Source organism: Mobula hypostoma, chromosome 6 (genome assembly GCF_963921235.1).
Source record: "Mobula hypostoma chromosome 6, sMobHyp1.1, whole genome shotgun sequence".
Taxonomy (NCBI): Eukaryota; Metazoa; Chordata; class Chondrichthyes; order Myliobatiformes; family Myliobatidae; genus Mobula; species Mobula hypostoma.
The window spans coordinates 103,687,651-103,917,650 of record NC_086102.1 but is presented as its reverse complement, the minus strand read 5'-3'; the positions used below and the strand labels follow the sequence as shown (position 1 = coordinate 103,917,650).

The 230,000-nt window shown below is 44.0% G+C and overlaps 1 protein-coding gene across 1 annotated transcript; it reads left to right on the top strand.

Annotated features, from left to right (window-relative positions):
- Positions 1 to 11,658: 11,658 nt before the first annotated feature.
- wnt10a (wingless-type MMTV integration site family, member 10a) lies at positions 11,659 to 143,866 on the top strand. The gene is made up of 3 exons (XM_063049960.1): positions 11,659 to 11,950; positions 93,386 to 93,759; positions 143,399 to 143,866. The coding sequence occupies exons 1-3, from the start codon at positions 11,659 to 11,661 to the stop codon at positions 143,864 to 143,866; spliced, it is 1,134 nt and encodes a 377-aa protein (XP_062906030.1).
- Positions 143,867 to 230,000: the final 86,134 nt, after the last annotated feature.

The following is a 230,000-nucleotide window of genomic DNA, read 5'->3' as shown; positions in this document are numbered from 1 at the left end:
CGCCAGCTCGGGGCGTCGGAAGTCGGCGTTCAGTTCCGACGCCGTCTGTAAGGAGTTTGTACGGCCTCCCTGTGAACGCGTGGATTTCCTCCGGGTGCTCCGGTTTCCTCCCACAGTCGAAAGACAGACTAGTTAGTAGGTTAATTAGTCATTATAAATTGTGCTGCGATTAGGCTGACGTTAAATAGGAGGGTTGCTGGCCGGTGCGGCTCGTTGGTCCGGAAGGGCCTGTACCGCGCTGTAATTCTAAATAAATAAAATAAAAAGATACAGCCGCTCTTTTTTGTTTCTTTCTCATACAGAGTCACAGACAGGCACACACACAGACGTAGACATACGTGCGTAAGTGTGTCTGTGACCGCGTGTGGCCATAACTGAGTCAGTGAGAGAGAAAGTGTGGCCATATCCTTCTACCGATGTGTGACTGTGTGTGACGATGTGGCTCCCGTGCGTCTGAGAGAAAGTGTGTCTCTGTCTTTCTACCGATGTCAAACTGACTTTGCGCGTGTGTGTGAGAGGGAAAGACTGGGTATCTGCGAATCGGAGTGTGTGTGTGTGTGTACCTATTCGATGTTTTAATGGGGCGGTTTCTGCTTGCAATTTAGCCCAGTGACGTCTGAAAGTGGGCCGGTGTTTAAGTGCCTCACTTTATTACAGTGTTTCAGTTAAAGGAGAGCCCGATCACTTTGCTCCTCACAACAGACACCGAGACTTCGTGAAGAGACAAGCAGCGAGCGCTGGTGGGAACCTGCCGTTGCTTATCAGTCAAGAGAGGGTCGGAACCGGGCAAGAAGCTTAACCCCATTGAAACTCTCTGATGAGAGACCGCCCCCGGGAGGTTCAATTATAATCTCAATTGGAACAGGAAAAAACAAACTTTGTGAACATTTTCTGCATTAAGGACATTGCATTGTGTATCCATTTCGTTGGGACTTTGTAACATCAGATAAATGTCTAGCAGAGATTAAACGAAGCCGGCTAGGAAATGGCCGTTTATATGCGCTCTATCTGGACATAAACTGAAAGGATACTGGGTTTGATCCGACTGCTAGAGTGAGGAGTGTTGACATTTCGGTGCTGAAGATGGGACTCCTTACCGCTCGGTGCACACTCGCACTTCTCTCGTTAACGCTCTGCGTGTCCAGGTAAGCAGCATTTGCACTCCACGGGAGGCAAGTGGAACCTCTTCGGCAGGAGTTAACATAGAAAGTCATGGCATCCGCCTTTCGTTGATTCAATGGTAGAAGTGTTTATTTTAGTATCTACCATACGGCAGAATATTCTAAATATAATCAAATTTCAAATTGATATCTTGTTTTTTAATGCACGAGTTACATTAATGTTTTCCGAACTTGAAGCACAGGGGAGGGATTCTGAAGATGCTGGAAATTCAGAGTAACACACGCAAAATGCTGGAGGAACTCAGCAGGTCAGGCAACATCTATGGAAAAGGATAAACAGTCGATGTTTCGTGCGGAGACCTCCAGAATTTTGCGTATTTTGCTCCCAAAACTTAAAACAATCTTTTTATAGCTATTGCTTGATTTTTTTTGCTTACATGAATTCACGCAATGATACAATTCTGGTGCACTTGATAACAAAGAATCCTTTTTAAACACCGTCTCATTTTTCCCTTTGATATACTGCATTATAATTACCAAAGGTAAAGTTGAGGTTCAGCTTCGTGTTGCCATTATTGCGTTTAACGGGGCTGTCCATTCACATTGGATGAGACATCCGGGTCTCAGGTCTCGTTCTCCCCATTTGGGTAGTGACGAGGGTTTATTTTCAATTAATAGAATTCTTGACTGGGCAGGACCTCCTCCATCCTACCCAGCACACTTCCACCCGTCTTCTCTCTGAACCTCTCGTCCTCTCCGTCCACCCCAGAATCTCGACCCTCCCCGAACCTTGCTCCATTCTTCCCAGAATCTCACTCCCCCGTTCTTCCCAGAGCCACTCCTGTGCTCCCCAAGAACCACCCCCGTCCTTCCCAGAGCCCCCGTCACTCAAAACCTCCACCTTTCCTTCAGATCATCTTCACTATCTTCATTTCTTCCCATCACCCTTCCTATTCCCCGTCACACTCCATGTTCTCCATCACTAATCACCTTGTTTTCCAACTCCCTCCTCATTCTACATCACTCATTACTCTTCCTGTTCCCCATCAACCTCCACAATCCCCCAAAATTAGCACCCCTCCTAATCCCCATCACCCTCTCCGTACTTCATCACCCATAACACTCCCCAATCCACATCACCTATCATCCTCCCCAGTCCCCATCACACACCTCCCTGTTCCTCAACACCCCTTATCTTTCCAATTTCCCATCACCTCCCCGTTCCCATCACCCATCACCCATCACCTCCCCATCACCATTCACCCATCACCTCCCCATCGCTCATCACCCATCACCTCCCCATCACCATTCACCCATCACTCATCACCTCCCCATCACCCATCACCCATCATCTCCCCATCACCCATCACCCATCACCTCCCCATCACCCATCATCCATCACCTTTCCCATCACCCATCACTTCCCCATCACCATTCACCCATCACCTCCCCATCACCCGTCACCCATCACCTCCCCATCACCCATCACTGCCCCGTTCCCCATCACCCATCACCTCCCCATCAGCTCTCCATCACCCATCACCTCTCCATCACCCATCACCTTTCCCATTCCCCATCACCCTTCAACCTATCCATCACCCATCACATCCTCATCACCCATCACCCATCTCCATTCACCCATCACCTCCCCATCACCATTCACCATCACCCATCACCTTCCCATCACCCATCATCGCCCCGTTCCCCATCACCAATCACCTCCCCATTCCCCATCAGCCATCAACCTACCCATTACCCATCAGCCTCCCTGTTCACCAACATCCATCACCGTCCCTGTTCACCATCACCCATCACTCCCGTTCACCATCACCCATCACCCTCCCTGTTCACCAAAACCCATCACCCTCCTTGCTCACCAACACCCTCCCTGTTCCCCATCACCCATCACCTACCCATTGCCTAACACCCATCAACCACCCCATTCCCCATCACGCATCACCTCCCCATCGCTCATCACCCATCACCTCCCCATCACCCTCCCAGTTCACTATCACCCATCACCCTCCCTGTTCACCATCACCCATCACCCTCCCTGTTCCCCACCACCGACAGCATCCACGTTTCCCATCATGGCACCTCCTCCCTGTTCCCACACCCCTACTCGTCAACCCCCCTTTCTCCTTCAATCCCCCTTGCCCTTTGCAACCCGCCCTCTACTAACCCTTCAAGACCGCAATCCCGCCCCCCATCCCCCTCTTCCCCCCGCCTAGTCATTCCGTGAGCCTAAACCAGATGACCTTGTTGGTTAATGCGAACGTAAGAGAGTGATGAGTGCGCCGAATTAAAGCGTCGGTACCATTCGACCCGTCGCTCCTATGATGGCATATTGACAGAACAACCAAACGGGTTACGCCATCTCCAGTCCACCCCGCCACCTCTAGAAATGTTTCCTTTTACAAGTATTGTTATTAATTACAATTCCCCTTTGAAGGCGAGAATTTGCAAACAGATCACTTTAGAAAAAAGCAACAGAATCCTCCATCTCTCCCCATTTATTGATAACGTGGCTCTCTAAATCCCCCCCCTCCAAATGCCCCGCGGTTGAAAATCTGAGGCCCCCCCCCACCTCTTCAATGGAAACTCGATACAACCAAATCTCGGAGCTGCAGACCCCGATTCGTTGGCTTCCAGCTAATACCAGCTTTTATTGTAAGCGCTCTGTTGATACCGGTTGAATTAAGCTCCGCGGGACGCCTTTGAAGTTTCCTACACGCCCATCACGTCATTATTTCCCTAGGAATATTTCAATTTCTTAATTATGCCCGCCCGCTTCCCTTGATAAGGACACCGTGACTTTGTTTTGAGGCATCTCCATGAACATTTTCCGATCTTTCCTCTCCTGTCATTTCCTTATTTTTTTCAAACATCGAGTTTTGTCAACACGCCTTCTACTAAATACAATATTAATTCAGCGTTGCGTGCAGGAGACCTGCTTCTCGTCCTGGCGAGGTGATGATTTAACGCCCTATTACAAGACCATCCCCGTGTAACTTTCACCAATGTGATATGTAATTACGATTTGACACCAGTAATCTCCACACAGCCTCCTCCCTCTCTGGAATAGATAATGAGCTGTCTATTTGTGGTTTTAACTCGTCAAGTCTCCGTTTTAACCCCTCGGTGACTACCTCCCACCATTCATCACCGAAACAACCTAATTCTCAGCGGCATTGGATAAAGCTGGCAGCGATGGTGGGAGTTTATAAGGTTTAGATATACACCAAGTGACCACTTTACTAGGTCCCTCTTGTACCTAATAAATTCAGTGGACACAAAGTGTACTTTCGTGGCCTTCTGTTGCTCTAGTCCATCTACTTCAAGGTCTGAAGTATTGAGCGTTCAGAGATGATCTTCTGCTGTTGTATCGCGTGTTTATATGAGTTACTGTCGCCTTCCTGTCAGCTTAAACCAGCCTGACCATTCTCCTCGGATGTCTCACGTTAACAACGCATTTTCACCCACAGAACTGCCACTTCCTCTCAGTAACTTAGGTCACATTTCTTCCCCATTCTGATGTTTGTTCTGAACAATAACTGAACCTCTTGACCATGTCTGCATGCTTTAATACATCGAGTTGCTGCCACATGCTTGGCTGATTGGACATTTGTATTAACAAGCAGGTGTACAGGTGTACCTAATAATGTGGCCACTGAGTGAAGGTACATAGATCATGCAAGGGTTTCACCTGAGGTGATGGAGACAGACGCTCTCACCACTGTTAAGTATCTAGATATCTTTGGTGAGCCAAGTCAGCACTGCGGTTGGCATGATGCTATTACAGTTCGGGGCATCTGAGTTTGGGGTTCAGTTCCTCTGCTACCTGTAAGGAGTTTGTACATTCTCCCCTTGAACCACATGGGTTTCATCTGGGTGCTCCAATATCCTTTCCCAATCCAAAGACATATTTGTTAGTAGGTTAACTGGTCATTGCAAATTGTCCTGTGATTAAGCTAGGATTAAATAGGTGGGTTATTGGCCAGGGCAGCTCATTTGCCTGGAAGGGTCTTTTCTGAACTGTATATCTAAATAAATAAGTAAGAATTCGATTGACAAGAGATATGGGACATGTTAATTGGATCAATAATAAGTAGGACACAATGGACATGGTGGGCCGAATGTCCTGCTTCTGTGTGGGCAGGCTCTGTCCAGTATAGCCCAATTGAATGGGGCTGCAAGGAATAGCTGAGAGCTGTGGACACAGCCCAATCCATTTCAGAAACCAACCTCCCCTCCAGTCTACACGTTCCATTGCCTCCTTAAAACCATCACCATCAACATAATCAAAGACCCCACATTCCTGGCCAATCTCTCTTCTCCCTCCTCACAGTGGGCAGAAGATACAAACATTTATAAACATATGCCGCAAGCCAAGGACAGCTTCTCTTTCACTGTTACAAAACTCTTGAACGGAGCTCTTGTAGAATAATGATGAACTTCATGAATAACGATGAAGTCATGAACTTGCAGTTTATTGTCTGCCTGCACTGCATTTTCTCTGTAATTAAAACACTATATTCTGTGTTCTGTGGCGGGAGGCGGGGGGGAATAAACAGCTGAAGTTTCAGACTGAGACCCTTCATCAGGATACCAAAGGAATGAGGAAGAAGCCACAGTAAGAATGTGGGGGAGAAACTTACCGGAAGTCAGAGAAATGGATGTTCATGCCATCAGGTTGGAGCCAGACAGAATATGTGGTGTTGTTCCCCCATCTTAACATGGCAGTCAAGGAGGCCATGGACAGACATATCGGAATGAGAATGGGAAGTTGAATTGAATTGGTTAGCAAATGATTAGCACTTTCAAGGCTGATGGAGTGAAGGTGCTCAACAAAGCCTCTCCCAATCTATGTCTGGTTTCATTAATGTAGAGGAGGCAGCACCAGGAGCAATGTGTGCAGTAGATAACCCCAACTGATTCGCAGGTGAAGTGTTGCCTCACCTGGAAGGCTTGTTTTGGTGCTGAGGGAGGAGGTGAAAGGGCACTTGTCTCACTTGCAGGGACAAGTGCCAGGAGGGAGATCAGTGGGGAAGCATGGGTGGAAAGCAGAGAGTTGAAGGGATGTGTTGGTGGGAGGGTAAGATGTGTTTAGTGGTGGGATCCTGTTGTGAATGGTGGAAGTTACCTAGAATAATGTGCTGGATGTGAAGACCCATTGAGTAGGTTAAGGACAAGGGGAGACCATCCCCTGTTCTGACTGTGGAAGGATGGTTGTGGCAAGTGGAGGAGATACAAATGAGGGCAGCATCAGTAGTGGTGATGATAATACTATATTTGGAATTCCTCCTGTACTTTGTGGGTGTTGAATAATGTTTCCATCATCTGCACAATCTCTTGTGGTTATGATTTTGCATTGTACTTTTTACCCCTAACCAGATGGAAGGAGAAATACACACAAAATGCTGTAGGAACTCAGAAGTTTGGGCAGCATCTATTAACAGTTGATGTTTTGGGTGAAACCCCTCACCAGTACTGGAAAAGAAGGGGGACGAAGCCAGAATAAGAAGGTGGGGGGAGGAGAAGGAGTACAAGCTAGAAGGTGATAGGTGAAGCAGATTGGTGGGGCATTGGGGATGAAGTAAGAAGCTGTGAGGTGATAGGTGGAAAAGGAAAATGGTGGGAAAAGAAGGAATCTGATAGGAGAGGAGAGTGGGCAATGTGAGGAAAGGGAGGAAAAGAGGCACCAGGCGTGAGAAGAGAAGAGGTAAGGGAGGGAGCAGAGCGGGGAACTGAAGGGGAGGGAGGGAAAACAATTACCAGAAGTTGGTGAAATTGATGTCTTTGATATCAAGTGGAGGCTACTCAGACAGAATATGAGGTGTTGCTCCTCCATCCTGAGAGGGGTCTCACCAAGGCAGAAGAGGAGGCCATGGACTGACATGTCAGAATGGGAAATGGGATCCAAACAGTGTGTGGAAGGATTGGGATGCAACCAAAAGCTTTTCACTCGACGGTGTAGAGTATACAGTATTTAACAATAATAATTCAACCACCTCAAGTAACTGTCAGGTCCCCTTTAAATCTTTCACCTCTCACTCTAAGCCTGTCAGCCTAGTTCTGAACTCCCCTATCCTCGGGTAAGAGTGTTACTATCCACCTTATATCTGCCTCTCATAATTGTAACCATTTCTATAGTCGCCTCTCATTCTCCTGCATGCCAAGGAAGAGTTCAGATGATGGCCTGTGCTGTATTGTTCTGTATACACAGTGGGCACTTTAATATATACACCTGTACACCTGCTCTTTAATGGAAATATCTAATCAGTCAATCATATGGCAGCAACTCCTTGCATAAAAGCAAGCAAACATGGTCACGAGGTTTAGTTATTGTTCAGACTAAACATCACAACGGGGAAACAATCACACACCAGACAATCGGCCGACGCTGGAAATCCAAAGCAACACACACAAAATGCTAGAGGAACTCAGCAACAGTCAACATTTCCGGCCGAGATGAAGGGTCTTGGGCTGAAATTTCGGTGGTTTACCCTTTTCCATAGATGCTGCCTGGCTTGCTGAGCTCCCCTAGCATTTCGTGTGTGTTGCTTGGAATGGGGAAGAAATGTGACCCAAATGACTTTGACTATAGAATAACTGTTGGTGCCAGGCAGGCGATTTCAGTATCTCAGAAACTGCTGATCTCCCATGAACTGCAGTACTGTGAGCGAACACGCCTTATTATGAGAGAGGGCAGAGGAGAATGGCCAGATTGTTTCAAGCTGACAGGAAGGTGACAGTAACTCAAATAACTACGCATTAGAACAGTAGTGTGCAAAAGAGCGTCTCTGAACGCTCACATTGAATCTTGAAGTGGATGGACTACAGCAGATGAAGATCACTAACCAATTTATTAGTTACTTCCTGTACTGAGAGTGTTCACTGGCCTGTGTGTAACGGAAAAGAGGCAAGTTGTGTGGATGTAAGGATGATATGGAATAGTAGAACGACAGGAAAGTAGGAAGAGATGGGACTTCCCTGGATAAGAAGCGACCACCAAGTAGAAGGGTTTGGAGGATTGCTGTGTTAGGGTTGCAGGGAGGAAGAGTGAGAATGGCTAAAACCAGAATTTGAGGCTCTAAACAATGTCGCAGACACATTCTCTCGCCACCAGCTGCGATAAGCACTTCTAACATGGCAATAAATGCTCCCAGTTGCGAAGGCGCAGCACCTGAGATTAATGCCAATGGAGCGAGATCTCATGTTATTTTTATTACTGGTGTCATGTTTAATCTGCTTTATTATAACCATGGACAAGACAACAAGGAATGCCACGTCATGCAGAAAATGCATTATATCACAGGAGAGTTACACAGGGTTTCATCAATTGATTTCTATCTCATGCGATTAGAATTCCAGGATTAAAGATCCTAGCAGTTTGCATCCAAATAATTAGCAGCTTCTTTTCCAAGGTCACTGGGATAATTTAAACTCCAGAGATTGCTGGCTTGTCTATCTCCCTGCCCTCCCAATCATTTACTTTCCCCTCTTGCTTTTACATTCCCCATGGACCCAGAGTCAAATTATTACACTGGAATTATTTCCAGAGCATGGGGATAGAATTCGACAATTGAGTTCCCCCCTTTCCAATGAAAGAGAGGTTAAGAAGGCGTATGGTATGTTGGCCATCATTAGTCGGTGAATTGAGTTTAAGAGCCTCAAGGTAATGTTGCAGCTCTGGTTAAATCCCACTCGGGTGTTCAGTTCTGGTCGCTTTATCGGAGGAAAGAAATGGAAGTGTTAGAAAGAGTGCAGAGAAGATCTGTCAGGATGCTGTTTGGATTAGAGAGCATGTCTTATGAGGAAACGTTGAGAGGGTTTTCTCTTTGGAATAATGGAGGATGAGTGGTAACTTGATAGAGGTGTACAAGATGATAAAAGGCATAGATTGAGTGGAGGACAGCCAGAAACCTTTTTGCCAGAGCTCCAATGGCCAATACCAGAGAACATCTGGTTTTAACATTAATGGAAGAATGTTTCAGAGCAGGTATCAGAGGTAGTTTTTTTTCACATGGAGAGTGGTGGTGGTCGAGGCAAATACATTAGGGACATTTAAGAGACTCTCAGTCACATGGATGAAAGAAAAAATGCAGGGCCATATGAGAGGGAAGGGTTAGATTGGTCTTGGAGTAGGTTAAAAAGTAGGCACAACATCGTGGGGCAAAGGTTCTGTACTGTGTGTACTGTTCTGGTTCTACGTTTGGTTCTACGTTCTATGGAAACTGCAAACCAGTGGGCCAGCTGATGAGTTGGAGCAGTCTAGTTAGTGAGTCATGTGCTATGTACTGTTACAAGATGCATCCTGTAACTGTCCTGTTGTAACCTACACTATCCTGGATTAGTGAGCATGTGTCATGGGGATAGATTGAGTGACCTAGGGCTTTTCTCTTTGGAGCGAAGGTGGGTGAGGGCTGACTTGATAGAGATGATAAGAGGGCAATAATAGAGAGGAAAGACAAAGACTAAACCAAGACAGGTTAGATGCAAAGGGGCACACACATTATATTGGAGGAGCTCAGCAGGTCAGACAGCTTCTATCTTTCTGCTGTCTGCAGAAATTTCCTGATGACTCAGCAATAGCTGGGTGTATAAAGGGATGACAGGAGGATAAATACAAATGGTGCAAGCTGAATCATCTGCAGCTCAACATCAGTAAGACAAAGGAAGTGGTGATGGACTTTAGGAAGACTAAGCCTGCATTGCTCCCTGTTACTATTGATGATGAGGGCGTGGATGTGGCAAGGACCTACAAGTACCTGGGGGTGCACCTGGATGACAGACTTGAGTGGAGCACCAACACAGAAGGGCCAGAGGCATCTCTTCTTCCCGAGGAGACTGAGTCCTTTGGAGTATGCAGGTCTTTCCTTCACATGTTCTACCAGTCTGTTGTCACCAGTATAATCTTCTATGTGGTGGTGTGCTGGGGCGATAGCATCAACACGGATTATGCCAACAGGCTCAATAAACTGATTAGAAAGGCTGGCTCTGTTATAGGAGTCAAACTGGAACCACTGGAGGCTGTGGTGGAACAAAGGACCCTACAGAAAATCCTGGCAATTCTGGACAATACTTCTCTCCGCATGCCACCTTGGCTGAACAGAGAAGAACTTTTAGTATAGACAACTGCGCTGCTCCACAGAACACTATATGAGGTCATTCTTACCTTCGGCCATAAGGTCTAAAATGAGTCAACCTATAGCTGGGGAAATGATGACCCACTCCTGTTAGATCGTTTAAGGTAATTTATTTTTTATTTATTCTTTTTTCTTCTCTTCTAATATTGTATATCTGTGCACCTTGCAATGTTACTGGGACACTGCAATTTACTTTGAGATTAATAAAGTATCTATCTAAGGAGAGCAATAAACAGTTGACTTGATGAAGACTCTTGGCCTGAAACTTTAACTCTTTATTGCTCTCAATCGATGCTGCTTCTGACCTGCTGAGTTCCTTCGTGTGTGTCACTCTGGATATCCAGCATCTGCAAAATCTCTTGTCTTTAGGTGCAGGGGAATAAGGGACTAATGCCAGTAAAAAGGGTTTATCATTGATGGGCATTGGGGTTGGCAAGAACAAGATGGGCTGAAGGTGGGCAGATTCTGGTCTGCATTGTATGAAACCAGCAGAAATGCCCATCTTTGGACCTTGTGATGCACAACTGCACCGAGGATTGAATGATCAGCTGTCGCTTTTAATTCACCATGTAGTGTTAAAGTCTGCAGCATGCAGTGAGGGTGTAGCGTTTCACAACTTTACTTCTATTACTGTGAAGGACAAGGTGATTGCATTCCTAGAACTGAACTATACAGCACAGTACAGGCCCTTCAGTCAGCAATATTGTGCTGACCCTTTAACCTACTCCAACATCAACCCACCTAGCCCTCTATTTTCCTATGATCCAAGTGCTATCTAAGAGTTTCTTCAATGTCTCCAATGTATCTGCCTCTATCACCACCCCGACAGTGCATTCCAAGCACCCATCACCCTGTGTGAAAAACACAACCTCCGCAATCTCCCATATATTTTCCTCCAAACACCATCAAGTTATGCCCCCTCATATTAGTTATCTCTGGGCTGGGAAAAAGGTCTCTTACTTTCCACTCTATCGATGCTTCCTATCATCTTGCAGACCTCGATCAAGTCACCTCTCACTCTCCTTTGCCTCAAAAAGAAGAGCTCTAGTTCGCACAACCTGTCCTCATAAGACACGCTCTCTAATCCAGCCAGCATCCTGATAAATCTCCTCTGCACCCCCTCTAAAGCTTCCTCATCCTTCCTGTAATGAGGTGACCAGAAATGAGCAAAATATTCCAAGTGTGATCTAACCAGAGTTTAAAAGAGCAGCAAAATGACCTTTTGAACTCAGCCTAATGAAGGCCAACAAATCATATGCCTTCTTAACCACCCTATCAACTTGCATGGCAACTTTGAGGGATCTATGGATGTGGACCACAAGATCCCTCTGTTCATTGACAATCTTGCCATTAACCCTGTATTCTGCCTTCAAATTTGAATTCCTCACATGATTTCCCTCTGTGCCTTTGATTGCAGGGTTTGGAGTAATGAAATACTTGGGTTAAAGATCCCAGTGGACCCTGTACTAACGGCCAACACAGTGTGCCTGACGCTCTCGAGCCTGACACGCCGGCAGCTTGAAGTTTGCATGAGATACCCAGACGTGACAGCCTCTGCCATCCAGGGCATTCAGATCGCCATCCACGAGTGCCAGCACCAGTTCCGGGACCACAGGTGGAACTGTTCGAGCCTGGAGACTAAGAACAAGATTCCGTATGACAGTGTGATCTTTAGCCGAGGTACGGAATTATATTGGGATATCCACTCAGGGGCCACTTTATAAGGAACCTCCTATACCTAATAAAGTGGCCACTGAGGTATGTTTATTCTCTTCTGATGCTGTAGCCCATCCACCTCAAGGGTTGATTTGCTGTGCATTCAGAGATACTCTTCTGCACAACACTGTTGTAACACGTAATTATTCAAGTTACTGTCACCTTCCTGTCAGCTTGAACCAGTCTGGCCATTCTCCTCTGACCTCTCTCATTTATGAAGCATTTTCACCCACAGAACTACTGCTCACTGGTTGTTTTTCTTGTTTTTCCGACCATTCTCTGTAAACTCTAGAGACGGTTGTGCATGAAAATCCCAGGAGATCAGCAGTTTCTGAGATACTCAACCAACAAATTCTGGCACTCATCCCACGGAGATGCTTGAACAATCATTCCACGTTTAAAGTCACTTCGGTCATATTTCTTCCCCATTCTGACATTTCAGCAGCTGAGCCTCTTGACCATGTCTGCATGCTTTTATGCATTGAGCTGCTGCCGCATGATTGGCTGATTAGATATTTGCATTAGCGAGCAGGTGTACAAATGTACCTAATAAAGTGGCCACTGAGTGTACGTGTGTGTTTGTCTGCGTGTGTGTCTGCGCATATTTGCATGGACAAACTTGCAAAGGTCCCACTCATCCGGGATGTTTTCCCTTCTCCCTTCTCCCTCCTCCCATCGGGCAGAAGATACAAAAGCCTGAAAGTACATACTGCCAGGCTCAAGGATGGCCTCTACCGCTCTGTTACCTATTACCTAGTACGATAAGCTGGATTCTTGACTTTACAATCTACCTCATTGTGAACTTGCTTCTTGTTGGCTGCCTGCAATGCACTTTCTCTGGGCCGATATGTGATGAAGATTGGCTTTATTTGTCACATGTATATTGAAACATACAGTGAAGTGCGTCATTTGTATCAGCATCCAACACGGTCTGAGGATTGTGCTGGGAGCAGCCTGCATGTTGTCACCACACTTCGGGCACCAATATTGCATCCTCACAAGTCACTATCCTAACCCGTACATCTTTGGAATGAGGGAGGAAACCCACGCAGTCACAGAACAACGTACCGTATAAACTCCTTACAGACAGTGGCGGGAATCAAACCCCGATTGGTGATTGCTGATGCCATAAAGCGATTATGCTATCCGCTGTGCTACTGTGCAGCTCCATAACTGCTACAATTTTTTCTTCATTCTGTTATTGTTTGGCCTTGTACTACTCAGCCTCTCCCTAGACCCCGAGATCAACAGACGGATCGGGCGAGCAGCCTCAACATTCGCCAGGCTGACAAAGAGAGTCTGGGAGAACTGAAAGCTGACGACACACACCAAAGTTGCAGTCTACAGGACCTGCGTCCTCAGCACACTGCTTTACGGCAGCGAGACCTGGAGCCCCTACTACAGACAAGAGTGGCGTCTCAACTCCTTCCACCTTCGCAGCCTGAGACGCATCCTGGACATCACGTGGACTGACCGAGTCACCAACAATGAGGTCCTGGCCCGCGCCCAGATACCCAGCCTCTTCACCCTGCTCCAACAGCACCGTCTCTGCTGGCTGGGCCACGTACACCGCATGTCAGATGGGAGGATCCCGAAAGACCTGCTGTACGGGGAACTGGCCTCCGGCAAGAGAGCACAAGGGCGGCCCCATCTTCATTTCAAAGATGTTTGCAAGAGAGACATGAAGTCACTGAAAATGAACTTCGACAGGTGGGAGGACATCGCAAGCGATTGCTCTCACTGGAGGCTGGAACTACGCAGAGGTCTGAAAAGAGGAGAAGAGAAGCTGAGGCTTGCTGCTGAAGAAAAGCGCACTCGTCTGAAAAACAGCACCAAGACAACATTGGAGGACAGTGCCTTCAAGTACAGTCGATGCAGCCGAGACTGTCACTCCCATGTCGGCCTTTACAGCCACAACAGACGCTGCTCTAACACAGACTGAAGCAAGACTTCCCAGGCGCAGATCCATGGTCTTGCAAGACCAACGGATGCCACCAAACTTAAGACACTATGTAATGAGTTAATCTGAATAGACAGTATGCAAGACAAGTTTTTCACTCTACCTAGGTACAGGTGACAGTAATAAACCAATTTGTAACTTATTTACTCCCTGCTTAGTCATAATAACTGTCTGACAGTGGCCTCTCCTTAAAGGATCACAGTCTTCTGTTGGAATTGCAGCACTCTCTTTGGGATCAACACCTTCAGAGTCTTTGAGCACTACACACCAGAACAGACCTTTCAGCTAATCTACACCATACCAAACTGGTATTCTGCCTCGTGCCAGTGACCAGCACCTGGCCCATATCCCTCCATACCGCTCCCATCTATGGGAAAGGTAATGGACTGGAGAGGAAGGAATCTGAAGGGAGAGGAGAGTGGACCATCGAAGAAAGGGATGGAGAAGGGACGCTATGCGGATGTGATAGGCAGGTGATAATATGTAATGGGCCAGAATGGGGAATAGAAGAAGAGGGGAGACACAGGGCATATTTTTTTCACCAGAAGAAGAAATCAATATTCATAGATAAGGTGTTGCTCCTTCACCTGAGAGTGGCCTCATTGTGGCACGGGGAGGCCATGGCCCGACATGTTGGAATAAGAATAGGAATCTGAATTAAAATGTTTGTCCACCAGAAAGTTCTGTTTTTGGTAGATGGAGTGGAGGTGCTTGAAGAAGCGATCCTCCAGTTTACGATAGGTCCCACCAACATAGAAGAGGCCGCATTGGGAGCCTCAGCGGATTCACAGGCGATGTGTTGCCTCACTTGGAAGGACTGTTTGAGGCCCTGAAGGGAGGTGAGGGATGATATGAACGGGCAGGTGTGGCACTTTGACTACTTGCAGGGATTAAGTGCCAGGAGAGAGATTAGTTGGGGGGGAATGAATGGACAAGGGAATCACAGAGGGAGGGAATCTTTTGGAAAGCAGAGATTGTGGAGGTGGGGAGAAAGGAAAGGTGTGTTTGGTGATCAGATCCTTTTGTAGATGGCAACAGAATTTAGAAGTTACGGAGAATGTTTCATTGGATGCAAAGGCTCATTGGGTGTGGGTAAGGACAAGAGGAAGTCTCATCACAGGAAGATGGGGTGAGCATGGATGTGCTGAAAATGGAGAAGATGCAGATGAGGGCAGCATCAATGGTAAGGAAGGGAAACCCGGTTCTTTGAAGAAGGAGGACATCTCTGATGTCCTTGAAAGGAAAGCCTCATCTTGGGAACAGATACTTCAGAGATGAAGGAACTGAGAAAAGGGAATAACATTTTTACAGGAGACAGTGTGGGAAGATGTCTAGTCAAGATAGCCATGGAAATAAGCAGATTTATAAAAGATGTTGGTTGACACTCTGTCTCCTGAGATAGAGATAGAGAGATTGAGAAAGGGGAAGAGGGTGCCAGAGATGGACCAAAAGAATTTAAGGGCAGAGTGGAAGTTGGAGGCAAATTTGATGAAATTGATGAGAGCTTTAACCCAACTTATTAACAGTTCCATATTTCTACTGACCACCCTCTAATAATTTGGAATTTTGCCACATGTTTGGGTTTTGCTTGATAGAGTCATGGAGCTCTTTGGCCCATCTACTCCATGCTGTTATTCTGTCTAGTCTCATCAATGGACACCTGGACCATACCCCTCCAATACCCCTCTATACCTCTCCAATCCATGTATTTATGTTGCTACCCACATCCACCAATTCCACTGGCATTAGCGCCATCCTCTGAGTGAAGTTTCCCCTCAGTTTCACCTTAAGTATTCCACCTTTCACCCTTAACCTATGATCTCTAATTCTAGTCTCACCCAACCTCAATGGAAAAAGCCTGCCTGTATTTACTCTATCTATACCCTCATAATTATCTATACCTCTATCAAATCTTTCTCAATCTCCTGTGCTCCAGGGAATAAAGTCCAAACCTATTTAACCTTTTCCTATAACTCAGGTCCTCAAGTCCCAGCAACATCCTTGTAAGTTTCTCTGTACTCTTTCAATCACATTGATATCCTCCCTGTTCATGTCCATACTTTGGCCAATCTGTCTTCTTTATCATGCAACACGAAAGGCACTGGAAGAAATCAGCAGATCACGCAGGATCAATGGAGGGAAATGGACAGTCATTTGTTGGGTCAAGGCCCTTCATCTGGAATGAGATGGATAGTCAGTATGAATTTGTGAGGGTAAGCGTGGGACTAAGGCTGGCAAGCCATAAATGGATCTGGAACACCCTAAGACTTAAGAGGAAAATTAGTTCATTGAGTCTGTTCCACCATCGTATCATGACTTAATATCCCTCTCAACCCCATTCTCTTGCTGTCTCTCCATAACTTTTGACATCCTTACTAATCAAGAACCTATCAATTTCCACTTTAAATATTCCCATTGATGGCCTCCACCGCCACCTGTGGCAATGAATTCCACAGATTTATCACCCTCTGGCTAAAGAAGTTCCTCCTCATCTCTGTTTTAAAGGGATTTTCTTCTAACTGAGGCTGTGCTCTCTGGTCCTGGATGACCCGCCACTATAGGAAACATCTCTCCACACCCACTATTATCTAGGCTTTTCAATATGCAAAAGATTTCAGTGAGATCCGGGGGTGAGGGATAAATAGCAGACAGAGAAGGGGAGAGTGGGAATAGCCGGAAAGACTGGTAGGTGACAAGTGGAGGCAACAAGGGGCTGCAGGTGATGGATCTGATAGGAGAGGAAGAAGGAGCATGGGGTCATTGAGGGCTCCTAATGGAAGGAGTGTATGGGTGATTGGCAGTTGGAATGTGTGGAAGAGGGTTAAGCAACTAAGTGATGTGCATCGGGGAGGACGTGATGGTTGTAGGTAGAAGCTGATAAGTCAAGGAGGGAAAAGGACAGAAAGTGAGTATTTTACCTGATTTTGGAGAAATGTTCCATGTCTTATATTCCACCCACTTCACCATGTGTCGATACTTTTCCTCCATGCATTGAATTAAAGAGCAGTATTGGGAATAAACTTTGGTGTGCAGATTGGTACAGATGTTGGGCACCTGAAACTAACAATCTTTTTATTTCCTAGAAACAAAAACTCTCAGCCTAGAGCAATAAATATGTTTTTAAATAGGTAATGTAAGGTTGTGCGGATAAAGGCAGCTGGCAGCTGTCCAAACTGAACTGATTACTTTGTGTTCTCTCTCTAGAGGGCATCATAGATAAATATTGGTGACGTAACAAGATCACTGCATTGGAAAGTGGTAACGTTCTTTATTGTTACTATCGCACTATGGGATCTGTGTTTCTTTATCAGCTGAGGAAGCTTTCCGTATTATGTTGTCCTTTGAAGATTCTGCATTGTTATTAAGGAGAGTCAGTGAAGATTGTTTACTTGGATTTTCAGAAGGCCTTTGACAAGGTGCCACAATGAGGCTGCTTAATAAAATTAGAGCCCATGGTATTACGGTAAAGGTACTAGCATGTGCAGAAGATTAGCTGACTGGCAGGAGGCAAAGAGTAGGATAAAAGGAGCCTTTTCTGGTTGGCTGCCAGTAAGTAGTGGCATTACACTGGGGCTGATGTTGGGACCACTTCTTTTCACATGTCGGTGTTTTGAATGACCAGAATTGTGACCAAGATTGTAGAGGTGCAGGTAGTGTTGAGGAAGCAGGGATTCTGCAGATGGACTAGACAGATTGGGAGAATGGATAAAGAAGTGGTAGATGGTATATAGTGTAGTGAGGTGCATGGTCATACAATTTCGTAGAAGGAATAAAGGAATAAACTACTTTCTAAAGGGGAGGAAATTCAGAAATCAGAGGTGCAAAGGGACTTGGGAGTCCTCATGCAAGATTCCCTAAAGATTAACTTGCAGGTTGAGTCAGTGGTAAGGAAGGCAAATGCAGTGTTAGCATTGATTTTGAGAGGACTAGAATATTAAAGCAAGAATGTAATGCTGAGGCTTCATAAGACATTGGTCCGATTGCACTTGTAGCATTCTGAGCAGTTTGGGAACCCTAATCTAAGAAAGGATGTGCTGGCTCTGGAGAGGGTCCAGAGGAGGTTTTTGAGAATGTTCCCAGGAATGACAGGGTTAAAATATGTGGAGCATTTGGTGGTGCTGAGCCTGTACTCACTGGAACTCAGAAGAATGGCAGGGGAGGGGGGAATCTTACTGAAATATCTCAATTTTTGAAAGGCCTAGTCAGATTAGATGTGAAGAGGATGTTTCCTATAGTAGGGGATTCTAGGACTGGAGGGTGCAGATTCAGCATAGACTGATTTCTCTTTAGAACAGAGTTGAAGAGTAATTTCTTTAGCCAGTGGGTAGTGAATCTGTGGAATTCATTGCCACATATGGACATATGGCTGTGGAGGCCAAGTCAGTGGGTATATTTAAAGCGGAGAATGACTGGTTCCTGATTTGTAAGAATGTCAAAGGTTATGGGGAGAAGGCAGGAGAATGGGATTGAAAGGGATAATAAATCAACCATGGTGGAATGGCGGAGCAAACTTGATGGACCAAATGGCCTAATTCTGCTCCTTTGTCTTATTGTATGTCCTTGTTCTACCGTAACGCACCGTGTCATGCTTTGATTTGGATGAACAGTGCGCAGGGCAAGCTTTTCACTGTATCTCTGTGCATGGACCCATAATAAACCAATTTCACTTCCAGTTCAAATCCTAGTTCCCTATTACCAATTCCCATTCCCAATTCCCCATTCCCCATTCCCAATTCCAATTCCAACAGCAGGATTTTCACTGTATCTTGGTACATGTGACCATAATAAACCAATACCAATATGAGTATGAAGATGACAATTAATGAGAGCAAAGCTAAATTCATTGCTCTTGTACACTTCTCTTGTGTCCTCACTTTCACACAGCTGGGTAAAATCATTGACAACGTGGGGAGAATTTGTCTCCCATTTATATCGCAGACTGGCTAAGCTGCAGTTCAGATTCTGATTCAGATTCAGTTATTTATCACCTGTACATGGAAACATACAGTGACGTGTGCTATTTGCATTAACTTAGGGATGTGCTGGCTGCAGCTGGCAAGTGTCACCACACATTTTGGCACCAACAGAGCATGCCCACAAAGTTCAGGAAAAGAATGTAAGTAACAACAGAACAGCAAAATGAGCTTTGTTCCTCTTTCCCAGCTAACCACCCACCAACGCACACTGTCATCCAACCACAGTGCAGGCTGTCCTCGGCCTCCAGCACTCACAGACTCAGACACCGGGCTTTCTGTGGCATCTGCGGAATGGAAACCCTTCTTGTGGTCGATCTTGTTTATGACTGATTCATGTTCATAAATCTTTACTGACTCCACAGGAAATTTTGACATTCCTGGTATCTGCTATTCTACTCTGTCAGGTGATAGGTGAAGATGTAAGTTGCAAAAAAATTAGAAAACAGGGGAAACATTAATGTCAGATGGACTATAATTCAGGATAAGTGGGAATACTTGCTTTAATAGGGGATATCACACAGAAGTAGAGAAATTCTCAACCTAGTCTCCTCAACATTTCCTCATAATTCAGTCCCATAAACCTAGAGATCAATCAGGTGCACTGCCTTAAAGTAGGCAGACCAAATCTGTATTTTGACTGTAGGGTCAATATCGACTAAAACGTTGCCATTTAGATGAACCCCTTCATATCCTCAAAGAACTCCAATAGGTCAGTCTAATGCCACTTTTCTTTTATTAATCCACATGAACTCTGTTCACTTCTATTCTTCCGTTGAAGGAGTTTTGCTGAGAGATTATAAGGAGAGTTCAAGGAAGGATTTAGAACACGGGAGTTTTCTCTCAGGATAATGAGTTATCCATTTTGGAAAAGAAAAAGAGAATGAGTTCCCTCAGAAAGAGGCAAATTCCGGACAGTTTTTATGAAGAATATTCAAGATTATTTTTTGGAGCATTGGGAATGAAGGGCCCTCAGGATTGGGCAGGGAAGTGAATTTGTGAACACAAGGGATTCTTCAGATTTGGGAAATCTTGAGCAACACAAACGAAGAGCTGGAGGATCTTAGCAGGTCAGCAGTACCCATGAAGGGAAATAAACAGATGATATTTCGGGCCAAGTCTCTTCGTCAGGAATGGAAAAGAAGTGAGAAGAAGCCAGAATAAGAAGGTGGCAGGAGGGGAAGAAGCACAAGAAAGTGATATGTGAAGCCCAGTAAGAAAATAGGTGGGTAGGTGGGGGAGGGGGAAGAGTTTATGAAGTAAGAAGCGAGGAAATGAAAGGTGGACGAGGTAAAGGGTTGAAGAAGAAGAAGGAATCTGATCGGATTCTGATCTGATGGGAGAAAGGGAAGGATGAGGAGCATCAGAGGAAAGTAATAGGCAGGGGAGCCAGAATATGGAATGGAAAAAGAGAGAAATGGGAGGTTAGAGAAATGCCATCTGGTTGGAGGCCCCCTAGACAGACTATGAGATGTTGCTCTTCCAACTTTAGAATGGTTACTTTGTGGCAGTGGAGGAGGCCATGATATGTGGGAGAGAAAGGAAGGAGGAGGGGCACCAGAGGGAAGTGATGAACAGGTGAGGAGAAGATAAGGTGTGAGAGGGAGAAAATGAATTTGTGGCCATCCTGATCATACTCAATGGTACAGCAGAATCAAGGTACCTCCTGTACCTAATAAAGTGCCCACTGAGTGTACGTTCACTGTCATCTGCTGCCACAGTCCATCTACTTCAAAGTTTGATGTGTTGTGCATTCAGAGATGTGTCCTGTAGACCTCTGTAATGGTTATTTGAGTTACTGTCATCTTCCCGTCAGCTTGAACCAGTCTGGTCATTCTCCTCTGACCTTTTTCATTAACTGGATGTTTTTCTTTGTTTTTTGGCATCATTCTCTATAAACTCTTGAGGCTGTTATGCAAGAAAATCCCAGGAGATTAGTAGTTTCTGAGACACTCAAACCACCCTGTCTGGCATGAACAGTCATTCCATGATGAAAGTCCCATACTGATGTTTGGGCTCAGCAACAAATGAACCTCCTGACAATGAATTCAGTTGTGACCATATGACTGGAGGATGAGGTATTTGCATTAGCAAGCAGGTGTACAGATGTACCTAAGAAAATGGCCACTGAGTGTTACTGCATCAGCTATTCTCCACTCCTCACTGCCCATAAACAGCTTCTCCGTGGAGAGAGATAGGAGCACCAAGTTTCAGGGAGGGATCATGATGGCTGATCTCACCTGGTCACTCAACAGCACCTCTTTGGTCAAGAAACCACAGCATTGTCTCCACTTCCTGAGCAGACTGAGGTGAGCGAGACTCCTCCCACCTCCCCCACTCCCTCCCACCCCCGCCATCCTAACTAGTTTTTAAGGGACCACCATCGAGAGTGTCCTGACTAACTGCATCACCGTCTGGTACAGGAATTGCAAGGCACTGACCGCGAGTTCCTACAAAGGGTTGCGAGCACTGCAGAGAGGATCGTCAGGGTCTCGTCCACCCTTTGAAATATTTATTCAGAGTACTACATATGCAGAACTTCAGTATTCTCAATGATCCTTCCCATCTGTCCAACAATCTCTTTGACCCCTACCAGCAGGCAGACGTACTGTAGCATTGGGACAAGAACTGTTAGGATGGGAAACAGCCTCTTCCTCAGGCTGTAAGACTCCTGAACACCCTGGCACCACCAGGTTTCATTATGTATGAAGCACCAGTAGCATTATGCTGGTAACTTCACAACTTGAGTCAAAAATGCATTTTATTATTTGTTAGTTTATTATTTGTTAATTCATTACATTGTTTGTTGTGTGAGTTATATGTGCAGTATTGTGCATCCTGGTCTGGAGGAACGTTGTTTTGCTTTGGTGATATACATGTATAAGGTTGAATGACAATAAACTGGACTCGAATTTGAACTTTTGGAGGTACTTTTGATGTGGTGGTCGTGAATGGCAAACAGAGGGCCGATTTCACAATCCTCCCTGCCTTAATGAAAGTCAGAAGGGGAATGATGATTCATTATCTCCCAGCTTATACTCTCTCAATAAACCAGAATTACTGTAATTGGGTTTTATTTACATTGGCTGCTTAAAGAATCTGTGTGTGCACACAGGTGGAAAGTTATAATATCTGGATCACACCACCTGAGGAGGTGCTACAGTTACAACACTTGAAAGGCATTTTGTACAGGAGATTAACCTGGCAAGGCACAGAATGATACAGTCCCAATGTGGAAAAACGGGGCTTGTGCAGATGGACAAAGGTTTGCATGGACTTGATCGGCTGATTGGTCTGTTTCTGTACTCTTGGATTCTAGGACTAAAGATTAGCTTATAAAGTAGTTCCTTAGCCGCTAGCTAGCTAGTTTAGATAAAGTTAGCTATACTAATGAACGAATGACACCTGTTAAACTCACCTCAACATGTCTTTTACATTTTAACCCACCATAGGCAATGGAAAAGTCACTGTTGCAAACGGCGCAGCGAGCAACACTGTCATTATTTTTGACTCCTATTAGGCAGGGGTACACTTTAGAGTAGTCTGGGGTGGCGTACTTTTTATATTTTCTTTTTTTGGAACACTCTGCCATGGCGCAGTCTCTCTCTCACTCTCTCTCTCTCTCTCTCTCTCTCTCTCTCTCTTGCTCTCTCTCTCATGGTCACTCTCACACTCTCTCTTGCTTTCTCTCTCTCGCTCTCAAAAATTGATTTCTGTGATATTGTATATAACTTGTGGGCATCAGGGAGCCACTATTCATATGCAGGAGACTCCCTGGACTTCCAGGAGAGGTGGGATGTCTGTATTTGTCACATAGACATCAAACGTATAGTGAAATCTGACATTTACATCAATGGCCAACATAGTCTTCTTCCACCGGTCTCTTAATTTAAACAATCTCCCTCAAAAGATAATCGGCAGCTCAGCTTTTTCCAACTGTGCTGCTAAACTGCGGAATTTTCATATTTGTATTTTTTATCCCATTGAAAAACACTTTGAACTATATCACCTGTATGAAACTTTGTAATGAAGTTGTTATTATTGGTAATATTATTGTAATTTTTTATGTATTGCATTGAATGCTGCCACAAAGCAACACATTTCATACCATCTGTCAGTGATTATCAATCTGATTCTGATTCTGCCTTATGCCATATCAGTCCAAACTCCATAGTCCATGTATCTATCCAAGTGCTTCTTAAATGATACTTTTGTACTTACCTCCACCACTTCCTCTAGCAGATCAATCCATATAGTCACAACCCTCGTGTGAAAAAGTAGTCCCTCAGGTCCCTTTCTCATGCTAAATCTTTCCGCTGTCATCCTAAATCTGGTCCCGGGTACTGGACTCCACTGTCCTAGAACATAAGAACATAAGAATGTAAGAAATAGGAACAGGAGTAGGCCATCCGGCCCATCAAGCCTGCCCGGCCATTCAATAAGATCATGGCTGATCTGTCCGTAAACTCAACTCCATCTACCTGCCTTTTCCCATAACTCTTTATTCCCCTACTATGTAAAAATCTATCTGTTTCTTAAAAACATTTAGTGAAGAAGCCTCAACTGCTTCCCTGGGCAGAAAATTCCACAGATTCACCACTCTCTGGGAAAAACAGTTTCTCCTCATCTCCGTCCTAAATCTTCTCCCCTGAATCTTGAGGCAATGTCCCCTAGTTCTAGTCTCACCTACCAGTGGAAACAACTTTCCTACTTCTATCTTATCTATCCCTTTCAAAATTTTGTATGTTTCTATAAGATCCCCTCTTATTCTTCTGAATTCCAGAGAGTATCATCCCAGGAGACTCAATCTCTCCTCATAGGTTAACCCCTTCATCCCTGGAATCAACCTGGTGAATCTCCTCTGCACTGCCTCCAAAGCCAGTATATCCTTCCTCAAGTACGGAGACCAGAACTGCACACAGTACTCCAGGTGCGGCCTCACCAGTACCCTGTATAGTTGCAGTATGACCTCCCTGCTCTTGAATTCAATCCATCTAGCAATGAAGGTCAACATTCCATTTGCCTTCTTAATAATCTATTGTACCTGCAAGCTAACTTTTTGCGATTCATGAACAAGTACTCCCAAGTCCCTCTGCACAACAGCATGCTGCAATCTTTCATCATTTAGATAATAATCTGCTCTTCTATTATTCCTTCCAAAGTGGATGATCTCGCATTTACCAACGTTGTATTCCATCTGCCAGATCTTGGCCACTCACTTAACCTATCTATATCCCTCTGCAGACTCTCCACATCCTCAGTACAATTTGCTTTTCCAGTCAGTTTAGTGTCATTAGCAAATTTTGCTACGCTATACTCAGTCCCCTCTTCCAAATCATCAATGCAAATGGTAAACAGCTGTGGGCCCAGCACCGACGCCTGTGGCACCCCACTCACCACTGACTGCCAACTGGAGAAATACCCATTTATACCAACTCTCTACCTTCTATTGGTTAACCAATCCACTATCCATGCCAATACACTTCTTCCGACTCCATGCATCCGTATCTTATTTATAAGTCTTTTGTGTGGCACCTTATCGAACACCTTCTGGAAATCCAAGTAAACGACATCCACTTGTTCCCCTCTATCCACTGCACTCATTATACCCTCAAAGAGCTCCAGTAAGTTTGTCAAACAGGACCTGCCCTTTCTGAATCCATATTGCATCTGTCTAATGGAACCACTCCTTCCTAAACGTTTTGCTATTTCTTCCTTAAGGACAGCTTCAAGCATTTTCCCGACTACAGGTGATAAGCTAACTGGCTTATAGTTGCCTGTCTTTTGCCTACATCCTTTTTTAAAAAGTGGTGTGACATTTGCTGTCTTCCAATCTGCCGGGACCTGCCCAGAGTCTAGGGAGTTTTGATAAATGATTACCAACGCGTCTACTATAACCTCCGTCAATTCCTTCAGCACCCTGGGATGCATCCCATCAGGACCAGGGGACTTATCTATCTTCAGGCCCTCTAGTTTGCTCATCACTCTCTCTTTAGTGTCAGTGATTTTATCAAGGTCCTCACCTCCCATTTCGTCCATAACATCCTTCTTTGGCATATTAGACGTGTCCTCCACCATGAAGACCGACACAAAATAGTCATTCAATGCCTCAGCCATTTCCTTATCACCCAATATCAATTTCCCCTTATTGTCTTCCAAGGGACCTACGTTGACTTTAGCCACCCTCTTCCACTTTATATATTTATAAAAACTTTTGCTATCTGATTTTATATTTTGTGCTAATTTACTTTCAGACTCTATCTTCCCTTTCTTTATTTCTTGTTTAGTTGTTCTTTGTTGCTTTTTAAAGTTTTGCGAATCCTCCAGTCTCCCACTACTCTTTGCGTCCCACAAAAAAGGCTGGTCCATTTACCTTATCTATGTCTGCATTAATCTTTAACATTACGATGTGTACTACTTTCATACTTCATCCCTTATTTTACTCGGAAGTGGTGCATGCAGGCTTGACTACAATATTTAGGAGAAGTTTGGTTAACTACATGGATGGGAGGTATACGGAGCGCTAGGTGCAAGTGTGGGTCGATGGGACAAAGCAGAATAACAGTTTGGCATGGATTAGATGGGCAGAAGAGCTTGTTTCTGTGCGGTAGCGCTCCATGACTTTCTGACTCTTCTCTTTAAATGGAAGTGATTCTCCATTTCAGGGGAAAGTCACCTGGCAAAGTCATTGATGGTCTGGAGTCTGAAGTCGCATACACTTTATATCAGATTGGTGGAACGCATCTGCCTTCTGTGGCTATAATTACACTATAAGATGACAAGATACAGGGGCAGAGTCAGGCTATTCGGCCCATCAAGTCTTCTCTGCAATGTGTTATATAATTATAATTAAATTATACTCAATTTTTATTATAAATCTTTGGTAATTATCCAAATTCAACATTCCAGACACTAAAATGGATTTCAAAACTTGTTCAATACATGTTGGGACGAGGCCTTTTTCTAAAATAAAAAAATACATATGACCATAAGACACAGGAGCAGCATTGGCTTGTTGCGGACGCCCCATGATTCGATCATGGCTGATGTATTTTTACTCTCAATCCCATTCTCCTGCCTTCTTCCCATAACTTTTAAGGCCTTGCTAATCAAGAACCTATCAACCTACATTTTAAATATAATCAATGACTTGGATTCCACAGCCATCTGTGCCAATGAATTTCACAGATTCACCACCCTCTGGCCAAAGAAATTCCTCCTCATCTCCGTTGCAAAGGCACATCTCGTATTCTGAGGCTGTGCCCTTTAGTTCTAGACTCTCCAACTATACGAAATAGCCTCTCCATGTCCACTCTGTGTAGGTTGATCAAAATTCTGTAGGTTTCAATGAGTTCTCCCCAATTCTTCTAAACACCAGCGAACACCTCAAACATTCCTCATATGTTAACCCTTTCATTCCCAGGATAATTCTTGTGAGCCTCGCCAACGAACTTATTTTTCTTAGATAATTGGCCCAAAATTGTTCAAAGTACCACATATTTGGTCTGACCAATGCCTTATGAAGTCTCAGCATTGCATCCTTGCTTTTATATTTTAGTTGTCCCAAAATTAATGCTAATATTGCATTTGTTTTCCTTACCATCGACTCAACCTGCAAGGTAACCTTTGGAGTATCCTGCACGAGGACTCCCAAGTCTCTTTGCACCTCTGATTTATGAATTTGCTGCCCATTTAGAAAATATTTTCCGCTATTATTCTTCCTAACAAAGTGTATGACCATACACTTCCTTATACACTATTCCAACTACCACTTCTTTGCCCATTCTCCTAATCTGTCCAAGTCCTTCTGGTGATTTCCTGCCTCCTCAACACTGTCTACCCCTCCACCTCTGTTTGTATTGTCTGCTAACGTGGTCACAAAGCCATCAATTCCATCATCCAGATGTAGAAAGGAGCAGATTCAACACCAACCCCGACAATTTACCTCATTATGATCTTGGACTTCATTGTTTACCTGCACTGCACTCTTCTGGTAGATTTGCATATTATTCTACATTCTTGTTGTTTTACCTTATTAAAGGTACACACCGTGTAATGATCAGATCTGAAAAAAGCACTATGCAAAGCAAGCTTTGTACTGTATGCTGGTACAGAGAGGTGCACCCTTGGTTGCGATCAACCTTGGATGTTGTGTCCTTGCTGGCAAGTCCATATGCAGGCCAGGGCAGTACAATATGCAGAGCCTGCTGTGTCCACGAAGCATGGTCCCCTCCTCTACGCACCTGGTAAATCCAAAGGAACAGCAGAAACCAATACAGTTTGGTACCAGCAGGTTGCAGGAGTTTCCTGTCAGCATTCAACTCAATGCAGAACTGCCTTAGGGTCTCTACGTCTGGGTTTTCCCTCACTCTTTGTTTCTGAAGCCTTCCCCATGAGTGCGTACAGCCACAAGGAAGCGGAAGATTGAGATCAGAGTACTCCTTCTCCTAGATGAGCTGCCAATCACAGCTGATGAGCCCCATCAGCCTGAGGCTTTTAAGGCACCAGTAACCTGCCTTTGCCCCTTCTCCTGTCAGAAGAAACAGTTCCGCCGGGCTTAGTAGCTAAACCACATGCGAAGGCCTGGAGCTGGCCTTGGTTGTCAGAAGCTATTTGAGACACACACCATTGGGAGCATTTAATAGGTAGTGGGAGCTTGTCAACACTACACCCTCCCCCACCTTAAGAATTGTTCTTGGTATATGTGACAATATAAACCAATATCAATACTTAGAAACACACACACACACACACACACACACACACACACACACACACACACACACACACACACACACACACACACACACCTTCACACACACTGACACATATACCACACACACACACACACAAACACCTTCATACACACTGACACATATACCACACACACACACATACCACGCACACCTTCACACACACTGACACATATACCACACACACACACACACACATATACAGACACATACACCCCCCCACACACACACACACACACACACACACATACACACATACACCCCCACACCCTCCACACACACACACTGACACACAGACACACACATATACCACACACACACACACACACACACACACACACACACACACATACAGACACATACACCCCCCCACACACACACACACACACACACACATACACACATACACCCCCACACCCTCCACACACACACACTGACACACAGACACACACATATACCACACACACACACACACATACACACACACACACGCACACGCACACACACATTCACCCCCACACCCTCCACAGACACACACGCACACACACTCATTCACACACCACACTTATACACACGCATACACACACACACCACACACACAAACACACACACACACACACACACACACACACACACAGATGCCACACACACACCCTCACACACACTGACACACACATATACTACACACGCACAGATACACACAAATTCAATCCCCCACACACACATACGCACGTGCACACACACGCACAGAAACACCCCACACACACACAAACACTCATACGCAGACACACATATACATCACACACACACAAACACCACACAAATACACACACACACACACACACACACACGCACACACACCACACATATAGCCCCCTACACATACACAAACACTGCCCCCCCCACACATCACAAACACACAAAAACACCTCACACACCACACACACACCCTCACACACCACGCACATACACCCCACACACACTCACGCACACACACTGACACACAGACACACACACACACACACACGCACACACACACTCATCATGGGTCATGAACCTGCTTTGATTGTGCTATCTTTTGTAAACCATTGTAGTTTTAACTTTTAATGCATTTTTGCTTTACTTTGTCAGTATAAATAATTTAGCTTCCCCATTTTCCAGATGAAGGGGAATAGGTTTGACACATCGGTTCTACTGACTAGTCTATGCTATTAGAGAGTTCCTCTACAGGGAATTGCAACTTGCATTTGTGCCGTTCATTTCATGCAGTGTTTTACCCTGTGGCAGCAGTATTAGCCAAGATTTGATTGATCCATATAGAAAATAGAACAGTACAGATGTTGTGTTGAACTTTTAACCTATTTCAAGATCAATATGACACCTTCCTCCCACATAGCCCTACATTTTTCTATCATTCATGCATCTATCTAAGAGTTTCGTAAATATCCTTAACGTATCTGCCTCTACCACAACCCCTGGCAGTGTGTTCCAAGCACCCAACCACCCTACGTAAAACGTCTTCTTCTGACGTCTCTCCTCTATTTTCCTCCAAATAACTTAAAATTATACCCTCTCATATTAGGCAGATCCATCCTAGGAAGAAGTTGCTGCATAATCACTGATTTATGTCTCTTATTATCTTGTACACCTCTGTCAAATCACCTGTCATCCTCCTTCACTGCTAAGAGAAAAGCCCCAGCTCGCTCAACCTATCCTCATAAGACATGCTCTCTAATACAGGCAGCATCCTGGCAAATCTCCTCTGCACCCTCGCTAAAGCTTTCACAACATTCCTATAATAAGGTGACCAGGTGACTTTGGTAATATTGAGATATCAAAGACTTGGTTAAGAAGGTAGATTTTTCAGGAGAATAGAAGCATAGGAATTGAAGTGTTGAGGTCAGTAATTCCAGATTGAGGACTCTATCTGTTGATGGAAGTGTAAGTCAAGTCTAGTTTGTTGTCATCTGCATAAATTCGGTGAGGTACTGGTATAATGAAAACTCGCTTGCACCAACAGTACATGCATGTTGGTTTAGACAACACACAAAGAACATAAATCCATGGCAGTGCAAGAGGCAGTCTGTAATGTTCCATTGCAGAGGTGGTGCAGGTCAGTTCAAGAACCTGATGGTTGTGGGGAAGTAACTGCTCCCGAGCTTGGTTGGTGGGACTTCAGGCTTCTGTACTTCCTGCCTGATGGTAGAAGTGAGAAGATGACATGGCCTGGATAGTGGGGACACTTGACGATAGTTGATAGTGTACAAAGCATGGACTCAGCATTTGGTTTGGGGTTGGGGGGCTGTGGAGCTCAATGTTGCCCACTTGGCATAAAGTAGCTGCATTGGATTTTCCCGAGATATGCTCAGGGTGGCATGGTAGTGTAGCGGCTAGTGCCAGTGATCACCAATTGGGATTCAACTCCTACCGCAGTCTGTAAGGAGTTTGCCTATTCTCCCCATAATCATATGGTTTCCTCCAGGCACTCTGCTTTCTTCCCTTGCAAACTACTCAGCACAATTCTCACTGATTTGATTTGGCACAATGCAACACATTTCACTGCACGTTTCAATAAACGCCTGATAAATAAAGCTAATCTTTCTTTCTTTAAGCAAAGGAAGTGTAACGTGAGCATGTCCTTTCATCTCAGCCCAGGCTAAGTACATTTAGTAGCAGAATCCACACACAGAACAGTGAATGATAATGTCCAACAATAGAGTGCCTAATTACCGAGCAGTGATGTTCAGCCCCAGCCACCGAATTCCAGTACCATCACCGAATTCCAGTACCATCACCGAATTCCAGTACCACCACAGAATTCCAGTACCATCACCGAATTCCAGTACCACCACCGAATTCCAGTACCACCAGAGAATTCCAGTACCATCACCGAATTCCAGTACCGTCACTGAATTCCAGTACCACCACCGAATATCAGTACCACCACCTAATTTCAGTACCATCACCGAATTCCAGTACCATCACCGAATTCCAGTACCACCAGAGAATTCCAGTACCATCACCGAATTCCAGTACCGTCACTGAATTCCAGTACCACCAGCGAATTCTAGTATCATCACCGAATTCCAGTACCAGCAGCAAATTCCAGTACAATCACCGAATTCCAGTACCACCAGAGAATTCCAGTACCATCACCGAATTCCAGTACCGTCACTGAATTCCAGTACCACCAGCGAATTCTAGTATCATCACCGAATTCCAGTACCACCAGCAAATTCCAGTACCATCACCGAATTCCAGTACCACCAGAGAATTCCAGTACCATCACCAAATTCCAGTACCGTCACTGAATTCCAGTCCCACCAGCGAATTGTAGTATCATCACCGAATTCCAGTACCATTGCGGAATTCCAGTACTACCACCGAATTCCAGTATCACCACCGATTTCCAGTACCATCACCCAATTGCAGTACCACCTCCGAATTCCAGTACCATCACCCAATTCCAGTACCACCACCCAATTCCAGTACCATCACCGAATTCCAGTCCCATCACCCAATTCCAGTACCACCATCGAATTCAAGTACCATCACCCAATTCCAGTATCATCACCGAATTCCAGTACCACCATCGAATTCCAGTACCATCACCGAATTCCAGTACCGTCACTGAATTCCAGTATCACCAGCGAATTCTAGTATCATCACCGAATTCCAGTACCACCAGCAAATTCCAGTACCATCACCGAATTCCAGTACCATTGCGGAATTCCAGTACTACCACCGAATTCAGTAACACCATCGAATTCCAGTACCATCACCCAATTGCAGTACCACCACCGAATTCCAGTACCATCACCCAATTCCAGTACCACCATCGAATTCCAGTACCATCACACAAATTCCAGTATCATCACCGAATTCCAGTACCACCAGCGAATTCCAGTACCATCACTCAATTCCAGTACAATCACTGAATTCCAGAACCACCAGCGAATTCCAGTACCATCACCCAATTCCAGTATCACCACTGAATTCCAGTACCATCACCGAATTCCAATACCACCACCGAATTCCAGGACCACCAACAAATTCCAGTATCACCACTGAATTCCAGTACCATCACCGAATTCCAGTACCACCACCGAATTTCAGTACCATTACCGAATTCCAGTACCACGAGAGAATTCCAGTACCATCACCGAATTCCAGTACCACGAGAGAATTCCAGTACCATCACCGAATTCCAGTACCATCACCCAATTGCAGTACCACCACCGAATTCCAGTACCATCACCCAATTCCAGTACCACCACCAAATTCCAGTATCACCACTGAATTCCAGTACCATCACCGAATTCCAGTACCACCACCTAATTCCAGTACCACCACCGAATTCCTGTGCCATCACCGAATTCCAGTGCCATCACTGAATTCCAGTACCATTGCGGAATGCCAGTACCACCACCGAATTCCAGTACCACCACCGAATTCCAGTACCATCACCCAATTCCAATACCACCAGCGAATTCCAGTACCATCACCCAATTCCAGTACCACCAGCGAATTCCAGTACCATCACTCAATTCCAGTACCATCACCGAATTGCAGAACCACCAGCGAATTCCAGTACCACCAGCGAATTCCAGTACCATCACTGAATTCCAGTACCATTGCAGAATGCCAGTACCACCAGCGAATTCCAGTACCACCAGCGAATTCCCGTACCATCACCGAATTCCAGTACTATTGCGGAATGCCAGTACCACAACTGAATTCCAGTACAACCTGCGAATTCCAGTATCACCACTGAATTCCAGTACCATCACCAAATTCCAGTACCACCACCTAATTCCAGTACCACCACCGAATTCCAGTACCATCACCGAATTCCAGTACCATCACCCAATTCCAGTAGCATCATCAAATTCCAGTACCACCACCTAATTCCAGTACCCTCACGGAATTCCAGTACCACCCGCAAATTCCAGTATCACAACTGAATTCCCGTACCACCAGCGAATTCCAGTACCATCACTCAATTCCAGTACCATCACCCAATTCCAGAACCACCAGCGAATTCCAGTACCACCACCGAATTCCAGTACCACCACCTAATTCCAGTACCACCACCGAATTCCTGTACCATCACCGAATTCCAGTGCCATCACCGAATTCCAGTGCCATCACTGAATTCCAGTAACATTGCGGAATGCCAGTACCACCACCGAATTCCAGTATCACCACTGAATTCCAGTACCATCACCGAATTCCAGTACCACCACTGAATTTCAGTACCATTACCGAATTCCAGTACCACGAGAGAATTCCAGTACCATCACCGAATTCCAGTACCGTCACTGAATTCCAGTACCACCAGCGAATTCTAGTATCATCACCGAATTCCAGTACCACCAGCAAATTCCAGTACCATCACGGAATTCCAGTACCATTGCGGAATCCCATTACTACCACCGAATTCCAGTATCACCATCGAATTCCAGTACCATCACCCAATTGCAGTACCACCACCGAATTCCAGTACCATCACCCAATTCCAGTACCATCACCGAATTCCAGTACCACCACCTAATTCCAGTACCCTCACGGAATTCCAGTACCACCACCAAATTCTAGTATCACCACTGAATTCCAGTACCACCAGCGAATTCCAGTACCATCACTCAATTCCAGTAGCATCACCGAATTCCAGAACCATTGCGGAATCCCAGTACTACCACCGAATTCCAGTATCACCATCGAATTCCAGTACCATCACCCAATTGCAGTACCACCACCGAATTCCAGTACCATCACCCAATTCCAGTACCACCATCCAATTCCAGTACCACCATCGAATTCCAGTACCATCACCCAATTCCAGTACCATCACCGAATTCCAGTACCACCACCTAATTCCAGTACCCTCACGGAATTCCAGTACCACCACCAAATTCTAGTATCACCACTGAATTCCAGTACCACCAGCGAATTAAGTACCATCACTCAATTCCAGTAGCATCACCGAATTCCAGAACCACCAGCGAATTCCAGTACCACCACCCAATTCCAGTATCACCACTGAATTCCAGTACCATCACCGAATTCCAGTACCACCACCTAATTCCAGTACCACCACCGAATTCCTGGACCATCACCGAATTCCAGTGCCATCACTGAATTCCAGTACCGTCACCCAATTCCAGTACCACCAGAGAATTCCAGTACCATCACTGAAATCCAGTGCCATCACTGAATTCCAGTACCATTGCGGAATGCCAGTACCACCACCGAATTCCAGTACCACCACCGAATTCCAGTACCACCATCGAATGCCAGTACCATCACCCAATTGCAGTACCACCTCCGAATTCCAGTACCATCACCCAATTCCAGTACCACCACCCAATTCCAGTACCATCACCGAATTCCAGGCCCATCACCCAATTCCAGTACCACCATCGAATTCCAGTACCATCACCCAATTCCAGTATCATCACCGAATTCAGGTACCACCATCGAATTCCAGTACCATCACCGAATTCCAGTACCGTCACTGAATTCCAGTATCACCAGCGAATTCTAGTATCATCACCGAATTCCAGTACCACCAGCAAATTCCAGTACCATCACCGAATTCCAGTACCATTGCGGAATTCCAGTACTACCACCGAATTCAGTAACACCATCGAATTCCAGTACCATCACCCAATTGCAGTACCACCACCGAATTCCAGTACCATCACCCAATTCCAGTACCACCATCGAATTCCAGTACCATCACACAAATTCCAGTATCATCACCGAATTCCAGTACCACCAGCGAATTCCAGTACCATCACTCAATTCCAGTACAATCACCGAATTCCAGAACCACCAGCGAATTCCAGTACCATCACCCAATTCCAGTATCACCACTGAATTCCAGTACCATCACCGAATTCCAGTACCACCACCGAATTCCAGGACCACCAACAAATTCCAGTATCACCACTGAATTCCAGTACCATCACCGAATTCCAGTACCACCACCGAATTTCAGTACCATTACCGAATTCCAGTACCACGAGAGAATTCCAGTACCATCACCGAATTCCAGTACCACGAGAGAATTCCAGTACAATCACCGAATTCCAGTACCATCACCCAATTGCAGTACCACCACCGAATTCCAGTACCATCACCCAATTCCAGTACCACCACCAAATTCCAGTATCACCACTGAATTCCAGTACCATCACCGAATTCCAGTACCACCACCTAATTCCAGTACCACCACCGAATGCCTGTGCCATCACCGAATTCCAGTGCCATCACTGAATTCCAGTACCATTGCGGAATGCCAGTACCACCACCGAATTCCAGTACCACCACCGAATTCCAGTACCATCACACAATTCCAATACCACCAGCGAATTCCAGTACCATCACCCAATTCCAGTACCATCGCCCAATTCCAGTACCACCAGTGAATTCCAGTACCATCACTCAATTCCAGTACCATCACCGAATTGCAGAACCACCAGCGAATTCCAGTACCACCAGCGAATTCCAGTACCATCACTGAATTCCAGTACCATTGCGGAATGCCAGTACCACCAGCGAATTCCAGTACCACCAGCGAATTCCCGTACCATCACCGAATTCCAGTACTATTGCGGAATGCCAGTACCACCACTGAATTCCAGTACCACCTGCGAATTCCAGTACCATCACTGAATTCTAGTACCACCACCAAATTCCAGTATCACCACTGAATTCCAGTACCATCACCAAATTCCAGTACCACCACCTAATTCCAGTACCACCACCGAATTCCAGTACCATCACCGAATTCCAGTACCATCACCCAATTCCAGTAGCATCATCAAATTCCAGTACCACCACCTAATTCCAGTACCCTCACGGAATTCCAGTACCACCCGCAAATTCCAGTATCACAACTGAATTCCCGTACCACCAGCGAATTCCAGTACCATCACTCAATTCCAGTACCATCACCCAATTCCAGAACCACCAGCGAATTCCAGTACCACCACCGAATTCCAGTACGACCACCTAATTCCAGTACCACCACCGAATTCCTGTACCATCACCGAATTCCAGTGCCATCACTGAATTCCAGTACCATTGCGGAATGCCAATACAACCACCGAATTCCAGTATCACCACTGAATTCCAGTACCATCACCGAATTCCAGTACCACCACTGAATTTCAGTACCATTACCGAATTCCAGTACCACGAGAGAATTCCAGTACCATCACCGAATTCCAGTACCGTCACTGAATTCCAGTACCACCAGCGAATTCTAGTATCATCACCGAATTCCAGTACCACCAGCAAATTCCAGTACCATCACCGAATTCCAGTACCATTGCGGAATTCCAGTACTACCACCGAATTCCAGTATCACCATCGAATTCCAGTACCATCACCCAATTGCAGTACCACCACCGAATTCCAGTACCATCACCCAATTCCAGTACCACCACCCAATTCCAGTACCACCATCGAATTCCAGTACCATCACCCAATTCCAGTACCACCAGCGAATTCCAGTACCATCACCGAATTCCAGTACCATCAGCTAATTCCAGTACCCTCACGGAATTCCAGTACCACCACCAAATTCCAGTATCACCACTGAATTCCAGTACCACCAGCGAATTCCAGTACCATCACTCAATTCCAGTAGCATCACCGAATTCCAGAACCACCAGCGAATTCCAGTACCACCACCGAATTCCAGTACCACCACCAAATTCCAGTATCACCACTGAATTCCAGTACCATCACCGAATTCCAGTACCACCACCTAATTCCAGTACCACAACCGAATTCCAGTATCACCACTGAATTCCAGTACCACCACCGAATTCCAGTACAATCACCCAATTCCAGTACCTCCCGCGAATTCCAGTACTATCACCCAATTCCAGTACCTCCAGCGAATTCCAGTACTATCACCCAATTCCAGTACCATCACTCAATTCCAGTGCCATCACCAAATTCCAGAACCACCACCGAATTCCAGTACCATCACCCAATTCCAGTACCATCACCCAATTCCAGTACCACCAGCGAATTCCCGTACCATCACCGAATTCCAGTACCATTGCGGAATGCCAGTACCACCACTGAATTCCAGTACCACCTGCGAATTCCAGTACCACCACCGAATTCTAGTACCACCACCAAATTCCAGTATCACCACTGAATTCCAGTACCATCAGCGAATTCCAGTACCACCACCTAATTCCAGTACCACCACCGAATTCCAGTATCACCACCGAATTCCAGTACCATCACCCAATTCCAGTACTATTGCGGAATGCCAGTACCACCACTGAATTCCAGTACCACCTGCGAATTCTAGTACCATCACCGAATTCTAGTACCACCACCAAATTCCAGTATCACCACTGAATTCCAGTACCATCACCGAATTCCAGTGCCACCACCGAATTCCAGTACCATCACCCAATTCCAGTACCATCACCGAATTCCAGTACCACCACCTAATTCCAGTGCCATCATCGAATTCCAGTACCATCACAGAATTACAGTACCATCACCGAATTCCAGTACCACTAGCGAATTCCAGTACCATCACTGAATTCCAGTACCATCACCGAATTACAGTACCACCACCGAATTCCAGTACCATCACCCAATTCCAGTACCACCAGCGAATTCCAGTACCATCACCCAATTCCAGTACCATCACCCAATTCCAGTACCACCAGCGAATTCCAGTACCATCACTCAATTCCAGTACCATCACCGAATTCCAGAACCACCAGCGAATTCCAGTACCACCACCCAATTCCAGTACCATTCTCCAATTCCAGTACCACCAGAGAATTCCAGTACCACCAGCGAATTCCAGTGCCATCACTGAATTCCAGTACCATTGCGGAATGCCAGTACCACCACCAAATTCCAGTACCACCAGCGAATTCCCGTACCATCACCGAATTCCAGTACTATTGCGGAATGCCAGTACCACCTCTGAATTCCAGTACCACCTGCGAATTCCAGTACCATCACGAATTCTAGTACCACCACCAAATTCCAGTATCACCACTGAATTCCAGTACCATCAGCGAATTCCAGTACCACCACCTAATTCCAGTACCACCACCGAATTCCAGTACCACCACCGAATTCCAGTACCATCACTCAATTCCAGTACCATCACCCAATTCCAGAACCACCAGCGAATTCCAGTACCACCACCGAATTCCAGTACGACCACCTAATTCCAGTACCACCACCGAATTCCTGTACCATCACCGAATTCCAGTGCCATCACTGAATTCCAGTACCATTGCGGAATGCCAATACAACCACCGAATTCCAGTATCACCACTGAATTCCAGTACCATCACCGAATTCCAGTACCACCACTGAATTTCAGTACCATTACCGAATTCCAGTACCACGAGAGAATTCCAGTACCATCACCGAATTCCAGTACCGTCACTGAATTCCAGTACCACCAGCGAATTCTAGTATCATCACCGAATTCCAGTACCACCAGCAAATTCCAGTACCATCACCGAATTCCAGTACCATTGCGGAATTCCAGTACTACCACCGAATTCCAGTATCACCATCGAATTCCAGTACCATCACCCAATTGCAGTACCACCACCGAATTCCAGTACCATCACCCAATTCCAGTACCACCACCCAATTCCAGTACCACCATCGAATTCCAGTACCATCACCCAATTCCAGTACCACCAGCGAATTCCAGTACCATCACCGAATTCCAGTACCATCAGCTAATTCCAGTACCCTCACGGAATTCCAGTACCACCACCAAATTCCAGTATCACCACTGAATTCCAGTACCACCAGCGAATTCCAGTACCATCACTCAATTCCAGTAGCATCACCGAATTCCAGAACCACCAGCGAATTCCAGTACCACCACCGAATTCCAGTACCACCACCAAATTCCAGTATCACCACTGAATTCCAGTACCATCACCGAATTCCAGTACCACCACCTAATTCCAGTACCACAACCGAATTCCTGTACCATCACCGAATTCCAGTGCCATCACTGAATTCCAGTACCATTGCGGAATGCCAGTACCACCACCGAATTCCAGTACCACCACCGAATTCCAGTACAATCACCCAATTCCAGTACCTCCCGCGAATTCCAGTACTATCACCCAATTCCAGTACCTCCAGCGAATTCCAGTACTATCACCCAATTCCAGTACCATCACTCAATTCCAGTGCCATCACCAAATTCCAGAACCACCACCGAATTCCAGTACCATCACCCAATTCCAGTACCATCACCCAATTCCAGTACCACCAGCGAATTCCCGTACCATCACCGAATTCCAGTACCATTGCGGAATGCCAGTACCACCACTGAATTCCAGTACCACCTGCGAATTCCAGTACCACCACCGAATTCTAGTACCACCACCAAATTCCAGTATCACCACTGAATTCCAGTACCATCAGCGAATTCCAGTACCACCACCTAATTCCAGTACCACCACCGAATTCCAGTATCACCACCGAATTCCAGTACCATCACCCAATTCCAGTACTATTGCGGAATGCCAGTACCACCACTGAATTCCAGTACCACCTGCGAATTCTAGTACCATCACCGAATTCTAGTACCACCACCAAATTCCAGTATCACCACTGAATTCCAGTACCATCACCGAATTCCAGTGCCACCACCGAATTCCAGTACCATCACCCAATTCCAGTACCATCACCGAATTCCAGTACCACCACCTAATTCCAGTGCCATCATCGAATTCCAGTACCATCACAGAATTACAGTACCATCACCGAATTCCAGTACCACTAGCGAATTCCAGTACCATCACTGAATTCCAGTACCATCACCGAATTACAGTACCACCACCGAATTCCAGTACCATCACCCAATTCCAGTACCACCAGCGAATTCCAGTACCATCACCCAATTCCAGTACCATCACCCAATTCCAGTACCACCAGCGAATTCCAGTACCATCACTCAATTCCAGTACCATCACCGAATTCCAGAACCACCAGCGAATTCCAGTACCACCACCCAATTCCAGTACCATTCTCCAATTCCAGTACCACCAGAGAATTCCAGTACCACCAGCGAATTCCAGTGCCATCACTGAATTCCAGTACCATTGCGGAATGCCAGTACCACCACCAAATTCCAGTACCACCAGCGAATTCCCGTACCATCACCGAATTCCAGTACTATTGCGGAATGCCAGTACCACCTCTGAATTCCAGTACCACCTGCGAATTCCAGTACCATCACGAATTCCAGTACCACCACCAAATTCCAGTATCACCACTGAATTCCAGTACCATCAGCGAATTCCAGTACCACCACCTAATTCCAGTACCACCACCGAATTCCAGTACCACCACCGAATTCCAGTACCATCACCCAATTCCAGTAGCATCATCAAACTCCAGCACCATCACCAAATTCCAGTACCATCATCGAATTCCAGTACCATCGCCGAATTACAGTACCATCACCGAATTCCAGTACCACTAGCGAATTCCAGTACCATCACTGAATTCCAGTACCATTGCAGAATGCCAGTACAACCACCGAATTCCAGTACCACCACCAAATTCCAGTATCACCACTGAATTCCAGTACCATCACCGAATTACAGTACCGCCACTGAATTCCAGTACCACCACCAAATTCTAGTATCACCACTGAATTCCAGTACCATCACTCAATTCCAGTATCACCACTGAATTCCAGTAACATCACCGAATTCGAGTACCATCACCCAATTCCAGTACCATCATCGAACTCCAGTACCATCACCGAATTCCAGTACCACCACCCAATTCCAGTACCATCACCCAATTCCAGTACCACCAGAGAATTCCAGTACCACCAGCGAATTCCAGTACCATCACTGAAATCTAGTGCCATCACTGAATTCCAGTACCATTGCGGAATGCCTGTACCACCACCAAATTCCAGTACCAGCAGCGAATTCCCGTACCATCACCGAATTCCAGTACTATTGCGGAATGCCAGTACCACCACTGAATTCCAGTACCACCTGCGAATTCCAGTACCATCACCGAATTCTAGTACCACCACCAAATTCCAGTATCACCACTGAATTCCAGTACTATCACTGAATTTCAGTACCATTGCAGAATGCCAGTACAACCACCGAATTCCAGTACCTCCACCAAATTCCAGTATCACCACTGAATTCCAGTACCATCACCGAATTACAGTACCACCACCGAATTCCAGTACCACCACCAAATTCCAGTATCACCACTGAATTCCAGTACCATCACTCAATTCCAGTACCACCACCTAATTCCAGTACCACCACCAAATTCCAGTATCACCACTGAATTCCAGTAACATCACCGAATTCCAGTACCATCACCGAATTCCAGTACCATCATCGAATTACAGTACCACCACCGAATTCTAGTACCACCACCAAATTCCAGTATCACCACTGAATTCCAGTACCATCACCGAATTCCAGTGCCACCACCGAATTCCAGTACCATCACCCAATTCCAGTACCATCATCGAATTCCAGTACCATCACAGAATTACAGTACCATCACCGAATTCCAGTACCACTAGCGAATTCCAGTACCATCACCGAATTCCAGAACCACCAGCGAATTCCAGTACCACCACCCAATTCCAGTACCATCACCCAATTCCAGTACCACCAGAGAATTCCAGTACCACCAGCGAATTCCAGTGCCATCACTGAATTCCAGTACCATTGCGGAATGCCAGTACCACCACCAAATTCCAGTACCACCAGCGAATTCCCGTACCATCACCGAATTCCAGTACTATTGCGGAATGCCAGTACCACCACTGAATTCCAGTACCACCCGCGAATTCCAGTACCATCACGAATTCTAGTACCACCAACAAATTCCAGTATCACCACTGAATTCCAGTACCATCAGCGAATTCCAGTACCACCACCTAATTCCAGTACCACCACCGAATTCCAGTACCACCACCGAATTCCAGTACCATCACCCAATTCCAGTAGCATCATCAAACTCCAGCACCATCACCAAATTCCAGTACCATCATCGAATTCCAGTACCACTAGCGAATTCCAGTACCATCACTGAATTCCAGTACCATTGCAGAATGCCAGTACAACCACCGAATTCCAGTACCACCACCAAATTCCAGTATCACCACTGAATTCCAGTACCATCACCGAATTACAGTACCGCCACTGAATTCCAGTACCACCACCAAATTCTAGTATCACCACTGAATTCCAGTACCATCACTCAATTCCAGTACCACCACCTAATTCCAGTACCACCACCAAATTCCAGTACCACCACTGAATTCCAGTACCACCTGCGAATTCTAGTACCATCACCGAATTCTAGTACCACCACCAAATTCCAGTATCACCACTGAATTCCAGTACCATCACTGAATTCCAGTGCCACCACCGAATTCCAGTACCATCACCCAATTCCAGTACCATCATCGAATTCCAGTACCATCACAGAATTACAGTACCATCACCGAATTCCAGTACCACTAGCGAATTCCAGTACCATCACCGAATTCCAGAACCACCAGCGAATTCCAGTACCACCACCCAATTCCAGTACCATCACCCAATTCCAGTACCACCAGAGAATTCCAGTACCACCAGCGAATTCCAGTGCCATCACTGAATTCCAGTACCATTGCGGAATGCCAGTACCACCACCAAATTCCAGTACCACCAGCGAATTCCCGTACCATCACCGAATTCCAGTACTATTGCGGAATGCCAGTACCACCACTGAATTCCAGTACCACCTGCGAATTCCAGTACCATCACGAATTCTAGTACCACCACCAAATTCCAGTATCACCACTGAATTCCAGTACCATCAGCGAATTCCAGTACCACCACCTAATTCCAGTACCACCACCGAATTCCAGTACCACCACCGAATTCCAGTACCATCACCCAATTCCAGTAGCATCATCAAACTCCAGCACCATCACCAAATTCCAGTACCATCATCGAATTCCAGTACCACTAGCGAATTCCAGTACCATCACTGAATTCCAGTACCATTGCAGAATGCCAGTACAACCACCGAATTCCAGTACCACCACCAAATTCCAGTATCACCACTGAATTCCAGTACCATCACCGAATTACAGTACCGCCACTGAATTCCAGTACCACCACCAAATTCTAGTATCACCACTGAATTCCAGTACCATCACTCAATTCCAGTACCACCACCTAATTCCAGTACCACCACCAAATTCCAGTACCACCACTGAATTCCAGTACCACCTGCGAATTCTAGTACCATCACCGAATTCTAGTACCACCACCAAATTCCAGTATCACCACTGAATTCCAGTACCATCACCGAATTCCAGTGCCACCACCGAATTCCAGTACCATCACCCAATTCCAGTACCATCATCGAATTCCAGTACCATCACAGAATTACAGTACCATCACCGAATTCCAGTACCACTAGCGAATTCCAGTACCATCACCGAATTCCAGAACCACCAGCGAATTCCAGTACCACCACCCAATTCCAGTACCATCACCCAATTCCAGTACCACCAGAGAATTCCAGTACCACCAGCGAATTCCAGTGCCATCACTGAATTCCAGTACCATTGCGGAATGCCAGTACCACCACCAAATTCCAGTACCACCAGCGAATTCCCGTACCATCACCGAATTCCAGTACTATTGCGGAATGCCAGTACCACCACTGAATTCCAGTACCACCTGCGAATTCCAGTACCATCACGAATTCTAGTACCACCACCAAATTCCAGTATCACCACTGAATTCCAGTACCATCAGCGAATTCCAGTACCACCACCTAATTCCAGTACCACCACCGAATTCCAGTACCACCACCGAATTCCAGTACCATCACCCAATTCCAGTAGCATCATCAAACTCCAGCACCATCACCAAATTCCAGTACCATCATCGAATTCCAGTACCACTAGTGAATTCCAGTACCATCACTGAATTCCAGTACCATTGCAGAATGCCAGTACAACCACCGAATTCCAGTACCACCACCAAATTCCAGTATCACCACTGAATTCCAGTACCATCACCGAATTACAGTACCGCCACTGAATTCCAGTACCACCACCAAATTCTAGTATCACCACTGAATTCCAGTACCATCACTCAATTCCAGTACCACCACCTAATTCCAGTACCACCACCAAATTCCAGTATCACCACTGAATTCCAGTAACATCACCGAATTCGAGTACCATCACCCAATTCCAGTACCATCATCGAACTCCAGTACCACCAGAGAATTCCAGTACCACCAGCGAATTCCAGTACCATCACTGAAATCTAGTGCCATCACTGAATTCCAGTACCATTGCGGAATGCCTGTACCACCACCGAATTCCAGTGCCAGCAGCGAATTCCCGTACCATCACCGAATTCCAGTACTATTGCGGAATGCCAGTACCACCACTGAATTCCAGTACCACCTGCGAATTCCAGTACCATCACCGAATTCTAGTACCACCACCAAATTCCAGTATCACCACTGAATTCCAGTACCATCAGCGAATTCCAGTACCACCACCGAATTCCAGTACCACCACCGAATTCCAGTACCATCACCCAATTCCATACCATCATCAAACTCCAGTACCATCACCAAATTCCAGTACCATCATCGAATTCCAGCACCATCACCGAATTACAGTACCATCACCGAATTCCAGTACCATCACTGAATTCCAGTACCATTGCAGAATGCCAGTACAACCACCGAATTCCAGTACCTCCACCAAATTCCAGTATCACCACTGAATTCCAGTACCATCACCGAATTACAGTACCACCACCGAATTCCAGTACCACCACCAAATTCCAGTATCACCACTGAATTCCAGTACCATCACTCAATTCCAGTACCACCACCTAATTCCAGTACCACCACCAAATTCCAGTATCACCACTGAATTCCAGTAACATCACCGAATTCCAGTACCATCACCGAATTCCAGTACCATCATCGAACTCCAGTACCATCACCGAATTCCAGTACCACCACCCAATTCTGGTACCACTACCAAATTCCAGTACCACCACCGAATTGCAGTACCACCACCAAATTCCAGTATCACCACTGAATTCTAGTACCATCACCGAATTCCAGTACCATCACCGATTTCCAGTGCCAGCACCGAATTCCAGTATCCTCACCGAATTCCAGTAACATCACCGAATTCCAGTACCATCACCAAATTCCAGTACCACCAGCGAATCCCAGTACCAGCATTGGATTCCAGTAACACCACCGAATTGCAGTAGTAGCTCCTGGTTAACATTTGCGACATGTTTAACAAGCTTGGTCATATAAATGCTGACTAGATGAGCAAGCCAATGCCTGGGCCTCCTGCAGTGAGTAGGACACTGAGATTCTGCACATGCTGGAAATCCAGAGAACCACAGGCAAATGCTGAAAGAACTCAGCAGGTGCGGCAGCATCCAGGGACAGGAATAAGCAGTCGGCATTTCAAGCTAAGACCCTCCATCAGGACTGGAAAGGAAGGGGGAAGATGCTAAAATAAGAGGGCAGGGGAGGGGAAGGAATACAAACTGACAGGAATAACAACAGTGTTCATGGGTTCATGGGCGTTGCTGAAATCTAATAGCCTACCTAGTCAAGTTTATTTATTACCCCAGGTCCTCATCAACATAGTTGAATATTAAATGGTCCAGCAAACCACACAGCTGTTCCAACCCCCTATGTTAAAGCTGTTGAAACACTACTTAACTCTATCTGAGTATTACTTTAAAAGTAATTGATCATGTGGATAGTCAGAGACTTTTTCCCAGGGCTGAAATGGTTGCCACAAGAGGACACAGGTTTAAGGTGCTGGGGAGTAGGTACAGAGGAGATGTCAGGGGTAAGTTTTTTACGCAGAGAGTGGTGAGTGCATGGAATGGGCTGCTGGCAATGGTGGTGGAGACGGATACGATAGGGTCGTTTAAGAGACTTTTGGATAGGTACATGGAGCTTAGAAAAATAGAGAGCTATGGGTAACCCTAGTAAGGTAGGGACATGTTCAGCCCAACTTTGTGAGCCAAAGGGCCTGTATTGTGCTGTAGGTTTTCTATGTTTCTGTGTTTCTAAAAGGAATGGCAGTCGACTGTCTATTGCTCTCCAGAGATGCTCCTGGACCTGCTGAGTTCCTCCAGCATCCTGTGGGTGTTATCCGACAGTGAGTAGCTCCTGTACTGAGACAAAGCCTTTCCAACAGGCACAGGGAGGAAGGTGAGGGAACATCCTTGCATTAGTCTGGCTCCGACAAGAGTCATGGCACCATTCAGGATAAAGTGCCTGACACGACTGGCATGCTGTCCACCACACTGAGTAACATTCCCTCCGTAGTGGCTGCATGTGCCTGTGATCACCGATTGGGGTTCAATTCCCACTACCGTCTGTAAAAGGTTTGTACATTCTGCCCATGATATGTAGGTTTCGTCCAGGTGCTCCAGTTTTTTCCCACATTTCAAAGGTGTTTGGGTTAGGGCTGGTGACTTGTGGGAATGCTATGTTGGTGTAGGAAGCACGGAGGCACTTGGGGACTGGTCCCACAAACTCCTTGGACTGTGTTGGTCGTTGACACAAGCAATGTATTTCACTGTATGCTTCAAAGTACATCAAAACATCGAAAGGAAATCTTTATCTTAGAATGCACTATATACTCAATACACTATCTCCAAGTATACCTCCCAAACAGACTAACAAGTCTTGATGCAGTGTCTCAAGCAAACTGTCGACAATTCTGTTACACCCACAGATGCCACTCAACCCGTTGAGTACCCCCAGAGGATGTTTAGAGTGACAGAGCCATACAGAACAGAGACAGGCCCATTGGCTCAGCTGTAACATACTAATCCAGTCCCATTTGCCTGTGTTTGGCTCATATGCGTCCCAACCTTTTCTATCCATGTACCTGTCCAAGTGCCTTTTACATGCTGTTAATCTACCTGCCTCAACACTTCCTCCAGCAGCTTATTCTCTATACAGTTCTGACCAGTTTCTGAGTAAGATAGTTGGCCCTCGCATTCCTATTAAATCTCTCCTGTCTCACCTTAAACTTAAGCCCTCTAATTTTTGATTCCACAACCATGAGGGAAAACTAAATATGTGCATCCACCCTTTCTCTGCCCCTCAAATTGTATGCCCCTCGATAAGACCATCCCACTTTGTATACCCCTCGATAAGACGACCCCACATTCTCCTATGCTCCAATGAAAACAAGGGTCTAACCTACTCAACCTCTCTCCGTAACTCAGTATTCTGATTCTCGCCAACATCTTCGTAAATCTCTGCACTCCTTCCAGCTTAATAGCATCTTTCCTATAGCAGGGCATCCAAAACTGAACAAGATATTCCAAATGCAATCTCACTGTCATGTTCTGCAACTGCAACGTAACCTCCCAGCTTCTATATGCAATGCCCTAACTGGTGAAAGCCAGCGTGGCCAAAGCCATCTTCTTCAAAGCATTGTGCAGTGATTTGATCTGGAAGAGCAGTATGCAAGACAAGCTTTTCACTGTATCTGACAATAATGAACCAATTCTAATTCCATCCAAAGACTACTGCCACCTTATGAAACATGAACGTGTAACTTGCACATTATGTTCTGTACTGCACTTTCTCAGTAGTTTTTGCATTTTATTCTGCATTGTTATTGTTTTACCTTGTTCTAGCTCAATGTGTAATGATTTGATCTGTGCATATTGTATGCAAGATAAATATTTCACTGTACCTTGATACTTGTGATAATCATAAACCAATACCAATACACATTAAGATAAAGATTAGATACAGTTTAGCTTCATTTGTCACATGTCATTGGACCATGGAAGTACACTGCGACATGTGTCATTTGTGTGATGGTCCAACACATTCTGAAGGTGTACCGTGGACAGCCCACAAGTTTCACCATGCTTCTTGTAACACCATTGTGTGCACACAGCTTACTAACGCTAACCCGTATGTCTGTGAAATGTGGGAGGAAAGTGGAGCCCCTAAGGGAAAGTGTACAAACTCCTTACAGACAACAGTGGGATTTGAACCCTGATGGTTGGTGCTGTGAACTGTGACAGTGTTATGCTAACCACAATGCTACAGTGCATTCCAAGGTCCCTCTAAAACACTCCCATACACTATGGCTGAATGCACAGTTTATATATAGTATATTTTATCTGAAAGTCCAAAGAGATACCCCTGTAAGTTAATTGGATGCACATGATAAAACAGGCTGCAGTCAGCACGGTTTTTTTCATAAGGAAAAATCTAGCCTGACGAACCTGTTGGAATTCTTTGAAGAAATAACAAGCAGGATAGACAAAGGAGAGTTGGTGGATGTTGAGTACTTGGATTTTCTGAAGACCTTTAACAAGGTGTCGCACATGAGTCTGTTTAATAAGTTAAGACCCTATGGTATTACTGGAAAGATTCTAGCATGGATAGAGCATTGACTGCTTGGCAGGAGGCAAAGACTGGGAATAAAGGGAGCTTTTTCTGCTTGGCTGCTGGTGACTAGTGTGGGCTGCTTCTTCTTATGTTGTATGTTAATGATTTGGATGATGGGATTGATGGCTTTGTGGCCAAGTTTGCAGACGATATGAAGATAGGTGGAGGGTCAGGTAGAGTTGAGGAAGCAGAGAGGCTGCAGAAGGACCTAGATCAGAAGGATGGGAAATGAAGTGGCAGATGGAATACAGTGTCAGGAAATGTATGGTCAAGCACTTTGGTAGAAGAAATAAAAATGCAGACTATTTTCTACATGGAGAGAAAATTCAAAAATCCAAGATGCAAAGGGTCTTCTCTAAAGGTTAATTTGCAGTTTGAGTCAGTGATGAGGAAGACAAATGCAATGTTAACATTAATTTTGAGAGGACTAGAATATAGAAATGAGGATGTAATGTTGAGGCTTTATAAGGCCTCACTTGGTGTACTGTGAACAGCTTTGGGCACCTTATCTAAGAAATGATGTGCTGACATTTGAGGGGGTTTAAAGGAAGTTCACGAGAATGATTCCAGGAAGGAAAGGGCATGTACTCACTGGAATTCAGAAAAATAAGGAGTGATCTCTTTGATGCCTATCAAAAGTTGAAAGGTCCAGATAGAGTGGATGTGGAAAGGATGTTTCCCATAGTGGGAGAGTCTAGAACCAGAGTGCACAGCCTTAAAGCAGAGGGACATCCATTTAGAACGGAGATGAGGACGAATTTCTTTAGCCAGAGAGTTGCTACAGGCAGCTGTGGAGGCCAAGTCATTGGGTATATTTAAGCCAGTGGGTAACAGATTCTTGATTGGTCAGGGCATGAAGGGATGTGGGGAGAAGGCAGGAGAGTGGAACTGAGGGAAATGGATTAGCTATGATGAAATGGCGGAGCAGACTTGATGGGCCAAATGACCTAATCATGCTCAAATATCTTATGGTCTAATTGTAGATATTCCTGTGAGTAGATTAGGGTTAAATCGGGTTGCTGGGCGGTGTGGCTCGAAGGGCCGGAAGGGCCTATTCCGCATTGTATCTCTAAATAAATAATGATCCTCCTTTCCAACTTCTTGTCACGTTCAGCACATCCCACTCGGCGCTAAGTGATTCCACTCTCTTTAATGTACATACTTGTATTCCACTCTTTGTAACTAGAAGTGACAGATTCCTTGAATGTTTAATTCATTTTCCCACTTTCCGCTGTTGTTAGTGCATTTGCGCCTTTGTGCCATTTTGAATTATTTGTTAGTCTGAATTTTAACTTTTTAACTCTTTTCAGCAGAGTCCCCTTCTGCCTGCCCCTTTCATATGAACCAGAAAACCAGGCTGATATGGTGGCATAGCGATTTCTGCAAATGCTTTACACTGCCAATGATCACAAATTCCTGCTGCTGTCTGCAAGGAGTTAGTTTGTTCTCCCTGTGAACGTGTGCATTTCCAGCTTCATCCCACAGTCCAAAGATGAGGTTAGGGTTCAGGAGTTGTGGGCATGCAATATTGTTGCTGCAACTGTTGTGACACTTGCCGGTTACCCCCAGCACAATCCTTGACCTGTGTTTGCTGTTGCTACAAAACTTCGCATTTGACCGTATGTTTTACATTTCAATGTACATGTGATAAATAAAACTTTAGAACATGTGAAACAATATAAGAAAGAAGAATAAAGCAAAGCTCCTACAGAGAAAGTGCAGTGCAGGTAGACAATAAGAGCAAGATCATTATGAGGTGCATTTTGAGGTCAAGAGTCTATTTTGTTAGACTTAGGAAACGTTTAATAGTCCTATACCAATAATAATAAATAAAGGCATCCGTTAGTCTAATGGGACATCTTTGTATTCTGTGGTTGTATCCTCTGTTCCTAGACTCTCGTACTATAGGAAACATCCTCTCCACATCCACTTTGTCTAAGTCTTTCAATATTTAGTAGGTTTCAATGTGATCCCCCTCATTCTTCTAAACTCTAGCAAGTACAGGCCCAGAGCCATCAAACACTCCTCATTAATGTTAACCCTTTCATTCCCAGAACCACTCTTATGACCCTCTCCAACGTCAGCACATCTTTTCTTACATAAGGAACCCAAAACTGCTCACAATAGTCCAAGCGCTGTCTGACCAATACCTTATAAAGCCTCAGCATGGCTCTGATTGCAGTGTTAGTTTTTCTCCTCATTGACGGGCCCTGGATTTACTTTTCAAATTCCCCTTTCTTTTGAAGTCAACAGGGCAAGTTCTAATCTGTAGTTGTGTGATTCCTTCCACTGCCTCTGGCTGTTGGCGGACTCCGGGTTTATAGCTGAATTATTATTCCATCTCTGTGCCAGGATGTGCCTGGACAGGTAAGATGAGGACCCAGTAGGTGTGGCCCACTCCAGGATCCTGGGAGTTGCCGTCTCTCAACCACACGCTGTGAACTGGCTATCCAGGGAACTGTTGGACATATAACATAAACCTGGCAGTGCGATCATTGAAGTCGAGTATGATCTCCCGAGGGGGAGATCCCTTAATGGAGAACACCTGTGTGTGACTTTCTTTAACATGAAAGGCTGACGTACGGGCAGCTACCACATGGTTTTTGACAGATCGGGGTCAGGGTCCAGTGGTATGCAATGCAAGATGACTGGGGTCCCTTCACTGTTGCAGCCTTTCTCTACCTCCAGTGCCATTGTGATGTGTCCTCATCTTCCATCAGCTCCACTGTTGAGGTCTTGATTGGATCGCTCTTTGTCTGGAACCTCTCTCTTGACCTTACTGCTATCGCTGACCCTACTGGGACCTAAGCTCCAGATGACTTTGCTCTTGAGATCTCAGGAGCTCACAAGTCTCTCCACCATGACAGAGTGACGATCCTCAGAGAAGGATCTACATCCTACATTTGCATGACATGGACAGTCACCCCAGGACTCTTCACATGTCAATTTCAGGCAAAGGTTCAGACAGCTGTCTGTGGGGTACTTTGTCTCTAAAGAACATTAGTCTCTGTCTGAAGGAGTTATGAATGGGAGAGATAGAGGGCTTAGAGATGGAGTTCCAAGCTCAGGAACCATCATCACTATTAGTGGAAGTTCAGATTTTTGAAAGGTCCATGAACCCCTGAATGGGCATCTCAGCGCAATCCTTGTTGATTTGATTTGACGCAAATGACACACTTTGTTTTTTTTTTGATTTTCACATGACACATAAAGCAAATCTCTAGAATCTTGTTTTTTTTTCAAATCTTTATCTTTAATAACACTACCTCACTCTAAACACAAGTCATTCTGCAAATACTAGAAATTCAGAGCTGGAGGAAATCAGCTGGTCAGACAGCATTTATGCAGAAGAATAAATGGTCAACATTTCAAGCCAAGACCCTTCCCTTCCATCTTTTTCAATTTCAATTTCCCCATTCTGGCTCCCCTCTTACCTTTTCCCTTCTCCTCTCCTGCCCATCACCTCCTTCCCTTTCTCCAATAGTCCACTTTCCTCTCCTATCAGATCCCTTCTTCTTCAGCATCTTACCTCTTCCACCTCACAGCTTCACACAGACAAAATGCTGGAGGAACTCAGCAGGTCAGGCAGCATCTATGGCAAGGAATTTGGGCCGTTTTGGGCCGAGTCCCTTCATCAGGACAGGAAAGGAAGTGGGTCCACTGCCATCTCTTATCTGGTTTCTTCTTCAGCCATTCACCTCTTGCCTTATCGCCTCCCAGGTTTTCACCTCATCCTCCCTCCACCTTCCTCCACACCTGGTTTCACCTATCACCTACCAAGGTACCGCTTCCCTCCTCCCACCTTCTTTTTCTGGTTCTTCCCCCTTCCTTTCCTGCTAGTCTAGATTTCCAGCATCTGCAATCTGTTGTGTTTATGTCCACCGCGCTATTCCACTTTAGTAGTATTTATTCATTTGTGTAATAGTGGGGGGCAGTGTACAGCTGCCACAAAACAAATTTCATGACATCCAGTGTCAGTGAAAATAAAGCTGATTCTGAATCTGACACAGTTCCGGTCTCCTTACCTTCAAAATCATCTACTTCTTATGCAAGGAGAGTAGCAAGATTCACCAGCCTATTTTCTGGGAAAGCAGTTCCATTGTATGAAGAGATTGAGTAGGTTCGTCTTTTGTTTACAGTTTCAGGGAGTGAGAGGTGATCTCATTTAACATGTACTATATATTTATTTTTCTATCTGTTCTCATTGTAACTTACAGTAATATCTACATACATCTTGCACGGTCCTGCTGACTCAAAACAACAAATTTCATGACAGTCTACTACCAGAGGGCATGCATTTAAGATGAGACGGGATAATTTCAAGGAGATGTGAGGGGCAAGTTTTTTACACAGAGAGTGGGGGAGGCCTGGAATGCACTGCCTGGGGTGCTGGCAGTGGCAGAGTTGTTTAGATAGACACTTGAAAGGTATAGACTACATTGTCTGGGCAGAAGACATTAATTTAGTTGGCCATTTGATTACTAATTTAACTTGTTCGGCACAACAATGTAGGCAGAAGGGCTTGTTCCTGTGCCGAATTGTTCTATGTCCTAAGTTTTAAGTCAGTGATATTAAATCTGATTCTCTGATTTTAATTTATCATAATTTTATGTCTTGCACTGTACTGCTGCTGCAAATCAGCAGATTTCATGACATATGTTAGTGATAATAAATCTGACTTTAATTCACATTTTATCATAATTTTATATCTTGCACTGGATTGCTGCAGCAAAACAACAAATTTCATGAAATATCTAGTACTGTGCACAAGTCTTAGGCACATACATATAGCTAGGGTGCCGAAGACTTTTGTGCAGTACTATATTTGTCAACGTAGAGCGGAAAGCAAGTTTGTAAATCCGGCTGGAGCAAAGGATGTTGTAAGTGGTGAGGGGGGAGCGCTGTGGGAGGGGTGTGGGACAGTTGGCAAAGGGCGGGGGTGGCACAGGTGCAGACACACCCAGCCCTGAGACACTAGGCAAGGTCATTTGATTCCAAACATTTGGTTTATTGATCATTACAGAATGTCTTTCATATGCATCAGCCCCTCTCTTTCCGTTCCCCTCTCCCTTCCCCTCCCTCTCCCTTCCCCTTTTCCCAAACATGATTCCTCTCTCCCTGCCCCCTTCCCACTCCTCAGTCCACAATACAGACCCCTATCAAAGACAGATCGATTATTATTCACACATGTCATGAATTTTTTTTGTCATCAGGACTGTGCAAGGCATAAAATTACTACAATACTATTCAAAACTCTCGGCACCCTAGCTACTGTATTTCAGGTGATAAAAATGCCAAGGTTGATAGGACCAGACTGCATATTTAGGCTTTTGATTGGTAAGGGCATCACAGTATATGGGGAGAAGACAGGAGAGTTGGATTAGAGTCATAGAGTCGTAGAGTACTACAGCAAAGAAACAGACCCTTCAGCCCCTCTAGTCCGTGCTGAATGTGTGTACTTGAATAATAAGTTTACTTAGAACTTTGATCCACGTGGTCTGTATCCCTCCATTCCCAACCCATTCATGGGTCTATCTAAATGTCTCTTAAATGATGTTATCATATCTCGCCTGCTGCCAATTACAGACACCAACTACTCTCTGTGTAAAATAAAATCCCCATTTAAACTTCTCCCCCTCACCTGAAATTCACTTATTTAAGCAGATCAGAATGATTTGCTTGGCATTCTTGCTCGCTTCTCTGTCCATGACTTTTGGATTTACCAGGCTGCTCTCAGTTTTCTACAAACACATCTGGGTCAGGCTTAGTTTTGGATTGGATTAGCTGAGGTGAGGTTCTCTAGACAGAGACAGGGTGGATTTGAATGCTCCACAACTGGTGAATGTACCTTCAGATGCCAAAGATGTAAGTTCTGGAGTTTTCTCAATGAATCTCTCTGGAATTGAAATTGCAATCAGTTTATTATCATCACTTGTGCTGAGATACCATGAAAAACTTGCCTTGCCTGCTGTTCATACTAATCAAAAGTGAAACAGTGTAGGTTTTTGCAAATAAAATGACATGAGATGTTTTATCTTTAAGAAAAAAACTGTACAACTCATTCATTGAACTCTAAAAAACTGAAAAGAAAGCCTGGTAAACGCCCTTTATATAATTACATCATCACATCAGACCAGCCTCTTAAAGTGAAGCTTCCTCAATATCAGTACATTTCCACCAATTATGTTACCCTACACAGGACCTTCCCCCTCCCTCACCCCCACCCCCACAGAATTCACCAAAACCAGCATTGTGGGCCTGTCTGGAGCTCGGACGAGCTGTCTGGCTCGGGGCCGTTGTTCCATGGATGGAGGAACAACAGGTGCCACTGGCTCATCCAAAGGTGTGTAAACACACTCATGGTCACATCGTGACACCAAGGGAACGGTACTGGAATCCTCCCAATCCTGGTGGCCAGTTTAAGGCGATCTACTGAAATACATTCAGGTTTAACCCTCTTAACAATGATAAATAGTCATAGTCATACTTTATTGATCCCGGGGAAAACTGGTTTTTGTTACAGTTGCACCATAAATAATAAATAGTAATAGAACCATAAATAGTTAAATAGTAATATGTAAATTATGCCAGTAAATTATGAAGTAAGTCCAGGACCAGCCTATTGTCTCAGGGTGTCTGACCCTCCAAGGGAGGAGTTGTAAGGTTTGATGGCCACAGGCAGGAATGACTTCCTATGACACTCTGTGTTGCATCTCGGTGGAATGAGTCTCTGGCTGAATGTACTCCTGTGCCCAACCAGTACATTATGTAGTGGATGGGAGACACTGACCAAGATGGCATGCAACTTGGACAGCATCCTCTTTTCAGACACCACCGTCAGAGAGTCCAGTTCCATCCCCACAACATCACTGGCCTTACGAATGAGTTTGTTGATTCTGTTGGTATCTGCTACCCTCAGTCTGCTGCCCCAGCACACAACAGCAAACATGATAGCACTGGCCACCACAGACTCGTAGAACATCCTCAGCATCGTCCGGCAGATGTTAAAGGACCACAGTCTCCTCAGGAAATAGAGACGGCTCTGACCCTTCTTGTAGACAGCCTCAGTGTTCTTTGACCAGTCCAGTTTATTGTCAATTCGTATCCCCAGGTATTTGTAACCCTCCACTATGTCCACACTGACCCCCGGATGGAAACAGGGGTCACCGGTACCTTAGCTCTCCTCAGGTCTACCACCGGCTCCTTAGTCTTTTTCACATTAAGCTGCAAATAATTCTGCTCACACCATGTGACAAAGTTTCCTACCGTAGCCCTGTACTCAGCCTCATCTCCCTTGCTGATGCATCCAACTATGGCAGAGTCATCTGAAAACTTCTGAAGATGACAAGACTCTGTGCAGTAGTTGAAGTCCGATATGTAAATGGTGAAGAGAAAGGGAGACAAGACAGTCCCTTGTGGAGCCCCAGTGCTGCTGATCACTCTGTCGGACACACAGTGTTGCAAGCACATGTACTGTGGTCTGCCAGTCAGGTAATCAAGAATCCATGATACCAGGAAAGCATCCACCTGCATCGCTGTCAGCTTCTCCCCCAGCAGAGCAGGTCAGATGGTGCTGAGCACACTGGAGAAGTCAAAAAACATGACCCTCACAGTGCTCGCTGGCTTGTCCAGGTGGGTGTAGAGACACGGTTCAGCAGGTAGACGATGGTATCCTTAACTCCTAGTCGGGGCTGGTAGGCGAACTGGAGGGGATCTAAGTGTGGCCTGACCATAGGCCGGAGCAGCTCCAGAACAAGTCTCCCCAGGGTCTTCATGATGTGGGAGGTCAATGCCACCGGACTGTAGTCATTGAGGCCGCTGGGGCGCGGTGTCTTCGCGGTACAGGAACCCTCCGGAGCCTCAGGCTCAGGTTGAAGACATGGCGAAGTACTCCACATAGCTGAGGGGCACAGGCTTTGAGCACCCTGGTACTGACACCATCCGGTCCTGCAGCCCTGCTTGGGTTGAGACGTTTCAGCTGTCTTCTCACCTGTTCAGCTGTGAAGCCCACCGAGGTGGTTTCATGTGGGGAAGGGGTATAGTCATGAGAGCAGGGTGGGGGACTGTGAGGAGGGGTAGGAGGGGAGAGTGGAATATGTGTTGGTTGGGGGCCGACAACAGATGACTCATGTGGGGGATGGGCAGGGGCCACAATGTCAAATCTGTTAAAGAACAGGTTAAGTTCGTTGGCCCTGTCCACACTGCATTCAGCTCCTCTGTTGCTAGTTTGCCGGAACCCAGTGATGGTCCTCATCCCCCTCCAGACTTCTCTCATGTTGTTCTGCTGGAGTTTCCACTCAAGCTTCCTCCTGTACCTGTCTTTAGCCTCCCTAATCCTGGCTTTCAGGTCCCTCTGTATTGCCCTCAGCTCCTCCCTATTTCCATCTCTAAACGCCCTCTTTTTAGCGTTCAGGATGTCCTTAATATCCTTTGTCAGCCATTTGAATAACAAAGGACAGTTCTTGTTGGAACATTGCAGTCCACACAGAAGTTGATGTAATCAGTGATGCACTCTGTGAGCCCATCAATATCCTCTCCATGTGGCTCACAGAGTGCCTGCCAGTCTGTCACCTCAAAACAACCCTGGAGTGCCTCATAAAATGAGGAATGGGCCATCGTAAGGGGGCCTAAGGGGATGTTGTTGTGCGTCATGGCGGATGAAAACAAACGAGGTGGAAAGTGGGTCAACAGGAACCCAAGAGAACTGTACACCATGATGGGAGTTTGGAATAGGTGAAAAGGAATTGAATTTACTGAGGAGGGTGGAACGCCATTGGGAGGCCGGCCAGGCAGTTGTAACATCAGGAATGTAATCACCTGGCACTTGTAATTGCTGCTCGTATACCAGCTCTGCGTTGGACAACTGCAGATCCTCCTTTGGAGCAGTTCCGAGCCCCAGCAGGACCCTCGAGATCCGATCATGCCAATACTCATGGGTCAGGGAACCCCTCAGAGCAGCCTTTAAGGAGTAGTGAAATTGCTCACACAGGCTATTGGACTGTGGGTGATTAGCTGTGGTGTGATGTATCCTAACACTGAGGGTTTGGGCCATTGCAGCCCAGGGGTCTGATATGAACTGGGGACTGTGGTCAGAGGAAATATCAGATGGGGTGCCAAACAGAGCAACCCAGGTGTTGACGAATTTCCGAGCCACGTCTGTGGCCATCGTTGATGCTAGAGGGACAATATCTGGCCATCTGGTGGTACAGTCTACCATAGTAAAGAGGTGTGTGAAGCTGTTGGGGGGGGTGGTGCTGGGGAAGAGGATCAACAAGGTCCACGATGACATAGCCAAACTATCGTTCAGGTGCCAATTGCACCCAGATACGATGGTTAATTTTTGCCCTCTAGCACTCAACACAGGCTGCAGTCCAATCACGCACGTCCTTTCTAAGGCCATGCCACACAAATTTAGTGTAACCACTTTCTAAGAAACCTTCTGGCCCAGATGTGAGAAATCACGTATGGGGTTAAAAAATAGTCCGCCTCTAGTTTGGGAGGCACAATGAGGTGAGAGCGATCGGTTGAGTCATTGCACAGGAGAGGAAGCCCAGCTTTCCCCAGCTTGATGTCAGCCAACCACAGGCCCGTGACTGCTGTTCAGTCAGCCTGGACCTCTGGGTCAGTAGCTTGGTTGGCTGCCATACTGGTATAGTCAACCCCTGTGTGTATGGCCTCAGTGGCTGGCTGTGAGAGGCAATCAGCTATGGCATTATTATCCCCTTGATATGTTGTCTATCAGCTGTGAACTCTGATATGTAGGCTTGTTAGCATTGCTGCCTAGCAGACTAAGGGTCTGTTATTAGGTCGTTGCATGCACAAGGGATTTGTGGTCCACGAATGCTGTGAAATTTAGAATTTAGAATTTATTTAAGTCTTACATCCACCTAACAACGTGAGGGAGTAAATATCTTTGTGTTATGACTCCATCACAATGGACATGTGAATTTAAAAGTCTAATGGCTTGTAGAAAGGAGCTGTCCTGTAGCCTGTTGGTCCTGGCTTTGACACTGCAGTACCGTTTGCCAGACGGAAGCAGCTGAAACAGTTTATGGTCGGGGTGACTTGTGTCCCTGATGATTTTCCAGACTTTCTTTCTGCACCTGCTGTTATAAATGTCCTCAATGGAGGGAAGTTCACATTCCACAGATGTGCTGGGCTGTCCGTGCCACTCTCTGCAGTGCCCAGCGATCAAGGCTGGTGCAGTTCCCATGCCAGGCCAGTCAGGATGCTCTCAATGGTGCCCCGTATCGAAGGTCTTCAGGATTTGGGGGCCCATGCTGAATTTCTTCAGTTGCCAGAGGTGGAAGAGACGCTGTGTACAGTCCAGGTGGGATCACTGGCGATGTGCATACCGAGGAAGTTCTAGAGGCGACCTTGCGGAAGAAAACAAAAACGGCTGACAGCCAGATAGAGACCGAGAAGCTCAAGGTCCAACATGCTGTACTTCCTTTCAAAGAGGACAAAGCTGCCAGTTGAAGAAGGTGAGTGGATGCCACACACCTCCGACCAACTCTTTGTGCACAGCACCCACAGCACAGTCTGAAGCTTCAGTAGTAATGGCTATGTTCAGTTGGGGAGCTGGCGTGCCTGTAGGGTCACATTTGAAAGAGTTTGTTTGGTATCATCAAATAGCTGGCCATGTCTGCTGACCAGTCAGGCACTTGATTAAGGGTATTGCCTTCAAGCAAACAATACAGGGGGAGCATAAGTTCAGCAGCTCCCAGAAAGAAGCGGTGATAGAAATTCACCATAGCTAAAAACTCCTGTAATTTTCTGTAGTGCAGAGCAGTGGAAATCCATAGTACTTTCACTGACGGGGGTTTTGCACCTTCTGGTCGAGAAAGTCAATGGTTAACATCCCAAACAGGCATTTGGTAGGATTAGTAATCAACTCATGTTGGCTTAAGTGCTCAAAAAGTGTGTGGAGATGATACATATTTGTGTTTGGATGCACTGGTGACAAGTATGTCATCCAGGTAAACAAAGAGTAAATGGAAGTCTTTTAATACAGAGTCCATCAGCTGTTGGAAAGTCTGTGCTATGTTTTTCAGCCCCAATGGCATGCTCAGAAACTCAAAGAGGCCAAATGGGGTTATCACAGCTGTTCTGAGAATGTCCTCTGAGCACACAAGCTCCTAACTAGATTGACTTTGGAAAAAAATTAACTTTCCAGCTAATTGCCCTGAAAAGCTTTGGATGTGTGGGTCCGGGTAACGATCAGGGCTGGTGGTCTCGTTATGGCGTCGGTAATCGCCAAATGGGTGACAACCACCCTTGGACTTAGGGACCATATGGAGGGGTGAAGCCCAGGGGCTATTTGACTGGCATACAATGCCAAGGCTTTCCATGTTGGTTAACTCAGCCTTCGCACTGTTTGTGTCACTGTTGAGCAACTCTGTTGAGTCCTTAGTTGTACTCTCCTCATCCCTATCTGTGCTATGTGACCATGTGCCAGGTAAATGTTTTTCATTTTTTGTATCATTCTCCACGGAGCTCTGATAGTCTTCGGCTAGTGCTTTACATAGTCTGGAATGATGCACTCTCACATACATACCTCCATGTTACAACTCCATCCTGACCAATGACAACTCTGGGACCTTTCCAGTCTGTACAGTCTGCTCTTTTGTAATACACTTTGTCCCCTGTGTCATACTCATCATTTGTAGTTTGGACCTGTACCCTCGGTGCTCTTCGAATTCTCTGAACACTCTGCTGCACTGAAAGCCTTCCTTGATACATGCAATCTGAAATATGTTTCCCAACCCATTCACTCCTTGTAGTGCCCTCTAGAGCAGGTGTGACTGTCAACCTGCACAGGGAGGGTTTGGATTCTGGCCAAACACCAGTTGATACAGGCTATAGCCAAGTACATTGTGAATGGTATTCTTCACCATAAAGGCTAGTCCAGGGCTGTGTTCCAGTCACAGCCATTGATTTTCTTTACCTTCAGCATTACTTCAGTAACTGTTTGGCTGTGTTGTTCCAGAAGTCCTTTACTCCAAGGACTATATGCCGCTGTTGTCATGTAGTTCTAAGGCTACTGTTTCATTGTATTCAGATGCTCGTGGCAGGCCAATTGCAGGTTTGGGTTTGGGCTTTCCAAACATTTGGCGAGTCTCACAGATGTCAATTATCTGCTTTAGAATGGAAAAAATAATCTGCATCTTAGTTTCCTGAACTCCTGAGTAGTTTCTGAAATATATCAATTGAGGTATGTCCAAACTGCTTGTGAAGTTTGAGCATCACTTTGCATTTCTCATCTATGGTCCTGTTTTATGTGACAGTTGGTTCTTCTTTCTCACATTGATTCTCAGTAATGTCTTTATCAAGAATGTTCACACAGTAATGTCTAGAGCTGGTGAGCTCAAGAGACACTGGCTGTTGACACATCGTTGCTTGGTCATTCTCCATATCCAGTATGCTCCTGCTTTCTTTAGGGAAGATTTACTCAAGAGTAATGGAATACTCACTGGTACCACCTGTGTGTCTGTGTTCACCAGTTTCTGCACTTCATTCTGGTTTAGTTCACTTACACAGCTTTCAAGCCATTTTTCTCCACATACTGTCCAATAACAGTAGATCCTAGAGATCCTATCATCAAAATCTCTGCCTCAGATATCTCTGCATTAGTAAGTGATTCCTTCACAAACAATGTGATATGGCACTTTTCTACATCTTCAGATTTTGTATTTTCTTCAGTTAGTCTAATTTGTTTGGTTCTGTGCGGACAGTTTCTTGCCCAGTGCTAAATACTTTGATATACAGTACATTTTGATCGCCTAACATACTTATTTATTGGATTTGTGCCAGGTAATGGTACCCTTGTCTGGTCCCTCTGGGATCTACGCTTGCTATACTCTTGCTTCTGCTCAGTGAGTTATGCTGTTTCCTGCTCAAACTAATTCTGACTGTTGTCTTAGTGGCCTTTTCTCCAAAAATCCTCTCCGGTGCTGATTTCATAGATGCAAATGTAAGGTCTGTACATGCAGCTGTCTGTCCTTTATGTCTAGACATGCAGTATCCAACAATTTAATTCAGCATCAAGAAGTTCCATTCTGTATTTATGCATGCGACTACTTTTGTTCAAAATCAATAATATAATCAGCCATATTTTTAGAATTGTCTCTGTAAATTTTGTCAAAGTCTGAATATGCCTCATAAATTGAATCATTTTCTTCCTTCAAAAAAAAGTCAAATGTATTTATTAGCGTATTCATACCATCATCTTTGTTCAAGAATTCCATCGAATTTCCCATTGCGTACTCTCTCGCTCTTCCCAAAAGATGCAATGTAAGTGCCAAGGCTTGTTTCTTCTTCTCCAGATCCGTAACTCGAGTCCATATTCCAATTTCATTTTTCCACCTTTAATAAGGCTTGCTCTTTCATATGCTGGTGGGATCCTATAATTGGAAGCCATCGTCTGCTACCACTGCTAACGCCCAAACAACAAAGACACATTTTTCTTTTGTTTAAGCAATTTTACTTCCAACATCTCAGGTCAATACCTCAGTGTCGCTACATTTACGTCCCACAATCCCCCACGTGTTTAATAGGGAGAGTCTGCATACATACTAAACACTTACATAGTCCAAATGAACAGTTCTCCACAACGGTTGCCAGCTTTTCTGGGTTCAGTCTATGTGCCCAGGCATGGACCGGTGGGCCAGTTGTGGGAATATGGTGCTCGAACCCATGTTTTGTGACTATAGTGAAGAACGTGGGCTTGGTGAGATTTGGGAATTTACCCAGCAGTCAAGTAAACTCACAAGTGGTGTTACATACATTTGACAGAGTTGTCATGGGCAACTTACTGGAGAGCAGGGTAATGACCCAAAGTCTTTGACATCTACAAGCCAGCAGTTTTTAAGATCGACTGTGGCACACAGGAAATGTGCACTGAGCAGAGGTCTAGCCACCTTAGCCAGGATGAAATCCCATGTGTAACGTTGCCCACTGAAGCACAGCATTACCTGTCATGCCCTGTAAGTCTGGATCCTGCTGCCATTGGTGGGTCCAGCGAGCTTTCGTCGCTCGTTGCCTCCTTATCCATAGGCAATGCTGGCAGCACACTCACTGGAGCACCTGTGTCACAGAAGAAGCGTCACCCTGAAAGGGTGTTTGTAATGCACAGCAGACGACCCTGGCAGCTGGAACCTACGAAGTTCACAGACCTCTGATGTCCTGATGCACTGGCAGTGTCGAAGCTGCCATGCGGTCAGCACTTCCTAGCATTTGTACCAAAGAAAGCATAGTAAAACACAGGCCTGGTGTTGTCTGTTTCACAGCCAAAGGCATTCTTATGTAAGGGGCCTTCCTGACCAGAGCTTGTTGAGGTGGGAAAAGGAGAAGGGATTATGCACTGTTGCCTGGCTGAGTGTAGACTCTCAGCCATTTTAGCGATCTCCCTATAGCCCTTTGCAGGGGCCTTAGCAAGGCCTATGTGAACTTGATCAGGTGTTTGCTGCACGAATAGTTCTTTAAAAATAAAACAAGGATGGTGATTTCCCAGGAGAGACAGCATGTGATCCATTAGCTCCAATGGCTTAGCAGCGCCAAGGCTGGGCGCAGAGAGCAACTATTCATCGTGCTCAGACTCCTATAGTCCAAAAGTTTGTAAAAGGTGATTTTTCAGTGATCGGTATTTATTGTGTTCAGGCGGGTGTTCAAGCAGACTCACCACTCTCACAGCTGTGGAGCTGCTGACGAACGTTACCACATACCACAGTGGCAGTGATTTTTCACAGCATGAATTGGGCCTCAGCATGCACAAACCAAGCAACTCTGGCAGTTTCCAAGCGACTGCATTGGCTGATATGTTTAATAGCTCTGGAATTGTCCTAGAGCCTGGGGTGTCACCAATGTAGGTTTTCACAAATAAAGCGACATGAGACATTTTATGTTTAGGAAATAAAAACGTTCAACTCCAAAAAAACTGAACACAAAGTGTGGTAAAAGTTCTTTATATAATTACATCATCACGTCAGACCAGCCTCTTAAAGTGAAACCTCAACTCAATGTCAGTTGTTGTGAATTATATATGTTTCCACCAATGACATTACCCTACACAGAATGCAGAATAAAATGTAACAGCTACTGAGAGAATGTGTTGCAGCTTGACAAAAAGGTACAAGATCAGAAAGAGTTAGATTGTGAGGTAAAGAGATCCTCACCTGGGGAAGAAGAATACTTCACACCTATTCACAAAGGGGATGGTACTTCATACTTAAACAATGACTCCTAGCATTAGATTCTCTCAGAAGACCCTTCAGGATCTCTTTGTTCAAACAGGTTCGCTGATACCCTTTTAAACTCCAGCAGGTACGGGCGGTCCAACCTTTCCCTATTAGCCAAGTCACCCGTTCCAGATTTTAGTCTGGTAAACCTTTCTGAGTTACTCCCAACACAATAACATTCCTCAGTAAACAAGGTGTTCAACATCCAGATGCGGTTTCACTAATGCTCTGCGCAACACGAGCATGGCCACTCCACCATTGTAGTCAGTTGTCACAGCAATACATGATTTGGTTTATCATTGTCACATATATCGAGATACAGGGGAAACCTTGTCCTGCATACTGTTCAGACTGATCAGATCATTCAGCTAGAAAAAGGTAAAACAAAAACGGAGTGCGGAATACGGTGTTACAGAGAACATACACTGCAGGTAGACAAGGCGAGATTGAGGGAGATTGTAAGATCAGGATCCCATCTTATTTTACTGGATAAAAGTGGGATAGAAGCTGTTCTGGAGTCTAGTGGTATGTGCTTTCAGGCTTTTGTATCTTCTGCCCAATGGGAGAGGGGAGAAGAGCGAATGTCCAAGGTGGGTGTAGACAGGAGCTACAGGGAGGTAGTCATCCCTAGGCTACAGGGGTCAGAAAACTGGGTGACTGTCAGGAGAGGGAAGGGAAATGCCCGGATAGTGGAGAGCACACCTGTGGCTGTCCCCCTCAGCAACAAATATCTTGTTCTAGATGCTGTTGAGGGGGACGCCCATGGTGACCAGGTCTCTGGCAGTGAGCCTGGCGCTGTTGTGCAGGAGGGAAGGAGGGAGAAGAGGAATGCGGTAGTCATAGGGGATACCATAGTCAGAGGAACGGACAGGAGATTCTGTGAACCTGATAAGAGATACCCGCATGGTGTGTTTCCTCCCAGGTGCCAGGGTACGGGATGTCTCGGATCGGGTCCTGAATATTCTGAAGAGGGAGGGCGAGCAGCCAGTTGTCTTGGTACATGTTGGTACCAATGACATAGATAGGACATGGGAGGAGGTCCTGAAGAGAGATTTCTGGGAGTTAGGAAGGAAGCTGAGAAGCAGGACCTCCAGGGTTGTAATCTCAGGATTGCTACCTGTGCCACGTGCTAGCGAGGTTAAAAATAGTAGGATCAAGCAGATGAATGCATGGCTGAGAGACTGGTGCAGGGGGCAGGCCTTCAGATTCTAGGATAATTGGGATCTCTTCTGGGGGAAGTATGACCTGTTCAAAATGGACAGGTTACACCTGAACCCAGAGGGGACCAATATCCTGGTGGAGAGGTTTAATAGAGTTGTTAGGGAGGGTTTAAACTAATTTGGCAGGGGGATGGGAACCGGAATGATAGAGCAGAGGAAGGGGAAAATAGACATAAATCTAAGATAGTGAGCAGTAAAGATGTCAGGAAAGACAGGCAGATGACGGGGCAAATTTGTAGCCATTAGGATGAGTTGCAGTGCAATAAAGTTGCAGTGAAATCAAAGTAAAAAATACCAAATACTGGTCTTAAGGTGTTATACTTAAATGCATGCAGCATAAGGAATAAGGTGGATGATCTTGTCGTACAGCTACAGGTTGGCAGGTATGATATTGTGGCCATCACTGAGACCTGGCTAAAGGATGCATGTCTCTGGGAACTGAACGTCCAAGGATACACGGTGTATTGGAAGGATAGGAAGGTAGGCAGAGGGGGAGGCGTGGCTTTATTGGTAAGAAATGATATTAAATCATTAAAAAGAGGTGATATAGGATCAGAAGGTGCAGAATCTTTATGGGTTGAGCTAAGAAATCGCAGGGGTAAAAGGACCCTGATGGCAGTTATATACAGGCCTCCAAACAGCTGCAGTGATGTGGACTACAAATTACATCAGAAAATAGAAAAGGCTTGTCAGAAGGGCAGTGTTATGATAATTGTGGGGGATTTTAACATGTGAGTGGGTTGGGAAAATCAGGTCAGCACTGGATCTCAAGAGAGAGAATTTGTAGAATGTCTGCGAGATGGCTTTTTAGAACAGCTTGTTGTTGAGTCCACTAGGGGATCGGCTGTATTGGATTGGGTATTGTGTAATGAACCGGAAGTGATTAGAGAGATTGAGGTGAAGGAACCCTCAGGAGGCAGTGATCATAACATGACTGAGTTCACCGTGAAATTTGAAAAAGAGAAGCCGAAATCTGATGTGTCGGTATTTCAGTGGAGTAATGGAAATTATAGTGGCACGAGAGAGGAACTGGCCAAAGTTGGCTGGAAAGGGACACTGGCAGGTAGGACGGCAGAGCAGCAGTGGCTGGAGTTTATGCGAAAAGTGAGGAAGGTGCAAGACAGGTATATTCCAAAAAAGAAGAAATTTTCGAATGGAAAAAAGGATGCAACCGTTGCTGACAAGAGAAGGCAAAGCCAAAGTTAAAGCAAAGGAGAGGGCATACAAAGGAGCAAAAATTAGTGGGAAGATAGAGGATTGGGAAGTTTTTAAAAGCTTACAAAAGGAAACTAAGAGGGTCATTGAGAGGGAAAAGATTAACTATGAATAGCTAGCAAATAATATCAAAGAGGATACTAAAAGCTTTTTCAAGTATATAAAGAGTAAAAGACAGTTGAGAGTAGATATAGGACCGATAGAAAATGATACTGGAGAAATTGTAATGGGAGATAAGGAGATGGCAGAGGAACTGAACGAGTATTTTGCATCAGTCTTCACTGAGGAAGACATCAGCAGTATACCGGACACTCAACGGTGGCAGGGAAGAGAAGTGTGCGCAGTCACAATTACGACAGAGAAAGTACTCAGGAAGCTGAATAGTCTAACGGTAGATAAATCTCCCAGACCAGATGGAATGCGCCCTCGTGTTCTGAAGGAAGTAGCTGTGGAGATTGTGGAGGCATTAGTGATGACCTTTCAAAAGTCGATAGATTCTGGCATGCTTCCGGAGGACTGGAAGATAGCAAATGTCACTCCGCTATTTAAGAAGGGGGCAAGGAAGCAAAAAGGAAATTATAGACCTGTTAGCTTGACATCGTTGGTTGGGAAGTTGTTGGAGTCGATTGTCAAGGATGAGGTTACAGAGTACCTGGAGGCATATGACAAGATAGCCAGAACTCAGCATGGATTCCTTAAAGGAAAATTCTGCCTGACAAACCTATTACAATTTTTTGAGGAAATTACAAGTAGGCTAGACAAGCGAGATGCAGTGGATGTTTTATATTTGGATTTTCAGAAGGCCTTTGACAAGGTGCCATACGAGGCTACTTAACAAAATAAGAATGCATGGAATTACGGGAAAATTACATACGTGGATAGAGCGTTAGCTGATTGGCAGGAAACAGAGAGTGAGAATAAAAGGATCCTATTCTGGTTGGCTGCCAGTTACCAGTGGTGTTCCACAGGGGTCCGTGTTGGGGCCACTTCTTTTTACATTGTACATCAACGATTTGGATTATGGAATAGATGGCCTTGTGGCTAAGTATGCTGATGATACGAAGATAGGTGGAGGGGCCGGTAGTGCTGAGGAAACGAAGAGTCTGCAGAGAGACTTGGATAGATTGGAAGAATGGGCAAAGAAGTGGCAAATGAAGTACAATGTTGGAAAGTGTATGGTTATGCACTTTGGCAGAAGAAATAAACGGGCAGACTATTATTTGAATGGGGAAAGAATTCAAAGTTCTGAGATGAAACAGGACTTGGGAGTCTTCGTACAGGATTCCCTTAAAGTTAACCTCCAGGTTGAGTCAGTAGTGAAGAAGGCGAATGCAATGTTGGCATTCATTTCTAGAGGAATAGAGTATAGGAGCAGGGATGTGATGTTGGGGCTCTATAAGGCACTGGTGAGACCTCACTTGGAGTACTGTGGCAGTTTTGGTCTCCTTATTTAAGAAAGGATGTGCTGATGTTGGAGAGGGTACAGAGAAGATTCACTAGAATGATTCCGGGAATGAGAAGGTTAACATATGAGGAACGTTTGTCCGCTCTTGGACTGTATTACTTGGAGTTTAGAAGAATGAGGGGAGACCTCATAGAAACATTTCGAATGTTAAAAGGCATGGACAGAGTGGATGTGGCAAAGTTGTTTCCCATGATGGGGGAGTCTAGTACGAGAGGGCATGACTTAAGGATTGAAGGGCGCCCATTCGGAACAGAAATGCAAAGAAATTTTTTTAGCCAGAGGGTGGTGAATCTATGGAATTTGTTACCACGGGCAGCAGTGGAGGCCAAGTCATTGGGTGTATTTAAGGCAGAGATTGATAGGTATCTGAGTAGCCAGGGCATTAAAGGTTATGGTGAGAAGGCGGGGGAGCGGGACTAAATGGGAGAATGGATCAGCTCATGATAAAATAGCAGAGCAGACTCGATGGGCCGAATGGTTTTGATTATGCTGGCTGATTTAGATCATTGCACAGTATGTTGAGGTAGAACAAGATAAAACATTAACAATAACGAACGAAGTGTAACAGCTACAGAGAAAGTGCGGTGCAGTTAAACGACAAACTGAAAGATCATAATGAGGCAGGCTATGAGGTCAAGAGTCACATTTATCATACTAGGGAACCATACAATAGTCTTATAACAGTCCTTGAACCTAGCGGTATGTGATTTTGGGCTTTTATTTTGTCTTCTTCCTGAAGGGAAAGGGGAGTGAGTTGGGTCTTTGATTATGCTGACTGCTTTACTGAGGCAGTGAGGTATATATTACGTTCATAGGGGGGAGACTGGTTTCTGTGATTCACGGTATTTTCTTGCAGTAACGGACAGAGTGGTTGCTATACCAAGCCGTCCTGGCCCGAAGCCATAGATGCTGCCCAGCATGCTGAGTTCCTCCAGCATCTTTTGTGTGTTATTCTGGACTAAAGCACCTTCAGAATCTCTTGTGTTTGTAATACTTGATTGTTTTCTGATACTTATTTAATAAAAGACAGCAGATGCTGGAACCAGAAGACTTTCATCAGACCAAATAAGGTACCTTTCACCAGGAACAGTCACTTTGTTTTCTTTGCACAACTGCTGTTTTTTTGTTTCCAGCATTTAATGTTTTTTAAAATTATTATTTGAACTTTTCTAATTAGTTGTTTACCTACATGTCAGCCTTTCATGAAACGGGAGCTGATGTGGCTGAGCGAGCACAGGAGTGGCAAGAAGATACAAGTGCTTACAGGCTGAGAAGTGAGCAGTAGGATTTCATAAGGCAAATTATCTGACCAGTTGATCTAGTGATTTGCCTGTGAACGGTGATGGCATAAAAGAAACTAAACTTCCCTTTCTTCCTTATTCACCCTTTTGACAAATTGTTGGCATGGCAATTGCAAATTTACAATCCAGGACCAATTTGTGGTAATTTTGATTTCTGGCCAGAGATTTCCAGAATTCTTGAGCTGAGTTTAATAATGAACAGCTGCTAGGACTTGGCCAACTTTAATAGAACAGGAATTCAGAAAACAGGCATGATGATTGGCAGATATGTTTAAAATGATGGCATATTAGCCGGCAAGTGTAAATTCAGTCATTTAAATAAGCTGAGACAAAAAGAATATGTCAGTAAAAGTAACTATGTGCTTATAAATATGATATAATAATAAAATGTGGATATTTAAAGGCCAGGAGCATTAATGGTGATTATGAAACACATAAAAATCTATTCATCTCACTAATGCCTTACAGATTAGATTAACTATTTGTCACAGGTACATTGAAACATCAAAACATACAGTGAAATGTGTTGTTGTTAGTGTCAAATCAAATCAGCGAGGATTGTACTGGGCATCCCGCACGTGTCAGCACACTTCCGGTGTCAACATAACATGCACACAACTTACAAACCCTCACCATACGTCTTTGGAATTTGGGAGGAAGCTGGGTGGTCATGGGGAGAAGGTACAATCTTCTTACAGGCAGCGGCGGGAATTGAACCTTGTTTGGTGGGCGTTGGCACCTTAATAGTGTTATGCTAGCCGCTACACTACTGTGCCGCTCTAAGAGGAGGATATCTTTGGTAGTGCCGTTGGTTTGTTGCTGTCATAGGACTGAGATACAGTACAAAGACCTTGTTTTCGTGCCATCCAGACAAATCATACGTAAATACCCCATGGTATTGGTCTTGCTGTCCTAAAGCCTAGTGGGATGTGCTCTCAGGCTTTTATCCCTTCTGACTAATGGGAGAGGAGAGAAGACAGAATCTTATACTGTACACAAGAGATCCTGCAGTTGCTGGAAATTCCAAGCAACACACAAAACGCTGGAGGAACACACATCAAAGTTGCTGGTGAACGCAGCAGGCCAGGCAGCGTCTCTAGAAAGAGGTACAGTCGATGTTTCGGGCCGAGACCCTTCCTCAGGACCAACTGAAAGAAGAGCTAGTAAGAGATTTGAAAGCGGAAAGTAAAAGTGGGAGCCCCCCTCCCACTTTCAAATCTCTTACCAGCTCTTCTTTCAGTTGGTCCTGACGAAGGGTCTTGGCCCGAAATGTTGACTGTACCTCTTCCCATAAATGCTGCCTGGGCTGCTGCGTTCACCAGCAACTTTTATGTGTGTTGCTTGAAATTCCAGCATCTGCAGATTTTGTTTTGTTTGAGTTTTTAAATGCTGGAGGAACTTAGCAGGTCAGGCAGCATCTATGAAGGGAATAAAAACAATCACCGTTTTGGGCAAAGGCCCTTCATCAGGTCTAGAAAGGAAGGGGGCAGAAGTCAGAATAAGAAGATAATGGTAGAGGAAGGAGTATCAGCCAGCAGATAATAGGAGAGACCAGGTGAGGAGGAAAGTTAGTGGGTGGAGAAATGGCAATGAAGAAGGTGGGAGAAAAGGTGAAGAAGGAATCTGATAGGACAGGACAATGGACCATGAGAGGAAGGAAAGGAGGGGAGGCACAAGAGGGAGATGATAGGCAGATGAGGAAAAGAGAAGGGGGTAAGAGAGAAGCCGAATGGGGAATGGAAAAAGAGAGAAGGGGAAGAGGAGAGAAATTGACGTTCATGCATCAGTTTGAAAGCTACTTGAACAAAATATGAGATGTTGCTTCTCCACCTGAGTTTGGCCTCATCATGGCAGTCGAGGAGGCCATGGGCAGGCATGTCAGAATGGGACTGGGAAGTTGCAGTGAAATGGGTAGCCACTGGGAGACCCTGCTTTTGCAAGCAATAGAGTGAAGATGCTCGATGAAGCAGTCCCCTAATCTATGTCATGTCTCACCGATGTACTGGTGAAGTAAAAAGCCTGGATGGCGTGGGTGGAAGTGATAAAGGGCTGAAGAAGAGAGGATCTGATAGGAGAAAGGCTGTTTGGGATGCTGGATCAACAGCAAGCTGATACTCCGAAGAGCTGGCAAGCAAGATGAAAGCCTCTTGCCCTGAGATAAGCTACACCCGATGAACAGCATGAGCACAGCTTCACCTTGTTGAGGGTTAGCACAGTACAGTAATAAGCGAAATCACATTGCTAGCAAAGCCCTTTCTTATCACGAGTAAGCATATTATAAACAGAAGAGATCTGGAAATCCAGAGTAACACATACAAAACACTGGAGGAACGTAGCATGTCAGGCAGCTTAACAGCCTCACAGCATGAAGGCAGTAAGGAATATCACTCAGCCCTAATCTGCCAAAGTCAAACTAAATTTATTATCAAAGTACATATACAACCCTGGCATTCATTTTCTTGTAGGCATTTACGAGACAATAAATGCAATAGAATTTATGGGAAAATGTACGTAAACAAAGACTGAAACAACCAACATTTGCAAAAGAAGTCAGATTTCACAAAATAAAAAAAAAATTGTACTGAAAAAATGAGTTGTCGAGTCCTGGAGAATAAGTGTGTGGACTGTGGAATCAGTTCAGAGCTGAACTGAGAAAAGTTGTCCATGGTGCTTCAGAAGCCTAAGGGTTGAAAGGTAAGAGCTGTTCCTGAACCTGGTGGTGTGGGACCTAAGGCTTCTGTACCTCCTGTCTGATGGAAGTCGTGAGAAGACCGGAATGGTGATGGTTTTGATGACAGATGCTGCTTTTTTGTGACAGTGCTCCTTGTAAATGTGCTCATGGTGGGGAAAGCTTTGCCTGTACCAGACTAGACTGTACCCACCACACTTTCTATAAATTTTAACATTCCTGGGCATGGGTGCAACCAGACAGGATACTCCCCACTGCACAACTACAGAAGTTTCAGATGATATGCTGAATCAAGGCAGACTTTTAACAAAGTGGAACAGTTGTACTTTTTTTTGTTGTGACCCTTACATACTGGTGCTAGAACAGACCCTCTGAAGTGATAACACCAAGGAATTTAAAGATATTGGTCCTCTCCACCTCCAATTCCCTCATGAACCTCCAGTTTCTTCATCTTGTGGTGAACATATCCATATCGTCCTCTATACTCCACAGAGTCTTAAAGCATAGTAGCGATATGGTTGGCATAGTCCTATTACAGCACCAGTCACCTGGGTTCAACTCCTACTGCTGTCGTTAGGGAGTTTGCCTGTCCTCTCTGTGCCAACATGGATTTCCTCCGGGTGTTCAGGTTTCCTCCCACATTCCAAAGAGGTACAGTTAGTAGTTTAAAAGTTACATGGCTGTACTTGGGTGGTGAGGGCTCATTGAGCAGGGAGAGCTTGTTTCTATGCTGTGTCTCCAAATAACATAAAATATAATTGAAGCAGAATCAGAATGTCCATGCCAACCATCAATTACACTTATGCTATTTACCCATTCACTTTCACCATCTGTGTAATCATCAATTTCTACTTATTTGCAGTGTTGGAGTCAGAGAGCATGGAAACAGGCCTTTCGACCCAACTCATTCCTGACTGAACTAGTCCCATTTGCTTATATTTGGCACATAACCCACTAAACTATCCCTAACTATGTTAATTGTCTTTTAAATGTCAGAGATTAGGTTAGATTAGATTAGATTATGAGGACACGCAGTCCTCTTTTATTGTCATTTAGTTATGCATGCATTAAGAAATGATACAATGTTTCTCCAGAATGATATCACAGAAACACAGGACAAACCGACTGAAAAACTAACAAACACCACATAATTATAACATATAGTTACAGCAGTGCAAAGCAATACCGTAATTTGATAAAGAACAGACCATGGGCATGGTAAAAAGTCTCAAAGTCTCTCGAAAGTCCCATCATCTCACGCAGACGGTGAACCTCCAGTGCCGCAAACTTGCCGATGCAGCATCCCGGAAGCATCCGACCAGAATCCGACTCTGAATCTGTCCAAAAACTCCGAGCCTCCAACCAGCTCTCTGACACCAAGCACTGAGCACCATCTCTGCCGAGCGCTTCGACCTCGGCCCCGGCAACAGGCAACAGGCAAAGCCGAGGACTCGGGGCCTTCCCCTCCGGAGATTCTTGATCACACTGTAGCAGCGGCAGCGAAGCGGGCATTTCAGAAGTTTCTCCAGGTGTTCCTCCGTGCTTCTCACGGCTGTCTCCATCAAATCAGGATTGTGCACGGCCCCAGGATTTATCATCAAAGAACAGATATGTTGCCACATACTACCTTGAGATTCATTTTCTTGTAGGCATGTACAGGTAAAAGGAAATGCAATTGTTTTGTTTTGTAACTCCAAAACATTCAACTCATTCAAAGAAAAATGACACAGCTGAGAGATGCAAGTCTTAGTTTGTACTTATTTTACGTGAGGCACACACATATGTATAACTTGTTGTGAATTATTTAAGCAAACAAGAATAAGTACTCAAGCAATATATTCTGAAATATTAAATACTCAACACTCCTCCCTACTTAGCCATAAATCAACTCAATATAGAATGCATCTCAACTTACACACAGTATATTATATATTATATATACAACTACTATATGGTATACTGGTGTAATGTGAGTCCCTGCCCCCAACGATAATGTGAGTTGATCGGCCAGGCAGTTCTTGTCTTGATGCTGCAATTTGGTTCATGTTCACTTTCATTACTGTCTGCAACTTAATTGCATCTCTGTCTCCTGTTTGCATTGATACAGCTATTTCAATTGCTTTTTCAAGTGCAAGTTGTTCTTCAGTTAGAAGCCATTTTTGAATGCATTCTTGTACGATTCTACAAACTAAATGATCAACATATCATTAAGCCCATTTCTGAACTGATAATGTTCAGATAATCACTTTAAATCAGCCACATATGATGAAATGGACTCCCCTACCTTTTGATTCCACTTATGAAACCTGAAGCATTCTGCTATCAATAATGGTAACAGTTCTAAATGTTCCTGCATTACTTTTGCAATATCAGCATTGTTTATTTCAGCTAGTTTAGTTGGAACAGTTAAACTTCAAGATAAACTGTATACCTTCAAATGCAATGCATTCAGCAAAATTAGCACTTGTTTCTCATTGCCTAACCCATCTGCTTTAATACTGCTCAATCTGTTCAATATACAAAGTCCAGTTACCTGTTGTGTAAAGGAATGTGTCTATTTTTCTGAAGTAGCCAGCTATTTCTGCTCTTATTATCACCCAATACTCACTATTTATGAACCCGTGAATCCTTCCGCTTTCTGACTTTCTGAAAAAAACTTGATTGTGTCTTTCCTTTCCAAAGAACATGTACTGCACCACTTTTTTCTGAACTCAAATGTCTCACTGCACTTCAACAGGTAGATATTTGTCTTGGGTTCATTTTAAGAATACCTCATCACCACTGTTATGATATGTAACTCCAAAACATTAAACTAATTCAATGGAAACAAGAGAGCTGAGAGATGTGAGCCTTATTTCGTGTTTACTTTAAGGGAGGTGCATACTTATCACATGGTAGCATCATGATGTATGCAACTCACTTATTTTTCTCAAATGGTATTGCTTAAACACGAAATGTTAGCATTTTACAGAAAAAAAACTATACATAAACAGTCAAGGACTGATAAAAAACAATGTTCAAAAGAAGGCAAATTGTACAAATGAAGATCACACTGAGAACAGGAATTGTTATTTTCATAACTGTATGCACCTCAAAGATTTCCTCAGCAGCTCATTCCATCCACCTACCACCCTCGGAAATGTTGGCCCTCGGGGTCCCTTTTAATTTTTTTCCCTCTCACCCTGAACCTACGCCCTAGATTTGGACTCCCCTCCCTGGGGAAAGAGAATAAAGAAAAGATAAACATTGGCTTTATCTGTCACATGTATATCGAAACATATAGTGAAAAACATTGTTTTGCATCAATGACCAACACAGTCTGAGGATTGTGTTGGGGGCGGCCTGCAAATATCACTATGCTTCCAGTGCCAACACAGCATGCACACAACTTAGTAACCTTTGGAAAGTGAGAGAAAACTGTTTAGAAATAGAATGGAAGGATGTCCCTTTAGAACAGAGGTGAGGAGGAATTTCTTTAGCCAGAGTGTGGTAAATCTGTGGAATTCTTTACCACAGATGGCCAAGTCATTGGACATGTTTTATGCAGAAATTGATAGGCTCGGGGTCATGAATTTACCATTTCTAGAAAGAAGGTTCTTGGGAAACAGAAAGATCTGAAGGTAGGTAAATTAACTGGACCAGATGGTATACACCCCAGGGTTCTGAAAGAAGTGACTGAAGAGATCGTGGGGGCATTAATAATGATCTTTCAAGAATCAATATATTCTCGAATGGTTCCAGAAGACTGGAAAATTGTGAATGTCACTCCACTCTTCAAGACGGGAGAGAGGCATTTGGAGTCGATTATTCAGGGTACTTGGAGACACATGATAAAATAGGCCGTAGTCAGCATGATTTCCTCAAGGGACTATATTGTCTGACAAATCTGTTGGAATTATTTGAAGAAATAATGAGCAAAGGAGAATCGGTTGATGTTGTGTACTTGGGTTTTCAGAAGGACTTTGACAGGGTGTCACACTGAAGGTTGCTTAACAAGCTATGAGCCCATGGTAGTACAGGAAAGATTCTAGCATGGATAAAGCAGTGACTGATTGGCAGGAGGTAAAGAGTGGTAATAAAAGGAGCCTTTTCTGGTGGTGGCCAGTGACTAGTGATGTTCCACAGGGATCTGGGTTGGGACTGATTCTTTTTATGTTATATGTCAATAATTTGGATGATGGAATTGCTGGCTTTGAGGCCAAGTTTGCAAATGATATGAAGATAGCAGGAGGGGCATGTAGTTTTGAGGAAGTAGAGAGGCTACAGAAGGACTTAGATGGTTTAGGAGAATAGGCAAAGAAATGGCAGATGGAATACAGTGTTAGGAAGTGTACGGTCATGCACTTTGGTGGAAGAAATGAAAGGGTTGACTATTTTCTAAATGGAGACAAAATATAAAAATCTGGGGTGCAAAGGGACTTGGGAGTCCTTGTGCAGGATTCCATAAGGGTTAATTTGTAGGTTGAGCCTATGGTGAGGAAGGCAAATGTAATGTTGGCATTCATTTCAAGAGGACTAGAATATAAAAGCAGGAATGTAATGTTGAGGCTTTATAAAGTACTGGTGAGGCCTCATTTAGAGTATTGTGAGCAGTTTTGGGCCCCTGATCTTGGAAAAGATGTGCTGAAACTGGAGAAGGTTCAAATGAGGTTCACAAAAATGATTCCAGGATTAAGTCCTTGTCATACGAAGATTGTTTGTTGGCTCTGGACCAATATTCACTAGAATTCAGAAGAATGAGACACCTCATTAAAACCTGTCATAAGGTGAAAGGCCTTGATAGAGTGGATGTTGAGAGGATGTTTCCTATGGTGGGAGGGTCTGAGACCAAAGGGCACAGCCTCAGAATAGAGGGTCATCCTTTTAGAATGGAGTTGAGAGGGAATTTCTTTGGCCAGAGTGTGGTGAATCTGTGGAATTCTTTGCCACAGACAGTTGTGGAGGCCAGGTCTTTATGTGTATTTAAGGCAGTGGTTGATAGATCCCTGATTGGTCAGGGCATGAAGAGATATAGAGGGAAGGCAGGAGATTGGGGCCAAGAGGGAAATTATATCAGCCATGATGAAATGGTGGATAAGTCTCAATGGGCCAAATTCCCTAATTCTGCTCCTATATCTTACGGTGTTATGGTGTTATGTGCCTATTTCAGAGTATCTTAAATGACACCGATGTATCTGCCACCATCCCTGGCAACACATTCCATGTATACACCACACTGTGTGTTAAAATCTTAACTCTGATAGCTCCACTATACTTTAATCACCTAACATATATACACTTCCATATTAATAATTCCTGGCCTGGGAAAAAGTCTCTGGCTATCCACTTGATCTATGCCTCTTATCAACTTATACACCTCTTTCAAGTCACCTTTCATCCTCTTTCACTCCAAATAGAAAAGCCCTACCTCACTCAATCTATCCTCATAATACACACTCTAAATTAGACAACATCCTGGTAAATGTCCTCTGCATCTTTTCTAAAGCTTCTGCATCCTTCCCATAATGAAGCAACTGGAACTAAACACAATTTTCCAAGTGTGATCTAACCAGGGTTTTATAGAACTGCAGCACTGCCTTGCAGCTCTTGAACTCAATCTCCTGACTAATGATGGTTAACAGACCATAAGCCTTCTTAACAACTGCAGCTTTGCGGAATCTGTGGATGTGGATCCCAAGATCCCTCCAATCTTCCACACTTTTTAGAAGGTTGTGTGTGTTTCAGTGGTTTGACCTCTCATTCTTCACAGATTTCAGATTGTTTTAAACTGTTTATTTTTCCATCTAGGCCAACCCTTTTATTTCCAGAAATCAACCTCATGAACCTTTGCCACACTGGCCTCAAGGCAACTGCATCCTTTCCATAAGTCAAACAGTGTGCAATATAGCAAGGTCCATTCGTACTCCGTCAATAAGGACCAATATATGATCAGTCATCTTGCTTCTTGTAGCTGCATGCTGACTCCCTATGCTCCTTGTACAAGTAACAGAAGGCACTGTTCGCATAGCATTATTATAGTGCTAGTGATCACTGACCACAGTTCGAAAGGGGCTTTTTTTGCTGTCAAACTGAAGGACTAAGTTCAAAGTTAATGTATTATCTAAGTACGTATAAGTCACCATATACAATGCTGAGATTTGTTTTCCTGAGGGCAAGAAACCCAATAGAATTAATGTGAGACTGCACCCAACAGACAACCAATGTGCAAAAGATAACAAGCTGTACAAGTAGAAAAGAAATGATAAATAAGTAATTAATAAATATTGAGAACATGAGATGGAGAGTCCTTGAAAGTGAGTCCATAGGTTGTTGGAAGAGTTCAGTGCTGTTGAACGAAGTTATCCCCGTTGAATCAAGACCCTGATGGTTGAGGGATAGTAACTATTCCTGATCCTGGCACTGTTTGTCCTGAGGCTCCTGTACCTTTTTCTGAAGAGAGCAGGGACTTGGTGGTGAGGGTCCTTGATGATGGATGCTGCTTTCCTGTGACAGTGCTCAGTGGTGGGAAGGGCTTTACCCGTGATGGACTGGGTGCATACACAGTATTCTATTGGATTTTCCATTCAAGGACATTGTTGGTTCTATACCAGGCCATGATGCAAACAGTCAATATACTCTCCACTGCACATCTGTAGGAGTTTGTCAAAGTTTCAGGTGACATGCCGAATCTTTGCAAATATCTGAGGGAATAGTGGTGCTGCCATGCTTTCTCCGTAACTGCACATACGAGCAGAGCCCAGGACAGATTCTCTGAAAGGATAACCGTAAAGCAGAGTAGCAGAATCAGGCTATTTGGGCTTTTGAGTCTGCTCCGCCACCTGATCATAGCTGATCCATTTCCCTCATAACCTCAATCTTTTGCCTTCTCTGAGTAACCTTTCACGGCCTGACTCAGCAAAAACCTATCAACCTCCGCCTTAAATACATCCGGTGACCTGGCCTCCACAGCTGCCAGTGGAAATGAATTCCACAGATTCAACATCCCCGGCTAAAGAAGTTCATCTTCATCACCCGTTCTAAGTGGATGTCCCTCTTTTCTGAAGTTGTGCCCTCCCCTGCTATAGGAAACATCCCCTCCACATCCACTCTAAGTCTTTCAACATTTGATAAGCTGCAATGAGATAACTCCTCATTTCTAGTGAATAGAGGCCCAGAGCCATGAAATAGTCCTCATACGATAAGCCTTACATTCCTGGAATCACTTTTGTAAACCTCCTTTGAACCCTCCCCAATGTCTGCACATCCTTTCTCAGAAAGGGGGCCTAAAACTGCTCACAATATTCCCATTGAGGCCTCACCTGTGCTTAATAAAGTTCCAGCATCCTTGCTTTTATATTCTAGTCCTCTCAAAATGAATGATATCATTGCATTTGCCTTCCTCACCACTGACTCAATCTGAAAGTTACCCTTTAGGGAATCTTGCACGAGGACTCAAATGTCCCTTTGCATCTCAAATTTTTAAATTTTCTCCCCATTTAGAAAATAGTCTACCCTTTTATTTCTTCTACCGAAGTGCATAACCATTCACTACTCGACACTGTATTCATCTGTCACTTCTTTGCCCATTCTACAAACTGTCTAAGACCTTCTGCAGACTCCCTGCTTGCTCAACACTACCTGCCCCTCCAGCTGTCTTCATATTGTCCACAAACTTGGCCACAAAGCCCTCAATTCTGTCATCCAAGACATTGACATATAACATAAAAAGAAGCAGTCCCAACAGAAGCCCCTGTAGAACACCACTAGTCACCAGCAGCCAATCACAAAAAGTTCCCTTTATTCCCACATTTTGCCTCCTGCCAACCAACCACTGCTTTATCCATGCTAATGTTTTTCCTTCTCTTGCTAAGCAGCCTCTGTATTGAAAGGTTAGTCAGATAGACAGAGGGGGTGGGGCAGCTCTATTCATAAAAATGATATCAAATCCTTAGTAAGAAGTGACATAGAATTGGATGATGTAGAATCGTTATGGATAGATTTAAAGAACTGTAATGGTAAAAAGACTTTGATTGGAGTTACTTACAGGCCTCCGAACGGTAGACAGGATGTGGGCTACAAATTACAGTGGGAGGTAGAATACGATAGTCATTGGGGATTTCAAGATGCAGGTTAATTGTGAAATTCTGGTTGGTGCTGATTTTGGATCACAAGAGAGAGAATTTGTGTAGAGCCCAAAGGATGCCTTTTCAGAGCAGCTTGTGGTTGAGCACGCTAGGAGATCAGCTATTCTAGATTGGGTGTTGTGTAAAGAACTGGATTTGATTAGGGAGCTTAAAATAAAGGAACCCTTAGGAGACAGTGATCTTAATATGATAGAATTCACCCTGCAATTTTAGCAGGAGAAGCTGAAGTCAGATGTATCAGTATTACAGTGGATTAAAGAGAATAACAGAAGCATAAGAAAGAAGCTTGCCGAAGTTGATTGGAAGGGGACACAAGCAGGGATGATGGTGGAGCAACAATGCTTGGAGTTTCAGGAAGCAATTCAGGAGCCACAGGATAGATACATCTCAAAGAAAATTCTAAAGTCTAAAGTATGCGAAAGTCAGGATGACACAACAATGGCTGACAAGGGAAGTCAAAGCCAACATGAAAGCAAAAGATAGGGCATATAATAGAACAAAAATAGTGGAAATTTAGAGGATTGGGAAGCTTTCAAAGATCAGAAGAAGGCAACTAAAGAGCCATAAGGATGGAAAAGATGAAACATGAAGGTAAGCTGGCTAATAATATCAAAGAAAATACTAATTTTTTTCAGATATATAAAGAGTGAAAGACAGGTGAGAGTAGATATTGGATCGCTGGAGATATGTTGATATTAAGGGAGAGGAGGTGTTGGAGTTGTTACAATACATTAGGATGGATAAGTCCCTGGGGCCTGATGGAATATTCCCCAGGATGCTCCATGAGGCAAGGGAAGAGATTGCTGAGCCTCTGGCTAGGATCTTCATGTCCTCGTTGTCCATGGGAATGGTACCGGAGGATTGGAGGGAGGCGAATGTTGTCTCCTTTTTCAAAAAAGATAGTAGGGATGGTCTGGGTAATTATGGACCAGTGAGCCTTATGTCTGTGGTGGGAAAGCTGTTGGAAAAGATTCTTAGAGATAGGATCTATGGGCATTTAGAGAATCATGGTCTGATCAGGGACAGTCAGCATGGCTTTGTGAAGGGCAGATCATAAGACCATAGACCATAAGACCATAAGACAAAGGAGCAGAAGTAGGCCATTCGGCCCATGGAGTCTGCTCCGCCATTTTATCATGAGCTGATCCATTTTATCCTATTTAGTCCCACTGCCCCACCTTCTCACCATAACATTTGATTCCCTGGCTACTCAGATACCTATCGATCTCTGCCTTAAATACACCCAATGACTTGGCCTCCACTGCTGCCCGTGGCAACAAATTCCATAGATTCACCACCCTCTGACTAAAAATTTTTTTTCGCATTTTTGTTCTCAAAGGGCGCCCTTCAATCCTGAAGTCATGCCCTCTCGTACTAGACTTCCCCATCATGGGAAACAACTTTGCCCCATCCACTCTGTCCATGCCTTTTAACATTTGAAATGTTTCTATGAGGTCTCCCCTCATTCTTCTAAACTCCAAGGAATACAGTCCAAGAGTGGACAAACGTTTCTCATATGTTAACCCTCTCATTCCCCGAATCATTCTAGTGAATCTTCTCTGTACCCTCTCCAACGTCAGCACATCCTTTCTCAAATAAGGAGACCAAAACTGCCCACAGTACTCCAAGTGAGGTCTCACCAGTGCCTTATAGAGCCTCAACATCACATCCCTGCTCCTATACTCTATTCCTCTAGAAATGAATGCCAACATTGCATTCGCCTTCTTCACTACTGACTCAACCTGGAGGTTAACTTTAAGGGAATCCTGTACGAGGACTCCCAAGTCCCGTTGCATCTCAGAACTTTGAATTCTTTCCCCATTTAAATAATAGTCTGCCCGTTTATTTCTTCTGCCAAAGTGCATAACCATACACTTTCCAACATTGTACTTCATTTGCCACTTCTTTGCCCATTCTTCCAATCTATCCAAGTCTCTCTGCAGACTCTTCGTTTCCTCAGCACTACCGGCCCCTCCACCTATCTTCGTATCATCAGCATACTTAGCCACAAGGCCATCTATTCCATAATCCAAATCGTTGATGTACAATGTAAAAAGAAGTGGCCCCAACATGGACCCCTGTGGAACACCACTGGTAACTGGCAGCCAACCAGAATAGGATCCTTTTATTCTCACTCTCTGTTTCCTGCAAATCAGCCAACGCTCTATCCACGTATGTAACTTTCCTGTAATTCCATGGGCTCTTATCTTGTTAAGCAGCCTCATGTGTGGCACCTTGTCAAAGGCCTTCTGAAAATCCAAATATACAACATCCACTGCATCTCCCTTGTCTAGCCTACTGGTAATTTCCTCAAAAAATTGTAATAGGTTTGTCAGGCAGGATTTTCCTTTAAGGAATCCATGCTGAGTTCTGCCTATCTTGTCATATGCCTCCAGGTACTCTGTAACCTCATCCTTGACAATCGACTCCAACAGCTTCCCAACCACTGACGTCAAGCTAACAGCTCTATAATTTCCTTTTTGCTTCCTTGCCCCCTTCTTAAATAGCGGAGTGACATTTGCAATCTTCCAGTCTTCCGGAACCATGCCAGAATCTATCGACTTTTGAAAGATCATCGCTAATGCCTTCGCAATCTCCACAGCTACTTCCTTCAGAACACGAGGGTGCATTCCATCTGGTCCAGGAGATTTATCGACCTTTAGCCTAATCAGCTTCCTGAGTACTTTCTCTGTTGTAATTGTGACTGCGCACACTTCTCTTCCCTGCCACCCTTGAGTGTCCGGTATCCTGCTGTCTTCCTCAGTGAAGACTGATGCAAAATATTTGTTCAGTTCCTCTGCCATCTCCTCATCTCTCATTACAATTTCTCCAGTATCATTTTCTATTGGTCCTATATCTACTCTCACCTGTCTTTTACTCCTTATATACTTGAAAAAGCTTTTAGTATCCTCTTTGATATTATTTGCTAGTTTCCTTTCATAGTTAATCTTTTCTCTCTTAATGACCTTCTTGGTTTCCTTTTGTAAGATTTTAAAGACTTCCCAATCCTCTGTCTTCCCACTAATTTTTGCTTCCTTGTATGCCCTCTCCTTAGCTTTAACTTTGGCTTTGACTTCTCTTGTCAACCACGGTTGCATCCTTTTTCCACTCGAAAATTTCTTCTTTTTTGGAATATACCTGTCTTGCACATTCCTCATTTCTTGCATAAACTCCAGCCACTGTTACTCTGCCGTCTTTCCCACCAGTGTCTCTTTCCAGTCAACTTTGGCCAGTTCCTCTCTCATGCCACTGTAGTTTCCTTTACTCCACTGAAACACCGACACATCAGATTTCGGCTTCTCTTTTTCTAATTTCACGGTGAACTCAATCATGTTATGATCACTGCCTCCTAAGAGTTCCTTCACCTCAATCTCTCCAATCACCTCTGGTTCATTACACAATACCCAATCCAGTACAGCAGATCCCCTAGTGGGTTCAACAACAAACTGTTCTAAAAAGCCATCTCGCAGACATTCTACAAATTCTCTCTCTTGAGATCCAGTGCCGACCTGATTTTTCCAATCTACTCGCATGTTAAAATCCCCTACAATTATTATAACACTGCCCTTCTGACAAGCTTTTTCTATTTCCAGTTGTAATTTGTAGTCCACATCCCTGCAGCTGTTTGGAAGCCTATAAATAACTGCCATCTGGGTCCTTTTACCCCTGCTATTCCTTAGCTCAACCCATAATGATTCTGCACCTTCCGATCCTATATCACCTCTTTCTAATGATTTAATATCATTTCTTACCAATAAAGCCACGCCTCCCCCTCTGCCTACCTTCCTATCCTTCCGATACACCGTGTATCCTTGGACGTTCAGCTCCCAGAGACATGCATCCTTTAGCCACATCTCAGTGATGGCCACAATATCATACCTGCCAATCTGTAGCTGTACAACAAGATCATCCACCTTATTTCTTATGCTGCGTGCATTTAAGTACAACACCTTAAGACCAGTATTTGATACTTTTTGCTTTGATTTCACTGCAACCTTATTGTACTGCAACTCATCCCAATGGCTACACATTTGCCCCATCACCTGCCTGTCTTTCCTGACATCTTTACTGCTCACTATCTTAGATTTATTTCTGTTTTCCCCTTCCTCTGCTCTATCATTCTGGTTCCCATCCCCCTGCCAAATTAGTTTAAACCCTCCCTAACAGCTCTATTAAATTTTCCCGCCAGGATATTGGTCCCCTTCGGGTTCAGGTGTAACCTGCCCTTTTTGAACAGGTCATACTTCCCCCAGAAGAGATCCCAATTATCCAAGAATCTGAAGCCCTGCCCCCTACACCAGTCTCTCAGCCAGGCATTCATCTGCCTGATCCGACTACTCTTGCCCTCGCTAGCACGTGGCACAGGTAACAATCCCGAGATTACTACCCTGGAGGTCCTGCTTCTCAGCTTCCTTCCTAACTCCTGGAAAGCTCTCTTCAGGACCTCCTCCTTTGTCCTATCTATGTCATTTGTACCAACATGTACCAAGACAATTGGCTGCTCACCCTCCCCCTTTAGAATATTCAGGACCTGATCCGAGACATCCTGTACCCTGGCACCTGGGAGGCAACACACCATGCGGGTATCTCTGTCAGGCTCACAGAATCTTCTGTCTGTTCCCCTGACTATGGAATCCCCCATGACTACCGCATTTCTCTTGTTAGATCGTGTCTAACAAGCCTGATAGAGTTCTTTGAGGAGGTGACCAAGCATATAGGTGAGTGTAGTGCGGTGGATGTGATCTACATGGATTTTAGTAAGGCGTTTGACAAGGTTCCACTCGGTAGGCTTATTCAGAAAGTCTGAAGGCATGGGATCCAGGGATGTTTGGCCAGGTGGATTCAGAATTGGCTCACCTGCAGAAAGCAGAGGGTCGTGGTGGAGGGAGTACATTCAGATTGGAGGATTATGACTAGTGGTATCCCACAAGGATTGGTTCTAGGACCTCTACTTTTCGTGATTTTTATTAATGACCTGGATGTGGGGGTAGAAGGGTGGGTTGGCAAGTTTGCAGACGACACAAAGGTTGGTGGTGTTGTGGATAGTGCAGAGGTGTTTCCCCCTCCATGGACACCCCATACATCCCGGTGTGGACAGTGTAAAGAGCTGCCAAAGGACATACACTCAATGGCCATTTTATTAGGTACCGTTATACACCTAATAGTTCAAAGTTCAAAGTAAATTTATTATCAATGTGCATATATGTCACCGTATACAACCTTGAGATTAATTTTCTTGTGAGTATACTCAATAAATCTATAGAATAATAACCATAACAGAATAAATGAAAGACCGCCCAGCCAGGGCATTCAACCACAGTGCAGAACACAACAAATGGTACAAATACAAAAAGAAGGATAATAATAACAATGAATAAACAAATAAATAAATTAAATAAATACTACAAATATCTAATCAGCCAATCATGCTGCAGCAAGCCAATGCATAAAAGCATGCCGACAGGTCAAGAGGTTCAGTTGTTTTTCAGCCCAAAGATCAGAATGAAGAAGAAATATGATCTAAGTAACTTTGATGACTGGGGAATGATTATTGGTGCAAGATGCGGTGGTTTGAGTTTCTCAGAAACTGCTGATTTCCTGGCATTTTCACACAGAAGTCTCTAGAGTTTACGGAGAACAGTGCAAAAAACAAGCAAAGAAAAATCTAGTGAGTGGCAGTTCTGTGGGTGAAATGTGCTTGTTAATGAGAGAGGTCAGAGGAGAATGGCCAGACTGATTCAGGCTGGCAGCAAGGTGACAGTAACTCAAATAACCATGTGTTGCGACGGTGGTGTGCAGCAAAGCATCTCTGAAAGCACAACATGTTGAAGCTGGAAGTGAATGACGTACAGTAGCAGAAGACCATAAACATACACTCAGTGGCTATTTTATTAGACACAAAAGGTACTCGGTAAAGTGACCACTGAGTGTACGTCAGCTGCAGAGATGGGTGGACAAGTGGCAGATGGTGTTTGATTCAAGCAGGCCTGAGGTTTTGCCTTTTTGGAGGTAAAATGGAATAGAAAAGTATACAGTTAATGGCAGGACCCTTAACAGCATTCATACATGGTAGGATTTTGAAGTCCAAGTGAGTTTGTAAATCTGGTGGGAGCAAAGGATATTGGGAATGGCGAGGGTGGAATGCCATGGGACGGGTGTGGGGCAGGTGGCGGAGAAGGTGTGGCGTGCTGAGCTGTGTCCACAGTTTCTTGTGGTCATGTGTAAAGAAGGTGCTATACCAAGCTGTTATGCAGCCAAGCAGAATGCTTTCAATCATTCTTCGATAATAATTGTCATTGGTGATATGATGGGTTTCTTTAACCTCTAAGGAAGTTGAGATATTGGTGAGCTTTCTCGGCCATGGCATCAGTGTGGTTGGGCCAGGACTGACTGTTGGCGATCTTCACTACGAGGACCTTGAAGCTCTCTACCTGCTCAGCCTCAACACCATTGATGTAGACAGGAGCATGTGCATTGTCTTTTATTGACATTGAGGAAAGGTTGCTGTCATGACACCAAGTCATTAAGCTCTCTATCTCATTTCCATACTCTGTCTCATGGAAAATTTAAGACATTAACATTTATTCGGCATTTTGTTTAACACTGTAATCATGGGGAGAATGGTGTGTTCTATGCTGGTATTGTTCTATGTTATATGCATGTTCTTTCTTTGGAGAAGTATTATTTCACATAATGATAATTGAAGGAGCAGTACAGCACAGAAATAGGCCCTTTGTCCTATCTAGTCCATGCTGAAGGATTATTCTGCATCATCCCACTGACGTACACCTAGACCATAACCCTCCATCACCCTTTCAGCCAAGTAATTGTCCTAGCACCCCAAAAATGCATCCTTAACAATTGATTCCAACATCTTCCTAGCCACTGAGGTCTCTCTAAATAGCCTGTAATTTCCTTTCTTCTGCCTCCCTCCCTTCTTAAAGAGTGGAATGTTATTTACAATTTTCTATTCCTCTTGAACCATTCCAGAATCTAATGATTATTGAAAGATCATTACTTATGCCTCCACTATCTCTTCAGCTACCTCTTTCAGAACTCTGAGATGTAGTCCGTCTGGTCTAGATGACCTATCTGCCTCCTAACCTTTCAGTTTCCCAAACACCTTCTCCCTAATTATAGCAGTTTCATTCACTCCTGACCCCAGACACTCTTGAAATTCTGGCATACTGCTAATGTGGTTCACTGTGAAGATAGATATAAAATACTTATTTATGTAGTTCATCCCCTATTACTACTCTCTAGAATCAGTATCCCGACCCCCCAGTCCGATATCTATTTTTGCCTCTCTTTTACTCTTCATATATCTAAAAAATCTTTTAGTATCCTCTTTGATATTATTACCATGCATAACTTCATATTATATCTTTTCCTTCCTTATGACTTTTTTGGTTGCCTTCTGCTGCTTTTTTAAAAGCATCCCAATACTCTAACTTCTCACTAGTTTTCTCTCTATTACACTGACAACAAATTTTTACGCAGGTGTTGCTTCCTCAGAATTTTTTTAAATTGCTCTGGGCCTGTATTCACTAGAATTCAGGAGAATAAGGGGTGAACTAATTGAAACGCATTGAATAGTGAAATGCCTTGATAGAGTGGATGTGGAGAGGATGTTTCTTATGATGGGAGAGTCTTCGACCAGAGGACACACACTGCCTCAGAACAGAGGGGTGTCCTTTTAAAATGGAGATGAGGAGGAATTTCTTTCGCCAGAGAGAGGTGAATCTGTGGAATTCATTGCCACAGACAGCTGTGGAGGCTAAGTCTTTACGAATATTTAAGGCAGATGTTGATTGGTCAAGGCATGAAGGGATACAGGGGGAAGGCAGAAGTTTGGGGCTGAGAGGAGTAATCGATAATCCATTATAAAATGGTGGAGCAGACTCGATGAGTCAAATGGCCTAATTCTGCTCCTATATCTTATGGTCTTATGGTATTATGATAGACCACTTGAAGCTGAGTACAAATATAATTTCAGACCACCTGTATCATATAGGATTTTGGAGAAACAAGAAATGAATTTCTATTGAACGTGTTTAATTGCATAATGGTGCTGACACTTCGCAATCGTTCAACTAAGCTAAAAGTGCTTTGTTTTTGATTTTCATTTGCACTCAGTGTCTGAGACTTCTTGCTTAAGTGTCCACCAATAATTATCCAGCACTGATGGATTCCAGTTGCCCTGGTACCATTTTCCCCATGACTGCAATATTTCGGTGAAACCTTTCGCCATACCTATCACTGACAGTGGCAAGATTTGCAGGGAAGAATTCTTTAGTAACATGTTGCACTTCATAGTTTTGTATGCTTAGAGCCTGCTGTTAAACAGCTGCATGTAGTTTGGTACTCTGCTGTTGCCAAGAAAATTTTCAAAAACATCCTTGAATGCCTTCCATATGATTTTCTCCGGTCCCACTAGAAGTTCTTCAAGTTTGTCTGTCATTAATGACCTGTTTGATCTGTGGACCAACGAAAATGCCTTCCTTAATTAACATTTCAGAGATCTAAAATCCATTTCAATAGGTACGGGTCAAATTTGACCCGGAATAGCCTCAATGTACAAAAATTTGTAGCACCTGTACAAAGGTATGACATTTTAAAATATTTTCATTTTTGCGCATTTTGGGTCACTTTAGGAAATGTCATCAAATTTCAGCTAAAGAAATGGCATTTAGGGTGTTTTTACTGCGGTCAAATGTCAAAACAGGTCAAATTTGACCCAAACAGTATGTAAGGGTTAATCTTGGTGTCAGTTATTCTGAAAACATCTGTGTTATATATTGAAATCCTCCACAGATATTTTTGTGCCAGGCAGCAGCAGATTCCATTCTTGCAATCTTGAACCCAGTAATTCTGCTTTTGCCTTTGACAAACCCAAGTCTCTGACCAGGTCATTTTACTCGGACTGAGTTATCAGATGAGGTTCACTCGAAATAAAAGGTTCAAAATCTGCATCAGTATCAGTGTCGTTTTCCATTCCTGGCTTGTGCATTACGGCATCTTCATCTGCCTCCTCTAGTCTCCATGTTTCTGGTGGCTTTGGTACTGGAAGACCATCGTCATGCGGCCCAGGTCTCATGGCTGAAGAGAGATTTTGGTATTCAATAGATTTCTTGTTTTTATGAGAGAAAGCAAACACACTGGTCAGAGATAAGTAGCAATCTGTCACTTGATCCTTCTGCTCCCACCATCTCATCACGACAGTGAATGGCATTGACTTCCGAGTACCCCTGAACCAAGCTCCACGATCGACAGTGTATGCTACACGACAAACGTGAGGAGCCCAGATGTTTTCTTGGTCGCCAATTTTACACCAAAGTGGAGCGCACAGACTTTCTCAGTAAGAGGTGTCATGCTCTGTCTTTGAGATTTAAGCATATACTCACCACAAATAAAACAGAAAGTATTGTGCTATTGTAACTTTGGTGAGATATTTTGCTATCACAATTACTCCTGAAAATACAATTACTTTATAATGAGTACGCAAAATATGCTATGTGTGTTGACCATGTGTATCAACATGGTTGCAACCTGATATACTGTACATGTAAACACAATGCATGTGATGCTTTTATAGCCATGCAGCATCCCCCCACCTAAGCATGCCCAGGCATGCCTGGACAAGATAGAAAACTTCTCAGCTAACACTGTAGGCAACATTTTAATTGACTTCAATTACGAATTGAAATTACGAATATAGGTGATTTCAGTGAAATGGTGTGCAATAACTAAGTTTTGTGGTGATTTTCATAACCAGCAACCCAAAATTCATAAGATACACCCAAAAATATTCAGGAAGCAAATCTTTGTTGTCCAGCGTTATGAACCATCTCATATGCTTTTGTGTTGTTTTTGACATCTCTTGTCAGCAATGGTTGCATCGTCCTGCCCTTCGAATACTTCATCGTTGGGAATCATTGCTGTTCTGCTATCATCCCTGCTAATGTCCCCTTCCAATGAACTTTGACCAGGTCTTCTCTCATGCTTCTGTAAGTCCCTTTACTCCACTGATACTGATACATCTGACTTTAGCTTCTCCCTCTCAAACTGCAGGGTGAACTCTGTCATAGTATGATCACTGTCTCCTAAGGGTTGCTTTAACTTAAACTCCCTAAACAAATCTGATTTAGTACACAGCTCACAATCCAGAATAGCTGATCCTCTAGTGGGCTCAACCACAAGCTGCTCTAAAAAGCCATCTTGTAAGAATTCTACAAATTCCCCCTCTTGGGATCCAGCACCAACATAAGGTTTCCTATCTACCTGCATATTGAAATCCCCAAGACTACTACAGCATTGCCCTTTTGACATGCGTTTTCAATCTTCCGTTATAAATTGTAGCCCACATCTTGGCTACTGTTCAGAGGCCGTATATAACTCCCGTCAGGACCTTTTACCCTTGCAGTTTCTTAACTCTATCCACAATGATTCTACATTATTCTATGTCACACCTTTCTAAGGATTTGATTTTATTTTTACCAACAGGGTCACCCCATCCTCTCTCCCTACCTGATTGCCCTTTAGATACAATGTGTATCCTTGGATGTCAATCTCCCAACTGTGATCTACTTTTAGCTACAATTCAATGATGCCCACAACGTCATACCTACCAACCTCTAATTATACTACAAGATCATCTACTTTATTCCATAAACTGCGTGCATTCAAATATAACTCCTTCAGTCCTGTATCCATCACCCTTTTTGATTTTGTCCCCAGTTACACTACATGCCACTGACTGCAATTTTGCTCTATCATCTACCTGTCCTTCCTGATAGTCTCACTACACACTGCCTGTGCTTGTATATCGACTGCCCGATCCTCAGGCCTTCCCTATCCCACTGCCAAGTTAGTTTAATGCCCTCCCCCAACAGCTCTAGCAAACCTGCCCACCAGGATATTGATCCCCCTCGAGTTCAGATGTATCCCATCCCTTTTGTACAGATCATACCTTCCCAATGATCCAAAAATATGAAGCCCTACCCCATGCACCAATTCCTCAGCTGTACATTCATCTGTCAAATCATCCTGTTCTTATCCTCATTGCCACATGGCACAGGCAGCAATCCAGAAATTGCTACCCTGGAGGTCCTGTTTCTCAGCTTTCCAACTAACTCCCCAAACCCTCTCTTAAGAATCTCCTCCCTTTTCCTACCTATGTCATTGGTGCCAACATGTACTAAGGCTTCTGGCAGTTCACCCTCCCTTGGAATGCCATGGACCTGATCTGAGACTTCCCTGATCCTGGCACCTGCGAGGCAACATATCATATCAATGGTTGTCTCTTTCAAGTGCACAGAATTTCGTGTCTTCTCCTCTAACTATGGAATCCTGTATCACTACTGCAGTCTTCTTCTTTCTCCTTCCCTCTGAGCCTCAGTGCAAGACCTGGTTGCTGACCCCCCCCCACCACCACCCCCCCACCCGTAGGTCATCTCCTCAACTGATTTATTGAGGGGAGCGGCTACAGAGCTACTCTGCACTGGTTGCCATTTCCTTTCCCTCTCCTGACAGTCACCCTGCAACTTATGGAGGACTACCTTCCTGTAGCTCCTATCTATCACCTCCTCAGTTTCCTATAGGAGCCTAAAGTCATCGAGATCCAGTTCCAGTTCCTTACACTTCCTCTGAGGAGCTGAAACTCAGTGCACCTGGTGCAGATGGGGCTAATCGGGAGTTTGGAGGTCTCCCAGTATTCCTACCTCTCACACAATGACCACAACATAGGCCCTGGAGGAATTCTCACTGCACTATGTACTAACAGATGAAGAATAAAGAAGAAACTTAACAGAAACTTAGTTCACCCAAGCCTGTTCTTGCCAAAACCTATTGAGCCAAAGCCTCCCCACTCTAACACTGGTCCACTCCAACAATGGGCACTCCACTTAAACCTACCTTATTTTTATTTGCCCTTGCTAATGAATCACGATTTAATTGGGCTGCCTGAAAAAACTGAAAGCCCACAAAGCACTTTTTAAAGTACTGTTAAATATTAAGAGCAAAAGGATACCAAAGGACAAAATTAATCCTCTGAAAGATTGGAGTGTTAAACTATGCCTGGAGCTGAATGAGACAGGAAATGGATTTTTGCATCTGTATTTACTCAGGTGACAGACACAGAGTCTACAGATGTGAAGCAATGCAACAGCGAGGTCACGGAGGAGGAGGGTGGACGAATTCCCAGGGCCTGGCAATGTGAACCTTTGGACCCTGTGGAAGCCTAGTGCCTAAGTTGCAGGGAGTCTAGCGGAGATATTTAAAGCATCCTTAGCCACAGGTGTTGGAGGATTGTGGATGGTTAATGTTGTTTAAGAAAGGCTCTAAGAACAAGGCAGGAAATTATAGGCTGGTGAGCCTGACATCAGTAATGGGAAAGCTATTGGAAGGTATTCTAAGGGATCGGATATACAAGTATTTGGATAGACCAGGACCAATTTGGGATAGTCAGCATGGTATTGTAGGTGGTAAGTCCTGACTAATCAATCTTACAGAGTTTTTCAAAGAAGTTACCAGGAAAGTTGATGAAGGCAAGGCAGTGAATGTTGTCAACATGAACTTTAGCAATGCCTTTGACAAGGTCTCACATGGAAGGTCATTCAAGATGAGGTAGTAAATTTGAATAGACATCGGCTTTGCTGAAGAAGCTAAAGAGTCATTAATAGTTGTCTCTCTGACTAGGGGGCCTGTGACCAGTGGAGTGCCACAGGGATCGGTGCTGGGTCTGTTGTCGTTTGTCATCTGTATCGACCATCTGGATGATAATGTGGTAACCTGGATCATCAGATTTGTGGATGATACTAAGCCTGTGGGTGTAGTGGACCACTTACTGTGTAATCTGGACCAGTGGGTGAAATGGGTTAAAACATGCCAGGTGGAATTTAATACAGACAAGCGTGAGGTTTTGCGTTTGGGAGAACCAGTCAGGGTAGTCAGGGTGAGGAGTGCAATAGAACAGAGAGATCTGGGAATACTGATTCATAATTCCTTGAAAGTGGCATCACTGGTAGGTAGAGCCGTAAAGACAGCTTATGGCACACTGGCATTCATAGATCAAAGTACTATTATGTTGAAATTTTATAAGGTATTGGCCAGGCCTAATTTGGAGTTCTGTACGCAGTTTTGGTTACTTACCTACTGGAAAGATGTAAATAAGATTGAAAGAGTGCAGAGAAAATTTACAAGGATGTTGCTGGGACTTGAGGACCTGTTATGGAGGAAAGGTTGAATAGGTTCAGACATTATTCCCTGCATTGTAGAAGACCAAGGGGAGATTTGATAGAAGAATACAGAATTATGAGGGGTATAGATTGGGTGAGTGCAAGCTGGCTTTTTCCACTAAGGTTGGATGAGACTAGAGGTCATGGGTTAATGGTGAAAAGGGTAAAAGAGGAACATGAAGGGGACCTTTTTCACTCAGAGGGTGGTAAGAGTATGGAATGAGCTACCATCGCAAGTGGTGAATGTAGGGTCGATTTGAACATTTAAGTGAAATTTGGATAGGTACATGGATGAGAGGGTTTGAAAGGCTATGGTTCAGGGTCAGGTCAATGGGAATAGGCAGATTAATGCTTCAGCACAGACTACATGAATTGGAGGTCTTGTTTAGGTGCTGTAGTATTCAATGGTCCTATGATTCTAATCTTACCCTAGAACTCAGGTCCACAAATCCCGGCAACATCCTTGTAAAATTTCTTTATACTCTTACAATCTTATTTTCTTGTATCAGAACTGCGCATAATACTACAAGGTAGGTCTCTCCAACATCCTATACAACTTGAACGTAACATCCCACCTCTAATAATACTTTGATTTATGAAGGCCAATGTGCTAACCGCTCTCTTTACCACCCTAACTCTCTGTTATTTTGTTCCTATCCCCTTTACGTACACACCTCTAATTGCGTGCAAACCTCTGTTTGTCTTTGTACAGGTTTCAAGGAGAGTGCTTACGCATACGCCATTGCAGCGGCAGGAGTGGTTCACGCCGTCTCGAACGCCTGCAGCCTGGGCAAGCTGAAGGCCTGTAGCTGCGATGACCAGCGCCGGGGGGACGAGGAGGCGTTCAGGCTCAAGCTCAACCGCCTGCAGCTGGAGGCCCTGAACCGGGGCAAGGGCATGGTGCACGGGGTGCTGGAGCCGTTGCCAGGGGAACTGCCGGGGCCTCAAGATTCCTGGGAGTGGGGAGGCTGCAGCCCTGATGTGGAGTATGGGGAAAAATTCTCAAGGGACTTTTTGGATTCCCGTGAAACATATAAGGACATCCATTCCAGGATGCGGCTGCACAACAACAGGGTGGGAAGGCAGGTAAGGAACTGCATTTGTATACAGTCTCTCTCTCTCTCGCTCCCCTCCCTCCCTCTCTCTCTCTCTTCCCTCTCTATCTCTCTCGCTCTCTCTCTCTCTTCTCTCTCACTCACCAGAGAGAATGAAGAGGGCAAACTATCAACTGGAACCTGAGGACGGTACATTACTGTTGTCACATGTACTGGGATACAGTGAAAAGCTTTATTTTGTCTCTCTTCCAGACAGATCATTGTACACACATGTCATCCATACAGATGGGGAAGTGTATGGTCATGCATTTTGGCAGAAGGTATAAAGGTGGGAACAATGGGCAACAAATTCGGAAACTGGCATTGCAAAGGAGCTTGGAAATCCTTGTGCTGGATTCCCTAAAGATTAACTTGCAGGTTGAGTCAATAGCAAAGAAGTCAAATGCAATGTCAGCATTCATTTTGAGCAGACTAGAATATGAAAGCAAGGATGTAATGCTGAGGCTTTAGAAGGCAGTGGTCAGACCACATTTGGAGTATGGGTTAATGGACCATTCAGAAATCTTTCGGCAGTTTCTCAGCAGCCCAATCGAATTGGGAGAGAGATAGAGGAGCCAACTCATAGGTCTGTGAGTGAGATTTAAATAACGAGCGCTCATGGGCTTTTGGTGTTTTCTGGCAGCCCAATGAAATAACAATTCATTACCAAGGGCAAATCAAAATAAGGCAGGGACAAGTGGAGTGGTCATGGTGAGAGTGGAGAGGCTTTGGCTCATCAGGCTTCGGTGAGAAGAGACTTGGGCAAGGTACGTATTAGGTAAGTTTCTTTTTCATCATTCTTTGACTGTTAGTGCATAGAGAAGTGAGGATGGCTCCAGGGTCTGTGCTGTGTTCTATGTGTGAGGTGGGAACTCTGGGAAACCTCCAGCCTCCCAGATAACCACATCTGCACCAGGTGCACCATGATGTAGCTCCTCAAAGAACATATTCAGGAACTGGAGCTGCAGCTCAGTGACCTTTGGCTCGAGCGGAAAACTGAGATGATAGACAGGAGCTACAGGGAAGTAGTCACCCCTACGGTGAAGGAGCCAAGAAAGTGGCTAACCATCAGGAGAGGAAGGGAAATGGACAGCCAGTGCAGAGTACTCCTTTGGCTGTTCCACTCAATAATATATAATTTTGGATACTGTAGGGGGACCTGTCAGGGGGAAGGCACAGTCACAGAGTCTTTGACACTGATTCTGGACCTAAGGCTCAGAAGGGAAGTGGGGAAGGAGGACTGTATTAATGATAGGGGATTCCATAATTAGGGGTAGTAGACATTAAATTTTGTGGACAAGATAGAGACACCCAGATGGCATTTTGCCTCCCAGAAGCTACTGTCAGGGATGCCTTGGCTCAGATCCACAGCATTCTAAAGGGGAAGGGTGAACAGCCAGAAGTCTTGGTATATATTGCAACCAATGACATAGGTAGGAAAAGGGAGGCGGTCCTGAAGAGAGAGTTTAGGGAGCTAGAAAGAAAGCTGAAAAGCACGACCTCCAGGGTAGTAATCTCTGGACTGCGTCCTGTGCTACATGCCAGTGAAGGTAATAGTAGGAAGATCTGGCAGATGAATATGTGGCTGAGGCACTGGAACAGAGGGCAGGGGTTCAGATTTCTGGATCATTGGGATCTCTTCTGGGGAAGGAATGACTTGTACAAAAGGAATGGGTTACACCTGAACCCGAGGGGACCGATATCCTTGTGGCTGGTTTGCTCTAACTATTGGGAGAGTTTCAACTAATTTAGCAGGGGGATTAAAAACAAAGTGATAGGCCTAAGCAGGGGGCAGTCAGTATACAGGCAAAAGCAGTGAAAAATAAAACCAAATCCTTAAAAAGAAGTGGTATAGGATCAGAAGATGTAGAATCATTGTAGGTAGAGTTAAGAAATTGCGAGAGTATAAAGACTCTGATGTGTGTTATATACAGGCTTCCAAACAGTATCCAGTATGAGGGCTACAAGTTACAACGGGAGATAGAAAATGCATATCAAAAGAGCAATGTTACAATAGTCTGAAGGATTTCAGTATGCAGGTAGATTGGGAAAATCAGGTTGGTGCTGAATCTGGATCCCAAGAGGAATGCCTACAAGATGGCTTTTTAGAGCAGTTTGTGGTTAAGCCCACTAGGGGATCAGCTATTCTGGGTTGTGTGTTGTGTGGTGAACTGGATTTGATCAGGGAGCGAAAGGAAAAGGAGCCCTTTGGAGGCAGTGATCATAATGTGATAGAGTTCACCCTGCAATTTGAGAGGGAGGAGGTAAAGTCCAATGTATCAGTATTACAGTGGAGTAAGGGGGATTACAGAGGCGTGAGAGAGGAGCTGGCCAGAGTTAACTGGAAGTGGACACTAGCAGGGATGACAGTAGAGCAGCAATGGCTGGAGTTTTGGGAGTATTTCAGAAGACCCAGTATAGATATATCCCAAAGAAGAAGAATTATTCTAAAGGCTGACAAGGGAAATTAAAGCCAACATAAAAACAAAAGAGAGGGCATATAATAGAGCAAAAATTAGTGAGAACTTAGAGGATTGGGAAGCTTTAAAAAAAACAACAGAAGATAACTTTAAAAAGCCATAAGAAAAAGATGGAATATTAAGGTAAGCTAGCCAGTAATATCAAAGAGAATACCAAAAGTTTTTTCACATATGTAAAGAGTAAAAGAGAGGCAAGAGTAAATATCAGAAAGCCAGAAATGACACTGGATAGGTAGTAATGGGGGACAAGGAAACGGCGGCTGAACTGAATAAGTATTTTTCCTCAAGTCTTCACTGTGGATACTCACAGTAGGCAGTATCTTCTAGAGTGTCAGGGGGCGGAAGTGAGTGCAGTTGTTATGACTATGGAGAAGGTGGTTGGGAAGGTGAAAGGTCTGAAGGTAAATAAGTCACCAGGACCAGATGGACTACACCACAGGGCTCCGAAAGAGGTGGCTGAAGAGATTGTCCAGGCCTTAGTAATGATCTTTTAAGAATCTTTGGATTCTGGAATGGTTCTGGAGGACTGGAAAATTGCAAATATCACTCCAGTCTTAAAGAAGGAAAGGAGGCAGAGGAAAGGAAATTAATTATAGACCAGTTAGTCCGACCTCAGTAGTTGGGAAGATGTTGGAATAGATTGTTGAAAAGGGTTTTTGGGGTACCTGGGGACACATAGTAAAATAGGCTGTAGGAAGCATGGTTTTCTCAAGGGAAGATCTTGCCTGAAAAGATCTGTTGGAATTCTTTGCAGAAATAACAAGCAGGATAGACAAAGGAGAAAGGGTGGGTGTTGTGTACTTGGATTTTCAGAAGGCCTTTGACAAGGAGCTGCACATGAGGATGCTTAACAAGTGAAGAACCCATGGTTCTACAGGAAAGATAGTAGCAAAGAAAGAGCATTGGCTGATTGGCAGGAGGCAAAAGGTGAGCATAACTGGAATGATTTCTGATTGGGTTCTTGTGACCAGTGCTGTTCCACAGGGGTCTACGTTGGGACTGCTTCTTTTTACGTAATCTGTTAAGGATTTGCATATGGAATTGATGGCTTTATAGCCAAATTTGAGGATGATATGAAGATAGGTGAAGGGGAAGGTAGTTTCGAGGAAGTAGAGAGGCTGCAGAAGGACTTAGACAGATTAAGAGAATTTGGCAGATAGAATACAGTGTTAGGAGAAGGAACAAAAGCATAGACTATTTTCTAAATGGCCAGAAAATTTAAAAATCCAAGGTACAAAGGGACTTGAGAGTTACCCTGCAGGATTCTCTGAAGGATAACTTGCAGGTTAACGGGCGGGTGGTGATGGAGGCAAGTGCAATGTTAGCATTATTTTCGAGAGCGTTAGAATATAAACAAAAGGATGTAATGTTGAGGCTTTATAAAGCACTCGCGGGGCCTCAACAGTGGAGTATGTGATTAGTTTTGGGCCCCTTTTCAGACATTGGAGAGCGTTCAAAGGAGGTTCACAAAAACTATTCTGGGAATGAAAGGAATATCAGATGAGGAGCTTTTGAAGTGTGTGCGCCTGTACTCGCTGGAATTCAGAAGAATGAGGGGGATCTCATTGAAACCTATAGAATGTTGAAAGGGCTAGTTTCGCTGGATGTGAAGTGGATGCTTCCTATACTGGGGAATCTAGGTCCAGAGGGCACAATCTCAGAAGCCAGGGATGCCCATTTAGAACAAAGATGAGAAGAAATTTCTTTAGCCAGAGCGAAGTGAATCTGTGGATTTCAATACCACGGGCAGCTGTAGAGGCCAGGTCACTGGGTGTATTTAAGGCAGAGCTTGATAGATTCTTGGTAAGTCAGGGCATGAAAGGTTACATGGAGAAGGCAGGAGAATGGGGTTTAGAGGGAAAGTGGATCAGCCATGGAGAAGACTCAATGAGCTGAATGGCCTAATTCTGCACCTATGTCTTATAGTCTAAGAAGCTGCTCCTAAAACTTTTGAGTGTGTGTCTTTTCCTCCCCGATGGTGGCAATGAGAAGAAGGCATGTCCTGGATGTTGGATGCCACCTTCTTTAAGACACCACCTATTGAAGCTGTCCTTGATGGTGGGAGTTGGAGCCCATGAAGGAGTTGGCTGAGTTTTACACCCCCACCCCCGCAGGATTTTCCAATTCTGTTCATCGTCGCCTCCATCCAGACAATGATGCAACCAGCGAGAATGCTCTCCATCTGTAGAAATTTGCCCCAGTCTTTAGTGACATCTCAGATTTCCACAAACTTCCAATGAAATGTAGCCACTGGAATGCATCAGTGTTACACCACTTTACAGTAAGACTCTCATTCTGTACCAAGCTGCATTACTGACTGGACAAGTTGACGATTTCTCAGGCTTTCTTCTGATTCTGTCAGGTTCTAGTTTAGGCCAGGACCTTACTGGCTGACTGTGTGTCTGTCTCTCCACTGCCTGATCCACCAGAAGCAAGAAGGAACCTTAACACCTTCACTACCAGGCTTTTTGACTGCATGGCACAGTAGCTTAGTGGTTAGTGTAACACTCTTCTGTGGTTCAATTCCCTCAGCTGTCTGTAAGGCGTCTGTAAGCTCTCCCTATAACTGCTTTGGTTTCCTCCAGGTGTTCTGGTTTCATCCCATATTCGAACGACATACACATTAGAGTTAGTAAGTTGTTGGCACTGGAAGCATGGCACTGGAAACTTGTGGGCTGCCCACAGCGCTCTGTGTCCGTTGTTGACTCAGATGATTCACTTCACTGTATGTTCTGATGTACATATGACAAATAAAGAAAATTGCAGTCTTTATCTTTAAATGGATCTTTTCCCTGCTAGAGTTACTCAAAACGGCAGTGTCATCATGACAACCCTTGAATGCCAGTGTGACATATGGTGAAATACTTGTTGTCCCAATTAGTGCAGAAAACAGGAAAACTGCACAATTTCCCGTATCTGTAAAAATATTTTTTAATTTAACGCACATTTACATGTAACTCCTTCACAAATTCCTTTCCGATGGAAAAAATAAAAGAAACATACTGCAACAAACCGCAAACCATCAGTCCAAAGGCTAAGAAACTACTTGAACAGAACCACAACACAAATGCTTGACGTAAACACAAGAGATTCTGCAGATGCTGGAAATGTAGAGCAACACACACCGAATTCTGGAGTAACTCAGCAGGATAGGGCTGATGTTTCGGGCCAAGAGTCCTGATGAAGGGTCTCAGCCTTAAATATCTACTGTTTATTGCTTTCCATAGATGCTGCCTAAACGGTTGAGTTCCTCCAGCATTTGGTGTGTTCTGCTAGAAATGATTGAGCTGTGTGTTTGTGGTTTTCTGCCCTGCTCTAAGAACAGAGACATCACAGGAACTGTTCATATGGGCTGTTTAGGCCCTCGAGCTGCTCTCTCCTTCAATTACACTCCATCTGATTTCAATCTTAACTCCACTTATCTTCCTTTGCTTCGTATCCCTTGATACCTTCATCAAACAAAAAAAACAATCGATCTCAGTGTGAAAGCCCCAATTATACTCTAATGCTTGGACATTTTGAGGAAGTTCTCCTCTAAACTTTGAGTAGAAAAGAATTTCTTCCTGATTTTACTTCAGAGTAGCCTGTCTCTAATTTTAAGATGTTAACACAATGTTTTTTGATGCCCAAGTGGAGGGAACACCTTCTCTATATCTACCACATTAAGCAATTTCAACATGTTGCACCCCTTATACACCAGGCAATGTTCAGAGTGGAACTCAAGCTTAAACAGGGCTCACAGTTAAGGTTCTTAAGTGCCAGTGACTGCTCCATCCCATCCAATGAAATATTTTGTACACCAGATCTAGTCTCCAGAATTGAACACATCAGATCCAGTCTGAGCAAGACTCAACATCATTCAAAACATCAGTTTGCATTCAAGGTAACTTGACACCAATATGCAAACTTTATAAAAGCAAAGGTTGCATATCGCATATTGCATGAAGCTCACCCATATCAAGATGGCACGGTACCGTTACACTTTACAGTGGCAGTGCTAAAATCAGGGTACAATTCCTGCCACTATCCGTAAGGAGTTTGTACCGTCTCCCGCATCCAGGTGCTCTGGTTTCCTCCCACATTCCAAAGACTTATGGGTTAGGGTCAGTGAGTTGTGGGTGTGCTACGTTGGCAGCAGAAGCTTGACATCACTTGCAGACTGTCCCAGAACATTCTTGATGCAAGTGACGCATTTTGCCATATGTTTCCATGTACATGTGACAATCTTCATCATAACTAATAAAAAGCAATTGCAATTGTTTCTGAAGAGACGAGGGACTGTGGATGCTGGCACCTGGAGCAACAAACAATCTGCTGGAAGAACTCGGTGGGTTGAACAACATCTGTGGGGAGTGGGGGGGGGGAGAGGAAAACTGAAACATTGACACTTCCCTTCCTCCACTGAAGCAACTTGACCCACCGAGGTCCTCCAGCTTGTGACTGTTTTTGTTGAACTTAGTGTGAGGACATTTTTATAATAATGACAAAAAAAGTGCAGCGTTTGCCCTATAACACTGGATTCGAATTTGTCACCCATGGATTTGATCAGCATTTGGAATGAGTGAGTGTGGAATCTCCATCCAGATCAGCTTGTCCCAACCTCAGTCAGTGAGTGTCTCAGCTGAGATAAGTCTGTGTCTGCTCAGGCCTGTCAGCTGCTTCCTCCCCTACGGAATTTCTCCTCTATTTTATTTTTTTGTAAGTTTTCTGCCATCGACCTCGATCCCACCCTTTGGTTCTCACGCTGCCCGGCCCTGTTAAAAGCACTAATTAGTTGGTGTCTGCTGCTCGGTAACAGATGTTGAGTGTGCAAACTATTAGGAACTTCAAACAGACGGGAAGCAGAAAAATGCTCTGCCCTTCCTTCCCATCCCTAACTCATGGGCTGCTTCTCAGGGCTGTAAAACAACACACAGACACAGACACAGACACACACACACACACACACACACACACAGACATACAGGCAAACTTGCACGCATGTGCACACACTCATGCACACACATACACATCACAAATACGCGCACACACACAAACAGGTACACGCACACACATATAGACACAGTTAGAGCACACACACATGCAAATGCACGCATAAATGCATGCATAAAGACACAGATACATCTACACACATGCACATTCCAACACAAACTAAAATAAGTGTACTCACACATACACAGGTGGAAGAACAAATGCACACAGATGTTCTCTGTACTCGAGCTTGCTGTCACTTCTACAGGTTCATTGCCTGCCAACCTCACTGCTGCCGAGAGTGTTCTTCTGCTGCGCTCAACCTGTCCCCAGTGCCGTGCCTGAGGGCCTATTGTGTTTCTGGAATCAAGAGAATGTCTTGTAAGGAAAGGAAGGAACACAGACACAGGTCCAGGAAAATTTCTCAACACTAAAGCTGCACAACACTGAAGTAAACAGGTTCACCAGGCAGGGTCACAATTTGTCTCATAGAACATTGAAAATTACAACACTGGATAGCTTCTTTGGCCCATATATTGTACTGACCCTTTAATCTACTCTAAGATCAATCTAACCTTCCCTCCTACACAGACCCCGCTTTTTCTATCATCCATATGCCTATCTAAGAGTCTTTTAAATGTCTCTAATGTATCTGCCTCTACCACCACCCAGGCAGTGTCTTCCACCCACCCACCACTCTGGGTACAAAGCTACCTTTGATATCTCATAGAAAACATTGGAAACAAAGAAAACCTTCTGCACAATACAGGCCCTTCGCCCATAAAGTTGGGCCAAACATGTCCATACCTTAGAAATTACTAGACTTACTCATAGCCCTCAATTTTTCTAAGCTCCATGTACCTATCCAAAAGCCTCTTAAAAGACCCTATCGTATCTGCCTCCACCACCGTCGCCGACAGCCCATTCCACGCACTCACCACTCTCTGAGTACATACCTTACCCCTGACATCTCCTCGGTACCTACTCCCCAGCACCTTAAACCTGTGTCCTCTTGTGGCAACCATTTCAGCCCTGGGAAAAAACCTCTGACTATCCACATGATCAATGCCTCTCATCATCTTATACACCTCTATCAGGTCACCTCTCATCCTCTGTCGCTCCAAGGAGAAAAGGCTGAGTTCACTCAACCTGTTTTCATAAGGCATGCTCACCAATCCAGGCAACATCCTTGTAAGTCTCCTCTGCACCCTTGCTATGGCTTCCACATCCTTCCTGTAGTGAGGCAACCAGAACTGAGCACAGTACTCCGAGTGGGGTCTGACCAGGGTCCTATATAGCTGCAACATTACCTCTCGGCTCCTAAATTCAATTCCAAAATTGATGAAGGCCAATACACCGTATGCCTTCTTAACCACAGAGTCAATCTGCACTGCTTTGAGTGTCCTATGGACCCGGACCCCAAGATCCCTCTGATCCTCCACACTGCCAAGACTCTTACCATTAATACTATATTCTGCCATCATATTTGACCTACCAAAATGAACCACTTCACACTTACCTGGGTTGAACTCCATCTGACACTTCTCAACCCAGTTTTGCATCCTATCAATGTCCCGCTGTAACCTCTGACAGCCCTCCACACTATCCACAACACCTCCAACCTTTGTGTCATCAGCAAATTTACTAACCCATCCCTCCACTTCCTCATCCAGGTCATTTATAAAGATAAGGAAGAGTAAGGGTCCCAGAACAGATCCCTGATGCACAGCACTGGTCACAGGCCTCCACGCAGAAAATGGCCCATCTACAACCACTCTTTGCCTTCTGTGGACAAGCCAGTTCCGGATCCACAAAGCAATGTCCCCTTGGATTCCATGCCTCCTTACTTTCTCAATAAGCCTTGCATGGGGTACCTTATCAAATGCCTTACTGAAATCCATATAAATTACATCTACTGCTCTTCCTTCATCAATGTGTTTAGTCACATCCTCAAAAAATTCAATCAGGCTTGTAAGGCATGACCTGCCCTTGACAAAGCCATGCTGACTACTCCTAATCATATTATACCTCTCCAAATGTTCATAAATCGTGCCTCTCAGGATCTTCTCCATCAACTTATCAACCACTGAAGTAAGACTCACTGGTCTATAATTTCCTGGGCTATCTCTACTCCCTTTCTTGAATAAAGGAACAATATCCACAACCCTCCAATCCTCCAGAATCTCTCCCGTCCCCATTGATGATGCAAAGATCATCGCCAGAGGCTCAGCGATTTCCTCCCTCGCCTCCCACAGTAGCCTGGGGTACATCTCATCTGTTCCCGGCAACTTATCCAACTTGATGGTTTCCAAAAACTCCAGCACATCCTCTTTCTTAATATCTACATGCTCAAGCTTTTCAGTCTGCTGCAAATCATCACTACAATCACCAAGATCCTTTTCCATAGTAAATACTGAATTAAAGTGTTCGTTAAGTACCTCTGCTACTTCCTCCAATTCCATACACGCTTTCCCACTGTCACACTTGATAGGTCCTATTCTTTCACGTCTTATCCTCTTGCTCTTCACATACTTGTACAATACCTTGGGGTTTTCCTTAATTCTGCCCACCAAGGCCTTCTCATGGCCCCTTCTGGCTCTCCTAATTTCCTTCTTAAGCTCCTTCCTGTTAGCCTTATAATCGTCTAGATCTCTAACTTTACCTAGCTCTCTGAACCTTTTGTAAGCTTTTATTTTCTTCTTGACTAGATTTATTACAGCCTTTGTACACCACGGTTCCTGTACCCTATCATAATTTCCCTGTCTCCTTGGTACGTACCTATGCAGAACTCCACACAAATATCCCCTGAACATTTGCCACATTTCTTCCGTACTTTTCCCTGAGAACATCTGTTCACAATTTAAGTTTCCAATTTCCTGCCTGATAGCCTCATAATTCCCGTTACTCCAATTAAACGTTTTTCTAACTTGTCTGTTCCTTATACTTTCCTCCAATTACCTTAAAATTATGCACCCTCATTTCTGCCCTGTAAAAATTCTCTGGCTATTCATTCTAACTATGTCTTTTATTATTTTGTACACCTGTATCAAGTCACCTTTCATCATCCTTCTCTCCAAAGAGAAAAGCCCTGCTCACTCAACCTTTCTTCATAAAACACGCTCTCTAATCCTGGCAGTGTCCTGATGAAACTCCTCCACATGCTCACTAAAGCTTTCACATCCTTCCCATAATGAAAAGACCAGAACTGAACAAAATAATCCAAGTGTGGTCTAACTAGAATTTTATAGAGGTGCAGCATTACCTCAATCCACCGACTAGGAAACGCCAACACACTATATGCCTTCTTAAACATCCAATCAACTTAGAGGGATCTATGGATGAGAACCTCAAGATCCCTCTGTTCCTCCACACTGCAAAGAATCCTGCCACTGACTCTGTATTCTGCTTTCAAGTTTTGAACTTCAGACCACAAGACATAGGAGCAGAATTGAACTTCGGAGGTGAAATACTTCACACTTTTCCAGAGTAGTGCAAGTGAACTCAGTCACTTGGCCTACACATGGAATGGGTGGATATCCTCCCAATTGATTGCATTGAAGTTCTGAAGAGGGGATGGACAGATGAACAGAGCAATCTGTAAGAGTAGGAAGGTGATATTGTTGCTGGCTGTGGGGTTAGGGAGGAATGAGGTGTGGCTGAGTTTACTGCCAGAGGGCAAGATATCTAACATGGATACACAGGAGACAAAGAGATTGCAGATGCTGGAATCTAAAACAATAGATCAAATGTGATTGAATATTTTCACCCAGAACCTTCAGAAATTGTTCAGTTACAAGCTTGGCAAGAACATTGGTAAAGTCTGCCTCCTAACCCCACAGGAAATATTTGGTGAACGTGTGGTCAGTTTAAAGATGCTGATTTAAAGGGTTAGCTTCCAGATCTTTTAGATTCAGTGTTGGGAGGTCATTTCATATGTGTTGTGAGGAATGAGAATTCACAAAAACTCTTTTTTTTTTGGCATGTGCCTGCGTGTGTGCGAGTCTGTGCTTGTGCGTCTGCGTGTGCCTACGTGTGCATCTGTGCGTCTGCGTTTGCGTGCCACAAAAACTCTTGAAGATGTTGGAACTGATATTTAAAGGGGTGGCACGGGAGTGTAGTGGCGAGGGTAATGCTTTAGTGCTGGCAACTTGGACTCAACTCCCACCACTGTCTGTAAGTAGTTTGTGTGTGTTCCCTGTGGATTTCCTCTGTGTGCTCTGATTTCCTCCCACATTCCAAATGACATAGGGGTTAGTAAGTTGTGTGCATGCTATGTTCGCACTAGCAGTGTGGCCCCAAAAACATCCTTGGACTGTCCTGGTTGTTGACGGAAGCAATGCATTTTACTGTGTTTTGATGTTTCAATATATATGTAATTAACGAAAGTAATCTTTGTCTCTATAAAGGTGTGTGCAAAAGTACTAATAGTATGGGATTGAAAATGCCAAACATTTTTGCTCTGCACGCACTATCAGACTGGATTCACCAGCCTCATCTTCAACAGAGAGCTCATGGTACATGAGAGCATAAGAAAAGAAGAAAAGGAGTAGGCAGTTCAGCCATCTAGCCTGTTCTGGCAATTTTTAAGATCATAAACATTCATTTTCATCACCACCATTTTTTTGCATTAAGCCAATATCCATTGATTTTCTTTGTATTTAAACAGTTTAGCACAGAAAATATTCTGACTATGGTTTAGTATAGAAATAGGCATTGTGCAGATAGGAATTAATCTTTTTCCATCCATTTATAATTGTTGAAATGAGTTACTTATAGGAAAGAGAATTACAATGTTCTCTTTCCCCAACCTTTGCTGTGACCTTGAAGTAATGAGATACATGTCGATCTACATTTCTAGGCCAGATCCATGTTCCAAAGCCTTTTCCTACTTCTGGGGAATTTTGCAGATGATAATGTACACAACGATAAGAAGAACTGCCTATTACCAATGATTTATACCCGCACTGAATTTATTTCTGGAATGCTTTCAAGGTGACAATGGCGAGAATTGCTTCAGGTGACTCATGTTCATGTATTTTAGAAAGTTTTATAATAGGCTGCAAACCAGATTTTGTGACATGACCCACACTTAACATAAACAACCTCCAATGGTTATGACAGACTGAGTATCAGTGGACCTTTGATATGATTCAGAGCTTACACAGAATCTATAAAACATACAACACCACAACACAGTACCGGCCCTTTGACTTGTGATGCTGGGCCACACATTCCAGCAGCAACATAGCGTACTGACGACGCTCGGCAGAATAACACTAAACGTAAGAAGCAGCTAAACAATCAGCTTCCACTCTTGCTTCTACCCAGACTGCCAGCACAGACTGACTGTGGTCACTCTGTCAAGAAGTCCAAGATCCAATTAAAGAGAGGGGAGTTGAGACCGAACGAGGGCAGTTTACCCACCGGCTTCTGAGCAGTGGGGGATTAAATCCCGAGCTGATGACAATAAACAGCATCCTGGTGTGTGAGGCACCATTTTCCAGGTGGGACAGGAGGGGCTTCTGGATCTCCGATTGACCTTCAGTGTAGACCTCCGCACTGTTTAATGATGGGACCCTGTGGCTTGAACTCTGAGCGCGCTGGCTGTCCTCCCTCATGTTCTGAGCGTGCTGGCTGACCTCCCTCATGCTCTGAGTGTGCCAGCTGACCTCCCTCGTGCTCTGAGTGTGCCGGCTGACCTCCCTCGTGTTCTGAACGTGCCGGCTGACCTCCCTCGTGCTCTGAACGTGCCGGCTGACCTCCCTCATGCTCTGAGTGTGCCAGCTGACCTCTCTCGTGCTCTGAGTGTGCTGGCTGACCTCCCTCGTGTTCTGAACGTGCCGGCTGACCTCCCTCGTGCTCTGAACGTGCCGGCTGACCTCCCTCGTGCTCTGAACGTGCCGGCTGACCTCCCTCATGCTCTGAGTGTGCCAGCTGACCTCCCTCGTGCTCTGAGTGTGCAGGCTGACCTCCCTCGTGCTCTGAGCGTGCTGGCTGACCTCTCTCGTGCTCTGAGTGTGCCGGCTGACCTCCCTCATGTTCTGAACGTGCTGGCTGACCTCCCTTGTGTTCTGAGCGTGCTGGCTGACCTCCCTTGTGCTCTGAGTGCGCCAGCTGTCCTCCCTGATGGTCTGAGTGTGCCAGTTGACCTCCCTCGTGCTCTGAGTGTGCCAGTTGACCTCCTTCGCGCTCTGAGTGTGCCAGCTGACCTCCCTCGTGCTCTGAGTGTGCCAGTTGACCTCCCTCGTGCTCTGAGCGTGCCGGTTGACCTCCCTCGTGCTCTGAGCATGCCGGCTGACCTCCCTCGTGCTCTGAGTGTGCTGGCTGACCTCCCTCGTGTTCTGAGCGTGCTGGCTGACCTCCCTTGTGCTCTGAGTGCTCCGGCTGTCCTCCCTGATGCTCTGAGTGTGCCAGTTGACCTCCCTCGTGCTCTGAGCGTGCCGGCTGACCTCTCTCATTCTCTGAGTGTGCCGGCTGACCTCCCTCGTGTTCTGAGTGTGCCGGCTGACTTCCCTCGTGCTCTGAGTGTCCTCCCTCATGCTCTGAGTGTGCCAGCTGACCTCCCTCGTGCTCTGAGTGTGCCGGCTGTCCTCCCTCGTGTTCTGAGTGTGCCGGCTGACCTCCCTCGTGTTCTGAGTGTGCCGGCTGACCTCCCTCGTGTTCTGAGTGTGCCGGCTGACCTCCCTCGTGCTCTGAGCGTGTCGGCTGACCTCCCTCGTGCTCTGAGCGTGCCGGCTGACCTCCCTCGTGCTCTGAGCGTGCTGGCTGACCTCCCTCGTGCTCTGAGCGTGCAGGCTGACCTCCCTCGTGCTCTGAGCGTGCTGGCTGACCTCCCTCGTGCTCTGAGCGTGCTGGCTGACCTCTCTCGTATTCTCTGAGCGTGCCGGCTGACCTCCCTCATGCTCTGAGTGTGCCAGTTGACCTCCTTCGTGCTCTGAGCGTGCCGGCTGACCTCCCTCGTGCTCTGAGCGTGTCGGCTGACCTCCCTCGTGCTCTGAGCGTGCCGGCTGACCTCCCTCGTGTTCTGAGTGTGCCGGCTGACCTCCCTCGTGCTCTGAGTGTGCCTGCTGTCCTCCCTCGTGCTCTGAGTGTGCCAGTTGACCTCCCTTGTGCTCTGAGCGTGCTGGCTGACCTCCCTCGTGCTCTGAGTGTGCCTGCTGTCCTCCCTTGTGCTCTGAGCGTGCCGGCTGACCTCCCTCGTGCTCTGAGTGTGCCGGCTGACCTCCCTCGTGTTCTGAGTGTGCCGGCTGACCTCCCTCGTGTTCTGAGTGTGCCGGCTGACCTCCCTCGTGCTCTGAGCGTGTCGGCTGACCTCCCTCGTGCTCTGAGCGTGCCGGCTGACCTCCCTCGTGCTCTGAGCGTGCTGGCTGACCTCCCTCGTGCTCTGAGCGTGCAGGCTGACCTCCCTCGTGCTCTGAGCGTGCTGGCTGACCTCCCTCGTGCTCTGAGCGTGCTGGCTGACCTCTCTCGTATTCTGAGCGTGCCGGCTGACCTCCCTCGTGCTCTGAGTGTGCCAGTTGACCTCCTTCGTGCTCTGAGCGTGCCGGCTGACCTCCCTCGTGCTCTGAGCGTGTCGGCTGACCTCCCTCGTGCTCTGAGCGTGCCGGCTGACCTCCCTCATGTTCTGAGTGTGCTGGCTGACCTCCCTCGTGCTCTGAGTGTGCCTGCTGTCCTCCCTCGTGCTCTGAGTGTGCCAGTTGACCTCCCTTGTGCTCTGAGCGTGCTGGCTGACCTCCCTCGTGCTCTGAGTGTGCCTGCTGTCCTCCCTCGTGCTCTGAGTGTGCCAGTTGACCTCCCTTGTGCTCTGAGCGTGCCGGCTGTCCTCCTTCGTGCTCTGAGCGTGCCGGCTGACCTCCCTCATGCTCTGAGCGTGCAGGCTGACCTCCCTCGTGCTCTGAGCGTGCTGGCTGACCTCTCTCGTGCTCTGAGTGTGCCGGCTGACCTCTCTCGTGTTCTGAGTGTGCCGGCTGACCTCCCTCGTGCTCTGAGCGTGCCGGCTGACCTCCCTCGTGCTCTGAGTGTGCCAGTTGACCTCCTTCGTGCTCTGAGCGTGCTGGCTGACCTCTCTCGTGCTCTGAGCGTGCCGGCTGACCTCCCTCATGCTCTGAGCGTGCCGGCTGACCTCCCTCGTGCTCTGAGCGTGTCGGCTGACCTCCCTCGTGCTCTGAGCGTGCCGGCTGACCTCCCTCGTGTTCTGAGTGTGCCGGCTGACCTCCCTCGTGCTCTGAGTGTGCCTGCTGTCCTCCCTCGTGCTCTGAGTGTGCCAGTTGACCTCCCTCGTGCTCTGAGCGTGCCGGCTGTCCTCCTTCGTGCTCTGAGCGTGCCGGCTGACCTCCCTCGTGCTCTGAGCGTGCAGGCTGACCTCCCTCGTGCTCTGAGCGTGCTGGCTGACCTCTCTCGTGCTCTGAGTGTGCCGGCTGACCTCCCTCATGTTCTGAGTGTGCCGGCTGACCTCCCTTGTGCCTCCTGCTTGCACAGTTATGCACCAACCCGAGATGGCCTCACCACCATGGCTGTCCTATGTCTTCATATCCACTTCACTGGCCTTTGAGTGTGTGGTGGCAATCTGGACTCTGGATGTCATTCATACCTTTAAGTTCATCTAAGCAATTGGTATGGGACTGACTTGAAAATCTCACCTTGAAGTCCATAAGACACAGGAGCAGAATTAGGCCAATCAGCCCATCGAGTCTGCTTTGTTTTTTCATCACAGCTGTTTTATTATCCCTCTCAACCCCATCCTCCTGCCTTTTCCCCATAACCTTTGACATCCTTACTAATCAACAACCTATCAACCTCCAATTTAAATATAACCAATTACTTGTTTTCCACAGCCGTCTGTGGCAAAGGATTTCACAGATTCATGCCCTCTGGCTAAATAAGTTTCTCCTCATCTCTGTTCTAAAGGAACATCCTTCTATTCTGAGGCTGTGCCCTCTGGTCCTAGACTCCCCCACTATCAAAAACAACTTCTCCTTGCCCACTCTGTCTAGGCCTTTCGATATTCAATAGCTTTCAACGAGATCGGCCCCATTCTTCTAAATTCCAGTGAGTACAGGCCTAGAGCCATTAAATATTCCTCATGCACTAACCCTATAACATGTTTTGCTGATGGTGTTGCATTCCCTTTGCCAACCTGGATAAAAAGATTTGCCTTGATAGCCCACCACTGTCCTCCTTACTCCTTCTCTTTCCCCTTCCCTACCCCCTGATCTGTCCATCACCCACATATTCCTCCCTCTGTACCCCTCCTCATCTCCTTCCCATTATTCCAGTCAATTGTCCTCTCTGATTAAGCTACATCTTCGTCAGCCCTTTGTCACATCCACCTATCGCCTCCAAGCTTCTGACATCATTCCCATTCTCTCAGCTCACAACTGGATCCACCTATCACCCACCAGCTCTTGCTATACCCCTTCCCCATACCTTCTTAGACCAACTATCTGCCGTTTCCGTTCCAGTCCTGATGAAGCGTCTTGACCCTTAATGTTGGCTGTCCATTTTGCTCCACAGATGCTCCCTGACTCACTGGTTTGCTCCAGCATTTTCTTTCTAAATCGGTAAATTGTTTTAATATTGCCTCATTGTAGAGTATAAAACGTTGTCTTGCATGACCTCCATACTGCTGATTTCATTCCATAGTGCATTGAGAGAGTACAGAGGAAAACAGTGACAGAATGCAGGGTAAAGTGTTACAGTTGCACAGAAAGTACAGTACAGGCAGCCAGTGAGGTGCAAGGCTATGCTGAGGTACATTTTGTGGTTAAGAGCACCATATTTTGATGAAGGGCATTGTTCTCTAAAGCTGCTGACTGACCTACTGAGCTCCTCCAGCGTTTTATGTGTTACTCCTGAACTTCAGTCGAGCAGAGGAGGGCTTTTCTCTTTGGAGTGAAGTAAGATGTGAGGTGTACAAGATGATGAGAGGCTTAGATACAATGGACAGCAAGCCATTTTCAGGTGGCAGTGCCTAATACGAGAGGATATGTTTTTAAGGTGATTGGAGGAAAGTGTAAGGGAGATCTCAGAGGTGGGTTTTTGCACATGGAATGTAATGCCAGGGCTGATACATTAGGGATCGTAAAGAGACTCTTCGACAGGCGCAATGATGGTAGAGAAATAACGGGCTCTGTAGGAGGGAAGGGTTAGATTGATCTCAGAATAGGTTAAAGGTCTGCCACAACACTGTGGACCAAAGGGCCTGTACTGTGTTGTAATGGTCTGTGTTCCATGTTCACATTTTGTGGGAGAAGCGATACAAATCCAGGCCTCTCTTTCTACGTCTCAGTCGATTCCTCACACTCACATTTCTGAACCATTGACAAACCACAGACTTGTTATAAGTGCTTGCCTGCAGTAGCCGTGCCTTTCTGAATGCCTTATCAGGTTGCATTCCATTTAACGTTCCTGCTGCACCTGCTGGCTCTGACACTGCAGTCAAACCGTGAGTAGTTTCTGAAGTACTATGTCAGTCCGCCGTCGAGAAGTTAATTTCTTGCTGAATGTAACTTTTATTTTTTTTTGTTTTTTCGAGATGCAGCACAGTAACAGGCCCTTCTGGACCAACTCTGTCCAGTTACACCCATGTGAGCAATTAGCCACTAAACCAAAAGCCTTTGGACTGTGGGAGGAAACCAGAGCACTGGGAGGAAACCTATGTAGTCACAGAGAGGAGGTGCGAACTCCTTATAGTCAAAGGTGGAACTGAACTGATTGTTAGCTCTGTGATAGTGTTACACTAACCTTGCCTCTCCAATTGCTCTATTCCCTCCCTCCCTCCCCTCCCTATCAGCCACAGAGCCGGTGAACTGTTGTACGCTGTTCTCACTTTGAAGTGCCCTGGGCTGTAATTATACCTTCAGCTTGTAACACATCATGGTGCAAGGCTGTGACTTCCTGCTTATCGCTCACCATTAGTCCATGTGACATGGCCTGAGAGGGTCAAACAAATAATCTTTGATTTGAAACAAACACTCTTTGGAGAAAGGAGGGAGTACAAAGCTGTTAGAACTTGCTGAAGTAACACACACAAAATGCTGGAGGAACTCAGCAGGTCAGGCAGCATTTATGGAAAGGAAAGGACAGTCGACATTTCAGTCGTAACCCTTCATTGAGACACTTTGGTCTAATGAAGAATCTCAGCCCAAAATGTTGATTGTTCATTCCTCTCCATACATGTGTCTATTTAGAACATCCTGTCATATCTGCCACTGTCTCCACCCCAGACACTGCATTCCAGACAGCCATCACTCTCTGCTTTGCACATCTCCTTTGAATTTTCCCCCTCTCACTATAAACACATGACTTCTGGTATTAACATTTTAACATAGAACATAGAACAATACAGTACTATAGAGGCCATTTGGCCCACAATATTATGCTGACCAAGCTACTCCAAGATCAATCTAACCCTTCCCCCCCAGATAGCCCTCCATATTTCTTTCATCCACGTGGCTATCTAACAGTCTTCTTAATGTCCCTGAAGCGTCTGCCTCTACCATCACCACTGGTGGGGCAGCCCACTGTCTGTGTAAAGATCCCATCCTTGACACCCCCCCCGCCTTATACTTTCCTCCAATCACCTTCAATCTACTGTATGCCCTCTTGTGTTAGTCATTGCCAGCCCAGGGAAAATTCTCTGGATGTCCACTCTATCTATGGCGCTTAGCATCTTATCATGCACTGATCTAGGAGTCTCTTGAACATTTCTGCCATATCTGCCTCCAGCTCCTCTCCAGGCAGCACATTCTAGACAGCTGCCACCCTCTGCAAAGAAAACTTGATTTGCACATCTCCTTTGAACTTCCTCCCTCTTGCATTGAACCCATGCCCTCTGGTATTAGGAAGTTCAAAACTGGGATAAAGATACTGGTTGTCTATGCCTCTCATAATCATAAAAACTTTTATTATGTCTCCACTCTGACTCCACTACTCCACAGAAAACAATGCTAGTTTGCCACCCTTTCCTTACAGCACATGCCCTCTCATCCAGGCAGCACCCTGGTGTCCTCTTCTGTAGCTTCTCCGAAGCCTGTAATGAGGCGACCAGAACTGAATGCAGGACCCCAGATGCAGCCTTAGTCTCAGAGATGCCAGACTCCCCTTGTTCACAATATACAAAGCCAGATGAATCTTATTACTCACATACTTGAGGTTTTGCGTTTAGTTCCAGTTGGCTCATTAATGGAAAAGTATGGAAGCTTTAGAGAGGCTGCAGAGGAGATTTGCCAGGATGCTGCCTGGATTAGAGAGCGTGTCTTTTGAGGATAGGTTGAGTGGGCTAAGATTTTTCTCATTGGAGTGATGGAGGATGAGAGGTGGCTTGATAGAAGTGTACAGGATGATAAGAGGCATAGGTCGAGTGGACTGCCCGAGATATTTCCCCAGGGTGGCAAATGCTAATACTATTGCTAACGTTATTAAGCTGGAAAGGATCAGTACAACATTGTGGGCTGAAGGGCCTGTAGTGCTCTGTAATGCTCTGTTCTATATTCTCTGTTGTAAGTTCTATGTTCTATTTCATATGCAAATTTGCAGCACTCCCTAACTACAAGGCTTCTCACTGTAAACTGAACCTGTGACCTTCTGACTTGTTAATGCAATACCACTACCCACTGAGTCATTGCTGACACCTAACTCCAAGTCCTAGCTCTGTGATCCTACAATCCCAGTGAGAATTTGGGAACGTTTCAGTCAGAGGGAGCATGGATCAAAGAGCGGACAATCTCCTCGCCCTGAGCCTCTGATCTGTGTTCTGCTGTGTAGCTCCCTGCTGGCAGCCTGCATCTGAAGAACTAGTTCTGTGGTATCATCACCGACTAAGAGGCACAAGATCATGAAGGCAAATCAATTAATTTGTGATTGCTCCTAGCCTACTTTGCAATCTTCAATTGCAGGTATAAAAAATACATCATATAGCATCACTGCAATAGGTCTGTCAGCCCCTGACATTGTGAGAACTAATTCAATTATTTAAATGCCTAACTAAGCTATTCCCTTCTGCCTACCACCATAGAACAGTGCCTGGCACCACACTGTTACAGCTCGAGGTGTTCTGGAGTTCAGAGTTCAATTCTGCTGCTGCTAGGGTTGCCAGCTGTCCCGTATTTGCCGGGACATCCTGTATATTGGGCTAAATTGGTTTGTCCCATAAGGAACCGCCCTTGTCCCGTATTTCCCCCGCTAAGGTAGAGCGTTCCTATGAAACCTTTCGCGCCAAAATGGCGTAAAGTGCAGAAGCAATTACCATTAATTTATATGGGAAAAATTTTTAAGTGTTCTCAGACCCAAAAAATAACCTACAAAATCATGCCAAATAACACATAAAACCTAAAATAACACTAACATTTAGTAAAAGCAGGAATGATATGATAAATACACAGCCTATATAAAGTAGAAATAATGTATATACAGTGTATCAGAATCAGGAAGATTAGGCCAAAACCGATTTGTAGAAAAAAATCAGCACGTACACGTCACGCATGCGCACACAGGTGCCCGCGCAAGGCTTCATGGTCATGGTAGTCTTTCTCGGGGTAAACACAAGTGTTCCATATTTGACTGCTACTTTTGTCCCTTATTTGGGAGTGAGAAAGTTGGCAACCATAAGCGCTGGCTGTAAGGAGTTTCTACGTACTCCCCGTGAACTAAGTGTGTTTCCTCCGGGTGCTCCGGTTTCCTCCCACAGTACAAAGACGTACTGGTTAGTTGGTTAATTGGTCATTGTAAACTGTCTTGTGATTAGGGAAGTGCCAAATAGGTGGGTCGCGCTGGGCCTGTTCCGCACTGCAGCTCCAAATAAAACTACACAGTGTCCATTTCCATGCATCCTCTCTAAATTCATGTACCAATCTAATGCCACTATCCTCTTTACCTCCACTAATAACCCGGGTAGTTCAGTTCAGGTATCCGCTACTCTTTGTGTATAAGCGACTTGCCCCGCATGTCTTCCTTGAACTTACCCCCTCTCAGGTTAAATGCATTAACTTCAGAACTTGGACCCCGGAGAAAAGCTATCTGAGTATCATGGCCCTCATAATCTTGCTAACATTTCTCAGGTTTCCCCTCTGCCTCAGTTAAAGTATAAGAAGATCACAGCTGCAGCCAGACACTGAGTCCATCTGGGTCGAGCTCAGGAGTAGGAAGGGTGCAATCATGCTGATGGGATTGTATGACAGACCCCCAGTAGCCTCCGGGACATTGAGGAACTGGTATGAATCAGATTAAGGGAACGTGTGAAAACAAAAAGGTTGTTGTCATGGGGGATTTCAACTTTGCTGATATAAACCGGGACCTTCATAGTGCAAGGAGTTTAGATGAAGCAGAATTTGTTAAGTGTATCCTAGAAAGTTTCTTAAACTCATATGTAGACAGTACAACAAGAGGTGTTGGGTAATGAGCTTGGCCAGGTAATTGACCTTACAGTGGGTGAGCAGTTAGGGAACAGTGACCACAACTCCTTAACTTTCAGAATAGCTATAGATAAGGAGAGGTATGGCCTTTGCAGAAGGATTTTAAATTGGAGTAGGGCCAATTATGACGGCATTAGGTAGAAACCAAGAAGAGTTAACTGTGAGCAACACACATAAAAGTTGCTGGTGAACGCAGCAGGCCAGGCAGCATCTCTAGGAAGAGGTACAGTCGATGTTTCAGGCCGAGACCCTTCGTCAGGACTGATGAATTTAGTCAAGAAGAAAAAAGAGAAATATATAAAGGTTCAGAAGTCAGGATGAAACAAAGCAAATGAGGAGTATAAAGAAGTCAGAAAAGATCTAAAGAAGGGAATTAGGAGGGGCCATGAAAAGTCCTTGGGATGTAGCATTAAGGTGGATCCCAAGTCATTCTATATACATACATAAAGAGCAAGAGGATAACGAGAGGGAGGGTAGGACCACTCAAGAATAAAGGAGGTCACATTTACTTGGATGTGGAGAATGTGAGTGAGGTGCTTAATGAGTACTTCGCTTCAGTATTTACCAAGGAGGGCCAGGAGATCAGAGTTGAGTGTATAAGTATATTAGGACATTTAGAGGTCAAGGAGGAGGAAGTGCTGGGCCTCCTAATGAGTATTGTTGGGATTTACCCCAGGTTATGGAAGGAGGCAAGAGATGAGATTGCTGGGGCCTTGACCAGTGCCTTTGTGTCCTCCCTAGGCACAGGTGAGGTCCCAGAGGACTGGCAAGTTCTAATGTTGTACCTATATTTAATATGGAACAAGGGAAAAACCAGGAAACTATAGTCCGGTGAGCCACATGTCAGATATAAGGAAATTGCTGGAGAAAATTCTTAGGGATAGGATATATGAGCATTTGGAAACCCATGGCCTAATTCGGGAGAGTCAGCTTGGCTTTGTGTGTGGCAGGCCGTGTCTTACCACCTTGACTGAGTTTTTTGACACAGTGATGAGAGAGATTGATGAAGGTAGAACAGTGGACAATATCTACATGGATTTTAGTAAGGCATTACCAAGGTCCACCATGGGAGGCTAATCCAGAAGATTAAGATGCATGGGATCTGTGGTGAATTGACTGTGTGGATTCAGAACTGACTTGCACATGGAAGACAGAGGTAGTGGTCAAAGGGGCTTATTCAAGTTGGAGGTCTGTAATCAGTGGAGTTCCGCAGGGACCTCTGCTGTTTGTGAAGTACATAAATGACCTGGATGAAAATACAGATGGGTCAGTTTGTAAATTTGTAAGATTGTAAGATTGTAAGATTGGTGGAGTTGTGGATGGTGTAGAAGACTGACAAAGAATACACTGCAATATAGATCAGTTGTAGATATGGGCAGAGGACTGGCAGATGGAGTTTAGCTGGTTCAGTAGGCCATTGGACCTGTTCCTGTGCTGTACTGTTCTATGTAAAACAAGTTTGTTCAACATCTCCTAATAACACATGCACCCTAGCCAAGGCAGCAACATACACAAAAGTGCTGGAGGAACTCAGCTGGTCAGGCAACATCTATGGAAGTGAACAGTCAACCTTTTGGGCCAAAACCCTTCTTTAGTGCTGAATTTTGTGTGTATTGCTTTGGATTTCCAGCATAGCAGAATTTCTTGTGTATATGATTTAGTAAACTTTCTTCTGCACCCTCTCCAAACCCTCCACATCCAATAATAGTCAAAGTAAATTTATTACAAACGTAACTGCCTGTCACCATATGTTACCTTGAGATTAATTTTCTTGCAGCCATTTACAGGAAGATAAAGAAATACTATGCAATAGAATCTATGATAAACTCTATTAACAAAGACTCACAAACAACCAATGTGCAAATTGTACAAATAGTGAAAATAAAAAATAAATAATACTGAGAACATGAGTTGTCAAGTCCTTGAACCTAGAGTCCATAAGTCTGGAATCAGTTGGAAACTGAGGCGAGTGAAGTTACCTACGCTGGTTCAGGAGCCTGATGGCTGAAGGATAGTGACTGTTCCTGAACCTGGTAGGGTGGGACATAAGGCTTCTGTACATCCTGCCCGATGGTAGTAGTGAGAAGAGAGCATGGTGTTATGTTTTGTAGCTCCAAAACATAAAATTAATCAAAAGAAAAACACAAAGCCAGGAATAATGAGTCTTCTTGATTTTGTATTTTTAGTGAAGCATGTACATATGATGAAGTGGCGTGATATACATATGCAATTCACGTACTTTATCTATAACCCAAAATGTGTTATGTAAACAACAAAGAATGTTTAATAAAACAATACATTTCTGATATTGCTGTAATATTAAATACACAACACATGTCCTGGATGGTGGGGGCCCTTGATGATTGATGCTGCTTTCCTGTGTCAATGCTCCATGTAAATGTACTCAGTGGTGGGGAGGGCTTTACCTGTGATGGACTGGGCTGTATTGTATCCACCACTTTCTGTAGACTTTTCTGTTCCTAGGTATTGGTGTTTTCACCAATTAGGACACTCTCCACTGTGCATCTGTAGAAGGGTCACTAGAACTGAATGCAGTTCACCAGATGTAGCCTAACCAAAGATATTTTCACATAGATATTGACTGATTTCCCAGCACTTACCAACCACACTTTTTGCCTATTAATCCCAGATGTAAAAATCCAATTTCACTCTTGGTCTAACAATACCTCAGTTTCAAACTTCTCATCCTCAGTTTCACTTCTCACGTGCCTGGGTTAGAAAGCGTAGCTTATGAGGGAAAGTTGTGTGAGCTAGTGTTTTCCTCTTTGGAGTGAAGAAGGGTGAGAGGTGACTTGATAGAGGTGTGTAAGATGATATGAAGCATGAAAAAGAGGCATCAACCCAACCTGGATCCACAACACCTCCTCACTAGTCAAAGATGCACAGCAGCACCTCCACTTTCTGAGGAGAATGAGCTGGGCAGGGCTCCCTGCCCCGATTCTAACAACTTTCTCAGGAGCACCATCGAGCGTGTCCTATCTGGCTGTATCACTGTGTGGTACGGAAGCTGCAAGGCATCGGACCGCAAGATCCTACGAGGATAGTAAAAGCAGCTGAGTCACAGGGGTCTCCCTCCCTCCTGTTTGTGACATTTACCAGCAGCATAGTCGATGAAGGTCCCAGTGTATGTGAATGTACATTACCTCTCGGCTCTAAATTCAATTCCACCATTGATGAAGGCCAATACACCGTACACCTTCTTAACCACAGAGTCAACCTGCGCAGCTGCTTTGAGTGTCCTATGGACTCGGACCCCAAGATATAACCATATAACAAGGATATCTACCACCCATCCTACAATCTCTTTGACCCACTACCATCAGGAAGGAAGCACAGGAGCATCAGGACTAGGACTGTAACAGCTTCTCCCCTCAGTCTGTGAGACTAATGAACACCTTGTCACAACTGACAGGAGGCTGGTAGCTGTTTACTGTTCATTGGTTCTGTGTGATACATGCATTTTCAATTCAAGATTCAAGATTATTTAATGTTATTTCCTGTACACAAATGCAAAGGAGAACAAAGTAATTGTTATTGTAGTCCAATACAGCACAAAAAAAGAAAAGAAGATAAAGAATACAATTAACGGTCCAGATATATTACAGAATAAACAAGCAAAAAACACTTATTTAATAGACATAGCCATCCCAAACACACATAACTTACAGAAATCAATAAGTGATAAACACCAGAAATATGCTGAATTGAAAGAGGAAATTGAAAGACTTTGGAATATGAACAAGGCTTTGGAATATTGTCATGGTATACAACTGGTATCATCCCAAAGGCACTACAATTAGGCCTACACATCAATATTTATGTAAATCTTCAGAAAGCACAAAACTAAACATAGAAACATAGAAAACCTACAGCACAATACAGGCCCTTCGGCCCACAGAGTTGTGCCGAACATGTCCCTACTTTAGAAATTACTAAGCTTACCTAAAGCGCTCTATTTTACTAATCTCCATGTACCTATCTAAAAGTCTCTTAAAAGACCCTATCGTATCCACCTCCACCACCATTGCAGGCAGCCCATCCCATGCACTCATTACTCTCTGAGTAAAAAACTTACACCTGACGTCTCCTCTGTACCTACTCCCCAGCACCTTGAGCCTGTCTCCTTTTATGGCAACCATTTCAGCCCTGGGAAAAAGTTTCTGACCATCCACACGATCAATGCCTTTCATCATCTTGTACACCTCTATTAGGTCACCTCTCATCCTCCGTCGCTCCAGGGAGAAAAGGCCGAGTTCACTCAACCTGTCTTCATAAGGCATGCTCCCCAATCCAGGCAACATCCTTGTAAGTCTCCTCTGCACCCTTTCTATGGCTTCCACATCCTTCCTGTAGTGAGGCGACCAGAACTGAGCACAGTACTCCAAGTGGGGACTGACCAGGGTCCTACATAGCTGCAACATTACCTCTCGGCTCCTAAATTCAATTCCAAAATTGATGAAGGCCAGTACACCGTATGCCTTCTTAACCACAGAGTCAACCTGTGCAGCTGCTTTGAATGTCCTATGGACTCGGACCCCAAGATATAGCCATATAGCCATATAGTAATTACAGCATGGAAACAGGCCATCTCGGCCCTTCTAGTCCGTGCCGAAAAACTACTCTCACCTAGTCCCACCGACCTGCACTCAGTCCATAACCCTCCATTCCTTTCCTGTCCATATAGCTATCCAATTTTACTTTAAGTGACAATATCGAACCTGCCTCTACCACTTCTGCTGGAAGCTCATTCCACACAGCTACCGCTCTCTGAGTAAAGAAGTTCCCCCTCATGTTACTCCTAAACTTTTGCCCCCTAACTCTCAACACATGTCCTCTTGTTTGAATCTCCCCTACTCTCAATGGAAAAAGCCTATCCACGTCAACTCTATCTATCCCCCTCATAATTTTGAATACCACTATTAAGTCCCCCCTCACCCTTCTACACTCCAAAGGATAAAGACCCAACTTGTTCAACCATTCTCTGTAGCTTAGGTGCTGAAACCCAGGTAACATTTCAGTAAACCTCCTCTGTACTCTCTCTATTTTGTTGATATCTTTCCTATAATTCGGTGACCAGAACTGTACACAATACTCCAAATTTGGCCTTACCAATGACTTGTACAATTTTAACATTACATCCCAACTCCTATACTCAATGCTCTGATTTATAAAGGCCGGCCAGCATACCAAAAGCTTTCTTCACCACCCTATCCACATGAGATTCCACCTTCAGGAAACTATGCACCATTATTCCTAGATCCCTCTGTTCTACTGCATTCTTCAATGCCCTACCATTTACCATGTATGTCCTATTTTAATTAGTCCTACCAAAATGTAGCACTTCACATTTATCAGCATTAAACTCCATCTGCCATCTTTCAGCCCACTCTTCTAACTGGCCTAAATCTCTCTGCAAGCTTTGTAAACCTACTTCATTATCCACAACCTCCCCTATCTTAGTATCATCTGCATACTCACGAATCCAATTTACCACCCCATCATCCAGATCATTAAGTATATAATGAACAACACTGGACCCAGTACAGGTCCCTGAGGCACACCACTAGTCACCGGCCTACAATCTGTCAGACAGTTATCCATCACTACTCTCTGGCGTCTCCCATCCAGCCACTGCTGAATCTATTTTACCACTTCAGTATTAATGCCTAATGATTCAACCTTCCTAACTAACCTTCCGTGTGGAACCTTGTCAAAGGCCTTACTGAAGTCCATATAGACAACATCCACCGCTTTACCCTCGTCAACTTTCCTAGCAACCTCTTCAAAAAATTCAGTAAGATTTGTCAAACATGACCTTCCATGTACAAATCCATGTTGACTGTTCCTAATCAGACCGTGTCTATCCAGATAATTATATATACTATCTCTAAGAGTACTTTCCATCAATTTACCCACCACTGACGTCAAACTCACAGGCCGATAATTGTTAGGTCTTAGAATCCTTTTTAAACAATAAGTAATACGCCATGTTTTTTAACTACATGAGCAATACGCCAATCCTTCAGCACCATCTCCCTTTCTAATGACATTTGAAATACTTCTGTCAGAGCCCCTGCTATTTCTACACTAACTTCCCTCTAGGTCCTAGGGAATATCCTGTCAGGACCCGGAGACTTATCCACTTTTATATTCCTTAAAAGCACCAGCACTTCCTCTTCTTTAATCATCATAGTTTCCATAACTTCCCTACCTGTTTTCCTTACCTTACACAATTCAATATCCTTCTCCTTAGTGAATATCGAAGAAAATAAATTCTTCAAAATCTTGCCCATCTCTTTTGGTTCCACACATAGCCGTCCACTCTGATTCTCTAAGGGACCAATTTTATCCCTCACTATCCTTTTGCTATTAATATAACTGTAGAAACCCTTTGGATTTATTTTCACCTTACTTGCCAAAGCAACCTCGTATTTTCTTTTAGCTTTTCTAATTTCTTTCTTAAAATTCTTTTTACATTCTTTATATTCCTCGAGCACCTCATTTACTCCAGGCTGCCTATATTTATTGTAGATATCTCTCTTTTTCTGAACCAAGTTTCCAATATCCCTTGAAAACTATGGTTCTCTCAAACTTTTAACCTTTACTTTCAACCTAACAGGAACATAAAGATTCTGTACCCTCAAAATTTCACCTTTAAGTGACCTCCATTTCTCTATTACAGTCTTCCCATAAAACAATTTGTCCCAATCCACTCCTTCTAAATCCTTTCGCATCTCCTCAAAGTTAGCCTTTCTCCAATCAAAAATCTCAATCCTGGGTACAGACCTATCCTTCTCCATAATTATATTGAAACTAATGGCATTGTGATCACTGCACCCGAAGTGCTCTCCAACACATACCTCTGTCACCTGACCTATCTCATTCACTAACAGGAGATCCAACATTGCCTCTTCTCTAGTTGGTACCTCTATGTATTGCTGCAAAAAACTATCCTGCACATATTTTACAAACTCCAAACCATCCAGCCCTTTTACAGTATGGGCTTCCCAGTCTATGTGTGGAAAATTAAAATCTCCCACAATCACAACCTTGTGCTTACTACAAATATCTGCTATCTCCTTACAAATTTGCTCCTCCACTTCTCACTCCCCATTAAGTAGTCTATAATACACCTCTATGAGTGTTACTACACCTTTCCCATTCCTTAATTCCACCCAAATAGCCTCCCTAGATGAGCCCTCTAATCTATCCTGCCAGAGCACCACTGCCAATATTTTCTCTGACAAGCAATGCAACACCTTCCCCTCTTGTCCCTCTGATTCTATCACACCTGAAGCAACAAAATCCAGGAATATTTACTTGCCAATCACACCCGTCCTGCAACCATGTTTCACTAATAGCTACAACATCATACTTCCAGGTATCAGTCCATGCTGTAAGCTCATCCACCTTTCTTACAATGCTCCTAGCATTAAAATAAATGTATCTAAGAAATTTTCCACCTCTTACTCTCTGTTCATCACTAATTGTGCAAACAACTTTATTTTCTTTTTCTTCCTTCTCCCCTACATCTGTTCCTACACTCTGGTTCCCCTCCCCCCTTGTATCCAGTTTAAATCCACTGGAGCCTCTCTAGCAAACCCACCTGCAAGGATATTTGTCCCCCTACAGTTCAGATGTGAACCATCCTGCCGGAACAGGTCCCACCTTCCCTGGAAAACTGCCCAATTATCTATAAACCTGAAGCCCTCGCTCCTGCACCATGTCTTCAGCCACGTGTTGATCTGCACTGTCTTACTATTTCTAAACCCGCCTGCATGTGGCACTGGTAGCAATCCTGAGATTGCTATCCTGGTGGTCCTGTGCTTTAACTTGACGTCTAACTCCCTAAGCTCACCTTTCAGGACCTCCGCACTCTTCCTACCCACGTCATGGGTCCCTACATGGACCATGACATCCGGCTGCTCACCTTCCCTCTTGAGAATACTGAGAACTCGATCTGAGATATCGCGGACCTTGGCACCAGGGAGGCAACAGAACATCTGGGATTCTCGATCTCTTCCACAGAACCTCTTATCTGTCCCCCTAACTATCGAATCCCCTATCACTACTGCTCTCCTCTTTTCCCTCCTTCCCTTCTGAGTTGAGGGTCCTGTCTCGGTGCCAGAGACACAACCACTGCAACTTGTCCCTGGTAGGTCGTCCCCACCAACAGTATCCAAAACGATGTACTTATTATTGATGGGAACGACCACAGGGGTGCTCTGCTCATTCAGTCTATTCCCCTTCCCTCTCCTGACAGACACACAGCTACCTGCCTTCTGACTCCTAGGGGTGACTATCTCCCTGTAACTCCGGTCTATTTCTGCCTCTGCCTCCCGAATGAACCGAAGTTCATCCAGCTCCAGCTCCAGTTCTCCAACTTGGTTTGTCAGGAGCTGCAGCTGGATGCACCTTGTACAGGTGTATTCATCAGGGACAATTGTGCTCACCCTGACTTCCCAGGTACTGCAAACAGAGCACTCAACTGCCCTAACTGCTGCCTCCATTACCTACTCCTAAGGTAGTTAGATTAATTTAAGAAACTTACCCAGCCTTAACTCACTTGGAGTGAAGCTCGTCCTTCAGCCTTTGCTGGCACTCGAGCCAAAGCTTTACTACTCTGTCTCCCACTACTCCATCATCCGCTACAACGCCACCCGCTCCATTAATCTTCTTGCTTTTAAACACTCCCTCTGATCCTCCACACTGCCAAGAATCTTACCATTAATACTATATTCCGCCATCATATTTGACCTACCAAAATGAATCACTTCACACTTATCTGGGTTGAACTCCATCTGCCACTTCTCAGCCTGGTTTTGCATCCTATCAATGTCCCGCTGTAACCTCTGACAGCCCTCCACACTATCCACAACACCTCCAAACTTTGTGTCATCAGCAAACTTACTGACCCATCTAAAACTTTCTCTATTTGTGAACCAACCTCCTCTTCCCCAGTCTCTTCAGTTCGGTTCCCACCCCCCAACAATTCTAGTTTAAACTCTCCCCAGCAGCCTTAGCAAACCTCACCGCCAGGATATTGGTCCCCCTGGGATTCAAGTGCAACCCGTCCTTTTTGTACAGGTCACACCTGCCCCAAAAGAGGTCGCAATGATCCAGAAATCTGAATCCCTGCGCCCTGTTCCAATCCCTCAGCCACGCATTTATCCTCCATCTCATCGCATTCCTACTCTCACTGTCGCGTGGCACAGGCAGTAATCCCGAGGTTACTACCTTTCCGGTCCTGCTTCTCAACTTCCTTCCTAACCCCCTGTAGTCTTTTTCCAGGACCTCTTCCCTTTTCCTACCTATGTCATTGGCACCAATATGTACAACGACCTCTGGCTGTTCTCCCTCCCACTGCAGGATATCTTGGACACAATCTGAAACATCCTGGACCCTGGCACCTGGGAGGCAAACAACCATCCGTGTTTCTTTCCTGTGTCCACAGAGTCGCCTGTCTGACCCCCTAACTATAGAGTCCCCTATCACTGCTGCCTTCCTCTTCCTTTCCCTACCCTTCTGAGCCACAGGGCCGGACTCTGTGCCAGAGGCATGGCCACTGTTACTTCTCCCAGGTAGGCTGCCCCCCCAACAGTATTCAAACAGGAATACTTATTGTCAAGGGGTACAGCCACAGGGGTACTCTCTAGTACCTGACTCTTCCCCTTCCCTCTCCTAACTGTGACCCACTTGTCTGTCTCCCGTGGCCCCAGTGTGACCACCTGTCGGTAACTCCTTTCTGTCACCTCCTCACTCTCCCTGACCAGATGAAGGTCATCCAGCTGCATCTCCAGTTCCCTAACTCGATCCCTTAGGAGCTGCAGCTCGACACACCTGGTGCAGATATGGCCGACTGGGAGGCTGGGAGCCTCCAGGATCTCCCACGCCTGACACCGAGAACAGAAAACTGGCCTCACACACTAGAATAGTCTAAAAGTTCCCAGCAATTGAGAAATGAGTGTTCTTGGCTATGCCCGTACCTCAGGTTTACCAGCTGGAGCTGAGAAAAAAAAATTATGTTTTTATAATAATAAAAACACAATAAATGTAAATACATAAGAATACATTGATTGTATGCCCATCAAGTAATGCTAGCCACAGGGGTGTCTGTATATAAGGTGACTGACAGGAAAAGATAAAGTAGTGGTGTTAGGGGTTGTGGAGGGGTGGGTTAGTGGTTGGAGGTTTTGATCAGTCTTACTGCTTGGGGAAAGTAATGGTTTGCTGTGTCTGATGGTTCTGGCATGGCTGTTACATAGCTTCCTCCCTGATGAGAGTGGAACAAACAGCCCATGAGAAGGGTGGGTGGGATCCTTCATGAAGTTTCTGGCCCTTTTCCAGAACCTTTCGGTAGATATAGAATATAGAATATAGAAACATAGAAACATAGAAACATAGAAAATAGGTGCAGGAGTAGGCCATTCGGCCCTTCGAGCCTGCACCGCCATTTATTATGATCATGGCTGATCATCCAACTCAGAACCCAGCCTTCCCTCCATACCCCCTGACCCCTGTAGCCACAAGGGCCATATCTAACTTCCTTTTAAACATAGCTAATGAACTGGCCTCAACAGTTTGCTGTGGCAGAGAATTCCACAGATTCACCACTCTCTGTGTGAAGAAGTTTTTCCTAACCTCGGTCCTAAAAGGCTTCCCCTCTATCCTCAAACTGTGACCCCTCGTTCTAGACCTCCCCAACATCGGGAACAATCTTCCTGCATCTAGCCTGTCCAATCCCTTTAGGATCTTATACGTTTCAATCAGATCCCCCCTCAATCTTCTAAATTCCAACGAGTACAAGCCCAGTTCATCCAGTCTTTCTTCATATGAAAGACCTGCCATCCCAGGAATCAATCTGGTGAACCTTCTTTGTACTCCCTCTATGGCAAAGATGTCTTTCCTCAGATTAGGGGACCAAAACTGCACACAATACTCCAGGTGTGGTCTCACCAAGGCCTTGTACAACTGCAGTAGTACCTCCCTGCTCCTGTACTCGAATCCTCTCGCTATAAATGCCAGCATACCGTTCGCCTTTTTCACCGCCTGCTGTACCTGCATGCCCACTTTCAATGACTGGTGTATAATGACACCCAGGTCTCGTTGCACCTCCCCTTTTCCTAATCGGCCACCATTCAGATAATAATCTGTTTTCCTATTTTTGCCACCAAAGTGGATAACTTCACATTTATCCACATTAAATTGCATCTGCCATGAGTTTGCCCACTCACCCAACCTATCCAAGTCACCCTGCATCCTCTTAGCATCCTCCTCACTGCTAACACTGCCACCCAGCTTCGTGTCATCCGCAAACTTGGAGATGCTGCATTTAATTCCCTCATCCAAGTCATTAATATATATTGTAAACAACTGGGGTCCCAGCACTGAGCCTTGCGGTACCCCACTAGTCACCGCCTGCCATTCTGAAAAGGTCCCGTTTATTCCCACTCTTTGCTTCCTGTCTGCTAACCAATTCTCCACCCACACCAATACCTTACCCCCAATACCGTGTGCTTTAAGTTTGCACACTAATCTCCTATGTGGGACCTTGTCAAAAGCCTTTTGAAAATCCAAATATACCACATCCACTGGTTCTCCCCTATCCACTCTACTAGTTACATCCTCAAAAATTCTATGAGATTCGTCAGACATGATTTTCCTTTCACAAATCCATGCTGACTTCGTCCGATCATTTCACCGCTTTCCAAATGTGCTGTTATCACATCCTTGATAACTGACTCCAGCAGTTTCCCCACCACCGACGTTAGGCTAACCGGCCTATAATTCCCCGGTTTCTCTCTCCCTCCTTTTTTAAAAAGTGGGGTTACATTAGCCACCCTCCAATCCTCAGGAACTAGTCCAGAATCTAACGAGTTTTGAAAAATTATCACTAATGCATCCACTATTTCTTGGGCCACTTCCTTAAGCACTCTGGGATGCAGACCATCTGGCCCTGGGGATTTATCTGCCTTCAATCCCTTCAATTTACCTAACACCACTTCCCTACTAACATGTATTTCGCTCAGTTCCTCCATCTCACTGGACCCTCTGTCCCTTACTATTTCTGGAAGATTATTTATGTCCTCCTTAGTGAAGACAGAACCAAAGTAATTATTCAATTGGTCTGCCATGTCCTTGCTCCCCATAATCAATTCACCTGTTTCTGTTTGCAGGGGACCTACATTTGTCTTAATATAGAATCTTATTTGTGGTAATGTTTGTTGTATGTGCTGTGAATGATGTGTTTATGTGGTGCACTCTGGCCCGGAGGAATGTTGTTTTATTTTGTTGTATGTATATGCAGTTAGATAACAATAAACCTGAAGTTGAACTTGAGATAGAGTGGAAAGCCAGTGCCCTTTTCAGAGGGCAGAAATGGCTAATACGAGGGTTCATAATTTTAAGCTGATTAGAGGAATGTCAGGGTTAGGGGATTTACACAGAGATTGGTGGATGCTTGAACACTGCTGCCAGGGTAGAAGCAGATACATTAGGGAGGATTAAGGGACTCTTAGATGGGCACATGGAGGGAAAAATGGAGGGCCATGTGGGTGGGAAGGGTTAGATTGATCTTGGAGTAGGTTATAAAAGGTCAGTACAACATTGTGGGCTGTAAGACCTTCACTGTGTTGTACTATTATATATTCTATCACTAAAGTAAGTATATTCAGTTTTCAAATTCAAATGACCCCTTGGCTTCAAAGTCAAACTCAAAGTGGTAATAAATTAATTATCAAAGTACATATATGTCACCACATACTACCTGCAGATTCATTTTCTTTCGGACATTCAAAGGAAAATAATGAAATACAATAGAAAAACTACACATCAACAAAGACTGACAACCAATGTGCAAAAGAAGACAATTTGTGTAAATAAATAGATAGGTAGCTACACAGATTAATAGATAGAATGGTAAATAGATATATAGATAATTAATGCTGAGAATGAGTTGTAGAGTCCTTGAAAGTAAGTCTGTAGGTTGTTGAATTAGCTCAGAGTTGTGATGAGTGAAGTTAACCTCACTGGTTCAGGATGGATGAACCTCATGTGGACTTAAGGCTCCTGTACCTCCTGCCTGATGGTAGTAGTATCATCCCTATTGCTTCTTGCACTTCCTGTCCTTTATGAGTGAACATATCTTCATCAGTACGACTCCTTTGCAGTATTTATCGCTGGAACCTCCCTCGCTCCAACTCCCTCCTCATTTTGCTTTAACGTGCTTATTAATGTCTTAACAAGTCTATCCTTGCCTTGAAATCTAATTTTGGAGATTATGTTCCAGTGAAAAGCCTCAGCCTCAGATCATAATCCTATTCTACAGGTGCTATCTAAATGCATATTATTTCTTTTCATCTCTTTACACTGATTACAGATTCTCTGAAGTCTGTTGTTGTTTGCTCTTAGCTGTCAGCTCTCCTGTGCAGTGTTTGTTCCTGTAGATTAATTGGCCACAGAGTGTTTGTTCTGCTGCTGACAGACGCTTGCTGTCCAAGGGGCGGGGAGGGCTACAGAGCGATGGGAGATAGGGAAGAGGGGAGAAGACGTGGTAGGGTTGTCAACGCTGCCATTTGTAGACTCAGCACTTCTAAATGGAGTGTGACCCTCACCCTCATCCTCACCCTCTTATAGAGCAGCTGCAGTGACACATTCTACGTGGAGATTAACAGGGAAAGAAGTAAATTCAAGTTTATTGTTATTCAACCATACACATGTATACCACCAAACGGAACAACATTCCTCCACAACACAGTACGTATACCTTGCACACAACACATTAAGTAATGCTACCACAAATAAATAAACAACAAATAAAGTGCATTTACGACACAAGTTAAAAAGTAAGCAGTATAACACTACTGCCACTTCATACATGTTGAGACCTGGGAGTGGCAGGGAGTTCAGTAGTCTCTCGGCATAGGGAAATGAATCTGTTTCCCCGCCTAACAGTCATGTCCTAATACTACAATACCTCCTGCCTGATGGAAGAAGGTCAAAGAGATTTTGGGTGGATAGCTGTTTATTCCCCTCCACAGGTGCTGCCTGACCTGCTGAGTTCCTCCGGTATTTTATGTGTGTGCTCGAAACTTCCAGCATCTGCTGAATTTCTTGTGTTTAGAGGGAATAGATTTAAGGCCAGAGGTGAAAGATTTAAAAGGCACCTGAGGGGCAACTTCTTTACAGGGAGTCTGGAACAAGCTGCCGGATGAAGTGGTTGCAGCAGATGCAGTAACAACACCTAAAGTTATTTGCATAAATACGTGGATGGGAGAGGTTTGGATGGCCATGGGCCAAATGCAGACACGTGTTTCCAGCTTGGCGGGCTCCATGGTCAGCATGGACGTGTTGGACCGAAGGGCCTGTATCTCTGCTCAATTACTCGATGACTGATAGTGGTAGGACTCTAAGTACCTGCCTTTGTTGTCAAGACTGTCATGACAGTGTAGCAGCTCACTTAATGCTTTACAGCGCCAGTGATTGGGGCTCAATTCTTGCAATAGTCTAAAAGGAGTTATAAGCTCTCCATGTGATGTGTGTGTTTCTTCTGGATCCTCCCCCATTCCAAATACACATGGGTTAGGATAGTAAGTTGTGTGTGCATGCTACGTTGGTGCCAGAAGCCTGGCGACCATTGCGAGCTTCCCCTGACACATCCTTGGATTGTATTAGTCAATCATGCAAACATTGCATTTCAATGTATGTTTCAAAGTTTCGACGTATAGCTGACAAAGCTAATCTTTTTTATCTTTTCAATACTCCAAAACTGGCTTCACCAATTTCAAATTAACATCCCAACTCTGTACTCAATGCTTTCATCTACGAAGGCCAATGTGCCCAAAGGTGCTCTTTATGATCCTAGTACTCTTTAACTCTTTACGATGGTTTTAGCACAACTTCCCTGCCTTTATATTCTTGTGATTGCATAGGTTTCATCCCTCATTCAAAAGACATATGGGCTGAGTCTACAAGCAGGCAGTGTTGACAACAATCCCACCAAGCCTCCGCCTCTCTTGCTCTGTGGTCACAGTGAATAGTGGCAGTCTTCGGTGCTCCACAGTTGCCTCTTGCTCAATGTAGATTTACTTTGTTCAGCATTTTCCCCAACCAGGGGAATACCCCCTTGAAGTCTGTGAGACCCTCTTAGGTTCAATAGGTACATTTAATGCCAGAGAAACGTATACAATATACAACCTGAAATTCTTTTTCTTCGCAGACATCCACAAAAACAGAGGAGTGCCCCAAAGAATGAGTGACAGTTAAAAATTCTAGAATCCCAAAGCTCCCCCTTCTTAGCATTCATCTTTATCCTGATTGCCCAGCCAGGGGAATAACCCCTCTAACTCTGTCAACCCCTGTTAGGTTTCCATCTCAATGAGATCACTTCTCATCCTCTAAATCCCATTGTCAAGCATAATCTGCCTGTTGGGTTCTTAAATATGTATGGTATGGTATGGAGTGAAAGATAAATGAAAAATCGAAATGAAGCATAATGTGCAAGATGCAGTGACGTCCTGATGAAAGGTCTTGGCCTGAAATATTGACTATTTATTCATTTGCATAGATGCTGCCTGACCTGCTGAGTTTCCCTGGCATTTTGTGTGTTGCTCTGGATTTCCAGCATCTGCAGTTTCTCATGTTATAGATATTTATTTTTATTTTTATTTTCATTGTCTGACCTCTAAGTGTCAATAACAAGGTCGGCATTTATCTCCCATCCGTCATTGCCCCTGACACGATGGTTGTGATTTACTTTCTTGAGCCACTGGAGACCGGTAAATGGTTCCAAGATTTAGACCCGGAAGGACGGTAATGTATCAGTCAGACTTATTATCAGTGACATACGTCCTAAAGCATAGAACAGCACAGCCCAATCCAGGCCCTTCGGCCCACAGTGATGTGCCAGCCTAATCACCTACACAGAGTAGGCCATTCACTTAGGTAGAAAGAATAAAGGTGTAAATTATTTTCTAATTGGAGAGAAGATTTTTAACTCAGAGGAGCAAAGTGTTTTGGGAGTCCTAGTGCCGAATTCCCTAAAGATTAACTTACAGGTTGAGTCAGTGGTAAGGAATGCCAATGCAATGTTTGCATTCATTTTAAAAATTAAAAAATCTGAGGTGCAAAGGGACTTAGGAGTCCTCATGCAGGATTCATGAAAGGTTAATTTGCAGCTTGAATCTGTGGTGAGGAAGGCAAATGCGAGGTTAGCATTCATTTTGAGTGGACTAGAATGTAAAAGCAAAAGGATGTAATGCTGAGGCTTTACAAGTGAATTGGTCAGACCATGGTTGGAGTATTGTGACCAGTCTTTTGATCCCTTATCTAAGAAAACATGTGCTGGCATAGGAGGGGTTCCAGAAGAGATAGCACAGACATGGTAGCATAATGGTTAACCTGCCACTTTACAGTGCCAACAATCACCAATTGAGGTTCAATTCTCGGATCTGAATTTACAAGATTATCTCAGGAATGAAAGAGGTAATGTATCGGGGGAATTTGATGGCTTGGAGCTTGTATTCACTGGAGTTTAGAAGAATGAGAACAATCTTATTGAAAGTTATTGAACAGTGAAAGGCCTAGGCAGAGTGGACATGGAGAGGATGCTTAGGACCAGAGGGCACAGCTTCAGACTACAAGAATGTCCCTTTAGAACAGAGATTAGGAAGAATTTCTTTTCCCAGAGAGTGGTGAATTTATGGAATTCATGGCCACAGAAGGCTGTGGAGGCCAAGTCATTGGGTATATTTAAAGTGGAAGATGATAGATTCTTGATTAGTAATGGTGTCAAAGATTACTGGGAGAAGGCAGAAGAATGGGGTTGAGAGAGATAATAAATCAACCATAATGGAATGACGTAGCAGACTCAGTGGGCTGATTGGCCTAATTCTGCTCCTATGTCTTTTGGTTTTGTGGTGTAATTCCGGCAGTGACATCCTTGGAGTGTTTGATGTCCACTGACTTCAGTTTTACAAGGTGACTTTATATCATACTCTGTTGAAATGTTATCATGTCACCATGATCGGACAAAGTCAGCATGGATTTGTGAAAGGAAAATCATGTCTGACGAATCTCATAGAATTTTTTGAGGGTGTAACTAGTAGAGTGGATAGGGGAGAACCAGTGGATGTGGTATATTTGGATTTTCAAAAGGCTTTTGACAAGGTCCCACACAGTAGATTAGTGTGCAAACTTAAAGCACACGGTATTGGGGGTAAGGTATTGGTGTGGGTGGAGAATTGGTTAGCAGACAGGAAGCAAAGAGTGGGAATAAACGGGACCTTTTCAGAATGGCAGGCGGTGACTAGTGGGGTACCGCAAGGCTCAGTGCTGGGACCCCAGTTGTTTACAATATATATTAATGACTTGGATGAGGGAATTAAATGCAGCATCTCCAAGTTTGCGGATGACACAAAGCTGGGTGGCAGTGTTAGCAGTGAGGAGGATGCTAAGAGGATGCAGGGTGACTTGGATAGGTTGGGTGAGTGGGCAAACTCATGGCAGATGCAATTTAATGTGGATAAATGTGAAGTTATCCACTTTGGTGGCAAAAATAGGAAAACAGATTATTATCTGAATGGTGGCCGATTAGGAAAAGGGGAGGTGCAACGAGACCTGGGTGTCATTATACACCAGTCATTGAAAGTGGGCATGCAGGTACAGCAGGCGGTGAAAAAGGCGAACGGTATGCTGGCATTTATAGCGAGAGGATTCGAGTACAGGAGCAGGGAGGTACTACTGCAGTTGTACAAGGCCTTGGTGAGACCACACCTGGAGTATTGTGTGCAGTTTTGGTCCCCTAATCTGAGGAAAGACATCTTTGCCATAGAGGGAGTACAAAGAAGGTTCACCAGATTGATTCCTGGGATGGCAGGTCTTTCATATGAAGAAAGACTGGATGAACTGGGCTTGTACTCGTTGGAATTTAGAAGATTGAGGGGGGATCTGATTGAAACGTATAAGATCCTAAAGGGATTGGACAGGCTAGATGCGGGAAGATTGTTCCCGATGTTGGGGAGGTCTAGAATGAGGGGTCACAGTTTGAGGATAGAGGGGAAGCCTTTTAGGACCGAGGTTAGGAAAAACTTCTTCACACAGAGAGTGGTGAATCTGTGGAATTCTCTGCCACAGCAAACTGTTGAGGCCAGTTCATTAGCTATGTTTAAAAGGAAGTTAGATATGGCCCTTGTGGCTACAGGGGTCAGGGGGTATGGAGGGAAGGCTGGGTTCTGAGTTGGATGATCAGCCATGATCATAATAAATGGCGGTGCAGGCTCGAAGGGCCGAATGGCCTACTCCTGCACCTATTTTCTATGTTTCTATGTTTCTATCTCTGATTGATCTGGTTTCTAATGTAAGTCAAGATATGTACATAATGTGAGTGTAGTACAAAAGACATAAAACAAAGACTACTCATTTGGGATTGGTGTGTGTCAAAGAATACGAGGAGTGATTGATAAGTTTGCGGCCTAGGGTAGAAGGAGATGAGTTATTAACTTCAAACTTTCTGCGTAATCACTCAAAGAGTTGAACTTCAGGTGCATGTAATGAGAGCTGTATAACTCATCTCCTTCTACCTTAGGTCACGAACTTATCAATCACCCTGCAGTGGACCACTTTCTGGAGGTCCAAGACGCCGACTTCTACAAAGAAAGGATCCATATGCTCCACGACTGCTGGACTAAGTGTGTAAATGTAGGAGGGGACGATGTTGCAAAATAAATGTGCAAGGTTTTCTAAAATTGACTGCTTCTACCTTAGGCCATGAACTTATCAATCGCCCCTGGTACATTGGTGATAACAGCAGACAAGATGCTGCAGGAACTCAGTGAGTCAGGCAGCATCAGTGGGGAGAATAAACAGCTGATGTTATGGGATGAGGCGCTTCACCAGGACCGGAAAGGAATGGAGAAGAAACCAGAATGAGACATAAAAGAAGGAAGGGGGGTGGGGGAATAGGTGGAAGTGCTAGAAGGCTGAAGCGTCGACTCTTATTTTGCCTTCCACAGAGGCCGCATGACCTGCTGAGTTCCTCTAACATTATGTTTGTCACTCAAGATTTCCTGCTTCTGCAAAATCTTTTATATCAATGGAAGGAAATAGACAGTTGATGTTTCAAATGAAGATCTTCCATCTGGACTCTGGGTCTCAACGTGAAATAGCAACCTGAAACACTCCGCCCCCCGCCCCCCCGGATTTTAATGGTCTTGACCCAAAATGAGAAACTGCTTAACAGCACCACCTGTAAGATCTGGGTTCAACTCCCACCACTATTGGTAAGGAGTTTGTATGTTCTCCCTGTGTTTCCTTCAGCTGCTTCAGTTTTCTCCCACGTATGGATAAGGTTAATGAGTTGTGGGCATGCTAAAGCCTGGTGGCACTTGAGGATGGTCCTTCACAATCCTGGCTGATCTGGTGTGAAAACACCTGGCACTGTACATTTCAATGTACATGTGAGAAATAAAAATAACCATTATCTCTTTTCACTATTGGGCAATCAGAATCTGGACAAGAGGAGGCTAGCGGTAGGAGAGACACTAACCACCATCTCTGAAGCTGAACTCCAGAAATGGTCTGTGATCTCAGGAGGCCCAAGTCAAAGGAACAAACTAGAGAGGGAAATGACTCACAGCAATCATGAGGATAGAACATTTCTTGTGCCTAGGAAAAAACTAGAGCAACAGATGAGCTCACAATGGGAGGAGGTAAACAAAGTTGATGATGAACTCAAATTATTTTGGGATTTTTGTTTTGGCTACATTTAGCCTGGGTGGGTAAACTGACTTGGCAAAGGCAAGACTCCTGTTGTCAAAGTTGAGTTTACTGGAGTGTAATACAAGTACATGTAGCAGAAATGCAATCAAACATCACAGGCACTTGACATCTATAAGCAGCTATCTGAGGAAAAACATAATTAAATATAAATTATACACAATATTTACAAGAAAGAACATTATTTTAGCAAAAAAATGCTGAACAATCAAAATAGTCTCTGTCGTGATTAGGGTTGCTCTGGGTAATTCAAAATCCAAATAGTTGAAGAGAAGTAGCTGCTCTTGAATTTAGCTGTGTGGGATCACAGGCTTCTGTACCACCTGCTTGATTGTATTTGGGAAAAGGTGAGATGTCCCAGATGATGGGGATCTTTGATGAGAGATGTTACATTCTTAACGGGGAAGGATGTGTATGTTCAAATTGAAAGGAGAGTGTAAGACAGTCATGAGATTGTGAGAAAGATAGATCTAAACATGCCTTGGCGATAAGACTATAAGATATAGGAGCAGAATTAGGCCATTCATCCTGTCAATTCTGTTTCACCATTCTATCATGGTTGATTTGTTATCCCTCTCACCCATTCCCCCATTCTCCTGTCTTCTCCCTGTAAACTTTGACCCATTGCTGATCAAGAACCTATCAACATCCACTAAACAGTACTATGCAAAAGTTTCAAGCATATATATATACAGCTAGGGTGCCTAAGTCTTTTGCACAGTATTGGAGTAATATAATGTATTGCACTGTATTGCTGCCATAAAAAGTAAACAAATTTCATGACTTATGCGAGTGATGATAAACCTGATTCTGATATGGGTCCCTAAGAACTGGGAAGAAGGCAGGGGGAGAAGAATCATGGTTGGGAAAAGAGGAAGGGAGAAGGGAGGGAGAGGGAAGCATCAGAGAGACATTTTGTAATGATCAATAAACCAATTGCTTGGAATAAATTGACCTTGCCTGGTGTCTCAGGGCTGAGTATGTCTGCACCCGCACCAACTCTGCCCTGGCATTCCTTCTCTTCCACTCACCCCATGCCCTTTTGGCAGTGCTCCACACATTTCCAACATCCTTTGCTCCCACCAGATTTACAGTACTGTAACTATACCCACTGACATGGCCTCCACAGCCCTCTGCAGCAATATATTCCACAGATTCACCACCATCTGGCGAAAGAAATTCATCCTCATATTCCTTCTAAAGGGATATTCTGAGGCTGTGTCCTCTGGTTCTAGGCTCCCCCATTATAAGAAACATCTTCTCCATGTCCACTCAATCTAGGCCTCTCAATATTCGAGAGGTTATTTGACCTATATTCAATATAATATTCAATATGAAAGGTCTCAGGAGCTGAATCAATCTCCTAATCTGCAACCTGCTCTTGTTGTCATGGTATTTATTGAGTGGTCCTTTTTAATAATGGGTGACCCCAAGGATATTGACACTGGAGGATCTGGGTGCTACGGTGGCTTGCAGATCCACCTTCCCAAGTTCAAAGTTCAAAGTTCAAAGTAAATTTATTATAAAAATATATATACTATATGTTACCATATACCTCTTGAGATTCATTTTATTGCAGGGAGTTACGGGAAAATAAAGAAATATAATAAAATTTGTGAAAAACTAAACTGTACATGGACAAAGACCAACAACCAATGTGAATGAAAAGACAGACTGTGGAAAGAGTAAAATAAAGTAAATAAATATTACCGTGAACATGAATTGTAGATCCTTGAAAGTGAGTCTGTAAGTTCAAAGGTTTCAAAGGTACACTTAATGTCAGAGAAATGTACACAATATACATGCTGAAATGCTTTTTCTTTGCAAACATCCACGAAAACGGAGGAGTGCCCCAAAGGATGAACAACAGTTAAATGTTAGAACCTCAAAGTCCCCCCCCCCCAGCTCCCCTGCCTCTGGCAGCAAGCAGTGATCACACACCCCCCCCCACCGCCGACCACCAGCAAAAACAAAGCATTGGCACCCGCCACCGAGCTCTTAAGCGTGAGCAAAGCAACAGCAAGGACACAGACTTGCAGTACTCCACAGACAATATTGGTCACCCGACATTCAACATACCACGGGCTCTCTCTCTCTCTCCCTAATAAGGGAGAAAGAGATGTCTCCATTTCACAGCGAGAGGGGAGACATAACAAACAACTCACTGGTTTATGATGTTAGAGGTCCATGAAGTCAGTTCAGCATTGAAGTGAGCGAAGTTATCCACACTGGTTCAGAAGCCTGATGGTTGAAGGGTAATAACCGTTCCTGAACCTGATAGTATGAGACCTAATGCTCCAGTACCTCCTGTCTTAACAGTAGCAGTGAGAAGAGAGCATGGCCTAGATGATGGGGTCCTTGATGATGGGTGCTGCTTTCTTGTGGCAGCACTCCTTGTAGATGTGCCTGTGATGGACTGGGCTGTGTCCACTACTTTTTGTAGGTTTTTCTGTTTATGGTCTTTGGTGTTTCCATCTCACACCTAGTCAGATCAGTTCAATCATGATCCCCACTGCACAGCTCCATGTTCTCTCTGTGACCACGTGGGCTTTCTCTGGAAGCTCTGGTTTCCTCGCACATCCCAAAGACGTGTTGTTTGGTGGACTACTCGGCTACTGTAAATTTTACCAACTGAATAGGTGAGCAGTAGAATCCATGCGGTACTGATGGAAATAAAGAGAATTTAAAACAGGATTATTTGTCACTGACTTACATAATGTGCAGCCTAAATGCAAGAGATTCTGCAGATGCTGGAAGTGCTGAGCAACACACACAAAGTACTGGAGAACCTCAGCAAATCAGGCAGTATCTGTGGAGGAGAGTAAACAGTCGACATTTTGACCCTTCATCAGGACAGAAGAGGGGGTGAGGGGGAAGTAACAACTTTATTAAGCCTTCTCTAAGGCACTTTTGCTCCGTGGACAAAAATTTTAAAGCAAAATCTGCAAGACACAATTTATCTGATTACTATTTTGTTGTAAGATCTTGCTCCATTACAATAATAACCATTGTTCAAAAGTAAAGCGAAGAATTGAGCACAAGGTGACTTTGACCTCTTTCTGCAATGCCGTGCTCTCAAGTTACCCTTTGACAACTTTAGACATTTAAAGTCACAGAGCACTTCAAAACAGAAGCAGGTCTTTCGGCACATCTGTTCTGTTCCTGCCTACTCCCATCTACTCACACCTAGGCCGTAGCCCTCCATAGCCCTCCAATCCATGTGTCTATCCAAACTTCTCTTACGTGCACCACCTGCGTTGGGGATGTGCTGGGGGCAGCCGCAAGTGTTGCCACAATTTTCTGGCACTAATATAGCATGCCCACAACTCACTAATCCTAACCCGTACATCTTTCAAATGTGTGAGGAAATGGTAACATAGAACGTAGAACAATACAGCACCATACAGGCCCTTCAGCCCATAATGTTGTGACAAAATTTTAATCTTCTGTACTCAAAGATCAAACTAACCTTTCCTCCTTCATAGTCCTCCTGTTTTCTATCATCCAAGTCTCTTAAATGTCCATGTTTTATCTGCATCTATCACCACCCCTGGCAACCCCTAGAGATCCATGTCCTGACCAGTCTCTATGTGAAACGAATTCCTCTGATATCACCCCTATGTTTTCCTCCAGTACCTGCAGGAAACCCACATGGCCATGGGGAGAACATGCAAACTCTTCACAGGCAGTCGCAGGAATCGAACCCCAGTTGGTGATGACTAGTGCTGTAGGGCGATTGCTCTAACCACTGCGCTACTGTGCCATTTTTCCTACCTGCTAACTTCTCCAAATCATCGTTAACTTTGTTAAACCGGTCATGATGCACTGGATCTGTCCCCTCCCCTTGCCGCCTACTTTCTCATAAGGGCTATCCCAAACCTCCAGCAGCTTCCTTTGACCCCAGTCAGTCCCAACCCCCAGTTGGCCACATACTATTTTTGACTGTCGCTGAGGAATTCTGAGTAACTATATTTCACCCAATGGACCAACTTCAATCCAAATTCCACCCATCGGGGTAAACGGAAAAACAGCTGGAAAAATATTTATATATACTTAAGAAAAAGAGAGACAGATAGCTTCACAAGATGCCTTTGATGCTCCCACAGTCACACCGCAAGTTATAATTGACCACAGGAGGTTGAAATCCATCTTTGAGTAAATCTGCCCTCAATTAATACCTCTTGGATTCCCTACTATTCACTGAGACCTCTGTAATTTACTAAACACATGCAACCCAAACTCAAGCAGGGTATAATTAGTAAAGTAACAACATTAGCATTTTTATTTTCAAGCAAGAGTAAACTGTGCTAAATGTTGCTTTCTTCTTGTGTATGGCCTGTTACTAAAGAAATGAGGCTGCCACCGAATCTCTGTCTCTGACTCAGACATTCCTGGTGCATTTATACTCACTCAGTGGCCACTTTATTAGGTACAGGAGGTTTCTAATAAAGTGGCCGCTGAGTGCGTTTCTGTACGTTCATGCCCTTCTGCTGCTGTAACCCATCCACCTCAAGGTTCAGCGTATTATGCCTTCAGAGATCTTCCTTTGAACACCACTATTGTAATGTGTAGTTATTTGAGTTACTGTTGCCATCCTGTCAGCTTGAATAAGTCTGGCCATTCTTCTCTGACCTCCTTCATTAACAGGGCATTTTCTGCCACTTATTGGATGTACTTTTGTTTCTCGCACCATTCTCTTTAAACTCTAGAGACTGTTGTGCATGAAAATCTCAGGAGATCAGTAGCTTCTGACATACTCAAAACACCCTGTCCGGCCTTTAAGTCACATTTCTTCCCCATTCTCATGGTTGGTCAGAACTACAACTGAGCCTTTTGACCGTGTCTGCATGCTTTTATACATTGCTATAGTTGCTACCACATGATTAGATATTTGCATGAATGAGCTGGTGCACCTAATAAAGTGACCACTGAGTGTGTCTGTGACAAAGAAAGATAATATTTATCTTTCAATAAATTACAAAAGTTATATTCCCTCGTAAATTATTCATCAATACCCACATAGGGATAAAACCTCTTTATATGCACGTGGATACAACATGTGAAATGGTAGTAAGATACATCAGTTGCCTCACCCATTCCAGCCACCTAAGTTCAAACCTGATCTCAGATTCTGCATCTATGCAGTGTACAGTTTCAGTCACCCTGTTGTAGGAAAGATGCTATTGAACTCAAAAGAATACAGGAAAGATTCACCAAGATGTTGCTTGGAGTTGACGGGATCTGACTTACAAGGAGAGATTACATAAACTAGGATTTTTTTCCCTGGAACATTGGAGATGTAGGGGTGACCTGATAGAGGTATGCACGATCACGAGAGTCCTGTACATTACATCCTGGTCTTTTTCCTAAGGGAGGGGGTTCTAAAAACAAGAGGGCGTAGGTTGAAGATCAGAGATGAGAGATTTAAAAGGGTCATCAGGGCTAGCTTCTTCACACAAATGGTGATGGGAATTTGGAATGAGCTGCCAGAAATAGTGGTTGTGGTGGGCACATCAACAAATTTTGAAAGCCATCTAGGTAAGTACATGGATAGGAGAACTTTAGAGAGCTGTGGGCCAAAAGCTGTGTGGCAGGTGGGACACACTGGGCAACATGTGGATAAATTAGGTTGAAGGGCCTGTTTGCATGTTGGAAAATTCCACAGCTCTGTAGCTCTATAATGTCTACGTATTTTCCTGTGACTGCAGGGGTTCTCTGTGTGCTCCAGTATAGTTACACATCCCAAAGTCATGCAGTTTATAAAAATGACATATAAAAAAGCAGAAATCTTAAATAAAACTCAAAAATGTTGGAAACAATCAGAAAGTAAGGCAGAATCTGTGGAAAGGAAAGGAAACTGAGATGTTAATTGTTGCATTTCTCCACAGTTGCTGCCTGACCTGATCATTCCTAGCATTTTCAGGTTGGGAGGTGAATCGGCCATTGTAAATTGCATAGGTGTGTTAGTATTAGTTTATTACCGTCATATGTACTGCGATACAGTGGAAATCTTTTCTTTTGCCTGCCAATACATATATAACTAACAGGCCATACATGCATAATAATATTGAGGAAGTAAAAGGAAAAGTAAATGCAGAAGGTGTCTCACTTGGAGTATTGTATGCTCTGTTATGGGAAGGATGTGAAGGATTTGGAGAGGGTACAGAAGATGTTTCTGAGGATGCTGACTGGCTTACAGGACTGAGCTATACAGGAAGGTTGGACAAGTTGGGTACCCTCTCTGGAGAGGCTGAAGGGAGACTGATGAAGGCTCATAAAATTATAAGAGGCTTAGCTCAGTTAGGCAGTCAGATTTTTTCCCTTGGAGAAGGGGAGGGGGTAAAGTTTAAGGAAGCAGATATGATTGTGGCTAGTAACACATGGATATGCAGGGAATGCAGCTTTCTGAGGTTTTCCAACATTTTGCATTTTTCAAAGATGCACAGTAGGGCATAGAAGGTGGGTGTGAATATTGTTACCTCTGACTGGAATAGACAGCACTATCAATGGAACACACACAAATTGCTGGAGGAACTCAGCAGGTCAGTCAGCATCTATGAAGGGGAATAAAGAGTCAACGTTTTGGGCCAAGACCCTTCATCAGGACTGGAACGGACGGTGGAAGAAGCCAGAATAAGAAAGAGGGGAGAGGGGAAGGAATACATTATGTGAGACATGAGGCTCCTGTAGCTCCTTCATGATGGAACAGCAAGAAGAGAGCATGGTCTAGATGGTGGGGGTGAGTCCTGATGCTGGATGCTGCTTTACTGCGATAACATTCATTGTAGACATGCTGAGTGGTAAGAAGAGCTTTACCTGTGATCAACAGGGCTGCACCCGCCACTTTTTGTAGCTTTCTCCATTCAAGGCTATATTTCCAGCTCACAATGTTCTGATCCTGGGAGAACAGCTTTCTGAATAACTCTGTTATCAGAACTACTCAGAGGTGCTGAAAATGTGAAATGTGAATGAACAGACAGCAGATCGGTGACTTGGTTTGTCAATTCTGTCTCCACTGCAGCTGCTTGAGATAGAAGACAGAACAGTACAGCACAGGAACTGGCCCTGCAACCAAGCACGTCTTTCACAAAAATGATGATTTATGATTAATTACATTTAATTTAATTTTAAAATTGGAGACACAAGCATCTCCAGCCCAATGAGATCGTGCCATCCAAACTTATTCCCATGTGGTGAATTAACCTACTGGGAAGTGGGAGTAAACCGGTGCACTCGGAGGAAGCCCTCACAGTCAGGGACAGAGTGTGCAAACTCCTAGATGTGAGATTGAAGTCATGCTGCTGGCACTGTGTCATGCCAGATCTCTTGTGCCTTCATATGATTGACAGGACGGATGTGGGTGCTTTGAAGAGCACGCAGAGGAGATTTACCCAGATTTTTCCTCGATTGCAGAGCATGCCTTATAAAATTGGTTGAGTGAGTGAGGGATTTTCTCTCTGGAAAGAAGGAGGATAAGAGATAACTTGATAAAGCAGTACAAGATGATAAGAGCGTAAGATGGAGTGGACAACCAGAAATATTTTCCCAGGATGGAACTGGTTAATATGAGGGGCACAATTTTAAGGTGATTGGTGGAAAGTATAGGAGGGATGCCTCCCTACACTTCAATGTAATTTTTCTTTACATGGAGAGTGGTGAGTGCATGGAACACCCTGTCAGAGCTGGTGGTAGAGGCAGATATATTAGGAACATTTAAGTGACTCTTGGGTAGGTAGATGGGTGGTAGAGAAATGGATGGTTGTGTGAGAGGGAAGGGTTAGATTGATCTTGGAGTAGGTTAAAAGGCTGGCACAACATCATGTGCCAAAGGGCCTGAACTGTCCTGTACTGTTCTATGTTCTAAAATTACTCACAATACTCCAAACATGGTTTCAGCAGGGCCTTATAAACGCTGGGGACCTGACTCTCTGCTGTTTGGCTCAATGACCAATTCCTGTTTCTCTTGTCCTGGCAGATGATCTCCGACAACATGAAGAGGAAGTGCAAATGCCATGGTACATCTGGTAGCTGCCAGCTCAAGACATGCTGGCAGGTGACGCCGGATTTCCGCACGGTGGGAACCCTGCTGAAGCACAAGTTCTACAATGCCACGCTGATCAAAGCCCACAACCGCAACACTGGCCAGGTGGAGCACGCCCACCACCCGCACCGCCGGAAGTCTACCGCCGGTGAGCTGGTCTTCTTCGAGGACTCACCCAACTTCTGCGAGCGGGAGCCTGAGCTGGACTCGGCGGGCACTCGAGGACGGATCTGCAACAAGACCAGCCCGGGCCTGGACAGCTGCGAGAGCCTGTGCTGTGGCCGAGGCCACAATATCCTGAGGCAATCGCGGAGGGAGAGGTGTAACTGCAAGTTCCACTGGTGTTGTTATGTGGCGTGCGAAGAGTGCAGAGTGACCGAGTGGGTGAGTGTGTGTAAATAAGCCCCACCTGCTAATTATAACACGCATGCACACAAACCAATGATAATGAAAAAATACTAAGCCTGGAATAGCAAAAGGACAAGAAAGACACGGAGGCAATGGACTTCAAAGTTTTGCATGGCCTTCACTGGACATTTGCACTGTGCAATAAGACACCCATCCTGTTCTCACTGAACTATTTCCCTTGAAACTGAGCCAGAACGTCCTCCTGAGGCAGACACAAGAGACTGTGTATGCTGAAATCCGGAGCAACACACCACAGGCACTGGAGGAGCTGGACAGGTCAGGAAATGACTATAGAAGGGTATGATCTAGAGCAACACACAAAAAGTGCTGGAGGAACTCAAGGGGTCAGGCAGCATCTATTGAGGGAAGAGATTTGGTGCAACACAAAAAAAAGCACTGGAGGAGCTCAAGGGGTCAGGCAGATGCCATGGAGGGAAGGAATTTGGTGCAACACACACGAAGTGCTGGAGGTACACAAAAAGTACTCAGCGGGCCGGGCAGCTTTAACGGAGGGAAGTGGACAGTTGCCATTTCTGGTCAAGATTCTTCATCTTGACAAACTGCTGCCCAGTAAATCCTGCCTACACTCCCTCCCCCCCCCCTTCAGTCCTTTCATCGTTCCCAATTCAGCGTGGCGGAGAAGAAATGTGAGTGATTGACAGGTTGTGCCACTAGGGAACAGATGGCAAAGTTCAGAGACCGAAGAGAAAGATAAAAACTTCAAAGACTTCTAGGATGAAATCGTCAAGAGAACTGGGGGAAAAGAAATCCAAAAAAAAAATCCACAATTCTATAATACTTTGGAATTGTGTTTGTTTTTCTCATTGTTTAATGTATAATAAGTTATTTTAATATAACAAATACTTTTACATTTTGAAAGTGTTTGGCTAACAATGTGTTAAAAGTGCTGATATTAAAAGGAACTTCAAATTACCATTTATTGCAACCCCTTGTTTGCGAGGTTCTGTTCGAGAAATTGGTAAGAAAGAACATATTTACATTTATGTACACTTCAAAGCATTTTCGAATTACAGAGAATCATGGTACAAAAATGAGGATATCCAGCCCATATTCTCCTGCTGTCTGTGAAAAACCTAATTCCAATTTGCACCTTTGAGAAACACATGCTTGTTAATATCAATGACATCCAAGTACCAAGTCCAAGCCTCTCCTTTTGCCAGATCCTGTCTCATCAGCATCACAGTCAGATTTATTACTACTGAATTAAATCTGTTGTTTTTCAGCAGGAGCAAAGGGCAAAGACATAACCTTATTGTAAGTTACAAAAATAAATAAATAGTGTAAAAAGAAGGACTGAAGAGGTGACCATTCAGACATCTAACGGTGGAGTGGAAGAAGCTGTTCCTGAACATTGAATGTGGGTCTTCTGGTTCCTCTACCTCCTCCTTGATGGTAGTAATGAGAAGAAGGCATTCCCAGATTGTGAGGGATGCACCTTTTTGAGGCACTGCCTCTGAAAGATGTCCTCAATGGTGGGAAGGATTTTGCCAGTGATGGGGCTGCTTAATTCTACAGCCTCTTTCGATCCTGTGCATTGAAGTTTCCATACTAAGTTGTGGTGAAACCATTCAGAAAGCTGTCTGTTGTATATCCATAGGTATCTGTAAGAACCTTGGAAATGCTCAGCAAATCAGAATCAGATTTAATATTACAGGCATATGCCATTAAATTTGTGGTTTTGTGTCAGCAGTACATAACAAAATGATAACATAATTTGAAGAAGGAATGTCGCGTGTGATGGGGTTACTTAATGACCAATGCCACTTTTTGATATTGGGCAGCATCTGTGGAAAGAGAAGCATTTAATAAGTCAAGTCCATGACCCTTCATCAGACTGGGAAAAACGGACAAAAACTTACAAAAAAATGTGCTGGAAGAACTCAATGGATTGAACAGCATCAGTTGGGGAAAGGAATTGTCAATATTTCAGATCAAGACCCTGCATCAGAATTAAGAATTAAAAGGGAGGTGGGTAATGTCCTGGTCTAACTAGATAGGAGGCAACTGGGAGACAAAGGCACGTGGATGATAGGTAAAGATGACCAAATAAAGGAAAGGTGGAGTGAGGAGGAGGAAGCGAGGGCAGAGGAAGTTGAAGGTGATAAACAGGAACACAAAAGCCACCAGTATTGGATACACATAAGTAAAGAAGGTGAAGGTGATAAATTAGATTATTGGTATTGGAATTGGCTTATTATTGTCACTTGTACCTAGATACAGTGAAAACTTGTCTTACATACCCTTCATACAGATCAGATCATTAGACAGTGCATTGAGCATAAGGTAAAACAATAACAATGCAGAATAAAGTGAAAAAGTTATTGAAAAAGATGCAATGCAGGTAAATGATAAAGTGCAAGATCATATTGAGGTAGATTTTAAGGCTAAGAGTCCATCTTATGATACAGAACATCCATTCACAAGTCTAAGAACAGTGGGGTGGAAGCTCTCCTGGAATTTGGTGGTATGTGCTTTCAGATTTTCCTAATTTCTGCCAGATGGGTGAGGGGAAAAGGGAAAGGTGAGTGGCAGATGGAAACAGGACCAGTTTGGGAGAAAGTGGTTAGAGTTGGACTAACAGACCATAATAGCAACAGTAATAACAAAACAAATAAAAATATGTTTAGTCTTTTTATATAAATTCTATTGTATTTCATATTTTCCTGTAAATGCCTTCAAGAAAATGAATCTCAAGATAGTATATTGAACATATATGTACTTTGATAATAAGTTCACTTGGACTTACTTTGACTTTGAACTCAGCCAAATACCAGCAGGCAGAAGTGACTGTTTCAGATGTATTCGGGGTAGTATGTAGTGGTTAGTACAACTCTACTACAGCCTGTTCAAAGTTCAAAAGTCAAAGTAAATTCTATTATCAGAGTATATATATTCATTTTCCTGTGGGCATACTGAGTAAATCTATAAAATAGTAACTATAACAGGATCAATGGAAGATCAACCAGAGTGAAGAAGACAGCAAACTGTGCAAATGCAAATATAAATAAATAGCAATAAATAACAAGAGCATGAGACAAAAAGCCCTTAAAGTGAGATCACTGGTTGTGGGAATGTCTCAGTGGATAGGCAACTGTTATCCCCTTTGTTCAAGAGTCTGATGGTTGTAGAGTAGTAACTGTTCTTGAACCTAGTGGTGGCGTCGGAGTTCAGTGTTCAATTCCAGTGGCATCCTTTTTTTACATCTTCCTTGTGAACACATGGGTTTCCTCCGGGTGCTCCAATTTCCTCCGACATTCCAAAGATGTGGCAGTTAGTAGGTTAATTGGTCACTGTAAATTGTCCTGTGATTAGGCGAGGGTTAAATAGGTACGTTGCTGGGTGGTGTGACTCATTGGGCTGTAAAAAAAAGAAGAGAGAAAAAAAAAGAATTACCTAAAGCTGGACAAATCAACATTGAATCTTGCGGGTTGCATTGTGCATAGACGTAAGATGAGATGTTGCTCCTCAAGCCTGTGTTGGCGCTGCAATACATAAAAATTTATAAATTATATAAGAATATATTAAAATAGATAAGTAACGTAAAAAGAGAGTAAAATTGTGAAGGAGTGTTCAAGGGTTCATGGACCATTCAGCAATCTGGTAATGGATGTGAAGAAGATGTCTAAACCATTGAGTGTGTGTCTTCAGGCTCATGTACCTTCTCCCTGATGGTAGCAATATGGAGAAGGTATATCCCAGAGGGTGAAGGTTCTCAGTGATGGATGGCATTGTTTTTGGAAGATGTCCTGGATGGTGGGGAGGCTAGTGCCCATGATCGAGATGGATGTGTCTCTGCAGCTTTTTCCAGTCCTGTGCACAAGGGATCAAGGATCAACTTCATTCGCCATATACATTTGCATGGATTAGGAATTTGCTGTGGTGCGTTGGCAAGATGTGCAACATAAAACAACTCTGTGAGCTGAAAGGCCTGCTCCTGGGCTCCATGTTCTATTCAACAATTAAAAGAATAAAAAATTATATAAAAAATAAACTTAAAGATGGAAGTAGAGATATGAAATGAAGTGTGCGTAAGTACATAAGTACTGTCACGTATTTACAATGTAAACAGTATTATAAAATGTCGTTTAACACACACAAAATGCTGAAGGAACTCAGCAAGTCAGGCAGCATCTATAGAGAGGAATGAAGAGTCAAGGTTTTGGGCGAGACCCTTTATCAGGACTTCACCATTCCTTTCCATAGATGCTGCCTAATCTGCTGAGTTTCTCCAGCATTTTGTGTGTGTTATTCTGGATTTTCAGCATGTGCAGAATCTCTTGTGTTTGAAGTGTTTACAGTGCAGTGAAGTGACTGAGGTATAGATAGAGGGCATTGAGCGGAGGTTAACTAAAATGGTTGAGCAGATTAACTGTCGGGAAAGAAATTTTTAAGGTGGTATGAGATTTTTGTTTTAATAGCCTTGTGGTTGTTCTGGCTGCATTGGCAAACAACCAGAAACTCAGGTTCACCTCTGGGCACAGATGGTCCACAAAGAGGTCACCCAATCTGTGTTTGGGTTCCCAGTGTAGAGGAGGCCCATATCGTAAATGGAGTGCTCTTGGCTGGAAGAAGTGCATTTGAATCACTGCTGTAGCTGGTTGGTGTGAAGGGAAGAGGTGAAAAATTGGTGTAGCTCTCTCTGTAGGTGCATGGCTAAGTTGCTGGGAATAGAATGTAACAGGGTGGTTGAGAAGGGATTGTTCTCTTCAATATGTTGAAAGGGGACCATAGATAGATGTGTCTTTCCTAATTAAATATTAAGATTAATGATTAACTATCAGCTTTATTAAAGATTAAAGGTATATTAAACACAAGAGATTCTACAGATCTGGAAATCCAGACAAACCAACACAACGTTCTGGAGGACCTCAGCATGTGTGGAGAGGAATAAACAGTCATTGTTTCAGGCCCAAACACTTCAAGCACTAGCTTTATTTGGCACATGTACAATGAAACACCAAAGCATACAGTACAATTTTGCTTCATTGTTTATTTTTCAATGTGTTGGGGGAAGTCCGCAAGTGTTGCCATGGTTTCAGTGCCAATATAGCATGCCTACAACTCACTCACCCTAACCATATGGATTGCAAACGTGGAAAGAAACCACAGCACCTGGAGGAATACCCACATGGTCACAGGAAGAACGTATGAACTTCCTATAGATGGCAGTGGGAATTGAACCCCAATCGGTTATCAGTGGCGTTGTAAAGCGATTGCAATGGTGAGGTGGTGTTTGGGAAAGGCAATGCATTACCAAAGAGACTGAAGGGGCAGATGGTGAGGATCAGGGCAAACCTGTTTACATTCTGTCCAAGAGGGGAGTGGGACAGGACAGAGGAGGAAGAAGTAGATGAACTTGCAGTCAAGGTCTCTGTCCACTTGGTCAAGGGGAAGTCATGGTTTAGGAAGAGGGAAGGCATTTTGGAGGCAGAATGTCTTATCTCTGTAGTTGGAGGCAGGATGGAAGGAAGTATGGTCAAAGTAGTTGTGGGAGTCAGTAGGTTTTAGTGGATTTTGTAATCAGCTCATCCTCTCAGATGGAGATGAACAGTTCCAGAACTTTTCAGTTCTCTATGGGAATGTTGATGAGAAAGCACAGAGGAGCCTAAAAGCAGAGGGCTTAGGTTTAAGGTGAGAAGGAAACATTTAACAGGGACATTTATTTTCACACAAAGGATGAGCAGCAACATCTTCCCCCTGTGCACATTGCAGCCTGCAGGACTGAGTATCAAAAGGTGGTGGGGGTACAGAGGAAGCTGTAGAGGAGGGTACATTTACCTTGTTTCAGTGCAATCTGAAAGGAAAATCTTTCACTCAGAGGGCGGAGTGAGTGTAGAATAAGCTGCCTGCAGAGGTTGCGGAAGTGCATTCACTTGTAACATTTCAGAAAATAATGGATAGGTCAATGAGAGGACTATGATCCGATAGCAGGTAGATGGGACGAGACAGAACACAGGTCAGTATGCACTACAGAGGCTGATGGGCCTGCTTCTGTGCCAGACCACTCCATGGCCCCATGATGCTTGAGACACTTAGACAATTACATGATAGGAAAGGTTCAAAGGGATATGAGCAAATGGGACAAGTTTGGGTAGACAGCTAGACAGGCATGAACAAGTTGGGCCTACAAGCATTATTTTATGCTGTATACTTCAATCACTCCAAGTGAGAGAGTGGATCTGCGTGCCCACAAAAAGACAAGTGTAACTTGGGTCCGTAGTCATAGCTTAGTTCTGGAGAAAGTGGGCAGAGTGGAAGGGGAGGTTATTCAAAGTGAAGATACTTTGGTTGTACTGCACCCCAAACAGTCCTTCCAAGTGACGCGTTTCTAAAGATGCACTGTGGAGAGCATTCTAACTGGTTGCATCATCTTCCAGTATGGACAGCATCAGAAGAAGCTCCAGAAAGTTGCAAATTCAGCCAGCTCCATCATGGTTACCAGCCTCTCCAGCATTGAGGACGGCTTCAAAAGGAAATGCCTCAGAAAGGTGGCATCCATCACTGAGGACTTCCTTCACCCAAGACATTCTCATTGAGTGTCTCCTCATTGCTACCATCAAGGAGGAGGTACAGGAGCCTGAAGACACACCCTCAGTGTTGTAGGAACAGCTTCTTCCCCACCACCATCAGATATCTGAATGGGCAATCAGCTTATGCACATGACCTCATTTTACACAGAGAGTGGTGCGTGCATGGAGTGTCCTGTCGGGGCTGGTGGCAGATATATTAGCAACATTTAAGAGACCTTTAGAGAGGTACGTGAATACACATCTACTTACCCAATAATGCCCCCACCCCCCCGCGAGACATTTGATTTCTCTAAACCAGGGGACTTTGAGAGATAGCTCAGAAACTTTGAGAGATTTAGGGTTACAAACAATCTCGCTCAGGATCACACTCAGCAAGATCATTTGATACCCACCAATTGGTTTATTGATCATTACAGAATGTCCCTCTGGTGCCTCCCACTCACTCCCCTTTCCCTTCAGAATCAGGTTTAGTATCACTAGCATATGTAATTAAATTTGTTGTTATGTGACAGCAGTACATTGCAATACAAAACAATAAAAAGCCCTCTAACCCCAGGACAGGCTGCTTTCTAGGGCCTCCGGCCTGCAGCAGATTCAGACTTGTATTGGCAGTCATTTTGCTTCAACTTTCCCAGCAGATTCACAGAGATGTAGACCTGGGGGTCTGGCCAGTCATGGAAGATTTAGGGCTGGAAATTGATCACTAGGCCTTACAACAGGAGAAGAAGACTCTTTCCTCTCTGTGCGGATTGACAACACAAAACAACTTTAAGATTTACAAATGCAGGCACAAGCATGTGCAATGGTATTAAATAATATTATTTCTATGCCACTCAGTTACCACTCCCACACGGGAGGGGTTCACAAACTGTACAAGCAGAGTTATCAATAAAGTTCAGTTGAATATTCTGCAAGGCTGGTGTCTTGGTGTGATCTGCACTACAAAACATGGTGTCAGAAATGGTTGCTCATTGATGAATTGGTGCCACAGACCAAGTGAGATCCCCAAAAAGAAAGAATTTACAGTAAGACTGTCCTTGTTCATTTCTATCTATGAAAAATATCTAAAGACTTATCAACCAAAACTACCGATGCTAGTGTGGTAATTGTATGCACTGCATGAGCAGAGAACTGGCCAGGGTTGCTAGCCAATGCCTTCTAGCCACACCCAAAAGTGGATACATTATAGTAATCTGTGGGCCACTAGCCTGGGGAAGTGTACAGAGACACAGACACAGCAGAGAAGTCAGTCAGACTCCCAGGGTGAGAAAAGAAGACCTTCGTAGTCCAAATAACAAATATAATAAATAGACAAACAAACAGGAAAATGGAGCAAATACCTGCAGTACCCATATCTACTTTCCCAATCATGCCCCCCAGGACATTTGATTGCTCTAACCCAGGGGACTTTGAGAGAAAGCTCAGACATTTTGAGAGATTTAGGGTTGTAAGAAATCTCACTCAGACTTCAGAAGAGCATTAAGTAAGCACACTGATATACTGCATGGGTGAAAAAGCAGACTACATCATGGGTGGATTAGGACTGACAGATGCCCAGAAAAAGCAGTACAGTGCAGGACAAATTCAAAGAATGTTTCACAGGAAAGTGAAATATGATATACAAGAGATCAAAGTTCAACTCCAGAAAGCAGGAGCCAGATGAAAGGATAAATGACTTCATCACAGCATTAGACAGCGGTCAGATGTGGAAATCTGAGAGAGGAGTTCTTAGAGATAGGATTGTTGTGGGGCTACTAGACACCAAATTGTCAGAGAGACTTCAGTTGCAGGTAAATCTCAGACTAGTGAAAACCATTACTCTGGTCAGGCAGAGTGAGAATTTGTGTCTGCAAGAGGCAGAAATCAGGCACGAAAACAATATTGAGGTAAAGCTAGAAGCTGTACAGAAAGAAACGTACAAACAAGGCGCTGTCAGGAAGACTACAGAAAGAGAGGACAGTAAGGCTCAGCTCAAACAAAACCGACAAGTGAAACAAAGAGCAGGGAAAATGTCCAACTGCAGGAGATGCAGCAAGACTCCATTCCATGTCAAAGAGCTGTGTCCAGCAAAAGCAGTGAAGTGCCAGCAATGCAATAGAGTTGGCCATTATAAACGCCAGTGTCACTCAAAATCAGTTCTTCAGGAGTCACAGAGGACCACGATCCAGGCACAGAGACGGCTTTCCTGGGGGCTCTAGATTCAAATAGACAAGGCTGGTGTACTAAGGTTCAGTGGCAAAATGAGGCAGTGACGTTGAAAATGGACACTGGGGCAGATGTCACAGCCATCCCTGAATGTCTGTTCAGAAAACTGGTGAAGGAAACAGACATTATGCTAAACCCCAACAAAGAAAGTGCTCATTGGGCCAGGGAAACATCAGCTCAGTGTGAAAGGAAAGTTTACCACTTCCATCTGTAAAAATGAGAAACAGTTAGAAGAGAATGTCTATGCTGTTCAGAATCACTTCTCACCACTACTGCCATCAAGAAGCTGAACCTCATTGCAAAATTGGATTCACTAAATAATGTTCAGTTGAAAGAGAAGTACCCGGAGCTGTTCACAAGCCTGGAGGTACTGAAAGAAGAGTACCTTATCAGAGGCCAGGAGTGGTACTGTACTCCTTACCACAGTGAGACAGCTACCAGTCCCACTGATGAACAAAGTCAAAGCTGAACTTAAGTGAATGGAGGCCCTTGATATCATAACTTGAGTGAATGGACCTACTCACTAGTGTGAGGGCATTATTCCTGTTCCTAAACCAGATGGCACAGTGAGGATCTGTGTTGATCTAACAAAATTGAATAATGCAGTAAAGCAGGAGAATTATTCTGCACACATTGGGTATTCTGGGTTCAGCAAAATTCATCACCAAACTAGATGCAAACTCAGGGCTCTGGCACTTCCATTTAGCTCCTGAGTAACAGAAGCTCACAAGCCTTATCACACCATATGGACACTATGCCTTGAAAAGACTCCCTTTTGGCATTTCATCAGTCCCTGAACTCTGAGATGAGGATGAACCACATTTTGGAGGGACTGGAGGGAGTAGTCTGCATCATCAGAGGCTGAAGTAAGGAACATGACAAAAGAGTGGAAGCTGCCTTGGAGAAACTCAAACAAGCTGGAATCACCCTGAACAAAAAGAAATGCAAATTTGCAGAGTTGGAGGTGAAGTTCTTAGGCCACCAACTGTCCTCAGAAGGTGTAACCAAATTCAGAACATGGAATAACCTATGACTGTGTCAGAGATCACAGTTTCCTTGGCACGGTAAACCAGCTCTGGGATTTCATTCCAGATTTGTCAGAGAAAATAAAGCCACAATATGATCTCCTCTTTAGAGAAACGTTGGACCTGGGACAGGCCACGGAAGTCATTCTCATCACTTAAAGCGGAGTGTACCTCTCTGCCAACATTAGCGGTCTTTGATCAGAAAAGAGCAACCATGGTCTCAGCAGATACCTCTTCCTTCGGCCTAGGGGGAGTGCTCATGCAATTCTGCAGTGTTGTATGGAAACCTGTGACATATGCACGAAGAGCACTGACTCCTACTGAACAGCATTATGCAGAAATCAAAAAGGAGACGTTGTGAAAGCTTCAGCTGCTACTTGATAGGCACTAAATTTCTACTTGAAACAGACCAGCCATTTGTCAGCTTCATCAGCTCAAAACAATTGGATGACTTACTTCCACATCTGCAAAGATTCAGAGTGAGGCTTATGCAATACTGTTATGACATCAAACATTACCCCGGTAAATGTCTCCCAACATCAGACACTCTATTGAGGATGTCATGCAAAAGTGAGTGGATAGAAGCTGACTCCATCCTCATGGAAGATGATAACATCTACTAAGCTCAAGTATGTGAAAGCTTTCCTGCATCAGAATCAGAATCAGGTTTATTATCACCGACATGTGTTGTGAAATTTTGTTAACTTAGCAGCAGCATTTCAATGTAATACATAATATAGAAGAAAAGTAACTAAATAATAATAATAATAAATAAATAAGTAAATCAATTACAGTATAAGTAACATACATCAAAGTTGCTGGTGAACGCAGCAGGCAGGCAGGGTGACCCGTTGGGGCATCCTTTGAGAGAAGGGTATGCAGTCTGATATGACCAGAATGAACATTAAATTTTCCTGGATGCTATTGCTATCTCTTTGATTTGGAAATTAAAGAAGAAAAACTCAGCTTATTAAAGAAGAAAGATGCATGGCAAGAGTAATATGTGAGCAGAATGAACATTAAATATCCATGAAGTAAATTTGAAGGAATCGGGCTTGCTGGGTCGGGTCTGGAATTAAATGTCCGATGTAATGATGGATTTGGCCTTGAATAATCACAGGAGGATTCCATCAATTCCAAGTTGGAATGACTTCTTTGGCACCAAAGGATGTCACTTGGAAGAGGCAATTGTATTGTCTGATGTTTCCTGAACTCATTTGCAATAGGTTCATCATTGCTGTACAAATTGAGGAGTTCATTGGGTAGAGGCTGCAAATTGCCTATCCTGACCTATCCCTTCATACAGCAGAAATGTGCGTTTTCTCCAGTGATAAGAAAGGCACGACAGTGAGGGTATACTCTGGTCATCGAACCATCATCAGCAGAAATGTGACAGCATGCAAGTCATGTATTTTGCCTTGCTCTTTCTCTGTTGAGATATTGTCGTCGAAAGCGGCCATTGTCGTCTTCAGCAACTCTCGCAACTATTACTCTGTGCCGCATATTCTCAAGTTGATCTTTCCTTTTCTCCTCTGTCTCTTCCTCTCTCCTCCTTCTCTGCCTGTTTTTGTTATTCTGGAGACACGCAACCCTTTCATCCTTCGTCTCTTCATCTCTTCTACTATTTGTTCTCTCTCTCTGATCCTGGAGTTGTGCGGCCCTGGCCTGATCTGATTCTTGTTCTCTCCTCCGTCTGTGCCTATTGTTGACATTTTGGAGATGTGCAGCCTGTCCTCCTCTGTCTCATCTTCTCTCATCTTTTTTGTTCTGACTCTTTGATCCTGGAGTCATGCGGCCCTGGTCTCATCCGATTGTTGTTCTGTCCCTCTCTTTGCCGCTTCCCGACAACGTTTGGCGTCATCTCTTGACCACAATGTCCCCCTTCTCTTTCATATTTTTATCCTAGTGCTTGATAGAAGATAGGAAGCAGTAACACCAAAGCCTCCAAGCTGCTGAGGCTGGCCGTGCACATGCGTCGGGCTGCTGTGCCCCGATTTCCATGATGGACGATCGGGTCTCGGGGGAAAGCCAGTCTGTTGATTTTTGGCGAATAAGCAATTTTATATGAATATATAACCCTGAACTTTGCCTGCATTCTGTAAGTTAGTGCATTTTAATTTAATTTAGCCAAAAAAAAGTGCCGCTGTAGTGCACCGTTTGCGCTAATTGGAGGTCACAACCAGACAGACAGAGCATGAGAGTTTTAGTAGTATATAGATTAAAAAAGTAAGGTAGTGTTCAAAGGTTCAATGTCCATTTAAGAAGTGGATGGCAGAGGGGAAGAAGCTGTTCCTGAATCACTTGTGTGCCTTTAGGCTTCTGCACTTCCTCCCTGATGGTAACAGTGAGAAAAGGGCATGCCCTGGGTCCTTAATAATGGACACTGCCTTTTCCTGGGTACTTTGTAGGCAGTGCCCAGGATGAGCCAGCTAAATTTACAATCCTTGGCAGCTTCTTTTGCTCCTGTGCAGTAGCCTCCCCCCTCCCCGCCCCCATACCAGGCAGTGATGCAGCCTGTCCGAATGCTCTCCACGGTACATCTATAGAAGTTTTAGAGTGTATTTGTTGACACACCAAATCTCTTCAAACTCCCAAAGAAGCATAGTCACTGTCTTGCCTTCTTTATAACCACATCGATATGTTGGGATCAGGTTAGGTCCTCAGAGATCTTGACACCCAGGAACTTGAAACTGCTCACTCTCTCCACTTCTGATCCCTCTTTGAGGATTGGAATGTGTTCTGTCATTTTACCCTTCCTGAAGTCCACAATCAGCTCTTCTGTCTTACTGACGTTGAGTGCCAGGTTGTTACTGCGGCACCACTCCATTAGCTGGCATATGTTTATTCTTCCCATTGTCAATCCACGGCCTCCTCTACTGTCAAGATGAAGCCACACTCAGTTTGGAGGAACAACACCTTATATTCCGTCTGGGTAGCCTCCAACCTGGTGGCATGAACATTGATTTCTCTAACTTCTGCTAATGCCCTCCTCCCCTTCTTACCTCATCCCCTATTTTATTTTCTTATTCATTTATTATCACCCCCCCCTTTTCTCTCTCTTTTTCCCTCTCACAATCACTCCTTGCCTGCTCTCCATCTTCCTCTGGTGCTCCCCTTCCCCTTTCTTTCTCCTGTGTCTCCAGCTTTGTTTCCCTTTAGCCAATCAACTTTCCAGCTCTTAGCTCCATCCATCCCCCTGTTGTCTTCTACTATCATTTCGGATCTCTCCCCCCCCCACCCCCGCCCCCCGCTTCAAATTTCTTACTATCTCTTCTTTCAGTTAGTCCTGACGAAGAGTCTCTGCCCGAAACGTCGACTGTACCTCTTCCTATAGATGCTGCCTGGCCTGCTGTGTTCTACCAGCATTTTGTGTGTGTTGAAATATACCCCAGGCTACTGTGGGAGGTGAGGGAGGAGATTGCTGAGCCTCTGGCGATGATCAATGGGGTCGGGAAAGGTTCTGCAGGATTGGAGGTTTGCGGATGTTGTTCCCTTATTCAAGAAAGGGAGTAGAGATAGCCCAGGAAGTTATAGACCAGTGAGTCTTACTTCAGTGGTTGGTAAGTTGATGGAGAAGATCCTGAGAGGCAGGATTTGTGAGCATGTGAAGAGGCATAATATGATCAGGAATAGTCAGCATGACTTTGTCAAAGGCCAGTCATGCCTTACGAGCCTCACTGAATTTTTTGAGGATGTGACTAAACACATTGATGAAGGTAGAGCAGTAGATGTGGTCTATATGGATTTCAGCGAGGCATTTGATAAGGTACCCCATGCAAGGCTTATTGAGAAAGTAAGGAGGCATGAGATCCAAGGGGACATTGCTTTGTGGATCTAGATCTGGCTTGCCCACAGAAGGCAAAGAGTGGTTGTAGATGGGTCATATTCTGCATGGAGTTTGGTGACCAGTGGTGTGCCTCAGGGATCTGTTCTGGGACCCCTACTCTTCGTGATTTTTATAAATGACCTGGATGAGGAAGTACAGGGATGGGTTAGTAAATGTGCTGATGACACAAAGGTTGGAGGTGTTGTGGATAGTGTGGAGGGCTGTCAGAGGTTACAGCGGGACATTGATAGGATGCAAGACTGGGCTGAGAAGTGGCAGATTGAGTCCAACCCAAGTAACTATGAAGTGGTCCATTTCGGTACGTCAAACATGATGGCAGAATATAGCATTAATGGTAAGACTCTTGGCAGTGTGGAGGATCAGTGGGATCTTGGGGTCCGAGTCCATAGAACACTCAAAGCTGCTGTGCAGATTGTCTCTGTGGTTAAGAAGGCGTACAGTGCATTGGCCTTCATCAATCATGGGATTGAGTTTAGGAGCTGAGAGGTAACGTTGCAGCTATATAAGATCCTGGTCAGACCCGACTTGGAGTACTGTGCTCAGTTCTGGTCACCTCTCTACAGGAAGGATGTGGAAACATAGAAAGGGTGCAGACAAGATTTACAAGGATGTTGCCTGGATTGGGGACCATGTCTTATTTGAATAGGTTGAGTGAACTCAGCCTTTTCTCCTTGGAGCGACGGAGGATGAGAGATGACCTGATAGAGGTGTATAAGATGATGAGAGGCATTGATCGTGTGGATAGTCAGAGGTATTTTCCCAGGGCTGAAATGGCTAGCATGAGAGGGAACAGTTTTAAGGTGCTTGGAAGTAGGTACAGAGGAGATGTCAGAGGTAGTTTGTTTGCAAAGAGAGTGGTGAGTGTGTGGAATGGGCTGCCGGCGATGGTGGTGGAGGCGGATACAATAGGGTCTTTTAAGAGACTGCTGGATAGGTACATGGAGCTCAGAAAAATAGAGGGCTATGGATAACCCTAGGCAATTTCTAAGGTAAGGGCATGTTCGGCACAGCTTTGTGGGTTTTCTGTGTTTCTATGTTTCTATGAGAGGGTTTCCTGTTACAACACACACCCGACCTTGCCGGCCTCTGGAGTTTAGATTCTCTAACTCCATATGGAATATGAATATGGATAGCTGGCCCACCCTGCTAATTGGCAGCCATGTTTGGTGCAAAGGTTTTAATACTTAAAGAGCACTTGCATTAAGGTTTCGTGCTCAATTGTTAGCTCAACTTTGGATCCTCGTCAAGCTTCTAGTTTAGAACCCTGTCTTTGTTTCCATCTCATATTGTGTCTCGCTGGATTCTAGTCTCATCTACTTCAACATTTGGGTCCTAAGCATCCTCACCTAAGTCTCTGGCCACTGTTGAGAATCTCCAACTGAAGACAAAAGACCCCTGTAAAGCATTGCTAGCCTATCACTCCACACCTCTTGCAAATGGCATCCGAGCTGTCAACGGGCCGGAGACTGAGAACAATCCTGCCTGTTCTGCCTTCTCTTCTCCAACCTCACTTACTGGACTTAGGCAAAATGAGAAATTTTGAGACAACGCAGTGTGAGAAAACGAAGAGCATACATGATCTCAGATACAGAGCAAAATCTTCGTCACCGCTCAGGAGTGGTGAAGCTGGTTGGAGTTCAGACCAATTCATCAAAGGAGCTGCATACCTCCTGCATAGAAAAAGAATCTTAGGATGTATATTGTATACGCTTCTCTGCCATTAAATGTACCTATTGATCGTTTGTGATCAGAACATCACAAGGTGTAATCAGGTGGAACAGGCATGCGTTTGTGTGCCTTCAAAGTCCATAAAGGTAGGGAGAGAAATGGAGTGGGCTAATCCTTATGATGGTAACCATTTACCTGAGGTGGATGCATCTGTTCAGCAATTTCCATCCACTCCAACACTTCTTGGAACCCATACCAGATTCGGTCATTTATCTGACCCACCACAGAGATATACTCCATAGCCTAATCGCTTAGGAAAAGTGAACAAAGAAGAAGAATAATCCTTTCACTTTGCTGGAGTGTTCAGGTAGTCTACCCTGACCTCCATTAGATTAAATGTGTTTTTTTAAAAAGAGTTCTAATGTTGAAAACATTTCACAAAATGAGACGTTTTTAAACAAAATGGGAGAAAACAAAGAAAAACTGTCATAATTTTTTGCAATTCTTTGTTATACAAGGAGAATTAAAAGGCCATTAAAACAAAGAGAAAAATGGTTATAATGTTGGTAATACCTCTGTATGTTTAAGCAAAAAGCATAATTTACCTGTTCTCTCTCTGGCTATCCATCTCATAGGATGATGATGGACCCCACTCCTCAGAAAGGAACAGCGTGTGTGTGAGTGGATTTTAGGTGAGTAGGGGGTTGCACAGATCCAGACCCACTCTCTCGACATCCCCTCCTGGATCCAGGAGCATGGTGGGGTCCAAGACGACTGGGGGAAGTTCTGTTGCAGAGAATGGCCAGACCAAGCTTCGATGCAAAGGTTGCCTTTTCCACTCTTCACAGCATGTGTTTGCTAGATAGCCGTTGACCCTACGAGAGGGTTCATCTGCCCTTTGACAGGTCTTATTTTTAGTCTTGCAGGATGCCTAGCCACTCTCCAAACCAGGTAAGCCTGGAGGAGGAGTCGGTTTAGACGCCGACCACCCGACCATGCAATAGGTAGTACTGGGTTTCATGGTACCAGTAGCACTCAGATGAGTGACCAGACCAGTTATGGGTAAATTGAACTGAATCACACAATTTCACCGACTATAATTTCAATACAATTCTATGGACAAGAAGTGCAAACTTAGTTTTTCTAGAAGGGAAGACGTGGTGGTAGTTAATAGTGTTATTCCTATGACACTCCCACAGGGAAGAAGTTCACATACTGTACAAGCAGGGTTATCAATGAAGTTCAGTTGAGCATCTTGCATGCTGGTGCTCTGGCGTGCTCTGCACGCTCCCTCAACATGGATCACAACAACATGCATATTTTTTTTCTACATAAAGGAACATTTACTCATTGAAGGAATACTTCAGCTTGCGACTTGCACAGGATAAGTCCATTACACGCAGTATAACAGTTACAGTTTTTTAAAAGGAGAGCACAATTCTGATACTGTCTATAAGAAGTTTGTACATTCTTCCCGTTGGTTTCCTCTGGGTGCTCCAGTTTCCTCCCACATACGGGTAGGATTGGTGAGTTGTGGGCATGCAATGTTGGTGTTGGAAGTATGGCGACACCTGCAAGTTGCCTCCAGTACATCACAAAAACAAAGGTGCTAATAACACATTTCACTGTTTGTTTCGTGTACTGTGCGTGTGACAAATAAAGCATTTTATTTTTCTCTTAGCTCCCATAGATCACCAATACAATCCCTCCCTCCTACCTTTCACCTCAGTTACTTCATGGAGGATTTCAGTGATTCATTCATGCTTTCTGGTGTGAAAAATGTATAGATGCATTTAATAGTGTGAGAAGAGCTTCTTCAACTCCAACTTTAAGGACCCACGCCATCCAGGATCTGCCCTTTCTCATTTTCACCATCACACAAGACAGCCCCGCTTCTCATTGCTACCATCAGAGGGGAGGTATGAGTCTGAAGACACATACTCAACATTTTAGGAACAGCTTCTTCTTCTCTGCCATCAGATTTCTGAATGGTCCATGAACCCAGGAACACTACTTCACTAATTTGCTCTCTTTTTGCACCATTTATTTATCTGCTTATTTATATGTCTTACTCAAGTCAAGTCAAGTCACTTCTTATTGTCATTTCGACCATAACTGCTGGTACAGTACACAGGAAAAATGAGACGTTTTTCAGGACCATGGTGCTACATGAAACAATACAAAAACTACACTGAACTACGTAAAACAACACAAAAACTACACTAGACTACAGACCTACCCAGGACTGCATAAAGTGCACAAACAATGCAGGCATGACAATAAATAATAAACAAGACAATAAGCACAGTAGAGGGCAGTAGGTTGGTATCAGTCCTGGCTCTGGGTACTGAGGGGTCTGATGGCTTGGGGGAAGAAATTGTTACATAGTCTGGTCGTGAGAGCCTGAATGCTTCAGTGCCTTTTGCCAGATGGCAGGAGGGAGAAGAGTTTGTACGTGGGGTGCGTGGGGCCCTTCATAACGCTGTTTGCTTTGCGGGTGCAGCGTGTGGTGTAAATGTCTGTAATGTCAGGAAGAGAGACCCCGATGATCTACTCAGCTGACCTCACTATCTACTGCAGGGTCTTGCAATCCGAGATGGTGCAATTCCTGAACCAGGCAGTGATGCAGCTGCTCAGGATGTCTGTAGAATGTGGTGAGGATGGGGGGTGGGAGATGAACTTTTCTCAGCCTTCGCAGTAAGTTGAGATGCTGCTGGGCTTTCTTTACTATGGAGCTGGTGTTGAGGGACCAGGTGAGATTCTCCGTCAGGTGAAAACCAAGAAGTTTGGTGCTGTTAACGATCTCTACGGAGGAGTCGTCGATGTTCAGTGGAGAGCAGTCGCTCCGTGTCCTCCTGAAGTCAACAACCATCTCTTTTGTTTTGTTCACATTCAGAGACAGGTTGTTGGCTCTGCACCAGTCCGTTAGCCACAGCACCTCCTCTCTGTATGCTGGCTCATCGTTCTTGCTGATGAGACCCACACGGCTGTGTCATCGGCGAACTTGATGATGTGGTTCGAGCTGTGTGTTGCTGCACAGGTGTGGGTCAGCAGAGGGAACAGCAGTGGACTGAGCACACAGCCCTGGGGGGCCCCCGTGCTCAGTGCGATGGTGTTGGAGATGCTGCTCTCGATCCGGACTGACTGAGGTCTCCCAGTCAGGAAATCTAGGATCCAGTTGCAGAGGGAGGTGTTCAGGCCCAGCAGTTTCAGCTTTCCAATCAGGTGCTGAGGAATGATTGTGTTGAATGCTGAACTGAAGTCTATGAACAGCATTCGAACGTACGTGTCTTTAATTGTACGTGTATTGTATGTTATGGTATATTTTAGTGTACTGCTGCTGCAAAACAACAAATTTCAATTAGGTGAGTGGTGTCGCACCATCAACCTTGCACTCAACATTAATAAGACCAGAGACCAAAGAATTGATTGTGGACTTCAGAAAAGTTAAGTTGAGGGAACACACAGTGGAAAGAATGAGTGATTTCTAGTTCTTGGGTGTAAACATCTCTGATGATTTATCCTGGGCCCAACATATTGATGCAATTACAAAGAAGGCATGACAGCAGCTATATTTCATTCAGAGTTTGAGGAGACTTGATTTGTCACCAAAGACCCTCACAGATGCACTGTGGACAGTGTGCTGATCGGTTGCATCACCGTCTGGTATGGTGTGTGGGGCTCACTGCACAGGATCAAAATAATCTGTAGAAAGTTGTAAACTCAGTCAGCTGCATCTTGGGCACCAGCCTCCCTACCATGCAGGATATCTTCAAGGAGCGATGCCTCAAAAAGACAGCATCCACCATTAAGAATGCCAATCACCTGGGACATGCTGTCTTCTCAGTGCTACTGTTAGGGGGGAGGTACAGGAGCCTGAAGCCACAAAGTCAATGATTCAGGAGCAGTTTCTTCCCCTCTGCCATCAGGTTTCTGAATGGACACTGAACCCATGAACACTGCCTCACTGAGTTTTTCCCCTCTTTTTTGGACTACTTATTTAATTTAATCCTTAGGGGACATCAGGGTAGCATAGTGGTTTGCGTAAGGCTGTACAGTGCCAGTGACCTGGGTTCAATTCCCACCACTATCTGTAAGCAGCTTGTATGCTCTGTAACCACGTGGGTCGCCTTTGGGTGCTCTGGTTTCCTTCCAAATCCAAAGATGTATGAATTAGCAGGTTAATTGGTCACATGGGTGTAATTGGGCAACACAGGCTCATGGGCTGGAAGAGCCTGTTACTGAGCAGTATCTCGAAATAAAATAAGGCAGTGTGTGTGTGTGTGTGTGTGTGTGTGTGTGTGTGTGTGTGAGAGAGAGAGTGTGTGTGTGAGAGAGAGAGAGAGAGAGAGAGAGTGTGTGTGTGTGTGTGTGTGTGTGTCAGTGTGTGTGTGTGTATGTGTGAGAGAGAGAGTGTGTGTGTGTGAGAGAGAGAGAGAGTGTGTGTGTGTGTGTGTGTGTGTGTGTGTGTGTGTGTCAGTGTGTGTGTGTGGGTGTGTGTGTGTGTGTGTATGTGTGAGAGAGAGAGAGTGTGTGTGTGTGTGTGTGTGTGTTGTTATGTAACCGGCAACAATGAATATTAATCAAGACAGGTTATATAAAAACAACCAAACATTTATTAAACACGTATAAACAATAGGGAGAAAAAAAACAAAGGAAAACTTTAACCGGAGGTTAACAGGTACGCAGCCATTCACCAACTCCACTCGGCTCTGGTTCTTAAAGCGTTAAATGCGAAAACAGTTCTTAAAGCGATACAGTCAGATACAGTTCTTAAAGTGATAACTTCCAAAGTCCAACAGTTTTACACATTCAATTGGGAGAGACTTCTCTGGAGGAAGATCTCTTCACAGAAGCACCTTTACTGCTGGTTCTGTCCACAGGATTCCCGATGCCGAAAATAAACAGTTTAAATTGACTGACCTTAAATTCCTTTAGAGAGAGAGAGAGAGCACCTTTTTGCATGAACTCATTGTCCTTTTGCAAGAGTTATCCCAATGCAGGTTTTCTCCAACGAAGACTCAATAAGGTCAATTCTTTATTAAACTGCCAAACGATGCCGACTTCTCTCGATCCTTCACTTCGATGAATTCTTCACTCTCCCTTCAAATGTCAGAATTGAGCAAATTGGCACTTCCAGCCACAAATTCCCAATCCAATAATACAATATCTTGTAAGAGAACGCACCTTCTATTTTAAAAATGGAACTGCGTCACAAAAACAGACACGCAACAGAAATGAAGGCACAGCACGTTCTACCTGGAAATCTACAAACTCAAAATCCTACTGCCCCACCTGAGTCGACCCTTATATAGTCACGGGGCACATGTCATCACGTGACCTCACATCGGCGGGAAAATCACATCAGGTGACCTCCAGAAGACCATTACATCATTCTCACAAAAAAAAACATATCTCCTTGAGCATGTATCACCTCCCTCCAAAACAAATTTGGTCTCTTGAAGAACAAAATTTTAACAATTTATAGAAAAAAATACAAAGGTATAAAATTTACAAAATACACAATATATACAATCTTATCTTTCAGCCCTTTACAAACGAATGTACAGTAGGAGTGTTACAAATGATAAAATATTACTCCAAAAAAAAATTTTCATTGTACATTTAACATCTAGATAAACAGTCAGCGATCACATTGTCGTTACCCTTGATATGAGTGATCAAAATATTGTACTCCTGTAACATTAAACTGGATTATTAAATTGGAGTTTAATTTCCTTAACCCTTTTTCTTAACAGTCACAGTGGCAACTTCTCTCTCAAAATACGTTTTTATCATATTTATATGACACAGCTGTGTTGTCTTTCTCCTATCTGGGGTTTTTACCACATAATCCACCTCATTTACTTTAGATTTAATCTCATAAGGACCATGGAATTTTGCTTGTAATGGGTTCGTTTGCACTGGGAAAAGAACCAACACCTTATCTCCAGGCTTAAATGACCTCATCCTAGCTTCATATCATACCATATCTTCATCTTCTCTTGAGCTAACTTTAAATTTTCCTTGGCTAAGCTACAAGCTTTGTACAATCTCTCTTTAAATTTCAAAACATAATCTAACAAACTAGTGTGTACTTCTTTATTAATCCACTGTTCCTTCAACAAAGCCAAAGGTCCTCAAACTCTATGTCTAAACACAAGTTCAAAAGGACTAAAACCTAATGATTCCTGTACTGCCTCCCTTACTGCAAAAAGTAGTGAATGTATACCTTCATCCCAGTCCTTTTCATTTTCCACACAATATGTCCTAATCATAGTTTTTAGTGTAGAATGAAATCTCTCCAAGGCTCCTTGTGATGCTGGATGATAGGCTGAGGAAATAATCTGCTTTGCTCTCAGTTTATAAACTATCTGCTGAAACAACCCAGACATAAAATTACTACCTTGATCTGATTATATTTCCTTAGGCAACCCAAAATAAGTGAAGAATTTTATAAGAGCCTTTGTCACAGTTTTGGCTGTTATATTCCTAAGAGGTACTGCCTCTGGAAACCTAGATGCTGTGCACATAATAGTTAATAAATATTGATGTCCAGTTTTAGTTTTCGGCGAAGGACCTACACAGTCTACAATGATTTTTGAAAACTGCTCACAAAATACAGGAATTGGTTGCAGCGGAGCCACTGGAGTAACCTGATTAGGTTCACCAACGATTTGACATGTATGACACGTTCTACAAAATGTCACCACATCTTGTCTTAAACTAGGCCAATAAAAATGTTTAGAAACTTTGTGCATAGTTTTCTTTACCCCTAAATGACCACCCAAAGGAATATTATGAGCCATAGTCAAAATCTCATCCCGGTAAATTTTAGGAACAACAACCTGATGATTAACTTCCCATTCCTCACTAGCAGGAATTGTAGGGAATCTCCACTTTCTCATTAATACCCCCTTTTCAAAATAATATCTAACTGGTATTTTTCCAATTTCACTATCTGGAAGAGCTTGTTCTTTCAATTTAACTATCTCAGGATCCCTACCCTGTTCTGCTATCATCTCCTTCCGAGATAAAGACAAATCTTCGTGATCAGACTTACCACCAAAATCCTGATCAAATAAGGTAGGTAAGAAAGTTTCTGATACATCCTCAAAATTCGAATCTTGATTTGAACTGTCATGGGTAACAACCTCATCCTTTACATCAGTCTTTTTTAGCCATAGCTCTTGTTACAACACAGGAAGAATCTGTGTTAGAATCCCTCTGTGATTCCTCAGAATTTGAATTGATTGTCAAATGCACTTCAGGGAAAACTTGTCCACCTGCTAAATCACTCCCTAACAAAAGAGAAACATCATTCAGAGGTAAACTGGATTGTAGTCCTACTTTAACAACCCCTGTAACTAATCCTGACCTTAAATTTACTCTATGTAAATGTACTGGCATAAGGGCACTCCCAACTCCTCTTATATAATTTACCTCATCAATATCAGACTCATCACTAAACCTTAGCACACTGTCTAATATTAGTGATTGTGAAGCTCCGGGATCTCTAAGTATCCTTATCGGTACTGCATTGGATCCTTCTTTCAAATTCCCAGTCCAATAATACAATATCTTGTAAGAGAACGCACCTTCCGTTTTAAAAATGAAACTGCGTCACAAAAACAAACACGCAACAGAAACAGAGGCGCAACACGTTCTACCTGGAAATCTACAAACTCAAAACCCTACTGCGTCACCTGACTCGACCCTTATATAGTCACGGGGGCACATGTCATCACGTGACCTCACATCGGTGGGAAAATCACATCAGGTGACCTCCAAAAGACCATTACATCATTTTCAGAAAAAAACAGATCTCCTTGAGCATGTAACAGTGTGTGTGTGAGTGTGTGTGTGTGTGTGTGTGTGTGTGTGTGTGTGTGTGTGTGTCTGTGTGTCTGTGTGTGTATGTGTGTGAGACCACCCATCTGCCGCTGGTAAGAAGCAAAGCAATAGAGAAGTTGTAACTAATCCCATGTGACCACTGAAATAGGAAGAGTAAAGATTAGTATTCTTTGTCACATGTACATCCAAACATACAGTGAAATACATCGTTTGCATTACTGACCAACACAATCCGAGGATGTGCTGGGGTCCGCCAACAGAGTGTGCTCACAATTTACCAAGCCTCACCCGTATTCCTTTAGAACGTGGGACCATCCAGAGGAAATCCATGGGGCAAATGTACTAATACTTTACAGACAGTGGCCAGAATTGAACCGCAATCACTGTAAAGCATTACACTAAATGCTACAGTACTGTGCCACCATGATTCCAGTACCTGTAGTCTCTTTTGTTCCAGAAGTAAGTGGTTCCCATATAAAAAATTAGTTAAATACTTTATCGGGATCAGAATCAGAATCAGGTTTATTATCACTGACATATGCTGTGAAATGTATTATTTCGTTTTACAGTGCAATACAGAAATAACACCATAAATTATAATAAGAAACATTTAAAAAAAAGGTGTAAGACCATAAGATATAGGAGTAGAATCAGGCCATTTGGTCCATCGAGTCTGCTCCACCATTTCATCACAGCTGATCCATTTTTCCACTAAGCCCCAATCTCCAGTCTCCCCGTATCCCTTCATTCCTTGACCAGTCAAAAACCTATCAACCACTGCCTTAAATATCTATAAAGATTTGGCCTCCACAACCACCTCTGGCAACAAATTCCACAGATTGACCACTCTCTGGCTATAGAAATCCTTGCTTATCTCTTTTCTAAAAGGACGCCCCTCTGTTCTGAGATGGTGTTCTCTGGTCCTAGACTCTTCCGCCATAAAAAACATCCTTTCCACATCCACTTTGTTGAGGCTTTTCAACATTCAATAGGATTCAGTAAGGTCACCCCTCATTCTTCTGAATTCTCGTGAGTACAGGCCCGGCGCAATCAAACACTCTTCAGATGATAAGTCTTTCAATCCTGGAATCATTTTCGTGAATCTCCTTTGAACACTCTGCAGTGTCACACATCCTTTCTAAGATAAGGGTTCACAATACTCCGAGTGAGGCCTCACTAGTGCTTTATAAAGCCTCTACATTACACCCTTGTTTTTATATTCTAGTTCTCTTGAAATGAATGTTAACATAGCACTATAGTAATATCGTTTTAGCTATCATCTGTCATATTGTTACAAACAGCAGTAGGAATTGAACACTGATTGCTGACCACTAACCCTGTAATAAATAAAGTTATGCTAACCATTATGCAAGCGTGTTGCCCCCTCCTCATTACATAAGTTGTCCAAACAAAAATGGATCCTTGTAGTCCCCTCACTATCAGACATAGTCATAGAGTAATAGAGCACAGAAGAAGGCCCTTCAGCCCAACTTATCCATACTGACCACTGTGCCCACCTATTTTCCCCAGTTTGGCCCATATCCCTTTGAACTCATGCTATCCATGTACCTATTCAAATGCCTTTTAAAGTTTGTAATTGCATCTGTTTTTTTCTGGCAGCTCATTCCATGTAGGCTCCACTTTCTGTATGAGGAAGGTGCTCCTCAGGTCCCTTTTAAATCTTTCGACTCTCACCTCTCACACTCAAAATATAAGAGATTCTGCAGATGCTGGAAACCTTGAGCAATACAGATAAAATATTGGAAAAAACACCGCAGTTCAGGCAGCATCTATGGAGAGAAATGCACGGCCAATGTTTCAGGCCGAGACACTCCATCAGGACCAGAAAGTTTGAGGGCAAAAGCCTGAGTAGGAAGGTGGTGGCAGGTGATAGTTAAGAGGGAAGGTGTGTGGAAGGGGTGGGGGGATGAAATAAGAAGATGGAATGGGATTGGTAGAAGGGGAAAAGGGTTCAAGAAGAATGAACCTGAAGGGAGAAGAGAGTTGATCATGGAAGAAAGATGAGGAGCAGGCACCAGAGTGAGGAAAGGGGCAGGTGAGGAGAAGAAAAGCATAAAAAGATAGGAATGGGTAATGGAAAAAGAAAGAAGGAGGGAGGATGAGTGATTATTGGAAGTTAGAAAAATGGATGCTTCTGCCATCATGTTCGAGGCTATCCAAATGGAAGATAAGGTGCTGCGCCTCCTGCCTCAGAGTGGCCTCTTCATCGCAGAAAATGAGGCCATGGACTGACATGTCTGAATGGGAATGGAAGTTGAATTCCAGTGGGTGGCCACTGGGAGATGTTTCCTTCGACAGGGGACAAAGCATAGGTGCTGAGAGAGCAGATTTCCAATTTGCCTTGGGTCTCACTGATGTAGAGCAGGCCGTATAGTGGGGAGCTCTGGATACATTTGATGGCCTCGAGAGACTCGTAGATGAAGTGTCCTCTTAAGTGGAAGGATTGTTTGGGGCCCTGAATGGCGGTGAGGGAGGAGTAGGGACAGATGTAGCACTAGTCGTCCATGCAGGGGTAAGTGCCAGGAGTGAGATCAATGGAGAGGGACGAGTGGACAAGGGAGTCACATAGAGAGTGATCCCTTTGGAAAGCAGGGTTGGGCGAGTGGGGAGGAAATGATATGCTTGGGAGTGAGATCCCACTGTGGATGAGAGATGTTATAGAGAATGATGTATTGGCTCAGGCTCCCTCAAGTTTGGGCATCATTTGTGTAAATATTCACTGCACTCCAGCCAAGTTAATGATGCCCTTTCAGTGACAGAGAGCAGGACGTTATCCAATTAACACAAACACAACTTCTTGAATATCTTGTAGAATTACAATGTAACTTCAGGCAAAGCTCATGTAAAACTTCTCAGAACCCTTTTCAAACCCTCCGCATCCTTACATAGAAACATAGAAACATAGAAAATAGGTGCAGGAGTAGGCCATTCAGACCTTCGAGCCTGCACCGCCATTTATTATGATCATGGCTGATCATCCAACTCAGAATCCCGCCCCAGCCTTCCCTCCATACCCCCTGACCCCCATAGCCACAAGGGCCATATCTAACTCCCTCTTAAATATAGCCAATGAACTGGCCTCAACAGTTTCCTGTGGCAGAGAATTCCACAGATTCACCACTCTCTGTGTGAAGAAGTTTTTCCTAACCTCGGTCCTAAAAGGCTTCCCCTCTATCCTCAAACTGTGACCCCTCGTTCTGGACTTCCCCAACATTGGGAACAATCTTCCTGCATCTAGCCTGTCCAATCCCTTTAGGATCTTATACGTTTCAATCAGATCCCCCCTCAATCTTCTAAATTCCAACAAGTACAAGCCCAGTTCATCCAGTCTTTCTTCATATGAAAGTCCTGCCATCCCAGGAATCAATCTGGTGAACCTTCTTTGTACTCCCTCTATGGCAAAGATGTCTTTCCTCAGATTAGGGGACCAAAACTGCGCACAATACTCCAGGTGTTGTCTCACCAAGGCCTTGTACAACTGCAGTAGTACCTCCCTGCTCCTGTACTCGAATCCTCTCGCTATAAATACCAGCATACCATTCGCCTTTTTCACCGCCTGCTGTACCTGCATGCCCACTTTCAATGACTGGTGTATAATGACACCCAGGTCTCGTTGCACCTCCCCTTTTCCTAATCGGCCACCATTCAGATAATAATCTGTTTTCCTATTTTTGCCACCAAAGTGGATAACTTCACATTTATCCACATTAAATTGCATCTGCCATGAATTTGCCCACTCACCCAACCTATCCAAGTCACTCTGCATCCTCTTAGCATCCTCCTCACAGCTAACACTGCCACCCAGCTTCGTGTCATCCGCAAACTTGGAGATGCTGCATTTAATTCCCTCATCCAAGTCATTAATATATATTGTAAACAACTGGGGTCCCAGCACTGAGCCTTGCGGTACCCCACTAGTCACCGCCTGCCATTCTGAAAAGGTCCCGTTTATTCCCACTCTTTGCTTCCTGTCTGCTAACCAATTCTCCACCCACACCAATACCTTACCCCCAATACCGTGTGCTTTAAGTTTGCACACTAATCTCCTGTGTGGCACCTTGTCAAAAGCCTTTTGAAAATCCAAATATACCACATCCACTGGTTCTCCCCTATCCACTCTACTAGTTACATCCTCAAAAAATTCTATGAGATTCATCAGACATGATTTTCCTTTCACAAATCCATGCTGACTTTGTCCGATCATTTCACCGCTTTCCAAATGTGCTGTTATCACATCCTTGATAACTGACTCCAGCAGTTTCCCCACCACCGACGTTAGGCTAACTGGTCTATAATTCCCCGGTTTCTCTCTCCCTCCTTTTTTAAAAAGTGGAGTTACATTAGCCACCCTCCAATCCTCAGGAACTAGTCCAGAATCTAACGAGTTTTGAAAAATTATCACTAATGCATCCACTATTTCTTGGGCTACTTCCTTAAGCACTCTAGGATGCAGACCATCTGGCCCTGGGGATTTATCTGCCTTCAATCCCTTCAATTTACCTAACACCACTTCCCTACTAACATGTATTTCGCTCAGTTCCTCCATCTCACTGGACCCTCTGTCCCTTACTATTTCTGGAAGATTATTTATGTCCTCCTTAGTGAAGACAGAACCAAAGTAATTATTCAATTGGTCTGCCATGTCCTTGCTCCCCATAATCAATTCACCTGTTTCTGTCTGCAGGGGACCTACATTTGTCTTTACCAGTCTTTTCCTTTTTACATATCTATAAAAGCTTTTACAGTCCGTTTTTATGTTCCCTGCCAGTTTTCTCTCATAATCTTTTTTCCCCTTCCTAATTAAGCCCTTTGTCCTCCTCTGCTGAATTCTGAATTTCTCCCAGTCCTCAGGTGAGCCACTTTCTCTGGCTAATTTGTATGCTTCTTCTTTGGAATTACTGTGAAGAAATGACCAGAAATGCATGTCACTCCAAATTTATCCCCACCAAAGTCTTATACAACATCAACATAATGCCCAGTTCCTGTGCTCAGTACCCAAATGAATGAATGTCAGAGTGACAAATGCCCTATTTACTTATCAATAGTTTATTTCTGTGGGTGAGGGAATTGAGGATTGTTATTGACACTGTTTAATTTCTATGGGTGAGGTGGTTGGGGATTATTATTGACACTTTATTTTCTGTTGGTGAGGGGTTTGGGGGATTGTTATTGACACTGTTTATTTTCTGTGGGTGAGGGGTCGGGGATTGTTATTGACGGTGTTTATTTTCTGTGGTTTAGGGGGTCGGGGATTGTTATTGACACTGTTTATTTTCTGTTGGTGAGGGGGTTGGGGGATTGTTATTGACACTCTTTATTTTCTGTTTGTGAGGGGTTCGGGGTTGTTTTTGACTGTTTATTTTCTATGGGTGAAGGGGTCGGGGATTGTTATTGACACTGTCTATTTTCTGTGGGTGAGAGTTTCAGGGATTGTTATTGGCACTGTTTATTATCTGTGGGTGAGGGTGTCATGGATTGTTATTGACTGTAAATATTAATTTACTTAGTTTTAACATGAAAGGGCTAAATCACCCCGTTAAAAGAAGTAAGATTTTTGACTATATTAAAAAACTTATGGTACCAATTGTTTTTCTTCAAAAAACCCATGTACATAAGTGTGACAATTCACACCTTTTTAACTGATGGAGAGAGTCTCATTTCCATTCCTTGTTTCAGGCCAAAGCCAGAAGGGTTTTGATCCTTACAGATAATAAAGTTCCCTTTGTTCAACATCAAGTAATTTCTGATACTAATGGGCATTTTGTTATAGTATCAGGGAAACTAAATAACAAAGTAATGGTATTTGCCAATGTGTATGCTCCATATATAGATGACAAACATTCCTTTGAGCTTTTTTTTACATGTTTGTCAGATCTAAGTCTGTACTCATTGGTGATGGGTGGAGACTTTAATTGTTGCTTAGATCCAGTTTTAGATCATTATCTTCAAAACTAATGATACCAAATAAATCAGCTGTGTTTATTATATCTTTTCTAATGAAATGTGGTATTGTTGATGCTTGGTGTTTTTTTCATCCAGTAGACAAGGAATATTCATTTTTCTCTCATATCAATCATACATATTCCAGGATTGATTTTTTTTATTGATAGCCAAATGTTTCCATCAGTTCGACCCTGTGAATATGAAGAGATTGCTGTCTCAGATCACGCTCCTGTGCTTCTATCTTTAAACCTCCCCGGTCTTCTTCAAACAAATAGGTTTTGGCAATTTAATTTAACTTTGTTATCTGATAAAAAATTTTTAAAAGTTTATGGAGAGTCAAATTACTCTTTTTTTTGAAGAGAATACGTTAGAGAAGACTTCTAGACTTAACAGATAGGATGCCTTTAAGGTGTATATTAGAGGACAAATTATTTCTTATACTGCAAATATTAAGAAAAAAGCTAACAAAGAGAGAAGTGATTTAGCTAATAAGCTGAAACAATTAGACCAAGAGTATGCCTTGGCTCCATAACCTGCCTTATATAAAAGACGTGTTAAAACTAAAACTAAAATGATCTCCTTTTAACCTGTCCAATCGACACCCAACTCCTAAAAGGTAAAAGTCAATTTTATATTCATGGAGATAAAACAGGTAAATTATTGGCTGATCAAATTGAAACTTTTATAGCTAACAGCAGATTAAAGAATTATGCAAAGCTAATGGTGATAGGACAACTGATTATTTAGAAATAAATTATACTTTTAGAGGATTTTGTTCTAAACTCTATAGTTCTGAATCTTTTAAGGATAACACTGTAATGAATGATTTCTTTAGACCAACTAAACATTCCTACAATTTCTGCTGAAAACAGAAAGTTATTGGAACAACCTGTTTCTTTTGAGGAAATTGTTGAGGCTGTGCGTTCATGACATTTGAGGAAAGCTTTGGGTCCAGATAGATTTTCTGGAGAGTTTTACAAGATCTTTTCCTCACTGCTTATGTTCAGTTTTTTTCGGATTCATTCAAGTTGGGCAGACTCCCTCAATCTTTCAATGAGGCTTCCATTTCGCTTATCCTGAAAAAGAATAAGGATCCAACTGAATGCTCTTCTTATAGACCAATTTCTTTACCTAATTTTGATACTAAGATCCTATCTAAAGTTTTGGCCCATAGGATTGAAAATATTTTACCATCTGTCATTTCCGATAACCAAACTGGATTTATCAAAAATCGATATTCTCACTTCAATATTTGTTGGTTATTAAATGTTATTTATTCTCCTTCTAACATGGTATCAGAATGTGTGGTATCCCTAGATGCTGAGAAAGCTTTTGACAGAGTTGAATGGAATTATTTATTTAAAACTTCAGAAAACTTCAATTTTGGACCTGTTTTCATTCAATGGATTAAATTACTTTATTTAGCTCCTTCCGCTAGGGTTATCTCATAATTCAAAACCAGTTAAGCTTCGACGTGGCACTAGACAAGGCTGTCTGTTGAGCCCATTGCTTTTCGATCTGGCCTTAGAACATTTAGCCATTGCCTTTTGAGAATCTAATGATATCACCGGTATTTTAAGGAGAGACGCTATTCACAAAGTCTTGCTGTATGCTGATGATCTGTTACTATTTATTTCTTTTTTTTTTCTTTTTAAATCTTTTTATTGAGTAAGTATACAAAAAAGGTAAGCCATATAAACATTAATACAATGTTAAAGTATAATAAATTTCCAAAAGATATCAATACCAAAAAGAAAATACTACAAACAATGTAATTTAAGCATAAGAAACCAAGATAACATAATAGTATACTAAATTTTATATATATCAATGGAAAAAAAAAGAAAAAAAAACCCCCCCAAAAAAACCCACCGTGCAGCTAACTAAAAGCAAAGCAAAGCAATGGGCTAACTTGAAACCAAACAGAGTTAAACTTAAAATCACGTCCTCAATCCCGACCTCCATTAAAAACAGTGAAAAAAAAACAAGAAGGGTAAATATTACATTAAATGAAAATATCGAATAAAAGGTCCCCAAATCTGTTCAAATTTAAATGAAGAATCATAAAGGTTACTTCTAATTTTCTCCAAATTCAAACATAAAATCGTCTGAGAGAACCAAAAAAAGGTAATTGGAGCATTAAGCTCTTTCCAATGTTGTAAAATACATCTTTCCGCCATTAAAGTAAGAAATGCAATCATTCTACGGGCTGAAGGGGAAAGATTACTAGAAATTTTAGGTAGTCCAAAGATAGCAGTAATAGGGTGAGGAGAGATATCTATATTTAATACCTTAGAAATAATATTGAAAATATCTCTCCAAAAAGTTTCCAAAGTAGGGCAAGACCAAAACATATGAGTTAAAGAGGCTATCTGCCCCGAACATCTATCACAGAAAGGATTAATATGCGAGTAAAAACGCGCTAACTTATCTTTGGACATATGTGCTCTATGAACCACTTTAAATTGAATTAGGGAATGTTTAGCACAAATAGAGGAAGTATTAACTAATTGTAAAATCTGCCCCCAATCATCCACAGAAATGGTAAGCCCCAATTCCTGTTCCCAATCTACCCTGATCTTATCAAATGGAGCTTTCCTAAGTTTCATAATAATATTATAAATCATAGCCGATGCACCTTTCTGACATGGATTAAGGTTAATTATCGAATCTAAAATATATGTAGGAGGAAGCATTGGAAAGGAAGAAAGTATAGTACTTAGGAAATTTCTAACTTGTAAATATCTAAAAAAATGTATTCTTGATAAGTTATATTTATTAGATAGTTGTTCAAAAGACATAAGGGAACCATCTAAAAATAAATCCAAAAACCGTAAAATACCCTTAGTCTTCCAAGTTTGAAAAGCGCGATCCGTAAAAGAGGGAGGAAAAAATATGTTACCTAAAATAGGAATCGCTAACCCAAATTGATTAAGATCAAAAAATTTTCTAAATTGAAACCAAATGCGCAAAGCATATTTAACTATCGGGTTAGAGACCTGCTTAAGACGTTTCGAATCAAAAGGGAGAGAGGAGCCTAAAATAGAACCAAGTGTATAACCCTGAACTGATTGTAATTCCAATGCTACCCATTTAGGAATAGATAGTATGTCCTGGTCAAGTAACCAAAATTTCATATGTCGAATATTAATAGCCCAATAATAGGATCTAAAGTTAGGTAATGCTAAACCTCCATCTCTCTTAGCTTTCTGTAAATGTATTTTACCCAGTCTCGGATTCTTATTCTGCCAAATAAATGAAGAAATTTTAGAGTCAACTTTATCAAAAAAAGATTTAGGAACGAAAATTGGTAATGCCTGAAACACATATAAAAATTTTGGCAAAAAGAACATCTTAACTGCATTAATACGACCAATCAAAGTTAAATATAAGGGAAACCATTTAGATGAAAGTTGAGTAATATGGTCTATTAATGGTAAAAAGTTAGTCTTAAATAAATCTTTGTATTTACAAGTAATTTTAATCCCAAGATATGAAAAGTAATTATTAATCAATTTAAATGGAAATTTATAATATAAGGGAAGATGTTTATTAATCGGAAAAAGTTCACTCTTACTAAGATTTAATTTATAACCTGAGAAAAGACCAAATTGTGCTAATAACTCTAAAACAGCAGGAATGGATCTCTCAGGATTAGAAATATATAAAAGTAAATCATCAGCATAGAGTGATAATTTATGGGACTTTAATCCCCGAGTTATCCCAGTAATATTTGAAGATTCTCGAATAGCAATTGCAAGAGGTTCTAATGCAATATCAAATAATAGGGGACTAAGAGGACAGCCTTGTCGAGTACCACGAAAGAGAGGAAAAAAAGGTGAGTTTAAAGAGTTAGTACGAACCGAGGCTACAGGGGAGTGATATAACAGTTTAATCCAGGCTATAAATTTCAAGCTAAAATTAAACATTTCAAGCACCTTAAATAAATAAGGCCATTCTACTCTATCAAAAGCTTTCTCGGCATCTAAAGAAATAACACACTCAGGAACATTTTGTGAGGGAGTATAAACGATATTTAACAATGTACGAATATTATAAAAAGAGTAACGACCTTTAATAAAACCCGTTTGGTCTTCCGAAATAATAGAAGGAAGTACTTTTTCTAGTCTATTTGCTAATAACTTAGAAAAAACTTTAGAATCAACATTTAATAAAGATATTGGTCTATAAGATGCACATTGAGCAGGGTCTTTATCCTTCTTTAGTATTAGAGAAATTGATGCTCTATTAAAAGATTCAGGAAGTTTACCAAGTTTCAAAGAAGCCTCAAAAACCCTACAGAGCCAAGGGATCAATAAAGAAGCAAAACATTTATAAAATTCAACGGTAAACCCATCAGGGCCAGGAGCTTTCCCCAGATTCATAGAAAAAATAACATTCTTAATCTCATCCATTGTAATGGAAGTATCTAATAAAGAAGACATATCCTGTGAAATCTGAGGGAAGTTTAACTTATCTAAAAAATCATTCATATATTTAGAATCTCGAGGAGACTCTGATTGATATAAAGAAGAATAAAAATCACAAAAGGTTTGATTAATCCCCACATGATCCAGTATCAATCGATCATTTTGGTTATAAATCTGATTGATTTGAGATTTAACATAATTAGATTTCAATTGATTAGCCAGCAGCTTGCCAATTTTGTCACTGTGAACATAAAAGTCACTTCTTGTTTTCTTTAATTGGTTTACAATCGAGGACGAGAGTAATAAACTGTGTTCCATTTGAAGTTCAGTTCTTTGTTTGTATAACTCCTCAGAAGGAGCCATAACATATTTCTTATCAATTTCTTTAATCTTGTCCACAATTGCCATCTCCTCCTGCTTCTGTTTCTTCCTCAGAGCAACAGAATACGAAATAATCTGACCCCGAATATAGGCTTTAAAAGTGTCCCAAAGAGTGTTAACCGAAATATCTTCTGTATGGTTAATTGTAAAAAAAAGCTCAATCTGTTCATTCATAAAATTAACAAAGTCCGAGTCCTGAAGCAACAGCGAATTAAAACGCCATTGTCTATTATTTGGTATATTGGCCATAATTTTAATAGAAAGCTTAAGTGGAGCATGATCCGAAATGGTTATAGAATCATAATCACATTTAATCACTGAAGGAATAAGACGAGAATCAATGAAAAAATAATCAATTCTTGAATAGGAATGATGAACATGTGAAAAGAAGGAAAAATCTTTTTCCTGAGGATGCAGAAAACGCCAAATGTCCGTCGACCCAGAATCAGAAAGGAAAAAATTAATCAGATTTGCAGATTTATTAGGTAAAGTCCGTAAAGGAACCGAACAGTCCAAAGCTGGAGACAAACAGGTATTAAGATCTCCGCCCCAAATCAATGAAAACTCGTTCAAATTCGGAAACTGATCAAACAATGATTTATAAAATTCCGGACAATCCATATTAGGAGCATAAACATTAACCAAAACTACTTTTTTATTAAATAGTAAACCACTAACCAATAAAAATCTACCATTCGGATCAGAGATAATATCCTGTTGTATAAAAGTAACTGAAGAATCTATAAAAATAGAGACGCCTCGAATCTTAGCATTGGAGTTCGAATGAAATTGTTATCCCTTCCAGAATTTGAAAAAACGTAGTCTGTCCCCCCTCCGTACATGGGTGATACTTAGATCTGCTATGTCTAAGAACGGGAAAAACGACAAGGATGGTAAACCTCCGGTTAAACCGAAAGCTACGGATTTCCCTCCGACTGAATCACCGGTGACTTTGAAAGCGATATCGGAGTTAATTCAGAGGGAAATTTCAACCTCTGTTAGGGAGATGATTCGTACGGAAATTGCAGGCTCTGTTAAAGACCTGATTCATACGGAAATCTCAACTAATTTCCAGAAAATTGCCGATTCAATGGATAAGATGCAAACATTTATTGCGGAACATCAGTCGGCTATATCTGATCTTCAAAAATTCACGCAACAAAGTGAGCTTAAGATGGGGAAAATCGAAGAAACAATTAATGTAATGAAGAAGAAACTTGACTTTTTGACTTTTAAAAACTCTGACTTGGAATCTAGAATGCGACGGCAGAATTTACGAATGATCGGGGTGAGGGAAGCCGTGGAATCCAACAACCCCATGAAATATTTTTCTCAACTTTTAAAAGATGCATTCCCTACTGTATTTCCTGACCAACCACCGCTTCTGGATCGTGTTCACAGAATCCCATCTTATTCGTCTAGGTCAGATAGACCTAGGCATGTTATTTTACGTTTTCATTATTTTCAAGACAAGGAGAGACTGTTTCGATTCGCTCGATCTAAAGGTTTCATTGATTTTTCGGATCTTAAGTTCCGATTTGTGGAAGATTTCAGTAAACCAATCTGGGACCAATGGGTTCGTTACAGATCCGTGATGTCGGAATTCTATAAGATGGATTTAAGACCAGCGCTGCTGTACCCTGCACATCTAAGGATTCGCATGTCAGATGGAGCTCTTCGTTTTTTTGATTCTCCATCGGATGCCCAGAGTTATCTGGATCAACTTTCATCTTCAACATCTTAATTGCCTTTTTTTTAATTATCTCCGTTGATCGGAGGCTGTGAATTGGTTGGTTTTAACTTTTTCGTGCCCTATTTGGGCAGAAAAGTTTATTTTTGATTTCTTAATATGGTCGCTAAACTTTCTTTTTAACTGCGTCATTTCTTTCTTTTCCCAGGGGATTCTGGGTGGTTACTTCCCTTTTGTCATCTTACGTATTTCCTGTGTGGCCTTAAATTTTGTAGTTTTTTTTAAATTTTATTCTGTTTTGCTTTTTATAACCACTTTATGTCAATAATCCTATTTTTTCTTGTTGCTGTGTCTATTTATGGGTTTGAGGTTTATTGTGGTTTTTTTTAATATATATTTTCCGGCTTTTGTTCTGTTCTGTGGGTATTTTAATTGAGCTAACTTTTTTTTACTTACTTTTTTACTGTTTTACAATTAGCTGATCCTTTTCATATTTATACCTTTTTTTTTAGGGAGCGTATACCGGAAGTCATGGGGGTAGTTTTAGCGCTTGCTTCTTTCTGGCGGGTCTGCTTTAGATTTTTTACTATTTATTTCTAATGTTGAAACTTCATTACCCCATGGCTTTCTTGACTCTCCTGTTTTAGCCAGTTCTCAGGTTATAAATTAAACCCACATAAAAGTGCACTTTTCCCTTTGAGTAATTTGATACCAACAAATTCCTTTTAAAATTGTGAGAAACCAATTTACCTACTTAGGTGTAACAATCATTAAAAACTATAAGCACCTATATAAAGAAAATTTTCTTACCCTATTGAATCACGTAAAAAGGATACTATCAAATTGGTCGCCTCTTTCGTTATCGCTGATTGGCTGAATTAACTATATTAAACTGAATACATGACCTAAATGTATATATCTTTTTCAGGCATTGCCCTGTTTTTATTCCTAAATCTTTCTTTGATTCTCTTGACTCTATTACATCTTCTTATATATGGAAGAATAAGTGTTCTAGATCAAATAAAATTCATCTACAGAAAGATAAAAGGAATGTAGGATTAGCCTTACCAAACTTTAGATTTTATTATTGGGCAGTTAATATAAGAAATCTTACATTAGTGAGGATTGCCGATGTGGGTTTTTTTAGAAGTTAACTCTGTTAATAAATTGTCTATTATTTCTCTTCTTGGATCCTCACTTCCTTTGTCTCTGAGTAAGTTAACTGATAACCTGGTAGTTAAACACACTATGAGAATTTGGATACAATTCCAAAAATACTTTGGCTTATTGAGATTTTCTCTTTCTGGTCCCATTTTTTTCTAATTTTTTTAAACCCTCTATGATTGATGTGGCTTTTAAAGAATGGGATAGGTTTGGTATTAGGGTATTAGATTTTAAAGAATGGGATAAATCAGGACTTGTTTATAGAGGGAAGTCTCTTTGTTTGAGCAACTGTCAACTAAATACAGTTTACCCAAAACTTTTTTTTTCGATACCTACAAATAAGAGATTTTTTACGGTCTCAAATAAATACATTTCCTCAAAGTCCCGATAAGAACCTACTAGATGTAATTTTTAATTTGAAACCTTTTTATAATGGATCTATATCTAATATTTATAATATGCTGTTGGGAATGAGAAGTGTTCCTTTAGATTAAATTTTAAAAGAATTTGGGAACAAGATTTAGTCTTCAATTTCTGAGGAAACTTGGAATCAAATTTTTTAATTGGTCAACACTTCATCGTTATGTACCCGCCACTCTCTCCTACAATTTAAAGTGGTCCAGAGGGCCCATATGACCAAGGATAAGTTATCTTGTTTTTATTTAGATATATCTCCGTATTGTGATAAATGTAATATTGGAGAAGCTTCACTCATTCATATGTTTTGGACATGTCCGAGTCTTGGAAATATTGGAAAGAAGCATTTCAAACTTCCTCGCAACTCACATCAAAGTTGCTGGTGAACACAGCAGGCCAGGAAGCATCTCTAGGAAGAGGTACAGTCGATGCTTCGGGCCGAGACCCTTCATCAGGACTAACTGAAGGAAGAGTTAGTAAGAGATTTGAAAGTAAGAGGCAGAGGGGGACATCCAAAATGATAGGAGAAGACAGGAGGGGGAGGGATGGAGCCAAGAGCTGGTCAGTTGATTTGCAAAAGGGATATGAGAGGATCATGGGAGAGGAGGCCCAGGGAGAAAGAAAAGGGGGAGAGGGGGAAAACCCAGAGAATGGGCAAGGGGTATAGTGAGAGGGACGGGGAGAAAAAGGAGAGAGAGAAAAAGAATGTATATATATAAATAAATAATGGATGGGGTACGGGGGGAGGTGGGGCATTAGCGGAAGTTTGAGAAGTCAATGTTCATGCCACCAGGTTGGAGGCTACTCAGACGGAACATAAGGTGTTGTTCCTCCAACCTGAGTGTGGCTTCATCTTTACAGTAGAGGAGGCCGTGGATAAACGTATCAGAATGGGAATGGGATGTGGAATTAAAATGCATAGCCACTGGGAGATCCTGCTTTCTCTGGAGGACGGAGTGTAGGTGTTCAGTGAAGCGATCTTCTAGTCTGCATTGGGTCTCGCCAATATATAGAAGGTGACATCGGGAGCACTGGATGCAGTATATCACCCCAGCCGACACGCAGGTGAAGTGTCGCCTCACCTGGAAGGACTGTCTGGGGCCCTGAATGGTGGTAAGGGAGGAAGTGTAAGGGCATGTGTAGCACTTGTTCCACTTACAAGGATAAGTGCCAGGAGGGAGATCGGTGGGGAGGGATGGGGGGGGGGGAAACGAATGGACAAGGAAGTCGCGTAGGAAGCGATCCCTGTGGAAAGCAGAGAGAGGGGGGAGGGAAAGATGTGCTTAGTGGTGGGACCCCGTTGGAGGTGGCGGAAGTTACGGTGAATAATATGTTGGACCCGGAGGCTGGTGGGGTGGTAAGTGAGGACCTGGGGAACCCTATTCTTAGTGGGGTGGCGGGAGGATGGAGTGAGAGCAGATGTATGTGAAATGGGGGAGATGCGCTTGAGAGCAGAGTTGATGGTGGAGGAAGGGAAGCCCCTTTCTTTAAAAAAGGAGGACATCTCCCTCGTCTTGGAATCAAAAGCCTCATCCTGAGGGCAGATGCGGTGGAGACGGAGGAATTGCGAGAAGGGGATGGCATTTTTGCAAGAGACAGGGTGAGAAGAGGAATATTCCAGATAGCTGTGAGAGTCAGTCGGCTTATAGTAGACATCAGTAAATAAGCTATCTCCAGAGATAGAGACAGAAAGGTCTAGAAAGGGGAGGGAGGTGTCGGAAATGGACCAGGTAAACTTGAGGGCAGGGTGAAAGTTGGAGGCAAAGTTAATGAAGTCAACGCGCTCAGCATGCGTGCAGGAAGCAGCGCCAATGCAGTCGTCGATGTAGCGAAGGAAAAGTGGGGGACAGGTACCAGAATAGGTTTGGAACATAGATTTTCCACAAAGCCAACAAAAAGGCAGGCATAGCTAGGACCCATACGGGTGCCCATAGCTACACCTTTAGTTTGGAGGAAGTGGGAGGAGCCAAAGGAGAAATTATTAAGAGTAAGGACTAATTCCGCTAGACGGAGGAGAGTGGTGGTAGAGGGGAACTGGTGAGGTCTGGAATCCAAAAAGAAGCAGAGATCTTTGAGACCTTCCTGATGGGGTTGGAAGTATATAAGGACTGGATATCCATGGTGAAAATAAAGCCGTGGGGGCCAGGGAACTTAAAATCATCAAAAAGTTTAAGAGCGTGAGAAGTGTCACGAACATAGGTCGGAAGGGATTGAACAAGGGGTGATAAAACAGTGTCGAGGTATGCAGAAACGAGTTTGGTGGGGCAGGAGTAAGCTGAGACAATAGGTCTTCCAGGACAGACAGGTTTGTGGATCTTGGGTAGGAGGTAGAAACGGGAAGTGCGAGGTGTGGGAACTATAAGGTTGGTAGCAGTGGATGGGAGATCCCCTGAGCGGATAAAGTCAGTGATGGTGTGGGAGACAATGGCCTGGTGCTCCTTAGTGGGGTCACGATCGAGGGGTAAATAAGAGGAGGTATCCGTGAGTTGTCGCTGTGCCTTGGCAAGGTAAAGGTCAGTGCGCCAGACTACAACAGCACCCTCCTTATCGGCGGGTTTTATAGTAAGGTTAGGATTAGTGCGGAGGGAGTGGAGAGCAGAGTGTTCGGAAGGAGTGAGGTTGGAATGGGAACAAGGTGCGGTGAAGTCGAGACAGTTGATGCCCCGCCGGCAGTTGGCAATAAAGAGATCCAGAGCAGGCAGAAGACCAAAGCGGGGTGTCCATGAAGAGGAGGAGGGTTGAAGACGGGAGAAGAGGTCATCGGTGGGGGTGGAAGAGTCCTTGCCAAAGAAATAGGCTCGGAGACGGAGTCGGCGGAAGAAGAGTTCCGTGTCATGGCGAATGCGGAACTCACTGAGGTGTGGGCGAAGGGGGACAAAGATGAGGTCCTTACTGAGGACAGAGCTTTCTTCTTTCCTCAGGGATCACTCACATCTTTCCCACCTCCCCTCTTTCTGCTTTCCGCAGGGATCGCTCCCTACGCGACTCCCTTGTCCATTCGTCCCCCCCATCCCTCCCCACTGATCTCCCTCCTGACACTTATCCTTGTAAGCGGAACAAGTGCTACACAGGCCCTTACACTTCCTCCCTTACCACTATTCAGGGCCCCAGACAGTCCTTCCAGGTGAGGCATCACTTCACCTGTGAGTCGGCTGGGGTGATATACTGCGTCCGGTGCTCCCGATGTGGCCTTCTATATATTGGAGAGACCCGACGCAGACTGGGAGATCATTTCGCTAAACACCTACGCTCTGTCCGCCAGAGAAAGCAGGATCTCCCAGTGGCCACACATTTTAATTCCACGTCCCATTCCCATTCTGATATGTCTATCCACGGCCTCCTCTACTGTAAAGATGAAGCCACACTCAGGTTGGAGGAACAACACCTTATGTTCCGTCTGGGTAGCCTCCAACCTAATGGCATGAACATTGACTTCTCTAACTTCCGCTAATGCCCCACCTCCCCCTCGTACCCCATCCGTTATTTATTTTTATACACACATTCTTTCTCTCACTCTCCTTTTTCTCCTTCTGTCCCTCTGACTATACCCCTTGCCCATCCTCTGGGTCCCCCCTCCCCCTTTTCTTTCTCCCTGGGTCTCCTGTCCCATGACCCTCTCATATCCCTTTTGCTAATCAACTGTCCAGCTCTTGGCTCCATCCCTCCCCCTCCTGTCTTCTCCTATCATTTCAGATCTCCTCCTCCCCCTCCCACTTTCAAATCTCTTACTATCTCTTCTTTCAGTTAGTCCTGATGAAGGGTCTCGGCCTGAAACGTCGACTGCACCTCTTCCTAGAGATGCTGCCTGGCCTGCTGCGTTCACCAGCAACTTTGATGTGTGTTGCTTGAATTTCCAGCATCTGGAGAATTCCTCGTGTTTGCGGTTTCAAACTTTCTCGATACTTCTCAAAGTAAACTTTAAGCCTAAACCTTTGACCGCTTTATTTGGTAATGTTGGAGGAAAGGATATTACTTTGGAGTCATTTGACTTGCACATTTTGGCTTTCATTTCTCTTATGGCAAAAGGACGCTCTTCCTTAAATGGAAGGATGTGGCCCCACCTATTCACGTTCAATGGTTACGTGATGTGATGTCATGTTTAAATTTAGAGAAGATTTGATGTTCAATGTCTGAATCTAGCCAAGACTTTCAAACATTGTGGAATTAATTTTTTGAATTATTTTCAAAATTTTTGATTTGTTGTTAAAGCACAGATGATGACTAATAATATTTATTTCCTTTTTTTCTTGACTAATCAGCTTTGGTCTTGGGAGTGGGTTAGATTATTTTGATACAATAAAGTTACTATATTTCAATGTTACAAACTAATTAATCTGTATGAATATAGGGTAAGGAGTCTTTATATGCGATTTACTATAATCTATTGATATATATTTTTTCTTGTACTTAGTATTCTTATATGTAAAATTAACAATCAAAATATTGGAAAGAAAGTAAATAGTCAATAACAATCCCCGACACCCCACCCACAGAAAATAAACAGCGTCAGTAACAATCCCCGACACCCCACCCACAGAAAACAAACAGTGTCAATAACAATCCCCGACACCCCACCCACAGAAAATAAGCAGTGTCAATAACAATCCCCGACACCCCACCCACAGAAAACAAACAGTGTCAATAACAATCCCCGACCACCTCACTCACAGAAAATTAACAGTTTCAATAACAATCCCGACCCCCTCACCCACAGAAAATAAACAGCGTCAGTAACAATCCCCAACTGTGGGTGAGGGGTCGGGGATTGTTATTGACGCTGTTTATTTTCTGTGGGTGAGAGGGTCAGGGATTTATTTTCTGCGGGTCAGGGGGTCGGGATTGTTATTGCACTGTTTATTTTCTGTGGGTGAGGGGATCGGGGATTGTTATTGACCATTTGGTTCCCTTAGTGGATTTTATGAAGCAAATATTTTGTAGATGGAATCCACTTACACTTTCATTAGGTGGTTGAATTCATGCAGTTAAAATGATGATTTTACCAAAATTTTTATATGTATTTCAAAATATTCCTATTTTTTAACTAGAAGTTTGTTTGATCAGGTTGTTTCTATTAGTTCATCTTTTGTTTGGAATAATAAAAGACGAATAATTGGAAAATATCATTTACATAAATCAAAAAAGGGTGGAGGTCTTGCTCTGCCTAATTTAAGAATGGGTGGTTAATATACGTTACGTGTGTTCTTGTTTATTTTGGACTGATAAAAATTAACGACTACCTTGGGTTGATTTGGAATTGAAAGCTGTGAAACAATTTTACTTCACTTTGTCATTAGGAGCCCCTTTACCTGTACAACTAGCAAAATTTCTATTCTAAATTTATATCCTATGATTAAGCAGTCATTATAAATTTGGTACCGGTTTCGTAATTTTTTTAATCTTAAAAAATTTAACCTTCTTAGTTTAATTTATCGAAACTATTTATTTAAACCTTCACTTAGTGATCCTAACTTTTTTCTTTGGAGGAATAAAGGAGTTTATTCCTTCATGGATCTGTTTCAAGAAGGTCAATTGATGTCTTCTGAGAAATTAGTAACTAAATATTCTGTCTCGCATTCACATTTCTTGCAATTTCTTCAGGTCAGAAATTTCTTACACAGAATATTTAAGTAATTTTCCATATATACAAGATTCTGACCTATTAGACATTATTTTAAAAATGAATCCTTTAGTGAAAGGTTTTATTGGGAAAATTTATAATTTACTATTACAACATATAATTATCCTTTACTTAAGGTTAAGCAAGATTGGGAAAGAGAGTTTAAAATGACCTTGATAACAGAGGATTGGTTTCGAATTTTGAAGTTGGTTAACTCTTCTTCGATTTGTGCCAGTCACTCTCTAATTCAATTTAAAATTGTACACTGTTACTATTTGACAAAGGAGAGACTGTCTAAAATATTTCCTAAAGTTGATAGTCAGTGTGATAGATGTAAAACTGAGATGGCTACATTGACACATATGTTTTGGTTGTGTTCTGTATTGAAGCAGTTTTGGAAATCTATTTTCTCTATAATTTCTAAAGCTTTAAAAATTGATTTACAACCTAATAAATTGACAGTTTTGTTCGGTATAATTCCTCAATATATTCACGCTATTTCTATATCAGACCAACATGTAATTGCATTTGTCACATTATTGGCCAGAAGGGCTATTTTATTGAAATGGAAAGATGCCTCTGCTCCCACTTTGATACAGTGGTTCTCACAAGTGATGTTATGTCTTAGTTTGGAGAAAATTAGAAGTCAAAATTTTGATCCTCGATTTGACTTTGAGAAAAGGTGGGGTTCTTTTACCCGCTACTACCATTTGATCTGAGTTAATTAAGATGGTCCCCTTCTGATTCTTGTGTAATTAGTTTTGGCTGGCGGATTGATGTTTTTCTTTTATGGAAGCTTGTATGGCGTTTAGCTCCCGGGTTGTGCTCCCAATAGTTTTTTTTCTCGTTTTTTTTTAACAGTTAGTAGGGTTTTTTTGTTTTAGTTAGTAGGGGTTCGTTTTTCCTTCTTTCTTATTTTCAAAAAGATAGTTTTAACATTTTGTTTTTTCTTATTATTATTGGTATACTGTTTAGCTTGGTTAATCAGTTATTTGATAGTTTAACTCTTATTGTACATATTGAAATGTTGATTTGACTACTTTCATGCATTTTTGTTGATTTTCAGTAATATCTAATAAAAAGATTTAAAAATGAAACGACACTGTTTAGTCTTTGTGTGTCAGGGGATTGGGGATTGTTATAGACACTGTATATTTTCCATGGGTGAGGGGATTTGTGATTGTTATTGACTGTTTATTTAGTGTGAGTGACGGGGTCAGGGATTATTATTGACACTGTTTATTTTCTGTGGGTGAGGAGGTCGAGGAATGTATATCCGTGACAACTCACAGATACCTCCTCTTATTTACCCCTCGATCATGACCCCACTAAGGAGCTGCAGGCCATTGTCTCCCACACCATCACTGACTTTATCCGCTCAGGGGATGTCCCATCCACTGCTGCCAACCTTATAGTTCCCACACCCAGCACTTCCGGTTTCTACCTCCTACCCAAGATCCACAAACCTGCCTGTCTAGGTAGACACATTGTCTCAGCTTGCTCCTGCCCCACTGAACTGATATCTGCATACCTCAACACTGTTTTATCCCCCCTTGTTCAATCCCTTCCGACCTATGTTCGTGGCACTTCTCACACTCTGAATTTTGTCGATAATTTTAAATTCCCTGGCCCCCACCGCTTTATTTTCACCATGGATGTCCAGTCCCTATATACTTCCATCCCCCACCAGGAAGGTCTCAAAGCTCTCCGCTTCTTTTTGGATTCCAGACCTAGCCAGATCCCCTCTACCACCACTCTGCTCCGTCTAGCGGAATTAGTCCTTACTCTTAATAATTTCTCCTTTGGCTCCTCCCACTACCTCCAAGCTAAAGATAGAGACATGGGCACCCGTATGGGTCCCAGCTATGCCTGCCTTTTCGTTGGCTTTGTGGAACAATCCATGTTCCAAGCCTATACTGGTATCTGTTCCCCACTTTTCCTTCGGTACATCAACGACTGCATTGGCGCTGCTTCCTGCACGCATGCAGAGCTCGTTAACTTCATTAACTTTGCCTCCAACTTTCACTCTGCCCTCAAGTTTACCTGGTCCATTTCCGACACATCCCTCCCCTTTCTTGATCTTTCTGTCTCTATCTCTGGAGACAGCTGATGTCTACTATAAGCCTACTGACTCTCACAGCTATCTAGACTATTCCTCTTCTCACCCTGTCTCTTGCACAAACGCCATCCCTTTCTCGCAATTCCTCCGTCTCCGCCGCATCTGCTCTCAGGATCAGGCTTTTCATTCCAGGACGAGGGAGATGTCTTCCTTTTTCAAAGAAATGGGCTTCCCTTCCTCCACCATCAACTCTGCTTTCAAACGCATCCCTCCCATTTCACACACATCTGCTCTCACCCCATCCTCCTGCCACCCCACTAGGAATATGATTCCCTTTGTCCTCACCTACCACCCCACCAGCCTCCAGGTCCAACATATAATTCTCTGTAACTTCCTCCACCTTCAATGGGATCCCACCAGTCAGCACATTTTTCCCTCCCCTCTCCGACTCTGCTTTCCACAGGGATCACTCCCTCCGTGACTCCCTTGTCCATTCGTCCCCCCCCCCCATCCCTTCCCACCAATCTCTCTCCTGGCTCTTATCCTTGTAAGCAGAACAAGTGCTACACATGCCCTTACACTTCCATTGTGAGGGACACCACCATTCAGGGCCCCAAACAGTCCTTCCAGGTGAGGCGACACTTCACCTGTGATTCGCTTGGGGTGATATACTGCGTCCGGTGCTCCCGATGCAGCCTTCTATATATTGGTGAGACCCGACGCAGACTGGGAGACCGCTTTGCTGAACACCTACGCTCTGTCCGCCAGAGAAAACAGGATCTCCAAGTGGCCACGTCCCATTCCCATTCTGATATGTCCATCCACGGCCTCCTCTACTGTAAAGATGAAGCCACACTCAGGTTGGAGGAACAACACCTTATATTCCGTCTGGGTAGCCTCCAACCTGATGGCATGAACATTCACTTCTCTAACTTCCGTTAATGCTCCACCTCCCCTTCATACTCCATCCGTTATTTATTTATATGTTTATCATTATTATTAATTTTTCTCTCTCTCTCTCCTTTTTCTCCCTCTGTCCCTCTCACTATATTCCTTGCCCATCTTCTGGGCTTCCCCCCTCCCCCTTATCTTTCTCCCTAGGCCTCCCGTCCCATGATCCTCTCATATCCCTTTTGCCAATCAACTTTCCAGCTCTTGGCTCCATCCCTCCCCCTCCTGTCTTCTCCTATCATTTTGGACCTCCCCCTCCCCCTCCCACTTTCAAATCTCTTACTATCTCTTCTTTCAGTTAGTCCTGACGAAGGGTCTCAGCCCGGAACGTCAACTGTACCTCTTCCTATAGGTGCTGCCTGGCCTGCTGCATTCACCGGCAATTTTTATGTGTTTCGCTTGCTATTAACACTGTTTAATTTCTGTGTGTGAGGGTGTCTGTGATTGTTAATAACTCTGTTTATTTTCTGTGGTTGTAGGGTTGGGGATTGTTATTAACACTGTTTATTTTCTGTTGGTGAGGGGGTTGGGGATTGTTATTGACACTGTTTATTTTCTGTGGGTGAGGGGGTCGGGGATTGTTATTGACACTGTTTATTTTCTGTGGGTGAGGGGGTCGGGGATTGTTATTGACACTGTTTATTTTCTGTGGGTGAGGGGGTCGGGGATTGCTATTGACACTGTTTATTTTCTGTGGGTGAGGGTTTGTGGATTGTTATTGACACTGTTTATTTTCTCTGGGTGAGGGGGTCAGGATTTGTTATTGATACTGTTTATTTTCTGTCTGTAAGGATGTCGGGGATTGTTATTGACACTGTTTATTTTCTGTGGGTGAGGGAGTCAGGGATTTGCTTGTTACATACACCTGTTAGGGTGAATTCTCCAGTTACCTTATAAGGTAACTGTAGTCTTCAGCCAGGAGCAGATGTCATCGGGTGCTTCCAAAGCTTCACCAAGTGTTTCAACCTTTAACCACGACACTCTCCAGTTGGTGGCCCAGCAGTGGTGGCCAAATCACTGCCCATCTGCTCCTGGCTTCCAGCTTCCCTCCTCTCTCCTACTCCAAATCCAACAAGAGGTTCGTTCTGCCTCTTCCCCCATCTTACAAGCTGCTTGTTTTTTGTTCCTTTTGTCCAGGCCCAGATCTGACAACAACTGCCATGCTGATTTGGCTGGGAAACCTCTGCAGCCGATCTCCACAGGGAACAACCAAGCCTGCCATCCCTTGTCTTTACACTCCTGCACTCAGGGCTGGTACTTCAAGGCCTTTCTCTCATGGGCCTCTTCCCATCCCTCCTCCCACGGCACAGTCAGCTTAACCAGAAGTATTTTCTTGTCTTCAGTTGACCACAGTACAATGTCCGGGCGTAGGGTTGTGTGCACCACATCCGGGAACTGCAACCTCCTTCCCTCATCGACCCTCATCTCCCAGGACATGGCCGTTAGCAGCACATTGGGCTTTGGTTGTTTGGTTACAAAAGGCCTGGCTCCCTCTTTGATGAAGGTGATGGCCTTCCTCATGTCTGTGCCAGCCATCCTCTTCTTGCATCTCTCCCCCTCTAGTGTGTCAGCAAGACCCAGAAGCACCTTACCATGGCGCCACCTATACCGTCCTTGAGTTAGAGCTGTTTTACACCTGGACAGTATATGAGTCTGTGACCCCTTTTGACCACAGAGCTTACAGTTCGGGTCCTCTCTCATCCCCCATGTGTACAGATGTAATGGTGAAGGAAGGGTGTCATACACGGATCGCAAGAGGAAGGAAATATGGAAGGGCTCCAGTCTCCATAACTCTGCCCATGAAATCTTGCGCATAAGCAGATCCCATTTTGTCCAGGCACCCTGTGACCCTTGTTCCACTGCCTTTGACATCCGCTTCTCTTCCTCAGATATCCCTACTTCTGCCTGTACCATGTCTCTCCTGTTCCTTATGCTTGCGTTTCCCCATTTCTGGCAGTGAACTGAGCCGAGGCCTTGCCGCCCGATGCAGGGGTTGCCGATGATATCTCGCAGCTTCAGAGAACACACTGCCTCCTCCACAGCTACATTGGCTGCCCACTTGCCCCCAGATCTGGTTGTAACGCCTGCTTGCTTTACCAAGATGTCATTAGAATCTCTCATGCTTAATAAAGTTCTGCATTTTGCCACCTTGAATTCCTCCACAACAGATGACAGGAGAAGCTGCAGTTGCTCAGAACGAACGTAAAGGCCCACTGAAGAGAAGCTTGGGGGAACTCCCAACCATCTCCGCAGGTGCTTGTTGATTTTCCTCTCGATGCCCTCTACGGCAGGCATGGGGAACTCATAAAGTGTGAAGAGCCAGAGATGCCTGGGCATAATGCCATATTGGTACAGCCAGGTCTTGAATTTACCCGGAAGTCCGGATTTGTCGATCTTCTTCAGCCACTTGTCTGTCTGCTTCACAGTATTGGTGACATTGGCCCCATCTGTCAGTGACACATTAAACCACTTCCCCAAGCATTTTATTGGGTTATCTTCGATGGAAGGGATGACCTCACCCTGAACTTGGAGGCTAAACTTGCCAGTAACTTTGCCCTTTCTGATCACCATGCACCTGGACTTCTTAACCTTGAAGGACATCCTCGCCCAAGTGGCTACATTACCCAGAGTTTCCAATACCCATCTTGCTTGGACATGTGACACAGTTGTTATGGTGATGTTGTCCATGAATCCTCGTAGAGCCGGCTGAACAATGCCTGACTCCAGCGTCGGGCCGCGGGTTACATCTTCTGCTGCTGATAATAGGAGGTTCATTCCCATAATAAATAGTATGGGGGAGATGGTGCACTCCATTGGAATCCCCTTCTGGAGGTCCTGCCAACTATTTGTGAAATGGGCTGATGTAAATCTGAGTTTGAATCCTCCTAGGTAGCTGGTGATCATGTCTCGAATAGCCTCTGGGATGTAGTAGTGGTTGAGTCCTTCTAGGATGAGGTCATGTGGAATAGACCCGTAGGCGTTCGCGAGGTCTAACCAGACAACTGTCAGGTCGCCTTTTTTCTGCTTGGATTCACGGATCAAATGGCTAATCATTGAGGTGTGTTCCAGACACCCCGAAAAGCCTGGAATACCGCCTTTCTGGATGGATGTGTTGATATAGCGGTTCTGCGTCATGTAAGAAGTCAGCCATCTTGTAAGCACAGAAAGGAAAATCTTACATTCCACATCCAGGAGAGAAATTGTCCTAAACTGGGCAATTGTGGAAGAAACCTCTACCTGTGGAATAAAGCATCCCTCTGCCAATTTCCAACTTGATGGAATAGTACCTTTGGCCCAGATCTTTCTCATGACCTTCCACAGCCTCCGAAGAAGTTTTGGGCATTTCTTATACACCTTCTAAGGTATGCCGCTTGGGCCTGGGGCAGCTGATGCTTTAGCTTTCTGGATGACGTCCTGGATTTCCTGCCATGTAGGCTCCTTCACATCAGCTCAATTGATGGATTTTCCAGTCTCCGCACAGCTCGATTGGTTCCTAGTCCCTGACCCCTCCGTGGGTGGCTGTGTGCCTCCCGCAGGAACTCCTCTACCTCTGGCTTCGAGCTGGATAGTATACCAGATTTTTGTTGGCCGAGAAGAGTCCTGGTGAAGCTGAATGGACCTCTCACAAACTGTGCTCGCCTTTTCTCTTTCTTCCATCTTTGCTGTTGCAGATGTTCCGCCCTCCGGAGTTTGCACAGCTTTTCCTGCAGCATACTAGTTAAGACCTTGATACCTTCTTTTTCGGCCGGTGAGCTGGTCTTAAACCTCTTGTTAAGCACCTGTAATTCGCCTCTCAAGCGACGAATCTCCATTTCCCTCCTACTTAGTTGCCACGGTAACTCCGGCTGGCTTCTCCGCTCCATTGGGCCAGATCGTTCCTTATCTAGATTGTACGCTATGGCTGTGAGTGAGTCGATCTTTCTGTGTACTGGACCAGCTAAGGCAATTTCCAGGATGCCGTCTAGATCATCATCGAACTGCATCCAGGCGACGTTGACTGACAATCTAGGCCATTTGATCCTGTCTTTCCTTGACGAATGGATTGGGGTAGCCGAAGAGGAACTCACTAGGTCTGTTGTTCAGTGCTGAGGCGACTCAAGTGGGGAGAGATCTTCAGCTCTGTGGAGTGCTTCCTGGCTGGAATTCTCTTTCGTCTCACCGGACACTAAGTCCGTGCGCTGCACCTGGGTCACCATTGATCCACATCTAGACTTGCTCTGGTGTATCTTGAGCCCTCTGACGTTTTTGCAGACTTTCCCGCAATGACACCTTACCGTGAATTCCTCTTTGGTCAGTGTTGTTTGCTTTAGCTTCCTCGTAGTCATGTTTCCTGTCCTGGCCGTTGCTGGTATGACCATCCTGTTGAGTCTCTCATCCTCCCCCCTCTCGGGAGACTCTGGGGGTATTGCTCTTCATGTTCAGTCGTAGCTGGAGTACTGCCCTCTTGCAAGTGCAGCCCACAAGGTTGCTAGCCTTGTGAGCCCCTGCCAGTCTTTGCTGGAGGTCAGCTGTCTCTCCAGCGTCACTGTCCTTACCACCTCAGTTGCCATTCAGTCTTTCCTGGAAGCCGCTGGTACAGACCAGAAATTACTTGTTACACCTGTTAGGGTGAATTCTCCAGTTACCTTATAAGGTAACTGCAGTCTTCAGCCAGGAGCAGATGTCATCAGGTGGTTCCCAACCTTCACAGAGTATTTTGATCCTTAACCACGACACTCTCCAGCTGGTGGGCCGGCAGTGGTGACCAAATCAATGCCCATCTGCTCCTGGCTTCCAGCTTCCCTCCAAATCCAACAAGAGACTCATTTTGCCTCTTCCCCCATCCTACGAGCTGCTTGTTTTTAGCTCCTTTTGTCCAGGCCCAGATCTGACAACAACCGCCATGCTGATTTGGCTGGGAAAACTCTGCAGCCGATCTCCACAGGGAACAACCAAGCCTGCCATCCCTTGTCTTTACACTTCCGCACTAAGGGCTGGTACTTCAAGGCCTTTCCCTCATGGGCATCTTCCCATCCCTCCTCCCACGGCACGGTCAGCTTAACCAGAAGTATTTTCTTGTCTTCGGTTGAGCACAGTAAAATGTCCGGGCGTAGGGTTGTGTGCACCACATCCGGGAACTGCAACCTCCTTCCCACATCGACCCTCATCTCCAGGACCTGGCCGTTAGCAGCAGATTGGGCTTTGGTTGTTTGGTTTTGAAAGGCCTGGCTCCCTCTTTGATAGTGTTTATTTTTGTGGGTGAGGGGGTCGGGGATTGTTACTGACACGTTTTATTTTCTAGAGGGAGGGGGATGGGGTTTGTTATTGACACTTTACTTTCTGTAGAAGAGGAGGTCAGGTATTGTTATAGGCATTGTTTATTTTCTGTAGGGAGTTGGTTGGGGATTGTTACAGACACTGTTTATTTTCTGTAGAGAGTTGGTCGGGGATTGTTATTGACACTGTTTATTTTCTGTGGGTGAGGGGGTCGGGGATTGTTATTGACACTGTTTATTTTCTGTGGGTGAGGGGGTCGGGGATTGTTATTGACACTGTTTATTTTCTGTGGGTGAGGGGGTCGGGGATTGTTATTGACACTGTTTATTTTATGTGGGTGAGGGGGTTGGGGATTGTTATCGACACTGTTTATTTTCTGTAGGGAGTGGGTTGGGGATTGTTACTGACACTTTATTTTCTGTGGGTGAGGGGTTTGGGATTGTTTTTCGTGCTTTATTAATCTTTTTATTGATTTTTTAAAAAACATAAATACAGTCAAGAGGAGAATTAGTTCAAATATATATATATATATATATATATCAGTAACAATATAAGCCAAGATTAAGACAAACGTTGTCAAAATCATAGATATTGTTAAACTAGTATAAAATATATAATCATAAAAAAAATGAAAATAACAAAAAAAACGGGACAGGGCAGTCCATTCTGAGGATATGACCAAAAAAAAAAGAAAGCTAGACTTTCTGATCAAATCTAAAACTTAGAAAAAAAAGATTGAAAGAGTAATAAATAATATTAAATGAAAATATTGGATAAAAGGTCGCCATATTTGCTCAAATTTAAAAGATGTATTAAATGTCCGACATCTTATTTTCTCTAATCTTAAACAGGACATGATGGAGGAGAGCTAGTAAAAGACCATAGGTGGATTAGAATCCTTCCACTTCAATAAAATGGCTCTCCTAGCCAGTAAGGTCAAAAAGGGTATCATACATTGAGCAGAAACAGGAATATTTCCTGCTTCCGATGAGGTATTCCCAAAAATTGCCGTAAGCAAGTGAGGTTGTATATTCAGATCCAAAACTCTTGATAGTGTTTTAAAAACATCTCTCCAAAAGTTATCTAGCTTTATACAGAACCAATACATATGAGTTAAAATGGCCAGCCCAGTATTACATTTGTCACAAATAGGATTAATATTGGGGAAAATACGCGCTAGTTTATCCTTTGACATATGTGCCGGATACACTACCTTGAACTGTATCAAGGAGTGACGGACACAAATAGATGAGTTGTTAACCAAATGAAAAATTTTACTCCATTGATCATCTGAAAATGACTTTTGACATTCCAATTCCCAAGCGCATTTAATTTTATCGTTTGCAAACTCAATAACTGTTCATAGATTATAGCTATCAACCCTGTTTGAAATGGTTTAAACTGAAAGAGAATATCTATCATATTAGGTGGATAAGCAGAAGGGTAATTTGGTAACAAAGCACGTAAACAATTCCTAATTTGTAAATATCTAAAAAAGTGTACATTAGATAAATCATACTTATCCACTAACAGAGAAAAAGACATTAAACAGTCCCCTAAAAATAAATATGATAAAGTTATTATTCCCTTGGTTTTCTAAATTAAAAAGGCCTTATCCAAAGTTAATGGTTTAGAAAAATAATTGAGATAAATATTACGAGAAAGAACAAAATTATTAAACTCAAAAAATCTACAAAACTGGAACCAACTTCTTAATGTATGTTTAATAATTGGATTAAATTCTTGTCTGCTAATCTTAGAAAGCAAAAAGGGAAGAGGAACTCCCAGTAAAGAGGCCAAAGGGAACCTTTGACCGAGTTTACCTCTGGATCCAACCATAAAGGACATTAAAAAGTGAATCTAAAAGGTAACATAACGAATATTGATGGCCCAACAGTACATTCTAAAATTAGACAAAGCCATACCACCATCCTTTTATAATTTCTACAATAAGGTTTTACTCGAACTGGGACTTTTATTGTTCCAAATATAAGATGAAATTAGAGAATCTATTCTGTCAAAGAACTTTTTAGGAACAAAAGAGGGAATTGCCTGAAATATATATAAAACTTTCTGTAAAACTATCATTTTAATGGCATTAATTCGACCTATTAATGATAATGCCATAGGAGACCATTTAGAAAGCATTTGTTTGGTGTAGCCAACTAATGGGAAAATATTATATGTATATAGATCCTTAAAATTTTTAGTAATTTTAATACCAAGATAGGTAAAGTAATTTTTAGCAATGGTAAAGGATATTTGATGACTTGAATCTGAATAACTATTAATAGGAAATAACTAACTATTATGTAAATTTAATTAATAACCAGAAAAACTACTAAATTCAGAAAGTATAGATAACATAGAAGGAATAAATTTCCTAGGATCCAAAATATAAACTAACAGGTCATCTGAATATAACAAAACCTTATGTATTTTGTCCCCTCTCTAAATACCTTGGACAAATTGACATGGGGATTTTTTGACACAGTTGATTTTCTCTGGATGAGGGAGTCGGGGAAAGTTATTGACAGTTTATTTTCTCTGGGTGAGGGTTCGGGGATTGTTATTGACACTGTTTATTTTCTGTGGATGAGGGGATTGGTGATTGTTATTGACACTGCTTATTTTCTGTGGGTGAGGTGTTTGGGGATTGTTACTGAAACTGTTTATTTTCTGTGGGTGAAGGGGTCGGGGATTGTTATTGACACTGTTTATTTTCTGTGGGTGAGGGGGTCGGGGATTGTTATTGACACTGTTTATTTTCTGTGGGTGAGGGGGTCAGGGATTGTTATTGACACTGTTTATTTTCTGTGGGTGACGGAGTCAGGGATTGTTATTGACAGTGTTTACTTTCTGTGCGCGTGACTATCGGGGATTGTTATTGACACTGTTTATTTTCTGTGGGTGAGGGGGACGTTGCTTGTTATTGACACTGTTTATTTTCTATGGGTGAGGGGTTGGGGATTGTTATTGACATAGTTTATTTTCTGTCCGTTAGGGGGTCGGGGATTGTTATTGACACTGTTTATTTTCTGTGGGTGAGGGGGTCGGGGATTGTTATTGACACTGTTTATTTTCTGTGGGTGAGGGGGTCGGGGATTGTTATTGACACTGTTTATTTTCTGTGGGTGAGGGGGTCGGGGATTGTTATTGACACTGTTTATTTTCTGTGGGTGAGGGGTTCGGGGATTGTTATTGACACTGTTTATTTTCTGTGGGTGAGGGGGTCGGGGATTGTTATTGACACTGTTTATTTTCTGTGGGTGAGGGGGTCGGGGATTGTTATTGACACTGTTTATTTTCTGTGGGTGAGGGGTTGGGGATTGTTATTGACACTGTTTATTTTCTGTGGGTGAGGGGGTCGGGGATTGTTATTGACACTGTTTATTTTCTGTGGGTGAGGGGGTCGGGGATTGTTATTGACACTGTTTATTTTCTGTGGGTGAGGGGGTCGGGGATTGTTATTGACACTGTTTATTTTCTGTGGTTGAGGGGGTCGTGGATTGTTATTGACACTGTTTATTTCCTCTGGGTGAGGGTTTGGGGATTGTTATTGACACTGTTTATTTTCTGTGGGTGAGGGGGTCGGGGATTGTTATTGACACTGTTTATTTTCTGTGGGTGAGGGGTTTGGGGATTGTTATTGACACTGTTTATTTTCTGTGGGTGAGGGTGTCGGGGATTGTTATTGACACTGTTTATTTTCTGTGGGTGAGGGGGTCGGGGATTGTTATTGACACTGTTTATTTTCTGTGGGTGAGGGGGTCGGGGATTGTTATTGACACTGTTTATTTTCTGTGGGTGAGGGGGTCGTGGATTGTTATTGACACTGTTTAATTTCTGTGCGTCTGAGTGTCGGGGATTGTTGTTGACTGTTAATTTTCTGTGGGTGAGGGGGTCCGGGATTGTTATTGACACTGTTTATTTTGTCTGGGTGAGGGTTTTGGGATTGTTATTGACACTGTTTATTTTCTGTGGGTGAGGGGGTTGGGGATTGATATTGACACTGTTTATTTTTTCTGTATCGGGGGTCGGGTATTTTATTGACACTGTTTATTTTCTGAAAGGTTTGGGATCGGGGATTGTTACAGACACATTTCATTTTCTGTGGGGAAAGGGATCAGGGATTGTTATTGACACTGTTTATTTTCTGTAGGTGAGGGGGTCGGGAATTGTTATTGACACTGTTTATTTTCTGTGGGTGAGGGGGTCAGGGATTGTTATTGACTGTTTATTTTCTGTGGGTGAGGGGGTCGGGGATTGTTATTGACACTGTTTATTTTGTGTGGGTGAGGGGGTCGGGGATTGTTATTGACACTGTTTATTTTCTGTGGGTGAGGGCTTCGGGGATTGTTATTGACACTGTTTATTTTCTGTGGGTGAGGGGGTGGGGATTGCCATTGACATAGTTTATTTCCCGTCCGTTTGGTGGTCGGGGATTGTTACTGACACGGATCATTTTCTGTGGGTGAGGGGCTCGGGGATTGTTATTGACACTGTTTATTTTCTGTGCGTGAGGAGGTCGGGGATTGTTATTGACACTGTTTATTTTCTCTGGGTGAGGGGGTCGGGGATTGTTATTGACACTGTTTATTTTCTGTGGGTGAGTGGTCGGGGATTGTTATTGACACTGTTTATTTTCTGTGGTGAGTGGGTCGGGGATTGTTATTGACACTGTTTATTTTCTGTGGGTGAGGGGGTCGGGGATTGTTATTGACACTGTTTATTTTCTGTGGGTGAGGGGGTCAGGGATTGTTATTGACACTGTTTATTTTCTGTGGGTGAGGGGGTCGGGGATTGTTATTGACACTGTTTATTTTCTGTGGTTGAGGGGGTCGTGGATTGTTATTGACACTGTTTATTTCCTCTGGGTGAGGGTTTGGGGATTGTTATTGACACTGTTTATTTTCTGTGGGTGAGGGGGTCGGGGATTGTTATTGACACTGTTTATTTTCTGTGGGTGAGGGGGTCGGGGATTGTTATTGACACTGTTTATTTTCTGTGGGTGAGGGGGTCGGGGATTGTTATTGACACTGTTTATTTTCTGTGGGTGAGGTGGTCGGGGATTGTTATTGACACTGTTTATTTTCTGTGGGTGAGGGGGTCGGGGATTGTTATTGACACTGTTTATTTTCTGTGGGTGAGGGGTTCGGGGATTGTTATTGACACTGTTTATTTTCTGTGGGTGAGGGGTTCGGGGATTGTTATTGACACTGTTTATTTTCTGTGGGTGAGGGGGTTGGGGATTGTTATTGACACTGTTTATTTTCTGTGGGTGAGGGGTCGGGGATTGTTATTGACACTGTTTATTTTCTGTGGGTGAGGGGGTCGGGGATTGTTATTGACACTGTTTATTTTCTGTGTGTGAGGGGGTCGGGGATTGTTATTGACACTGTTTATTTTCTGTGGGTGAGGGGGTCGGGGATTGTTATTGACACTGTTTATTTTCTGTGGGTGAGGGGGTCGGGGATTGTTATTGACACTGTTTATTTTCTGTGGGTGAGGGGGTCGGGGATTGATATTGACACTGTTTATTTTCTGTGGGTGAGGGGGTCGGGGATTGTTATTGACACTGTTTATTTTCTGTGGGTGAGGGGGTCGGGGATTGTTATTGACACTGTTTATTTTCTGTGGGTGAGGGGGTCGGGGATTGTTATTGACACTGTTTATTTTCTGTGGGTGAGGTGGTCGGGGATTGTTATTGACACTGTTTATTTTCTGTGGGTGAGGGGTCGGGGATTGTTATTGACACTGTTTATTTTCTGTGGGTGAGGGGGTCGGGGATTGTTATTGACACTGTTTATTTTCTGTGGGTGAGGGGGTCGGGGATTGTTATTGGCACTGTTTATTTTCTGTGGGTGAGGGTGTCGTGGATTGTTATTGTCACTGTTTATTTTGTCTGGGTGAGGGTTTGTGGATTGTTATTGACACTGTTTATTTTCTGTGGGTGAGGTGGTCGGGGATTGTTATTGACACTGTTTATTTTCTGTGCGTGAGGGGGTCGGGGATTGTTATTGACACTGTTTATTTTCTATGGATGAGAGGTTTGGGGATTGTTATTCACAGTGTTTATTTTCTGTGGGTGAGGGGGTCGGGGATTGTTATTGACACTGTTTATTTTCTGTGGGTGAGGGGGTTGGGGATTGTTATTGACACTGTTTATTTTCTGTGGGTGAGGGGGTCGGGGATTGTTATTGACACTGTTTATTTTCTGTGGGTGAGGGGGTCGGGGATTGTTATTGACACTGTTTATTTTCTGTGGGTGAGGGGGTCGGGGATTGTTATTGACACTGTTTATTTTCTGTGGGTGAGGAGGTCGGGGATTGTTATTGACACTGTTTATTTTCTGTGGGTGAGGGGGTCGGGGATTGTTATTGACACTGTTTATTTTCTGTGGGTGAGGGGGTCGGGGATTGTTATTGACACTGTTTATTTTCTGTGGGTGAGGGGGTCGGGGATTGTTATTGACACTGTTTATTTTCTATGGATGATGGGTTTGGGGATTGTTATTCACAGTGTTTATTTTCTGTGGGTGAGGGGGTCGGGGATTGTTATTGACACTGTTTATTTTCTGTGGGTGAGGGGGTCGGGGATTGTTATTGACACTGTTTATTTTCTGTGGGTGAGGGGGTCAGGGATTGTTATTGACACTGTTTGTTTTCTGTGTTTGTGGTGGTCGGGGTTTGTTATTGACTGTTTATTTTCTGTGAGTGAGGGGGTCAGGGATTGTTATGAAAATGCTTATTTTCTGTGGGTGATGTTGTCGGGGATTGTTATTGACACTGTTTATTTTCTGTGGGTGAGGGGGTCGGGGATTGTTATTGACACTGTTTATTTTCTGTGGGTGAGGGGGTCGGGGATTGTTATTGACACTGTTTATTTTCTGTGGGTGAGGGGGTCGGGGATTGTTATTGACACTGTTTATTTTCTGTGGGTGAGGGGTTTGGGGATTGTTATTCACAGTGTTTATTTTCTGTGGGTGAGGGGGTCGGGGATTGTTATTGACACTGTTTATTTTCTGTTTGTGAGGGTGTCGGGGATTGTTATTGACACTGTTTATTTTCTGTGGGTGAGGGGGTCGGGGATTGTTATTGACACTGTTTATTTTCTGTGGGTGAGGGGGTCGGGGATTGTTATTGACACTGTTTATTTTCTGTGGGTGAGGGGGTCGGGGATTGTTATTGACACTGTTTATTTTCTGTGGTTGAGGAGGTCGTGGATTGTTATTGACACTGTTTATTTCCTCTGGGTGAGGGTTTGGGGATTGTTATTGACACTGTTTATTTTCTGTGGGTGAGGGGGTCGGGGATTGTTATTGACACTGTTTATTTTCTGTGGGTGAGGGGGTCGGGGATTGTTATTGACACTGTTTATTTTCTGTGGGTGAGGGGTTTGGGGATTGTTATTGACACTGTTTATTTTCTGTGGGTGAGGTTGTCGGGGATTGTTATTGACACTGTTTATTTTCTGTGGGTGAGGGGGTCGGGGATTGTTATTGACACTGTTTATTTTCTGTGGGTGAGGGGGTCGGGGATTGTTATTGACACTGTTTATTTTCTGTGGGTGAGGGGGTCGGGGATTGTTATTGACACTGTTTATTTTCTGTGGGTGAGGGTGTCGGGGATTGTTATTGACACTGTTTATTTTCTGTGGGTGAGGGGGTCGGGGATTGTTATTGACACTGTTTATTTTCTGTGGGTGAGGGGTTTGGGGATTGTTATTGACACTGTTTATTTTCTGTGGGTGAGGGGGTCGGGGATTGTTATTGACACTGTTTATTTTCTGTGGGTGAGGGGTTTGGGGATTGTTATTCACAGTGTTTATTTTCTGTGTTTGAGGGGTTCGGGGATTGTTATTGACACTGTTTATTTTCTGTGGGTGAGGGGGTCGGGGATTGTTATTGACACTGTTTATTTTCTGTGGGTGAGGGGTTTGGGGATTGTTATTGACACTGTTTATTTTCTGTGGGTGAGGGGGTCGGGGATTGTTATTGACACTGTTTATTTTCTGTGGGTGAGGGGGTCGGGGATTGTTATTGACACTGTTTATTTTCTGTGGGTGAGGGGGTCGGGGATTGTTATTGACACTGTTTATTTTCTGTGGGTGAGGGGGTCGGGGATTGTTATTGACACTGTTTATTTTCTGTGGTTGAGGGGGTCGTGGATTGTTATTGACACTGTTTATTTCCTCTGGGTGAGGGTTTGGGGATTGTTATTGACACTGTTTATTTTCTGTGGGTGAGGGGGTCGTGGATTGTTATTGACACTGTTTATTTTCTGTGGGTGAGGGGGTCGGGGATTGTTATTGACACTGTTTATTTTCTGTGGGTGAGGGGGTCGGGGATTGTTATTGACACTGTTTATTTTCTGTGGGTGAGGGGGTCGTGGATTGTTATTGACACTGTTTATTTTCTGTGTTTGAGGTGGTCGGGGATTGTTATTGACTGTTTATTTTCTGTGAGTGAGGAGTTTGGGGATTGTTATTGAAATGTTTATTTTCTGTGGGTGATGTTGTCGGGGATTGTTATTGACACTGTTTATTTTCTGTGTGTGAGGGGTCAGGGATTGTTATTGACACTGTTTATTTTCTGTGGGTGATGGGTCGGGGATTGTTATTGACACTGTTTATTTTCTGTGGGTGAGGGGGTCGGGGATTGTTATTGACACTGTTTATTTTCTGTGGGTGAGGGGGTCGGGGATTGTTATTGACACTGTTTATTTTCTGTGGGTGAGGGGGTCGGGGATTGTTATTGACACTGTTTATTTTCTATGGATGAGGGGTTTGGGGATTGTTATTCACAGTGTTTATTTTCTGTGGGTGAGGGGGTCGGGGATTGTTATTGACACTGTTTATTTTCTGTGGGTGAGGGGGTCGGGGATTGTTATTGACACTGTTTATTTTCTGTGGGTGAGGGGTTTGGGGATTGTTATTGACAGTGTTTATTTTCTGTGGGTGAGGGGGTCGGGGATTGTTATTGACACTGTTTATTTTCTGTGGGTGAGGGGGTCGGGGATTGTTATTGACACTGTTTATTTTCTGTGGGTGAGGGGGTCGGGGATTGTTATTGACACTGTTTATTTTCTGTGCGTGAGGGGTCGTTGCTTGTTATTCACACTGTTTATTTTCTGTGGGTGAGGGGTTTGGGGATTGTTATTGACACTGTTTATTTTCTGTGGGTGAGGGGGTCGGGGATTGTTATTGACACTGTTTATTTTCTGTGGGTGAGGGGGTCGGGGATTGTTATTGACACTGTTTATTTTCTGTGGTGAGGGTGGGATTGTTATTGACAGTTTTTTTCTGTGGGTGAGGGGGTCGGGGATTGTTATTGACACTGTTTATTTTCTGTGGGTGAGGGGGTCGGGGATTGTTATTGACACTGTTTATTTTCTGTGGGTGAGGGGGTCGGGGATTGTTATTGACACTGTTTATTTTCTGTGGGTGAGGGGTCGGGGATTGTTATTGACACTGTTTATTTTCTGTGGGTGAGGGGTCGGGGATTGTTATTGACACTGTTTATTTTCTGTGGGTGAGGGGTCGGGGATTGTTATTGACACTGTTTATTTTCTGTGGGTGAGGGGGTCGGGGATTGTTATTGACACTGTTTATTTTCTGTGGTGAGGGGGTCGGGGATTGTTATTGACACTGTTTATTTTCTGTGGGTGAGGGGGTGGGGATTGTTATTGACACTGTTTATTTTCTGTGGGTGAGGGGGTCGGGGATTGTTATTGACACTGTTTATTTTCTGTGGGTGAGGGGGTCGGGGATTGTTATTGACACTGTTTATTTTCTGTGGGTGAGGGGGTCGGGGATTGTTATTGACACTGTTTATTTTCTGTGGGTGAGGGGGTCGGGGATTGTTATTGACACTGTTTATTTTCTGTGGGTGAGGGGGTCGGGGATTGTTATTGACACTGTTTATTTTCTGTGGGTGAGGGGGTCGGGGATTGTTATTGACACTGTTTATTTTCTGTGGGTGAGGGGGTCGGGGATTGTTATTGACACTGTTTATTTTCTGTGGGTGAGGGGGTCGGGGATTGTTATTGACACTGTTTATTTTCTGTGGGTGAGGGGTCGGGGATTGTTATTGACACTGTTTATTTTCTGTGGGTGAGGGGGTCGGGGATTGTTATTGACACTGTTTATTTTCTGTGGGTGAGGGGGTCGGGGATTGTTATTGACACTGTTTATTTTCTGTGGGTGAGGGGTTTGGGGATTGTTATTGACACTGTTTATTTTCTGTGCGTGAGTGGGTCGGGGATTGTTATTGACACTGTTTATTTTGTGTGGGTGAGGGGTTGGGATTGTTATTGACACTGTTTATTTTCTGTGGGTGAGGGGGTCGGGGATTGTTATTGACACTGTTTATTTTCTGTGGGTGAGGGGGTCGGGATTGTTATTGACACTTTATTTTCTGTGGGTGAGGGGGTCGGGGATTGTTATTGACACTGTTTATTTTCTGTGGGTGAGGGGGTCGGGGATTGTTATTGACACTGTTTATTTTCTGTGTGTGAGGGGTCGGGGTTTGTTATTGACATTGTTTGTGGGTGGTCGGGGATTGTTATTGACACTGTTTATTTTCTGTGGGTGAGGGTGTCGGGGATTGTTATTGACACTGTTATTTTCTGTGGGTGAGGGGGTCGGGGATTGTTATTGACACTGTTTATTTTCTGTGGGTGAGGGTGGTCGGGGATTGTTATTGACACTGTTTATTTTCTGTGGGTGAGGGGGTCGGGGATTGTTATTGACACTGTTTATTTTCTGTGGGTGAGGGGTTCGGGGATTGTTATTGACACTGTTTATTTTCTGTGGGTGAGGGGGTCGGGGATTGTTATTGACACTGTTTATTTTCTGTGGGTGAGGGGGTCGGGGATTGTTATTGACACTGTTTATTTTCTGTGGGTGAGGGGGTCGGGGATTGTTATTGACACTGTTTATTTTCTGTGGGTGAGGGGGTCGGGGATTGTTATTGACACTGTTTATTTTCTGTGGGTGAGGGGTTTGGGGATTGTTATTGACACTGTTTATTTTCTGTTGGTGAGGGGGTCGGGGATTGTTATTGACACTGTTTATTTTCTGTGCGTGAGGGGTCGGGGATTGTTATTGACACTGTTTATTTTCTGTGGGTGAGGGGGTCAGGGATTGTTATTGACACTGTTTATTTTCTGTGGGTGATGTTGTCGGGGATTGTTATTGACACTGTTTATTTTCTGTGGGTGAGGGGGTCGGGGATTGTTATTGACACTGTTTATTTTCTGTGGGTGAGGGGGTCGGGGATTGTTATTGACACTGTTTATTTTCTGTGGGTGAGGGGGTCGGGGATTGTTATTGACACTGTTTATTTTCTATGGGTGAGGGGGTCGGGGATTGTTATTGACACTGTTTATTTTCTGTGGGTGAGGGGGTCGGGGATTGTTATTGACACTGTTTATTTTCTGTGGGTGAGGGGGTCGGGGATTGTTATTGACACTGTTTATTTTCTGTGGGTGAGGGGGTCGGGGATTGTTATTGACACTGTTTATTTTCTATGGATGATGGGTTTGGGGATTGTTATTCACAGTGTTTATTTTCTGTGGGTGAGGGGGTCGGGGATTGTTATTGACACTGTTTATTTTCTGTGGGTGAGGGGGTCGGGGATTGTTATTGACACTGTTTATTTTCTGTGGGTGAGGGGGTCGGGGATTGTTATTGACACTGTTTATTTTCTGTGGGTGAGGGGGTCGGGGATTGTTATTGACACTGTTTATTTTCTATGGATGATGGGTTTGGGGATTGTTATTCACAGTGTTTATTTTCTGTGGGTGAGGGGGTCAGTGGATTGTTATTGACACTGTTTGTTTTCTGTGTTTGTGGTGTTCGGGGATTGTTATTGACTGTTTATTTTCTGTGAGTGAGGGGGTCAGGGATTGTTATGAAAATGCTTATTTTCTGTGGGTGATGTTGTCGGGGATTGTTATTGACACTGTTTATTTTCTGTGGGTGAGGTGGTCGGGGATTGTTATTGACACTGTTTATTTTCTGTGGGTGAGGGGGTCGGGGATTGTTATTGACACTGTTTATTTTCTGTGGGTGAGGGGGTCGGGGATTGTTATTGACACTGTTTATTTTCTGTGTGTGAGGGGTTCGGGGATTGTTATTGACACTGTTTATTTTCTGTGGGTGAGGGGGTCGGGGATTGTTATTGACACTGTTTATTTTCTGTGGTTGAGGGGTTCGTTGATTGTTATTCACACTGTTTATTTTCTGTGGGTGAGGGTGTCGGGGATTGTTATTGACACTGTTTATTTTCTGTGGGTGAGGGGGTCGGGGATTGTTATTGACACTGTTTATTTTCTGTGGGTGAGGGGGTCGGGGATTGTTATTGACACTGTTTATTTCCTCTGGGTGAGGGTTTGGGGATTGTTATTGACACTGTTTATTTTCTGTGGGTGAGGGGGTCGGGGATTGTTATTGACACTGTTTATTTTCTGTGGGTGAGGGGGTCGGGGATTGTTATTGACAGTTTATTTTCTGTGGGTGAGGGGGTCGGGGATTGTTATTGACACTGTTTATTTTCTGTTGGTGAGGGGGTCGGGGATTGTTATTGACACTGTTTATTTTCTGTGGGTGAGGGGTTTGGGGATTGTTATTGACACTGTTTATTTTCTGTGGGTGAGGGGGTCGGGGATTGTTATTGACACTGTTTATTTTCTGTGGGTGAGGGGGTCGGGGATTGTTATTGACACTGTTTATTTTCTGTGGGTGAGGGGGTCGGGGATTGTTATTGACACTGTTTATTTTCTGTGGGTGAGGGGGTCGGGGATTGATATTGACACTTTTATTTTCTGTGGGTGAGGGGGTCGGGGATTGTTATTGGCACTGTTTATTTTCTCTGGGTGAGGGTTTGTGGATTGTTATTGACACTGTTTATTTTCTGTGTGTGAGGGGTCAGGGATTGTTATTGACACTGTTTGTTTTCTGTGTTTGTGGGGGTCGGGGATTGTTATTGACTGTTTATTTTCTGTGAGTGAGGGGTCAGGGATTGTTATGAAAATGTTTATTTTCTGTGGGTGATGTTGTCGGGGATTGTTATTGACACTGTTTATTTTCTGTGCATGAGGGGGTCGGGGATTGTTATTGACACTGTTTATTTTCTGTGGGTGAGGGGTTTGGGGATTGTTATTGACACTGTTTATTTTCTGTGGGTGAGGGGGTCGGGGATTGTTATTGACACTGTTTATTTTCTGTGGGTGAGGGGGTCGGGGATTGTTATTGACACTGTTTATTTCCTCTGGGTATGGGTTTGGGAATTGTTATTGACACTGTTTATTTTCTGTGGGTGAGGGGGTCGGGGATTGTTATTGACACTGTTTATTTTCTGTGTGTGAGGGGTCAGGGTTTGTTATTGACACTGTTTGTTTTCTGTGTTTGTGGTCGTCGGGGTTTGTTATTGACACTGTTTATTTTCTGTGGGTGAGGGGGTCGGGGATTGTTATTGACACTGTTTATTTTCTGTGGGTGAGGGGGTCGTGGATTGTTATTGTCACTGTTTATTTTCTCTGGGTGAGGGTTTGTGGATTGTTATTGACACTGTTTATTTTCTGTGGGTGAGGGGGTCGGGGATTGTTATTGACACTGTTTATTTTCTGTGGGTGAGGGGGTCGGGGATTGTTATTGACACTGTTTATTTTCTATGGATGAGGGGTTTGGGGATTGTTATTCACAGTGTTTATTTTCTGTGTTTGAGGGGTTCGGGGATTGTTATTGACACTGTTTATTTTCTGTGTGTGAGGGGTCGGGGATTGTTATTGACACTGTTTATTTTCTGTGAGTGAGGGGGTCAGGGATTGTTATGAAAATGTTTATTTTCTGTGGGTGATGTTGTCGGGGATTGTTATTGACACTGTTTATTTTCTGTGGGTGAGGGGGTCGGGGATTGTTATTGACACTGTTTATTTTCTGTGGGTGAGGGGGTCGGGGATTGTTATTGACACTGTTTATTTTCTGTGGGTGAGGGGGTCGGGGATTGTTATTGACACTGTTTATTTTCTGTGGGTGAGGGGGTCGGGGATTGTTATTGACACTGTTTATTTTCTGTGGGTGAGGGGTTTGGGGATTGTTATTGACACTGTTTATTTTCTGTGGGTGAGGGGGTCGGGGATTGTTATTGACACTGTTTATTTTCTGTGGGTGAGGGGGTCGGGGATTGTTATTGACACTGTTTATTTCCTCTGGGTGATGGGTTTGGGGATTGTTATTCTCAGTGTTTATCTTCTGTGGGTGAGGGGGTCGGGGATTGTTATTGACTGTGTTTATTTTCTGTACGTGAGGTGGTCGGGGATTGTTATTGACACTGTTTATTTTCTGTGGGTGAGGGGGTCGGGGATTGTTATTGACACTGTTTATTTTCTGTGGGTGAGGGGGTCGGGGATTGTTATTGACACTGTTTATTTTCTATGGATGAGAGGTTTGGGGATTGTTATTCACAGTGTTTATTTTCTGTGGGTGAGGGGGTTGTGGATTGTTATTGACACTGTTTTTTTCCGTGTTTGTGGTGGTCGGGGATTGTTATTGACTGTTTATTTTCTGTGAGTGAGGGGTTCAGGGATTGTTATGAAAATGTTTATTTTCTGTGGGTGATGTTGTCGGGGATTGTTATTGACACTGTTTATTTTCTGTGCATGAGGTGGTCGGGGATTGTTATTGACACTGTTTATTTTCTGTGGGTGAGGGGGTCGGGGATTGTTATTGACACTGTTTATTTTCTGTGGGTGAGGGGGTCGGGGATTGTTATTGACACTGTTTATTTTCTGTGGGTGAGGGGGTCGGGGATTGTTATTGACACTGTTTATTTTCTGTGGGTGAGGGGGTCGGGGATTGTTATTGACACTGTTTATTTTCTGTGGGTGAGGGGTTTGGGGATTGTTATTGACACTGTTTATTTTCTGTGGGTGAGGGGGTCGGGGATTGTTATTGACACTGTTTATTTTCTGTGGGTGAGGGGGTCGGGGATTGTTATTGACACTGTTTATTTTCTGTGGGTGAGGGGGTCGGGGATTGTTATTGACACTGTTTATTTTCTGTGGGTGAGGGGTTTGGGGATTGTTATTGACACTGTTTATTTTCTGTGGGTGAGGGGGTCCGGGATTGTTACTGACTGTTTAATTTCCGTTGGTGAGGGGTTCGGGGATTGTTATTGGCACTCTTTATTTTCTGTGGGTGAAGGTGTCGGGGATTGTTATTGACACTGTTTATTTTCTGTGGGTGAGTGGGTCGGGGATTGTTATTGACACTGTTTATTTTCTGTGGGTGAGGGGGTCAGGGATTGTTATGAAAATGCATATTTTCTGTGGGTGATGTTGTCGGGGATTGTTATTGACACTGTTTATTTTCTGTGGGTGAGGGGGTCGGGGATTGTTATTGACACTGTTTATTTTCTGTGGGTGAGGGGGTCGGGGATTGTTATTGACACTGTTTATTTTCTGTGGGTGAGGGGGTCGGGGATTGTTATTGACACTGTTTATTTTCTGTGGGTGAGGGGGTCGGGGATTGTTATTGACACTGTTTATTTTCTGTGGGTGAGGGGTTTGGGGATTGTTATTGACACTGTTTATTTTCTGTGGGTGAGGGGGTCGGGGATTGTTATTGACACTGTTTATTTTCTGTGGGTGAGGGGGTCGGGGATTGTTATTGACACTGTTTATTTTCTGTGGGTGAGGGGGTCGGGGATTGTTATTGACACTGTTTATTTTCTATGGATGAGAGGTTTGTGGATTGTTATTCACAGTGTTTTATTTTCTGTTGGTGAGGGGGTTGTGGATTGTTATTGACACTGTTTGTTTTCCGTGTTTGTGGTGGTCGGGGATTGTTATTGACTGTTTATTTTCTGTGAGTGAGGGGTTCAGGGATTGTTATGAAAATGCTTATTTTCTGTGGGTGATGTTGTCGGGGATTGTTATTGACACTGTTTATTTTCTGTGCATGAGGTGGTCGGGATTGTTATTGACACTGTTTATTTTCTGTGGGTGAGGGGGTCGGGGATTGTTATTGACACTGTTTATTTTCTGTGGGTGAGGGGGTCGGGGATTGTTATTGACACTGTTTATTTTCTGTGGGTGAGGGGGTCGGGGATTGTTATTGACACTGTTTATTTTCTGTGGGTGAGGGGGTCGGGGATTGTTATTGACACTGTTTATTTTCTGTGGGTGAGGGGTTTGGGGATTGTTATTGACAGTGTTTATTTTCTGTGGGTGAGGGGGTCGGGGATTGTTATTGACACTGTTTATTTTCTGTGGGTGAGGGTTTGGGGATTGTTATTGACACTGTTTATTTTCTGTGGGTGAGGGGGTCGGGGATTGTTATTGACACTGTTTATTTTCTGTGGGTGAGGGGGTCAGGGATTGTTATTGACACTGTTTATTTTCTGTGGGTGAGGGGTGAGGGGAGTGTTATTGACACAATTTATTTTCTGTAGGTGAGGGAGTCGGGGATTGTTATTGACACTGTTTATTTTCTGTGGGTGAGGGGGTCGGGGATTGTTATTGACACTGTTTATTTTCTGTGGGTGAGGGGGTCGGGGATTGTTATTGACACTGTTTATTTTCTATGGATGAGAGGTTTGGGGATTGTTATTCACAGTGTTTATTTTCTGTGGGTGAGGGGGTCGGGGATTGTTATTGACTCTGTTTATTTTCTGTGGGTGAGGGGTTTGGGATTGTTATTGACACTGTTTATTTTCTGTGCGTGAGGGGGTCGGGGATTGTTATTGACACTGTTTATTTTCTGTGGGTGAGGGGGTCGGGGATTGTTATTGACACTGTTTATTTTCTGTGGGTGAGGGGGTCGGGGATTGTTATTGACACTGTTTATTTTCTGTGGGTGAGGGGGTCGGGGATTGTTATTGACACTGTTTATTTTCTGTGGGTGAGGGGTTTGGGGATTGTTATTGACACTGTTTATTTTCTGTGGGTGAGGGGGTCGGGGATTGTTATTGACACTGTTTATTTTCTGTGGGTGAGGGGGTCGGGGATTGTTATTGACACTGTTTATTTTCTGTGGGTGAGGGGGTCGGGGATTGTTATTGACACTGTTTATTTTCTGTGGGTGAGGGGGTCAGGGATTGTTATTGACACTGTTTGTTTTCTGTGTTTGTGGTGGTCGGGGTTTGTTATTGACTGTTTATTTTCTGTGAGTGAGGGGGTCGGGGATTGTTATTGACACTGTTTATTTTCTGTGGGTGAGGGGGTCGGGGATTGTTATTGACACTGTTTATTTTCTGTGGGTGAGGGGGTCGGGGATTGTTATTGACACTGTTTATTTTCTGTGGGTGAGGGGGTCGGGGATTGTTATTGACACTGTTTATTTTCTGTGGGTGAGGGGGTCGGGGATTGTTATTGACACTGTTTATTTTCTATGGATGAGAGGTTTGGGGATTGTTATTCACAGTGTTTATTTTCTGTGGGTGAGGGGGTCGGGGATTGTTATTGACACTGTTTATTTTCTGTGGGTGAGGGGGTCGGGGATTGTTATTGACACTGTTTATTTTCTGTGGGTGAGGGGGTTGGGGATTGTTATTGACACTGTTTATTTTCTGTGGGTGAGGGGGTCGGGGATTGTTATTGACACTGTTTATTTTCTGTGGGTGAGGGGGTCGGGGATTGTTATTGACACTGTTTATTTTCTGTGGGTGAGGGGTTTGGGGATTGTTATTGACACTGTTTATTTTCTGTGGGTGAGGGGGTCGTGGATTGTTATTGACACTGTTTATTTCCTCTGGGTGAGGGTTTGGGGATTGTTATTGACACTGTTTATTTTCTGTGCGTGAGGGGGTCGGGGATTGTTATTGACACTGTTTATTTTCTGTGGGTGAGGGGGTCGGGGATTGTTATTGACACTGTTTATTTTCTGTGGGTGAGGGGGTCGGGGATTGTTATTGACACTGTTTATTTTCTCTGGGTGAGGGTTTGGGGATTGTTATTGACACTGTTTATTTTCTGTGGGTGAGGGGGTCGGGGATTGTTATTGACACTGTTTATTTTCTGTGGGTGAGGGGTTTGGGGATTGTTATTGACAGTGTTTATTTTCTGTGGGTGAGGGGGTCGGGGATTGTTATTCTCACTGTTTATTTTCTGTGGTTGACGATGTCGTGGATTGTTACTGACACTGTTTATTTCCTCTGGGCGAGGGTTTGGGGATTGTTATTGACACTGTTTATTTTCTGTGGCTGAGGGGGTCGGGGATTGTTATTCACACTGTTTATTTTGTGTGGGTGAGGGGGTCGGGGATTGTTATTGACACTGTTTATTTTCTGTGGGTGAGGGGTTTGGGGATTGTTATTGACACTGTTTATTTTCTGTGGGTGAGGGGGTCGGGGATTGTTATTGACAGTGTTTATTTTCTGTGGGTGAGGGTTTCGGGGATTGTTATTGGCACTGTTTATTTTCTGTGGGTGAGGGGGTCGGGGATTGTTATTGACACTGTTTATTTTCTGTGGGTGAGGGGGTCGGGGATTGTTATTGACACTGTTTATTTTCTGTGGGTGAGGGGGTCGGGGATTGTTATTGACTGTTTATTTTCTGTGGGTGAGGGGGTCGGGGATTGTTATTGGCACTGTTTATTTTCTCTGGGTGAGGGTTTGTGGATTGTTATTGACACTGTTTATTTTCTGTGGGTGAGGTGGTCGGGGATTGTTATTGACACTGTTTATTTTCTGTGGGTGAGGGGGTCGGGGATTGTTATTGACACTGTTTATTTTCTGTGGGTGAGGGGGTCGGGGATTGTTATTGACACTGTTTATTTTCTGTGGGTGAGGGGGTCGGGGATTGTTTTTGACACTGTTTATTTCCTCTGGGTATGGGTTTGGGAATTGTTATTGACACTGTTTATTTTCTGTGGGTGAGGGGGTCGGGGATTGATATTGACACTGTTTATTTTCTGTGGGTGAGGGGGTCGGGGATTGTTATTGACACTGTTTATTTTCTGTGGGTGAGGGGGTCGGGGATTGTTATTGACACTGTTTATTTTCTGTGGGTGAGGGGGTCGGGGATTGTTATTGGCACTGTTTATTTTCTCTGGGTGAGGGTTTGTGGATTGTTATTGACACTGTTTATTTTCTGTGGGTGAGGGGGTCGGGGATTGTTATTGACACTGTTTATTTTCTGTGGGTGAGGGGGTCGGGGATTGTTATTGACACTGTTTATTTTCTGTGGGTGAGGGGGTCGGGGATTGTTATTGACACTGTTTATTTTCTGTGGTTGAGGGGGTCGGGGATTGTTATTGACACTGTTTATTTTCTGTGGGTGAGGGGTTTGGGGATTGTTATTGACACTGTTTATTTTCTGTGGTTGAGGGGTTCGGGGATTGTTATTCACACTGTTTATTTTCTGTGGGTGAGGGGGTCGGGGATTGTTATTGACACTGTTTATTTTCTGTGGGTGAGGGGGTCGGGGATTGTTATTGACACTGTTTATTTTCTGTGGGTGAGGGGGTCGGGGATTGTTATTGACTCTGTTTATTTTCTGTGGGTGAGGGGGGTCGTGGATTGTTATTGACACTGTTTATTTTCTGTGGGTGAGGGGGGTCGGGGATTGTTATTGACACTGTTTATTTTGTGTGTATGAGGGGGTCGGGGATTGTTATTGACACTGTTTATTTTCTGTGGGTGAGGGGGTCGGGGATTGTTATTGACACTGTTTATTTTCTGTGGATGAGGGGTCGGGGATTGTTATTGACACTGTTTACTTTCTGTGGTTGAGGGGGTCGGGGATTGTTATTGACACTGTTTATTTTCTGTGAGTGAGGGGGTCAGGGATTGTTATGAAAATGCTTATTTTCTGTGGGTGATGTTGTCGGGGATTGTTATTGACACTGTTTATTTTCTGTGGGTGAGGGGGTCGGGGATTGTTATTGACACTGTTTATTTTCTGTGGGTGAGGGGGTCGGGGATTGTTATTGACACTGTTTATTTTCTGTGGGTGAGGGGGTCGGGGATTGTTATTGACACTGTTTATTTTCTGTGGGTGAGGGGGTCGGGGATTGTTATTGACACTGTTTATTTTCTGTGGGTGACAGGTTCGGGGATTGTTATTCTCACTGTTTATTTTCTGTGGTTGACGATGTCGTGGATTGTTACTGACACTGTTTATTTCCTCTGGGGAGGGTTTGGGGATTGTTATTGACACTGTTTATTTTCTGTGGTTGAGGGGTTCGGGGATTGTTATTGACACTGTTTATTTTCTGTGGGTGAGGGGGTCGGGGATTGTTATTGACACTGTTTATTTTCTGTGGGTGAGGGGTTCGGGGATTGTTATTGGCACTGTTTATTTTCTGTGGGTGAGGGTGTCGTGGATTGTTATTGTCACTGTTTATTTTGTCTGGGTGAGGGTTTGTGGATTGTTATTGACACTGTTTATTTTCTGTGGGTGAGGGTGTCGGGGATTGTTATTGACACTGTTTATTTTCTGTGGGTGAGGGGGTCGGGGATTGTTATTGACACTGTTTATTTTCTGTGGGTGAGGGGTCGGGGATTGTTATTGACACTGTTTATTTTCTGTGGGTGAGGGGTCGGGGATTGTTATTGACACTGTTTATTTTCTGTGGGTGAGGGGGTGGGGATTGTTATTGACACTGTTTATTTTCTGTGGGTGAGGGGGTCGGGGATTGTTATTGACACTGTTTATTTTCTGTGGGTGAGGGGGTCGGGGATTGTTATTGACACTGTTTATTTTCTGTGGGTGAGGGGGTCGGGGATTGTTATTGACACTGTTTATTTTCTGTGGGTGAGGGGGTCGGGGATTGTTATTGACACTGTTTATTTTCTGTGGGTGAGGGGGTCGGGGATTGTTATTGACACTGTTTATTTTCTGTGGGTGAGGGGTCGGGGATTGTTATTGACACTGTTTATTTTCTGTGGGTGAGGGGGTCGGGGATTGTTATTGACACTGTTTATTTTCTGTGGGTGAGGGGGTCGGGGATTGTTATTGACACTGTTTATTTTCTGTGGTTGAGGATGTCGTGGATTGTTATTGACACTGTTTATTTCCTCTGGGTGAGGGTTTGGGGATTGTTATTGACACTGTTTATTTTCTGTGCGTGAGGGGGTCGGGGATTGTTATTGACACTGTTTATTTTCTGTGGGTGAGGGGGTCGGGGATTGTTATTGACACTGTTTATTTTCTGTGGGTGAGGGGGTCGGGGATTGTTATTGACACTGTTTATTTTCTGTGGGTGAGGGGGTCGGGGATTGTTATTGTCACTGTTTATTTTCTCTGGGTGAGGGTTTGTGGATTGTTATTGACACTGTTTATTTTCTGTGGGTGAGGTGGTCGGGGATTGTTATTGACAATGTTTATTTTCTGTTTGTGAGGGGGTCGGGGATTGTTATTGACACTGTTTACTTTCTGTGGGTGAGGGGGTCGGGGATTGTTATTGACACTGTTTATTTTCTGTGGGTGAGGGGGTCGGGGATTGTTATTGACACTGTTTATTTTCTGTGGGTGAGGGGTTTGGGGATTGTTATTGACACTGTTTATTTTCTGTGTCTGAGGGGGTCGGGGATTGTTATTGACACTGTTTATTTTCTGTGGGTGAGGTGGTCGGGGATTGTTATTGACACTGTTTATTTTCTGTGGGTGAGGGGGTCGGGGATTGTTATTGACACTGTTTATTTTCTGTGGGTGAGGGGGTCGGGGATTGTTATTGACACTGTTTATTTTCTGTGGGTGGCGGGGTCGGGGATTGTTATTGACACTGTTTATTTTCTGTGGGTGAGGGGTTCGGGGATTGTTATTGACACTGTTTATTTTCTGTGGGTGGCGGAGTCGGGGATTGTTATTGACACTGTTTATTTTCCGTGCGTGAGGGGGTCGGGGATTGTTATTGACACTGTTTATTTTCTGTGGGTGAGGGGTCGGGGATTGTTATTGACACTGTTTGTTTTCTGTGTTTGTGAGGGTGTTCGGGGATTGTTATTGACACTGTTTATTTTCTGTGAGTGAGGGGGTCAGGGATTGTTATGAAAATGCTTATTTTCTGTGGGTGATGTTGTCGGGGATTGTTATTGACACTGTTTATTTTCTGTGGGTGAGGGGGTCGGGGATTGTTATTGACACTGTTTATTTTCTGTGGGTGAGGGGGTCGGGGATTGTTATTGACACTGTTTATTTTCTGTGGGTGAGGGGGTCGGGGATTGTTATTGACACTGTTTATTTTCTGTGGGTGAGGGGGTCGGGGATTGTTATTGACACTGTTTATTTTCTGTGGGTGAGGGGTTTGGGGATTGTTATTGACACTGTTTATTTTCTGTGGGTGAGGGGGTCGGGGATTGTTATTGACACTGTTTATTTTCTGTGGGTGAGGGTTTCGGGGATTGTTATTGGCACTGTTTATTTTCTGTGGGTGAGGGTGTCGGGGATTGTTATTGACACTGTTTATTTTCTGTGGGTGAGGGGGTCGGGGATTGTTATTGACACTGTTTATTTTCTGTGGGTGAGGGGGTCGGGGATTGTTATTGACACTGTTTATTTTCTGTGGGTGAGGGGGTCGGGGATTGTTATTGACACTGTTTATTTTCTGTGGGTGAGGGGGTCGGGGATTGTTATTGGCACTGTTTATTTTCTCTGGGTGAGGGTTTGTGGATTGTTATTGACACTGTTTATTTTCTGTGGATGAGGTGGTCGGGGATTGTTATTGACACTGTTTATTTTCTGTCGGTGAGGGGGTCGGGGATTGTTATTGACACTGTTTATTTTCTGTGGGTGAGGGGGTCGGGGATTGTTATTGACACTGTTTATTTTCTGTGGGTGAGGGGGTCGGGGATTGTTATTGACACTGTTTATTTTCTGTGGGTGAGGGGGTCGGGGATTGTTATTGACACTGTTTATTTTCTGTGGGTGAGGGGGTCGGGGATTGTTATTGACACTGTTTATTTTCTGTGGGTGAGGGGGTCGGGGATTGTTATTGACACTGTTTATTTTCTGTGAGTGAGGGGTTCAGGGATTGTTATGAAAATGCTTATTTTCTGTGGGTGATGTTGTCGGGGATTGTTATTGACACTGTTTATTTTCTGTGCATGAGGTGGTCGGGATTGTTATTGACATTTTATTTTCTGTGTGTGAGGGGGTCGGGGATTGTTATTGACACTGTTTATTTTCTCTGGGTGAGGGTTTGGGGATTGTTATTGACACTGTTTATTTTCTGTGGATGAGGGGGTCGGGGATTGTTATTGACACTGTTTATTTTCTGTGGGTGAGGGGGTCGGGGATTGTTATTGACACTGTTTATTTTCTGTGGGTGAGGGGGTCGGGGATTGTTATTGACACTGTTTATTTTCTGTGGGTGAGGGGGTCGGGGATTGTTATTGACACTGTTTATTTTCTGTGTGTGAGGGGGTCGGGGATTGTTATTGACACTGTTTATTTTCTGTGGGTGAGGGGTTTGGGGATTGTTATTGACACTGTTTATTTTCTGTCGGTGAGGGGGTCGGGGATTGTTATTGCATTTACATGTTTATTTTCTGTGGTGAGGGGTTGGGTTGTTATTGACACTGTTTATTTTCTGTGGGTGAGGGGGGTCGGGGATTGTTATTGACACTGTTTATTTTCTGTGGGTGAGGGGTTTGGGGATTGTTATTGACACTGTTTATTTTCTGTGGGTGAGGGGGTCGGGGATTGTTATTGACACTGTTTATTTCCTCTGGGTGAGGGTTTGGGGATTGTTATTGACACTGTTTATTTTCTGTGGGTGAGGGGGTCGGGGATTGTTATTGACACTGTTTATTTTCTGTGCGTGAGGGGGTCGGGGATTGTTATTCACACTGTTTATTTTGTGTGGGTGAGGGGGTCGGGGATTGTTATTGACTGTTTATTTTCCGTGGGTGAGGGGGTCGGGGATTGTTATTGGCACTGTTTATTTTCTCTGGGTGAGGGTTTGTGGATTGTTATTGACACTGTTTATTTTCTGTGGGTGAGGGGGTCGGGGATTGTTATTGACACTGTTTATTTTCTGTGGGTGAGGGGGTCGGGGATTGTTATTGACACTGTTTATTTTCTGTGGGTGAGGGGGTCGGGGATTGTTATTGACACTGTTTATTTTCTGTGGGTGAGGGGTCGTGGATTGTTATTGACACTGTTTATTTTCTGTGGGTGAGGGGGTCGGGGATTGTTATTGACACTGTTTATTTTCTGTGGGTGAGGGGGTCGGGGATTGTTATTGACACTGTTTATTTTCTGTGGGTGAGGGGGTTCGGGGATTGTTATTGACACTGTTTATTTTCTGTGGGTGTGGGGGTCGGGGATTGTTATTGACACTGTTTATTTTCTGTGGGTGAGGGGGTCGGGGATTGTTATTGACACTGTTTATTTTCTGTGGGTGAGGGGTCGGGGACTGTTATTGACACTGTTTATTTTCTGTGGGTGAGGGGGTCTGTGATTGTTATTGACACTGTTTATTTTCTGTGGGTGACGGGTCAGGGATTGTTATGAAAATGCTTATTTTCTGTGGGTGATGTTGTCGGGGATTGTTATTGACACTGTTTATTTTCTGTGGGTGAGGGGGTCGGGGATTGTTATTGACACTGTTTATTTTCTGTGGGTGAGGGGGTCGGGGATTGTTATTGACACTGTTTATTTTCTGTGGGTGAGGGGGTCGGGGATTGTTATTGACACTGTTTATTTTCTGTGGGTGAGGGGGTCGGGGATTGTTATTGACACTGTTTATTTTCTGTGGGTGAGGGGTTTGGGGATTGTTATTGACACTGTTTATTTTCTGTGGGTGAGGGGGTCGGGGATTGTTATTGACACTGTTTATTTCCTCTGGGTGAGGGTTTGGGGATTGTTATTGACACTGTTTATTTTCTGTGGGTGAGGGGGTCGGGGATTGTTATTGACACTGTTTATTTTCTGTCGGTGAGGGGGTCGGGGATTGTTATTGACACTGTTTATTTTCTGTGGGTGAGGGGGTCGGGGATTGTTATTGGCACTGTTTATTTTCTGTGGGTGAGGGTGTCGTGGATTGTTATTGTCACTGTTTATTTTCTCTGGGTGAGGGTTTGTGGATTGTTATTGACACTGTTTATTTTCTGTGGGTGAGGGAGTCGGGGATTGTTATTGACACTGTTTATTTTCTGTGGGTGAGGGGGTCGGGGATTGTTATTGACACTGTTTATTTTCTGTGGGTGAGGGGTCGGGGATTGTTATTGACACTGTTTATTTTCTGTGGGTGAGGGGTTGGGGATTGTTATTGACACTGTTTATTTTCTGTGGGTGAGGGGGTTCGGGGATTGTTATTGGCTCTGTTTAATTTCTGTTGGTGAGGGGGTCGGGAATTGTTATTGACACTGTTTATTTTCTGTGGGTGAGGGTGCTCGGGGACTGTTGTTGACTCCGTTTATGTTTTGTGGTTGAGGGGGCCGGGGATTGTTATTGACACTGTTTATTTTCTGTGGGTGAGTGGGTCGGGGATTGTTATTGACACTGTTTATTTTCTGTGGGTGAGGGGGTCGGGGATTGTTATTGACACTGTTTATTTTCTGTGGGTGAGGGGGTCGGGGATTGTTATTGACACTGTTTATTTTCTGTGGGTGAGGGGGTCGGGGATTGTTATTGACACTGTTTATTTTCTGTGGGTGTGAGGGTTCGGGGATTGTTATTGACACTGTTTATTTTCTGTGGGTGAGGGGGTCGGGGATTGTTATTGACACTGTTTATTTCCTCTGGGTGAGGGTTTGGGGATTGTTATTGACATTGTTTATTTGCTTTGCGTGAGAGGGTCGTTGCTTGTTATTCACACTGTTTACTTTGAGTGGGTAAGCGGGTCGGGGATTGTTATTGACACTGTTTATTTTCTGTGGGTGAGGGGGTCGGGGATTGTTATTGACACTGTTTATTTTCTGTGGTTGAGGAGGTCGTGGATTGTTATTGACACTGTTTATTTCCTCTGGGTGAGAGTTTGGGGATTGTTATTGACACTGTTTATTTTCTGTGCGTGAGGGGGTCGGGGATTGTTATTGACACTGTTTATTTTCTGTTTGTGAGGGGGTTTGGGATTGTTATTGACACTGTTTATTTTCTGTGGGTGAGGGGGTCGGGGATTGTTATTGACACTGTTTATTTTCTGTGGGTGAGGGGGTCGGGGATTGTTATTGACACTGTTTATTTTCTGTGGGTGAGGGGTTTGGGGATTGTTATTGACACTGTTTATTTTCTGTGGGTGAGGGGGTCGGGGATTGTTATTGACACTGTTTATTTTCTGTGGGTGAGGGGTCGGGGATTGTTATTGACACTGTTTATTTTCTGTGGGTGAGGGGGTCGGGGATTGTTATTGACACTGTTTATTTTCTGTGGGTGAGGGGGTCGGGGATTGTTATTGACACTGTTTATTTTCTGTGGGTGGCGGAGTCGGGGATTGTTATTGACACTGTTTATTTTCTGTGGTTGAGGGGGGTCCGGGATTTTTATTGACACAGTTTAATTTCTGTGTGTGTGGGCGTCGGGGATTGTTGTTGACTGTTTATTTTCTGTGGGTGAGGGGGTCGGGGATTGTTATTGACACTGTTTATTTTCTGTGGGTGAGGGGTCAGGGATTGTTATTGACACTGTTTATTTTCTGTGGGTGAGGGGGTCGGGGATTGTTATTGACACTGTTTATTTTCTGTGAGTGAGGGGGTCAGGGATTGTTATTGACACTGTTTATTTTCTGTGGGTGAGGTTGTCGGGGATTGTTATTGACACTGTTTATTTTCTGTGGGTGAGGGGGTCGGGGATTGTTATTGACACTGTTTATTTTCTGTGGGTGAGGGGGTCGGGGATTGTTATTGACACTGTTTATTTTCTGTGGGTGAGGGGGTCGGGGATTGTTATTGACACTGTTTATTTTCTGTGGGTGAGGGGGTCGGGGATTGTTATTGACACTGTTTATTTTCTGTGGGTGAGGGGTTTGGGGATTGTTATTGACACTGTTTATTTTCTGTGGGTGAGGGGGTCGGGGATTGTTATTGACACTGTTTATTTTCTGTGGGTGAGGGTTTCGGGGATTGTTATTGACACTGTTTATTTTCTGTGGGTGAGGGGGTCGGGGATTGTTATTGACACTGTTTATTTTCTGTGGGTGAGGGGGTCGAAGGATTGTTATTGACACTGTTTATTTTCTGTGGGTGAGGGGGTCGGGGATTGTTATTGACACTGTTTATTTTCTGTGGGTGAGGGGGTCGGGGATTGTTATTGACACTGTTTATTTTCTGTGGGTGAGGGTGTCGTGGATTGTTATTGTCACTGTTTATTTTGTCTGGGTGAGGGTTTGTGGATTGTTATTGACACTGTTTATTTTCTGTGGGTGAGGTGGTCGGGGATTGTTATTGACACTGTTTATTTTCTGTCGGTGAGGGGGTCGGGGATTGTTATTGACACTGTTTATTTTCTGTGGGTGAGGGGGTCGGGGATTGTTATTGACACTGTTTATTTTCTGTGGGTGAGGGGGTCGGGGATTGTTATTCACAGTGTTTATTTTCTGTGGGTGAGGGGGTCGGGGATTGTTATTGACACTGTTTATTTTCTGTTGGTGAGGGGGTTGTGGATTGTTATTGACACTGTTTGTTTTCCGTGTTTGTGGTGGTCGGGGATTGTTATTGACACTGTTTATTTTCTGTGAGTGAGGGGGTCAGGGATTGTTATGAAAATGTTTATTTTCTGTGGGTGATGTTGTCGGGGATTGTTATTGACACTGTTTATTTTCTGTGGGTGAGGGGGTCGGGGATTGTTATTGACACTGTTTATTTTCTGTGGGTGAGGGGGTCGGGGATTGTTATTGACACTGTTTATTTTCTCTGGGTGAGGGTTTGGGGATTGTTATTGACACTGTTTATTTTCTGTGGGTGAGGGGGTCGGGGATTGTTATTGACACTGTTTATTTTCTGTGGGTGAGGGGGTCGGGGATTGTTATTGACACTGTTTATTTTCTGTGGGTGAGGGGGTCGGGGATTGTTATTGACACTGTTTATTTTCTGTGGGTGAGGGGGTCGGGGATTGTTATTGACACTGTTTATTTTCTGTGGGTGAGGGGGTCGGGGATTGTTATTGACACTGTTTATTTTCTGTGGGTGAGGGGTTTGGGGATTGTTATTGACACTGTTTATTTTCTGTGGGTGAGGGGGTCGGGGATTGTTATTGACACTGTTTATTTTCTGTGGGTGAGGGGTTTGGGGATTGTTATTGACACTGTTTATTTTCTGTGGGTGAGGGGGTCGGGGATTGTTATTGACACTGTTTATTTTCTGTGGGTGAGGGGTTCGGGGATTGTTATTGACACTGTTTATTTTCTGTGGGTGAGGGGGTCGTGGATTGTTATTGACACTGTTTATTTCCTCTGGGTGAGAGTTTGGGGATTGTTATTGACACTGTTTATTTTCTGTGGTTGAGGGGGTCGGGGATTGTTATTGACACTGTTTATTTTCTGTGGGTGAGGGGGTCGGGGATTGTTATTGACACTGTTTATTTTCTGTGGGTGAGGGGGTCGGGGATTGTTATTGACACTGTTTATTTTCTGTGGGTGAGGGGGTCGTGGATTGTTATTGTCACTGTTTATTTTCTCTGGGTGAGGGTTTGTGGATTGTTATTGACACTGTTTATTTTCTGTGGGTGAGGTGGTCGGGGATTGTTATTGACACTGTTTATTTTCTGTGGGTGAGGGGGTCGGGGATTGTTATTGACACTGTTTATTTTCTGTGGGTGAGGGGGTCGGGGATTGTTATTGACACTGTTTATTTTCTGTGGGTGAGGGGGTCGGGGATTGTTATTGACACTGTTTATTTTCTGTGGGTGAGGGGGTCGGGGATTGTTATTGACACTGTTTATTTTCTGTCGGTGAGGGGGTCGGGGATTGTTATTGACACTGTTTATTTTCTGTGGATGAGGGGTTTGGGGATTGTTATTGACACTGTTTATTTTCTGTGTCTGAGGGGGTCGGGGATTGTTATTGACACTGTTTATTTTCTGTGGGTGAGGGGGTCGGGGATTGTTATTGACACTGTTTATTTTCTGTGGGTGAGGGGGTCGGGGATTGTTATTGACACTGTTTATTTTCTGTGGGTGAGGGGGTCGGGGATTGTTATTGACACTGTTTATTTTCTGTGGGTGAGGGGTTCGGGGATTGTTATTGACACTGTTTATTTTCTGTGGTTGAGGATGTCGTGGATTGTTACTGACACTGTTTATTTCCTCTGGGCGAGGGTTTGGGGATTGTTATTGACACTGTTTATTTTCTGTGGTTGAGGGGGTCGTTGATTGTTATTGACACTGTTTATTTTGTGTGGGTGAGGGGGTCGGGGATTGTTATTGACTGTTTATTTTCTGTGGGTGAGGGGGTCGGGGATTGTTATTGACACTGTTTATTTTCTGTGGGTGAGGGGGTCGGGGATTGTTATTGACACTGTTTATTTTCTGTGGGTGAGGGGGTCGGGGATTGTTATTGACACTGTTTATTTTCTGTGGGTGAGGGGGTCGGGGATTGTTATTGACACTGTTTATTTTCTGTGGGTGAGGGGGTCGGGGATTGTTATTGACACTGTTTATTTTCTGTGGGTGAGGGGGTCGGGGATTGTTATTGACACTGTTTATTTTCTGTGGGTGAGGGGGTCGGGGATTGTTATTGACACTGTTTATTTTCTGTGGGTGAGGGGTCGGGGATTGTTATTGACACTTGTTTATTTTCTGTGGGTGAGGGGGTCGGGGATTGTTATTGACACTGTTTATTTTCTGTGGGTGAGGGGGTCGGGGATTGTTATTGACATGTTTATTTTCTGTGGGTGAGGGTTTCGGGGATTGTTATTGGCACTGTTTATTTTCTGTGGGTGAGGGTCAGGGATTGTTATTAACACTGTTTATTTTCTGTGGGTGAGTGGGTCGGGGATTGTTATTGACACTGTTTATTTTCTGTGGGTGAGGGTTTCGGGGATTGTTATTGACACTGTTTATTTTCTGTGGGTGAGGGGGTCGGGGATTGTTATTGACACTGTTTATTTTCTGTGGGTGAGGGGGTCGGGGATTGTTATTGACACTGTTTATTTTCTGTGGGTGAGGTGGTCGGGGATTGTTATTGACACTGTTTATTTTCTGTGGGTGAGGGGGTCGGGGATTGTTATTGACACTGTTTATTTTCTGTGGGTGAGGGGGTCGGGGATTGTTATTGACACTGTTTATTTTCTGTGGGTGAGGGGGTCGGGGATTGTTATTGACACTGTTTATTTTCTGTGGGTGAGGGTTTCGGGGATTGTTATTGACACTGTTTATTTTCTGTGGGTGAGGGGGTCGGGGATTGTTATTGACACTGTTTATTTTCTGTGGGTGAGGGGTTTGGGGATTGTTATTGACACTGTTTATTTTCTGTGGGTGAGGGGGTCGGGGATTGTTATTGACACTGTTTATTTCCTCTGGGTGAGGGTTTGGGGATTGTTATTGACACTGTTTATTTGCTGTGCGTGAGGGGGTCGTTGCTTGTTATTCACACTGTTTATTTTCTGTGGGTGAGGGGGTCGGGGATTGTTATTGACACTGTTTATTTTCTGTGGGTGAGGGGGTCGGGATTTGTTATTGACACTGTTTATTTTCTGTGGGTGAGGGGGTCGGGGATTGTTATTGACACTGTTTATTTTCTGTGGGTGAGGGAGTCGGGGATTGTTATTGACACTGTTTATTTTCAGTGGGTGAGGGGGTCGGGGATTGTTATTGACACTGTTTATTTTCTGTGGGTGAGGGGGTCGGGATTGTTATTGACACTGTTTATTTTCTGTGTGTGAGGGGGTCGGGGATTGTTATTGACACTGTTTATTTTCTGTGGGTGAGGGGGTCGGGGATTGTTATTGACACTGTTTATTTTCTGTGGGTGAGGGGGTCGGGGATTGTTATTGACACTGTTTATTTTCTGTGGGTGAGGGTTTGGGGATTGTTATTGACACTGTTTATTTTCTGTGGGTGAGGGGGTCGGGGATTGTTATTGACACTGTTTATTTTCTGTGGGTGAGGGGGTCGGGGATTGTTATTGACACTGTTTATTTTCTGTGGGTGAGGGGTCGGGGATTGTTATTGACACTGTTTATTTTCTGTGGGTGAGGGGGTCGGGGATTGTTATTGACACTGTTTATTTTCTGTGGGTGAGGGGGTCGGGGATTGTTATTGACACTGTTTATTTTCTGTGGGTGAGGGGGTCGGGGATTGTTATTGACACTGTTTATTTTCTGTGGGTGAGGGGGTCGGGGATTGTTATTGACACTGTTTATTTTCTGTGGGTGAGGGGGTCGGGGATTGTTATTGACACTGTTTATTTTCTGTGGGTGAGGGGGTCGGGGATTGTTATTGACACTGTTTATTTTCTGTGTTTGAGGTGGTCGGGGATTGTTATTGACACTGTTTATTTTCTGTGGGTGAGGGGGTCGGGGATTGTTATTGACACTGTTTATTTTCTGTGGGTGAGGTTGTCGGGGATTGTTATTGACACTGTTTATTTTCTGTGGGTGAGGGGTCGGGGATTGTTATTGACACTGTTTATTTTCTGTGGGTGAGGGGGTCGGGGATTGTTATTGACACTGTTTATTTTCTGTGGGTGAGGGGGTCGGGGATTGTTATTGACACTGTTTATTTTCTGTGGGTGAGGGGGTCGGGGATTGTTATTGACACTGTTTATTTCCTCTGGGTGAGGGTTTGGGGATTGTTATTGACACTGTTTATTTTCTGTGGGTGAGGGGGTCGGGGATTGTTATTGACACTGTTTATTTTCTGTGGGTGAGGGGTGTCGGGGATTGTTATTGACACTGTTTATTTTCTGTGGGTGAGGGGGTCGGGGATTGTTATTGACACTGTTTATTTTCTGTGGGTGAGGGGGTCGGGGATTGTTATTGACACTGTTTATTTTCTGTGGGTGAGGGGGTCGGGGATTGTTATTGACACTGTTTATTTTCTGTGGGTGAGGGGGTCGGGGATTGTTATTGACACTGTTTATTTTCTGTGGGTGAGGGGGTCGGGGATTGTTATTGACACTGTTTATTTTCTGTGGGTGAGGGGGTCGGGGATTGTTATTGACACTGTTTATTTTCTGTGGGTGAGGGGGTCGGGATTGTTATTGACACTGTTTATTTTCTGTGGGTGAGGGGTCGGGGATTGTTATTGACACTGTTTATTTTCTGTGGGTGAGGGGTCGGGGATTGTTATTGACACTGTTTATTTTCTGTGGGTGAGGGTTTCGGGGATTGTTATTGACACAGTTTATTTTCTGTGGGTGAGGGTGTCAGGGATTTTTATTAAAACTGTTTATTTTCTGTGGGTGAGGGGTCGGGGATTGTTATTGACACTGTTTATTTTCTGTGGGTGAGGGGTCGGGGATTGTTATTGACACTGTTTATTTTCTGTGGGTGAGGGGGTCGGGGATTGTTATTGACACTGTTTATTTTCTGTGGGTGAGGGGGTCGGGGATTGTTATTGACACTGTTTATTTTCTGTGGGTGAGGGGGTCGGGGATTGTTATTGTCACTGTTTATTTTCTCTGGGTGAGGGTTTGTGGATTGTTATTGACACTGTTTATTTTCTGTGGGTGAGGGGGTCGGGGATTGTTATTGACACTGTTTATTTTCTGTGGGTGAGGGGGTCGGGGATTGTTATTGACACTGTTTATTTTCTGTGGGTGAGGGGGTCGGGGATTGTTATTGACACTGTTTATTTTCTGTGGGTGAGGGGGTCGGGGATTGTTATTGACACTGTTTATTTTCTGTGGGTGAGGGGGTCGGGGATTGTTATTGACACTGTTTATTTTCTGTGGGTGAGGGGGTCGGGGATTGTTATTGACACTGTTTATTTTCTGTGGGTGAGGGGTCGGGGATTGTTATTGACACTGTTTATTTTCTGTGGGTGAGGGGTCGGGGATTGTTATTGACACTGTTTATTTTCTGTGGGTGAGGGGGTCGGGGATTGTTATTGACACTGTTTATTTTCTGTGTTTGTGGTGGTCGGGGATTGTTATTGACACTGTTTATTTTCTGTGGGTGAGGGGGTCAGGGATTGTTATTGACACTGTTTATTTTCTGTGGGTGAGGTAGTCGGGGATTGTTATTGACACTGTTTATTTTCTGTGGGTGAGGGGGTCGGGGATTGTTATTGACACTGTTTATTTTCTGTGGGTGAGGGGGTCGGGGATTGTTATTGACACTGTTTATTTTCTGTGGGTGAGGGGGTCGGGGATTGTTATTGACACTGTTTATTTTCTGTGGGTGAGGGGGTCGGGGATTGTTATTGACACTGATTATTTTCTGTGGGTGAGGGTTTCGGGGATTGTTATTGACACTGTTTATTTTCTGTGGGTGAGGGGGTCGGGGATTGTTATTGACACTGTTTATTTTCTGTGGGTGAGGGGGTCGGGGATTGTTATTGACACTGTTTATTTTCTGTGGGTGAGGGGTCGGGGATTGTTATTGACACTGTTTATTTTCTGTGGGTGAGGGGGTCGGGGATTGTTATTGACACTGTTTATTTTCTGTGGGTGAGGGGTCGGGGATTGTTATTGACACTGTTTATTTTCTGTGGGTGAGGGGTCGGGGATTGTTATTGACACTGTTTATTTTCTGTGGGTGAGGGGGTCGGGGATTGTTATTGACACTGTTTATTTTCTGTGGGTGAGGGGTTTGGGAATTGTTATTGACACAATTTATTTTCTGTAGGTGAGGGGGTCGGGGATTGTTATTGACACTGTTTATTTTCTGTGGGTGAGGGTTTGGGGATTGTTATTGACACTGTTTATTTTCTGTGGGTGAGGGGGTCGGGGATTGTTATTGACACTGTTTATTTTCTGTGGGTGAGGGTTTCGGGGATTGTTATTGGCACTGTTTATTTTCTGTGGGTGAGGGGGTCGGGGATTGTTATTGACACTGTTTATTTTCTGTGGGTGAGGGGGTCGGGGATTGTTATTGACACTGTTTATTTTCTGTGGGTGAGGGGGTCGGGGATTGTTATTGATACTGTTTATTTTCTGTGGGTGAGGGGGTCGGGGATTGTTATTGACACTGTTTATTTTCTGTGGGTGAGGGGGTCGGGGATTGTTATTGACACTGTTTATTTTCTGTGGGTGAGGGTGTCGTGGATTGTTATTGTCACTGTTTATTTTGTCTGGGTGAGGGTTTGTGGATTGTTATTGACACTGTTTATTTTCTGTGGGTGAGGGGGTCGGGGATTGTTATTGACACTGTTTATTTTCTGTGGGTGAGGGGGTCGGGGATTGTTATTGACACTGTTTATTTTCTGTGGGTGAGGGGGTCGGGGATTGTTATTGACACTGTTTATTTTCTGTGGGTGAGGGGGTCGGGGATTGTTATTGACACTGTTTATTTTCTGTGGGTGAGGGGTCGGGGATTGTTATTGACACTGTTTATTTTCTGTGGGTGAGGGGGTCGGGGATTGTTATTGACACTGTTTATTTTCTGTGGGTGAGGGGGTCGGGGATTGTTATTGACACTGTTTATTTTCTGTGGGTGAGGGGGTCGGGGATTGTTATTGACACTGTTTATTTTCTGTGGGTGAGGGGGTCGGGGATTGTTATTGACACTGTTTATTTTCTGTGGGTGAGGGGGTCGGGGATTGTTATTGACACTGTTTATTTTCTGTGGGTGAGGGGGTCGGGGATTGTTATTGACACTGTTTATTTTCTGTGGGTGATGTTGTCGGGGATTGTTATTGACACTGTTTATTTTCTGTGGGTGAGGGGGTCGGGGATTGTTATTGACACTGTTTATTTTCTGTGGGTGAGGGGTTCGGGGATTGTTATTGACACTGTTTATTTTCTGTGGGTGAGGGGGTCGGGGATTGTTATTGACACTGTTTATTTTCTGTGGGTGAGGGGGTCGGGGATTGTTATTGACACTGTTTATTTTCTGTGGGTGAGGGGGTTGGGGGATTGTTATTGACACTGTTTATTTTCTGTGGGTGAGGGGGTCGGGGATTGTTATTGACACTGTTTATTTTCTGTGGGTGAGGGGTCGGGGATTGTTATTGACACTGTTTATTTTCTGTGGGTGAGGGGGTCGGGGATTGTTATTGACAC

Excerpts from the sequence above, each read along its gene's own strand:
- wnt10a (XM_063049960.1), top strand. The coding sequence starts at position 11,659 with ATGATTTCCCTCTGTGCCTTTGATTGCAGGGTTTGGAGTAATGAAATA. Across the intron at positions 11,951-93,385 it reads CAGTGTGATCTTTAGCCGAG|GTTTCAAGGAGAGTGCTTAC; the intron begins GTACGGAATTAT and ends GTCTTTGTACAG. Across the intron at positions 93,760-143,398 it reads ACAACAGGGTGGGAAGGCAG|ATGATCTCCGACAACATGAA; the intron begins GTAAGGAACTGC and ends TTGTCCTGGCAG.